This window comes from Haemaphysalis longicornis, unplaced genomic scaffold (genome assembly GCF_048455015.1).
Source record: "Haemaphysalis longicornis isolate Haplotype H1 unplaced genomic scaffold, Haemaphysalis longicornis Haplotype H1 scaffold_1, whole genome shotgun sequence".
Lineage (NCBI taxonomy): Eukaryota > Metazoa > Arthropoda > Arachnida > Ixodida > Ixodidae > Haemaphysalis > Haemaphysalis longicornis.
The window spans coordinates 280263482-280527749 of record NW_027526203.1 but is presented as its reverse complement, the minus strand read 5'-3'; the positions used below and the strand labels follow the sequence as shown (position 1 = coordinate 280527749).

Genomic DNA, 264268 nt, shown 5'->3' with positions numbered 1-264268 from the left:
AGCAGTGGAGGAAGATATGGGCTGGGCGTTGTTTGAAGTTTGAGAAGCTCAGAGGGGAGGTTTTGAGGGTAGGTTGAGTGCAATGGATCCACGTAAGTGGACAGCTAAAGTTTTTAGAAGGAAGACTAGAAGGCTAACGATGAAATACGGAAAGAACAGTGGAGAATCCAAAACAGCCAAGGTAACCAAAAAAGAGGCAAGGCAGACAGAAACGAATAAATGGAGGGAAAAAATGGAAGCTAAAACGTCGTTAGAGATGTACAGGGCTGAGAAATTGGACATCAGTAAGGCAAATTTCTACATTACAAGGGCAGTGCTTTGATTTTTGAGGCTATAGAGCAGGTTGCTTGAGAACTAAGAACTTTGTGGGGAAGTATACAGAAAATGATGGGGTATGCGTGGTCTGCGGAAAAGAAGCAGAAACTATGCGGCACGTAGTGTTGGAATCGGAGTGTATCCATCCAAATCTATATGAGGGATATATTCGGCTACCGAAAGCCCTAGAGATTCTGATCCCACATGGCGGGCGTGTTCTTCTCCACTTTCTTTCTAACTTTGTGGGGAAGTATACAGAAAATGATGGGGTATGCGTGGTCTGCGGAAAAGAAGCAGAAACTATGCGGCACATAGTGTTGGAATCGGAGTGTATCCATCCAAATCTATATGAGGGATATATTCGGCTACCGAAAGCCCTAGAGATTCTGATCCCACATGGCGGGCGTGTTCTTCTCCACTTTCTTTCTGACTTTGTGGGGAAGTATACAGAAAATGATGGGGTATGCGTGGTCTGCGGAAAAGAAGCAGAAACTATGCGGCACATAGTGTTGGAATCGGAGTGTATCCATCCAAATCTATATGAGGGATATATTCGGCTACCGAAAGCCCCAGAGATTCTGATCCCACATGGCGGGCGTGTTCTTCTCCACTTTCTTTCTATCTTTCAAACAATAAAAAAAACTATGTATACACAGAGGGAGTAAACTTCAAGGCTGTAGTTGGGACTAAAAGATGATCGAAATGCTGGTGGAAGAAGAGCAGAGAGGGGAATATTGCCTCGGACAGCTATCACCCGTAACCGACAAAATTTATTTTGAGCCTGCCCTAAGAGCAGCGCTCAAATTAAACCCGTAGTACTACATAGATATATCAGATTATTAGGCGAGATAACGCGTCATCACCCTTTTACAAAGGGGATACCATTAACAATCAATCAATCAATCAAGATAGAAAGGAAGAATTAACATTTGTAGCAAAGTGAATTGAGACCCGGAGAAAAGAAAAGCTTGGGCCGATTGCAAGGACGTTGAATTGTTGCAAGGGCGTTAGGGTTGTTCTAGTTTAATTATAAGAACAATTAGGAGATATTCCGCTGCACTTCTAGGGACATTGCGCATGCAACTTGCGTAGGTACTCTTCTTGAGGAGAAAAATTTTGCTTTAAAATCTGATGTATGCCTGGCCAACAGGAAATATGCCTTCGTACACTTGCGCGTAACGGCGCATATATTCGTAGCCACCATCATAACATCCGCATACCGAGAGATGACCCACCCCTCAATGACGTGTGGAAGGAAGAATGGCAGAAATGGTGGTTCAGCTTTTCATGAGAAACAGTTACGGCTAAGCACAATGATACGACATTGCCTCTTTCAGCAGCGGCATCGTCATCCCTTTCCGTGGGACATGTGATCCAGCCTATGGGCTGCGGCTTCACGTTATTTGCGCTAAAACTACGACTGATAGCTATCCATTATACCCACTGAGATAAAAATTTCCAACGTAGACGTTCGAGCAGACCGACTTCGCACAATTTTTTTTCCGAGATAGTTGCGACAAAAAACGAGTTACCACCGTTTTCTGTAAAACAAATTCCTACCGCAATAGCCCATGTATTAACTGCAGATGGCAATTCCGAATTGTTTACAACTCCACGGTTAACTAACTATAATTTCAACCAGTAAACGAAACTCGGCGTAATGATAGAGTCGTCTTAGCGGTCAATTTCACTATGATTTGTTGTAAGATTACATTAGATTGAGATCAATTGTACAGAGCATTCGAGAGGAAGTTGGCTTTCACAGCAAAGCGTTTTGCTGACGGACCACGACCCGAAGAAATCCCGAAGAGCAAGCCTAATACAGCTTCGCTGTAAAAGCCATGTGGATGTCATATATAGAGAGAAATCTTTAATGAAAACTGGAGAGTCTAGCCCCGCTAAAGATTTGGCATGCTACTTTAGAGGGGGTGAGCAAAGTGATTTGAAAGAACGAAAAAAAAATGGGGGTGTGCCGGCGGATAGAGAAGCAGAAATAATACATCGAAACATATATAGCTGTTGATAAACACGGTGATAAGCCAAAGTGAAACATCACTACACAAAACATAATGTAACTGCCCATCTAGAACCGTGGGGAGACGTGCTCATATTTAAAGGATCCGAAGAAGTAAAATATCGATGATCACAGTGTTCACAGGACCTCATTCGGGCCTGAGTCTGTAAGAAAAGCAAAAAGAGTGTATGCCAAGGTAAGGAGTATGACACCCTATTGATGACTGTTTCGCCGCTTGCCGCCGCGATTAGGCGCGGATTTACTGATCAGTAGGTGCTCCCCTGATATTGTTGGGTGCTTCGGAGGGTGTACATTTATTTTACGTTTCCGATATGCACTGTTAAAAAAAAACACTTTCTTTTTAACAAAAACACCTAGACAAAGAACTTTCCTTTTTGGCTACATTTCTTTTTCTTTTTCTTTCTTTCTTTTCCGCAAGAACACTTGTACAAGCTCCGCCAATTCTATTTCACCATTCTCGATTCGTGATGTGGCAAATTCTAGTGCGGGAAATATAACCACAGCGATAATAGCCGTTCTCATATCCGTCCTCATACTTCTGTCCTTTTCCGCGTACTCACGCCATTGTAATCTACCGTTATAAGGCAACTTTTTTTTCGACTTTCGAGTCCCTTAAAGGAGCCATGAAACCAAAATACAACTTTGATCAATTGCTCTAAGCTAGTTCTTTCAAGAACTAGATTTTGGTAACTTGCTCATTTCCATTCATGCCGCGAAAAACGTTTTTTAACTGCAAATAAAAAGCGCAAGAAAATATTTGCACTGCTTTTAAATTTTGCGTTGCAGTGACGTATTACGGGCAGGAGTGACGTGATATTGGCCAGCACTGAAAACGAAGTTATCAGTGTGTTTGATGCACGTGAGCATTCGATACGATCGAATGAACCAAATGAAATTAGAGGTCCTACTACAAATTCGCCCAGTGATGTTTCCTGGCGGTGGCTTACGTTGGCCGCCGCCAATCGCACAAACAAGATTTTGTGACGTCAAAGACAAATCGCCTGAAAGTTTCTGGGGAGTCGCCACTTGTTCGTCTGTGTTCCTTGACATCACCGTTATTGTTCGAAGTTTGATATAAAATTGGCCTTGTTGTTATCGAGACAAAGCAGACTTCTTAATGAACCAAACTTGTATTTTGTTCTCATTACCCCTTTAATGATTGCAGGAACTTAGGGCCGTATTTTGAGTTCCTCCTCCACTCCGTTTGCTCCCTCCACTCGTTTGAAGGGAGAATTCCGTAATACTTATGCATGGGGAAATCGATTTCAAGTCTCTCCTGAGGCTCGAGTAGTAGAGGAAGGATTCAGAATACCAGGGATAGCCTTCCTACGCTTCGAAATTCTGTGGGGAGATATCGTCCTTAATACAGGTATAGACCCTGCCTTTAAGGCTGAATATGGGCTTAACGAGAGTGAGTGACCAAGGCCCTTAGTCCCAGTTACGGAGAGAAGAGGGAAAAGGAACTCAGCGAGAAGTGAGGCTTACGCATTCTCACATCACAAAAGAAAGCTTTCCTGCTCCCATAGTTTTTGCTTATATAGGTAATCCATAATCTGCAGGTAATCCATATCACTGACAAGTACATGCTGTAAGCTAATAGAGCATATTATAATAAAGCTATTGTAATGTACTTAGAGAATAATAACCTGCTATTTTTAAACAACGTGGCTTTCGTAGAGGACTGTCCAGCGCAACATAATTGAATTGCTTGAAGTTACCCACGACTCTGCGTCGGTCATTAACTCGAGGCTTCAAGCAGATGCAATATTTATTGATTTTGCTAAGGTCTTCGACCGGGTTCCACATAGCAAATTATTAACGAAAATTAGACTGACTAGCATAAATAGTAACGTGGTATCATGGGCACAAGCGTATCTTTCGCATCGCACCCAATATGTTACAATAAATATGCTAAGTCCAATCCCTTAGACGTATTTTCAGGAGTGCCGCAGAGATCAGTCCTTGGGCCGACACTTTTTCTTATTTATATAAATGATATCTATTCATGTGCAGAATCTGGAGTTATGGTGGTCGGCTTTCTGCCTAAGATTGTGTAATTTATACTACTGTGAACGAAATGGATGACCAATTGGGATTAAATTCCTCTCTGTCTAACATCGTTTCTTGGTGCGATAAATGGGGGATGAAAGTCAACGCAAGTAAAACGACATGCATTACAATAACTCGAAAAAAGACACCTCGGTATTTTGTATTTTACTTACAGGGAATAATTTAAGATGAACTGATATATACGGGGAAATATATTGGCGTTACGCTCACATCTGACTTAATTAAGATGGACCGCCCATACTGATAACGTATGCTCATATAGGCATATAGGCAACTAATTTTTTTTTTTTTTTTTTGCGCTGAAAACTTTTCAGGGCTTCGCCCAATGCGAAACTCACTGCATACAAGAACCTCATACGACCGATTCTTGAGTACTGCAGCATAGTCTGTAGCCCTTATCAGGCGAACCTCTCTTACAAGCTTGGCCGAATCCAGAACATGGCTCTCCGGTTTATGGACCGAGGCACGAAAGTGTAAGTGATTTGCGCATCCAAGCGTGCATCCCAAATTTGGAATGCAGGCGTGGGGTCGCCGATTTAAGGTTTATGTTCCTGCTTTATCACAGCTGTTTGAAATTAGACAGAGGCGAGTATCTCAAACCGCCGTATCATCATTCGAGTCGTACAAATGTGTAAGGCCATTCATTTCCCATTGTGACACTTTTAAACATTCTTTCCTTCCGAGGGCCATCGAAATGTGAATGGGCTACCGCATGAGGTTGTAAGCATGGGTTGTGTCGACGTTTTTGCTGACAAATTCAAGGAACTTTGGTTGACCAGTGATACATATATATGCACCATGTTTCTTTTTTGTTCCTTTTTGTGTCTGCAGTGTATGTTGGCTTCATATTAGTTATGTGTGAACTCTGCATTAGGTGTGTTTTTCCTCTTTTTTTTTGCGTTCAGTTAGTATAACACTGTAATGTATACGCTCTAACGAACTTTGAACGTATACTCTTGTATTTACCCCTGTATGGGACTGACAAAGGCTCACTGTATCAATGAATAAATAAATACAAAAATTCTAGGTTTTTTACGTTTGCGTGTTGGTGAAATGATCCAGTTCGTGCTTTTAGTCGGGAATTTATTTCTCTTGACTTTTTACCGATTCATAAACCTTCGAATGTTGGGCGTTTCAGTTTTCTGATCATGCATATTTCAAGATTTCAGTCTAATTGGTTATTGGGGCCAAACGTGTGTTGAACGGAAATTTCAATGTTTATTGCTGTTTATTTCAGGCTTGACAAGTCATTTGCTTAGTTGTGAGGGTTACCAACATTTTAGGTCAGAAAGCCGGTTCCTGGACAGCATTTAGTACACGTCATTACAAAATCCTGATTTTTCATAAGGCAGCTTTCAACCCAAAACGCCATGGTGGACAAGATACAAACGTAGGCGCTCCGGAATGGGGGGGGGGGGGGGGGGCAAGAGGGGAGGGGCTCGAGCCCCTTCTTTCCGTTTTCAAGCGAAGGGGCTCAGTCCCCCTAGTACTGACACGACTAGACAAAAAAAAAAAAAGGCTGGTGTGGTCCAAAGCGCGAGGCTCAATACGACTACGACTAAGTCATTTAAGCAGAACGTCCGACCTGTCTGCCAAGGTTCATCGTCACTTAATTCCCTATTCACTTTGTTTTATTTTTGTACTTGTTACTGACGCACTACTATCACTTGAGTTTTGCTGATTTGTAAGGACGAGTAAATGATTTCCTTCCCGCAATTTTATTCCCTATGTCGAAATTGTCGATATTGATTGTTTCACACGTGAAGGCGCACAATGCAGTTCGAGTGCCACGCAGAGGGTACGGCTGCCTCTTCCCTAACGAAACAAATATTAACTTTAATTGTTACAATACATAGGATAATTGGTGTTTGGTTCAAGATTCGGTTCGAAAAGCCAGGACAGACTTCTCTGAAAAAAAAAAAAAAAAAAAACTATACATTTCTAGTTTCTACATCTACAAAATCACCTTCACCACCACCACCACCACCACCACCATCATCATCATCGTCGATTGGCTTGAGTCACCCCACTATAGTGCCTAGAATATATTCTAGGCACTATATCCTCCCTTCCTTCTGAAAACACTTCCGAAGCCTCTGGTTAAGCGTTCGTCACGGTGTTCGGTGAGCGCGCTGAACCCAAGGCACGGAGGCATGGGCACGGAGGCCCAAAATAATACATGTTGCTAGGGAACAACCGGAGCAAAATACTTTTAGCATGGCCTACACGGTGCTGTTTTTTTGTTTTTTTTTTTCTGCGAGCAGTTATCCCTCTTGCTGCCCGGAGGCGACTCCCGCGCTTGAGTCCACTCCCTATCGGCATGTGCCCTCATGTGACCGTGGCCGCGATTCCATGAAACCGGCTTCGGTTGCTTCGGTCGCGAACGGCGGGCAGGGTGGGTGGCCCAGTGGATGATGATGATGATCATGAACACAGCATGATGTTCAGGATTCTGTGGACCGTACCACGGTATAGTTAATTTTGATCGTCTGATCCTTACCCGAACACCTCTTCCCGTTGTCGCGTCCAGGTGAATGACCATAGAAGGAAATATTTTTTAAATGCGAATGCATTTATTAGCCGGGGGTTGTCTTGCTCCGTTGGCCGGCGTGCGCCTGCATTCCTCCAGCGCGAGCGCACGTGAGCGCGCGCCTCGTAGTTCTGCCTTCGTCGTCGTCGTAAATGCGAATGCATTTCTTAGTCGGGGGTTCACACAATGCAACGTGAGCATTACGCCTCTCCCTGGCGGTGACGTCACTGCAGTTGCTTCCACGTCACCATCATCGGTTGGAGAAGAAGAAGACAAGTCTGCGAAGCGAAGAGCGCGTAATGCCGAACGCGTAACGCGCTCGGGAACATCAAGAAGGAGTCTAGTCGTTTGAACGCGCTTCGGGTTCTTTGGAACGAGTTTGGAAGAGGAGGTGATGAGAACGGTGACGCCACCATCGCGGTCTGTGACGACAACCCTCGTCTGGCGCCGTTCAGGTCGTACCTGGTGTGTGCCTCGTGCCGCGAGTCTCTGGTCAACGGGCGCGTTCCTTGCCTACACCGGAGACGGAGTCTTTGTGGTGACCGTGTACCTCGCGCCCAACCTCGCTCGAGACGCCGTTGCCGCGCAGCTGGACGCGGCTATGGAAAGTGTGCGCGTGCGCTCCAAACCCTCTGACCCCATAGTCTTGGTTGGCGACTTCAACGTTGACGTGCGCAAGAAGAGTGGCGAGTGGCTGGTCGAGTACATGCAGACCAGGCACTCTATACATTGTCTCTCTGCCGGCTTCGACACGTGCCCCACTACCATTCACGGGAGTTGCATTGATCTGGTCTTTACGCGAAACTGTGACGCGCGTATGCTTCTCAAAGACCCTTTGACCGTGCACTTTAGCGATCACAAGGCAGTGATTGTGGCCGTCAGGTACAACGATAACACAAACAGGTGCTGATGAATAAATGATTACGTTCACACTCTCGTCATGAATTACGCCATTACTCGCAACACACACATCGGTGCACCCAATGCATTCGCATTTCTGCACGATTCCCTTCGGGGAGGTGCGGGGGAATTTTAAGTGCGAATGCACTTTATAAGCGACCCTGAATTCCGTTGACCGCCGTCCGTCCACATAGCAACAGCTGCGGGTGCGCGCGCTCCTCGTCTTCCTTGGCAACGGGGGGAGATGGGCAACATGGCACATACCCACGTGGGGGATTGGCCAGGAATCTCCTCGTCTTCCTTGGCAACGGGGGGAGATGGGCGCGCGCTGCCTGGCCGCTGACATGGCACATACCCACGTGGGGGATTGGCCAGGAATCGGGCGTGAGAAGGGCTAATGCACCCGCTTAAAGGAGTACTGACACGAAATTTCAAAGCTGAGATCCGCTCTAGCAATCAAGTACAACGACAACACAAATAGGTGTCTGTGAATAAATGCATCTTTCTTTCTTTGTAGTTGTGTGTGTGTGATCTCTCTTTCGCGAACATTACCGAACCGCGCAAATTCAACTCCTGCATTCGCACTTTCACATTCTTCCCCTCGGGGAAATGCGGGGAAATTTTTTTTATTGTACTGACTCCGTAACACAGGAGAATCCATCGAGTGTCGCGTACACAACAAAACTTCAGCAATTGCTTATGTGATTTGGTTCAATAATGGTAACAACATTTGCCAGCACCATGGACTTTAAAATTCGCGGTTTGCCGGAGGTTGTTTCTTACGCCAGCGCCGCTGCGTAGCTCGTGCCGTTTGTCCATAAAAAGTGGCAAAAACGAGTGCATGTGACCAAAAAATATTGTTGATGTGAGAACTACCACTGCAAATAATTTTAAGTGTAGTTGTATAATAATGCAGTCAGCAGAACGCATAGTTTGCCACGCTTTTCTTATTGTGTTTTGGCCGGTTGGACGCCTCAGCAACGGGACGGCGCAGTTGTTTTGTTTCCGGTTTTCAAATGTCCGCGCTGTAATTTGACGTCTGGCACGTCTGGCAGGGATGCGTCCGAGCAGTCAACGCCGGTGCCGTTGCATATCGTCAACTGTGCCATGTTGCACACTGGAATAGCAGTCACGGCTTCACTCGTGAGGCTAAAGTGCCATAACCCATCGCCCTAACTGTCGTCGTACCCGAGTGAGTCGCTGGCGCGGTATCCATGTGTTCCTCGAACGAAGAAAAAGCGGTGTTGTGTTACGGTAGCTTCAAATCTTCTTGTCCGATGGTGGAATCCCGTCTTGGCTGGTTATAACGCTGCATTCGTTTTAAATATTTTTCGTAGAACTATGACGTCTTTAGCAGTCGCAGCAACGACACGTGTGTGGGTTGCAGTGCCGGTTTTTGGCTACCTGGTCAATGGGTCCCACTTTGAAGAATTGCTCATGGCGAGTAACGCAGCCCACTTAAAGCAATGCCGTTGTGACGCATATCTCCAAGCGCGGTATTTGCGGTTCCCAACTCGTAAATGTTTAGCTCCCGGGTTCCCTCGTTTGTCGCCCCTCCATTGCATTAACGATATTTAATTGTGCGCTGCAGCTACACCACGACTGACGTAGTAGAGGGTAAATATAACTTGTTTTAATACGTTTCTAGTATTGGAACCAGTACACGTATTTTTTTGCCCCCCAACCCCTCCCTTGTTATGGAACTTTGTTTTGTAATTTGTTTCAGGATGTTTCGGACGATATTTTTAAACTTGCCGACATGACGACGGACCAGAATGGAGCATGGCTTGGTTTGTGCCATTTATGCCTGCTGTTTCATATTATGGAACGTGTTGTTTTGAGAGCAGAAAAAACACACATTTTTGTATACCCCACAGAGCTACAAGAGGTTCACTCATCGCTAAACTACTTGAAGGAGAAGGTACCCCATTTTTTTGCTACCATTCTTTCTAAGCTACTGAGCTAACCGTGCTTTGCAGTGGAAGAACGGGATTAAATCTGCTCCAATAACCAGAAAAGGGGCCAGTCATTGCATGTACCAAAAGTCACTGGAGCAGTTTTATACCGCTTCTGCTCTCCCACTGTAAAGCACCATAAGTTGTGCAGAAGTGTGCTGATTAGAAGAGACTTCTGTTGCGTACATGTGTGCTGCATTTTTACTACTGCAAACAAAGAGGAGCATAATAGCAAGGCTAAAGTAAAACAAAGTGTGTGAAAATGACAACAAAGTATGCCTTTAACTATGTTGCAGCAGCTTTTTATTCCGTTTGTGTTATATTTGGATGCAGTGTTTCTGGAGGTCAAATGTGATGCTTAAGGGGTGGGAGACGTCAATTATTTGTCGTTCATTAGGCACAATTTTGGGCATGCGTGGGGAAAATAACCTCTCATACTTACAGCTGTTACCATACAAAGAATTTTGTCTGCACTGGGAGCTTGCTTCGTGTTCCTCTCTTTAGGTGATGCTTATGATTGAATGAAATGACTGACTATCCAATACCATTTAGCTCAGTTTTCTGTGTTGCGATAGGTAGATGATTGTGGATTTGCGTATTCCTAGGATTTTGGGCTTTGGCATGCCTTGTTCCTGTGCGAAAATTGCTGTGAACTCCTCCACTCTGTGTAGCAGTTTGAAGAAATTTTCGTTTTTGTGTGTGTGCAATTTATATTTCTGAGTACAGAGTGAGTCTCAAAGTAAGCTTACCTTCCAAATAAGTAGAATGGCACAGAAAGGTTTGGTTCGGCAATTCTGTAATTATATTATGCTTTAGTTAATTGAAACAACTTTTGCTTGGCCAGAACAAAAGTCAGAAGCTGCCCAAACTCTGGCCACATGACAAATAGTACTGGCGGGCTGTCTCACAGCTGATACAAAACCGAATTAACCCTTTCTTTTTTTAATGAGACACACAATTGTTACTTGCTGCACTGATACAATTTATTTCATGAACTTGATATGCTTTTTGAGGCTTTTTCTTGGCAATGTATGTCTTGCCTTATAGTCTTCTTGTGCAGCTTAGTGTGACTGAATGGTTTATCACACTTAGCTGCACAAAAGGGCAATTTTCGTTGGTTTGTAGAATGGTGCATCGTTACTGTGCCCCATTTTGTGTCTGTTTGTCCCGTGCCTTGTGCACCTTAAATAATGGGCTAATGTGGAAAGCTGTGCCAGTTGGTGACTAGACTTGCTACCCTGAGCACTAGGGTAAATAGTGCTGGATGCTCACTCCAATCTTCCTCTCCCTTAACATTCATCCTGTTAATCTCTCTTATCTGTTCTGTCTACCCAGTGCTGGAAATATGTGTAACAATGTAAGGGGGCCATGAAGATAAAGTAAAGTTTGGCTCATTAGGAAGACTGCTTTGTCCCTATTACAATGAGGCCAATTTTATTGCAAGCTCCCACCAAATAATCGAGATATTAAAGAAAACGTGTAAAGCAGTGGCAACTCCCTAGCTGCTTTCCAGGAACTTTTCTATGATGTCGCATAATCCTGTTTGTGCGATTGGTGGCCGCCGAACTAACCCATCGCTAAGATGCATGATTGGGCGATTGTAGTCGGGCCTCTAGTTCCATTTGGTCGCACCACTTGAATGCTAATGTGCAGTTAACGCACTGGAAATTGTGTTTTTAGTGCTGGCCCGTATGACGCCACTCCTGCCCATAACACGCCACTGTAGTGTGAAATGTGAATGCCTCAAATTTCTTGCGTTTTCTTGGTTGAAAAACTGCTCTTGTAGCTGGAATGTAGTTTAGTGAGGTACTGAAGCGTAGTTCTTTCAAATCAAACTAATTGGTATTTTGTCTTCATGGTCCCTCGAAGTTAGGGGGCCTTTAAAATGTGAATTTACAGGAATTTAAAACAACTGATACCAAACGAGCAGGGTTGGACTGCTGTGTGTATAAGAGAATTATTAAGCAGCTGTTTTTCGCATGTTTTGCGTTTTGGCACATTTTGCCCTTTTCCAAAGTAATTCGTCAGCTGTGTCACCAGCTGCTGTGGCTTTATTTTGACACATCAACAAGGGAGGACTTTAGTAGTGACAGGCAGCCGAAATAAATGTACAGTGCTCCATGAGTGGCAATCTATTTTAAATCCCTTTATAGCATTTGCTGGGGTGAATGATGTGTGTACAGTTTGCTTGCACTACGGGAACTAGTTGAGGTGGTGGAGCACTCTGTCAGTCATTTCATTGGAAAAGCTTGGGGCCCCTGAACTCTGCCCTTTGATTTACCAGAGGTGCAGATGGGGGCAGAATGAGTTCCCTGCACTCCCATTGGAGGAGGTGCAGAAGCAGGCGAAAAAGGGGCTGGTCAGTTTTTGCCAGTTCAGCACAGCGGCAGCACTGCCACTGAACTGCTGTGGACTGGTTCAGGAAGTGCGAGCTGAATCAAATATACCTAAAAGCTACTGGATAGCGGACTTTGGTTCTTGTAGGTTGAGATCTTGAGGAAGAGTGCAGGGAAAGACCTGTCTGGTGCTATCGACTAGAAAAAGGGAACGCTATGGGCTTTAGAGTTTCACTTATTGGCCTATCACAGATTTACTAGGGGTTGCCATTAGTGCTGGAGCAGCCGATGTGTTTGCATTTTGTGTCCAGTTGAAAAGATAATCTTTTTCACCTTATGTCCACTGTAGCTGAACAAGACTGGCCAGAAGATTTCTGCTGCTGCCTCACAAAGCTCCATTGAGTTCAACTTCACTGGCCTGCCAAGTTCGCTCGATTCTGGTCCAGAATGTGCACGCACATTCAGGGCTGCTGCAACTTCCACTACATCATTGGTAAGGGTTAATTGCCAGGGTGTTCCTTCAGTTGCATACGACTTTAGGTGGTCATTACTAGAAAACAGGCTTTACTATGTGATCCTGTCAGAAGTGTAGATGGCTTTATGTTTTGAATGAGTCCTGGGCTTGACCAAGTTGGAATAGCAAGACTACCAGGTTTAGTAATAAAGTTAGAATTCTACTTGGAGTGGCAGTAGGGCTGGTTAGTTTTCATCTGTTTTCAATTGTAACAAGGCAACTTTCAATGCTTCAGTGAAACTGATGCAGGCAATGAGCATGAGTTTTTAATTCGTAATAGAAAGTGCAAACCAAGCCCTGTAATAAAAGACAGTGTTGTTCATTTTTCTGTGCTTATGAAAGAACTCAGGGTAATCTAAATTTATTCGTAAGCCAGTTCTTTTATTTACGTGTTCAGAACAGCTCTGAGCAGCTCTTGCGCAGTAAAAGAACTGCTCTCACAATAGAAATCCAACAAGCAAAAAAAAAAATAGGGGGGAGTTGGGGAGGGGAGCTGCCCTGGAGCAGTTCTGAGCATTCCGAAATGACCAATAAAAGACCAAATGGTGGTCGGTGTAGTCTTTTAGATTTTGACGTCATGTATGCTGTTTTAAAAATCGTAGCTCCACTGGAAGTGCACTTTTCAAAATGCAGTAACTACCGTATAATGCGGAATATAGGTCGAGGCGGAATATAGGTCGACCCCCTTACCTTGTAGCCGAAAAATGCAAAAAAAAAATAATTAGGTACCAACAATTGTTTTATTGAGACTATAACTTGTTTCGTCTCAGATTACTCATTTAAAACTGTCTGAATTGTCGTCGGACCACTGCTTCTAGCTCGCTGTCGTCCTCGTTGCAGTCCAGGGAATTGCTTATGCAGCACTTCTTAAGCACTCGCAAGATGATGTCATCGTGAAGCGAGCGCAAAGCATGGGACACTCGTGTGCAGACCGGAACGACAGCCAGTCTGTGCAGGCGGTCAGCAAACGTCTTGGGGTATCCATTCGTAGAGACATCGCACGACGCTAGCGGACAAAATTTGCCCCTTTGTACAGCAGCACAGGTGCACAGAGCAGCGCCCATGAAACGAGGCCTTCCGAGCGTTGCATACTGAGAGGTGCCCCTTCAGCTAATGCCGCTAGCAACGCTTCTTTTGGTGATACCGAACTGGCGCAAGGCGGACACGTCATTGGCCTTGGAAAACCACCAACTTTTCTTTTAAATGCTGCTGTAAACTGGCGCCAAGTGCCTAAACTCATTTTGAGCAAGAAGAAAATAGCACGCACACATTCGCCGACAGCGAGAGAAGCAACAAAACAAAGATGGCGTCGCGTGCGATTGATGGTGCTGGCGATGGTGCCTTTGGGGTTTGGATGGGCTCGATGGGCTTCCCGGCCGCCAGATGACAACTGCCAGTGACTGCAATATAGGTCGAGGGGTGACTTTTCGGCAAATTTTTCTGTAAAAAATCTCGACCTATATTCCGCATTATACGGTACCTGCATGCTCCTTTTACTCTTGTGATTCTTTTTTTTTCTTATTTGCTGAACTTGCTGTGCAGAAAATTTCTCCTTAATTAGCTTAATATGCTGTTTCATTTTGCTGGTGAATCGCAAAATTATTTTGAATGAGTTTTGAATAGTCCTGGTACTTTTTTTTTTTTGTAATTTGAACATATCTGCTTAACCGTGAAATAATAATTTGACAGGCTAGCCTAAGAAGATATCAGCACAACCCTCGAAGTCCGGGAAAGCAAGGTGCACGGAATGGTGAGTTAAATGTGGCCAAACCTAACTTGTATGTACAGCCGAGTCTTCTCAGCGTATTTAGGCCTGAAGGACTCTGCCAGGATTTATCAATTCAATCAACTGAAAGCCATGTTATGCTTTAGAAGGCTGCTGAAAATCGTCAGCGATGCATAAGTCCTTATGTCTTGTAAGAACCAATTCCTTGTTTTGTTGACATGATTAGCTGGGCATTTCAAAGCTTTGTACTGTGTTTGGCTCCATCATCCATGCCATTTGGCTACCGATCTGTGTCACTCTAAATTACGAGCTTAATTTAAACACCCAATGCACGTAAAGGCCAACTGCACTCAAATTTCACCTCGGCCAAGTTTACTTTGAACGTACAGCATGCACCACCAAATCAACTGGGACATGACTGGTAGCCCCGTGAAATGCCTTGTGTATTAGTTAGAAGTGTTTAAAATAGTTCTGTCGCAGGCGACTCTGCACCTGCCGGTGGATAGTGCAAACAGCCATGAAGCAGAAGGGACATTAGTGCCGGCCCTTTGCTTTTTCCTACAGCCAGTCAGGAGAACCGGCCGAGCTCCGCTGGGTGCGCTTCTACAAGGGCTGCGGCGAGGGCAAAGTGTTGCGCGCAGGTTTTCTCCGGCCGGCCGGCCGTTTGCAGTCGCTTGCTCGCTGGCCGGCTGGACTTCAGCTTGGCCATAATGGTCGCGGTGTTCTCAATTTCGCTTTCAAAATCTGAGATTTTTTATGGTCGTTTGAGCAGCGGATACGCATATTTCAGCAGTCGTATTTGGTATCTTGCGGTCAGACAAGGCAGACAATACGGAAATGACGTTTTAAAGAGGTTGAAATTTTGAGTGCAGTTGGCCTTTAAACCTACAATGCTTTTTGCCTTTTGAACGTGCATTGCAGTCTTGCATGCATCCCCAGACATTTTTGCCTCTTGGGCATTTAAGGTTGCTCATTAGAGCTCGTATTGTGAGTGTTGGTGTTTCTTTCAGTTGTCAGGTCAACGGATTGTGACTTGTTGTCTTGCTGTACGACTCTAGGAAAACTTGCATATCATTTGAAACGGTAATTTCGTTTTTTTTAAGGATCAGATGCAGGATATATTATTTCAATGGTGGGCTTATCTTGAGGTGTGTCGAGGAACCCGCTCTGCCTAATTGTCATGGTCATTAGGTTCAGCCCCGTTAAAATGCTGCAGTGGGGTCACCTTTCGATGTTAATTGCTTACTTTTTTGGTGCCAACATGCTGGCTTCTGCCATTTTGCAATCTTAAAGGGCCTATGAAGACAACATACAGCTTTACTTTATTTGAAAGATTAGGCAGTCTATAGTTTGCTATTACTTCATTTGACAAGAGATGTTGCTGCTGTCACTGCAGGAATGGTTGTCTAAAGGGGCAGGTTTAATTACCCACTTCCTCCCTCAGGATATGACATACCAGTGGCCCTGTGACGTACGCATGAGAGCAGCCATGGTGGTCAGTCAGTGCCACTCCATGCTTGTAATGCTTGCCTTTGACATGTACTGCTTGCAAGCGAACTGCTTGCATGTTTTGCACTGTAGCTGCTTGTTTATGACCTTTTGCCCCAAAAGGATATCATTTTGAATTTCATGGACAATAAGTTCGCAACACCAGCCGAAAATACTATTTTGATTTGCAGGTGATTTTTATTGGCTCCAGCCAGTCGCACAAATCAGTCTCGTGAGGTCACAATTCAAGTGCGGCAAAGTAGCTAGCAAGTCACCGCCCCTTTCTCTATTTTTCTCATTGTTTGGCTTATTTGATTGAAGTTGACGTTACAATTGGTGTGAGTGTTACTTTGATGAGGCAACTAAGACATCTGCCTATATAAAATCTGACCGGGGTTTGACCGATCTGCTTTAAATAGTCACTGAGAATATTCACTAAGTTTTCACATAATGTATCCTTTAGGTTAGATGGCGCAAGAATTTTGAGTGTCTCTGTGCTGTCATAGCAGTGGCTACAATGTATGGCAACTTTTTGAGGCTTATACGTGGTCAGCTACACTCTAGAAATACTTTGTTAAAGTGCTTCGTTGAATACTTCAATAAATATGTTTAGATAGCAAGCGACACCTCTTGACGGCCTGTACACAGCTGTAAAAATCCCACATCTTGGTTGTTCTGTGTACTTAGTTACTTGCTAGATCTACAAGCGCCCTTTGAACTAACAGTGCGACTCTTTTGTTGACATATTTATGTGAAGGAAGAAGAAACATTCTGCCAAGCTTTGGTGGCAAACAAATTCGGTGCCTAACCATATGCATCACAATTTTTGCAAATGGCCACAAGTGTGGTGCCACACCGCTTGTTAATTTGGTCATGTTTAGATTTTTGAAAACTGCTGTCTTCATGTCCACACACGCAGAAGCACATGTGCTATTACTTGCTCTCGTCTCATGGTTTTATTCTGTTGTAGTAGATGCTAAACACTAAGCAACCCGATCCACCCTTTTAAATGCCAACTGCACTCAAATTTCACCTCGGCAAAATTTACATTGAACAACACAGTGCGTACCACCAAACCAACTGGGCCATGACTTGTAGCCCCGTGAAATGCGTTGTTGATTAGTTAGAAACGTTTGAAACAGCTCCGTTGCAGGCGACGCTGCACCTGCTGGTGGACCGCGCAAACAGCTGTGAAGCGGAAGGGACATTGCGAACGGCCCTGCGCTTTTTCTTACCGCCAGCCAGGAGAACCGGTTGAGCTCCACTGCGCGCGCTTCTCCTAGGGCTGCGGTGAAGGCGATGCATTGCGCACAGGTTTGGCCGGCTGGATTGTCACTTCAGCCTGGCCGTAATGGCCCTGCTCTCCTAAGTTCCGCTTTTGATATTCGTTTCCGCCGTGGATACACACATTTCGGGGGTCATATTTTGTATCTTGCAGTCTTTTTAGGCAGACTATATGGAAATAACATTTTCAGGAGGTTGAAATTTTGAGTGCAGTTGGCCTTTAAGTGCACATGCATGTGCACACAATTTAAAATTTTCGTTATGGAAAGTCCACCATTCTTTTTGGTTCGTGGCCCACAATAAATTTCTGGCAGTACTTTTTGTATGGGGGCTGAAATGTGCCTGCAGAATTGGAGAAGAGGGGGATGAAAAAAAAAAAAAAAAACAAGACAAATAGAGCATTGAAAACAATTCTTAAGACTGCATTGGGTATGTTTGTGTGTGGGGGTGCATTTCAGCTGAGAGGGTACAACTTGCTGCTTGTGTTTGCATTCCTTCTTTGAAGGTTTATTTCCTACCGAGCCCCTGTCAAGAGAGCGAAGCCATGCTTGTGCCGATCCTCCGTTTGTTAGCCATGGCGCACTGCTGCAACGCAACGAGCTCAACTTTGTGCGCTCACTTCGACAGCCAGATGCTCGGGGCAACTTTATGCCGTCAGCGGCGGCCATCACCACTGCTGGCAACGTCACCTTCACTGTGGGTGGTGTTGTTACAGAGCACAGCGCAAGCACAAATAACCACCATGTCAAGAAGGCGTGCTACATCAATGACGAAACACACAAAGTTCTGAAGCAGCCGCGGCATTCTGGCTGCAAATCTTTCCTAGGTAGGTCATTTCTGTGGCTCCCTGCTCCGTTCGCTTTCGATGCATGCACTGAGACACTGCTTCATCTTGTTTTGCTTGCATGGGCAGGGGCTGGTGTTGGCCGTATCGAGCTGGCAGGAGCAGCAAGGCTTTATTGACAGTTGAACCTAGATACAGTAGAACCTTGTTGATGTTTATCTTAGGGAACTGGGGTAAAACAAGGCATGATCTGGGAAAATGTAAATACTGATAATGCATGCTGCAGCCGTACAGGTGACAGAAAATGCAAATCTGATGCACGAATTTATGTGAAGTCTGTTTTCGGAGCATTCATGATTGCATCCTGGTGCTTCGATTGAAAGTTAAAAAAGCTTCTTTTTAGTGGTAATAGTTGTGAACTCGGGGGTTCCCACTGGCTTTTGGGCTGAGTGTATCAGACAGTAAGCCTGTTCTGAAGCAGTGGCAGCCCTTCTTTGCTGTGTGCCCAGCTTTGCAAGTTGAACTCTGCGCAAAGTATTCAAAGCCAGGGCAGCATCTCTGAACGTGGGGTCCACATGATCGCTTGTTTCTTCGTCTATTTCCTCTTCACTTTATACATTGTGAGCTGGGTTGAGGTTGGTTGCACTACAGGGATTCATGACAGGTGGCCTGAGCTCCCATTCATGCTGAAACATCCCCAGGGCATCCTCATGTCGCCACACACGCTGGCATTTCCATCGGCATTGCACTCTGTCAGTGCTTGCCCTTGCTCCAACTGCTGAAACTTGCACTTGCAGAAGCAACGCCGTGTCTTTACAGCAGAAATGGTACTGTAGTTCCCGGAGCAAGGATATCAAGAACTGTGAACCATCACAGTTCTTGGCCGTAACAAATGGGAAGGCAAATGTAACAAACGGGAAGCTAATAGCTAGGCAGTGGTGGCGGTGCGTAGCGTAAGTGCCTTGAAAATGCGTCAATCAAAAGCGTAATAGTGAGGCTCTATTGATGATCAAATTCAAAAAAGCTTTATTTTTAACAAGTATTTTTACCTGTGGGAGTGTGAATGTGTGTCTGTGTGTGTGTGTGTGTGTGTGTGGAGGGGGGTGGTGGGAGTGCTTGCTTCATAGGAAATATTTGGTGACAGCTAAAGATCCTCTGCATATAATGACAACCTTTGGTGACAACTCTCAGGACACAAATTGTGTTCTGGATTTTTAAAAATGGGTGACCAGGTTTGCAAAAATACAAAGCCTAATTAAGAAGTTCTCGGTTTTTGTAAATTAGTCATCTGGTAGTTGTGTGGTCTAGTAACTTGCCTCTGGAAATGGCATTCGTATAGCTCTAAGTTTTTTTGAAAGCCTTGGTAAGACAGAAAAAAAAGCCGGTATATATATATGCAGCAATCCCTCGTTAACTCGAAGTCGTAAAATTTGCTGAAAAGTTCGAGATAAGCGAAGTTTTGAGTTAAAGCGAAATGCTGAAAATTTGTGGTGAGGTCAAGGAAATAAGAGCTAGTGCTTGTAACTAAAGCTCCACTGCACAGGGGACTTTTGTAATAAATGAAGGCAAAGCGATTCGCAGGAAAAACAAATTTTTATTATTGCGGAAGAAATAACTGCGTGATGTTCGCCTGTTTCGCGTTCGCATCTGGTCCCAGAAAAGCGTTCTTGAGCTGCTCAATTCATTACATTAATTGTTGATCGCCACGGCTACTTCTGCACTGTTGCGAAGCAGGAGCAGCATGCTTCTTGTTTCTGCGTTGTATGCACTTCTGGAGGTTCCTTGTTACCCACGTGATCACGAGCGTCGTTCACAACTATCTCAACAATGTAGGCGGCGGACAGCATTTCGGTAACGGGGACATCGGCCTAGTACAGCACGTACTCAGCGTAAATTTGCTGTTCACGACCACTTCCGGTGCGTAGTGGGAGCTAAGCATTCGAAGAGAGACCTAATCAGCTGCCTGTAGCGGACTTTGCCTTGTGTCTTCTATGTTACGATTTCGAGATATCCGTGATCTCCCAAAAACATTTCGAGATAAAGGGGGGCTAATACATGGCACCTATGGGAGGTAAATGCACGGCGGGAAAAAGTTTTGACTAAACCGATATTTTAAAATACGTATTCGAGTTCGAGTTAAGGAGGTACTACTGTATATATTGTATCAGATATTTATCACATAATTAATTTTATATTAAGATTGATATAGCATTTAGATATCACAACTGAATTCTTTGTTCTTATCAACATTGTAAGCAGAGTGTGCTGTACCAGTGCCTCCTAGATAAGGATAAAGGCTGACTGCTTATGGCCACTTTGGTCAGCAGAATGGCCTTTGAGGGATGAGCCTTCAAGCAGGCATCCATCTTGCCAAGGATGTGTTGGCTGTATGCATTTAAGGATAGCAGTGTTGGATTCTCCGGCCCTGGTTCCTAGTCTTGTTATTGACTCAGCCATACTGCTGTTTTGTGCATAGCTTTTTTGCCTCTCCACCAGGTATGGCTCAGGGATGTTACACTCTATACGAAATTCTTAGATGGAGGTTTACACACAGCTGCTTCCCTCAGTTGTTTTGTCATTTTGTCATGCATGTGTGCTTCCACGATTACACAGCTCACACCTTTTGCATGCAGGTAGCAGCGATAGACTCCACAGGCTGGTTGAGAGGCAAAAGAGGGCTGCTGGGCGCCGAAATGGCAAGACCAAGTCACCACAGCACCAAACGGACCGCAATGCAAACCACATCAAGGCTTCCACGTCTCCGGTTGGGGCCGGGGGTCATTCACCCAGGCTAGTGGACGCCGCAACCTTCTGCAAGCCCCGGAGTGCCACTGTTGGCACCAACACTCCAATCATCCTTGACCGCAAGCCCTCTGAGCTGTTCGAAACAACAGCAGTAGAACGAGGCAAAGATGTAAGCAGAGTTGCATTGCCCTCTGAGCAGTTCGAAACAGCAGTAGAACGGGGCAAGGACATAAGCAGAGTTGCGTTGCCAGAAGCAACTGTAAATGCAAGCGTGCCGCTGCAACACAGTGTGGATGAGTACCTTGAGTACTTGAAGAGGAGAACTGCAGGCGAGGAAACAGGAGTGAAGGAGCAGTGGCTGTCTACGTCGGCGGGTGGCCTGGATCAAGGGCTTGAAAGGGACGATCTCTTATTTGGTAGTGACTGGTTGTGCACGGATTGGGAGCATGAAATGTCTGTCGACCTTGTCTGGAAGCGCAAGTTTGCATCTGTGCGGGAGCCCAAGGAATACAAGGGCTTTTCACTCAAGGGGGACCCCTTACCCACTCCACAGAAGGCACGCAAACTTTGTGAGTAGTCGTATAAAATGTTCTTTTTTTGGCCAGCTGAAAAGCTAGCAAGTTGGGTCACATTTTGGTCATAAGTGGCTTGAACAGTGCGCAAAGGCAATTTTTTACAACCACCAGCTACCTACACATAATATAGCCCTGGTACATGCGTTCACTTTATTTTTGGCAGCTTCTTCAGTCTTTAGGTACCTTGTTTTATTAGATTGGCTGTTAGATGATTTAGCGTGTATAAATGTCACTGCAGGGTTTTTTCTTTTGTATGATATGGTCTTGAAAGGAGTTATGTATTTGATTATTCTTGTGTCATGTTTACTATGATATTCATGCATTCACAGATCTATAGAGAAGGCAAGGTGTGTTAAGGTTGTTGGTTTTTACGCATGCCGGAATTAGTTTTAGAGAGAGGCTAGAAGTCAAGAGCCTCACATTGTGAAGGTGTGGGATAGTCAGCTTTTGAACCTGAGTCACCTGGGAAGTCTAGTCAGTAAAAATTGTTCGAGTATAAGGCTTTACCAAGGAAGGAAAAGAGCTGCAGTAAGGAACATTGCAAGCTTAGGTGGAATTTGACAGTTTTTTTTATCTAGTCTTAGGTCAAGATTGACAATGATTCTTTGTAGTTGAAATGGAGTATTTGGGGAACAAAGTAACACAAAGTATACCAGGGGCTCTGGACTCGTTTGCGGTGCTGGCTTCTATTGGGATTTGAAATGGGCTATAGGATGTAATAAATACGAAAGACCGGTATTCTGCTATTGAAGCATACCGGTAACCTTGCTTTGAAGAGGAATAACCTTGCACTAGGAAGGTAAACAGCTTTACAGCAGTGTTTCTTGTAGTTCACTGCCTGTCGTGGCTGCAGTTGTAAAGGTACTGTGCTGCTAAGCAGGAGGCTGTGGCATTCAATATTCAACCACTGCAGCCGTAGATCTCTTGTTGGGAAGAGCAAAACATATTGCATGTACGAGGTTTTGACGGTCTGTAAAGAAGTCGAGGCAGTCTACATTAATTTCTTGTCCTACACGGCATCAGGCCCCATAGCCCAGGTGTAGCTGCAGCGCGTTACTCAACACCTTACTCAAGTTAATCTAGTTTACTGCTTGCAAGAATGTAGTAAATGTAGAATGATAAAGGCACGTTTAACTTGATAGTCTCATCATTTAGACACTGCCTTAATTTGCTGTTTAAGAAATTGTGCTGTTTTTTCTGCTCTAAGTGGAGATGGAATGCCTGGGACATGAAATTACATTTTCGGCCTTGCTGCCCTAGCAGGGAAAGCAGACGGGCCAGAGGATGCTCCTCGGGTGGCCTCGGCACCCTCTGAAACCACTCATTCGGGGGTTGAAAACACCGAGGAACCCCAGCCTGCTTGCCCCAAGCCCGCAGAAAAAGGCTCCTCAAGTGTGCATCCCGCAAAGCCGGCAGGTAAGGGCCTGGCTCAGACTGCTTGGTTGTAGCTCCATGCAAGGGCAAGGCTTTTCCCCCACGTTGTGGATATGTATCCATTGCAAGTCAAACACATGGTTTGAGTTCCTAGCACAACGGAGTTTTCAAAAAACATCTGCAACAGTGTTCTGTGTCATGGCATCAGTTTGCGAACATGAAAGTTCCACTAACTGAACTTGGAGAAGTGCTGCTTCTCAAACAAGTTTTCTTGACAGCAGTGTTTTGGTCACAGCCCAAAGCTTGTGGACGAAAAAAGCCTCTTCACCACTTGAGGAGGGCATAAATTCATGTTGTAACAATCGAACACCACCTTCATAGCTGGGAAATCGTGGCCCATGGGGATGCCTTTTATCAGATTGTCAAGGTATTGAAAGACCCTGGAGGTATCGATGTGAATTTCATATCGGCCAGGAGTGAACTCCATACGAGCACATGTTCAATGGCTTTTCCGGCCCTGACCATGATCTTCTGCCTTCTTCCATGTTATGTGTACTTTTTCGAGAGTTTGTTTTGTATTCCTATTTTGGTGTTCGTTTAACCCAACAAGAACCTCAAGTAACACAGAAAGCCTGCTTTCCACAGGAAAAAAAAAAAAAAAAGAAACCTGCTATAAATCAGCAGCAGATGACTTCCTTCGCAAAACCCAAAAAGCAATAATATGATTTTTGACATCAATACAGGAATGTGCTTGCAAGAAAGCTTTTTTTTTTTTTTAATTGGAGCATGCCAGTTCTTTTCCAACAAAAGTGCTTATGTCTGGCTGAGTATCGGGATATAATCAATACAGCATAGAAGTATTTTGTACTACAGAGATAAAAATACATTTTTCGAGGGTAATCTCACTACAGGAATGCCGATACTACTCAAAAGTATCGTTAAAAAATTGCTGCGATACTATTGTATCTCAATTCTGCCTTGCCCTGATTAGTTTTGTATGCACTCTAAAAGCTACTGTGGGTTTGCTTCCCCACAGTACACCAGGAGGACAAGTCGGTGTCTCCAAGAGAATAAATTGCGCTATAAGTGAGGCCCTACGTATAAGTTGACTAAAAAAAATTGGCTTACGATTACGATATTCACTAATGCGAAATTTGAGTGCAGCGCGAACTGCAGTCTTCTCGGTGATGGCACATAGCTGCTGCGTCTTGGGAAGCGATCACATCATCACAGCGAACCGAACGCACAACGGCCCGTGCTACTCTGGCGTTATCTAGCAGCATGTTGCTGTCGCGGAGCATGTCTCACGTGGCCAAAGCATACCCCCCCCCCCACTTCACACCATCACCATACTTTGTTCCTCCGCTTTCCTCTTTGCTCTATCTCATCTATCTTCGGTGTTCTCTTCGTCCGCTCGGTTACAACAAGGCTGACGGCGACGCGAAACCACAGGAGCGGCGCTTTAAGGACTGCGCTCTAAACGTTTGATCTGTGCTGTGACATGAAATGACGTTTTTCGTGTCAAACTACATGCTGGGATTTTAAAGATGATATTCTTTCTCGGTCTTTTCAAACGTGAAGATTTTGGTCTGTCTGTGTGCATGTCTGTCTGTCTGCACCTCGATTCAGCTGCGTGGCAAAAAGTTAAAATGAATTATTGAGATGTTTATGCAGTAGACTCGTTACGACAAACTTGGTTAGGACGAATTTCATGGTTAATTAAGATGATAAACACTTTTGCTCTATTGTGATGTGCACGATGCAAAAAACATCCCCTTTAGATGAATTTCTGATAATATGAACAAATTTTCGCAGTCCCTTCGAGTTCACCTTAATGTGAGTTTACTATATATAGGCAAAACATTTTCAACGTAATAAGTGCAGAAATATGCTGTAGATTTGTAAATGTTCTTCAGAAAAAGATAATTCTAGGCTTATTTGAGGAAGAATGTCAATGCATAACTAGTGTTTGCAGTGTTCTTTTAATTAAGAGTAGATGTGTTGTGCTTGGCTTTTGAGAGAGTAAATTAAAAAAAAAAATGCATTGAAAACGATGTTTCATCCACGAAATACAAGACAAGACTGGCACCTGAGCCTCACGCTCGTGGCTCTAGCACTAAGTCCCAACATTCCCAACTGATGGTGCAGCAGTGCGAACGCAGCAAAATTGAACTTCGCAAACCTGCAATGGGTGGACTGAGACGGGAGGGGAACAACATGAGTGGTGGGCGGATGAGGCAGGAAAGGCAGTTACGTGGTAGGAGCAGCAGAAGACCATCGTCTTTTGACGACATTTGCAGCAATGCAAGCAGATGCACGGCCAATTTTTTTGTTGGCATACTTTGCCCTTTTTATCGCAGCATTTGATCTTTCAGGTGCGTTGTTAAGAAGCAAACCTGTGAGTGTTTTTTTAGAAGGGTGTGCTAATACGGGACTGGGCATCAGTGTGGATTTATTTGCTGAATTTTATGACCAATTTTATCTGCTGTTTCTTCTATTAGATGCTTGTATAAATTTCATCCAAAGAGTAGTAATATTGTTACAAGGGGACGATATTACTGAAATAATTTGGTTATGGAATGCAAGCCAAAATTCATATGTCCTTCTTCCAACACTGACAAGCATCACTCAAACACAGAAAATGTCCTTTCTGCACAGGTGTTTTTAACTAGGGTATACCAGTGCACCTTGACGTTCACTGTGGTAGCAGGCTTTTGTGCTTTTGTCTAGATTTTACAGTTATGATTGCCCAACATGATGCAGCTTCATAACAAAACTTAACTGAAGCAAAGGCTCAGCCTGCTCTTAAGATTCTCTTTCTGACTATGTTTTTTTAATGTCTATTGAAAATAATGTCCTGACCTTCCTCTGTAAGTGCGTTCTATATTTGGGTAATGGACAGGTTGCACTGTTCTTACCATGTGCCCTCAATTTGATAAGGTGGCTCCGTTTCCTCGCTATTAAAACATTAATATGATTTTTTAGGTTTGCTGAGGAAATCTGATGTTTTGGGGAACTCATGAAGCCTAAAGTGCAAAAGTCTGCTTACGGCTGCTGTGGGAAATAAGCGATGCAAATACTGGGGTGGGAAACACCTTTAAGATTTAGTTGTATAACCTAACACTGTTGTTGCTGTGCCAAACAGCTATTGTTCCTGTGAATCGTTTTACCTAGGGCTACCAAAAATGCTTCTATCTGTTTCTTCATCTGGTCATCTGCATGTGGTCAGAGTAGTGCTTTAGCAAAGTTGTGACAGCTGACTGCCCTCGCAGCAATTACGACCACCAGTTGGAAAGAAGGCAGGGACTTGGCGTTGAAGAAGCGCGGCCCCTATCCAGCAGACACGGCAGCAAAACTTACCCTTCCTTCACCTTCGGGTTAGTATAAGATCTCAAACGATTTCAAAACTATTTCATAGGCGCTGAAAAAAAATGGTACCCCAGCTCTGCTGTTGGCCTTTATTGAATATAGTATTCTCTTATTTTTCAAGTGGCATCTTTCAAGTGTATTTAGATAAAGAAGATATGTTCTGCTTAAGGAAACCTCTTATGTAAAAAAATGTTTTTGACTTCTGTAAGATTTTGACTAATTCTTATGCCAAATAGCTTTACTCTATACTTCTTTCTTACACATAGGAAAAGCCCACATTTTAGGTTTTTGAAAATGATTTATTTTAAGAACCAGGAGGCACACAAGGTATCGAGATATAGCATATTTTGCCTTTTGTATGGCCGAAAGCTTAAAATTATTGGTGTAGAGGTTTGTAAAATTGTAATTCTCACAATTGTATGTACACAGGATCGAAAGAACTCTGAATGGATGGGATGAAAGGAGGATGAGCTAAAATAAAAACTACCACGAAAAATATAATAGAAAAAAAAGCAACAGTTGAAGACATTTTCCTTCAGTAATTTTAAAAATCTGGGTTATACCATTGGTGACATGTGCCCACATGTACCACGTTTTTGGTGTCAGAGGTAAAATATTGAATTTGTTTGGCCATTCTGGGGTTTGCCTGTGGCAGCCAGCCAAGCAACTTGCCAAGTGGTGAAAATGTGTACTTTTCTGTCTTTGCATACCACCTTTTTGCGTAGAAAAGGTCGAGAAATGGGAAATGATGAATATTGCACCCTGTAAAAATTTTTACAATGTGTTGCTTTAGGGCATCGCTTGAAACTAACCCTGGGCATGTGTCTTAGCAGTAACTTGATACATCATTGTTCGTTCAGCAGAATATCCTGGACGTACAATCTTAAAACCTTCAGAATAAAATGCAGTCACAGTCAGTATTTATACACGCGTAGTCTTTCAATCTTGAGGGTTATTTTTTAATTTTTTAATTCGTGAGGTGGGGGATAAAAATAGTGCTATATGTTGAATGTTGTAAGCTAGGAAAAAGTAGGACTAATATTTAGGCATTCCACAAATTTTATTTATTATCTTTATTATCAGACTATTTATTAGTTTTATTATCACACTAGAAAAGATTACTCTGCATCATTGGCATATTTTTAGAGGCAGAAAGGCTTTGATTCAGGTAATGTTCCTGAAAGAACTTGGGCAAACAATGTTTTTGGCTTTGCACCATCCTGCTTTCACCATGTTGCAGCTGAGAGAGGATTCAATTTGTATTTAGGAATATTATCCATAGGCATTTTCTGCAGCCACCTACTGTACCCTGAGATATGACCTCTTCTCTCCACTATTCTTTTCAAGCTTGCTTAAATGAAACTAGCTTCTAAGCAAGTTTTCTTAGACAGCACCAAAATGTACAATTTTGTAAGGATTGAATGCTTTACTACCGTGATGTTTTTGGCCTTGGATTAAGAATCAGTTTGGTGATTTCCATATTCAGCACAGTTTTTATTTCCCACAAGAATTTTGTTTCAGGCTAAGTATAATTTTGGTACCATAAACTTTACCTGGCTGGCCGCAAATTTTGGCAGAGAAATTGGGCTTAACTTGATTGTCATGAACGTTGCTTGGTTAGTGTGCGTTTGGGGTGGGGCGTAATACTCGGGTTTTACTTAGAAACAAAGGATCGTACTTACAAAATGGGCGTGCCTTATAATAATGTAAAAATTGGAACAAGGCTGACGTGCTGCTGAGCCCAAGAACGGGGATTCGATTCCCACGTGGGTGGCTGGTTTTCTGATGGAGGCAGGAAGGGAAAATGCCCGTGCGTCGATATTATGGCACATTTTAAAGGTCCCCATGTGGTCAAAATTAATCCGGAGCCCTCCACTACTGCACGACTGATAGCCCGAGTGTAGCTTTGGCATGTTAAACCCCACAATCAATCAATCTGGAGCAAGGCGTACGTTTGAGCACGAGTCCATATGAGTGGTCCCAGGTTTCTGCATTGAAATGCCCTTGTTAAATTTCAAAAGCTGTATGGTCCGATAACGTGTAGTACATAGTCCCCACTGCTGCTGCCGCCACACACACACGCAAAAAAGGGCTGCCAATGTAGCTGAGGTCACAACTGACGTTGTTTTTCATTGTGGTGCATCAACTGTGCTTAGCGCCATGCTTGGTAGCTGATGCAGCTAGCACATGTTCTAAGTAATGTTTTACAGAGCTTCCCCCTGCTATACCAGGAGAGCATAAAGCAAAATCTAAACTAAAGCTACGGTCCAGAGCTATGCGTGTTATGGCAGCAATTAGGTTGTTCATAGGTTTCAGGTCTGATTGTTTGGGGCACGTTGAAAATTGCTAATCATATATGGTGTAGTAACAAAATAGTCAAAATATTGTGGCATAATAAGTAAAAACTGTTTTGTTTGCATCTTCAGGGAAGCAGCTGAAGGGACGTCCCACTACTGATCAAGCGGTCTTGCCCACAGCTGCTGGCATTTCCGGTGAGTAAAAGGCTATCTTTTTTTTGTCTGCACTCTTGAGCAGAAACATTGAATTGTAAGAAGGGAGGTTTGTGAAGTTATAGCTTTATAGCAGAGTATGGCATATGAATCGCTCCAGCAACAATTTTCACGTGTTTCGTCATAGCGCCGTCAGTACCCACGAAATGAGATTCCTGCCCCTTCCCACACCTCAATTCGGCTCCTTGCTTACACGGTGGACAGGCATGAAGAATTCCCATAGTCGTGGTTACTAACAGCGTAATTGTGGTTTACTAGGTCTGTTCGGAATCTGTCTGACCCATTCGTATTTTATGAAAATGTTGGCAGCTTGGGGCAATTGACTGTTCACTCCCCTTTATAATGCTCCTTTTTGGAGCCACAGACTTAACCCAGCGTTCCTGCCACTCCTCAAAGGCTTCTGGCGGGATGATGGTCATTAGCTGCCGTGTTGCATTGTCTTTTATGTCCTTGGTTCTAGATATATATTTCTTTTTTAATGAGACTGGGATTTTCGAACAGCCTGTAGCCACATAGAAACAAGTCTGAGAGTGTGGTGGCAGACCTGTGTGATGCCATGCTTTGGAAGAAAGTCAAAATGTGTAGCTTTCCTGATAGCCCTCTCCCACGTTCACTGTACAAATGATCTATGATGGGGGGGACCTAATGTTGGATTGGATGAGGGTTGATGGAAGGGGAAGGAAAAAGCAGGTGCTTTTCTTTGTTCTTGATTTTGTCAGGAATGCTTACTTTAAGGTATTAAAAATATGGCTGGTATCCTTTAATCCAAGGGTAAAATATTCTAAATTGCAAGCATGCAGTTCTGTCTTTTTTGGGTTTTGCTCTTTTTTTGTTATATCACCATATTTGTATATTATACTAGTGTTAGTTCCCGGCGATGTCCGGGTGGGCCACTATACTGACAGTAATGGGTGTAACACTTGTTTTTACTTTTCATAATTAGGTAGTTTGCCGTGAAGTTGTATGCAATTAGGATGTCCCGCCTGCTGTCAATACATGGGCTCCTACAGCAGGCGTGTGGTAATGGGAAATGCCTGGAACTGGTGTGTTATTGTAACCCTCCCGAAACGAATTGTACCCAGATGGTGCACTCAAACGACTACCAACGATACGCACCAGTCATAGTTTTAGAATAAATAACACGGGCTCCTATGGGAGGCGCGCGGTTGCAGAAAGTCCCAACAGATGGCAAGCGCTATACGAACGCAGGGAAATTGAACTGACTTTCACGTCCAGAGGGGTGTAACTTAAATAATCCCGCTGGCCTCTTTATACATGTGTTAGGACAAAATCCTGAAATTGGTTTTTTGGCAACTGTATGGGCAGCATTTGCAAGCAAAAACAAATTAGATATATCAACTTTAGATATATCAAATTAGATATATCAATTAGATATATCAAAAATTTCACCGCTTTTTATTCTCTTTGTGGTGCAATTTTTAAAAATTTCAGCAATATTGAGCTCCTGCACTATAACCACAATGTGCTCAAGAATTTTGAAGCTGTTTGAACCAGTTGTTTGGCTAGGCAATGGCATCATCTGGTAGGCCTTTTTGGCTCGATCTTGCAAATAATTTCAAAAAAAATTTTTTCCGCCATTTACCGGTGTCACAGGGTGAAATTCTTCAAATTGCTTTTGTGCATTTGTATGAGTAACACTTATTAACAAGAACCAATTTGATAAATGAATCAGTGAATCATTTATTGAAGGATCTTTAAGAACACCCATTTTGGTCTGAAATGTAGAATCGCCCAATTAGTGTTGGTTAGGACAAAGCCCTAAAGAGAGAGAGAGAACAACTTTATTAAGCTTCCTGCAGTAACCCCTACCCCACCCTCTTCGGATGGAGTCTTGGGTCGACGAGGCCGGACGTCTTCTTAGCGGCGAGAGTCGCTCCTGGTGGTCTTCGGCGTACTCGGGTTCCCCCTTTCTGCCTCCGGCCCGTCCGGTCGCTGCCTCTCGACCGCCGCTAGAATCTGCTGGACGGCCTTGCGTTGCACGCCGTAGTCGTTGGATCTCTTCGCCTCCTCTATGTGGGGCGGGAGAACGTCGGCATTGTTGGCATTGTTCGCGCTTATGCAGTCTTTTAGGATGTGGGCCAGCGTGGCCCGCTCCTTCTCGCACAGTCTGCACACATCAGTCACGTAAACCTCCGGCCACAGGTGCTTGGCTAGCACTGGGGTAATCACTGAGTTTGTCTGCAGTTGACGGAGCACAACCGCCTCTTCCCTAGTCAGTCCGGGGTGAGGCAGGGCCATCGTTCGTCTTCCTAGTCTATACCATGAGATCACCTCGCTGTAACTGGTCATGGTGTCCTTGTCGGGGCGATCCACTTCGTCGGCGACCGCCGTTCCCGTGGCACGGCCGGCTAATCCTCGCGCCACGGCGTTGGCCGTCTCGTTGTGGTTGGCGAGCCCCAGCGAGCTCGCCACCCCTTCGCCCGCATGTGCGGGGAACCACTTAATTACCACACCGTCGTTGTCGCTGTTGGTTTCGGCCTTGCGTAGAATACGCGCGGCCGCACAGCTCACCCGGTTCTTCGCAAAATTGCGCACTGCCGTTCGCGAATCACACAGCACCGTCTTTGTTCTTGGGTCCGCAATGGCGAGTGCCACCGCCACTTCCTCGGCTTGGTTCGGCGACTTGGTCTTCACACTTGCCGCAAGCCTGGTCTCGCCGGTCTTGGCTTCGACCACGCTGACGCTGAAGACGCCGTTGATGTTTTTGTAGCTGGCCGCGTCCACGAATACCGCCCCTTCGTCGTTTGAGTGAAGTGCTATCAGCGCTTTAGCCCGTGCTTGTCTTCTTTCCTTGTTGAACGTTGGGTTCATGTTCCGTGGGATCGGGCTTACGACGATGCGTTTGCTCGTCTCCCGCGGTATCTTCTCCCCCGTCTGCAGATCTTCTCTGACGCTGACGCCTAGTTGTCGTAGTATTTCTCTGCCGGTCTTGGTTTCCGATAGTCTTGTGAACTGCGCCGTCTGCTGGGCTTCCGCTATTTCCTCCAGGCTGTTGTGGAGTCCGAGGGCTTCGAGCTTCTGCGTGCTCGTGCCTCCTAGGAGCCCCAACGCCGACTTGTATGCCTTGCGCAGCATCGCGTCGACTTTCTTCCGCTCGCACTGCCGCCAATTGTGAAAGGCGGCGACGTATGCGACGTGGCTGACCACGAAGGATTGAACGAGTCTTACGAGTCGTTCCTCTTTCATCCCACCTCTTCTGCTCGACACTCTTCTTATGAGTCGCATCGCCGCGCCGGTCTTGGCGTCGAGTTTGGAGACCATCTCTCCGTTGACCCTGCTGCGTTCGATGAGCATTCCTAGGACTCTGATCCTGCTTACTTGGGGAATGGTGAGTCCCCCCTGTGTTCTTACTGTTATATTGTCGCCGTCTCTGGTGGGCTGCTTGTTGCGCCTCGCTCCCTTGGGCGGGATCACTAGGAGTTCCGACTTTGCGGGGGAGCATACCAGTCCCGAGCCCCTCAGCTGGTCTTCTACTGCTTCCAGTGCTTCTTGTAGTTTGCTCTCGATGTGGCCGTCGCTTCCGCCGGTGACCCATAGCGTTACGTCGTCGGCGTAGACTGTATGTCGTACCCCTTCGACGCTCTGCAGTCGGTTGGCGACCCCGATCATTACTAGGTTAAAGAGCAGCGGTGAGATTACCGCTCCCTGCGGCGTTCCCTCGCTGCCTAGTGTCTTCTCTGGTAGTTGTAGGTCTCCCGCGCAGATTCGGGTTGTGCGGTCGGTAAGGAAGTCTCTGATGTAGTTGTACGATCTTTTTCCCAGATTCAGGCGCGATACCTGGGCAAGGATCGCCGAGTGCCGAACTTTATCGAAGGCACTCTGCAGGTCCAAGCCCAGTATTGCTCTGTTGTCGTTGGTGTTGATGTCGTAGTCTACGATCTCTCTCTTGAGCTGTAGCATAGCGTCTTGGGTCCCTAGCTTACTCCGAAACCCGATGAGCGAGTCCGGGTATAGTTCTGCTTCTTCGAGGTAGTGTTGCCACCTGTTCATGAGTACGTGTTCTAGCAGTTTGCCTACACACGACGTCAGCGATATCGGTCTTAGGTTCTCGACGCCGGGTGGTTTGCCCGGCTTCGGTATTAGAATCGTTTTGGCTTCCTTCCATCGGCGCGGTAGCTTTCCGGCCCTCCAACATTTGTTGAAGTACTCCGTCAGTGCCGCGACCGTTGCGTCGTTGAGGTTTCGTAGTGCCTTGTTGCTTACTCGGTCGGGTCCCGCCGCCGATCTTCTATTGAGGTCTTGCATGACGTTTCGTACCTCCCATTCTTCAATGTCCCGGTCTATTTCGGCGTTTTCCGTTCCCTGATATTCTGGGTGTTTTTCTTTCGGGGAAACCGGGAGGTATTTGGCGTCGAGTTTTCTCTTCACCTCGTCCTCCCCGTCCTTCGCGATCGCCTTGTGGATGATTTTGCCGAGTTTATGCTGCTGTTCGCCCTTGGTTTGGGTTTCGTCCAAGAGGTGTCGGAGCAGTCTCCACGTTCTACCCATGTGGAGTTGTCCGTCCGCCTCCCTGCATGTCTGTTCCCACTGTTGTTTGCCGAGCTCCCTGCTGTGTTTTTCTATCTCTCTGTTAATTTCGGCGATCTTTTTTCTGAGCTTTCTGTTCGTACGTTGTTGGTTCCATTTTCTTTTTAAGGCTTCCTTTGCTTCGATGAGGTGGGCCAGTCGGCTATCCATCGTGTGTACGTTTCCGTCTGTCTCTATCTCAATCGTTGCTTCCTCGGTTGCTTCCACGATCGCTTTTGCCCACGTGTCTATGTCCTCTATTTTCTCGTGCTGAGTTGGGAGGTGGCGGCGAAACTCTTCCCAGTTCGTGTATTTGTGTTTTTTTTTCTCTTGGCTTGTGTCGTTTCCGAGTGGGACTCGTATCTCTATGATCATGTGGTCGCTGCCGAGATCGATCTTGGTGTTCTTCCATGTCGCGTCCCCTCTGCCTTCGATCCTTACGAACGTCAGGTCCGGGGTGGTGTCTCTGGCGACCGATGTGCCCGTTCTCGTTGGGGTCTCAGGGTTCGTGATCAGTATTAACCCTGCGTCCGTCGCGTCTTGCATTAAGTCTCTTCCTTTTTCGGTGGTCTTGTCGTAGCCCCAATCGTAGTGTGGTGCATTAAAGTCGCCCCCGATTACTACCGTTCCTTTTTTTATCGTTCTTAGCGCTTTCTGCATGAGCGTGCGAAACTTCTGTTTCCTGTGCCTCGGACTGCTGTACACATTTACGGCGAGTGTGCTTGTCTTCGTCCTCCTCCCAATGATCACCTCCACCGCGCAGCTGTCGGTCCAGTTGCCGGTGTTCAGCTCGTGCTCGACGAAGACGATGCCCTTACGGACGAACGTGCACACCCCGCCGATAGGCCTGTGTGCTCCCGTCTTGTTTTCGCTCAGTGTCTTTGCAGCTTTGGCGTGTGCTCTGTACCCTGGTAGTTTTGGTGTTTCTATGCAGTGCGTTTCTTGAAGCATGAAGATGTCTGGTTTCCTGTCTATCCCTTCTAGGTGTTGTATTATCGTTGCCCTTTTACTTTGGTAACCATTACAGTTCCATTGCCAGATTAGGAGGTCCCTGTCCGGCTTCTGGTCTTTTACTGTCTTTCGGTCTGGCTTGGTCCTTGTACTTGGTGTTGTTGGGTCCATAATTGTTGCAATTTAGTGTTGATCTGGGTCTCCACGTTTTGCATGAACGCTTGCGTTTGGGATTCCATGCTCTGCATGAATGTTTGCAATTGGGTTTGCATCTGCCTCATTCCGCTCTGCAGATCCTGCAGCGTTTTCTCCATCTTGCTAAACTTATCCTTCGTCGTTTTTGCTAGCTGTTCGCGCTCCCTGTCCATGCGGTCGAGACGTGCCATGAGTCTTCTTTCCTTGGTGTTTTCGATGATCCTTTTCTTGTTGCTGGGTTCCGTGGGGTGTTCTTCGTCGCTCTCGATGTTGCTCTTCGTGGCTTCTTCTTCGGTGACGGCTGTTTCCTCCTTCCTCATCGGTGCTGGTATCTCTGGGGCGGCTTGCTCCTGTTTTTGCGTTTGGGTCTGAGCCATCGGTTGGATGTTGGACCTCAGTGCCTCAATTAGCTTGTCGATCTTATCGTCTATCATTTTGAGCATCCGTTCGCTGCTTTCCCTGATCATGTCGTAGACTTCCTTTCTCGTGGGCTTTTCTTCGCTTCGTTGTTGTTGTTGTTTGCCCCTAGGCACTTCCTCTGCTTTGGCTCCCTTCACTGCGCCCGACCACGTCAGCTTTCCTTCGCGCTGCGGCGGTGGCGGGGGCTCCTGTCGGCTAGCATTTCTTCCACAGCTGGTACTGCGCCGTCTACTCTCGCTTCTCTCCTTGCTTGCCTGCAGGTGCGGGAAGTCTGACGTCTTTGGTGGCTTTGTCTTCTGCAGCTGTTGTTGTTCTAACCCTGTCCTTCGCTCCCATCGCCGCTTCGTAACTACGAAGGGCACCTTGAACTTGTTTTTGCACACCCTGTCTCCCGTCGGGTGCGCACCCCCGCATAATTTGCATCGGGGCTTACACACTCCTTCGTGTTCCGCGTTAGGGTTAGCTATTCCACAAGCGAAACATACTCTAGCCTCCGGGGTCGGGCAAACATCAATTCGATGTCCAACTTTGCCGCAGCATCGGCATACTTCGTGGTGTTTTCTGTAGAGTCCGCATTTTATCAACGCCGCTCTATATTTCACGTATCTGGGTACCCTATGTCCTTCGAAGAGGACGATGACTGCCGTAGAGTTTCCGATTCTGTGCGCTTCAAGCGCTAGCGGATTGTACTTCGTCACAATTGCTTCGTTAATGTCCTCTGGTGTTTCGTCGATCGCAATGCCTCTAATTACTCCTTTGACCGTCCCTTCGGGCGCGGTTCGGTATGCATAGACTTCGTACTCCATGTTTCCGAATTCTATGGTCTTGACTCTGGCGTACACTTCGGCTCTTTCTTCGCTTGGGGTGCTAACTACTAGAATGTTCTGCGCCGCGTTGACGCACTCCGTATCTTCCCCTTCGTGTTCCCTCACCGTACCTGCGGCCGCCATGATCGCGCCCGTGACAACCGAGGTCTCGATCTTGGCCATGTTTAGGCCTCCCCTCGGTCTAATTACAATCTTGTGGTCTTCCCTGGGTATCGTTGCCGGCATACGGGCAGCTCTCTTAATGTTTTCCGTAACGAGCTTGGTGAAGTTAGCCCGCTCTTTAGGTCTCGATTGTCGTTCCGAGGTGAGAGTTGGTCGCTCACCTTGCTGGTCCTTGGTTTTACGCATTCTTCTGCTCGCCGCGATCCATCCGCTCGACTCGCCGGGCGTCGCGTCGCGGCCTCCTACTTGAACGCACGTTCTTCCTTCGAAGTTGCCGACGGTAGTTGCCGGCATGGTCTCGGGTTCCTTGGCCTCGCACACCTCCATCGCCGGTGATGACGCCATCTTGGTCGTACGCGTCGTTAGGCCTGGCTCCGGGGAGAGTGCCCCCGGGGGCCGTACTCGTGAGCTAGGCCTAAGGCTTAGCTCGGCGTGCACATGGCGAACTTTCAAAGTCCAGAAAACGGTGAAAGTTCACGTACCACTTGGTCGATGGTAGTATCGGCCGGTTCCCCGTACCGTACCGCTCACTTTGGTACCAAATAAACTTTCGTAGCTGGCAATTACGCTGCATTAATCGTCACAATTGCAGGAGCTGCAACGAGACACGTCCGCTCCCTCCGGCGATCGCAGCGCCACCCCAAAGCCCTAAAACTACTTTTTAGATATTCTTAAAGGAGCCATGAAGAGAAAATACAACTTCGTTTAATTTGAGAGAACTAGGGTTCAGTATCTCGCTCAGCTCCATTAGAGCCACAAAAGATGTTTTTTTTTTAACGAAAAAAAAAGCAAGAAGTATTTAAAAACTTTCAAATGTTGCGCCACAGTGACGTTTATGAGCAAGAATGACGTCATACGGGCCAACAATAAAACATAATTTTCAGTGCGTTAACTGCACGTTAGCATTCAAGTGATACGGTCAAATGGAACTAGAGGCCCCATTACAGACGTCCAGTCGTGTCGTCGCGACAGGTCAGTTAGGCGGCCGCCAATCGCACAAACAAGGTTCCGTGACGTCATAGAAAAGTTGCGGGAAATTGGCTAGGGGGTCGCGACAGCTTCAAACGTTTTCTTTAATATCTCCGTTATTTGTTCGAAGATTGCGATGATATTGGTATCATTGTTATCGGGACTAAGCAGTCTTTCTAATAAACCAAACTTGTATTTTGTCTTCATGGCTCCTTTAAGGGCTACATATCAGAAGAAGCGTTTTGATAAGTGAATGGGCGAGCAAGATGATCACGAATTTTACAAAACACAATTTCCCCCTTTCTCGCCTTAAAGGAGCCATGAAGAGAAAACACAAGTTTGGTTCATTCGAAAGATTGCCTAGTTAGAACCATACTGACACCACTTTTAACACAAACTTCACTCAAATAAGCTACATAATTAGGAAAAAAGGGAATGACCATGCGACCCACCAGCTCATTTCCCGCAACAGAACCTATGATGTCACACGAGAATGCTCTGCGATTGGCGGAGGCCGGCAAAAGCAAACGCAAGTTAGGCAGGGCTTACCAATTTGCATAGTGAGCTATATGCCCGTTAAACATACTGCACATTCCTTTTATGACACTAAGAACGGTGGAGTAAACGGTTGAAGTTCCGAATAAACACGCAAGCGTGTACGCCAATGCGTACGAAACTACCGCCAGACGAACTCGACATCTCGCCGTCGCCACCGCCGCGCAGACGAATTTTCGGGTTCGAGGCTCTTCGGGGCCAACGAACCGTCCCAGCACGCACAGCCGCGGCCTTGCTTGGTATCGTAATGCCTTCACACCAGGTTGGCCGTCATATCGCCAACCAGCAAAGGTAAAAATAGAAATGAGGGGAGTAAGGAACAGCAAGCAGCAACGAGATAGTGCCAGTCGTCGCAGTTTCGGAATGGTGTTGGCTTGCTGCTATTGTTAGGAGCTCGTTTCCAGTTTACAACCACTGAAAACTTCAGTTTGTTCGAGTACTTTACAATGAAATTTTGTTGCTACGTTTTGAAATGCCCATGTAGTACGGGCAAATCGTCGAGGGAGTGCGACATCACCGCCGGTGAGGAGATCTCCTTTCATGTGCTGCCCAACGATGAACCTCGGCGAAGCAAGTGGCTACGTTTTGTGAACTTTGCAAACGGAGGAGAAAGAGAGCTAAAGGAAGTACGAGTGTGCTCGCTTCATTTCCGAGGAAGTGATTACGGCAGGGACCCTTACGGTAGCTCACTCCTGGGACATGCTGGCGCTCGTCGCCGACTTCGTCAAATCGCCGTCAAAGCACTCTGACCTTGGGGGAAAAAATGCCATACACACCGCGCATTGACGCTCGTATCTTTCTGGTCGAAGCAGAGAGCTCGCGCGAACGGCTTTCCATACACGACACCGGCCAACTGGCATAAGCGATACTGTTACTGAAATTGAACTATTATTAACCGTAATACAAATACGGCACATACGTACCAGTCTCTATTCGTCCGTCGCGACGGGGCTGACGAGGCAGCGGTGCCGGTGGCTGGGTGTTCGTCTGTTGTGGCTATTGCGGAATGGTCGCTTTCCGGTCCATCCGCGTATCCAACTCCTGCCGCTCGTGTACTTAGAAGCATTGAGCGTTCAAGTGGTGTGAGGTTGTTAAATGCAAGCCCGAGCTTCTCGGCGAGAGTTTTGTTCTCTGGATCAGGCGATTCCATGACTAGGGCTGCGGGTGCACTAGGTTTTACTAGTATTTTTAAAATGGCCGCCGTCTCGGTTTCGGCACGAGTTCCGGTTCCTGTTTGATTCCTGCTTGTGGGTGCTATATGGAGTCGACATACTAAGTATCTGTTTCATCGACCGGCTCGTATGACGCCATTGTTCACGTCACGAAATGTGCAATTTAGCGGGAGATTTAAAAATTTTGGCTCAAATTGCCTTATTTCTCAGTGAATAAAGCATCATTTGCTTCCGGGAAAGCGCTTAGGGTACTATGAAACACCTAATCTTTCGAATAAAACAAACTTTTGTTTTCTCTTCACGGCTCCTTTAAAGGAGCCATGAAGACAAAATACAAGTTAGGTTTATTTAGAAAGACTGCTTAGTCCCGATAACAATGATACCAATATCATCGCAATCTTCGAACAAATAACGGAGATATTAAAGAAAACGTGTGAAGCAGTCGCGACCCCCTAGCCAATTTCCCCGCAACTTTTCTATGACGTCACAGAACCTTGTTTGTGCAATTGGCGGCCGCCTAACTGACCTGTCGCGACGACACATGACTGGACGTCTGTAATGGGGCCTCTAGTTCCATTTGACCGTATCACTTGAATGCTAACGTGCAGTTAACGCACTGAAAATTGTGTTTTATTGTTGGCCCGTATGACGTCATTCTTGCTCATAAACGTCACTGTGGCGCAACATTTGAAAGTTTTTAAATACTTCTTGCTTTTTTTTCGTTAAAAAAAAACATCTTTTGGGGATGTAATGGAGCTGAGCGAGATATTGAATCCTAGTTCTTTCCAATTAAACGAAGTTGTATTTTCTCTTCATGGCTCCTTTAATGGCGGAAAAGGGGGAATGCCATGACACAAATGTACTCCCGAAATTTGAAGTCGCTAGATCTAGCAGTTTTAGCTGGGCGTTGATGAGTCAGTGAGTGAATCAGTCAGTTGGGCATTTCTCTTTATTGATTTGTGTGTGTGTGTGTGTGTGTGTGTGCACGCGCGTGCGCACATGTGCGTGCACACGTGTGCATGTGCATGTGTGCATGTGTGTGCGCGTGCGTGCGTGTGTGCGTTATCAACAAATGGAAGGGAAAAAAGTCACGGGCAGTAACTAGTGACTAGGTTACTTTTTTCAGTAACTTGTAACTGTAACACTGTAACACTCAGTAATTGTGATGGGAAATGCCGTTGCATTTTTTTTTTTTTGTGAAACAATACTAACAGCAATAAAGGCCGATGTACAGATCGTGCTTTCCGCTTTTTTAGTCTTTGTTGTTTGCCATATTCTCTCCATGTTTCACCTTTCCACAGCTCGGCCACCCTCGCAGTTTAGGTGAGGAGGTCGCTAAGAGTATTGTCTTCCGTGCATAAGACTGAGGTTAGAGGTCCATCTATGTGGTGATGTCTTAAAACATCAACAAAAAAGTTGATGCAACAAAATGAGGTGTGCAGAACGATTGTTGGTGTTGGGCTTGAGTGTGCCCCCTTTTAGGTTCCTTTCATCTATGGTTTTACCACGTTCAGTTTTGACTATTTGCATGCCTTCATATGTTTTTATTAAATAGTCTCTATCACTTGGCTTGTGCTCTGTCACATAGTTTTGTACAGTAACGAAAAGTATGGTAATGACGTTACTTTTTCACAGTAACTGTAACTGTAGAAAGTTACTTTTGGAAACTGTAACTGTAACAGGGTTACTTCTTTGGCTTGGGTAATTATAACCATAACACTGTTAATTTTTACCGGTAAAATGACCACGACTGGGGAAAGCATGTTTTTTCATAAATATAATAAAAGAAAAAGTGAGTCTCGACACTGTTTCTTTTTTTTTTGTACATTTACAGGTGACAGACATATTGTGTCCTGTGCAGCGAGAGTTGAAGCACTGAGGAATTTGAAGAGAAGTCAGAGTGTGAAGAGAAAGGCACAAAATGCAACCGGTAAGCAGAATGCTAGTGCTTCAGTGAGATGCGAGCGCGTAATCTCGCTGAAAAGAATTTTAACAATTAGGGCATTTCAGTGTTTCTCTCCTTTTTTTTCTAGCGTTTACTTTTAACCTCTTGGTAAAACAGTGTAACACTACGCACATTTTTGCTGTTGTGTTTCTTTTATTGGTTTTGGTGATCTATTTGCCGTGTGCATTTGGAGCCAGGCAGTGTGACATGCAAAGATCCCATGGTGGGCTGGTGTACACTGGGCTATTCCGCTGACGCGGTCAGCGTCCGATGTCATAAGTCATTTTCTTCATGCTCCACAGAGCCAGAGGAGGGCTCACCAGCGCCAGCCACCAAGGTGCACCATGGCAATGCACCCGCAGTTCGCGAGTTCATGGTAAAGCAGAGGCTTGGTCGGAAGATGCAGAAGGATAACGTGGAGCAAGGCGCAGCCGAGGCGGCTCGAGTGAGGCAGCAACGGCTGGAGAAGCTGTACGCCTTCCAGCGGAAGACTGCGCGAAGCAGTGCTCGCAATGGTCGGGAGAAAGTGCGCCGTCAGCAGGTGCGGTGGGTCGGAACGACCGCCCTTATTCATTGCCTTTGTGGTCTGGTGCCTGAATGCAGGCAGTGGAGTAGCATAACGTGGTGTATGAAATGAGACTCTAGGCCAGTATGTGCGTCATCATTGGTTTTAGGATTTTAAAGGATTCATATTATTGACAACTGACCACGCTTCCTCTTGCTTGTTCCACCAAGTTGTGTAGCCTATGCACCACAAATAAGAAGGTGCTAGTGCACTGTGAAGTTTATAACAGAGACCCTGTGTAGTGCATCAGTTGGGAAGCAAAAGATTACTAGCGCAACAAGGGTTTTGGGAAGTTAATAAGCAGTGGGGAAATGTTGAAGAGAAAGACCACACTGAAAGCATTAACAGTAGTATAAACTGTTCATGAGAAATAAAGGGGTGAGAGCCTTGGTGTTGACAAGGTTATTTGAGCAGAATGATCGGGCTTCAACAAATTAAGGAGTGTGTAGTTCTGAGAAAATTGCTTTAGTATGTTCTAACTTGCTGTTCTGTGCAAAAGTGTTGACTGGTAGTGTAGATGTAGAAAGTTTGCATCATATTAGAAATAAAGGTTGAATTGTTTAACAGAGCATGTAATTTTTTGAGGGAGGTGGGGATTGCATAACATTCTTAAGAATGTCCGAAAGGCATGTACACCAGAGGGCTAGCATTTTGAGCGCTGTGAAAAATTGATGCCGCTCTTGAAGCCTCTGTAGTGTCTCCTCTGCTACTTTTTTACACAAGGTGATTATGCTACTAGGAGGTACCACAAAGGGTCTCAGGACTGTTTACTGCTTTAATTGTATGCTTGTAACTTGGAGAGTGCGTATGTTCAGTAAACTTGAAATCTTGGCTGTATGCTCTGCTGTAAGATCAAGCTTGCTGCTTGGTCTTACAACCAGGAACCAAAGCATCTTGCAAGAGAAAAAAAAATTAGCTGGTTCATTATGGCAGGTGCACTGATCTTCATCACTTGCAAATTGTTATAATTGATGATAAAGGTCTCTCTGCATTAGAATCCTCCTTCACAAGTCTAAAATTAGTTGGATTTTCATAACTTTTTCCTTACCACAGGAAACTGACTGATTTTTAGGGGTCTAAGAAAAAAAAATTTATAGCTAAAAATATTATGGTTAGGTACTATTATGAGCAATATAAAAGGGAACATAGGAACGCATGGCAAACAGCCTCGAAACAGACTCGGAGCGATACGCGGATGGCGCTGTGAAAATCAAAGGGGGAAGGAGGGCGCTCTTCCCCAGACTGTTGGCACTCCCACCATGCTGGCATTTCTGCAAAGCAGCAGCTTGTGTCATTTTGCCGATAATATGGTATCGTCCGACAGCTGATAAGACGCATGGTGGGTATGGGAACAGTTGTTAGAACAGCGTCCCCCTTTCCACTTTGAAGTACATATTGAAGTGACATAAAACGCAGTGATTTAATGCCCTTTCCAACAACGCCAGTTTAATAATGTTTTAATAAATAATGGTTGCAAAAAAAAAGTTATACTGTATTTTCCGGTCTACAAGTCGCACCTTTGTATAAGTCGCACCCCCCTCAAATTGACAGTTATTCCAAAAAAAAACCTATATAAGTCGCACCAATGTATAAGACGCACCGGTATAAGTGCGTCGTGCACTTGTTAATTAGGTAAACTCATAGTGAATAAGATCGTTAAAAGGAGCGGGAAAAGTACATGGTTGCGGCGGCCGCCGCCTATGAACGCATCCCCCGGTAAGGAGGGCTAGACACGTGCATATACCATCTAAAGTCTAGACAGAACTAACTTCTCCAAAATGGTTTATTGATACACACAGATGGCATGTACTTACGGACAGCGCTTAGGCAAAATCATCGAAGCCTTTTGCTCCGACTCGCTAACAAATAATTCAGTATCTTTAATGGGAGTTCCGCCGGCGCATCACTGTCGTCCTTCGACTCGCTGATGTCTTTTTCGCCAACATCGTCACTGCTTGCGGACTGGATCCCTCCGGCCTTTATGAACCCGGTTACAACTGTTTTTGTAGAAATGGAGTCCCAAGAGTTGGAGACAAATTTGGCCACCTCTCCGAACGTCACGCATCTCTTGTGTGCTGTCGTAAATCAGCGCAATAAAGGTGTCATGACAGACGGAAGTGACCCGACCGGAAGTGGCCCGAAAATCGAAACTTATCAGCACGCTGCCATTTTAAAAATTCGCAGCACGTTTACCTCCTTCAGAGTAACCCTCTGTAATAATTTATAAGCTGCATTTTGTTTTTGCAACCCAGTTTGATATAACTTTGAATTTATTCTGAACTGTAGTTACTGCGCATGGCAGAAAGTGGCGCGCGGTTGACGCAGGCCATTATCCTTGTTTTTGACTAGAAAAAGCTGCAAATTCTTTGGTTTAACGTCCCGAAGTGACATATGGGCTGTGGGAAACGCTTGAGCGGTGGGCTTCGGATTCATTTAGAACGTACAGCTGTGTCTCTTAACATGCGCTGGCCACACACAGCCGCCACGAACCGGATGTATTCTATACATAAGTCGCGCCGGTGGATAAGATGCACCAACGAAAATTTCAGAAAAAAAAAAATACCCGCACCTCCCCGAGGGGGATTGTGAGGATGCAGAGCATAACGGACTGACTGGCGCTGTTTGAAGGTGCGCCAGACAGTTCGTTGGCAGATTCGTTGGCGTCCATTCAGCACATCGAGACGGCGCTGCGCAAATCAACCGAAGAAGCAACTGATCCAGCGGCGCACGCACGGGGTATATAAAGCAACTGCCGTGGAGGGGAGGATGAGAGAGAGTCGCGCATGCGCGCTTATCACACAACTTGCGGATGAGACGCGGAGGGAAAGCGCGTAGCGCACAGACAGCGTGGAGAGGAGGAGGGGAGAGGAGGGTATGAGCGCGCGGTAGCAGCGCCCGTGGAGAGGAGGAGGACAAAGAGGCGCGCATGCGCGCTATCACACAGCTGGCGGGGTGAAGACACGGAGGGAGAAGCGCGTCGGCGCACAGACGGCGTGGAGAGGAGAAGGGGAGAGTAGTGTACGAGCGCGCGTTATCGCACAGCTGGTGGGTGCGGACGGATGGCGCGCGCCGACGACGCGTGACAGGCCGCCGCTATAAGATGCTCTGCATCTAAAAACGCGACTTATACACCGGAAAATACGGTACTTGTACATAAAGTCTTCTTCTCCTTCAACTTTGTCATCATGACTTCCCGGGCACGACACCAACCACGGCCCACTTCGACCACGCTACCCCTGGTTCGCAACAGGGCGCAGCATCAAATTCAAAATTTTTGGCCTGTCGTCAAAGAAAATGATAAAAGAGAGGTTGTGTATAACAAAACACCAACAGTACAAAAAATTTAGAGTATACATTTTGTAGCTAAACATTTAAAAAAGGTAAACATTTAAAAAGAACTGGGTTGCACGGAGCAATTTGTCAGATATTAAAAAAAATGTTAGCACGTGTGGTGCCTGCACCTTGCGATGAAGCCCAACCTTCATATCAAAATGTGCAATTTTGGATGGTTCTCTAGAAGAAATCTGGTGATTTGACATTATTTGAGGTATTTAGTCCCCATGTGATGTCCTGTAAGCATTAATGTGATGTCCCTTAAGCATTAATTAGCCTCCACGGGAAGAGAGTTCAGTAATACAAGCCTTCTACATTGCCGTACCCCCCAACATTTTCGAAAAGAAACAATATGAAGCTTGTTGGAGACATCATCAGAATGGACAGTTCTACTAAGAAGCGACACTGGACCTCCGGAAATACCCTCCCATGGAAACGAAACTGGCCAGTGAACAGCTGGCGATGATGTTCAAGGCTGATTGGTAGTGCTGTCCTTGTTTGAGCTGATATCCGACGACTATGTGTTATCTTTTTACTTTCAGCTGGAGCTGTTAATCGCAGCAGTAAGGCGTGGGTGAAGTGAAATCACAAACGGCGGGCTTTTTTCAAGGTAGTGAGCGACAGAGGTGCTATGGCGAATCGGCTTGAAGTTGGGCAACTGCATAGTAGCGCCAAATATGAATTTTGCAACACAAAAACGAAACCAAAACTGCTGGAAACTGGCTGACAAATGCAAGGTCCATTTGTTAGACGGGCGGGGAACCTTCATAAATAAGCTTTGGCAGAAAAAGCTATCGTTTCTCCGAACCAAAGCTCACTAGTGAGTAGCCGGTGTCATTTTCAGGCAATTATCACCTGTTAATGCTGTCGGATTACAAAGCTGGCAACATAATTTGGTATTTGACTTGCTGGGCGCCTTTTGATCAAGAAAATTGTGGTAAGGCAGCATAGCCGTGAGGGGCATGCTTTTTTGTCAAGTGCAGCAGCCACGCCCCCTTTTGCAAAAACACTCGCACCTCAGCTCGTAAAAAAACGCCTTCAAAAATCTCAGTGTCGCCGGAGCAGGAAAATTTAAACTGATTCTAAAAGCATGGGAGTCTCTAGACTGGGGTGCATTAGGTGCACGAGAAATGGCTACGTGTTGAAATCGGCGATATAATGCACTGATCACCGTCGATCAATTTGAATAGGCATGGTAACGAAAAAGAGGAGTTTGCAAGTTTTTTTTTAGAGGCTTCTTGGCACAGAGTGATTCACTTTTCCTCCCTTTTGTTTTATTCTCTCAACCTTATACCACTAGGAAGATGAGGAATTTGTCCACCAGTTTGTGGAGCATCTGAAATCCATGCAAGATGTGGTGGATGGTCGCCACGGGCAGGACGGCTCTTCACGTGCCTTTTTTCCTGGCCACGACGCGAGTGCAGCAGGAGGCGTCGATTGCGTCAACCCTGTGCAGCTGCGCAGCCAGTCGTGCAGGGACCAAGAAGTCCAGGTGGGGGCAGCCCAAGTCAGCAGTGTTGCCAGTGGTAAAGATAGTCCGGCGAAAGGCTCCTCGATGGACACCTCAAGTCATTCAAGTTCTGTGTCAAAACGATTGCATCACCTTAGAAGGGACAGTTCGAGAGATGCATCAGACCTAGGCTCTGCAGAGGTGGATCTTTTAACTTCAAATCTTGTTGGTGGGGAAGCACCACCAGAGCCAGGTGAGTTTTGTGTGCCTCAATTTTTTTTCTCTTTTGAGCCTCACTGTTTTTACTGCAGCTTTCACTTTGCATTCTGGGAGACTGAGGAAAAAATGCTTTTGAAGGTACTCATCTTATGGAAAAGGGAAAATGCAAAGAAATCAGTTAATGCTGGTGCTTCAGATTTGTTAGTTATCAGAACATTGCCCGCAGGGGCGCCTTGCGTTTCAAGGTGACGGTAGTGGCGACACCGCGGACCCCGAGCCCATGTGGGTTGGACCCACCCACGCCCTCGGCTGTGCGTGGCTTTGCCGTGTCCGGGGAAAAGGGCATCCTGGTGGTTGAGCCAAAGCCAGGGTTGTTTTGGACCTTCATGGCCCCCTGGCAGAGGCAACACACCACTTCGGCCCCCGCTTCCCGTAGACGGTGCCCCCAGTCTGACCCGACCTGGGGGGAATCAGCCAGTCGCCTTTTCCTGTCCTCTTCTTCATTCTTTTCCTTTCCTATCGTCTTTCCTAACCCTGTCCTGTCATCTTCTCTCTTCCTTATTTCTCCGTTTTTTCTGCAGGCGGCGAGGGTTAACCCTGTGCAAAGACGTCACTCTTGATTTCAAGCATAGGGTTATAGTGGCAAGGTACGGTTAGCGTGTGCTGAAAAAGCCACGTTCCCTTGTTGGGCTCGGTGGTGGGCGACCGGCCTTGCCGCCGAACACATACTTGTTGTATGGCATCTTCTAATCCCTTTTCCATGAATCGTTCTCTTAAAAGGGGGCGCACCGAGGCAACCACCTTTGAATTTTTTCTTTCAAAGAGGCAAGAGTGTTTTCCACGCTTTCACGTGATGCACTCGGAAAATGAGAACACAACAATGAGAAAGATGTCACCATTTCTTGTGTCCAAATGTCTGTCGAACCTCATTGGGGCTGGCTACAAGGCACAAAAAATGTCCAATGGCGACCTGCTGATTGAAGTTAAAGATAAGACTCAATGTGACAAGCTCCTCAAAGTTGACAAAATTGGTGACAACGCTGTTACTGTCAGTCCTCACCGCTCCATGAACACCGTGCGTGGTGTCATAAGTGAAGCAGACCTCCTAGACCTTACTGAAAATGAACTTCTTGAAGGCTTCCATGAGCAAAATGTCATCAAAGTTCAGCGGATAGTCATCCGCCGCGAAAACAAAGAAATCCCCACCAAGCACATTGTTCTCACCTTTGGCACAACGGTTCTCCCGGAGACCGTAGAAGCTGGCTACCTGAAAATCCGAGTCAGACCTTACATCCCCAACCCGCACCGGTGCTATACTTGTCAGAAATTTGGCCACGGATCACAGAGTTGCAGGGGTAAGCAGACATGTGCAAAATGCAGCAAAACCGACCACGTGTCGGAAAGCTGCACTGCCCCACCACACTGTGTCAACTGCAGCGGTGACCATGCTGCATACTCACGCTCATGCCAGCAATGGAAAAAAGAAAAAGAAATCATTGCGTTGAAAGTAAAAGAAAACATCTCTTACCCCGAAGCACGCAGGCGTCTCGCTATCACGCATAAGATAGCATACGCCGACGTGGCGCGTCAGGGGGCGGCGTCACGTGCGGCAACTGTCCAATCAGGGACCTCGTTGAGAGGGCCTGAGGAGACATCTTCAGCCCCCCAGGTGCAAACAGCGACACCTGCTGCACCTCAAGGAAATGGTGGCCCGAAAACGGCCAATGTGTCAGCTGCAGCCTCGCGGTCTGCACAGCTGACTAACACCACTGAGACGGTCGTAACTTCACAGGAGAACCGGAGGCCAGCCAAGGCCCCAGGTCTCAAACCGTCAACAAAGAAGCCTTCTTTGGAGGCTATGGACACAAGTGAGCCATCCTCTGCGTCAATCACGCCGAAGGATCGCCACAAACCTCTGGAACGTACGAACTCCCAGGAACTGACCAAAAAAGCAGAGCTCCCTAAGGTGTCTCCTACTGGAAAAGGCTCTGGCAGCTAACAAGCTGAGCCTGTCTTTAGTAACAAACGTCTCAATACTAGCAATGGCTTTTTGTAGTGTACTGCAGTGGAACTGCAGGGGGCTTCTGAAAAACTTGGATGATGTTAAAGAGCTGCTCTGGGAGCATGCACCTTTGGCAGTGTGTCTCCAAGAAACCCACTTAAGCAGCAAACACACAGGCTTTTTACCCCAGTACATCACATACAGAAAGGACAGGCAAAACACCAACCAACCATCGGGTGGTGTGGCTATTATCCTTCATAGGTCAACCACAGCTAAGGAAGTTAAACTCAGGACTGAACTAGAGGCTGTAGCCGTGAGAGTTATATGGTTGCAGCGACTAATAACAATTTGCTCCATTTACGTTCCCCCAGACAAGCGACTACAGAAATCTGAATTTGAAAATCTAATGGACCAGCTCCCAGAGCCATACATAATAGCAGGAGACTACAATGCCCATCATCCTCTCTGGGGCTGTGAAAACTACGACTCAAGAGGGCGAATGATAGAAAAATTACTAGTCTCCACTGGAGCTTGCATATTGAACAAAAAGAAGCCCACATACTTCAGTCCCACGCACAAAACATCCTCATCAGTTGACTTAGCTCTCTGCACTGCTACTCTCTTCCCACTACTGGACTGGCATGTCCTGGATGACCCTTATGGAAGCGACCACTTTCCAATCGTGCTGAAAGAAAAGGTAATGTCGACACATGATCAGAACAGTGTACCACGATGGAGGATGGGGTCTGCTGACTGGAAAAAGTTTCGACAGCTCACCTGTCTTCCACGTGACTATCTAGATTCACTGGACATTGACAGCGCACTTTCCTTTATCGAAAAGCACATAATTGAAGCCGCTAGTGAATGTATCCCACAAAGTTCTGGTAACCCAAAAAGAAAGCCGATTCCTTGGTGGAATGAGGACTGCCAAAGTGCTAGGAAAAAACAAAATGCAGCATGGCGCCTCTTCCGTAACTCTCCCACGACTGAAAACTACATAAACTTCAAACGCATCAAATCCCAATCGAGAAGAGTGAGACGGATAGCAAAAAGTGAGAGTTGGGAGAAGTACATAGAGGGCATTAACTCTTACACCGACCAAAATAAAGTATGGAATAGGATACGCAAGCTGCAGGGGCAGCAGACTTGCCCCCGCCCTTTAGTTGATAATGCTGGTGGCACTCTGGAAGATCAGGCAGATGCACTGGGAGCATACTTTGAGTCGGTTTCAAGTGCAGCGCAATACTCAGCCAAGTTTCTTAAATTGAAACGTAGGGAAGAAAAACTGCAACTTCATCGTAAATCACCTCCAAGTGAGGCATATAACGCTGAGTTCTCTATTGCTGAGTTCGAAGCTTGCCTAAATGCACTTGGTAAAGCAGCACCTGGACCTGACAATATTCACTATGAAATGGTCAAGAACTTGCACCCAGAAACTCAACTTGCATTACTATCTCTTTTTAATAGGATCTGGAACAATGGATATATTCCTCCAAGGCTGAAAGAGGCCATTGTTGTTCCAGTATTGAAGGAAGGGAAGGACCCAGCAGTTGCATCTAGCTACAGACCTATAGCTCTGACTAGCTGTTTGTGCAAAGTATTTGAAAAAATGATCAACCGAAGATTAATGCATTTTCTAGAATCAAACAGGCTCCTGGATCCATTCCAGTGTGGCTTTCGAGAACAAAAATCGACGCTTGACCAACTTGTGCGCTTGGAGTCCCAAATAAGATATGCGTTCGCGCATAAACAGTACTTTCTGTCTGTATTCTTTGACCTTGAAAAGGCCTATGATACTACTTGGCGGTTTGGTATATTGAGAGATCTTTGTGCCCTTGGGATACAAGGAAACATGCTTAAAACAATCGAAAGCTACCTCTCTGATAGGACATTTCGTGTAAGGATAGGCAGCACTCTGTCTAAACCATTCACGCAAGAGACAGGGGTGCCACAGGGAGGTGTGCTGAGCTGCACACTTTTCATTGTAAAAATGAATTCCCTACGCACTGTACTTCCGCCAACCATGTTTTACTCAGTGTATGTTGACGATGTGCAGATTGGCTTCAAGTCCTGCAATCTCTCCTTTTGTGAACGCCAAATTCAGCTGTCGGTGAATAAGCTGTCCAAATGGGCAGATGAGAATGGCTTCAAGTTTAACCCCTCAAAAAGTGCCTGTGTACTGTTCTCGAAAAAAAGGGGCATTGCCCCTGCACCAGAAATCTACTTAAATGGACAGCTGCTTCCTGTTAAAACAGAACATAAGTTTCTCGGATTGATTTTCGACTCGAGACTCTCGTTCACCCCCCACCTGAAGCATCTGAAACTGAAGTGTTTGAAGGCAATGACTGTGCTTAAGTTACTAGCACACATGAAATGGGGCACTGACAAGAAGTGTTTACTACACCTGTACAAAAGTCTTGTTTTGTCCCGCCTAGATTATGGATGTATAGTTTATGGGTCAGCCTCTAGCACTGCACTGAAAATGCTTGATCCTATCCACAATCTGGGCATCAGGTTGGCCACAGGGGCCTTCCGCACTAGTCCAGTACTGAGCCTCTATGCTGAATCAGACTGTTGGTCTCTGGAGTACCAGCGAACTTTTATTGGTATTATTTATGCCCTGAAGGTTACGTCACAGCCCGAGCACCCGTGTGACTCCCTGATTAGAGATAACTCAAAAATGCTGCTCTTTTCAAATCGACCTTCCTTAGCTCAACCGTTTCCACTGCTGATCAATTCCCTCTCTACAAAACTATCGATCTCGTTTGATGACACCCTCAAAATGACCCCAGATGAATGCGTGGCACCCTGGGATACAAGCATCATATCATGCGACACCTCATTTAGACAAGTAGACAGGAAAGGCTCACTATTGGAAGTCAAACAGCACTTCGCATACCTCCAAGACAAGTACAAGGCTGCTCAGTTTTTCACTGATGCATCGAAAACCAAATCGGCTGTGGCCTGTGCAGTAGTTGGACAGCATCTTTCAATAGCAAAAACAATGCATAAAAACACAACCATATTTACAGCAGAAGCACACGGAGTATATCTGGCTGTGGACCACATTATCACAAGCAAAACACAAAAGTCTGTTATCTTCACAGACTCACTCAGTGTTGTCACGGCCCTGTCCACAGGAAAGGGCCCCAAGAATCCCACATTTACTGCCCTTCTTAAAGCTCTGTACAAAGCACACCAGCTAAATTTAGAAATCATAGTGTGCTGGGTTCCTGGTCATTGTGGCATAGCTGGCAACGAGGAAGCCGACCAGGCTGCTGCCAGAGCAGCTGAAAGAACCAGTATTGACATCACGCAAGTACCTTACCTGGATATGAAACCAGCAGTAAAACACATACTCCTTCAGCTCTGGCAGAAAGAATGGGACGGAGAAGTAAACAACAAGCTCCACTTGGTACAACCTCTAATCGGCCGATCAGCTGCCAGGGAAAAAAACAGGGCCTTTGAGGTCTGGCGATGCAGACTACGAATAGGACACACACATGGCACGCATTCCTACCTCCTGACTGGTGACCAGCCGCCAAACTGTGCCAGATGTGGCGAGGGTCTTTCAGTCCTCCATGTTTTGGTTGAGTGCTCGGCCATGGAACCAGAAAGGAGACGCTATTTCCCGGAAATGTACCGTAAGAATATGCCACGGCACATTGCAATGTTTTTATCAGACTGTCCTGCGTTCGAGTTCAGCAGAGTTTTAGAATACCTTGATGATATCGGTTTTTTAAAGCAGGTTTGTTTTAGAAAGTAGCATTCTCGTCCACCTCATTACCTTGTTCATCCGTAGGGTTCTATTTACCATGGCCCTATACACCGTTAGCTCATTCCATGCCTCATCACACTCCTCACTCATCTTTTGGATCCGGCCCTTTACACCGAAGTAATTTTATGCACTATTTGCACTCATTTCATTAGCACATTTTTACCTCATCGCAGCAATGGCGCTCTTGGCCTTAGATGCCCTTGCGCCAAAAAACCCCACCAAAGAAGTTATCAGAACATTAATTCCTTGTGTTGTTTTAAGATCAGTTCACACTTGTTTTTGTAGCCCTGTTACGACAGGTAGCTGGTTGCTGAGGATTGGCGCAAATTTTTATAACATAGAGAAGAGTAAATTGTTAGTTTTTGTTGCCAATTGTTTTTATTTCGTCTGCCTCGTGTTGTGGCTTGGAAGTTAGTGTGACAAATGGCGGGTTCGATAGTATGCTGTTCGAAAGTTCAGCACAAGACAGTTGCTATTGCATTTTAGTGTAATTTGTTAGCCTGCAAGTTTAGGGCGGTTGATTCATGACAAAGCCGAAACCGCATTGCACAAGGGAAGAGCAGAGACGGGAATGTGTGTGCCCAAGGTTTGAGAAAGGCTTGACGCATGCCGCTGTCATGATGCAGCCTTGCCGCAATCTCACAAGGGATGCAGTGTTTTTACATGTAGAGCAGGGACATTTTTGAGAAATTGATTCAAGTGGCACATAAAAGGAGGGTTGCCAGATTTTTTCTGTTTGTTTGTTTGCATCTAGTGCAAGTGAAGGCTGCAGAGTTCTATGAAAAGTGCTGATTATTTTGATGGTGCTATATTGGCACCACCATTGGTATTTCCCGTAATAAACGGCAAATGTTCGGACTTTTTTGATGTTATGATGTACAGTAAACCCTCGTTATAGCGAAGTCCCTGGTACAGAAAACTGACTTTGTTTTAGTGATTTGCTTTGTTTAAAGCAGATGTGATGTGCTCTCTACTCTACAGTGGGCACCAGGAAACATTGAAATAAGGCGAGGATTAAAATAAAGTGGTTTCATTAAAATGAGTGTTTACTGTAATTATATTTTCATTGTTTTTCTTTTTGCAGAAATACCAATTCCGTTTCAGTATATTTCTGCGTGCAGAAGTGCATGTACACATATTTTCTAAGAATTTTAATTTTTTACTTTGTTTATTGGGCAAACCCGGTAAGAAATTGCTTTTTTTGATTTCTTTTTCGCTGCCTTGCTTTCTTTAAATGCAGAGTTTCACTATGAGCCAACGGAGCAGGTCATTGGCCTTGCAAAATTGACAGCTGCCCTCAACCAAACGCTGGATGAACAGCTGCGCTTGTTGGGCTGCAATGTCTCCTCACAGGTGCCAAGCCCTGGTATGTTGCTCATGAAATTGTAGTCCAATCTTAGCCTCATTCGTATCACAATTGCCACGCCTTATCTCCTGCTTAAGCCTGCAAGGAAGTACTTCAGGCATTTTATACCTCAGCAGCAGGCGACTACTATATGTACTGTCGCCACCATGCTTTGCATATTTAACTTGTCCCATGATTCTTAGGGAATGGCCAACTATGTACGATTACATTGAAAGATTGTTGCACATTTTGTCGAACTGCTCTTGCAAACAGCTGAACTGAAAAATGGCATCGACTGAGACCTGCTATATAGAATAATCTGTCGGTCTGTGTGTGATTCGAACGAGGGACCTCCAGTGTGTGTCTAGCACACATCCTCCGACTCCACCACAGCTCAGCAACACAAGCCATCTAAACGGGGACCTTGCGAATGCGTTGTGGCCTTCGATTTAGAAGCCTGTACTAGAGACGTAAGCCTAAATTAGTAATTTGAGCATGCTAATTACAGGAGTAGCAATTGAGCAAGGAGCAATGTACAGTCATGGACGAATGAAATGCAAACACGAAAATATGAACCAGAACACACAAATAGTGCGATCTCTTTCCATGCTAGTCAAACTGACGTGTGGCATAGTTACAAAAGCTCAGTTGGGAAATGTGGCTTTCCAAAAATACCAATAGTGCACTATCGTTGGACTTCAACGAACAGTATTTTTAATTTTGCGTGTTCTGGTTCATATTTTCCGGTTCGCATTTCATTTGTCTATGATGTCCTCTTTGCTTGGCGATGCCAACGCTGGTATGTCCCAAGTCAGAGTAACTGAGAGAAGAAAAAGCTGCAGAAGAATAAAGGTAGTGTTAATGTTAATAACGAGGGGACAGGTTTGGCAATCGGACATAATGCTTCCGCAAATCACGGCATCATAAGGAGGGCTTAGGTAGGTGTCCTTGTAATTTTTTTTTAAAATCTGATTGCCTGCGGTCATATAATTTTCTGACCAATGGTGTTCCTAGTGTTTTCTTCTATTGGTACATCATGTTTTGGTGCATGGTCAATCAAGCCCAGTTTGCCTCTGGTGGGTGATGGGCAATGATGAGTTTAGCTCATCCCTTTGGCCAACAAAATCTTAGTGCAGGCATCTAACTGCATATTTCACCCTAGTGAATGCCTTGCTACTGCCATTCTTCGTTTTCTTGTCTTTGTCTCTAGGTGAGTGCCAAGCTGCCGACGTCACTGAGAGGCTCCACCAAGTGGTCACTACTTTTGGGAGTGCCCGTTCACCACAGCCAGACGATCATGGGTCATCTTTTCAGAGAGTGCCACGGGAACAATCTTTGGAAACAGGTACAAAATACTTAAGGGGGCACATGGGTCTTTGATCAAAAACTTTATTTTTGCAGTTATTATGATAAAAATTGGGAGGCACATGTAGTTTCTCATTCTGATTGTAGATATAAAATTTGTTTTTGAGTAACATGATTATATTCAAATTTATTTGGATTTTTATATTCAATTTTTTGACAGCCTTTGTAAAAAAACTGCTGGAGGGATGCAGCTAAACAGGGAACCAGTGAACTGTGCACAAATCAAAGAGTGCAATAAGACTAACATTATCGTTCTATCTGGTCTGTAGCAGAAGTTATGACCATTTGAAGTTTGGGCCTGGAAGGCAAAACCGGTTTTTTTGGTTGCCACCTTCCAGGCCCAAACTTCAAATGGTCGTAACTTCTGCTACAGACCAGATAGAACAATAATGTTAGTCTTATTGCACTCTTTGATTTGTGCACAGTTCACTGGTTCCCTGTTTAGCTGCATCCCTCCAGCAGTTTTTTTACAAAGGCTGTCAAAAAATTGAATATAAAAATCCAAATAAATTTGAATATAATCATTTTACTCAAAAACAAATTTTATATCTACAATCAGAATGAGAAACTACATGTGCCTCCCAATTTTCATCATCATAACTGCAAAAATAAACTTTTTTGGTTAAAGACCAGTGAGCCCCCTTAAGTAGACATATTAACTCAAAGTTAGGCACTACTGAAACATCAGTGGAGACGTCTTTTGGAGCTTAATCTGTTTTCTCTAGATTTTTAGTATTGGGTATCAGTGAATTGGGGATTTTTGTGTATTGTCATATTCATAAATACAACATTTAAGTTCCTTGGTAGCTTGTTTACCAACTGCTGTTGTGAAGTGTCTCTTAAATTTCAGAAAAATTTCTTCCGATAATGAATATATTTTTCTCTGCATGGTAAACAGGGCCAGGAATGCTTTTGTGCATAATATCATTAAATAAATTTTATGCCTATAATCCCTTTCTTTCTTTCACACTTATTTTAGCAGAAAAAGTTCCAGCACCCCCTTGGGAACAGCACGAAGCTGCGAGGATGATGCAGCATTCCATTCATGAATACCTTGCTCACAATGTGGAGGGAACGGCGGAAACCAACGATCATGTTAGTGCAGCCAATATTTATTATTATGCAGCAATTATGCACTAATAATGCTGCACTGTTACCTTACTTATTGCGTCTTACAGGACAATTAAGGTCCTGAAAAACAACTGCCACTCTCTCTTATACTTGCTTTGCAAAAGAACTCATACCATGTTTGTATAAACCATTTCAAGTTTCATGTAATTCACTACCATGTTTTATTAGCAACTGCTCCTTTATAACAAAGAACAGGACCCCTCCGTCCTCACAGCTGATCCGGCAGGTGCATAGTGTTCAAGAAAGCGGTCTTGAAATGAGTTGTAACACGAATTTCTCAAAACAGTTTTGCACCATGTTTGTTTGCTAGCATATAACTAAACCAAGTTTGTTGCATAATTATTTCAGAAGCATGCTAAATCACAGATTGAAAATGACTTTGGTTTTGTATCTCACACCTGAGGCAGGGTTTGCGCAGGTCCTTGAATACCTTGAAAACCCTTGAATTTAGAAGTGTCAATTTCAAGGCCTGGAAAGTCCTGGAATTTTTAAAAGGTCCTTGAAAATCCTTGATTTTTCTGGAGAGAATCAATGGCCCTGTCTTTTCACAAGAATTTAAAGTGTTTGTCGTGGATTTTAGGTGTTAACAAATATAAAGAAACATTGTAACACTCAAGTTTCAGTGTATTGCGTGAAATTACAACAAGTTTGGTGGATTTTCATTATTACGAGGCAACATTGGGAGCAGGCACTTCTTAATCCAATTCGTGTCACAATACAATCCAGTGAAAGCCGGCTTCTGTTCTCTATCTTGCATCTTCCGTCTAGTCTATGGATGCTCGCTCATTGCATGTTTGCTATGCCTCATACGCTCCATCTGCTTTGCTTTTACGTGCAAATGGTGTACATGTACATAGTTCGTCCTGCCTTGCAGCAACACTTGCTGATTTAATTTCAATTGATACTCTTGCTGATAAAGCAGGAGATGCAGGCAACATTAACTAAGTTTTGAAATTAAACAGCCTGAGCAAAACACCAAGAAAAAAGAAAAACCTCTAAATACCAACCATGAAATGAAAAATAAAGCTGGGGGAGCATTCACGCACCCGTTAGCGGCTATCTAAATGTGCAATAATGTGCTTAGGTATTGTGCAATAAAAAACTGTTGCCTTGTGTTGAAAAAGTTCTAAATAATCCCAGATAAAACAATAGAGGGGGACCTTAAAAATGTGTTTTCTGGTCCTTGAAAGTCCTTGGAAACCCTTGAATTTTTGCTTTTGAAGCCTATACGAACCCTGTGATAGCTCTTCGTGTGACCCATTGCACACACGACACGTTGCACAAGCAACAAACGCAGACTGCAGATAAAATTGAAGTAAACGTAGGGTGTGTGCATTAGATCAAGCGTGGCATTGGTTTTTTGCGAAATTTTTTTAGCCAGTATTGATCTAAATCTGGAGTGCAACCTTGGTGAAGGGAAAGGGGTTAAAGGAGCCGTGACGACAAAATACAAGTTGGGTTTATTAGAAAGACTGCTTAGTCCCGATAACAATGATACCAATATCATCGCAATCTTCGAACAAATAACGGAGATATTAAAGAAAACGTGTGAAGCAGTCGCGACCCCCTAGCCAATTTCCCCGCAACTTTTCTATGACGTCATGGAACCTTGTTTGTGCGATTGGCGGCCGCCTAACTGACCTGTCGCGACGACACATGACTGGACGTCTGTAATGGGGCCTCTAGTTCCGTTTGACCGCATCACTTGAATGCTAACGTGCAGTTAACGCACTGAAAATTGTTTTATTGTTGGCCCGTATGACGTCATTCTTGCTGATAACACGTCACTGTGGCGCAAAATTTGAAAGTTTTTAAATACTTCTTGCTTTTTTTTTTCGTTAAAAAAACATCTTTTGTGGCTCTAATGGAGCTGAGTGAGATACTGAATCCTAGTTCTTTCAAATTAAACAAAGTTGTATTTTCTCTTCATGGCTCCTTTAAAGTCTTTAGATATGGTACAATTTCTTGATTTTTTTAAAACCCTCACCTGTTTTAACTTACCGCACTGTTGTTAACCAGGTTTTAAATGGTTTCGGCGATCGGGGAAAGGCTTGTCTTTCACCCATGAGTTGCCTAACTGACTGCTTGCAGTTTTTAGACGTTACCATCACGCTTTCATCAGGCCACGTATTTATAAACCGAGAGTGCGAAAGAGGTTGTTGCCGTATGGGTCTGCACACTCCGAGGCTGTAAAAAGGGCAGTTGCTTCTTGTCTTCAAGGAGCCCTAACGAAGTCATGCCATGACAAAAGATTTCCCGGCCGCGGTGGCCGCTTTTCTGATGGAGGCAAACGGGGAAAACGCCCGTGCGTGCGAGATTTCGTCGCACGTTAAAGATCCCCAGGTGGTCGAAATTAATCTGTAGCCCTCTACTACGGCGCACTTCATCGCCTGCGTTGCATCGGCGCGTTAAACCCTAGATCAAATCAATCAATCATCACACAAGAATCAGAAAGGCTTCGCCGCTCAAGTTGCCAGGTTGCTTGCGGCTGGGTTTCCCTTACAGGTTTTGACAGTGGTGGCCGAGTCTATTACAGAAGGTGAAAGGCAGTACAGTCCAAAGGACAGACAGCCTTAGGCGTAAGAAACCGGTGCTTGTCCCCTATGTCCATCGAGTGGCATGCAACCGGAAAAACATGGCCAACAGGCACCAAGTGCCAGTTGTTTTTTCTGCCCCTCATAAGTTGGCTAGCCTATGCCCCAAGAAGCATACTTTGCCATATGGGAGGTGCATTACGGGAGTTGTGTATGACTCCACTCACATGCGGGAGGGTTTCCTTTGGCCAAATGGGCTGCTGTTTGAACGACCGCCTAAGGGAACTCCAGTTGTCCATGAGAAACAAAACTGGCTTCCACCTCCCCAGCCATGCGAGCCATTCTTGGATCAGACTAAGGGACTGAGCAAAAGCCGGGAACAGGTGGGAAGGGAGCTAATTGAGGCCTTCTTGCAAACAATGTATTAGTGAACCATCCATATCTTCGTATAGAAATGAATATAAATTTTTGAACCGGTCTCTCATATGATAAAGATGGTTACGTTTGTGCGCATGTGCTAGTGAGGGTATATAGGCACGTACGTTTTTTCAATAACGTAGTCTGTGCTCGTCCTGTCTCTTCTTTTTTGCTGTCCCATTCATGTGCGCAGTTTTACGTCGTAAGTATGAAGAACCCAACAACATGCTTTGCTGTGTATAGGTTCATCATAAGAGGGAGGGTGAAAAAACGCATTTATTTGTTAAAAAAAGAAAGAATGGTTTGTTCATTAAATATAGGGGCCCCTAACTTGACCAAGGGGCCAGTACAAGACCTTATCGTTTGCACAAGCTCTTTTGCTGCTTGTTTGGCACCATTTGTTTCTTGGATAATGGTTACCTTCCTTAGGTGTTAGAGAACTAGTAATGCAGGCACTGTCTAAGGTACGACATATTAGAAAGTTGTGTGAAATTGCGGTGAATGCCACGAGAATGTAAAGAATAAAAATATAGTGTTCACCCCAACTGAACCTTGTAAAACACACATCTTAGAGACACCTGAAAAAATGCTTCTTGCCTGGCTGTTGAGCAAAGGGCTAGAGCTCGACTAATTCTTGTTTGTCACATAATTCGCTATAAAACTGCAATTGCTAATTAGTATCTTCTTCTATAAAAATGTCTTCTATACATTTTGGGTTATCAGACTAATTACCTTCACAAAGTCGCTCCAAGATTAAGTAATTAGGCAAGAACTCAACACGATTTTTGTCAGTGTGATCAGGAAGGTCTATTATATGCAAGGAAGCTCTTATGTTATTGGTTTATTTCCTTTAGGTATCCAAAAAGAAAGACAGAAGTTTCACTTTCTTTCTGACATGAAACATTTGTGATTTCAAGAGGATGGTGAAACTTTTCTTGTTCTTTCCTTATGCCTAAAGGATAAAATGCAATAGCTTCCTTGCTTCTAATGTCTTCCTTGCACAGAATAGAGATTTCTGATCACACTGACGTAAAAATCTTGTCGACTTCTTTCCTGATTAGTTAATTATGCTGAATGGAAGTTTCAGGTAATTAGTCTTCTAACTTAAAAAGTATAGAAGGTATCCTTAAACCGATTTCAGTTTTGTTGTCAGAATGGTTCATTACATTAATGCTCCTAATTTGATTCAATTTGGTTCATAAATGAAAAAGTCGTTTTCCCTGCCACGTCCCCCCTTGAAGGGACCCTGCAACACTTTTTGAGCAGTGCAAGTAAACCTACACGATGTTTAGATTACACTGCCAGTAATACCTGAGCCAAATATTACATGTGCACGTGAAACGGTGAGCGCGCAAATCGCTATGAAAGATGTGGAAAAACCAACTGCGCTCTCCAATTTTTCTCATTATGCACCCCTGACGGCATGGTCTGAATGACGTCATTGCGGCCATGGCTGTCCTATTGGCTGTTGCTGGTCAACTTTGCGGCTTGTTTCTCGCATTTCCTGTGATGATCCGTCGTCGTTGGCGTGTACCAAACTCTTCTATGCCTGAACCTGTACGCACAGCTTTTGCCGTTTCTTTTGTGTTTTGAGTGCGCGCGGAGTTTGAGTGACGAACTGAATACTCCCCTTTCAACGAGACCACTCGACAAGATACATTTATTGCTTCAAAAACACTATACCAGCCTGAGCGTGCGCTTGCGAGCAGGCAGCCATGCTTGCTCTTTTGTGGCACCAGAACGGAAATAGACCCCTCCATGTTGCAGAGAAAAGGCTAAAACTCCCCGGCCTGTGATATATTGAAGGCCGCCAAAGAGAACGCCGTGAGCCGCCCCCTTATCCGGGAGAGAGCGCGCAGCTTTCGTCGCGTTTTCCACGATCGAGTTGAGAAGGAACAGTTACGTGTGATTTTTCACCGCGCGTAGTTTTGGTGATAGTGAACGGATTTTCATAATTCTTGTGGGAGGAGATTGCTGGGACAATAGACCTTACCCAAAAAACATTCCAAGTAGTCGATGGTTAGGGCTGCAGGGTACCTTTAAAGCCTTTCCTGTACTGATTCGCACTATCTACCAGTGCAGGAGAATGCATTCGTAACACCCAAAATTTAGCCCAATGTGTGCAATGCATTTTGTCTGGGGAATTTTTTAAATTCATATAATCTTAAAATTCGTATCAGCCATGATTGTATCAAGCCTTTCCTGTACTGATTTGCACCATCCACCACTGCCTGAGAATGCATTAGTAACACCCAAAATTTAGCCCATTGTATGCAGTGCATTTTGTCTGGGGAATTTTTTGAATTCGTATAATCCTAAAATTCATATCAGCCATAATCTTGTCCATAATCTTGCCATAATTTTTGTTCCCATGGCTGTCACTAAGCAACACACTGTTATGTGTGATTTCATTTCTGCGTTGGAGCTGCTAAAATGAACTAATTAACATCATTATGTTCACCAGTCATAATCAGCAGTGAGCAAAGGTGCAGTGTCTGGGCCGCATTAGTAAAGTGAGAATGTTCTATTCATGAACTTACTAGTTGTCGCTTTTCTGGTAGGTACTGTTGTTTTCAGGTGAGTGTGCAGCTTATGTCATGTTATAACTAATACTCCTGCTACACTAGGGTCAAAATGTCATTTGAACCAAATGTCATTTGACTCAAATGCCAAGTTGTGCTGCTACACTAGGTTTTCAAATGCCATTTGGCTCAAATGAAATTTGAGTCAAATGAGCACCGAGAAAGACATTTAAGATTTCAAATGCCATTTCCAGCACTATCGGACGCAGCGCAGCGTCTTCGATCGGCAATAAAAAATATAATACTTCCGTACGTAAAACAAACAAAATATTGTTGTTTGTGAAACTTTGTTCACTGTTTATTTACTTAAAATACGAAATCAACATATTTAATTTTCATACTCTCAAAACAAGTGGGTCAGTTGCAAAACAAACAAACAAAAACAACGCAAGGCAGCCATATTTAGAGTCAAAACTGATGTTTCTTCTAATTTGATATCATTTTACTGCCTCGGACTGCTCCTAAGTTTGATTGTTGTATTAGTGTACGAAAACGGAACGGGGCAACAACAGCGGCACTACAGCACAGCGAACAGTTGTGAAAGCTTTCAAATGCCATCGAAATTGTAGTGTAGCACGGCGGATTCTGAATGCCATTCGAAGCAACCCATTTGAGTCAAATGACATTTGGTTCAAATGACATTTGGACCCTAGTGTAGCAGGGGTATAAGACTTTGCATTACACTGCTATTTGCTCTGAAATGCGCTGCATAAATCCTGACATAATAAGCATCGGTTATTTCAGGAAGCCGGCTTATTTGGAGGTGTGCACGCGCTCAGCTGCATTCCTGAAGAGTCGACGATTCCCCAGACAGACTCTAGTCCTAAGCCCAGCACCACTGCTTCGGGAGCATCGCTTCCTGGGGAGGAGCCCTCACATCATCTCATGCCGAGCCCAAATACCATTGCCGCAGCCTGGAAGAAAAAGAGCATTAAAAGCAAGTACCTTTGTCTTCTAAGGGGGAAAGAGATGCCGCAAGCAAGAGCAACTGAAAGAAGTTCATCAATGCGTTTCCATTCATGTCGGCACAGTTGGGAAGCAGCAAATCAAAGCAGGTTACTCGCATTGCAAAAGAATACGTGCTCTGCACTTGGTGGTACTGGTCAATGCCAAAACAAGTGTGCGTGTGGGTTTTTGTAGGTATTCTAACTTATTTCTGTTAAGGACAGAGCATCAGTCTTGATGAAATCAGTATTTCGCTACATTATTTTTTGTTTCGTTGTTGCTAACGTTACTGTAATTATTTCTGAGCTCTGAGCGCAGCATCAGGATGGGTTCGGCTCATCTTCGGGTATTCACACAGCATGCAGCATTGACAGATCTTGGGAGGGCGAGAGAGGGAGACGTAGGGTCATTCCACCCAAGGTCATTCTAAATTCACCATTCCACTGGTACTTTTGTGCTTAAAATCTGCCTCACCTACATGCTGTCAGCAATTTTACACCCTCGTCCTCAAGCGAGCAGTCCAATTCTGCCCTGGACCTATGGTGGAGATCGTGACTGCTAATTTTATTGCTCTGTTCCTGCACGTCTCTGCTGGTGCAGCATGTCTGACTAGCACGCAGCTCGACGACGAGTGTTCTCTTCCGAGCTTCAGCCTAAGTACTGTACCTCCAACAGGATCTCCTTCTCCTAAAAAAGCGTTGCGGCGCCGGACTCTGTCAGGTGTGTTGAGGGTGCATGTGTGTGAATGCGTGTTTCTGTGTTGAGTTGTGTTGCCGGAGAAGGAGGGATATACACTGTGAAGAGGTTGTGACACAGGGAAAGAACAGCATGGTGCATAGGGGCATTCTTGACTCCATACACACTGTGAGCTTATTTGGGATCCTTACCTGCTTCCAGATGATAGAATGTACCTTGAACAGCGGAAAATGATGCACGAGTCCTGCACCGGTTCTCTTTTGCTGTGCTACTGCACACCCATATGGAGATTTTTTTTATTTTTTGGGCAGTATGCGGGGATGATATTTTGTTTTCCTCAAGGCACAACAGGGGGGTTTTGGGTACATGTTGGGGTGAGTTATACATGCAAAAATACGGTAGATCACAAAAAGTAAATCCTACCAGGTCAGCTGCATGGACCCTACAACACTAAAAAAAATGCAAATAAATAATGGAACAAATCTGGTATTCACAGCCTCACTGCCACGTTTCTTAAAAGGGGCCATGCAGACAAAATACAAGTTTGTTTTATTCGAAAGATTTTGTATTTTTTAGTGCCCCCAGTGCTTTTCCGGCAGGAAGTGATGCTTTAGTCACTGAGAAATTAATCAATTTAAGTTAAAATTTTGGTTCTCCCGCCAAATCATGGGTTTTGTGACGTCTGCCATAACGTCACATAGACAGGTCTTCAAACGAACTTCACATGCGCTGTTCAGCCTGCAGTGGACTGTGGCACGGCCGGGCTAGAGCGAAGGCGCTGTGTTGATATTGCAGAGCCTTGTTTACCGCCAGTCCTCCTAGATGACGCCACCAAACTGCTCCCCACCTCTATTCCCCTTTGCTTTGTTTTCGATCGTATTTGCACCTGACTAGTTTTTGTCGCGGTAGGTAGTAATCGTTTTGTGAAACATGGGGTGTGTTCGACAAGTAGGGTCATGTAAGACAATGTCACTTACGCTAATCGGCCACTGTTTTCTGAGACAACCCCAAAGCGCCGCACTGCTGTGCAGCTATAACAAGCATAGTCAGCGCAGTGCCAACAGCAGTATGCACTGGTTTATGTGTACTTTCATAACTTCCATTGTTTCCCCTACCATTATTTCTGCTATAAAACGAATATTCATTACACTTAAGTGAAAATAGCTCGTTGCATTGCGCTGCTGAGCACGAGGTCGCGGGTTCGATTCCCGGCCGCGGCGGCCGCTTTTCTGATGGAGGCGAAAAGCAAAAACGCCCGTGTGTACGAGATTTCGGCGCACGATAAAGATCCCCAGGTGGTCAAAATTAATCCGGAGCCCTCCACTACGGCGCGCCTCATCGCCTGCGTTGCGTCGGCGCGTTAAACCCCACAATCAATCAACGAAAATAGCTCGTTCTGCAAGCTTATAGGCCCTGCCTAACTTGCATTTGCTTTTTCCGGCCTCAGCCAACCGCATGGGTGTGCATATGTTGTCATATGTTCTAGTATGGGAAATGAGCTAGGGAGTTGCATGGGCATTCCATTTTGTCCTAATTATGTAGCTTATTGGAGTGAAGTTTACGTTAAAAATGGCATCAGTATCATTTTAACAAGGCAATCTTTCGAATGAACCAAACTTGTGTTTTGTCTGCATGGCCTCTTAATGTGATGAGTTTCTCGTGTCTCACAGTGGCATCACGGCTTCTGCCTAGAATGCTAGCATGACCCAGCCATGTGCCGCAATTACACATCTGGCAGTGCGTAGGAAAAAGCAGACTTTCTTAATTTCTTAGTGAGAATTACGTAATTCTCCGGTGCCTGATGTTGATGCAGTGCACTTTTTGGCTGATGTGTGCTTTGCCCCAGTGGAGTGAAATATCGTACACCACTCTGGTGCAAGAATCCTTAAAGAGCTTGGCATGTGTCACTATCTCCATTTTTTTTAAAGGCAGTGTACTGTTCATGCAACTGCTTTGACACCAGTCCTTGCATACGCCTTTAGGTCATAGTAAGGCATAGTTTTGCTGTAAAAATTATACTTTTGTGTGTATAGATGGCAAGTCATGCACATGCTCAGCTTCACAGCTCTTGCCTCTTTCTTGCTTGTTTTTGCCATCGACAGAAGTTACAGGTGGTCAAAATAAAAATGCTTGCAAGGTAAAAAGTGTGTGATGTTTCACACGTCAAGTACAATTCTGTTTGTCAGGCTTGATTTAGTGTTATGGGCCGCGTTTGCACTCATCAGCAAACGTTTTACAATCTCGGATCTCAGAACAGAGCAAAGTACTTCCCATTCCTGCTGATAATTTGTAGCTTAAAAAAAAAAAAAGAAAAGAAAGCCATTCAAATGGTTCTGTATTAGTAGCAGAGGAAGGAATGCTGTCATGACCTGTTGCAGTATGCGTCCTAGATAGCACACATGCTTTCTTGTGGCAGATTGTCTTGGGGTTGACGCAAAGTTTGGTCCTGGGCCTCTTTGCAGCAGGCTTGCAGGAGGAAGAGGAAGCAACGCCTGAAGGCACGTCAGCTGAGGCTGGAACCTCTGTTCTCGAAAAAGACTCTGAACGAGACAGCACCCTTGCCACTGGCTCCAAGAGGGCTCCCGTTGCTTCAAGAACTGAGACGGACTCTAAAAGGTAGCAGTGTGTACTGAAGTATAGCGGGTCGGGGCAGGACTTTATGGTCGTCTGAGCAAAAATTGCTAGAATCGGTTAGAAGGAAAGAAATAGTGGCCTCAATCGAACATCATCACCAGAGTTGTGTGGGTTTGTAAGTAGGACTCCTTAGTGATTAACAGGTGGCCAACACAGGTATGCCATGAGGGAGGATCACTAAAATACGTTGGTAACTGATGTTTGAGAGAATGTGACAAGATGGAACCAGTGTGTCTTGAACGGGGTATTGGAAGCACCACAACTGGCACAAGACTGTGGCTAGGGTACCCGAGTCAGTCATCTTAGGGCTATTTAGAAGTACCACAAATGGATTCAATGAAAAGCTGAATAAACTCTGCGTAGTATTCTCTGGCCAGGTGGAGTGTACTACCATTGTGCTCCTGTGTTTTCTGCTTGCTTGGGCAATGCAGCCTAAGTAGGTCTGTACAAGTAAAGCCGCATTTCCCAATAAATGATAAAGTACTTGAACTGGCCAACACTGCTATGTTCCGTAATTCTACTGCCTTATGTGGTCTGGATTTGGAGCTCCCTGCTACAGTGCCCCGTAGCTTTTAGCTATTTCTAATTTCTGATTCATGCATGTTTATTGACGCCTGTCAAATTGCAGAAGACAGCCAGAAGCGGCAGTCGGTAGGGCAGCCAACTCTGGTCCCGCAACGTGGCCACTGCAAAGACGGGATGAAGCTGTCACGAGGGTGGTTGACCAAGGTTCTGGCCGACGTCGTAAACACGAAGGCACTGAAATGTCTCTGCTGCCTGCAAGCAGCACCGGGTCATCTATTGGAGCTTCTCGGGCTGTCAGCAAGCCTGAGCCAAGGCTAGCAAGTTTGGATAATGACAGAGCGTGGGCCCTGCTTGAGGCTCAAGCGAAAGCACTTCAAGCATCAGCAGAAACAGCACGGCAGTTGGCACAGGTAAGCTACGTCAGAGCCCTGGTCTGTGAAAGCTACTGGGCATCAGTATGCCGCATAAAAGGCTGCAATTGCTCTGAAACCTTTTATGCCAGGGTTATCAAGTTGAAATAATTGCATCCTGTTTTAAAATTTCGATTTCTCATAACTACCATGGTTTGCTTTGTGTGGCCCAGGTTTCACAAGTTTTGGTAAGGGTAGTTATTTACTTGCCACACAATGAAATTTAAAAAAAAAGACGTCTATGCTGTCAGCTGTGTAGAGCCATCCTCTGTAATCGAGGTTCCCTTAACAGCCTTTGAAGGAACCAATAGAACGTGTGTGTACTAAGGCTTCCTTCCCAAGACCATCTTATGGGAAGAGATGGCTGTGGATGAGTAGCAGACAGTTTGTACCACAAGCAAGGAATCTGTGGCCACACATGGCTTCTACAGCACAAACAGTTCACATCTCGCAGGATACAACATCCAGAGCACTATCATGAAGTGCTTTTTGTGCTCTTCAGAGCACATCAGTGGTAGTACTGAAACAAAGTAATGGAGTCTGTAGCAGGCCAATGAAAGTGACTGTAGTATGCAATTTCTTGTTTGTGAAAGATCTAGCAGGTCAGTGAAGATGACTAGTGCACAACAGTTGTGCAAGGTTATCGCAGGTCTGCTTACTTTCTGAATTAGCACTTTTTGCCACCTTTCTGATTTTTGATACAGCAAACACGAGGTAGGGCAAACATTTTCTATTGGATCATTGAGGTGTGTTGTGACAAGCATCAAATATTTGCTCTACAATGCTTGCTGCAGTTGTAGGCTGCATCATGAATTTTCTCTGGGTGGTGGCTCTGGAGCACTGCTTCTTTGTTGCTGTATAGGACAACCACTGTTAACCAATAGGCACCTTTGTTTAAACGTCATCCAGCTATTGTCGCGAGATATAAATAACTATGCCACAAGCGTCACCATCGGCACATTTTGCCATTGATCCAAATGTCACAAACAACGGAGGTGTTCCAATTCCCAGAGTAGACAGCTAAGTAGACGGCAACATGGACAGCAGTCGTCCTGAGCACTGTTTAATTTTCTTCAAAGGTGATTTCTTGCTTTGGTCTGAAAACTGTAGCTTGCTTTTGTCCTTGTGTATGTGCGTGAATTAAAAAAAAAAATATCTAAGTGGTCTGCTCCCTCTTCTGGAATTAAGTTAGGTGCACTGTGAATGTTGGTAAAATTCTGAGTATCTCATAATCTTGACAAGGGAGGATGGCGAGTGAGCATGTATCTCTGCAGCGTCATCATTGCTATAAATGTGAAGCTGCCAACTTACCGAATTCCTCTCATGGGTCTGCTTGTACTCTCTGCCTTGTTTGTAATTCCGCAGGTCCGGGCACCATCGTTGCTGGAGCTTCATGGCGAAGACATGGTTCAGCGACTGACGGCCAACACCGTAGTGGCTGCATCTGCGTTGGCAGCTGCTCTTGCCAGCCAGCGGCCCGACTGGCAGGTCCCCGGCGAAAAAGACATTCAGAGAAGAGTGGATGCGTCATCTTCCTCATCCACTACGTCGCAGCCGACTGACGCTGGCTTTGAGTCCAATGACAAGACGTCTCCACAGAGTTCAACTGAGGAGAGCTGTTCACTGCCAGCTGACAGTGGCCGCCGAGCCCAGGAAGGCCAGCGAGTGTCACAGCCGGCAACTAGCCGCACCAGTGCTGACGGATCTGAGAAGAGCAACTCTTCGGCTTCCATCTCGGAGGAACTGGACACGTTGGGATTTAGTGGTGAGTGGGGTAGGATATGTTGGCAAGCAGTGGTGTTTTCCCACTAGTACTTCTTTTCTTTTGCACTGGGTGCCAGTGATATGCAGCTTATGTGAGTTTATTGCTGGCAGGCATAATGAATTTCTCGCAAAAGGTGATCCGGGCTACTTCAAGAGTCATTGGGTTTCGCTTACCCTTAACCCTTTCAGTCACCGTGTCTCCATATGGAGACGCGACTTTCTTCGTCGTTTTCCTCGTGAAAACGAAAAGCGTTCATGCGGCAGAGCGGTGCGGCTGATGTTCGAAACCTACGGAAGTGAAAGGTAGCACCATGTGATGTGGAATGGCGGAACCGCACTCATAACATCGTTTCAAAATGGACGCCACCAATTTTTGTGGGAGCTCCGGTGTGTTGCCATCCTATGTTCTTTTTTACTGTGGCGTAAATCATTTATAAAGGCTAAAAACACCTCTTTCATGTGCAGAAATTATTATTTCACCTCCTTGTTTGTAAACTGCCTTAGGATATTTATTATTTTTTATAGGGAAAAGCAGGATTGAGTAATGGTGGTCCGTATGAGGAAGTGACGCCATTTGCGTGAGACTGAACTTTTTTTTCGTACTTCTAGACACTTGACACTGCTAAACCTCTAAGTATGAAATTTTTCTGCAGTGAATATAATAATTCTTGACTGAAAGGTTTAAGCACAAACATTGCTTAGAGGCAGAACACTGGCTAGTTTTTTAAATTAGTGTCTAAGTCTTCTTAGTGCTGTTTGTCCCCCTTTGATGCCATGCGTGTTACTTAAGTTAAATGAAAAATTGGCTCACAGTGCAGCTTCAGTAGTTCTTATTGTGAAACACCTATCCCTTAAAAATTTCATTGTGCCGGGAATATCTGAGCATGCAAGACATAGTTTCAATGTTAAGGGCAATGGCATAAAATAGTCAAGCATGGTATGAGTGCCGTTTATTATATTCACCATTTATGAAACCCTTTTTTAAGTGTTTTATTTTTTTAATTTTCTCACCAAATGTGCCTAATTTTTTTAGTTCTGATTTCAAATCCTACTGTGCTAAAAAGCAACTATTTGACGTTAAAAAAATATTTACACTACATACTAGGTCAAATCAACACAGTACAGTTTATTTATGAACATTGCATAGGAAACCAGATGCTTGGTGCTAATAAAATACAAACCAAACACAAAAAAGTCGCAAACACCTAGTCATCCTTGACGAGGTGTCTGCGACTGTCAACTTTTGGCTATTTCACTGGGTAAGCATCGGGACTGGGTTGAGAGTTTCAAATCAGGGAATGATACAGAGTGGCTGACGAGCTTTCGTAATGTTTGCTTCAGAGATGTCATCAACAGAAGAACTGGTCAGCTTAGCATCATCATTATCTTCACTTTGAGATAGAAGATAAGCATCGATATATGAATCATCTTCACTAGAACAAGATCGAGAAGCTGAAATGTACTTTTTTTGGGGGGGTTGGCTGGAGCCATGTGTGTGTTGCCGCCACCGTACGCCATGTTTTCAATCAAAAATTGTGGTCCTGTTGCAGGAGAAAACCAGTCGTGAAGTACAGTCCTTGTCAAAATTTTGTGGACCAAGCCGTAAACGCACAGGCTGCAAAAAATTCAATGTACAAGCTTACGTCCCGAGCAAGGCTGAAACTTTTCGTGCAGGAAAGCTAGAAAAAACACCTTTCTTTCTTACTGCCTCAAAATGTTTTTATCACATTTAAAGGTAAGGCCGTTTCTTTGAATTCTTTGGGGTCGAGAAGGCCTAGGATTGGCCCACAAAATTTTGGCAAAGGGTGTATGTGCTTCCATCTGGTTGGTGACAGGCAGTGTGTTCCCATAGACGAGCACTTTTCGTCCTGAACACTCAAGAGGCGAACCTATTCGTAGGACGAGCTGTGCTCGTCCAAAGCAGTTTGGGGACGCTTTGACGAGGACGCGTTCTGCTTGTCTGAAACACTTAATTAAGGGTGAATAAACTCGTGTGGTCATGGAAAGGGTGGGAGCTATGCCTTGGTGATGGTTGTCATGTGATTAACCTGCAGATTCAAGTTTGGACAAGCGGAAACTGAAGGCAAGCACAAGCAAGAAACGGCAGCCAAAAAACGTGCTTCCCCTCTCTCTCGACAGCAGTGCCACTGAGGTGAGCCTGATATTTTCGAGATGTCATCAGTGCAGGCATCTGAGACAATGGGGAACTTTCCTTCCAAGTTTCGTGCAGGTCCTTACAACCATCCTTATATTCGTGCAGGCCCTTACAATCCTTGGAAAAGTGCACTTTTAAGTCTTTGAAAATCCAGAAGTTTTTACAGACCTTTGAATATCCTTGAATTTCTTGAACTTCATTTTTAATAATCACGGAGTGATTGCATTTGAGAAAATTTTAACCCTCCTAAATTTCTGCTCTAAACTTGTTAAAAATATGGTCAAGTTTTGTACAAAGTCAAGTAAACGTCTGCCTAGCAGATACTGGATTGTTCACCATTTTGTGTGTGAGTCGAGAAGAGACCAGTCGAGAAGAGACATGGCCATTATGTGGTATGTATAGCTTGTGTGGCCGAGTCATGACATTTTGTGCCTGTGTAGCACTAATGTGTGCGTGTGTGGTTGTGTCGTGACATTTTCTGCAAGTATAGCGTTGTTTGGGCCAGTACACGTGCGTGCCAGCAATGTGCTCGGGAAATGCAAATTTCAGTGGCCGTGGCTGAACGACAACTACCAAGAGTGGTTAATGCCAGACATGCCAAATCCGTGCGAAGCAAATCCAAAGCTTGATGCAAGTGCTTTTACATCACTGATGTAAGGGAGTCAGCACTAAAGAACCACATAAAAAAAAAATCCATAACATAGTGAGCATATGCAAGCTGCTGGGGGTAGCTGCATGGTAAAGGAGCTTCCTGGCGGCCTCAGGATGTCTACCAAATGAGTCACACCCAGCGTCGTCACAGTTCTCAAATTCATGGATGCACGCAAGAAGTGTGAACTTGTGGATGCAGAAATCCTGTGGATATTGAAGGTTATAGCGTCGCACTACTCAATCACTCATCACCGCAGGGGAAGGCATTGCTTATAAGGATGTTTCCAGACAGTGAAGAGGCGATCGCTTTTACGTGCGGGGAGCAGAAATGCTCACATATTGCTTGCCATGGTTTGAGGCCATTCTTTCTGTCCTCTCTGCGGCAAGAGATACGGAAGAGCGACTAGCTACTATGTCGTCTTGTTCAATGAGTCTCTGAATGAGCATTGCTAGCAGAAGCAAATGGACGGTCCATCCAAGGTGCTGGGGTGCAGTAGAATCGGTCACCACACGGTGCTTCACGTTTGTGTTTGAGCCATGCCAGAACTCAAGACCTGCAAGGAAAACTACTTACAACCTTGGAACCACTACCCTTACATAAATTAGTGCAAGTGCCAGTCAACTGTGTGCTGGTTGTTTCTTGATGCACCTGCCTGTAGGAAAGGCTTTCTAGCTGTCACTGGACAAACTCTGTTTCCTCCCAAGTTGTGTGCACACCGATGGATTGAGAAAGGTTGCTGATGGAGGGGTTTTGCTTCTATGGACCAATGTCAACCATTGCGTGGAAGTGGCGAGAAGTAAGGAAGTGAACATTCCAAAGTGTGCTCCTTTTCAGTGTGGTTGTGACTTTTGCTTTGACCCACTAGTGGTAGCAGAGCTAAAGTTTACACTTGCTGCTGCGGTGGCCATGCAGCAATTTTTGACGTACTCTCAGACAGATAAGCCACTGATGGAGTCATGGTATTTTTGGCAATGGACCTTGAGAATAATGTCATAAAACTGCTAACAGAATTTATCAAGCCCTCTGTTCCCTGTTCATTAGTGTGAATCATGGCCTGCTGAAGATTGACTTTGAAGATTTGAACAGCCATGTGCCACTTGAAAAGATAAACCTTGGTCACACAGTCAAAAGCCACAAAGTACGTGTGAATGCTGCATTTGCATTTCACATGCTATATGTATAAGCAGTTTCTTCTAAGTGTCCCAAAAAAATCTTGGAGAAGAGCCCTCATGACATACCATTGTGAGAAATCTCTTTTCCACTAGACCCCAGGCAGATGTTGTCAGAGCCGAATGAGGGTCTGGAAGGCATAGAAAATGTTCTGGATACACTCGTTGCAGCAGAGAAGCATTCAAGGGATTGTGTGCTGCACAGTTTACTGAGCTGCTACAGGAGCGAAAACACGAGTTTCAGCTATTTGAAAGGAGCCCGCGTGCACTCGACAGGTTTTTCTGCTGTTCTGAAGGTTGGCTCAGCATATGCTGCTTGCCCTTAGTTGTGGCTAAGCAAGCATAGAAAGAGGATTCAGTGTGAATTGCCAGGTTTCAGTAGAAACCGTGAAAGAAGTGTGTCGCATTTTGCAGTACCTTACCTGTGATGCTGTAGATGTATCTGGTGGCATTTTAAATGTGCCCTTCACAAAGGAATTGAAAGTATCTGTGGCTCCTTTGAGGAACCAATAACATCCCTTTTTGGAAATCCAGAAAGGGCTGGAGGAGCAAGAAGACTCAAAACAGAAGTAGCGGCACAAAACACAGGGAGAGACTGTGCATCAGTGAAGAGGTTGAAACTCCAAGAAGGAAGAAAAAGAAACTAAAAGCCACTATTGCAGACTTTAGGGATTCAGCCCTCATATGCAAAAAAAAAAAAGCAAAGACAGCCAGCGACCTGACTTGCTCCATGAAGTCAAACACCCTCAGGAAGACTGCCAAGAGCAAGAAGCAGGAGTTTCTGGACATTGATGTGAATATTCAGAAGCAGCATGAGGCTTGGTTGATTCCATTTAGTGAATAAAAGTTTGCATTTCATTACAATGAGAGTTGTCTGAAGAAAAGTCTACCTTCGAACATCATGTTATCCTTTTTGGACAATTTCTCATCATTTGAAGCATTTATTTTCCTCTAAACATCATTCCTATTTGATCTTCTAACAGATGATGTGGTCCTGGAAAATCCACACACACAGCCTCAAAAGTCCTTCAAAACCCACAAATTTTTGTCAAACCAGCATGAACCCTGACTAGAACGGAAAGTTGGACTAGTTGGTACTGGGGTAACTTGTGCATATTTCTAGTGCAAAAAAGATAACACAAAAGAAGAATGTGGATGGGACAGTCCTGCCGCTTTCGTCGCCTGTGTTCGTCTTTTTTGCAGTAGAAGATGCGCACAAACTCTGACCGTCAGTTCAGGCACTGGAGATCATCAAAACAGCGTCAGGTTGGCTTGTAGAGGCCCACTGCAGGGGTTAGAAAAACCTAAGCTTGTGCGACAATTTTATTGCTAAAATGCCTGCATGTATAAAATTGCAGTGAACGTTAATCTACAGCCCTCCACTACGTTGGTAGGTCTTGTAGGCAAGGTACAAGTTTGGTGCGTCAAGCCCCAATTTTAGCTTTGAATCACTTCATGGTTTTTAGGTCAAGTACACACCTCTTGTAACAAATGTAGTAGTTGCTATTAAAACATTGGCATTTTATAGAAAAATACAATTTTAGGCAGAAATGTATATATAGTACCAGTATTTTTAGGCTAACACACTCTCCCCCCATTATCCCTCCGAACTTCCAGAAGACTGATGTGACAATGTTGAAATGAGTCTTCCAAAAAACATTCTTTTTGTTTTTTGATAGAATGTGATGAAACTTTACAGCATTGCTAATTTCTTTCTCCTGATTTCAAAAATGCAATTAGGCTACTCTTGTGGTAGGTCAATTGATTAGATATCAAGATAATTAAAAAATACTACCCTTGGGTTCTTTGCCAGTAATAGAAAAAAAAAAAACTGGTGACCAGAAAAAATTTAGTGTATGGGTGGAGGCTGCGATGTGTGAGGGGGGCAAAGCTGGAAACAGATTTCAAATGGCACCATCCTGTTGGCTATGCCCACTTGCTGCCTTCTCTTGGTATCTTGCTGTCTGTCACCACTTCAGCCTGCTTGCACCATCTTGCATTTCTATTTTCCGATGCACTTGGCAGGCCCAGGTTTGGCTGTTTCTTGTGAAGCTTGCACAGTGACACCACTAACTCTCTTTTCTGTACCCGCTCCTCCTATATATTCGCAAAGGCCAGCAGCTTTGACTTCTGCAACAGCACCACATATATGTTTCTAGTGGCACTAAAGGCTTGGGATAACCGTTAGCCTGGGGAAAGAAATATAGCTATCATTGTTATTGCTTCTGAAATAGAAAACCGAAGAAAAAAAGTTTAAGTGATAATGTGAAAGCTATTTTTTTTTTTTTGGCTATGTCTGTCAACGAGCCTTCTACCGTTGTGGACACAGCCTACAACCTTAATTTAAAGGGGCCATGAAGACAAAATGCAAGTTTGGTTCATTTGAAAGATTGCCTGGTTAGAATAACACTGATGCCACTTTTAACGCAAACTTCACTGAAATAAGCTATATAATTAGGAAAAAAGAGAATGATCATGTGACCCACTAGCTCATTTCCCGCACTAGAACCTATGACGTATTGGGGGCAACTGTGCGATTGGCTGAGGCTGGCTAAAGCAAATGCAAATTAAACTGGTCTTATAAGCTTACAGAGCGAGCTATTGGCACCTAAATTTAATGCACGTTCATTTTATAGTACTAAGACTGGTGGGGTAAACAATGGAAGTTACGAATACCTAAACATAGGGAGCAGATAGTGCTCTACTTTCCTGGCTGACACTGCCTAATACAGCCGTCAGACGCGTTTGGTTTGTCTTGCACAACACTGGCCAACTGACATAAGCGGCACAGCCACTTACGGGACCATGTTTGTCGAGTCATAACTTATGTTTTAGGAAAGGATTATTACCAGCCATTACCAGGAATTGCGATCAGACCAACTACTAGGAATTTCGGTCAGACCAAAATGCGAACGCTGGTACTTCAGCGGTATTGTAGCGCCATCTGTGTAAGTGGGAGATAAACAAAATAACCAAATGGCCTTCTGTGAGGTAATAGCAGGCCTGGTGAGCTTTCTGTCATTAGTTTTAAGGCCCTGCCCTGGATACGTCATTGCCGACATCAAGAAACATGTGATTTAGTGGGAGAATTGAAATTTTGGCTTAAAGTGTTTAATTTCTCAGTGAATAAAGTGTCCTTTGCTCACGCACAAGCGCTGAGTGAGGGCACTATAAAACACCAAATTTGAATAAAATAAACTTGTATTTTGTCCTCATGGTTTCTTTAACATCAGACTCGCTGCGGCTACTTGTGAAGGAATCACTATCCATACTGCTGCTGTGCGAGAGATTATACTGTGGACGAGATTTTTGATCCACACGCTCTTCTTTGTTTTATTTTTCTGATGCAGCGCTCTGAAGTGTGTTTGCTGCCAATACTTCCAATACTTCCGGGGTCCCCTCTTCCCCTCCCCCCTCCCCCTCCAAAAAATTAAGTGGGGAACAGCACCTGCTCCAGACAAGCTATGGCAGGTTTATAGCCAATTAGAACTAAATAGACAGGGATATACTACTACCCAAACTAGTTTTAAAACAAAAGTAGACGAAAATAGTTGTAGAAGAAAATACATACGGAATACAGCAGGTCTGGGCCGCAGGCTTACAAGACACCAAGGGAGACCACTTATTGATGAAAAGAAAAGGAAAAACAAAAATAAAGCTTGAAGGGCAGCATACAAAATACGAAGTGTACATGAAAATTAAGAACCTTCAAAGTGGCCTTCAAAGTGGCCTTCAAAACTTCAGCACTCGCGAACTAAAAGTGCAGCAACAGTAGCACTGCAAACATAACACTAAGCATGGAACTCAACCCCAGCACTGGATTTCAGCTGCTGTACAGGCGCTGAGCTCAGCACTGTTCACAGGTGGAGGCTGTTAAATCCTTGTAACAGTGGTCTAGCACAGCGTGCTCGCTATTCAGAGCTACAGCACTGGGCACGAGCACTGAACGATACAAAATTTCACAGGATCATTGGGCGTCAAAAACATGGAGCAAGAATAAGACAGGAGGGGAAACGAGGCTTCCTAGCGGAGCCAGATTATGTCACAAGCGCTCGTCATAAGTTAAGCTAGCAGCGTCTGCTGTGGTTGAAGAAACTGTGTGGCCGCCGCTTTCGACATTGCACTGAGTAGCCACGGAAGGAATTGCTGCCGCTATCATTTCATCCATCAGGTGCCGCTACCCTCTCCTTCGCCGTTGCAGCTACGAAGCTTTGCAGACCGCTTTGGTTTTCATTGTGACATTATCTGGTCGCTCAGCCGCGCTTGCCGCAATGGGCCATTTTGCCTCCTATACATTCTTTCTCCGTGGTCAAAACACAGTTCTGCAGTCACAAACCAGAAATAGCTGTGGCAATATAGTCAACCATTACGGTGAATATCTTTACGGTGACATGGTTGTCCAATAATGTTCTGAGTTGTGAGCGTCCCAGCGAATGTCGTCTCTGAACATTTTGGGTGCTCAGTCTTGTAAGCAATGAGACTGAAGCTGCATTCTGGCCACAGAAGCACCTGCAGTCTCTTGTCAAGGCCAGCCGGTCGAAATGCTGGGAGAGCCTGCCGTGTCCTGTAGTCAGGCATGTTAATTTTCGGGTATGTTCATGTCACTTGGTATCCACTTGTACAATTCTGCGTCAGTATTTTCCGCTGACCACTGTTGCTGCCACACCACATGACCGGCCCTCAGCAATGCAGACTGCACTGTGTATTAGAGAGCTTGCACCAAACGTGGTCTCCCCTCACAGCTACACTGGTTGCTACAATGTCCACCAACTCATTTCCCCGGTCACCTGAATGACCTGGCGCGCAGCAAAAATGGATAGGAACAGTGTTGCTAAGAATACTAATGTCCTGTTTGAGTTGGTCAATGGCAGAGGATTTGTTGAATGAGTTGTCATGTGCCAAGAGAATGTACAGGCTGTCAGTGTAAACAGGAACCGGAGATGACTGCAAAAAGACGTGAAAATACTCTAGATGCTTCACAAGGGCTATCACTTTCGCATCAAATGACGTCATTGGGGAGACAAGGCGGTACCGCTTCACCATTTCCACCAAGTCAGGCCTGGACAAGGTGAAAAAGGCAGCTCCAGCCAAAGTAAAACTGTGGGATCTGTCCGTGAATGTGTTCAGACCCAGAGCATACAAGCATCAGTTGGCTTCAAGCTTAAAGCAGTCTTGCTGGATGAGTGACGGGACGGTGTTGATGGGAAGGTTCACGACGGTCCATAAGTGGAAGTGTGAAAGATGACTGACTGTCATTCATGAAACAAGTGGCAGTGTGGTGGCGATAACATTGAGAGCAGTGGCCCTGGTGGTGGTGTAAGCCCCTGTTACGGCAAACAACATTGATTGAAGAAGTGAGTGCGCCTTTGCTTTTAGGGTGTGGTGTTGGTGTGTGCGCCATCGAGCTGGAGCTGCGTATGACATGGTTGGCAGGGCAAGGTGATAAGACTGTCTGGGGTGGTGCCGGTTGACAGTAGTGTGCATACGGGCAAAGATGAGGATTGATACCGCTAGCTTCTCAACAACGGATTTCAAGTAGTTGACGTGGGCAACGAAGGTTAAATGGCAGTCAAAGATCACTCCTAACAGCTGCATCTCCGCTACATGTTTTAGAGAGGTCCCATTGAGCTGAATGGCTGGTTTGCATTGGGCTCTTTGCTCACCTTGAGATAGAAGTAAACATGAGCATTTCACTGGGGTTAACGTCAATGTGGAACTATGCGGACTGAGTGCCCGATTAGCAGCTCTCTCTAACTGTCCTTGTGTACGTCTGTGAATAACGATGACGGTGTCATCAATGTATGCCTGCAGATACAGCTCATCAGGCATCAGAATGGACAGGTGGTCACATATGTAAGAATTCCATAAAAGAGAACGAAGGGGAGAGCCTTAAAAACAGCCCTTTGCCTCAGCATGAGCAACATGACATGCTTTGGCCAATGAGGATTGACTGCAGGAGAAGAAAAATGTTTTGAAGGAAGTGATTAAAATGGAAGAAATACAGCAGCTTTGGTTGCCGAATGGCATCAAAGGCTCAAGTGAAGTCGAGTGGTATAACGAGGGAGAAGGAGCCACGGTCGCGTTAGTCCTGCAGACGGTTACGGAGTTCAAACAACGGTGACTTTGTGTTTTTGCCCTCAGTGAAGTCATGTTGGTGAGGATGGAGGAGGCCAGATTGGTGTAAAAAAAGTAGGCCTGTAGAGGGTTCGTGCGGCGGGTGTCCAGGTTCGAGGAAAAATATTACCCAGGCAGTCTTCCAATGAGGAGGGAAATAGCCAAGACGTAGACAGGCATTGACTACTTGAAAAAGAAAAGGAGGAAGGGGATGAAGGAAGAGATCTATAAAAAAAAAAAAGGGATGATACCGTCCAACCCCAGGGTGAAGCTGGGGTTAAGCTTTGTTTGCCAGTCTGTTTGTCTGGGGTAAAATTATTGTCCTCGTTTTTAGGGTTTCAGCTAAAGACGCGACACACAGTTCTTATGGCCATGTGGACTAGCATGTCATCCTTGCAACAGTCCTCTGCAATCACTTTCTTTAACGGAAGGTCAACGGATTGTGAAGTAATGGTCATTGAAGTGTCATCGGGTCAAAGAAGACAGGGCAAGACATACGGAGTGCGAGATTTTCAAAAGGCAGTTTGAAAGGGACATCCAAATAATTTAATTTCTCTATGACGCCGAGGAGCATGCAAGTCTTACTGCCCTCTCTTTGGCTTGTTGGACATGTGTCTGGCAAGCGGCCAGTGCTTTGTAGTAGTTATAACAGTGGTCTGCCTGCAACAAGAAGTCTCTGCACGATTGAGTGCTGCACAAAATGCACACCACTGATCCCTCTTTTTGAGTGTGGTATTTCACAATGTGTTTTATTTGTGATTTTTTGTATGCTGCTTGTGTTTCTGAGGCAGTTGAAGTAAAAAGAATCAAAAGTGGCATTGAGAGAGTCAGAAGTAGCGAAGTCCTGTGGAGTGTAATTTTGGAACCAGGGATCTTCACACAAATGGTTTATCATGCGAAAGGCTGTGGTTTTAGTGAAGGTGTTTTTTTTTTTTTTTTTTTTTTTACGAGAAAGTTACGATGCACAGGGGCAGAGAACAATGTATCAGTGATCTGAGAGAGATGGCGTGTCGCGGACTTCTCAAAAATTGGAAGCCCGCGGTACAAAATGTGATGCAGCTAAAGGGAATTGATAGTGCACCAAGAGCTAGGTGCTTTGTGGACATTTTTTGCGAATGCCAGCTAGGTGTGCCCTTTCGCCAACCTAGCTGAGTGGCACTTTTGCATTAAAAATTGCTCGCTTTATGGTATTCGTGCAAATATGGTGTCATTACGGGTAAGGCTGTCGAAGAGGTACTGCTGTCCTCGCCGCCCGAGCCAAGTGGCGGGCCCCACAGCCTCTTTCCCCGGCCTTTTGTGCTGAGCAGGACTCCACGGGCGTGGGCCAGAAGGCACACGGATGGAGCCAGAGCTCCCTGAGTGACCCCATCCTGCTGGATCGGGACCTCCTGAGCTACGGTTCCCTGCCAGAGCGCCCCCTGGGGCCCTCGGGTACAGAGGAGGGAGGGGACCAGCGGCCTCTGGCACTGCTGCGCCTCCAGGAGCGCGACCTCATTGAGCGGGCGCGCGCTGACTTCACCTGGATCGAGGTGCTCAAGCGGTGAGTGGGCCTGCTTCTCGCAGCACCCTGAACCCGGCTCCAGGCCCCCTCACGAGGGCCCTTGGTGGGTTGGGGTCAGGGTGTCGGAACGAAACAAAAACCGGAAACGAAAAACAAAAAAAAAAAAAAAAGATACTTCTGGCTGGAATGAAAACGAAAGCATAACAATATTAATTATTTCATTCCGGAGCGAAACCGAAAAAATATTGTTTCGGTTTTTGGTTTGAGTGGCAATTTCAGGTATTTCAGGAATCATTTCAATTTCCATGTAGCGAGGTGGAAAATTGCATTGATTCTCTGGCATAACATCGTCTTTCGTCTTTCTGGCACCCACTCTCCGTCGAAGGCTTGCTGCCTGCTCCCACACTGTCTCTGTTCGTTCCGATAGGCGAGTACTGAGCTCCACGCGTGATTGCTGCGGTCATCTGGCTGCGCTGCAGACGTCACGGCCTTATGTACTTATTTATTTGGTTAGTTTAATCAAATACCTACATTAGCCCTATTGTTTAGGGGGTGTGATACATGTATAATAAACACTAATATTCTAAAACAAGACATAAAAACAATGAGGAAAAATACAACCTTTGGTGTGAACATACACCACTACCAGCGCAAACAGCAGATTACAGCCGCATTCAATGCAAACAGCTACAACTCATGTTGCACATGTACGCAAGTGCTGCGAGAGTGCAGCGGAAAACATTTCATAAGCAGCAGAAGCAACAGTTTTGGGCAGGGCAGTATTATCTCTAAGGTTTTTCAAAAATGCGCTTCTAATGCGGATGTGCGCCATTAATATTCACCAATTTTCGTGCTGTTATGCCTTAGTCTGTATATATATCGGGTTGGGGGGGGGGTGCTGAAGGTACTGATGTAATAATCCATTGCTACCTATTCTCGTAAAATCTCTTTTAAGATTAAAAACAGGAGTTTTACAGTGTTCTATGAGACAGACCATTTTAAACTTTTAGCAATAACATCAGAACTGTATGAGTTCCTCAGAAAATATATTTTTCAATGACATATTAGGCATGACTTCACCTTTTTTTAACGATATTTCATAATTCTCAATCTTTTCAACAGTTTCACAAATCTAAATTTTTTTTGCGCCAACTTGAACCGTTATAAACCATTACAAACCATTATTTTTTTCGTTGCGGAGCTGAAACGAAACGGAACTTTTATTTATAGAACAAAACAGAAACCGGAACGGAAAACATTTCGTTCCGACACCCTGGTTGGGGTTCTCCGTGCAATCGGATAAGATGAGATAATATAGGTTTATTCTTCTAAATGAAAGCATACATGTCCATTATCCAGCCAGCATAAGCCCTAAGGCTTCTGTGCAAGGCTGGGCAGTCTCGGCTGAAAGCAGTTCAGCCAAGAACCAGATGAACAGACACTAGACAAGAATCTCTACAGGTGTCCAAATCAATGATACTGACTACAGACTATGCAGTCGTCATTCTGTCAAACTAATACATTTTCTTAGATATTTCTTTATGTCCTGGAATGACGTGAGGCTATCCTGTATTTCAATTTATTGAAGAAAAGTGGAACATTGAAAGTGTGAATTATTTTACTGTAACTTGTGTATGTTCTCAGAACAGTAAATCTGTCAAGGTGTCTTAGAGGGCATTCTTTTATTTTTGGTATTTTAAAATTCAGAGAGAAGTAATTTTTAATTATTGCATCAAACATAAATTGGTCTTGAGCGGAAAGCAAGCTAAAATGGTGCATAGGGGCAGAAACGTCTTCCCCGTGTTGGCATGTTCTGTAGGCGAGATTATAAGCAATTTTACGAATGATTTGTTTGCAGATATGCCTGACCGTAAATAGTTATCCCGTACCTTAACACTTTCTTGCCCACGAGAACAGCAGCGATTTTGGGTAGTCTAGCAAATAATTTTTTCCTGGTCGCAAAAAATATGTAACATATAAGGTATGATATCGAAATGTTGAAGGGTAAATTTCCTTTGCAATGGTAATTGTTTCAAAGGAGAATATTTATGTGGAAAAAAAAAAGAAAAAAAAAATTGGTGCAGCTTGCACTAGTGGTGCAAGGCTGGAGAAAACAGCACAACTGGCCGCCCCTCTCCCTTCGCCGGAGACTTGGCTGTTGCACCTCACGTGGATTTCCGAACTTGCTGCTGAACGTTCTCCGTGACTGGCAGGCTTGGATCATTTCGTTCGCAGGCTTTCGCATCTCTCTCAAGGTGGACATCTTTCCCAAGCGCTTAGCATGTGCTAGAACCCGCGGCAACCGGCTTCGCGAACTCGGCGTCTGTGCTCCCCACGTCAGGCGCGAACACACATGAACTGGCGCAGAGAACAGCACGCGAGAGATCACTCCACGAATGCTGGGCAGAGTGTTCTTGAAGGTTGAGCTGGCCAACTCGAGGCGCTCTTCACGAGGCACACACTCACGTGTGTTTGGTATTTTTGCTTGGTATTTCTTTCTGGTGACGCTGGACGGCGTAACTTAAAGCTTAATTAAACAGCTTTGCTTTTAAGAAGCTGTACAGAAAAATTTTGTGACAAACATAAGAAAATAAGCAAAATTGCCAGTGTTGCTCCACACAGAAAAAAAAACACTGAAATATTGAAGATATACATTTTGTACACATAAGCAGTGCAAGACTCCTGCAAATATGAAATGCCCATCTGTAAAATTTCTCGACTTATAAAATATGCAGTTAGCCCTAGTGGTTTTCGTGCCACTGCGGAAAGCAGTTTTCCGAACTTGTGAAACATAGGTTGGCTGCACATGCATCGCAGAAAGCATTGGTTTTTGGCTCCGGTCTTTGTTGCTTGTAGCAAAATTTACAGTTTCGATTCATATTTTCTGGGGCTTGTGTTGAACAGGGTTATCAGATTCCTGGAATCGAATCGCTAGAAATATGGCACTTCTGCGCGGTCGCACGCGATGTCGATGCCATCATCGCGTCTTCAAGGGGCCCTGAAAGGCATTTTGAGCACACTAAATGAACTAGCGCAATCGTTAGATTGGGTCGTCAACGTCAGCTGTGCCAAGTATTATACTCTTTTACGCGCAACGGAAAGCTTACACTTTTGTTGCAAAGTTTGTCGCTTTTTTCTCACCCATCCCTTCGTGTTTTTGGACGCCGCCATCTTCACATGTCTACATCATCGATTCCCATATGTTCGTCATGAGCTAGACATCCTGCTATTGGGCGGCTTTTTCACGCACTTCCGGCAAAGAGATGAGTCGTCTGCTCAGCGTCGGCTCGCCGGCTGATCTGCCAGCGGAGTGGAGTGCTTGGACATTTTACGACAAACGAAACAAGTGTAAACAAACGCTTAACCGTTCGTATTGAATGCAACACGGCCATAACACGACATGGATATTCTCTTACCAGAGTACGTTCCCTAAAGAAAGCGTTGAAGCCCTGTGGCACTTCTTTCGTGCAATCGCAGATAACGCCCTGAGCCGAATGCCCGGGTTTGACGGATACATTTTATTCAACTTCAAAACAAACCAGAGATGCGTTTCGAACGAACACAACGTGCTGCAAGTCTGAACCGCGATTGACAGACGATCGGTTGCTTCCTCCTGCCCGTCGTAAATTCGGCACTCACCTCGCGCCTTGTTTGCGGGGACGAACAGCAAGTCACTGAACTCTGGCACGCAAGCGAGAAGGCTTTTAGCCAGGCACACTACACATGCCCCATGCGAGGTTGAGTCGTTCGTCGTTCGAGAAAGATAATCCAGACCATGGGAAGCACTATCCACCCGCAGAAGTACAACGTCGCATTTCATCACGAAACGAACGCTACACACAGGAGGCGATGCACACACACACACAGCTTCGGTCGCTGCATTGGCTTAGCTGCAAGCTTCGTTCGGACAGTCAGCGATGCTACGACGATACAGAGCTGCGTGAGGGCGACGTGCTAACCACTTCACGTATTTAAAAACACAGGGGCAAAGAACTTGGTTCATCGGAAGCAAAAGATCTTTCCTCCATTATTGTGCCTGAAATATACTGGCTAGTGTTGCTAGTGTGCCGAGGGCGGGCCCCAGGCGGGCGCCGGGAGCGATGTACGCGGCCGGCTGCCGCTTGGGGCACTGCCGTGCGGGAGTGTGCGCGTTCGTCCGGCCCGAGTAGATCGCGCGGTTGCCTCCGCGCTGCGTAGCAGACCGCAGGGGCAGAACTTTCCAATCCCGCTTGCCACGAAAGCGAGCGAAAGCGACGGGAATTCTGTCGCGCGACGAAAATTTCTCCCGACAATTCGACAAACACGATCGTCGCGCGACAAAGCGACGAAATTCCCATCGCTTTCGCTCGCTTTCGTCGCAAGTGCGAACGGGCCTTTATGCGCAATCTCCGTCCCACATAAAATAAGCTCTTGCTTGTCGCCTGAGCATACGGTTGATATGTGACTGAAACGTTTGAAAGGTTTGAAACGTAAGCGCTCGGCGTGCAGTTTTGTAAACGCAAGCAGCCTCACGTACGCACGCTATTTTGCTGCTAATAGAGAGTTTTAGTGCTGCGTTTGTGCCTTTGCATACGCTAAACGCTAAATTTTTGCGTCCTGCTACGTAAACATCGCGAGGGGAGTTTTAGTAGAACCGGTAGAATGTCTCATCAGTTTTGCGTTGCGACATGCTAATGCATACGGCGCCATCTGTTAAATGTTTTCCGAAATGACTCGGCGGCTGATCTGCTAGCGGAGTGCCGGAGTGCCTGAACATTTTACGACTATCAAAACAAGTTCAAACAACGCTTTCCCATCAGTATTGAATGCAACACACGGGTGCAGCTTGGCAGAACACGGATGCTCGCTGCTCGAGTGCGGCGTTGGTTTGCTCTGCGCCTTCCCGTTCATCGCCACTGATAAAGCAATCCGATCCGGCGCGTTTTGTGCACGGGTTCTGTGTCGGTTTAAAATGTCTTTTTTTCACATGCCGCCGGTAGTAGGAATTACAACCGCAGACCCGGCACCAGCGGGCCCACATCTGAGACCGCGCTTTTTGGATAAACAGTGCGCGGTGCACCAAAGGGAACGAGCGCACGATTCTCCCTGCGCGGCTGCGAGTTCGCCGCCGATACCAACTGCAGCTACGTACACCGCGAAAGGGCAAGGCCAGGCCGCACACATGCGGCCAGGTCTTTCGTTCGCTTTTCCAGCCTTTAGAGGAGTGTCCATGGTGTCAACAAAGACGAAAAAGCCGAAAGAGCTGGCCCGTAGCAGACGGCAGTCTGTGGGAGCGCAATAGCGGAAGTACGTCACCGCTGAGGAGCGAAGCATCATGGGAGGGGAGGCCAACAGAGAAGAAACAGTTGAAAGGAGGAGGAAATACGGCGCGACGATAATGCGTGGTTTTCGATTTACGATTTCTCAGCTAATACTCATCGCTTTAACAAAATTCTTGCAGGAGGAGATTGCTAATACATTGCTTTATTTGGTTACATGTACATCCATGCATCGGCGGAAGGCATTTCAGGACTCCTTTCAGAGTGCCCGTCACATGACTCCAGCAATGCTTTAAAGGGGTCCTGAAATGCCTTCCGCCGATGCATGGATGTACATGTAACCAAATAAAGCAATGTATTAGCAATCTCCTCCTGCAAGAATTTTGTTAAAGCGATGAGTATTAGCTGAGAAATCGTAAATCAAAAACCGCGAATTATCGTCGCGCCGTATTTCCTCCTCCTTTCAACTGTTTCTTCGCTGTTGGCCTCCCCTCCCATGATGCTCCGCTCCTCAGCGGTGACGTACTTCCGCTATTGCGCTCCCACAGACTGCCGTCTGCTACGGGCCAGCTCTTTCGGCTCTTTCATCTCTGTAGACACCATGGACACAGGCTGGAAAAGCGAACGAATGACCTGGCCGCATGTGTGCGGCCTGGCCTTGCCCTTTCGCGGTGTACGTAGCTGCAGGGCTGCAGTTGGCATCGGCGGCGAACTCGCAGCCGCGTGGGGAGAATCGTGCGCTCGTTCCCTTTGGTGCACCGCGCACTGTTTATCCAAAAAGCGCGGTCTCAGATGTGGCCCCGCTGGTGCCGGGTGTTATTTTGCGGTGGTTGTAATTCCTACTACCGGCGGCATGTGAAAAAAGACATTTTCAACCGACACAGAACCCGTGCACAAAACGCGCCGGATCGGATCGCTTATTAGCGGCGATGAACGTGAAGGCGAAGAGCAAACCAACGCTGCACACGATCAGCGAGAACCCGTGTTCTGACAAGCTGCACCCATGTGTTGCATTCAACACTGACGGGAAAGCGTTTGTTTGCACTTGTTTGGATAGTCGTAAAATGTCCAAACACTCCGGCACTCCGCTAGCAGATCAGCCGGCGAGACATTTCGGAAAACATTTGACAGATGGCGCCGTATGCATTAGTGTGTCGCTACGCAAAACTGATGAGACGCTCTACTAAAACTCCCATCGCGGTGTCACGTAGCGGGACGCAAAAATTTAGCGTTTAGCGTATGCAAAGGCCACAAACGCTGTACTAAAACTCTATTAGCAGCAAAATAGCGTGCGTATGTGAAACCGCTTGCGTTTACAAAGCTGCACGCCGAGCGCGTACGTTTCAAACCTAGTGACATCGTTTAAATACACTGGCAAGCACAGTGTAACGTAGTCAGATATCAACCGTATGCTCAGGCGACAAGCAAGAGCTTGTTTTATGTGGGGCTGAGATTGCGCATAAAGGCCCGTTCGCACTTGCGACGAAAGCGAGTGAGAGCGGCAGGAATTCCGTCGCTTTGTCGCGCGACGATCGTTTTTGTCGAATGGTCGGGACAAATTTTGGTTGCGCGACAGAATTCCCGTCGCTTTCGCTCGCTTTCGTCGCAAGCGGGAATGGAAAGTTCTGCCGCTGCCGTCTGCTACGCAGCTCGGAGGTAACCGCGCGATCTGCTCTGGCCGGATGAACGCGCACACTCCCGCACGGCAGCGCCCCAAGCGGCAGACGGCCGCGTACATCGCTCCCGGCGCCCGCCTGGAGCTCGCCCTCGGCACACTAGCCAGTATATTTCAGGCACTATAATGGAGGAAAGATTTTTTGTTTCCGATGAACCTAGTTCTTTGCCCCTGTGTTTTTAAATACGTGAAGTGGTTAGCACGTCGTCCTCACGCAGCTCTGTATCGTCGTAGCATCGCTGATTGTCCGAACGAAGCTTGCAGCTAAGCCAATGCAGCGACCGAAGCTGTGTGTGTGTGTGTGCATCGCCTCCTGTGTGTTGTGGACGCGTTCGTTTCGCGATGAAATGCGACATTGTACTTCTGCGGGTGGATAGTGCTTCCCCTGGTCTGGATTATCTTTCTCGAACGACGTACCACTCAACCTCGCATGGGGTATGTGCAGTGTGCCTAGCTAAAAAGCCTTCTCGCTTGCGCGCCAGAGTTGTGACTTGCTGCTCGTCCCCGCAAACCGGGTGTGAGGTGAGTGCCGAATTTACGACGGGCAGGAGGAGGCAACTCATCGTCTGTCAATCGCGGTTCAGACTTGCAACGCATGTTGTGACGTTGCGTTCGTTCGAAACGCATCTCTGGATTGTTTTGAAGTTGAATAAAATGTACGCGTCAAACCCGAGCATTCGGCTCAGGGCGTTCTCGGCGATTGCACCAAAGAAGTGCCACGGGACTTTCTTTATGGTACGTACTCACGTAAGATAAAATCCACGTCGTGTTATGGCCGTGTTGCATTCAATACAAACGGTTAAGCGTTTGTTTACACTTGTTTCGTTTGTCGTAAAATGTCAAAGCACTCCGGCACTCCGCTGGCAGATCAGCCGGCGAGCCGACGCTGAGCAGACGACTCATCTCTTTGCCGGAAGTGCGTGAAAAAGCCGCCCAATAGCAGGATGTCTAGCTCATGACGAACATCTGGGAATCGATGATGTAGACATGTGAAGATGGCGGCGTCCAAAAACACGAAGGAAAGGGTGAGAAAAAAGCGACAAACTTTGCAACAAAAGTGTGAGCTTTCCGCTGCGCGTAAAAGAGTAATACTTGGCACAGGTGACGTTGGCGACCCAATCTAGCGATTGCGCTAGTTCATTTAGTGTGCTCAAAATGCCTTTCAGGGCCCCTTTAAAAAATGGCAGTGGCTATTTTGCCGGCAGCCGGCAGATTAGCCTGGGAGAAAAGTTGCCGGCAGTTTCTTCCCATTGGCTGGCCCAGACCACGTGATTATTCAGCCGGCACTTTTCCGCGGGGGCTATTTTGCCGGCTGCCGGCACATTTCCGCGCGGGCTATTTTGCCGGCTGCCGGCAGATTAGCCCGGGAGAAAAGTTACCGGCAATTCCCCGGCAATGCTGCCTCTTGGCGCCAATGCTCCGGCAGCCGGAGATGTCAACTTTAACGTTGGTGACACGTTTTCGAGCTTTGCCGAGGTACTGAATTACGTCAAGCCATAGAAAGAATGAGTCGGCAAGATTGCAGCGGGCATGTCAAACTTTGACTCAGCCCGCCGCGAACTTGGACCATGATTGCCGACAGTGAATGTTCCTTGGTGTTTCCTTTGTAGAATCTCAAGCAAAGTCGCACAATAAATAAATGATAAGTAAAAAAACCAAGATTGCATGGCTAGAATTCGCCATTGTTTATTTCAATGATGAAATTTTAAACACGAACTTCAGTAAAAACAATATTTCTGCATCCAATCATGCAGTCCAAGTTCGTAGTGGGCTGAGTCAAAGTTCGACATGCCCGCTGCAATCTTGCCGACTCGTTCTTTGTATAGCTTGACGTAATTCAGTACCTCGGCAAAGCTCGAAAACTTCTCACCAACGTTAAAGTTGACATCTCCGGCTGCCGGGGAATTGCCGGCAATTTTTCTCCCGGGCTAATCTGCCGGCAGCCGGCAAAATAGCCCGCCCGGAAATGTGCCGGCAGCCGGCAAAATAGCCCTCACGGAAAAGTGCCGGCAGAATTATCACGTGGTCTGGGCCAGCCAATGGGAAGGAACTGCCGGCAACTTTTCTCCCAGGCTAATCTGCCGGCTGCCGGCAAAATAGCCACTGCCTTAAAAAATTGGTGCTGCGCAAAAAGCAAAAACAAAAAGGATGCAAGTGTCTCTACTACTCAGTAGATGGCACCAGCGCTCAGAGGGTTCTCGAAAGTGCCAAATTTGAATGAAAAAACGTCAAAGTTTGAACTTGAAAGCATTGATAAACTACTATTGATTTGAATAGCCGTGGGCAGGAAAATGTTAATATTGATTCTCCTAAACTTTTGTAAACCATTCTTCTAACAGTGGAGGAGGAGGAATAAACTTTATTGAAGTATGCAATTTAGAGGTGGGTGGTGACCACTGGGCCCAGCCCAGTGGTGACTTCGGCAGCACGTTGCACCAGGGCTTTCTGGACCCCAGGGTCAGAACCGCCCAATGCCGCCTCGCATTGATCAGTAGAGGGGATTAGGGGTAAGGAGTTTTGGGGGCACACCCACATATTGGGACAGATGGTGTCGGCATCTCCGCAGTAGGGGTGATGGGTACTGATAGGGGTATATGCAATGAAGGTGTGCGCGACACGGAAAGGTATTAGTTTGAAGGAGCCGCAACAAGCGTTCTTCAGTTGTAGAAAGGAAGGGGTGGGCTGGGGGGGGGTTCTGGCGGAGGAGGTGGTAGTGCGCGGTGATCGCTGTGTACGTAATAAGGCTATCTCGAGTGGATTGCGCTCCGTGGTTAGGGGTAACAGAAGGGCCTGCTCGGGCAGTAAGATCTCGAGCTGCTGTGTGGGCCGCCTCATTACCCCCTAAGCCAATGTGGGCAGGTGTCCACACGAACTCCATGGCATTTTGGGGGGATTGCACTGAAGAATTTTTAGAGCTTTGGCTGATATTTGCCCTCGGACAGAGATGTGAGAGATTGACCTCAAGGTATACAGGTAAACATAAACCGCTTAATCGTTTTGCAACATGTTATATGTGGGAACACCAAGATAAGGTATTCTAAAAGTGTAAACCAGGCTATTTCTTGCTACTTGTAAGTTTAAGAGGAGGGCAAGAGCAGGATTGGGATACTGAGCACATTCTGAACAGCTGTGCACTAGTTACCTGACACTCTTTGTGCTGGGTCAACAGAATTCTTTAGGCCTGTGTACAGTTCTGCGTGTTTATGCCAGCTCTGCAGCCTACTTTTGTAGCAGTTCTCCATCGCCTCTCCAACCGCACCAATAAGTTAGGAGTTTTGTATCACGTATTTCGGCTTTGCTAAAATGGTACGAGTGCAGGCTCGAAAATGCATCAATTCTTCACCTCTCTTCGTCATTCCCTCCATTATGCACAGTTTTCTGTTCAGCTCATAAATGATTTCCAAACTTCAATTCTGGTTTAAGTCACAAAATATCTAACTCGTGAGTAGATTAGACTGTCTGCAATAAATGAAAACAGGCATTTCCAAGGGCTGTATTTTGTTTGGGTTTGTTTTTAAAGTGTACGTTGTTTCTATTAATTGCGTATACTGTAAAACCCTCATTTTGAAGAAGGCCTGAGGAAGGGAAACTGATCTTGTGATAAACGTTATTTTGTTAAAAAAAACATTATTTGCTCATTTCGCATTGGAATGTGGGTTATAAACCCGCCGCTGTGGCTCAGTGGCTAAGGCGTTGCGCTGCTGAGCACGAGGTCGCGGGTTCGATTCCCGGCCGCGGTGGCCGCTTTTCTGATGGAGGCGAAAAGCAAAAACGCCCGTGTGTACGAGATTTCGGCGCACGTTAAAGATCCCCAGGTGGTCAAAATTAATCCGGAGCCCTCCACTACGGCGAGCCTCATCGCCTGCGTTGCGTCGGCGCGTTAAACCCTACAATCAATCAATCAGGAATGTGGGTTATAAAAAACATTGACTAACGTGACTTCGTTTCAATGGGGGCTTACTGTAATTGGAAATCATTTACAGATGTATAAGTAACATAAATTTTACAGTACATGTAGCTTATGTGCAAAAGGAAGTAAGGGAAAAGATTTCAGTAGGTCTTTGGGGTAATTTATATGCTTTTGTGAATGGGAAAGAGTCGGCATACTCAATCAGACATCGTCCTTTAACTGCAGTACAAGGTACTGTTCTTAAGTATTTTTTTTTTTTCTAAGTGAGTGGGATAAATACAATGTGTACACGAGCTTTGGTGTATGTTGAGGGAACTTGTGGGTGGTGTGAAATGGCTTGGAGCCCTGTGGCATGGCATGCCTAATAGCCAGCCATTTCTTACATACAATCGTTGAAGGTTTGAGTGGGCTTAGTTAGTTGTTCGAGGCGTTTTTCATTGCAGCCTATAGTTTTGGTGTCCTAATCTTGGCCTTAATTTTCTCTTGTTTCACTTGGGGTAATCTTTTCCTGAGACTTTGTTCTAAGGTGCTGCATTCCGTGGTTTGCCCCGGCAGCAACTGTCGTGAAAACGGCTCGGAAGACCTGCTGCCCGGGCTGCGCAAGAGGCAGCGGGGCATCCTCATCAGGCTGCACCAGAAGCGTGCGGAACTGAAGGCTCTGCAGAGCTGCTGTGTGGCACAAGCCCGGGAGCCTGACGGCGGCCTGCCCTCGGTGGCGTCGAGCGCAACCTCAGTTCCTACTCTTGTCGAGCCTGAGCTCCCTGATGGGGGCGTCTCGGCCACCGGTGGCCACTCGAGTGGCCCAAGTGGTGAGTGGTGAGACTGTCAGTTCTAAGCCTCCTTGCTGGGGGGGGCCTACACTTTTATGGGGTAACCACATGCAGTGATGGTGACAAGCAGTGCGAAAAATTTAACTCAGTGGGTACAGCAAACAGTTGGTGTAGGCGACAGCGGGCGATGGGCCGTCGCCGTCGCTCACTTTTGGCCGCCCAGAAGCAGCCCACAAGCGAGCGGCAGCGACAAGCGATGACAACGGAGGGCATTGGCAGCAGTGTAATAATTTTTTTCGCTTGTCGTGGTCTGTTTGTTGTACCCATTGAGTTATGTTTTTCGCGTCGCTTGTCACCATTGCTGCATGTGGTTACCCCTTAACTGGGAAGTCATATCTTGTACCTCAGGCGGTAAATTGATTTTGCATTGATTTTAATCTACATATGCCTGTGTGTATGTTTGTTTTCCGAAGACTTTAAGCACCAACTTAATCTGTATGGATTTAATTGAAAAGCAAAGCACATTTTCTCCTGCTTCTAAGCAACTGTGGCAGGCACTCCTTAGATAGGGGCAGACATGTAACTGCACAGTATGCCTCGCTAAATGCAAATTGCAAAACTAAGTTCCACAGATATATTTGGTTATGTCAGAGTGAAAGTACACCCAATGGCAGGCAAGTGATGAGAATTGGCACTATATAGCTCAGCTAGTAAGATTTTTAATCAAGGTTTCATTGTTGCAGAGGGAAGTATGGCATATTTTGTATAGCTTAAAATACTTTTGACAGCAAATTTTTCTGGTTATTTAGAAAACTTCAATTTTTGTGCTGGCCATTGTAGTTCTTGGGTTCCAAGAAAATGGGTGAAAGGAAAATTTAGATTTAGCTACATTTCCCTTTAGCAGCAAACATATGCACAGCTGAAGAAAAGTTTTTTTTTAGATGTATGAATACTATTAGATTTTTTTTATCACCTTGCGAGTTATTGTCTTTTGTTAGAAAAGCTTGTTGTCCATCACATGAGTGTATTATGAAGTCTGCTTCATTAAAACCCGTGTTCAACCTTCTTTTCTTTGGCATCGGTGGTGTGTAGAACACTTGGAGGCATCCGTAGTGAGTGATCTAACAAGTGACCAATCCAAGGAGTCTTCCAGGCCTGAAGAAATTTCCAGCAAGGTATCTACTTTCTAACGTTTAGTGGTTCATACACCCAGAATGTCTGTATAGAGTGCTCTTGCGGGCCTGCAAGTTTGTTTGAACTGGGCCTTATTGGCCTTCCCCGCTAGCTCTGCAAGCAAAAATTGTGTTGTCATAATTGGCGAGTACCACATACTGCGTGCATAGTTCCTTTGCAAAAGCGAAAAATTTAAGTTTAGTATTTTTGTTTCCTGGAAATAAGCAAATGCATGCCATTGTGCAGACTTCAGGTGCTTTAAGTTCACCATGGCTGGAGGCACCAACATTGCATTTTCCAAGTTTTAGACTAGGCCTAAAAATTTTTATTGTTATTGCCTAGGTAACGTACATAAAATTTCACTTATTGACTTGCTTGTTGCTAAAAATGCTTGTCCATAAAAGAAATGTGACTACAATTTGCAAAACGGATGCACTCACAATAAGGTCTTGAGGCCTAGAGATCGGTTTGCTAAATTTTGCCTGGTGCTTGTGTACGCGCATGCAAGGGTCGAGGCTCTCAATCAGTGACCAGGTTTGCACGGCACACCTGGGCCAGCTTACTGGAAATGAGTCGTATTCAACTAGCTGTGTGCGCCAGCTAGCAGCCAGCCATATTCATGAAACTACCCGAGGATAAAAAAGGTTTCGGGATAAGCTATCAAATAGCATTAACAAGGCTTTTAATTTATGGCTGTAGGTGTATTTTTTATGTAACCACACCATAGCTTTTCATTCGACTTAATGCTCTCTAGCCAAGGGCACAATTTTGTATCATGGATTGAAAGTAGCAGTGGGTGGGGCAATCAGAGGGTTATCCTTGTGCAATGATAAGAGCCTCTACCTTATGCTCGGAATACTGCAAGCCTTACAAGATCACTGTGAAGATTGGGTAGTTACGGTGCTGTGCTAGATACGAATTTGTGTGCGATCTTGGGCTCTGTCAAGTTATTTATGTAGTTATGCAAAAGGCATTGTGAACTAAAGTGGCTTGTCTTTTTTTCTTTTCTTTTTTTTGTGCATGCTTTGTTTGGAACAGGTTGAGCAAAGGTCATCCCTACCCAACAGCTATGTTTCATCATTTGAGAGCAGCACAAGTTTCTTTGGTAAGATAAACCCTTCTAATAGTAGCAAAAAAAGAGATGAGAAAGACATGTGCATTGCAGAACTTAAGCATATTAACAAATTTCATGCAGTCAAGAAAGTCTTTATTCCATTGGCAGCGCACTGCAACACAATATAACAACTTCTCCAGAGAAAGCATCTGCTTCTCGTTTCATTTGCATTGGCTTGCTGAGGTGAAAGCCGACAGAAATGGAATACAATTTTTCGAGATTTTGTAATCTTTGCCTTTTTTTTCTGGCTGCAGAACTCCAGGAGGACTCGACACATTTAAAACTTAATGCAAGCAAAAGGTAAGTTAAGTTAGTTTATCTTGGCTGGTAGTCTTTACTTGCACTTGGCTAGCACATTCCACCATATGGATTTAGGGATATTGCCACTGTTTAAAGGGAAGTTCGGGTAATTTCTTGTTATGAGCAAAGGACTAAAGTTTGCTTTTGTCACTGGCCAAGGTGGCTGAGGTGAATTGACGCTGTACAGGCCGTGCAGGCCGCTCGGAGGTGTGCGTGGGGTGCGAAGTTTTGAGGCCACCACATTGCAATCTCAGGTTCTTGGAAGAGCGGCAGCAGAAGCTGCAGAGCCGGCGCAAGCAAGTGCAAGAGCTGCTCGAATGGCAGAAGAAGCTCAATGCAGAGGAAGCCAATGTGCGGGCCCTTGAGCGCCGGGCCCTGACCAGACTTCGGGTACGGGGTGCCAAGACGCCACAGGGTGAGTGCACCTCGTTTTTACACGGAAGGACATTGTTCCGATGAAGAGAGAACACCCTGTGCAGTCGTGCTTGAAAAACAAGCCTGGTGCTTTCTAGTGCCAGGTTTAGGTGAGCGACAGGGCAGGCCATTCAGCCAAGCCTTGCAGCTCTCGTGTGTCAATTCTCCATGGGTAGCTGTGTATAGCTTCTAGTTAAAACATTGTAAGGCTTTTTGCTAAGCCTCAGAAAATCTCAGCACCTGTAAAAAAATCTTGTTTGAATGACTTCGTTCAGTGCTATCAAAGTGTGAAGCACTGTTACAGACAGACACACAAGCCAACAGGGCATTGTGTGATGGTTTTATTATTATACTCTGGTACAAATTAAAAATGGCAACGGCAGTTGCTGCTGTGCTGCATCACCGCAGCGGAATGTTGCTCTGCGCGGCGTAGGTAGTGCGTTACTGGGAATATTTTGAACATGGCATGAGCCATTTCCAAGATTTTGCGGTCTTAATATTCTTATAAACTACCGCAGCTACGACAAACAAACTACGTGAGAAAAAGCAGACAATATCATGCATTCATAGCAATCTCATTTTAAAATGCGCGTGCCTGTTGACGTCCGGGTCCGTCGCCGTACATGAGCTATTGCCGTTCTTAACTTGTTCCTGAGTATAGATCCACCTTCATTGAAATTTTATTTGTGTCGAAGACTAGAGAGTTATTGATAGGCGAATTTTTTTTCTCTCCTCTGATGTCGCATATGTAGCAATGCAGAATTTGGGGCTGAATGATTTTGGTTGGTTAGGGTGGCACTGTTATGGTGCTGTTTAGGTTGTGAATAACTAAATTGTGCTGTTGCCATATTAAAATGCAGGCATCTGGCGTTGATGTTTTTAACTAGAGCACATTTTCTTGATTTAGTATAGTATTGTTATGCCGATGACTCAACATGTCTAATTTTTTTATTTTTATTTATTTTATTTTAATGCTTAATATGATTGGTCTTAATGCTTTAATAGCTGAGTGTATCGCTGAGTTCAGTGTCTTGGGGAATGTGGCTGAGTTCAGTGTTGCGACAAAGTGCTTCTAAGGTTAGTGCTGCTGTGTTATGTTTCCGAGAATGCTGTTTATGAGGTCACGACAATGTAAGACAGAAGCCAGCTTGCGCCATTTGGCGAATTGCCTGCAAGGCAGTGCCCAACCATGTGTACAGTGCCACTTTCTATACTTCAGGGCATATGTTAGCCTCAGGCTCAAACTACAGATCTTATGCCAGGTTGCAACATCTAGTGAATTGCCTGCAGCCTCACAGGTGATTCACTAGATCAGCGCTGCCTCGGGGGTGATCCACTAGATTGCGATGTCATTTTCTCCCGCAGCTTTTCTGCCACGGCTTTCTGATGACTGTGGGGTTTTTGCACAATGAGCTAAGCAGTGTTCTCGCATTAGAACAAAGCTACCAGTGTGTTAACTCCATGTTAGTGTTCAGCTAGTTCGATCAAACAGAGCTAGAGGCAGCATTTCAATTGCACATTGTTTCTTGGCATTGGTTTTTCTTTGTGGCCTACATTTGCACTAGTGAGTCCATGATACGGGCAGGGCTAGGAAGTGGCTGGTAAGTTTCTGCTACTTTGTGCATTTCTCTTGTTAGATAGGTCAACTGTTTAAAGTTTGCATTGAAATTTGCACGGTTACCATTCAGACATAGCAATATTTTCAGTGAACCAAAATTTTGTTCTGTGTTCCTTCAAGGCATAAGATTGCTGTGAGGAAGAGCTTGTGTAAAAAACCTGTAGGCATTGCTAAGAAATGCAGAAGTGGGTCGGGTAGTTAAAAATAAATGAAGTTAGGTGCGAGAGAAATATAGATATAATTGACATTTAATTTTTTTAATTTGCACTAAGAAATGTAGCCTGCACTAGCTGATAGACTGTGAGAAGGACCTGGAATAAAGCTCCATGTTATAATTATAATAATCCATAACTCTAACCAGAGCTGTGCTTTATGATAAAATGCCAAACACTTTGAGTGATTTGTATGCATCTTTTTGAAGGCAAGTCGGAAAGCTCTGCCACAGCAACGGTCTCTTCTCAAGCGGAGACATCTCGATCCAAAGGCGAGCCCAAGAGTACCACCCATCCAGAAGATGCCTCGTTCATAGAAGAGGTGCCCGAAGAGGTATCCGAAGATGTGTCTGAGGAGGTGTCGGAAGAAGTGGATGCCGAGGTTACTGCGGTTACAGAATCGGTACACGAGGAGGAAGCCAGGACAGAAAATGACAGGTGACAAAACTTTTAGTTTTTCCTCCATGATGTTGCTCCCGGCTCCGTGCCAGCTCTGGTGAAGGTTGAAAGACGGTTGCTGTGTACAAAATTCGGTAACCTGCCAAGGCAGGGGTGTGACAGCACCTGCAATTCCTGGAGCTGGGCTTAGTTGTTCCAGGCCAGTCACGAGTCTTGATGTGGAGCTGTCTAAAAAGGCTCGTTAAAAGGTTCTGTGCACTGCTTCCACGCCTGTCAGGCAAAGGGTAAGTTCATGTTTTGTCTTGCATAATGCTATTTATATGGTCTGTACGGATGTAGAGCTAATGCACCAAAAACATTGGGTTTTTCAGCATGCCTTGCTGCTTCTGTCTTAGGACCAGATTGTCGACATTTAGGACCAGCAATTCAATTCTATCACCCAGAAAGTACCATGAAGCGCTAAAGTGCTTGTTAGTCTTGCTTAGAAAAGCGCTGACAGTGGCATAGCAGTTCGGCTAGATCACTTGTAGGCAAACTTTTATGAACAATCAGCGAAACTATTTATGCAACCTGTCAACTTTTACAACCTCCATAAGCCACCTGAGTTATCATCTGAGAAGTTTCCTGGGTTAGTATTCTGCACAACCTTGTTTCAAGATGACCACCATCTATCTGTCAATTCCTCTGCCTTCACCCTCTATTCCTCCCATCCCACCCTTGCCCTAATGGGGTATTTGGCTATGGGTACTGCCCTGCCTTTCAGTGCTTCATACTCTATTTGCACGATTCTAACATGGACCTTTTTTTCACTAAAAGTAGCCTTCAAGTTTGTTATGTGTGTTAGTTGGGTTCCTAAGCAAAATCAGCTTCAAAGTGGCCAGCAGCATTGCAGTGCACACAAACTCGTCCCAAAGTGCTACTCAGTGCTATCCAAAACAATCCGTCGATATCGTGCAAGTAAATTTTGGCGTACCCATTCCTTGATGGGCATGCCTTAGTCAGCTTTTGCACACATTGCTGCTGCTGCAATGAGTACCTCATTTCGGTCATTTTGGCACTAAAGACTTATTACTATGAAGTGGCCTGCAAGCAAGGTTGTTTTACTTGCCGGAAGCATGGGGAACCACGTGGCATTACACACAGTGGGCATCCCGGAGACATGAGTGTGCTGCAGTTGGTACAGACAAAGCAGAGCTGTATTTTCATGCGAGGCTTTGAGCAGTGATTGAACCAACGGCCCATCACAGCTGAAATTATGAAGGTCAAGGTGCCTAAAATAGCTGACGCTTTCAATGTTCCATGCTCCAGTTATAATGCCAGCAGGAGCTGAATAAGCAAGTTCATGAAGTTCAAGAGATTTTCGTGACCCCAGTTGCATGCGTCAAATGAAGTGTCTTCTGCCGGGTACATGGCGTCATGTTTTTTGCGTCTGCGCGGTGGAATCGGCGTCAAATTATTTTCATAAGTAAACTTACCTATGCGTCGCAATTAGGGGCGCGTTAGAATCGTGAAAATAGGGTATTCTCCTGGGTACCCTCCAGACTGCCTGCCAGAGTTTTTACAGCAAGTACTAAGCACTGCCATATTAATATTCAAAGCAAGGAAATAAACCGCGAGCTGTTCCCCTTGTTCATTGTGTAATTTTCGGGGGTGCAAGTTGCCCTACCACCATATTGGGAACAGTTTCAAGAACCGCACCCATAAAGAGAGCTGATGTGCAAGTAACAGGGCATCTTCCCTGGACAAGTCATTCCTGAAAAAATTATCCTGTAGTTCGTAGACAAGTCAGGCTTGACCCTTGTGTCAAAAGTTCAGTAGGCGTAGCATGGTGCAGATGAGGCTGAAATTAGTCGGTAGTGATGTTTTTGCGATGTGTGGGGCAAACGATAGGATGGTTCTGGTGTTTTGCACCAGTTTTATGCTACATATGCACAGCAGTTATAGCTGTATGTTCACCCGTTTCTTGGGGCAAGCACTAGGTAACACTTTTGCATCTTGTGACAGAAGTTATGCATCCTTTGTCATTCCCATTATACCACACACACCTGGCATTCCTTGAGTGTTCAGATTAAGCAGAAACCAAACCATGTGCACAAACAGCTTTTAATAAGCTGCCGTTTGTTTCAAGCCAAGCATGATCAGTCAGCTTATGGAAGGCAGACTAGGCTTGTGGGGGTCATTGCATTGCCGGTCATGTTGGAAGCATGGCAAGTCCAGCCAAAATTTCTCTCTGCTTGCCCCCTGTGCCCACAGTGGGGACCGAGAGGAGTCGACCATTGAGAGTAAGGTGGGGGCAACCGCTGCTTCTGAGGCTGAAGTTTCAACACAGACAGAAGCCATCATCAGGAGCAGTAGTGGCAGCAGCAGCCGCAAAGGCCTGTTGCTCATTAAAAAGCCGCTGGTGGTCAGGAGGAAAGTTCGGCGGGACTCCAGTGGCTCTGAGGACTCGTTCAACGTGTCTCTGTCCGGTGAGTGCCCGTGCTGCGTGCCGCAGCTGCATGTACTTTGGATGATGCTTGGACCGCTCTCGTATTCATGTTCCTTTTAGGAAGCTGAAATGCACAGTACAGTAAAATGTCACTGCCCAGAAATGTGTTCATTCAGCTGGCTTTCATCATCATTTTGTCTACAAAACGATACTTAACATCATCATTTTGTGTACTATACCTACTAAACAATTGGATCCATACTTTGGCTTGCACTAAAAAGCATGCACAGCCAGCCCAGCCGGCAAAGCATTGCTTTCATGTGTGTGCAACTGAGGGGCCTCTGTAGCATCCACTGTGGTCCCATGTAATTCAGACACCAGCGCCAAATCCTCCCCTGGTGGCATGGGGCACCCAAAGAGATGTTGCATTAATTGTCATGGCAACAGCAGGAAAGGAGAGCAAGGGGTTCCATGACATTGCTCCCCCCGGTTGGTCGGTGCGGCATTGCAATGCCGACCCCGCAGCTGCCGCTCCCCCAAGTTTCATGCCGCGAGCGGCGGAAAACATGTAAACGACAGCTGTGGCGACTGGTACACTGGAATCGCTTCTCTTTCGGCATTGTTTGGTATGTTATTTTAAATAATGGAAAACAAAACATGCAGGTTAAGGTGCTTTACGTGTGTTGAAGTGTTTGTGTGTTCTTTTATATGTTCTAATATTACCCAGAGCAGCCAAAAGCCTTATTTCTCTGTTTTCGTTTTTATTCAAGATTCTTTACTCTATCGGTTGGATGGTATATACAGTATGGAGATTTTAGCATCACGCCTTTTGTTACATTGCTAGTCTAACAGGTGTAAAGCAGCATTGCATCCTAAGAAAAAATTAACTCTGAGGAGGAGGTCACCAGTGGTAGTTTACTTTCATCAGGGTCCCTGCTTGTCCATGGCTTGGTTCCCCGGTATTTGCTGTCTGCCCACTCAAAACGGGGTACAGTAACCAAAAAATTACGCCCACCTCCCCTTGCGGGAACCCTGGTGTGATGCGACGCTGAGGGGGGTTCAAGCGCAAGCGGAGAGCAACCGTCGACCGGTTGCTCTCCAAGGCGAAAGCAAGGTTATATGCGCAGCGCGCCCGAAGGAGAGGAGACCGCGGAGAGAGTGCCGCGGCTATGACGCAACACAATCCAACACAATCCACTTTAATCCAATCCAAGTCAAGCCAATCCAATCCAATCCAATGCCCCTCGCGAGAGAGTGTTCGCTATCGGAGAGGAGAGGGGGAGAGTGGCTGCGGACAACAACGGACGCACGCAGGAAGGACAGGGCCGCCGACAAGAGATGCTCTGAGCGTCGCATCTAAAAAATACGAGGAGTTTGCGGTTATTCATTAGGCAGAAGTCAGTTGTTTTCGTTACCAACTTAAGGTCTGTAAAACCGCTTGCAACAATCGGTTGGTTGGGACAAACTGAGACAAATTTCTAGGTCTCATTTAAATTAGGGCTTCTTCGACAGCATAAGTCTGGATGTGTTTATTATTGCTAGCACATGCTGCCGCAATTTACGGTATTCAGCGAGAGGACAACACGAGCAGTGCCCACTTGAAAGCTTGTATACATTTACATTCAAATTTCGCACACATATCATAGCCTATTGTGCAAACATATTTTAATCTCTCAATGCTCCATACCCAAGTGGAAACATCAGAAGTATGAATGCCATAATCATAAGGAGCCAGTAAGCTAACGGTCGAGACTCATCGTAAACTGAGATGGGCTGCCAAGCACAGTATTGGAAAAAGACTTCAGAGTGTGCATTCAAAGTGTGTGTAAATATACTTCATTACCATTGAACCATTAATCATGCTTTTTTGTTGAAATAAAACTTGAAAATGCCCGTGTGTACGAGATTTCAGCGCACGTTAAAGATCCCCAGGTGGCCAACATTAATCTGGAGCCCTCCACTACAGCGCGCCTCATCGCCTGTGTAGCACCAGTGTGATACACCTCATAATCCGTCAAAAGGCTGGCCTTAGTTCCGATTCCTTTCATTTGTGAGAATTTCTGAAAACCGTTTCTTACTTGTCATCTTTGGGAAGCAAGAACACTCTGAGGTGTTCATTACCTTGGGCTCCACTTAGTAGCAGAATACTTATGCTGAACCTTTCTCTGTAGCTGATCTTGCAAAGAGTGGCATGTTCCAGTGGCGCCGGAACTATTTTTTCACTGGGAAAACGAAAAATATGCTACATAAACATTATCATCATCATAATCATAAATTAGATTATTAATATGGTTATTTCCTTATATATCATTGCAGTTTATTTTCTTTGAGTAATTTATTGTAATTAAATTGTAATTTCTTTCCTTATTTATTGTTATGAAGGCCTTCTGCAGAGGCTTTACAGTGGCGCCAAAACGACTAGTAACATAAATAACCACAATCAACTCACCAACATAACACCAAATCAAACCCTATCAATTATTACCTGGGCATTACAGATCTCCAGCCCAGTAAAAAGGCCATTTATTGACTTCACGGCGATTGTGCCCTCTACATGAGGCCACGGTAGCACCAAGCATTCTATACCTTTTCATTTATCAATAGAAAAAGTAGCACACATACAAATAAATAGAAAAATAAAAATAAATGTGCAAAAGCAGTACATACTTCCAGCAAATTTATATATATGCCTCCTAATCGCGAACATACTACGCGACCTGCACATTCATGCTACCAAATGAGGGCTTCCATGATGAATATTGAGAAAGCGAGAGAGCTGAATAGACACATCAGTTAAAAAAAAAAAAGTTACGCTATGCGTTCAAATGTACGTATAGATTGAACCATGTGTTATAATATCACAGCATGTATGCACAACAGATTGATTGATTATGGGGGTTTAATGTGCCAGCACTACACAGGCAATGAGGTGCACCGCAGAGGCAGGCTCCGGATTAATTTTTACCACCTGGGTATTTTTAACGTGTGCCGAAATCTCGAACACATGGGTGTTCTCACTTCTCGTCTTCATCAGAAAAGCGGCCGCAGGTATGCACAATAGATCATTTGTTTTAGTTTAATTCTGAATATTTCTGATTGTCTGGTGTGCCATTACATTAGGAAAATTGCATTGGTATGGTACGGATGCATTCATTTTTTGTAATATATAGCCGCACTGCTTATCTCTGCTGACACCTTGTTATAGCTTGAGTAATTATGCAAATGGTGCAAGCCCCTAAGGGAAGCACGGTTTCCTGAGAAATCTGAGCTGGTTAGCGTAAGGAGATATTGGTCGTACTGTTCAGGCGAGCTGGCTAGTATCATGATAGTGTGAGCCCGATACAAAGGGCAAAGCTGCTTTGATTGGTACCGCAGGCATCGAATATTTGAGACATGAGATAAGCTTGTAAGATGCTTAAGGCATTTCAACTGTGTATTTGCTGGAAACGGGCAACGTCAACATCACAATATTTTCGGAATTGGGGGCTTGCATAAAGCCGAAAAACATGTTCTAATTACTGACTAGCGCCACCGGAATTTCGAATGAACATCGTCAGATCCTTAAGCATTTTGCCTTTTCACATAAATTTAACTGTCCTGGAGCCGTATGAGGCTCAGCAGAGGTGTTCACGTGCCCTTTGACTGGGGGATGCGGGCTACCCCATCTGTAAAAGAGGGGGAGCCATCGCTCTCCCTGCAACTCCTGTTCCAACACCCCTGGCATATTTATTCAGAATTATCTATTACAACAACCAAACTTCGCGAAAAAAAAAAAAAAAAAAGAAACCGTCTCGACAAGCCGAGACATGGCGCAGTTTTGCAGGCAGTCTGATTGCTGGCCATGTTGCTGGCCCTCCGGCGCCGCTGGCCGGGAGAGGTGAAGAGAGAAATTTTGAGGGAATGTGAAATTGACGCCCCACCGCGGCTAGTACCGCGGCTCCATGACGCTAGTTGCGGCATATCCGAAAACGAAACTAGCTAGCCGACCAGTGTGCGTGCATCGTGTGTTTGTCTAGTCATCGTTCCTGTGAACTCAGTCAGCGGAGGGATTTCATATATCAGTTGTTAAACCTTCGTCTTGTCATGTCGTTCGCTTGCGCCGAACCGCACGCACAAACAACCCAGACGCCGCTGGGCGATAAGGCGCAGGCGAGGCAGCCGTTTCTAGGGAGCCTACATGCGGCGCGGCGCATGTAGGCTCTCTAGCCGTTTCACGCTCGCCTAGTCACGTGGTACAGCAGCGGTGAAGCTCCGAGCAAGCAAGCCGATAAGAAAGGCGCAGCCGGCGCGCCGAAAGCTTAAGGATGCTTAAGGTCATATCGGCACGATGGGTGACCTTGAAAGCTGCAGCGTAGTATAGTTTTGGCTCTAAAAGCTGTAGAGGTTGGTTATCAATTTGGACATAGCAGGGCAACTACAATCGCGCGTTTGCGCGGCCCTCAGCAATGTCTAAATGGTAAAAAAAAAAAAAAAAAAAAAAAAAAAAACAACAACCTGTCGAGGTTTATCTCTTGGTGCAGAATGAAGGAACATACTGCATGCAAGGTATTAGGCACTACAGCAGGACACGTACGCATGCGCAAAAAAGGACAAAAGCCCACGCTGGCGCGTTATCTTCAAGGCGCAAAGGACGCCGCAGGTGGTGTGAGGAACTCGGCGAGGGCCTTGCGAGCGCGCCTTGAACCGAGATAAAGGAACAGATAGCGGGGGACTTTTTATGTAGCACGCCCAAGATAGCGGTCCCACGCTTTTCAGTTTTTTGCCCCGACAAAGGGAAAGAACAGCGAACGTATGTAGTACCGTGCAGTACGCCCCCTTCTACAGAGGATGGCCGCTGCGTGAAGAGGTTGCGTACAGCCTGTGTGAAAAGGTCCGCAGAGCCTTGTGAATGTTCCTTGTGCCGAGGAAAATTAGGCAGGGACACTAGCCGATAGCGAGCGCCCTTTTTTTTAGATAGCGAGCCCCGATTTTCTGCTCCTTGCCCCGACGAAGGAAAAATAGCGGCGAACGTAGGTAGTACCGTGCCGTACGCCGCTTCTACAGGAAAATGAACAGATAGCGAGGGACTTTTTGTAGCACGCCCAAGATAGCGGGCGCACTCTTTTCAGTTTTTTGCCCCGACAAAGGGAAAGAACAGCGAACGTATGTAGTACCGTGCAGTACGCCCCCTTCTACAGATGATGGCCGCTGCGTGAAGAGGATGCGTACAGCCTGTGTGAAGAGGTCCGCAGAGCCTTGTGGATGTTCCTTGCGCAGAGGAAAATTAGAAAGGAACGCTAGGCGATAGCGAGCGCCCCTTTTAGATAGCGGGCCCACGCTTTTCTGCCTTTGCCTCGACGAAGGAGAAAGAGCAGCGAACGTACGTAGTACCGTGCAGTACGCCGCCCCCCTATTACAGGGGATGGCCGCTCCGTGACAGCCTCACGCTGAACATTTGTTAAATCTATTTCTCCAAGTTTTCGCGACTTAAGTAAGTTTAGAAGGGTGGCCCCCATGGGTGGTTTGCCATAGAATGTGCTGCCACTGGAGGGTGACGAGAGCCGTCTTAGCACGACAGTAAATAAGGTTTTACTTAAATGAATAAGTGAACTGATAGGCATTTTCTTTCTCCCAGTCACGAAAATCAGGTGCGTGTTAGAATCGAGGCCGCATTAAATTCAGTAAATACGGTGTACTTCTTATTATTACCTTTACAGTCTCGGAAAGGACCCAAATCTGTTGGTTTCCCATTGGGAGTTGCGGCCGTAGAAAAGTGGGTATGGTGTGTGAGAATGAAGTTCATTCCTGTTATGATTTCTAATGAAATCTGCGCGTGAACTCGAAGCTTAAGTGCAAATTCATAGAACTTCACACGCAGATTATTCTGAAGTTGACTTGCGATAAATTTGAAATTGGTTACTGCTGCCTCATAACTACTGCAAGTGATCGTGGTCGCTTGACTATGATTCTTGAACAAAAATGTTTTTGTGCCTAGAAATTGCAGAGGGCCCTAGATCTGACAAAATTGCGTGTACAGTAGAGCCTTTTGGTTGTTTGTGAATTATGTTTCATAGTATTTGTGAGTAATTTCCTTGGATTGCTTCAGTGATACTTTTGCCCCCACAGTGGCATACTAACACATTTTGGCTTGCACTCCAAAAGCACCGTGGTTGCTTGTGAGTGAAATTTCTGCTGCCTCGAGACCTGCTTTGAGAGCTGAAATGCCACTTCTGTCACCGACTGTTTCATATCCCTTCAGAACGTGAAAAAAAGAAAAAAAAAAAGAGGACTGCTCATCCTTTTTATGCTCTTTGCTCTCTTGTGCAAAGCTATGCAAATGAAAGCTGCAACACGATGCACATTTTCTTGTTGCTGTGGTGTTCAGAGACTGCCTCGGATCAGAGTGACATTGAGGGCCGCATCTTGGCGCTCAGTGGGGAGCTCAAAAAGAGACAACTCGAGGCTGAGCAGCTCAGGCGGGAACAGCGGCACCGGCGCACGGAAGTTCTCCGCGAGCGGGAGCAGTCTCTCAAGAAGCACATTGAGGTGAGCCTGAGATTGTAAAGCAAGGAGGGGCTGCCATCCTATTTGTTATCTCAGAATATGATGTCTCAGCATCAGTGTCGTCATCATCATGGCACACTCCTCGTGTTAGTGGGAGCAAAATGATGAGACTGCAATCCTCATGAGACATGGGAAATGGCATGCCGTTGCCCCCCTCCCGGGACCTGGAGCATGGTTCTTCATGAAGGACGGTGGCAGTGTTGTCCCATGCAGTCTTAATCACTCCTCGAGGGGCACAGAATAGCGATTGAGGAAGGGTGTGCGCGCATCTGCATGTGTTTGGTTGCGCACGTTACCTGTCATCATATTCCGCATGTGTGTGTTTCCTTTAACGGTTTCATTCTTGCCAATGCCAGGCTATGATAGACGGACATTTTGTAAACAGTTGGTGATTAAGATGGGGTGGATCAGTCTTCTGAGGATGGTTGCCAGGCTTTGAGACAGGCTGCCTGGATATTTTTGCAGTGGTGCCTGTAGCTTGCAGGTGAGGGCCCCGCAATGAATTGATGCAGGTTAGGGCTTTGATTCGGTAATCTAACTTCCTTCTCGTCTTCCTCTGGGCAGCAATTTATGGATGTGAATGGTGGTCCTGATGGTGATGCACATAGATGTTCTTGATATTTCGTGCCTGAAATTGGCAAATAATTTTTTTTTTTCTTTTAAGTCAGCATTGATGGCTGGTGTATTTAGATTTCAGCTTTTTCATTCAAAAACAATGAGCAGAAATACCGGAATTGCGGCTGACTTACTGTCGGCCTCATCCCACCGGGTGATGTGCTTCCAATAGAAACCGTGGCTCGAGTGCATAAATCTAAGTTTAAGACAACTTTTTGTAACAGCACCAAAAAGGCTTTACCGACATTTTGTCCTTTTTCTTTAGTTAACGGCTTCCATGCTGTCACTCAGCAGAACTCGAGATTTTGAATATTTGAACTTGCAGTGCAAGGTTCATTCAAATCAGAAGCAGCTTGCATTTCTTACTTCTAAACTGGCCTCAGTGCGGGAGCAGTGAACCCATGAATGAATTGCATAGCAGAATTCCTTGGTTTTACCAAACTCTAGCGCCTTTCCAAGTGCTGGCTAGGGACTGTGTTTAAAAGAGCAGGAAGTGCTCATGTGTGAAGTCTTGCTATTTTTGTTAGCATTAGAGGATCCCTGTTTCATGATGGTTAGAAGGTTGATGCAAGCAAGAAGGGACTCCCTACTTATGTTTGGATTGACATTATGGGTGTGGTTGAGTCATTATAGCTGACTGCCTACTACTACATAAGTACATCCACTTGAAACTGTCTTGAAACAAACAAGGGCTGTTTGATGTATGAATCTGCCCTTGCAGCCAGCCGTTTTTTTTTTCCCTTTGTGATGGCATATCCCTCTCATTACGTGGATGCTTTGCCTTTTCTTTGGTTCAGCTGTACGACCAGCTGATCCAGCAGGCCAAGGAGGAGCTTGAAAAAGAGCTTGACACAGCCCAACACGAGAAAACCGTTTATGCGAAGCCGCAAATCAAGAAGCCCCGGGCAGCTGAGCAGCGCAAGCACCGGCTTGTGGAGCCAGCTACTGCGGAGAATAATGTGAGCGCCTTGGCAAGTGATGTCCTTTTCTCGATGACAACAGGTGTCGCGGGTTGCTCTCTTCTGGAAACTGTGTGCCTGTTGCGACCTCGTGACAAGTCCCCTTCTCTGTCCTCTGTCCTTTCAACCCCCCCCCCCCCCCCCCTTTCCCCGTTCTCCAGGCAAATTCCCTTTGCAGTGCTGCACTGTAAGCTGCCTGAGATGTCTACTAACACCTTGGCATATAAAATCTTATTCGTTAGTTCATAGAGTTACACAAAGCATTTGTGAGTGCATAGGCAGAAAGCCTGCTCCTGACAAATGGTCAGTGCTGCAAATTTTATCACAAGTGATTTTCAGTAGTCTGTTGTTGTTCTTAGCTTGTCTTGGTAACACTTTAGTGAAGGCAATTAAAAGTCTGAAGCTATGAAGACAGAATACCTGTTTGGTTCATATTACATCACTGTACCACAAAATTTCAGTTTTTAAATATATCTTGCATTTTTTTTTTTTTTGTTACACAAAACGCCTTTCATTGCTGGAATGGAGCTGAGCGAGTTACCAATTGCTAGTTCTTTCAAACTGAACAGAGTTGTATTTCGTCTAAGTGGGCCCTTTGAAGAAAACTCCGAAGGAAATTCCGAAGCCTAGGGGACACCTGTCCGATTGCTGAAACAGGAAAGGCCAAGAAAACAGTTTCTCAAAAAATTATGACCAACAGAAGCAGTTCAGGAGGGAACAAGCCCAAATGGTTTAAAATATGGGCTGTAGCCTGTTGAAAATATAGGGTAAACACAATCGGCCTGCTTGTTCCTTCTGTACGCAAGCTGGTGCTTTTGCATCATAAAGGTAAGGGCTTCCATTGTTGGGCGCCTTACTAAAGATGCAGTGGATTGAACTGCTGCTCAAAGTGGAAGGCCCGTATAGGAGCCGTTTGTCAGTGTAAGTCTCTCTTGGTGCGTGCATTTCTTTCCCCTCCTTTTGAGTTCGTAACGATTCACAGTAAACCAAAGGTTACAGAAGTTGGGATTAGCCACTTTTAAGCCATGTCAAAAGTGAGGTGCTGTAAAGTAATGTTGTTAACATTCCTGAGACCAAAGCATCTTATTTTGCTCTTCTGTCCACTGCAGAGAGGGGGGAGGGTTGACAGTATGGTTGATAGGTTGTGGCAGTAACATTCACAATTGACTTTTTTTGGTTGCCATAAATACAAAAATTGTTATCGCATATTCTTCAGTGTTCACAAATTACTTTTACAGGCGCTACACACCAAGCAGTCTACGCCAGATAAAGAATCGCCAGTGGAAACTTTGACTGCTTCTTCAAAGTCGGGTAAAAGCTCCGTTTGATGATTTTTTTTGTGAGAATAAAAATTTTCTTAGCATGTTTCTTCACCCATTGTTGTTGTTACAGAATCCAAGATTGTGACGGAAGAAGAACATTCTATCGAAGCCCCTTCAATTGCTTCATCTGGGGCTGAGGAGTCAACTGCCAAGGGGACTGCATCGTCTGTTAGTGACAAGAATACAGAAAAGTCAAGCTCAACAAAGGCAACGGAAACATGGACTGGTTCAGAAGTTGTGGAGGAGTTGCCTAGCAAAGAAGATACAGTGTCTGGTAGTTCTAAATCCACTGTGGCTTCGTCTTCCAGTTCCAAGGTTGTGGAAGAACCATGCTCCAAAGCAATTCCTGCATCTGCCAGCCCCGAGGCTGCTGAGGAGCCTGCTTCTGGGGACACCTTGTCCGCTAGCGCAAAGGCCACGGAAGACGTGCCTGGCATGACTGCCAGCGAACCGGCTCCGGATGCAGCAGCAGTGGCTGCAGTGAGCACTTATGGTCTGGAGCTTGAAACTGTGCCTGTTGTTTGTGAGGACAAAGTGATGTCTAGTGGCGATGACATAAGTGAACACATCAGCTCGGCAGTGTTGGAAAGTGTCTCGCCAAGGGAAGATAGCAGAGAAAAGGCAGATGGAGAGGAGCAGTCCGCTAGAGGTCCTAGTCAGGCAGCCGGTGGCAAGTCAGAATCTCAAAACGACACAACTTCCGAGGGAGTGCTGTCTTCTCTTGGTGACATTGAAGCATCCCTCACGCATGATTCACAGAACGAGTTCAATCAGCATTTAGACAAGGGGCTCTCTGGTGAAGAGCAACTTGTGGAAGATCCAGCTGGCAAGGAAGCATCGGAGCCAGCTGAAGGCGGTTCGGGTAGTGTAAATGTAGGTGAAGAAGCTTCTAGTCTGGCTGACAGCTACACTCTCAGCAGTCCGGGAGGGCCGTCTAGCCTTGAAGATGAATCAACTGCTGCAGAGGAAGTTGCTGAGTACACAGAGGAGATCGTTCACAGCATAGTCATAGACTCGAGCCAGTCGCATGAAGAAGTAGTTGAAGAAGGCAAAGTTGACAGAGCAGTAGACAGCATACTTCGTTATCTTCTGGAGGACACCATTAAACAGTTCGGAAGTGGACGGCAGCGTTTGGGGCTCCCAGCAGAAGATTCTTGCCTGCCGCCAGAAACCTTTGTTCAGCCTGTGGAAGGCAGGCAGGAGGAAGGCAGTGGAGACAGGCTTGCAGTAGCAGACATTTCAGCAGATGTAGAACAAGCTGGTGCACCAATACGGGAAGGAGCCACGTCTTTCCTAGAAAGGAGCACAGAGGACAAACCGAAAGATGTGGTCTTGGAGGAAGATGCATTGCTAACGAGTGACACTAAGGTTGAGCCAGCAGAAGCTCAGCTGTCTGAAGAAGTCAGCCAACAGTTGGGCAATAAAGAGATAGACTCCATTGCTGATCAGCTGGTTTCTGAAGCAGTTGATTCCGTACTGGCTATCGCAAGAGAGAAAAGGTTACTAGCTACAGCATCTGTTCAGAGCGACGACCCTGTGTCAAACGTCAGCCATAAGGTGAGTGTGATTCTTGCAAGCATTGAGGAGCGAAGAAACAGTCGGGAGTTCCAGAGGCCACAAGACTTGATGGTGCTATCAACAGACCTGGATGACGAGGATTTCTCCTGGAAGGACTCATCGGCTGCTCCGATTCTAACTATGAGTGAGGATGTGCCTTCGGAGACAAATGCCAAGGCAAGTGAACTTATTCATGGGAATGGGATTTATGCATTGGCTACCACATCGCTTTTTCCCACCCCAGCTTTGTTCCTTTTTGTTTGTTTTCCCCCTGTGTATCAAGCATATTTGTTTTGTTTCTCTTTGTAGGAGCTCTGTTCACGAGCAGTCCAGGCCGAAGACTGCTTCCTGTCGACGACCACTGAACAAGACTGGTTCGACGACGATTTTGGCCTGGGCTCTGGCGACAATGCCTTGGCCTACCAACGGCGCATTCCCAACAAGCCGCCGCCCCCGTACAGTCCCCCCAAGGAGGGCTTCTTGTCCAAGCTCTTCTCGGAAGGTGCATGGAAGGTGCCCAGCACGAAGGCAGAAGTGTCGGCACTGGTGCGAAATGCAGCCACTGCCATCTATGCCGGTGCTGTGCAAGGAACAACTTTTGCCGAGATTGCGTTCAGTCCCGAGTTTGCTGGGGAGAGGAGCGGCACTTTTGTGATGGATGCAGACAGCCACCAGGCCTACTGCCAGTTCCTCTTTGATCTGGTCAAGGAGACAGCGCAGGAACTTTTCTGGTAAGGGTATACACTTTCTTCTCCCAAACAGTGTTCGGCTATTTGCAGCTTTGCCGTGTGATTGAACTTTACAAGAAGCAAATTCAGCAGTAATGTAGCGTAATTAGTTGAGCTGTCTGGTTTCATGTTGCATTGTTAAACCATCTTGTTCAGCCCCCTGCCAATTTTCATGACATATACACAAGTGGCTGTATTCAGGACTAGTTCTTCACCTTGTGCTTACTGGCTGCAACTGCAGAGTGGCCATAATTAGAGCTACTAGATAAGCTACGCTCATCTGGTGGCTCTAGCTGTAATGAAAGAAGCTTTGGGAGACGTATGAGAGCAAGAAGATCAGTAATTTTTTTTAGAATCAGTATATTTGTAAAATCTTTCGTATCGTTACACGATGCTTTTTAAGCCCGTGGGTCATGAATTAGTAAGTCCCATAGGAATGTGGTCAGATGGTCCCCCTTAAAGGGAAGCTGAAGCGCTTTCCAAAAAAATTGAGTTAGATTAACAGTTATATAGTTTCTTGCGCGCTGATTCCGAATATCACATTGAAATTTATCGTACATGAGTCCCAGTGGCATTTATCTTGCAAAAAGCGCGGCCCCGTTTGAAAGACGCGCGCTTTTCGTCTTTTGACGCCCCTGATTGGTTGCGCCCGTCATGACGTCAAAGGAGGATACCCTTCGGCCGCGCGGGTTGTCGGAAGCATTGCGAACGACCGCACGGTTGTCTTTGCGGCAATTTAGCTTGCAGTTTAATTTTCGCACATGACTGGAAGTTTGTTTTATAATTTCCCGTGCTGTTGGTTCAATTATCTTGGAGCTTAAATTTGCTTTACACGACGGAGAACCCCAAAACAGTGACTGTGACGTCGACCAGTGGGTTCAATCAAAATATTTTTGAATTAGGCAACCAGCATAGGGGGATTTTATACCTTATGTTAATATTAGGTACCGCCTTAACTATTTCTTATTATACACAAAACCATTTATGCCGAACATTAATGGGCGTTTTATAAAAAATCTACCACCGAAAATCACGTACGTGCACTGCGCGAAAAAATAGCGTTCATGCGCTGTAAACGTATATGCGAGACACGTCTTGCCGGTACACGCATAAACCAACAAGCAGACTCTGCTTCCGCATTTCCTTTGTTCGTTGTCGCCCACCATACTCATCCCCGTACACAGGCCCACACGCGCGCGCCATTTCGGCAGCGGCGCTACGGCGCCTCCGCAATTGCTAGCTGCACTTCGATGAGTGGCGTGTTACTGCTTCACATGCATTTATTCTGAAAACACTGCAGCATACTAGTGCCTGCTCAGCATTATTGGCTGTAGTAGGGCTTGATTTTCGCTTGTGCGTTGCGCATTCTGCTACAATATTACGGCCACCTCGTTATAATTAATTGACCAGTCGGACAAGGCAGTTACGTTGTAGTTACTTTACTCTGGGTAACAATCAACAAACGTTTGTGATAATGAATCGTTGGCCTGTTTCAGCATTTCTAGATTTAAGCATTTACCGCGCTAGTCGGACAGAGGCCGTATATTTACTCTTCGCTCCACATTTTTTAGTATCATCATTATATATATCACCGACTATCACTGGAGCACACTTGAGGTTCAGTGACAACAAGTGCTTGCCAGGTTATAATATGCAGCCACACGGAATCTTGTGCGAAAAATTAGGCCCCCGCAGTCAACAAAAATTATGGCACGGTGGTGGTTCGGAGTGGTGTTTTTTTTAAATTCCAGACAAACATCACCTTATCGTGACATGTATACTTGCAAGATAAGTAATCTGGTTGTCTTTGTTCTTTTACTTTGTAGGAATACTGTTTACATCTTAGCCGGGAGAGAACTTCTATCAGGATTGGCCCCTTGTTTTAGTTTCGCCAAAAAAATGTTTTTTTGAACACTGTCCTGAGCCCATGGGGAAAGAAAACCGACGCGTTTAACGAAACAAGTATTTCCTGAACAAATGTGACTTGGTTTCTGGAATGGAACGAAACATCCCCGTCCCCGTCCTTCCTAAATCTAGAATCTAATGTGAACATTCACGTCCGTCGCATAAAAAAAAAAAACCCGCCGCATTGGAGCGGTTTACAAAGTATTTAACGTAGTGTAATATATTCTCTGTCATCAAGCACAGCCACCTCGGCTGTCGCTTCCGTATGTTATCAAGCATCCCGGCGTGGAATTATTCTCCTTAGGAATACGGCATGATAACGTATGCCTCGTTTGGCGTTCGTGCATACTTTTTGAACACGAAAATTGTACAAATGAGTGCTATCAACCACAACAACAAGTATCATTCACAAGGAAACACGGCGAAAAGAGCATGGCCGAGGCGGCCGATCCGGCCGGAAGTCCAGGTATGACGTTTTTCAGCCGGTTTTCGCCGGCGCTCTTCGGTCTTCCGGCATCGCGCGGCGAGATGGGGGCGGGGCATCGGGCCACTTTTGTTTGCTCATTGCGCCGCTTCTATTGCATGTATTGCGAAAATATTTCGTACACATGAACTATTCAATGTGTACTTGCTGCTAGTCAACTTTTCTTTTAATTCTAGAACCGCTTCACCTTCCCTTTAAAGGGACACTGAAGTGCATTTGTCAAGCTCCTGTTCTTGGTTGCACTGCGTAGACTGGGTCAAATAAGCACACTTCTTGTCGATAATGTGGTATTTATTTTATAAAGCCCGAAAGAAAACCTACCATGCGTGGTCGGCGGCGGCCACACCAACTAAAGCAGCTTTTGGTGCAATTTTTTTTTTTTTTTAGAATGGGGTTCTTATTGCAACTGAGAGGGAGCCATCTAGTAATGGCAATATTGCTGGTGTGCTGTCTCGAACTCAAGCATGCAAACAATGCGCAGACTTTGAAAAACACTGAGGAAGAGAGAAAATCTTTCAAGTTCTTGGGTTATCTGATAGGCGTAAAGCAGTAATAGTATGCTCGGGTATTTCGTGTCCACCTAATCTGCACACTTATCGTACGCATGGTGAAAGCATTTCAGATGTGGCAAGAAGCAGAAAAAAAATATTGTGGGGCCCTTTAATCTTGTTCACCCATATTTTGTAACAACCTCAGCATCACTGGCAACTGTGAATTTCCCTTTTTCCCGTTATGTGTCTCAATGGGGTCTGTGTTTTCTAGTCTAGGAAGTCTGGTCTAGGCATAACTGAAGCTGGAAGTACATGGAGATCAAAGCATTCTATAAACAGTGTTTGCAGGGTTGCTGCCTAGTTGCCCCCAAGTATGCTAATAGCCGAATGTTTATAAGCAGCCTAAAGAGCAGGCTCTTACAGAAAGCTGTTATAGAAAGTAGGCTAAAGAGCAGGCTGTTATAGAAAGCAAAAGGTAGTGAGGTGGCTGTTGAAATAACTGAGGCAGAATATGCAAATCATGTCATGTCAGCAGCCATTTTATATAAGATATAAAAGACGATGACGAGGGCACGCATGGCCGATAGTAATATTTCATTTCATTTCATTTCATTTCATTTCACATATTATACCCTTAAGGGCCCGGAGGCATTACATAAGAGGAAAGGGGGGGGGAATAACAGGGTTTGCAGGAGTACTATCGTCTTTTCAAGCTTATCTCTAAATTGTTTGTTATTGGTGCATGTGGCGATGTCGGCGGGTAAAGCGTCCCATAGAATAATAGCGTTAGGAAAAAAGGACGAGACAAATGCTGACGTTCCGCCGGTTATCGGAGCTAATGGGCAAGTGTGATTTAAGCGGGGTGATATTCTCTGAGGCGGCCTTAGTAACATGTGTCTTGATTCTGGCCGATAAAAGAAATTATGGAGGAGGCATAGGCAAGCAATGACACGGCGTGATTCAAGGGTCGGGACGGAGAGAGATAGTTTAAAGGCAGTGACGCTGAAATGATTTGAATATTGTGGGGTGATAAAGCGTGCAGCGCGGTTTCGAATGAATTCAATTTGTACAGTTAGGTGTGCTTGTGATGGATGCCAGATGGCCGATGCATATTCCAGTTTCGGCCTTACGAATGTTAGATAGGCTAGTCTTTTTATTTCTTGAGAAGCAAGTTTAAGGTTACAGCGAAGATATCCGAGAGTACGCGAGGCTTTCGAGCAAATGATGTCGATATGCGTTGCCCAAGAAAGCGATGACGTCATGTGCACCCCGAGGTATTTGTATGATAGGACTGAGCTGATCGGTATGTTGTTGACGTGATAGGTGTATTGAGATGTCGTATGTTTCCGAGAAAATGAAAGTGATTTGCATTTTGTTAGGTTTAATGGCATGTGCCATTTTATACACCATAATGAAATGCTGTCTAAGCTTGATTGCTGGTTAGAATGATCATTGGCTGCGTAAATGGTTTGGTACAATATGCAGTCGTCTGCATAGAGTCTTAAATTTGCTGTAATGTTAGTAGGCAGGTCATTTATGTATATTAAAAAGAGCAGAGGTGATAGGCTTGCACCCTGCAGGACACCGGACGATACGCTGGTTAGACAAGACTTGTGCTCATTAGTTGAGGTGAATTGCGTGCATCCTTTTAGGAAGTGTTCGATCCATGATATCAGGTTATAAGGAATGTTTAATTATGATAGCTTAGCTTGTGGTTGTGGCTGACACGATTGAATGCTTTAGAAAAATCCAAGAAAATTGCGTCTACTTGATGGTTATTGTCCATTTCCTGTAGTATATCATGTATGAATTCGGCAAGCTGGGTCTGACATGAGAACCATTTACGAAAGCCATGTTGATGCGGATAAAAAAAATTAATTGATTCTATGTAGGTCATTAAGCTAGAGGTGACTATGTGTTCGAGTAGTTTGGAAGGTATACTGCTTAGGGAAATTGGGCGGTAATTTGTTATTAGTGAGCGAATACCGGATTTAAATAATGGAACTATCTGAGAAACCTTCCAATCATCCGGAACGCAACCTGAGTGCAATGACTGGGTGAATATTAGATGTAGAATCAGGCTGGAATAATACTGTGTTTTTTAGACTCTTACTGTTAATTGGTCGCAGCCTTATGATGATGATAGCTTAAGGTTACGTACGGATCAGGTTGGATATTCCCTCCGGGTTGATCTGGATATCGGGAAACGTGGTGGATGAAAAGGAGCGTGGTAATGTAATGGTGTCGGAATTTCATGTAAAAACGGAGGCAAAATAGTTAACTGTTGCACATTGGTTGCTTTCAATCGGCTCCCCATTAGTGCTTGTGAGTTCAAGTTGCTCTGCCCGGAACTTGGGAGAGAGTATTTGCCAAAATTTGCTAGGATTTCTTTTGTTTTGAGGATCACAGGAAAAAAAAAATGGTTCTTTGCTTCCTTTATTGCTTTAACGTATTGTTTAGCGCGTGCGTGGTACTTTTCCCATGTGGCTGGCTTATTACTTCGATTTTCTGATCTGTAAAGACGCTTTTTTCGGTTAAGAATTGATTTGAGGTGTCGGTTAAACATACGGTTGTTTGAGTCAAATGTCACGGTTAGCAGTGGAGTGTATTTGTTTCGTAATCTAAGAAGCACATTTTTATACTTCCCAGTTCGCGTTTACGGTGCGGGTTAATTGTGAGTCTTTGAATTTTTCGTAGAAGCGGCAAAGTTCATCATTGATGGCTTCATAGTTCCCTCTTTTGAAATCAGTTATATGTTTTTTTGTTGGTAGTTTCTTTCTTAGTGGCAGAGATACGGAAAATGTAAAAGGCTATGATCACTTAAGCCCGACAACGAAGTTGCGCTTAAACGTCATCGGGGTGCGTGAAGAGAAAGTCGAGTATGTTGTAACCTCTAGTCGGACAGGTTATGACTTGATGAAGGTTGAAGCCGAGTGATAAATGGACGAATTGGTTAGCTTCGGTGGATGGAGATCTGTTGAGAACTGAGAGCTGAGGCCAATTTATATGCGGGAAATTGAAGTCACCAGATAGGAAGATAGAAGCGTCGGGAAAAGCTTTTGTAATTCAAGTTAGGGATTGGCTGAGTAGATCGCAAAAAGGCTGGTCGCTGTCGGGTGATACGCTGATAATGGTTTTTACTGCCTGAGAATGAATTAGTACCCATGTTAGTTCAAGTGAGTCGTCGTGACATATGAGTGACGAAGCAATTGTGCTTTTGATAGCAATGAGAATGCCTCCTCCCCTGCGGCTGATTTGGTCACGGTGAAACAGGGTGAAGTTGTGATTTGACGGAAAGATTTCGCCGTCGAGAATGTCAGCATGTAGCCACATTTCGGTTAGGACTATGTCAGCATTGATGTCATTTATGAAACTGAGAAGATGGTCACGCTTAGGTATTAGGCTTCGTATGTTTGTAAATGCAATGTTGAAGTTCATGCATGACAAATGCCGAGAAGGTGAGCGTGGTTTGGGGCGTTGAGAATGGCGTCAGTTAGTGACATCAGTCAATAATTCGGTGGTTTCTGCGACGTTAGAAAGGGATTTGGTGCATTCTAGTACAGAGTCAGAGATGGCGTCGTAATAGTAACACTTTTTTCCAACATACAACCTGTTAAGCCGAAGTTTGAATGCGCATTTGGCCGGGCGGATAAACTTTAGAAGCTTAGAACGAGCAAGGCAAGTGGTGGCAGCAAAATCCTCCCTTATTGCAAAATTTGAAATTTGTGTTTTTTTTTTTTTAATTTAGGACCGCAGGACAGTATTTCTTCTTTTGTTTTAAAGTTTATGAATTTGACGATTATGGGCTGCTTTTTTTCTGGGGAAGGTGACCCAATGCGGTGCGCTCGTTCAATACCGTTAGGAAAAATTTCGAAGGATAATAGCTTATCCTTGCAAAATGCCAAAACCTTATCTTCAGAATCCTTCCACGTTTATTTGTCCGTGTTGTGAATGCCAAGGAAAAGTAGGTTATTTCTACGCAGCCGGTTGCTCACATCGACACTTGCAGCTTTGAGGGCTGCTATGTTGTGTTTTAGATTGCCTGATTCAATAGAGACCGGTTCGGCGAGGGGATGATCGTGGAATGATTCTGGCTTAGTCACTCTGTCAGCCAAGGTAGCTAATAAGCCTTCATGAGCATCATGGGCTTCCTTAAAGCTCATTTAGTTGCTCACGTATAGCAGCCTGACCATCCTGCAGTTCTTTTAATGTGGTTAAAATGGCTGCTATTTCGGCAGATTTTGGTGGGCCAGGGTTGAGCTCGACGTCACCGTTAAGTAGCAAGATCAGTTGACATAACAGGTGTTGCGCGAGCATGTCACAACAGGTACGGTACACAAAAACGTCAAGTCGATGGGGCACGACACTGCTACAACATACCGATAACTACAGCAAAATTCTTTGGCACATTTAAGATAACTAACCTGGAAAGTTAGCAGCGTAAGCATGGTGCAGCAGACAATGTCGTGCCCCAAGTAGTCAGTGGTTCCGCGCAGATTATATCCACCGCGCTCCGGCCTCGTGACTGGTGACGTAGCCGATGACGGTTGTTGCCAGCCGAGGGTGGCGGAGCGAGACAGATTTGGAATGTTGGGCTGCAGCGGCTTCATGTTTGAAGGGCTGTCGATTGGAAATGGTCCAGTCCACGGCTGTGAAACCAGGGCCGGGCAAGCGCTGGTAGAGGACCAGCACAACAGCGCCTGGAAAGTTAGCAGCGTAAGCATGGGGCAGCAGACGATGTCGTGTCATATTAGATGACAAAGAGGCTGCACGCTTTAACCGTCTTTTTTTACCGGTGGCCATTTCTTTTCCAGTGCTGAGGCAACAGAGGCACGCCCACCGCCTTGGCAGCGCAATGTGCGGCTGCGGAGGAAGCGGCCGTTGCCTTCCACGATGGACTCGTTTGTCTCGCTCGTGGAAAGCAAGGTGATGTCCGTGCCAGGACTTCACGAGGATTCTGAGCTTGCATTCCGGAACTGTGGCGACCGGGGATTGAGCTTTGTGGACGTTCTGCTCTACTCCGAGGCCCGGAGTGAAGAGCCCGACTGGGTGGACTACAGCCGCGAGGAGGTCGTTGTGAAAGACCAGGTGGCCAATGCCATTTTTCAACTGCTAGTGGATGACACCCTAGAGACTCTCAAGTCACTCTGGCAAGTTAGGTGACAACTAGCATGAAGGCATGCCATTTTTTATCGCTGGCTCACACCAAGAACTTGTATTGAAAACTGCCTGCCAAGGCCGAGCTCTTTAGTCATTTTAGCTTATGAAACAATGTCCCATTGATTTCCACTTCAGTTCGTGGTTTTTCAGCCATGTAGTATACAATGCGAGAAGACCAGCTTTAACAGGAGGGCAGCAGGCCTCTAACAAATTTGGTACACACTCATGAGCATCACTTAGCACAAATTCGTCTCAGTAGAAATAAGACTTTATAACTTCTTTCACAGCATGCTTAATGTCATTCAGCTTTAGTTGTAAACGTGTGCTGCAAAGAGCAAACTCGGATATTGATTATAAACAGGTGTCTTTAGATAAGATTGTGCTTAGTTGACTGTTGTGACTCACTTAATCAGTGATAATTCAGTTTTTAGTCACGTAGTAGCGATTTCGGCAAGTTGGTGTGAATTCATCTTGTGCTACAATGCAACAAATGAGAATGAAGGCCAAACAAGACACTGGTGTGTCCCTTCTTTGCCTTTGTCCTTATTTGCCGAGCTGTAGTACAAGAGTTAATTTCTAATTGTAAAAGTTGAGCAACACATTACAGTATATGGGATGGTGTTTTCATCTCACCTGGATTAACCCAGAGAAAAACTTTGTGTTTTTCTTGTTTTTAATGGGTTGACATGCTACTACCACTACTGCCCAAGCTTATTCACATGGTTCTTCAGTTTTTAAGATGGTTGTGAAAGGTTGATACAGGATTACAGGACAAGTCCCTAACAAAAAGTATTGTCAGATTTTGTGAAGAGCGTACAGGTATGTTGTGGGCATCTGGCTGAACTTGTGGTTTCGATTGAAGCGGAATATCGAGCAATGTACTTTGGGCTGCTTTCTTTTTCTGAGAAACGTTTACACTGTTTTACTGGACAAGTTTTTTTGGTGTAGTGCTTTATTATGGAGCGTAGCACAAAATTGGCTTAGTACAGGCTAAACATGTCACTTGGTAGAGTTTTTACTTCTAATCTTGCTGTGCTTGTGCAGGTGCTACCTTCTTTGTTTGCAGGAGAAGCTGTGTGTGGCACATACATAGGGACAGAAAACATTGTGTGGTCCCGGAACGAGGTGGTGCCTTTATTTAGTTTTACATTGTAATTGGCAGAGTTAGCGAATTGTCATCACAGTTGATAGAAGTGATAAATGTGCCATGCTAGTTAAGAGGGTGAGACTGTGTAGCCCCTAGATAGAACGTGTTATGAATCGTGTTAACATTAAATAATGCGAGTGCACACATTTTTGCTCTGTTTGTACAGAGAGACAATTGATGCAAGAAAATCTGCAGGCAGCTTGGTTGTAATGCTGCCCTTCACAACTGTTGTTTACTAATCCTTAAGTTCTGGGCATTATTACTAAGGTGATAGATTTTCTCGAAGCGTTTTTAATTCTTGATGCATTTTGAACAACCACTTTTTATCGACATTCATGGTTAACAATAAAATTTTTGGATCTACATGCCCTCTCTCGTAGTAATTATAAACTACTAGGTGAAGTATTTGCCATCTGTCCAATTTTAGACTCTTAGAAGACTGAATTATCTGACTTTGAATGGTTTTCTTGTGGGTGTGATTAATGAGGCTCTTGGCTTAGCACACAAATGTCACAGGAACAGTGAAAGACTGACATGGTATTCCATTATAAGCCACTCAATTGTTTAAGAAAGTCGACACACTGAAATGAAGGCAAAAACAGAGGGAAGACAGCACTGCACTCGCAACGAAAAGTTTTATTGCCTAACATAACACGCACAAACATGCATGTCAAGTAAGGTTGTCACCAGTATTGGAGAGCACAGCTTAAAAAGGCAGAAGAATCCTTCCTGTGCTTTGTATGTAGTTCAGGGTGCCAGGCATACTTGATATAGTTAGGCGCTTTTGTGTGCATTTGGTATTATCATTTTTCCAATGCAACCTTTAGCTGTGAGTGCAGCACTGTGCTTCCCGTAGTGTCTTCATTTGTGTGCTGGTTTCCTTCAAAAAGTGTTGGGGGGAGGGGGGGGGGGGGGTCAGGTTTAACACTTCTAAACCTAGTTATCACAAGTGAAAGGTCTGCGACGCCTCTCTGTAGCGGATCACGTGGCGTGATGTCACACGTGCCACACGTGCGGTGCTCCGGTGGCTCAAGGTCACTGACGCTACATTGCGAGGCGTGGCATAGCAGAGCTTTCGCTCTAATAAATGCACACCAATTAGCCCAACTTTTAAGGTGCACCCCTTAAAGGTGTACCCCTCCATTTACAACTTGTGGGCAGAAAGCCCATGTGACCAGTGCCACTTTCTTTCATATGCTCCATAATCGGAGTTGCAATTGTCGTCACTAAATTCATAGGGCTCGGAATGCAATTTGGTTTTGAATTGTTAATAACAGTGTTCATGTATGCATAACCTTAAGGGGGTAAAAAAGGTCTTGCAGTATACTGGAAATAACAAGCAACCATTTTCTGCGAAGCAATATAAACATGTCCCAGGAATTCAAGTGGAGCATTAATGCAAATTACAATTACTGCTTTCACTGTCAGTACGGGGGCCAACACTAGCCCTACGGTAGCTAGTTTAACTTCTGTGCTGGAAACGTCCACGCACGTAGATGAACAAACTCTCATTGCATTGAGGTGTGTTCAAGGCATTTCATGCTTACAGGGCAGTTACTCTCCTGCGCACCAATTTAATCCTTCAGGCATATTGAACAGCCAAGCTGGTTGGGGTTGATAGAGGTGTTCAGACTGAAAGTTGAAGCAAAAGCTAGAATTCTCTTTCTCACGAAGCCATTGGTTTTAAATTCTGTTCATAGCATGCGAACAGGTTTGTTATACTCTAGGTAGCAAGTCTTGCTTTTAAATGCAGAGTATTTCTTTAACTCACGATGTCACCCGGCGTTGTCGGCGTGCCTCGGCATCCGCAACAGCCGTTCCAGGCGCGCCCTCTCCCCCACTCCTCCTCTCCCGCATCACGCTACCCTCCTCGCTCTCAACAGGTCCGCACCCCTCCCCCTACACTATATAAAAAAATAATACTTACCGGCGCCTGGTTTCGATCCCACGACCCTGCGGGCAGAACGCAAGGTACATGGTGCTCTACCCACTGCGCCACAAAGCCGACACAGAATGGAAGGCTACGAACGCGCCTTATATCCTTGACTCATCCAAACTACGTCAAGAAGCTGCTGATACAACGCATTCACTACCTGAGGGCGGAACGCGAGGTACATGGTGCTCTTCCCACTGCGCCACAAAACCGACACAGAATGAAAGGCTACGAACGCGCCTTATATCCTTGACTCATCCAAACTACGTCAAAAAGCTGCTGATAACGCATTCACTACCTGTGGGCGGAACGCGAGGTACATGGTGCTCTTCCCACTGCGCCACAAAACCGACACAGAATGGAAGGCTACGAACGCGCCTTATATCCTTGACTCATTCAAACTACGTCAAGAAGCTGCTGATACAACGCATTCACTACCTGTGGGCGGAACGCGAGGTACATGGTGCTCTTCCCACTGCGCCACAAAACCGACACAGAATGAAAGGCTACGAACGCGCCTTATATCCTTGACTCATTCAAACTACGTCAAGAAGCTGCTGATACAACGCATTCACTACCACCAACTCCCCAAACACTAAACGTTAACGCAATACACCCACCCCCTATGCGACGCATTTACTCGAGTCCCCCTCGCGGGGAGATGGGCCCTTTTTTGTATTGCTGCTTCATTTCATTAGTCTAGATGAGCTGCCTACCATACTTTGAGGGGTGAAGCCCCTGAGGGGCTGGGGCTGTTGGCGTCTTCTGTCGTCAATTGTCGTTCGTCTCATGCAGTCACAGTATTAAAACACCAGTAAACTCGTTTACGCCTCACGTTGGAACGTAACATGTACTAAGAAAACACCAGGACACTCTTTTACGCCTTGCGCTAGAGGGCTTCATGTTTCAAAAAAATTCCCCCGCATTTCCCCGAAGGGGAGTATGAGGAAGTGCGAAGCACGGGGTGATGCTATGAGGGGGAGTTTGTTGAAGTTTGGTGGCATTTTGCCCGTTAGTTACATTAACACACCCTCGTGATCACGTTCGGCTTAACACGCCTCGTTTGTCCCTCTGCGGAAATCTTGGTGAATTAACGTGTATGTTCGAGAGATGTTCGAGAGGGAATGTAATCATGCACACACACACACACACACACGCAAAGTAAAGTGAAACGACAGTATTTATTTCAGCACTTGTTTGTGTTGTCGTTGTATGCGACGGTCATTACGACCGCCTTGTGGTCGCTAAAGTGGACTAGCAGGTTTGTAGTATCACGTGTACACCACGCAGTTATCAAGCCGCTATAACGCCGCTGAGTCGCCAACGCACGCCGCTGACGACGTAGTTTGAATGCGTTAAAGATATAAGGCGCGTTACTAACACTGATATCAGCGTCGCGTCCGTGGCTCAGTCGGTAGAGCGTCGCGCTGCGGCCGCAAAATCCTCGGATCGAAACCTGGCGCCGGATGCTGTTTCTTTTTTTTATATAGTGTAGTGGCCTGGCTGGCGCGCCGAGAGAGGGTGTTGCGAGCTGGAGAGTAAAGGGGCTTTTAGGAGAGTAGGCGAGGGGGGAGAGGAGGCGCTATGCGAGCGCCCTCACGCGTCGGAAATCCGGCGCCGTTGCTAGGCACGGTAGCTAGCTCCGTTGCTAGGCTGCAGACGGAGGACGGCGGTGGAAGCAGGAGTAGGCCCGACTAAGAAGTGCTTCGCACTTAAAACAAGAGACTTTTACAGCAAAGCTTACCTCTACCCCCCAACGGTTTCATCTCCGTTGTCAAAAATGCCAAGGCGCCAAGAATACATTTATACACTGCGTGCTTCGCCCCTCCCCAGGTTTCACATTAGTGGAGATGGCCCGGGATTTTTTTTCAATGTTGGGAGCAGTACCATACCATTGTACATACACACTGAACGTTGACCTTTAATTTGCTGACAGATTTCTTTTTCTTAATATTAGTATATAAATGAAACAAGGTCGTGATCCTTCACAATGATTTTTCTTTTCAGTGAGAAGTATGTACTTAGATTTTGTGATTGTTTAGAATATGCAGTTGCAGAAAGAAGGGCTACAAGCAGTGCACTGGCCAAAAGAGATACTCGCATTCCCAGCTTGCAGTTCTAAAAAACAAAAGCTTTTTTTCAAACCCCCTCCCTCCTTTTGCCATCTTACCAAGCCTGTTGTCGCGAGAAGCCACATCTTTGGTGCCTTCTTCACTCGTTAAACAATAGACATCACTCTGTTTTTTTTTTTAGCTTATGCACGCATCAACACAACACAGGCATGGCCTTTCCAAGCCACAATACTATTGTTCTGTGCAACTTTGTCTTGTGCTTGCAAAAAAAGTTGTTTTGCTCAAGAAGCGACTGCCTTTGCACGTGGTGGTTCATGCAGCTAACACCAGATGTGCTCAGTTGAACATAGGGTGAGGGACAAAACAGCTAATCGATTCTTCCTCATGGCATTGCCTTCAAGAACTCTGTCCATTCCTCATATTTTTAGTGCCGTGCAAATATTCGTAATTTTGGAAAATATGTATTATGGAATCATTCACGTTTCCTCTGGATATTTGGTTTTGGGCGGAGTACTGATGGCACAAACTTAACACTGTAACCCCAAAACTCAGCGTCCGAAAATGAATTGTACCAGTGTTGCATTCTGGTGAATGTTGCAAATACACGTCCCACTTGCTGCGGCGGCTTAGTGGCTGAGCGTTGAACCTACTACTACCTTGTGCTCGGTAGTGCAATACTAGGCTGCTTTGACTCTGTTTCTGATCATGGCGCAAAAAAAAAAAAAGGGGGGGGGGGGGTCCATGTGTAGGAGATATCGATGCACCGTAGAAATCTTCAGGTGGTCTGAATCAATCTGCTTCGGCACGTAAAACCTGCGATTTAAACCGAAGTGCATTCCGTAGTTAGTCCTTCCCCGTTTTCGCTTGTTGCAGGTTCAGAGCATAGGCAAGTCTTATCAGTGGCATTCTATGCATTAGAAAATACTGTATTAAAAAAAAAAAAAATCAATTCGATATCTGCAGCCAAGTGCTTATTTTTTAAATATTCATATTCGATCCACAATTTCGTTTGTCCACATGATGTTGGTATTGAGTTTGTTGTGCCAACAGCGTAAATTCATTGCGAGAGCAAAACCTAGTGTTTTCTTTTTCGCATAGTGTTTTGTGTGAATGAGCTTACCAGGACCAGACCAGTGGTCCGTGGCATACTATTATACAGGGTGATTGATTGTAACTGCCACAAAATGTTTTGTTACAGAAAACTACGACAGCAGCAAAGATGCAGCTTTTGCAGTTATAGAGTTGAGCATACATCTCTTCTAAATGATTAATTGCACAGGCATGGAGGGGCACTTAAAAAGTATTCTGTATCTGGCTTGTAAAAACGATTATACGATCGCAGACTGATATCATTAACAGCTGCTACCTAGGCTGCCACAGCTTGCCCGGAAAGAAGAAAGAATCCGCCAAATCTTCTATAGTACAAGGGCCAGCCACTGCATGTGCGAGAGCGCAGGCATGTTTATTTCATTTCCTCACCACCAGGAGAAATGCAGAGAAGCGATACTGATTTCATACTTGTCGTTGAAAGAATGGGGATAGTTTAATAAGTTTAATAGCAACTCAATAGCATAAAAATGTACACACACGTTCATACACAATCAAACTTCATTCCTAAGACTGCCGCAATAGTAGCTGAAAAAATAAATAAAGTTAACCTGGCACGCCAGTGCTTTGGTTGTGCACTCCCCACCCCCCTCCAGTCTCTTCTTTCTTTCCCCTCCCTCGCTTCCTGACTAGACGGGGGTCTTTCCGGGTATCCTCAGGAACTTGATGAGGCCTATCCGATCGTCCTTGTCACAACAACTCTGGCCACTCCACCGAATGCAGTCGGCTGGCGGTCGCAACGCGTTGCTCCTCAGTGCACCGTTTTGTGCGCCCCTGTTCTCCGAGCCTCCCTTTGGGAATCTCTGGGCGCCGGCTCCCGTGCCCTTGGGGGCCGCCACGACTGCCGCGCGTGGGGCAGCTGCCCTGGGCGCTGGCGGCGGGCCCCTGGCTGCCTCCCGGCTGCTAAACAGGACTCCAGCATTGCTCTCGGGAATGGCAGGCTCCTTTGGCCGGCTGCTGCCCGGCTCTGACGAGCTGTAGCATGGTAGCGAGCTCTTGCGTCGTGGTCCTTTGTGCTTCTTGTGCTTGTTCACTTTCTTGGTCTGCAAGGAGAGAGACATGTGCCCCTGTTCACCTAGTTCCCACTCCTGGGGGGGAGTTGAGCATGTACCACATCGGAGAGAAACGTCGGTTCACTATTGGGCGCACAGTGCATTAGGTGCCATCTTTGTGAACCCACAATGCAGATGTGTAAACATGATGAGAACCACAGAAATTCAATGGTTGGTAAGAAAATGGACAATGGAAACTGGTGTGCATGCAATAACATGTGATAGTACTCCTGCAGGCATTTTACTAGCTGCACAGCATTTTTATTCCAGGACGACTGAATGCTTGCTTCAAGGCTGAATGTTCAAAGGACGCTGAAGTGATCTGTAGCAGACTAATTACATACCAGATTAAATTAGAAAATGTGCAGGCTATGTTTCAAAGTGTCATTTCTCTTGCACCATCCTCACCACCTATTTGTAGATGCTGGTTACGCAAGTCCGCAGGACTAAATTTAATGGATTGCTCACATGCTTGTCTTTGAAAACATGTGCGTGAGAAAACAGTCAACATTAACCATTAAATAGGTGAAAAACATTTTCAAGGCTGAGAAGTAAACCAAAAAATGTCATTGCATAGTTCATGTGGTGGTCGCAAACAGCACGTTTTCCTTTTGCAATTCATTGTACAAACTGATCCCCTAGACTTCTGCTAAAGTAGTCAAATTACGTATTAAAAGGGTTGAACTGTTCAATGCAGCCACAAATATCCACTTTGGTACAAGTAAGCCAACCTCGCGACTGTTCTGATGGAGGTGAGAAACTATTCTGCAGTCGACTTAGACTTAATAAAAAAATAAAAAACCCTGGTGGTGTGAATTTATTGCTCCTCATTATGCCATAGACCTCATAGGCAACGTTTTCCCTGAATTTGCAATTTGAAGTCGGGCTGCAATAAAGTCTTTTAGCCTTTGTACACATTCCTCCCCACTTTTTGCACTTCCAGATAAAAAAAAAAAAAACTTTCTTCAATAGAAGCATTCTTCTGCTGCATTGAGATCTCGGAAAAAGTGAGCAGAATTTGAAATAAACTTTGCACCTCACAAAAAATGTCCGACTTCTCAAAACTCGAACACACTTTCTGGTGCCTTTGTGTTGCATAACTTAGCATCGCTGGGGCTACCCCGGACAAGGAAGAAAGGTATTGGTCCCCTAAAAAACCTTATGCATGGTGTGGCAAAATGGAAATGAAGGCATTTCAGTCCATTGAATGGGCACTGTAAATGCCATTGAATTAAATTAACTTGCCACATTAAAGTCAATGTGCAGAGTTTTTTCAAGTGATTTACACGCATTTTTAGATGGGACGAATTTCCCTCGCACCATCCTCACTGTCCATAGCTGACGTCGGCCATGATGACAGACACACTGGCAAGTCTGCACGGCTAAACTCGGGACTTTTGGAATGTTTAAACTGTGTGTGAACAGAGTCAATATAAACATGTAATGGGCATAATTTGAGGCTGTGAGAGCATCAAAAATTGCGAACCAGAGGGACATCCTTGTGATGGTTATGCATGGTGCCCTCCAATGAAAAACTATCGCTTGACTTTTATATCGTCAAATAATGGATTGCATGGGTTAAACTGTAAAAATGGAGCTTGACAAATTCGGTGTCCCTTTCAGCTGATGCAGTAATAGATATTCTGACAGCATCGTTTCTATCTTTGAAAGGGCACCACATTAAAGTCGTGTAAGCTGACTTTCTTTTCTCCCTATGCAAAGGGATGCTCATGGACAGAACTATTTTATTTATTGTTGGGTTTAACGCGCCGACGCAACGCAGGCGATGAGGCGCGCCGTAGTGGAGGGCTCCGGATTAATTTTGACCACCCGGGGATCTTTAACGTGCGCCGAAATCTCGTACACACAGGCGTTTTTGCTTTTCGCCTCCATCAGAAAAGCGGCCGCCGCGGCCGGGAATCGAACCCGCGACCTCGTGCTCAGCAGCGCCACGCCTTAGCCACTGAGCCACCGCGGCGGGTATGGACTGAACTTTCCACCAAAACTAGTGTGCGCTTTTGCACGAGAGTTGCTATGCACACTGCCCCTCAGGGGTAGACGAGACCTCTGCAGAACAGGCACATGCATTGGTTGACCGAGTGAAGCGGCAAGGTGCTCAGAAGAAGCATGCAGAGTGCAGTTTTTTTTTTCTTTTATTCCTCTACGAGTTGTTTTTGCCATGTAGAATTTGCTGCAGCGTTGCAACATTGAGGCTGAGCAGTTTTTCTGTGGGCTTTTTAACGTCTCCAAACAAAAAAAAAAAGTTGTCAACACAGGCGATCTCCACGACTTTGTATCAGGAGGAAAAACGTTTACAGGAGCCAATAATAAAGAAAAGGATAATACAATTTTTTTTAATGGAAAGAAAGCAAAGAAGAAAAGCATTCAGCCCATCATGCCCTTGGAAGCAAAAGCTGCATGTAGCAAGTAGCAAAACACATGCAATGCGGTATTCAGACAGAGCTCCCTTCAATACGATGGCGTTAATAAAGCTGAACATGGAAGGGGCGGGGGCTTGATCAAAAAGGCAAACACGTCAATAAAACATTTTGCACACGGTCTTGTGTCATGTTAACGAGGTTTGCATTAACCAGGCTAAACATATAAAAAAAATCCTGTTCCTGACTTCTTACAGCCACAGCAGAAACGTAGCTGCTTCAGAAATTTCATTTTTTTTTAAGTAAACAACACCCTTGTCAGTTTAAAAGTAAATTTTATTAGATATCACAGCTTGTCTTTTTTTTCCCAGAAGCAAACAATGGCAGTCTCAAAAAACGAACTTGACTACGAGATCTTTGGCGATTTTGCGGAGATGGCGTGTGGTGTGTTTTTTGTCTCGTCTCTCATGTATAGTACTTTCGCTTTCTGCCCGAGTGTTTCTTTGCCTGGAAAGAGCGCCAGAAGAAGAGAGAGAAAGAAGGCAGGTTTTAAAAGCAGCCAGTTGAGGCAAGGCGTGTGCGGCATTCACCTTTTCCTTGGGGGTCTCGGCTGCTTCCACAACTATGGGCGGCGTGGGCTCCACAATGACGAACTTGCTGCTCGCTGCACAGAAGCAGACAGACAGGGGCAGGAAAATAAAGAAAAGGAATCTAAAAAAGATGCACTCAATGCCTTGCCTGCAAGGCAAGCCTGTTGAGCTATCGTCCAACAGTGTGTGTCTACTCAAAATGTTTTTTTAGGTATTATTAACAGCTAAGAATTAAACGTGCTGATGTACATAGTAAATATTTGCAAGCTTCGATTTCCTACAACATACTGCAATTCAGGCGTGCTCACTTTATCTTCCAATTTTTTTTTCTTATTTTGCTTGTGCTAATGTAGTGTTTCGTTAGTTCCCTTTTTAAAATCATAGTGTGCACATATGCTGCTATAAAGCCCTGGAATTCTACAGACTGGTAGTAATATAAACACCAACCTTTGGGGCGCTCAGCGAGCACACTCGCTGCAAAAATTCTTAAAATACACTGCAGATACTTAAACATGTGCACTAGGCTAAAAGTAAGCGAACCAAATTATACAGGGTGTCCCAGCTATCATGCACCAAGATTTAAAAAAAAGAGCAATGGCGTTACGCGAAGAAAACCTAGTGCGTAATGTTTGCAGTACTGTGGAGAAGCGGATAGTAATTTTTTTCGTTAATGATGCTTAACTAATTAATTGTAATTAATTATCTAACTCAAGAAGTACTGTTCTAATCACTGAAGTGTCAATGAGGCACTTGTAGGTACCCACGAGGGGCATCTAACTGTGGTATTTTCAGCGACGAACTAATTGCGTACTCATTTATTCTGACTGATAAAGAAAACCTGCGAAATATGAAAAATACCACGTGACGGCGCTTCCGCGCGCATTGTAAAGTAGCGTCCCCAAATAAGCTGATTGAAAGCAACTGCTTCGCCTGTCACCCGCCTGAAGAGAGCGCATCACCTTGATAATGGCATGCATGGAAAGAGCAACAGCAGCAAGATTCGCGGGGCGCGTGTGCAGATAAGGCACAAACTCGGTCGCGATTTATTCTTTCTTTCTTTTGTTTATTTAATTCTGGCTAACTCAGAGGCAGCCTGTTTGAGGGCATTGCTCTACCATGCGCGCATTAGCGCGCGGAGGCGCCGTCACGTGGTATTTTTCATATTTCGCGGGCTTTCTTTATCAGTCAGAATAAATGAGTACGCAATTAGTTCGTCGCTGAAAATACTGCAGTTAGATGCCCCTCGTGGGTACCTACAAGTGCCTCATTGACACTTTAGTGATTAGGACAGTACTTCTCTAGTAAACATTATGCACTAGGTTTTCTTTGAGTTACGCCATTACTCTTTTTTTAAACCTTGGTGCATGACAGCTGGGACACCCTGTATATACATTGAAAATTTAAATCAATGATCCAATGTTTTTGGCTGCCACAGAACAGCATAAATATTGTTAGAGATCGCACTCCATTCCCCATGGCAATGTTGCCCACTGCTGCCATTCTCAGTGCATTGTTATTCATGAACCTTGCAATGGGCTTTTATTCACCACTATTACGATCTGAAGAACACAGTTGCATCAAAGCAAGACTCCTTCGATTCGGCCCTTCGTAGTGGCGTAGCTGGTATAAACGTTCGTTCTCTTGCGTATTGTTCGCATTGTGGTAAACACGAAAATTCTTGCCCTTATGTTGCAAAAAGGAACTACCATAAATACAGCAGCAGCAGCTCTAAGAGGACTCAAGGCACACTGTGTTTTTGTTTCACAGATCAACTGGCCACCTGTCACATCAGTCTCGACAATTATATCTAACAGTGAAAGGTGTTTTGTTTTGTTTTCCTCACTTGGAAGTTGGCAAAGAAATCTCTCTCTGTAAGGTAGAGGATCCTCCTTTTTAAATGCTTCTTAAAATAACTTGCTTATTTGTGTCTTCTGGCACAAGGGAAGTGCTGCCAAGGAGCACCACAACAGTGGTTTTATTAGCATTTATCAATCGCTATTATAAAAATAGTGATACTAATGCCCTTCAGCAGGCTGTGCCCAGTGACCCTATAAGCTGCCAAAGCCAACCATCCCTACAAACTGTGCGACTTCGCTTATACTTTGCAGCGCCACTCTCGAAGGCTCATGAATTGGAGAAATTAAATTAGTCTTGTCCACAATTCTTTGCACATACCAGTCATACTGCTGTCAAGGTACCCTTCCCTTATTTGTGTCCTTGAGCCATGAATCTAGCCTTCACATAACCCAGCTAATAAAAAGAAGTTACCCCTTGTTTGAACTAGTAAATACAATCCATACACTGACTACCCTTTATATAAGCGTTGAACAAGAGGCAAACAGAAACTTGACGGCAATAAATGTGGCTGCATCGAGATTATGGTATAAGTCCCTACATGTACATCTACGCCACATTTTTGTTTTTTGTGACACCACATTTTTGTTTTGACTAACAGAAATTCATTTAATTAATATGACGTGGGACCATATAATAATGCAGTACAGCAACAGTTTCACACACAAGCTGAATCTTGAGGCTGTCCTTCCCCACAAATATAGTTATGAGCAGACATGAAAACCAGAAGTTAGTACAGCAATCTTAATCTGTTGGTCTTGTTCTTCAAGCTTCGCCTGAACTTCTGCCACTAAGTCAGAGCTAAGTCAGAGACATGAGCACAAGCTTTTGAGCTGCAGTACCCGTAAGCAGTTCTTAATAGGGTCATTGTTTGGTGGATAGGAACATTTTGCCCATTTCCGGGACTGTTAGACCCACAAGCTTGGCTGTTTGGCTTACCAAAGTCACTTCGCTCAACCAAGAATATCACGTGATTAAATGAAAAAATAAAAATATCACTGTCTGCATTAGTGGCACTGACATACGCATAAACATAGCGAGTCAGCCTAAATTTAACCATTTTTTTTCTGAAATTATTAGAACTGCACAATGCTGGGGTTTAAACCCCTTGTGCAGTCACATACTGCGCCTTTCGTGATTGAAGTATATTACAATTCTGTGATGCTACCAATTTCTTGGCTGCGGCTACTTTTCTGCAGTGGTCCCTTGGAAAAAAAATCCTGTGACACCGACCAGCCATGAAGCGCTAAGGCAGGCTGTTATTTCCTTCCCTTTAATCTCCGCTAATTGGTTATGACAGAGAACTTGCGTTTCACTAGGTACATTGGTGCTCTCACAGACAGACTTAAAGAGATGAGCATGTCGTGCCCTTACCCTGATAAATGAGCAGCTCCTAATGAGCAGCCGTTTAAAAGGAGAAATAAGCACATTTAGGGAGAGTCACACGAAATGAGCCCACGACATGCACGGGCCTTTGTGGATGAACCTTTCGTGTAAACAGGCTAGTATTGCCAACAAAAGCCACTTTGTTCCACACACAACAAAATCACGCTAAGCAGACAAGATTTTAGTTGTCACCATGCAACTAATAAATGAAAATATGAAACTGAAAAATCTATTGCATTATACAGGCTGTTTCATTTAACTTGAGCCAGAGTTTAAAAATATGTTGGTGCACTCCAAGACGACACAACCAAATGCATGTTGCTCACTTTCGTATGTAGTTTCTCACCCTATTTTTTGTATTTTGCTTAATTAGATAATTAGTCAATTTTAGTTAGACAACTTCCGGACCAACGATCGTAGGCAAAAAATCTCAATTAGAAAGTTGCAGGGCGGTATGCTAAACGTCCGAATAAACAGTTTCCGTCTTTCTATCGATTAAGTATTAGTGTTTTCCAGCTTACTGAGGATGCCTGCGGCATGCCGGCTTGCACGTGACATGCCGGCTTGCACTTCTTGATTGCAGTGCCCCCAAATGTTCCGGGCACAAACTGCCACAAGCTGCCGGTTATAGGCGACAGGGCAGCAACGTAGGCGTTGGCTGTGCCATTTACGCCAGCTACGTGCTCTCTTGCGACAGCCCGCCATAGTGATAAGCAGACGCAGCAGTTATCGCTTGCACTGCCGGAAGCGACAGGTTCTTGATTTGTTTGATTGATTGTAGGGTTTAACGCGTCGACGCAACGAAGGCGATGAGGCACGCCGTAGTGGAGGGCTCCGAATTAATTTTGACCACCTGGGGATCTTTAACGTGCGCCGAAATCTCGTACACACGGGCGTTTTTGCTTTTCGCCTCCATCAGAAAAGCGGCTGCCGTTGCTGAGAATCGAACCCGCTTCCTTGTGCTCAGCAGCACGCCTTAGCCACTGAGCCACCGCGGCGGGTTGGAAGCGACAGGTTCATCATCTGCCCTGTCACTTTTTAAAAGCGGCTGCGCACCTATGATTGTTTGTACGTGGAACTTTTAGAGCACTGTAATCACGACGTGCAAACGGGCACGTCACGTGGTGTTTTTTTGTATTTTGCGGGCATCTTCAGTAAGCTGAAAAACACTAACACTTAACAGATAGAAAGACAGAAACTGTTTATTTGGACAAAGTTTTGCAAACATCTTTGCAACTTTCTAATTGGAATTTTTTGCCTGGCTTCGTTGGTTCGGAAGTTGGCTCGTTAAAATTGACTAATTATCTAATTAAGCAAAATACAAAAAATAGCGTGAGAAACTACATACGAAAGTGAGCAAGATGCATTTGGTTGTGTCGTCTTACAGTGCATCAACATATTTCTAAACTCTAGCTAAAGTTAGGTGAAACACCCTGTATACATCTTGCCGAAGGTGGTAAATGATAGAATTTTCATGCACTTCTAACAGATTTATTCTACAAAGACAATGTAGAATTTATGGAGGGAGCCATACAAACAGCCTACATCAAACGACAGGGATGGGCGTGGTCCTGACTATAATGAAAAGAAAGGGGGAGAGACTTGTGCAGCTCTATGATGCAAATAGTTTTTCACAGGCATTTGTGTATCCTGTAAAGCCTAAATGGACAGCTGCCTCGTCACACTGCTTGCCACAGCAGTTTTTTTATCTTCTCTCCCTTTGTCAGACACGTTCATGCAAAGGTATGTGACCCACAATAGTGGGAAACCGAAAAAAAGAAACAACCCTACAACAAAGCAGCAGAAACCATGCATCATCGACAAATATTGCATACATTGCTCCACCAGTGACCTCCCTAGTGCAGGTCTTCATTTGGGGGGCGTAGCAACGATGCACTATCCCTAGACTGTGGTGCATGCATGCTGGAGCCATCTTTGCACTTTTACTGTCACCTTTTACCTTTCACTAAAGCAACTGCTACAACCTAGGCTAATCCATAAAACAGCAGAACCATGCTTAAAAAAAAAAAAAGGACTAGTCTAGCAACACAAAATTACCACGAAGAAGTGCAGTGCTTGCATAAAATTACATGTTGACAATCATTCACATCTGTGGGGACGGGGGGGGGGGGGGGAAGCACACCAGCAGGCAGAGCCCATGATTCAAACACATTTGTAACCACAGCAATTGAAGGAGCACCAAGCTTTCACCTTGTAAATATCGGAAAGGTATGTGACGTAAAGGTGGCTTGAACTCCCGGGAGCACACTGAGCATGCCTCAAGAGCAAATCGTGGGCATGCTTGTGCACAAGGCATCAGCATGCCCACGATTTTCTGCAGTCTACCTGCACACAGTGCAAACTTACGAAGGCACTCACTCGGCGTTGCCAGCATCTCATCGCTCGGCTTCTGCTTCTTCTCGGCCACCGTGGTGAGCTCTTCGATGCGCTCCTCGGGGCCGACCGAAGCCGTGCGCCGCTTGAGCACCAGGCGGCCGGGGGTCACGGGTCGTGCCGCAGCCTCCTGCTGCTGCGCCACCATGGTGGGAGGCCCACGCATACGGCGTAGGCACAGCGAGAACACCGTAGCCAGGATGATGACCTCAATCACGATCAGGCACAGGTGGCTTTCAAACACCTGCGTGCACAAGTGTTGTCAGACCCACTGTTTAGTGACCCTGCAAACGCTTTCCATTGGGTACGAACAGCACACACATCGCTTGCGATCTCTAGTGGTCAACGCGGCCCGAGCTCAAGGCATCCTGGAATCAGGACGCCTCTCTGAAGCATTTCCTTCATTTAATTAAAGTTTATTCTCTCTCTCCCTCTCTAGTGGTAGACCATGATGTCCATGTATCCATACACGTGTTATGTTACTCTAAGAAAAAATGCTGGTTGGCCTACACTGGTTAGACCTTTCCCCGAGAAAAATCACCCACTACATGAGATGTGGCAATGAACTTTTCAAGTGAGTTGGTGAACGGGCCAATTGCCATATGGGTACGTTCCACATAGGGCAGTTTTCTCAATATTGGATGACCCTCAAGGTGCATCTAGCAATGGATTCGTGCACTGTATAAACCAGAATATAGGTTGAGTTTTTTTTTCCGATGAAATGCGTGCAAAAGTTGCCCCTTATATTATGCAGCGGTCATTGGTGAAATGTAGAATTCAGCATTGTAAACACAAGAGCGCAAACATACGACCATTTCTATTACCATCATTCACACCTGCACGACAGGTATTTTCTGCATGTTGACTTTTTGTGTTCCTTTCCATTACCGTATTTAGTCGAATCTAGGCCACCCTCGATTCTATGCCGACCCCCAAAATTCTGAAGGTCAGAAAATAATAATAATAAAAAAAAAGCTTACCTCGAATGTAAGCTGAATGAAAAAAAGAACTGAACTGGGAGTAGAACGTGCACTTTATTATGCATGCGGCACTTATCGTAGCATGTTCAATGCTCACTCGTCGTCGTCGTCATCAACATCAAGGGCACCGCTCATCCAAACATTTTCGTGGGCTCGTACGACCAAGTTCTTAGGTAAAACTTCCCTAAGTAGAAGAGTCTTCCCCTTAAAAATAATGTACGGCGGCAGCTTTCGCCCATCGGCCGTGCAACAGAACATCACAGTGGTGGTCAGCTTCTCGTAGCCTGCAGTTCTGACTTTCACTTCTTTCGCACCTTTCCCATTCACGGTGTAGGCCAGAGGCATGTCAAAATACACCAGGGTCTATCGGCGTTACCTATCTGGCCCAGCCCGTACTTCTTGTCCACTCACTTCTTGATAACGAAGTGCTGGAATGCGACTAGCTTCTCCTCGAAGTCACAGGGTAGCTTGTGGCACACAGACGTCCACCGTCGAAGACTGAACCCGAAACGCTTCATAAAATGAGTGATGGCCTTGAACAGAGTCCGCGCGACGCCTCGAATGCTAGTGATCTCCGTCGCCTTCGCCTGAATTATCTCCACTATCACAGGCACCTTCTCTTTGCTGCCGGATAAAGTCAGCAACTTCTTTCTCCACCTTGTGGTGTCGACCTTTCTTGAGTCCTGTGAAGGCCATTCGCTTGGCAGCGCAGTTGGAAAGTTTGTTCCGCTGCTTCCGCCATCGGCACACGTTCTTCTCATTGGCGCCGAAGTCACGCTGTGCTTGGAAGTTTGAAGTTGGAGGCCGAGATCCCCATAATCCCCTTCCACTTAAAAGCCGCGGTGTAGTGGCACCGCTTGGTGAGAGCCATTGTGCCGCAAACACGCAAGCTTCTGGAGGTCACACGGCGATGTAAGCAAGCAAGCAAGCACGAAACGCTCAGAGCTAGGTTTCCAACTATAGTGAACTAGTCTAGTTCACTGTATTTACAACGTTCAAACAAGCAAAATAGAGCCTGCAAACCAGCAAACCTGTAAGCCGTAAATTATCTCTATGCTGCAAGCTGCAAGCCTGTGGCTGCGAGATGGCGTTGAGTGTCTAGCGGTGACAGGAAAGCCGCATTCTCGAATCTAAGCCGACTCCGACTTTCGTAAACGACTTTTAAAAAAAAAGTATCGGCCTAGATTCGAGTAAATACAGAAACTTGTAATCCTTGTTTGTGAATTTATTTCTTGTTTTTGTGTTTTGTGCTGTACCAGCGCCCCGGGATGAGCACTCAAGATGTACTAGACAAGTTTGCCGAAGCAAAGGCTATGTGTATAACGGCCCATCGTCAGTTTGACGTGTCTGAGAAAAGTGTTCAATACTGGCGGAACTTAGATGTCAAAGTTGTTGTCGTGCCACAACAAAAAAAACACAGGCAGGACCCAGCAGTTCTCGCCCAAGACGTCGAGCGCATCGTCACGCTAATCAGGCGTGCAGCATAGAGCTGAGTATTCATGTAAAGAAAAAAAAAAACACAAAATAATCATCAAAACTGCATGATGAGGTTCCGGTGAACAATGGGTGGTCAAGATTATAAAGAAAAAGAAAAAAAGTATACTTTTGAGCTTCGAATATAAGGCGGGGTATGACTGAGACAACATATTTTGGGAAAAGAACCTCGCCTTATATTCGAATAAATACGGTAGTTGCTAACCAGCATTGTTGCTAAGGGCCCAGATGAAATTTTCACTCGTGTACCAGTCAATGTTCTGAAATAAATACAAGCTAAATGAATGAATGAATAAAGTGGGCTCGACTGTATCATATACACCACAGCAATGTCAAGGCACTCCACGCAAGTCTTGTCTGCCTTCTTCCGTGTGCTCGTGTGTGCTCAGCACACACGCATCTGATGTTACTCGTCCTTGCAACAAACATCAACTACACATCCATTATACATAAGTCAGGATGGTCGAAGTATGCTACTAGGCATGAGCCCATTTGCAAAGGTATGCTAATGAACCTTCAACTTTTCGCCGAGGCTCTCCCAGGGAATGCTTAGAGGAGGTCCACTGCGTGCACTACGCAGTTATGAATGCTGCTCTCAACACCCTGTGAGGAAGATGCTTGCCCCTTGACCTGCACAGTTACAGCTGGGAAGAAAACGCCCCACATACCTGCTTGCTCAGGGCCTGGCGCTCAACTAGCAGAGTGTTCACAACCTGCGTCAGGTTGTCTAGCTGCTGCTGAAGCTGCACCAGCGTCTCCTGCTGACGAAGATCCTGCATGCGCAAAACGTGAAACAGGGCTGGAACTTTGGTTTCCTAGCCCCAAATAACATTCAGCATGGAAGTCAAGGGTAGCTATAAGAATTACCCAGTTATACAATTACTCCTCTTTAGCTTTGTCCCCGTCTTACCCTGGTATTCTGAGTCCCTTCTCCACTTGAGCCTCCAGTCGAGGAGATACTTGAGTCCAATGGCAATATCCTCAGCCAAGTGGAGGGAGCAAATAGAGGAGGGACTCAGAATACAGCCCTTAATGTTCATTAGTACGATGAATTTCCTAGTTAGTAACTCACTCGCCCAACTTAGCACTTTATTTGTTCAAATTTTGACGTTTTCCCATTCAAATATGGCGCTTTCCAAGTGCGCTCTGAGAGCTGGCGCTTTTAGACTGAGTAGTAGACAGACTTACATCCTCTTTGCTTTTTGTTTTTCTGTGCGCCGCGGTTTTTTAAAGCACCGCCAGTGTAATGTGACGGGTGCTCAGATGATATGGAGATGGTGTCGACATCACGGTGCTGCATTTTTAGCGATTTGGACAATTGTAACTTTTCCGATGACATATTAGCAGCACTGACTTTGAGGACAACTTTTCGTCCTAGGATTTCAGCACCGAAAGCAACAGTGTGCCAAACCGGCCCAAACCGGCCCTGTTCAACTAAAGCCCCAGAAAATGCAAAAGTATCGCAACTGTAAATTGTGCTACGAACAAAAAAGAGTGGAGCAGAAAACCAATTTTCTGTGATGCATGTGTGGCCAACCTATGCCTCGAGGAACTGCTTTGCACAGTGGCATGAAACCCACTAGCGCTAACATTTTTTTTTTGTGCATTTTTTTTTTCTGTGTGGAGCAACACCGATGTTTTTGCTTATTTTTTTGTTTGTCCCAAAACTTTTCTGTAAAGCTTTTCATTTCCTTTCTTTTTTTCAAATACAAATTCCTGTTTGAAACAATTAACAATGCAAAGGAAATTCACTCTTCTACAACTCGATACCATACACTTAAAACATATGTCGCCTTGTTTTTTTTTTTTTTTGCGACGGGGAAAAAAATTGCTAGACTACCCCAAACCACTGCTTTTCCCATGGGCAGGAAAAGTGTTAAATGAAGAAATGGCTCAGGCGGGCTGTGCACAAAAAGGTTGCAACCAGTGTGTGAAATTTCCTTCACCTTCTCGGCAGCCTTCTGGGCAGTCTTGTTGAGCGCGTTGACGGTGCGGTTGAAGGCGCGCTGCATGTCGTCCATCTGGCGCCGGTAGCGGCGGCTGAGCTCCTCCAGGTACTGGCCGCTCAGGGACATGTTCAGCTCGAGCGCCTTGATGCGGTTGTTGATGCGCATGAACACCGACTCCCGCTGGCTGCTGGCCAGGGCCAGGGCCCCGGCCTCGGGGGGAGGCGCCCGCACACCCACTTCCCCCCCACGCAGCTGCAGCTGCAACCACAGATGCCCCCAAAGCACCACACTTAGGAGGACGGCACGACACTCGCACCACAGCAAGCTCGGCAGTTTTTCCTATGACTGGCTGCTCAGTTTCAGCAGCAGGTGCAATGCCGCACCTTTCCCGCTGGCATGTAGAAACAGTGCAATGTGATTTTGCTACCCTGCCTTTTATACAACATGATAACTTTGCAGTAGTAATGAGAGCCATATTAATCCTTTCCAAGGTGACCGTAACAATGCTTGTACTGTAAAACTGGCAAACTGCTAGTTATGCAGCCATCAACACTGTCAGCTTCTACGTATGCAGGGCGTGGTTGGTTGGTAACACCAAAAAGGTTCTTCTTTTTTGGGAAAAAAAAAAGAAAGATATGACCCCTTCATCTTAAATGAGGCTGTGAAAAGAAAGTTTTGCGGTATTTTCTAAACCTTACGTGACAGCCCGGCTTATTTGAGTAATATGCATTTAAAATTTTGTTTTTCCTGTCCCCCCTTAAAACAAAGAAAGCAATGCAACTACAGCACAGCCTATGTTCTCATTTTTGCAAAATAGAATCAGACAATGTTAAATAACTTCAGGACATGTCCTGAAATAATACAAACGTCCTGTCTATTTTTTGTGAAGCCCTCAGAATGCATTTCAAACACTTTCTGCAAAGCACTTCACACACACAAAAAGAAGAAAAATGTATGCAGAATGCCCTGAAAATGTTAATCATAAGGAGGTTTAAGAAATGCCTCTCCAAGCACTTAATTATAATAAGTTTGTGCTCATACAGCTCGGCGTTCATACATGTTTTCATTCATATGGAATTTCTTACTAGCAAAGACGCAAGATTTACACTGTACAACACACAAAGGCAGTGCAATTGACCACTGCACATGGACAAAAATGTAAATTTAGGTAAAAATGTAAAAAACACAGGAGGAATAAATGCGCACATGTCAGTGGCCAAGGCAAATCAAGAACAAAAGCAAATAACTACCACACGACAGTGTCACTTTTTGTGCACACAAAATCAGGGGCCGAGTTTGCTATAAGGCCTGGTCTGCATCACATTGAGGGCAGCCCAAGTATACCTGTTGCTACAGATAGATGCTGACAGCTCCTGTGCATGGGCAACTGAATTTTAACCACCAGAAATGAGAACACTGTCATTCAAAACCTATCAGCAGGGTGACCTCATTTTACACACACGAGGGAGAACTAATCTCTATTCTGCGGTAACCAAGTATGCCATGTCTAGCCAAAAATGAAAAAGTGCCCAAACTGTACCAGTCAAGCACAGTGACCTTAGAAAAAGAAACTAGTATCATTGCAAAAAAGAAAGAAAGAAACACGGACTTACGTCGGTTTCAGGAACCAGTTCATCCATAGGCAAAGGCACTGTGGTAAGCAGATCACCGCCTTCAGTTCCTGGCTCGATGACCAGGAGCTGAGGTGGCTGAGGACCACTGTCTATCTCAGTAGGTGGCGCCCCCGAAACGGTTGTTGCACCTTTTGGCAATGACGAGTCCACGACCGGAGATGAAATTTCCACGTCAACTGTCGAAGAACTTGAAGGGCTGGTCTTTACAGAAGTGGGCACATCTAGAATCACTGGCGTTGCGGTCACCGAATCGGCCGTGGTGTCCGAACCTATAGAGCTGCTCTGAAGAGGCACCGTGTCCACCGACATCTGCGGCGTAGCATTCTCCGTTTGTGCAGACTCGGATCCACCGTCAAAACTCTCCAATACCGTTCCATTGTCCCAGTGGCTTTGGTCAACTGCTTCCGAGCTCACTTCAGAGGTAGAAGCAGTCGCCGTCCCGGCAGTGCTGGATAAAAACTCTGCACTCGGTGACGGTGCTGCATCACTGCTATTGGAAACCAACACCCTCGAGGCCTCCACTTGAGTGGTGGCATTCCCAGTGGGTGCAGACGGCTGTGTTGTTTTGGCCAACACTGATGACGCAGTTTCAGTGCTCTGGCTTGTTGCAGAAAACACATCACTGCTCTCCGTTTTCAGGTCACTGTCGTTGAAGTCCCTTGGAATATCAGCCAGTTCTGGTTCTTTCTCAGGTTCATTTATGGGGCAGCTCTCGCCAAGGGAGAGTGCAGCACGAAGGAACTGGCACGCAATGGTTTCACTCAGGCTTTGCGCCACCTTCGATTGGCCCACAAATAATGAACACATTGTGCAGGACTGGAACACTGAACCGAAAAATCGCTGACTCCTGTTCTGGTGGCAGCCAAGCCGCGCTGCAGTGGCATTGTGTCCTTGGTGGGATGCATTCACAATGCTGCAGTTAGCGTCCAAACTGCAAAGGAAAAAAAGAGAGAAAAAGAAACATGTGTTCCAGTAGAAATTGCAGCACTGAAGCTTTTCAGCTGGCCCACTTAAAGAAAGTGCAACACAAACTCGTAGGACAGCAACTGCAACACAAGATTTTTAACCGTAGCACCAAGGAGTTTAAGGATACTAAACTCCACAAACAAGTTGGCCTATACAGATAGATTACAGTGCAGCGAGTACAGATATAGCAATCACAGCAGCAGCAGTTGTTTAATCAAGCATAAAATGGCAAAAGAGTGGAAAATGGCTATTTTCGCCCAATACATCTTTTGAAACTGTAGTACATCAGCAGTTTCGAATAATTAAATGGGTTTGTGGAGCTGGTCTAAATGTTTTCCTGAAGAAAAACAGTAACGATAGACTGTCCCGCTACCCTGGGTGGAAAGCTTTGTTTCAGTTCTAATTTCATCCAAATGGAACATTTCCCGCTGGTGTACTATGCAGCCTTTATGCGGGTGAATGCGAGAGCTGGCGCAACTCAGTCGCTCATAGGCCAAGGCCCATTTAGAATGAGGGTGCGCATTCGATCCCGGTGTCCATTTTTCTGATGGAGGCAAAAAATGACACCCCTCGTGTTGAGATTTTGGTGCACTTTAAAGATCCCCACGCAGTCTAACTTGATCTGCAGCCCTCCACTACAGCACACCTCATGTCCCATGTGCCACTTCAGCACGTAAAACTCAAATTTGAATTGAACGTAAATTGAACGTGACAGCTATGGTCCCAACTGACTGCCAGCCCGTACAATGTAGCATGTGCACCTTCTAGTGGGAAGAGAATTTATTAGCTCAATCAGCTATGCTGCCGGCTGAGCATCAATTTTACTGGTCACCACTCTGGCGCAAGTATTTTCTACACCTTCTCCTATGTGGCAGTACCCCACAGGAGCGATCTGCAAAGGCATGCTTCTTAACGTCACGAGCAAAAATGGAAGAGATATGGGAGAGAGAAATGCCAGTTTTAGTTATTTATTCCTAACAAATTAGCCAATGTCTGTCGCTGAACAGAAGCCAAAAGGTGTGATCACTTCACAAAAACAGCAAGTTTGTAAATAATAGCAACATAAAAATAAACAACAATAGTTAGCAAAATAACAAGTAAAAAAAAAAAGAACAGAAACGCAACCCCTATAAGTGGCACAAGTTGGCTAGTAACTAGTTCATTAAATCCAGAACGTCTTTAAAAAATCCCATGTGTTATGAAGGGCAGCCAAAATTTGTTTATTAATTTGGGAAAATCAGCAAAAATGATATTAAAGCACTTACATAAAGCAATAGTGAGGGCATGATGGTCAAGCATACATTCTCAATGAACAAGATGTCAAGTTTCGGCTACATTAGACTTAAAATTTGCTAGGATTTATAACTACAGCCACAATGAAGTCAAATACAAAAAAAATCACACCCTATACTGATTTAATCCCGCCTCACAATTGAAAATGTGAAGAGAAGAAGCCTATGTACCAGTGTTTTTCTCTTGGGTTTCTTTCAAGTACTACAAGCAGCACAAGCTAGTACCAGCCATTCTAGAGAAAACTTCAAGAGCCCTGGTGCCTACCTTGCTATGAAATTTATGCGAAACAAGGAACTTACTCTGAGCATGGGGCACTTGCTATAGAATTCCCAGCTGCTGCACGCGAGAGAGGAAAAAAAAAAAAAAAGCATCGATTAGTTTGTGTTCACACATTTATCAATGATGGAAAAAAATTACGCCACAAAGCTAACAGACCCTCTCTTGGGATGCAATGTGTTAAATTTATTTTGTAAGCAATTTTCATTCTGGAGACTAATTGTGCTCAGTAACTGAGTTTTATTCCAAGAATTAATCGTGCCAATATTGTCACCACACCCAGTCAAGTACTAACTTTAGTTAGCACCGTGCATTCCGTTTTGATATAATAGGCTAGTGCAAAAGAAAGTAGAGCTTGTCTGATGAAACTCCTTGCTTACAAGCTGCTGTATGTGATACCATCTAGTTAGTGAGAGGGAATAAGTTCGAAACAATATACGTTTCCCCACAGCATAAAAAGTTGTCCTTCCCCTACAATGACCATGCAACACATGCTGGTTTCAAAATGATTCATTCTTTGATCTTCATGTGGTCTAATTAAAGCAATTACTAAATTGTTTACCACCTCACTAATTAGTATTTTTGTGTTTCAATTCTACAACACACTGAAGGCTAGGTTATGTTCACTTCCATTGCAGGCAGTATTTTAGACTTTGGAGAAATCTTGTTATGTTTTTCAGAGCACTGCAAAATAAAAAACGCATGATCCTAGAAAACTTATTAATTCAAACATATACTGATAGAAAGAGTACAGTGCGAGCAAGTGACAGAGCACAGGCAGCATCTCCACGTCAGTTCTGCACAAATCAGGTACTTAACCTCAACATTGCACTAGGGTTTAGCAAGACTCGGAGGGCTACAGCTAGTCTGTACAAGACCCACAGTGTACTATATAGCAAATAAAAATTCAAACTTAAGGAATTCTCACATACCGAGAAATATTAACGGCGTTCAATTTTTTTTTAATTAACACGAATAACCTTTGAACCTAGCTTACAAAAAGAAAAAAATATATATACATGAATCAAATTCAGCATCCAATTAAACCACACACTCTGACAAAGAATTAAGCCCAATTCCATTGCAAGAAAAGAAAAATATAATTCGCAAAAGAAATGACAAGATGCACATTATTTACCACCGTCCTGGTCTCTCCTGAGCACTTTGAACAGGCTGATCACAACATCCTTGGCCCTGTCCACGACGTTCTTCGAAGGAGATCCCTCGGTTGAAGCTGACCACCAAAAAAGAAGAAAAAGAAAGTGTTTCATGCCTTATGTTCACCGAAAATAACCCCCAGCAACACAAGTGCAGGTCTTTATGCACAAGCATGGCCACTGTGAAACCGTGATCCCTAAAGACCTTTCAGACATGGTCCAACACTAAATAATGGAAAGTAATGTGCTGTGCAGCCTGAGGTAATACACAAAACCCGGAAAAACTTTCAAAAAACAAGATACTATATGAAGTTAACATAACTGAACCTAAAGGTTACTTGTTTACAGTGCTCCCGCACTCACGACATATTTATTCTAACAGTTCAGAGGTTTTGACACACAAATATTGTGCAAAGATAGATGCAGATTAAAGGGACACTGAAGTGAATTTGTAAAGCTCCTGTTTTTGCTTGCACTGCGTAGACTGGCTCAAATTAACACACTTTTCATCGTTTATCCGGTTGACAAGTCGGTAATTATTTTATAAAGCTCGAAAGAAGAAAAACTACCATGCGCGGTCTGCGGCGGCCGCACTAACTAAACGCTGTGACGACTGGAGGAGGTGCACCGTGATTGGACGATGCCCACGATTAGGATTCAAACAAGTTTCAGTTTCGGTTCTGTAAAACAGCATGCTTGACAACCGACGTTATCTGATGGGCATTCTCGATATCTCAGTAATTGTCATACCGTGCTTCTGCCATGTGTCGGCTGTAAAATGCCTCAGATAAGCCTACAAGCACGGCTTGTAATCGCAATAATCACTAGCCGAGGCGTACGCTGTGGATGAGCGCCCTCCACGTCATCGCAGACGCTCAAATGCGATACGCTTTTCTCCCACTTTTCGAGCTTGCCTGGCTCATGCCTCTATCGCAAAAAAGCGCGTCGCAAGGAGAACAGGTGTCTGCTGATTCGGGACTGTGCCCACTGCCCGCTGCCCGCAAGGTTATGGCAACAGCACGCCAACGAGAACTCGCTAGCACGTCCGTGTCAGTCTGCGCGCGTTCTGCGAACTCGTTCGTGGAACAGCGAACGTTACGGCCTAAAAATGGTGAACTCAGTATAGAAAACATCGGCCAAAAACGAAAAAATCAACTTACAAAAAAAAAAAAAGTATCCTCGGGGATTCGAACTTGCAACTTGCAAAATAAGATACCTAGTGCTCCAGACCACTTGGCCACAGGCCAGCGCTGCCGGCATAGGAAATATGAGGTATATAATGTATAATCAGTTTACACTTTTATTTAGTTTTAGCATTTCAAGTACCTTAGGTGACTATTTGTTGTATAGCGTTCGTGCAGTAAGCATCACACAAATTTCCACAATATCTCACTTTTAGCAGTTGCATTTCTTAGACGGAAAAGTGTTCACAGATGTGTGGTCGTGCTGCTGACCCCTGTGCTTGTTCACCCAGCGCAAAAAAGTGCTTCCTGCTCCCTAGTTTTACGCTGTACGGTAAAAGTTTCAGTTGATTTTATTTCCTTAGTACCTATACTGACTTCGCTGACTTCTCCCGCCTTCGGGTGGCCTTAGATTTTCCTACTAGCGTACCAGTCAGCGAAGCGTTGCATGTGCGCTTGTGTGGAGCGACCTGGACTTGGAGCTTGATACAGTGTACAAACTAACAAACTAAAGAAACGCACATTCCCCCATTCACAAACGTGTCGCGGCTTAGTTTCAACTGAGCGAACGGATTGCGACGACCCATCGGCGGCCGGCGGACTGAACGCTGTGCATAAACGCTGGGCCGACTGACTCTGTCGGAAGATCGGCGAGCCGTGCAGTAGCGCAGTCAAGCCAAGTCATCTCCTCCTGACGTCACACGAAAACGCCACAGAAAATAAGCGAGGATGCAGAGAGGAGGACAGCATTTTTTAATTGATTTCTCTACTAAATAAATTCGCGTAAACGCACTCAGAGTGGTCGAAACATGGCCTATGGACTCAGGACTACAATTGGCGCTAGTAATCCGCAATGTTTAATAATCACTTCAGTGTCCCTTCAAGTTTCTGGCTGATCAAAAAAGTCAAGACGATCTATCACTAGTAATTCCAAAATGGCAATATTTTGTTCCGAATATCCCAGACTACAGGCAGCAGCAGTGTTTTTAGTGCATCTTAGTAGTCACCAAATTATTTTACATTACTATTTAAATAAAATATTTTATACCACACTAAAACTAAATACTTTTAATTAGCATGATTGCTAAAACTGCTTTAATTATTAGTAGATTTTGGAGAAGCAAAAAAAGTAATGCCACAACTGCCTCTTTTTTACAACAGGTTAGCGTGAAATATTTACGAAAAGCCAACTACCTTGTTTGAAGCTCCTTTTTTTTTCTGACATACACACATTCTGCAGTTGGGCAAAATCAGCTTATTTCTGCAGTCAAAGGAAGTACTTAATTACACTGAAAAGCATTAGTACAATAACTGATACAAAAGCATCTAGCTTTTGACAACAGTTAGAAGGAGAAACTAGTCGTAATTAAACATGGGGGTTAAATGGAAATTGCACAAGCACTGGACATAAAGGTTCGCCTTGGCAAAAACTGTCACGGGTACGCAGATGGCGACTACACGTGTAAGATAAAAGTAGCGATTTGTAGTGATCACTGCTTGACCGTAGGTGCAAATTTGAAAGGAGCTGCCCACCTTCTTCTTCGTCGTCATCTTGAGCACTGGGGTCCTGGGGCTTTTCAACAAGCTGCTCATAGTCGTCAATCATAGACGTGCCAAAGACACGCACCAGGCTCAGGGGACAGTAGTGCTCAGACCCGTAGCGGCTCAAGAGCTCAACCTGCGTTACAACAATGTGGCGTTGACTGCACTGACTTATCCCACAATGGTGCAACTAAGTGTGGGAGAAACGAGGTAAAGCATGCGTGTCCAGACACAAACACTGCATCCAAATAGTTCTAAATATACCTGAATATCTCATTTTTTTTCAGGAGGCTGTACTTTTTTTTTTACAGTGTGCCTGATTATTTAGACATTTGCCCAATTCTCTTGGGGTTAAAACTAAAAAAAATTGCCGTCACTCCAAAACATGCTGGCCAATATCAAACAACACTAAAAAAATAAAAAAAAATAAAAGTGTCCGGAACAAAACTTTCTGCAACTTGGATCCCATTAAAATTGTTACCACCCAACGAAAATTTGGTAAACGCATAAGAACAAAACAGGGAAGCCGCTATTCAATGTGCATGGGAATAGCTACCACTAGGTTTCAGAAATAGTACATCAACAATTTTTTTCACATAACAAGTGCAGCAAACAAGCCTTTTTTGGTAGGACGGACAGGGAAAAGATTACAGGAGGGGGACAAAGGTTTCTACATGCACAGGTGCTGTCCGGACTCTAGCTTTATTCTCACTCAATTGGGAAAGCGTGAAAAAGAAGGGATGATAGGCATCAGAGGAGAAACATGGATGTGATTTTTGCTCCCTCACTTTCTTCATCAGGAAGCAACAGGTTTCCACTGTTGTCCCTGGCCAGGCCAGGGTCATCACAAGGACAGCCCATACCTCAGCTAGAGGTTTGTGTCATTTTAATATTTCTCCACTGGTAGTTCCACACAAAGAATTCTTAGACATTTGATTGCAAGCTTGCTACCAGTGAGCAAAGAAAAGCACAGCACGGCTTAGGACAACCAAAGTGGTATTATTACCTTGATGTATTTTCCGTACGCTTCCGAGTGAAGCCCGAAGCTTTGAACAACTTTGTGGTCCTGCGCCGTGAAGGTACCTAAAGGGGTCCAGTCTCTTGTTGGGTACCTGTCACTCATCATCACGGCAAATTCCTTGGGCATCGAGGAGAACAGCTCGAAATTGGCTATGTCAACCTGATGAGGATCGAGTGGAGGATGGGTGGGGGAGGAGGAAGAGACAAAGAAAAAATATTGCAATACAGAGCATTTCTGATTTTTTTTTAACCTCAGATACAACCACTTGAAAAAGTTACTTTCACAAACTGCATTCCGCAAAACAAACAAAAAAAAGCAAAAAAAAAACAATACAATTAACAGAGCAGCTGGAGCTCCAGTCGTAACATTGAACATTCACTTCAAAATTCACATTACAATGCATACCCAATAATTCGCTTTATGCATAATGCAGTACTTCATCAGATTTACATATCTAGTTACATAGATAAGCTCTAACACACTTTAATAAAAGGGGCCATGCAGACAAAATAAAAGTTTGTTTCATTCGAAAGATTTAGTGTTTTATAGGGCCCTAAGTGCTCGTTCGGCAGCAAATGATGCTTTATTCCCTGAGAAATTAAATATTGCAAGTCAAAATTTCAATGCTCCTACTAAATCATGCGTTTTTGTGATGTCGAAAATGACGTACTATTAGGAGCAGGGACTTAAAACTAAATATAGCCTGCTGACCAGGGCTGCTCCCGTCTCACAGGTGGCCATTTGATTATCTTGATCATTGCCCACTTTCATAAATGGCACTGTAATACTACTTAAGTGCCAGCATTTGGTTATATTGTTTATCGCCCACTTTCATAGATGGCGCTGCAATACTGCTTAAGTGCCAGTGTTCGCACTTTGCTTCTGACCGAACTTCTGATTCTGATTGTGGGGTTTAACGCGCCGACGCAACGCAGGCGATGAGGCGCGCCGTAGTGGAGGGCTCCGGATTAATTTTGACCACCTGGGGATCTTTATCGTGCGCCGAAATCTCGTACACACGGGCGTTTTTGCTTTTCGCCTCCATCAGAAAAGCGGCCGCCCCGGCCGGGAATCGAACCCGCGACCTCGTGCTCAGCAGCGCAACGCCTTAGCCACTGAGCCACCGCGGCGGGTCTGACCGAACTTCTACACCTGCCGTATTTTTATTACGGTTCACACTAATCATTCCCTAAAACTTAAGCTATGACTCAACAAACATGGCCACAAAAATCATTCCCTAAAACTTAAGCTATGACTCAACAAACATGGCCACGAAAGCGAACGTGCCGCTTGTGTCAGTTGGTCAGTGTTGTTTCAGACAAGTCCAGCGCATCTGACGGCTGTGTTAGCGGTGTCAGCTGGAAAAGTGCCGCACTAACTCCTTTGGTGTTTATGCGTTCGTAACTTTAATTGTTCACCCCACAATCCTTACTGCTATAAAAAGAATGTGCCCTACATTTAAGCGCAAATAGCTTGTTCGGCAAGCTTATAAGCCCTGGCTAATTTGTGCTTGCTTATGCCGGCCTCAGCCAATCGCAGAGCTGGCACATATGACATCATAGGTTCTGTTGTGGGAAATGAGCTAGTGGGTTGCATGGCCATTCCCTTTTTTTCTAATCATATAGCTTATTTGAGCAGTGTGCGTTAAAAGTGGTGTCAGTTTGATTCTAACGAGGCAATCTTTCGGATGAACCAAACTTGTGTTTTGTCTGTATGGCCCCTTTAATTCCACAAAACTAATACATATCTTCTGACAGCCTCAATGAACCCTACAAGCCCAATTTTAATGCAGTCACATTTTAAAGAAACGCTAAGGATGACATGCACACACACACACACAAAAAAAAAGCTGTCATTCCATTATCAATAGTATCATTGCCGTGACAGGGTGATATTCACCAAGGGCTACACAGCAAAGGCTGCGCTACATCTTTCACGGCTGAGCTGGCTGAAGCAACACACTGCCTGACCTAAACTTTGAAGATCAACGTATCTGCATAATGCAAAATGCTTAATACAGTCACTGCCCTCGTATATATGCCCTATCTAAAAATGCACCACTGCCTGAATACGTTCTCTCCAAGCTAGAGCACACACGGCAGGCAGGTGAACATTCCTACACTTTCCCTGTTCAACAGCTGCAACGAGTAAAACATGGTGACGACTCTGCCGCACCTGAGACACTTGGATCATCTCGCAGAGTTCAATGACGAACCAAATCTTGGCCTTGCACGGGTTGAGCATGTACTCGTCCATCTGCTCATTCAGGACGCGGCCTGCACCGTCAGCTTCCGCATTGGTGGCCAGCACCTTGGCGCCACACTCGTACGAGGCGTAGTTGCGACGGCTCTTGCTCCCGCTCGCCTTCTTCTTGGCCGGCGTGCCCTTGACCTCGGGCGGCAGCTCCCCTGGACGGACGCGAGAAAAACGCTTCGCAATGCTGGACACTGCACAATGCTGCCACACGTTCACCAGGTCGTAAACTGAAGACAGCTACATGCTCAGAACGAGGGACACTAAAGGCTCACTAACAGCTTAATTAGCTCTTTCACAGCTTTTGTTTGACCGAAAAAAAAAATGCAGTGCTTTAAATCTTTACAAATACAAACACTTAAAACTGGAATTTCTCTCACCAATTTCCCTTTCATTTCTTTACTGTGTAAAACAGCACATTTCAAATGGAGCAGGTCAAGCATCCCGTGCGACGCTACCACCCAGCAGAAGGTGTAGAAAGAATGAACAGTAAGCCGACAGTGTTGCCAAACCACTTTCGTTAATAATGCCCTACTTTAGCTGCTGTTTGTCAGCGGCAAATATCTTTAAAAAATTCTTATCACCAGTGTATGTGTACACTGGTGGGAGGAACAGACAGTTGTACTTGCATTCACGTTCATAAGTCTCTTGAATACATTCGTTCAACAAGGCAAAGCGTCCAGCTAAAATCAAAACTCAAACAAGGCCTGCTGCTTAAGGTAGTAAGCCTGCCTGTCTGGGAATGCTTACTAAGCTGGAGGTTGTGCATTTTTATAAACACGTGTGCAACTAAAGCTGCCAGATACATTTATTTTACATACAGGTGGTCCCCCTATCTCACCGTTCTTTCCAGAACAATGTCTAAACAGGCTCCACCAATCCTGTTTTGCCATTTGTGATGTGTGATTTTGCAAATAGTAGTGCAAAAAAAACGTTTGGGCCGACGATGCTGGTTTTCGTGCTTTTGGTATTTTATCCATTATCAAACAACTGCTGCTATAGCGAGTGCTATATTGCTATAGTGAGTGAGTGCTTGGCATGGAAATTTACTGATACGAACAAGGAAACTTGTCTTAGCATCAATAATTTGCAACAATTACACTTGATTGAATACTTCTTGCATCCACTATGGTTACCCAGCTACCAGAGACTAAAGCTGTAACCTAAGAAACTACTGCCATACAGGATAGTTGACACGACAGAATGGCAGTGTAAGGGAGTAAAACTATAATGTAGGAAAAACAAGAAAGGCTAAACTGTATGGCAACCCTAACTGGACAAAGTTGTTTTGTTCTTCCCCACCCTTGCTAGAACCTGCGAACTTTAGAATACGGCAACACCGATCCCACAAAAGAAGCAACAACGCGTCATAAGGACAGTGAAGCACCGAATCAACTAGCACAACAGCCATAATGCGGCCCATGCGAGGAAACACCATAAACAAGCTCTTACCACCTTTCTCATGCTCTGCCAGCATCTTCTGCTTCCACTCTACAAAAGTGGGCATCTTTTCGGCTGACTCCTTGCGATCGTGCTCAGCCCCTTCGTCGCCTTCCTTCTTTGGCATGCCGTCAGGCAGCTCGCTCAACTTAACCACGTCCGATTCGGGTGAGCCTTCAACTGCTTCGTCTTGGGTCTCCACCACCGGCGCTTCTGCTGTTGCGTCACTGGGGTGCTGCGCCTCTTGATCCTGCTTGGTTTCTGGCAAGACTGGTTCCTCGGCCCTGCTGCGTTTTGAACACAAACTGCAGCATTATGTTCTGTCTCCACAAAACCTACGAGTGACTCATTCCTAAACACATACTGCAGTTACTTGCTTTTCGTACTGTGCTTTTTTGTACGTTCTTGACAATGCTATTTTATTCGAACCCTTGAAACACCTGGAACCCACAATGCGATTATGCTGAGAGTATAAAGGCTTTAATCTGTATTCAACTATAAATTATCTCCTGTGTTTCATTGACTCAGAGCTAATTTTCAAAGTGCTCATAACAAGAGACAAGGTTTCAAAATTTATTGCCATTCAAAAATATTTTTTTTTGTGCAACATTCAAAGTGAATAGGCGGAATGGCCAGTGGACAAGTGCACATATTGAACAAAAATTGGCCCATATACAGAATACCTCATCAGTATTCGCAGAGTAGTTGTATTCCCTTAGTAAGCAAAATGAGCACGTGGGGGCTCATTTTAACTGTAGTCACCTAATGATACCCGCAAACAACCACAAAACCCCTTTTTTTTGTTCACTTTATCTGGGCAGACACGGGATGAAGAGAAGAAACAAAAGAGAAGGATTGAAATGTGTATAACGGTGATTTTCTTTTTTTTTTTAAATTTAAAACAAGGATTATTTGTTTTGTTTTAAAAAGCTATTGTGTATAAAAGCATTCTAGACGCACTTGAACTGTAATTTTGCAATTTCGCAAACTTGCTAATCATCCCCGCTATCACTATCAAATGACACTTGCTTCGCCATGTAGACCCGCATGGCCAAAACGGATGTCATTAACAGCTAATGTCATTTACTTTGAATGACATTAGATTCGCCGTGTGACAGTGGTATAAGCAGGCAATTTCTAAAGCAGTTACTCAGCAGCCTTCTCTGCAAAAATATGCTTCAGTGGCACAACAGCAAAAGATGACAGCCAGCCTGCCTACCTGTAAGCCTCAGTTGTGGAATCAACTGTCACATCTTCCGCATGCTTAGTTTCATTGGTCTGGTCAGAGCCTTGGTCAGGGCTAGCTCCAGCCGGCACTGCTTGGTCACTTTCAAAAGTATACATTGCTTCCCTGGAAACATGAAACATTTCGCAAAAAGTGAGCATCATCAATAAAAACAACGATGGAGAAACGGTGCCTCGGCATGTCGAAATGAACTCGTGTAAAAGTAACACAACAAACAAAAAAAATCTGAAGACCCCTAAGCATTTCTTATAGGTTGTGAATGTGAAAGCACGAATGTCCAGCTGAATGCCTGTTCCACCTCGCGTTGTCGAAGGGCTGTGCAATATTGCCAGTGGAGACGCTCTGCTTTGCGTTCCGCCTCAACGCTTTTGAATGGCTTCAATCTGTCTCCCACGAATTGTGCCGCTGCTCGTATATGCTGTCGTGTAATGGGAGAGTTGACGGCAGTGGATAATTTCACTGCTTGTTTTTCCCCTCCCTTAATCTGCGGCATACTGGCGGAGACTACCATTTCTCGCTACTGCCAAGTTTGAGCTCACACTATGGGACTGCTCGTGAAGGGACCATTTTCATGTTTGGGACACGTAAATGCTGGACACCGGCCTTTTCGCTCAAGCTCATGCCATGGAATGCCTCGTGATACATATAGCTCGCACACGGTGACACCACCGCCCTTTTTGGTGCAATGCCCTCAGCTTTCTCAGCGCTGCTCCAGATAAGAGCGGCAGATAAGTTCATAGCCTTCCACCATGCACACAAAGCACCAACACGGCAGCTACAGTGACATCAGGGCAATCTATCATGCCTCTCCGAAGAGCCATTTTTCTGTTCTAGGCGCTGGGCGCCGTTTATTATTATTATTATTTTTTTTGCACAATGGGCTATTTTAGGGCTTTTGCCTTAAAAAAGGGTCTCACTTTATAGCAACCTATACCCCCTAAAACAATCCAGTGCACAACTGCATGAATGGCACAGACAACAATTCATTGTATGAACACAAAAAATTGCAAAATAGAATTTCATGTTAATGGCCATGTCACGTTAATGGCAAACAGAATGGCAATTTTTATATAAGTGTACTGACTTGCCTGCAAATGTTATCATATGCCCTGCAAAGCATGCACGGGCTGCACTATTTACACATTTCTATTAATTAAGAATGCTGTGTTACTAGCTGACACCCGCGCTAACATCAACGTAAAACTGACCTTGGTTTCTCGTCAGCAGTAACAATATCTGCTGCCGGTAGCGAACTTCCCAGCCCATTCTGGTTGACATTTGAACAAGTAGAACCTAAATCTATATTCTGTAAAAGCAAAGGTTGAAGAGAGAACAACATAAGCGGATAGCAACACACAACAGCAACAGGAAGGCTCGTTCACTTCTGGCATGAGAACCTTTCCAAACTTTAAAGCATGCATCAGTACAGGATGTTGCACTTGGGGAAAGAAAGCAAGAAAATATTAATAAGAATACAGATGCAACTGAATTGCCGAATCGGTGAGCTAAAGTCCTTAGGGGCACAAGGCTTTCGAAAGTTTAGTAACAAGTACAAAGCTTGTTGAGTTTGGCTTTCAATATTGAGGTCAAAGGGCTCGACAACAACTTTCTGACCCCATCAGGTGCCTGTTGCTGTCCAAGAAAAGCAAACACCACCAATGTAAAACGTATTGCATGGGCGTACGGTACTTCAAAAATACATGACTTACTTGTGTTATAACCTCCACGGTAGGTGATACGAGTAATTCGTCTTGCTTGGTGGAACTAAAAGCATCCAAGTTCTTGGAATGCTCGGAGCCCTTCTGCAAATAAAATAAGACAATTGAAAAGGTCACTTTCTGTAGACTTCTTCCTCATCAATACACACAGCAAGTGATCAATTCTGTTGAATACACTTCTCACCAAAATGTTCTCTAACAGACTTTTCATACCCACATTACCAACCTGTTCTAGCTATAGAGAAAACAACCACCCATGTCAAGCATTCCCAAACCACAGTAGTGTTCCTGCCACATAGACAGAACAAGACATGGCTCCTCTTTTATGACAGTTAGCCCACTCCTGGAGCCACGATTTACAGGAATTCAGTTTAACTGCACTGACAGGGCGGGCTTAGACACCAATTTTCCCGAAACAGTGTCTCAAAAGAATGTGGCTCCTGCGGTCTTTGTTTAGGGATTTCTTTTTTCTTGTCCTCTCACAGGAAGTGCAAAGCAGCAGCAACAACAATACAAAAAAAGCAAGACCTGGCTGACTGGAAAACAAGCAGGCATCAGATCAAAGGGTGTACCAAGATCTGAGAAAATGTCACTGCATGCTTTTGCCCAGTTTGAGTCGCCTTTTAGGGGAAAGTTATCCCCACCCTGCCCAAGCACTCCAGATTTGTCACTGTACCAAGGGTGCTTTGCCCGAAAGCTTGCATAAAATTCATTTTCCACCATAAAAGCATTCCCTAATCTGACCTTGAGCCCAGCGCTGCATACCACCATAGTTAGGAGCTGCCATGGAACTACAATCCCAAAGAGGTTTCCTTCATACTGCAAAAAGCCGCATAAAGTGACCCTTGCGAGTTAGTTTTGGCAGATCTGTGGGGCACATGCTTGGTGATAACATGAATGCTGTGCTTACTCCTTACAATTTGCGTTAGGCCACATTTACCTCGAGAATCGGTGCTATTCTGAAAGGTGATCTCTCATAACCCATGCAACAAACAATTAAAGTGTAATTACTGGTTAGGGCATAATTTAGAAATTAAAATTTAATAATTACTTGTGTGCTAAAAGTTCGCAAAATTTTCAAACCTCAAAACGTGCGAAAATTAGGGGGTGTAAGAATAAGGGGTTTTACAGTAAACTAAGGTTCTAGACCGGCACAAGAAGGTCAAATAATGGATTGTGTGAATTAAACGGCACAGTGCAGCTACAAATAAGACTTCAACAAACCAACTTCGGTGTCCATTTAATATGCGACAGCCTAAAGAATAAGTTTCTCGCACTTAAAGGGGCCACGAGGACAAAATACAGGTTTGGTTAATCGGCCCAATAACACCAATACCAATTTTATCGCAAACTTCAAATAAATAACCTAGATATTAAGGAAAACAGATAAAGCAGTGGCAGCTCCCCAGCCACTTTCTGGTGAGGTCTGTATGATGTCGCACAATCTTGTACTGGAGGTCGCTAACCAAAACCACCAACAAGAATCACGACTGGGTGATTGTAGTGGGGCCTCAGGTTCTGTTTAATCATATCCCTTAAATTCAAACGTGCAGTTAATGCACTGATAACTGCTTTTAGTGTCACTCTCTCTCTGTTGCATCACTGCTGACATTGTGTATCGCAAAATTTGAAACTTTTCAGTATTTCTTGATTTTTTTTTTCAGTTAAAAAACAGTCTTTCTCATGAGTGGAATGAAGCTGAGCGAATTACCCAATTGAACAAGGTTGTATTTTATTCTCAGGGCCCCTTAAAAGACAGAGGCACCAACATAAATGTCAATTCCTACTCAAGCCTCCGTTGATAGGAGAAAACTTCACTGATGTGAGTGACAACCAGGAAATCACGATATAGTACGACATATAAACCTATCAGTAGACAGACTGCTCCAAAAAAGTTTGAAGGCAAAATTTAAATTGCAGTAGGACGTGTTTCATTTAAAGAAAAATTCCTAGCTACCTCTAACGCCTCGCACAAAGTGCCAAGCATTCATTTTGCCCACTTCGCAAATGCAAGTTAAACCAAGTACAGGAACCCGCAGATTAACAGTTCAAAATAGCAGATTTACCAGAAACCAGACTCGCAAGGTGACAGGAGACCCAACAGCACAGAATGGTAACATGAGATTCTTTGTAAAAAAGTTCACTGGACGCTTGAAAGTATCCTGTAATTTACCCCCATAAACAGTTTCAGTTTGGCTTTCCCCCGCAACTTCGGCATTCTGTTAAGAAGCCAGCACAACAAAGCTTGTGCTGTGTAAAGAAGCCAGAGGGACGCGCAAACCCTGCGGCAAAGCCAACTTTTTGCATCATTGGCTTGGGGAATGAAATACTTGGGGAACTGCAGAATGGATTTAGACAAGACAGGCGACTGGATGACAATTTGTTCGTGATAACGCAATGCATTGAAATTGCGAAAGCACAGAATAGACCACTATGGATTACATTCTTGGACATTAAAGGGGCATATGACAACGTAAAAAGAGAATGACCGTGGAGAATGGTGAAACTCAAGGGATTAAATGACGAGTTAGTAAAGTTCCTTATAGCAATCTACAAAGACAATAGAGTGCACATTTCTTGGGAAGGATAGAAATGCGCCCAGCAGGCCAACATCCATCGGGGACTGAAACAGGGATGCCCTTTGAGCCCAATACTGTTCATGCTTTACATGGCAGGGTTAGAAAAGAAACTGGAAGAAAGTCAAGTAGGGTTTAGCCTCACCCATATGCTGCAAGGCGAAGTGGTACAACAGCATATTCCGGGAATGTTATACGCAGACGACATTGTTCTTTTAGCTGATAACCAAACCGATATGCAGCGGCTAATAAATATTAGCGGCCAGGAAGCCACCGACCTCGGGTTAAATTTCAGTGCAGAAAAATCACGAATAATGGTTTTCAATGACGCTACCACTGACGTAGTGTCTATCCAGCAAGGCGAATTACCTAGAGTGAAGGAATATAAATATTTGGGAGTGTGAATAAACGAAGGGGATAACTACTTAAAGGGACCCGCAAAACTTGCCATCGACTACAAGTTTTTGGGATAAAGTATACTGTCCCAGAAATCTCCTCCCGCAAGAATTATGAAAATCCGTTCACAATTAACGAAACTACGCGCGATGAGAAATCGCGCATAATCGTTCCCTCTCAACTCGACCGGGGACAAAACGCCACGAAAGCAGCGCGCTCTCTGCCGGAGAGGGGGGCGGCTCGCGGCGTTCTCTTCGGCGGCCTTCGATATATCACATGCCGGGTAGTTTTCTCCTTTTCTCCGCAACGCGGAGGGGCCTATTTCCGGTCTGGTGCCACAAAAAAGCAGGCATGGGTGCCTGCTCGCAAGTGCGCGCTCGGGCTGGTAGGGCGTTTTTGAAGCAATAAACGTTTTTAGTCAAGTAATCCCGTTGAAAGGGAAGTATTGAGCTCATCACTCAAACTCCGCGCGCACTCAAAACACAAAAAAGAAATGGCAAAACTGTGCCTACAGGTTCAGGCATAGAAGAGGTTCGTACACAGCGATGACGACGACGGAAATGGGAGAATCTAGCCGCAAAGTTGACCAGTGACAGCCGATCGGGCAGCCATGGCCTATGTGACGTCCCTTAGGCCATGCCAGGGGTTGCATAATGAGGACAACTGAAGAGAGAGCAGTTGGTTTTTCCGCGTCTTTCACATCGATTTGCGCGCTCACTGCTTCACGTTGTGGGAATCGTGGAGAACCGCGACCTGCGATCCCGAGCCAGCGCGCGCTTCGGGAGAGACGCTTGTGCGCTGGAACCGGTCCGGCGCTCCGCTGGTTCGTCGGCGTCCCCCGAGAGAAGGCGCCACCGATGTGTGCGGGGATAGGCGCGCGGGCGCGAGCGTGCGCGCACGGGAGACGGGGGGAGTATCGGCGGAGACCCGGTCGAGGCGAGATCGGCGGAGCGCGGTGGCGGCGGATACTTCTATCTCAGGTGGGAGCTTTGTTTGTCGCGCGCCGTGAGTGCCTGCCTCCCGTTCGCGGTCACGAACCGGACGGCGTGATTCGTGAACGCCGTCGAGCCCTGTGCTCGCATGCTTTGGGATTCCCCAAATAAACGGCTGTGCTTCGGCACTACTGTCTACTGTGTTCTCGTATCGGCGAACCTCGCTGGGCTGCCGTAGCCATGGGAGCCCGCGTGGTTGACACGCCGGGAGCTAGCGTGGTGGCTTACGCCAGGACTGGCTGGGCCTCCGAGGAACCCCACGTATATCCCACATGGCGCCCGAACGTGGGTCTCGTATTCGGACGAATTCGAGGTTGCTAGCTCTCCGAGAAATGCGTTGCTGCAGTCGTAGCCCGCTACCCTTTGTCCGGAAGACTTCGGACGAAACGCCTCGCGCCAGTCGGTTGCAGGCAGACAGTTATGATGCCCGATACAGCCGTGACGGCAAATGCGTAAACCTTCCTACACGCACCAGGCGGTGAGTCAGTAGGATACCTCCGAGCACCGCAGTCGCGGCCCGCTTGCGAGACGGGAGGTGCGTAGGCCTTGTTCCAACATGGCGGCGGGTCGCCTTCCTCGTAGCGCCGTCCCCGCGCAGTCGCGCCGGCGGCGCCGGTTGAAGTTTCCCCCAGGCGCGGCGGACACTACCGAGCGAGGGTGCGGTGTTTGGGAGTTCGCAAGCCGCACGATGAGCCCGCCGCTACTGCGCTTCGAGTCCGAGGCGGAGTGTTTGCCGATTTGACGCCTGACAAAGAGCGAGGGGGATCGCTGAAGAATCAGTCTCCTCTCGCTGCGGGGGGAAGCGGGAGCAATGGGACCGTTGTCTCCGCGCTTCCGGAGTGCGTGCGTCTCGATGCCGTGAAGTCTCCGCTTGAGATTGCGTTTAGGCAATAAGAGCTTCGCGCGGCTCGGCAGCGGGCTCGTTGGTCGCGAGAGATCGCCAGTCTTAGTAAGAGACGGACTCTCAGGCGACCTATACCGGTGATGTGCGCCCGTAAGCCGCTGGTATTGCGGTTGGCGCTGGCTCTACGGCAGCTTGTATTGCTGCGAGTGAGTTGCAGGAGCCCGCCTGCTTGATGCTGACGCTGCTTTGCCGACCAACGCACCAGTCCGAAATAGCTCGGACGGGCGTTTCGATGCCGACAACCCGTAATAGTCAGGCGAGCTGCCTCCAGGCGGGGGTGGCGGCTGGAGCACAGTTGCCGGACTCGTGATTCCGCGAGCAAGCGAACGTGCAAGGGGGAGTCCCCTCGGGCATCTTTGTTACCCTATTTGGCGAGATCGTCGATAAGGTTTCCGGCCAGTCACAGGAGATTGCGGAGTCCCGCTGCTCCCCACTTCAAGTTCGGGAATCGTTTAAACTGGACGGTGAGAGCGAGACCTGCAGCATACGGATACCACCGGGAGCCACGCCAGTCACCACTGCCACGGACAGCGAGGATGGCCTGCTGAACCACCGGCGGGGCCGAGCGCGGTTCGTGGAGCTGCTACTCCAGTTGCTGCTTCGGCCTGCCGGGCGGCAGCCAACCGTTCGGGAGGACCTGCGGCCGAAGCGGCCACGGAACCCAGGAGGCGGCGGTATCTGGCGCCTACGCGAGCGGCGCGAGCCTTCGGGCAGCCGCAGTGGGCGCGGCCGTTCCTGTTGCCGCCTCGAGCTGGGAGTGGGGGTCGCATCATGGCGCGACCCCGGCGTTCGTCGGCTGCGGCTGCAGCTACCCCCGGGCCTGCCAACCTGCTGTGCTGCCCAACCGCGAGAGACTTGGAACCATTGCAATGTGTTTGCGGGTTTGTGAGGCGAGCATCGCGACGGCGGCATCGTGTGGCGAACTTTGGTGTGGAGTGGCGTTCGGTGGCTGTTTTGCTGACTTGAGACGTGACGAGTGTGGTGCACCGTGGCGTCACTCGAGCTCAAGTGGCGTCCAGTTTTAGGGGGGAGGAGTGTGGGAATCGTGGAGAACCGCGACCTGCGATCCCGAGCCAGCGCGCGCTTCGGGAGAGACGCTTGTGCGCTGGAACCGGTCCGGCGCTCCGCTGGTTCGTCGGCGTCCCCCGAGAGAAGGCGCCACCGATGTGTGCGGGGATAGGCGCGCGGGCGCGAGCGTGCGCGCACGGGAGACGGGGGGAGTATCGGCGGAGACCCGGTCGAGGCGAGATCGGCGGAGCGCGGTGGCGGCGGATACTTCTATCTCAGGTGGGAGCTTTGTTTGTCGCGCGCCGTGAGTGCCTGCCTCCCGTTCGCGGTCACGAACCGGACGGCGTGATTCGTGAACGCCGTCGAGCCCTGTGCTCGCATGCTTTGGGATTCCCCAAATAAACGGCTGTGCTTCGGCACTACTGTCTACTGTGTTCTCGTATCGGCGAACCTCGCTGGGCTGCCGTAGCCATGGGAGCCCGCGTGGATGACACGCCGGGAGCTAGCGTGGGGGCCTTACGCCAGGACTGGCTAAGGCCTCCGAGGAACCCCTCACGTATATCCCACAACGTGCACGTGTAATATTTGGCTCAAGTATTCCTGGCAGTGTAATCTAAACGTCGCGCAGGTTTACTTGCACTGCTCAAAGAGTGTTGCAGGGTCCCTTTAAGAACTCACGAGGAGCAACTTAAGGTTAAGGGAAAGCGAAACGCAGCTATAATGAAGCATAGAGCTCTGTGGGGGTATAACAAATATGAAGTAGTAAGAGGAATGTGGAAAGGAGTAATGGTTGCGGGTCTCACGTTTGCGAATGCTGTACTCTGCTTAAAATCAGACGTTCTATCAGGCCTTGAAGTAAACCAGAGAACAGTAGGACGTTTGGCCTTAGGCGCGCATGGAAAAACAACTAACGAAGCAGTTCAGGGAGATATGGGCTGGGCGTCGTTTGAAGTTAGAGAAGCTCAAGTAAAATATGCTTTGAGATGAGGTTGAGGGCAATGGATCAACGAAGGTGGGCAGCTAAGGTTTTTAGGTACCTATACTTGAAAAGCATGGACACGCAGTGGTTAAGAAAGACTAGAAGGCTAACGATGAAATACGAAAAGAACAGTGGAGAATCCAAAACAGCCAAGGTAACCAAAAAAGAGGCAAGGCAGATTGAAACGAATAAATGGAGGGAAAAAATGGAAGCTAAAACGTCGTTAGAGATGTACAGGGCTGAGAAATTGAGCATCAGAAAGGAAAATTTCTACAATAATTCTCAGGGCAGTGCTTTGCTTTTTGAGGCTAGAGCAGGTTGCCTGCGAACTAAGAGTTTTGTGGGGAAGTATTCACAAAATGATGGGGTATGCGTGGTCTGCGGAAAAGAAACAGATACTATGCGGCACATAGTGTTAGAATGTGAGGGTATCCAAATCTACATGAAGAGAATATTGGGCTTCCAGAAGCCCTAGGATTTAAGGGTATCACAGAGGAAGTTAACTTCAAGGCTGTCGAGGGGACGAAAAGAAGATTAGAATGCTGGTGGACGAAAAGCAGAGAGGGGAATATTGCCTAGGACAGTTACCACCTGTAACAGGCAAAAAAAAGTATTTCGTGCCTAATAAGCTTTAGTGCCTGCCCTAAGCAGCACTAGTATTAAACCAAGAGTGTAAAAAATGGTTATATTAGTCCTTTTTGGTAAGATAACAAGTCCTCACCCCGCTTCAAAGGGGAAACCAATAGCAATCATCATCATCAGCAAGGTTAGAGCATTGAGCATTGCATCTTTGTGACAACTCCAGATGAATCTCATGCTAATTAAATTAGCATGTTTCAAATACAGTTATTAAAGCAATTCCATTTTCTAATAATAAAGCAGTTCCATTTTCTCGCTCAGTGCACTTCAAACAGTCAAGGCTGCAGCAATTGGCTGCTTTGTCCGAGACTTCTCATTGAGCATGAATCCCCACTCTGTTCAGCATCCTGAAGCATGCCATAAGCATGAGATCGCTTGGAGTGACTATTATTTGTGAACATTGTAGCTACTCATAACCTAAAATATGCAAGCGACTTTCTCCTAAAAACTTAAACCTGTACCGCCTGTTAAAAAACAGAGAAAATATGTTAGTGAACTAACTCCATAACAGCTTCCTGCCATATCAATACCAAATCTCTAACTGAATAAATTAGGCAAGTGGTTTCATAAATAAACAGAAGTACCACACTAAATTGAGTGTAAAATAGAATGTGGCAACGTTTGTGATTATCAAATAAGCCAGCAGTTTAGGAAAGGAGGATGATGGAGATGCAGGAAATGCATTGCGAAGAGAACGAAGAGTGTTTCTTTCTCTTTTTTTTTTCTTTTTTTTTTGCCCTTTCCACCCTCCAAGGAAATGGGGGGGGGAGGGGGGGGGTTTAGACTAGAGGACAGGTGTGCCTCACAGGAGTACACATCCCTTGCTAGTTAACTTTAATAAGTGAAGCAAGCTATCTATCATTCTTCGAGTAATCCAGTCTAAATTGCATGGATTTGGGGTTGGCGACTGTGTGACACTTTGATAGAAGAGATCCTTCAAATAATGCAACTTGTTGTAACGAGGATTTACTCCATCTGGATTCAAGTGTACAGTCATGCTTTCAAAGACACCGGTAACAAAAAGTCTAACAGGACGTAAAACGCACGAAGGTCATTGAGATCACTGTGATTGCATGAAGATCATTCAGGCAATAAAATGGTATACCAAGGCACTAAAGGAATAAAAACTTGCAGATTGTCTGTACTGTAATTGCACAGTAAGCTCCTAAATTCAGTTTAACTCTGACTAAATAAACTTTTCCCACATACACTGCTGTTTGGAATGCTTTTCTGCATCCTTGGATAATCGCCATCATTTTTTTCTGGGCAAGAGCTGCCTTGCATGAGCACCGGCTTTAACGTATGGTTTTTGGTTGCCAAAATAGCTTGTAGGGCGCTATGTCGGGGCGAAAGAAAGGAGCCTCAGACAGGACAACCGTTAAACGGCAAGACAAAGGAGATTCTCTTTTGTGAGCACTCAGCGAGACCCCATGTCTCGTGCCCTCGCACAGCTTATCCCATGATGTCACTCCTGCTGCTGCGCAAGGGGTGGTGCTCAATCCAGCATTGCCGCTGGTGCTGCTGCTACAAGCTAACTGCCACGAATGTTACACTATACAGCTCCATAAAGCCACCATGAATGCCTCGATACTACTCAAGATGTCATACGGCCCCCCCGTTTGCCCAAAATCCTTCCCTGAAGACAGCCTCACCAACCGCCGCGGCTAGGCATAACACCGCCTAGCATGGTGTTAGCGTAGCCTCTCTCTCCGCAACCCTCTCCTCCCAAACATTTTTTCGCTTCTCATTTCTTCTTAGTCACATCTACCTGGACCAGCAGCTATGGCTTTGGCAGGTCAAAGTACGGAAGGGGAAGCCCTCAGATGCCCCTCCTTCCTCACTTCTGGGTGGGTCTTAGTTGAACAGCTTCCTCCAGTGTGCCTTTGTTTATTGTTTTTTCTAGTAATACAAGTTTCTCTTCCTTAGAGAAAATCAAGTGATCACCCATGTCAGTTGTTACGGGAAGCTCCTTCACTAACAACTGAACTTTTATTAATAAAACTATCTCAGATGCAGTGTAATACGCGGAGTGGTGCCGATTGTGGCAAATGGAAATTAACATAGGAAAAACCAAACACATCAGATTTTCTTCCGGTACAGCCAACCCTCCTCCCACATATGCAATTAATGACAGCATAGTTGAGACGGCGTCATCAATAAAATATCTTGGCATTTTTCTAAGCTATGATTTAACATGGAACACTCATCTTGAGTACATTACTAATAAATCCTTTAAAAAACTCGGTCTCCTGAAGCGTCGTCTTAAGTGCGCAAACGCAGACACTAAGCTTCAGGCATATAAAGCTTTGATCAGGCCTTCCTTGGAGTACGCGTCAACTATCTGGCACCCTCATACGGCAATATTGACTGACATGCTGGAATCAGTACAAAATAAAGCAGCCAGGTTCATCTGTTCTTGTTACTCTAGTTATGAAAGCGTCTCATTACTAAAGCATAATTTGAACCTTCCTTCTCTTGCCATGCGCAGAAAGTTGTCTCGCCTTTCCTTTTTTCACTCTTTGTATAATAGTGACACAACGTTTTCCCGAAGTTTCATTCACCCTGCTCCTTACGTATCTGCTCGAATCGACCATGCGCATAAGATTAAACCAATATTTTCGCGCACTAACAAATACCAGTTGTCACCCCTTTCTTTGTGTATAAACGAATGGAATTCCCTACCTTCAGCCATAGTCTCCCTCACTGATCCATCGCGTTTCAAATCTGCTTTATTGTCTTATTTAGAATCCGGTGAAGATATGTAGCGATTCTTTTCGTGTATTACGCGTGTTGACAATGCGCTCACTTCTTTTCAAGTTTGTTACATGCTGTTTTGACTCACCACTTTGTCCCAGTTCCCTCACCAAATGTATAGTTGACAATGTTGTATCCGGTTTTTGTATCCCCCCTTATGTAATGCCCTCTGGGCTTTTAAGGTATTTAAATAAATAAATAAATAAATACTCATGCAAGCCGCCAGCCCCACTTACCTCCAGTTCTGTTGTGGCAGCGCCATCGACATGTTCAGCTGCAGTCCTGGCTACGCCAGCTAACACGCTCTCAGCGTCTTCCTCACAGCAACAGGTGCATCTGCAAACAAGGCAAAAGAGAAAAATTCAATTTAGCACACACCTAACACTACAGGCATGTGCTGTTGCAGAGTGCATATCTGGACAAAGCAATGGGCCGCCACTTTCCAGCAACAGCAGGGGAAGCAAAATAAGCACGTGGCCCCCCTTCCTTCCCCCTCCCCCTCCCTCCTCCTCCCCCCCCCTCCCCCCCCCCCCCCCTTCCCAGCACTGGACAGTGACCTCCCTCATCATGCATGGGGCCCAGGAACAAAAACGTTCGCACACCCAGGAACCTGTGACATGCCTATTTCAACAGCCGGCGAGTGCTAAAATAACAACGCGTCTGCCGCAAATGAACTGCAGTGGTGGCATTTTTTCCTTTTTGTACAACAGATATTGGCGATACCCAATTCTTTTTAAAGCACAAAGACGATTTGGCAGACATGATTTTGTAAAGCTCTCTTCAACTAGCGTTTCCATATTCACATCTCAAAACCCATTCTGCCACTGTAATAATTTGATATGGGTGCCAAGTTCCTGATATTTTTGCTTCTAGTTCATTCACAGTGAAGAAATGAAGTTTTTCGGATTTCTTCTAGGTGGGAGTAGGGTAGCTGACAACAGATATAAATAGCAGTCTTATGCATGTACAGGTCTCTCTTCGCAGTGCTTGAAATGAAATTCTTGAATTTAAACAGGTTTCTTAACTAAGTGGTCCTGCAGCAGGCAGCAGACACTGCAAGTCACGAAGTGGTTCTTTAACTTAGAATTACAGCCCTAAATGTAGTCACATTATACGGGCCCCAACAGATAGGAAAAGTTAGCTTGCTGGACATTTGGGCTGGTTGTGGTTCACGGTGGTGGGAAAGCGCTCAAAAACAGAAAGAAGCAGTGTATTTTACACATCATTTCCTTCATCCCAGTTTGAGTACTTTTTGATTGCCAAGTTCACTTGTATTCGTGAGTTTAATACATTTTGATGGATTATGCCATTTTTGACGCTGAGTCTCGTGTATTTTGAGTAGCAGTTCATTTACTGTGGCATTGCAAAAATGCAAAAAAGTGGCAAGGAAGAAGTCTTTAAAAAAAATTGGCAGCAAAGCAAATGCATAAAAGGGCTGCAACTTCCGCTGTAGTGTTTGCACTAAGAAAGCAGATTGCAGATGTATGAAGAAAGCAGTTATGAGCTTTATTTTAACTCAGTGCCATACATTAAGGAATAAAAGTGGCATATAAAAGGAATAAAAAAGGACTTTTACAAGAATTAAAAATTTGGTTACTTTGGTGAAGGTTATCGCTACAATCAGATAAAATATATTTACTTTCTAGAAACCCCACTCATTCATTCACAAAAACAAAAAAGGCCAAATATAATAATTTTGTTTCTATTATTTTTTTTAACTTGATTCGTTCAAACTAATTAAACTTCTGCACCTTGTCACTACACCCACCCTAAAACTTCCGATAGCTTCAATCTCGTGCAGAGATGCGAAGGGGGCAGCTGGTGCGGCAGCAATCTATTCACTCCCTACGTGAGCGTCAGTGCAGGCGGCGCCGCCCTTACAAGACAAGTACAGTCAGCCATGAAAACTACTGTAAAACTACGACCAATTCTATCAGTTGCTGCCTATTGCAAAACTATTGCAGTACTGTCGATAGTCAACTATGGTAGTGATATGGACATTCAACCATTAAGTTTTCAAACACTACTTATAAAAATATCACTCATCAAACACTTATAAAAATATTGATATAACTGACAATCAATTCCTCAATAATTCTGAATAACCACCTAGGCCACATGTTTCTCTGATGGGATTTGAGTGGAACATCTGGAGGGAGATTACCAAACGGAGAGCAACTGCTGTCCAACTCAAAGGTGAATGGAAAATCATGTGGAACCACTATGCACAGGAGTCCCAGGTCAACACATAAGTGCACCACACGAGCACTACATTAACAGAACAAGAGAAATTTCAGGGCTGATAAAAGTGTTAAACAGTTCTAGAACATGCAAGTGATGGGTATGGTCCCTCTCACTTTCACACGCAAATACTATTGTTCCTCAAGTCAATGAGAAGCGTGAGGTATGGGGGTCATATTTTGCTGGATATGTCCTTCACAAGGAGAAGGATCCCTCTTTTTCCAAGAGTGAAGATGACAAGCCGTACTCTGTCCCCTCATCTCTTACTGGCTCTCACGAGGAGTGGAGTCCCTCCCTTCGTTCTGCTCTTCACGACGCATGTGCAACGACAATGCGTCGTGATGCACATTCATAGGGACACATTTTGCATGTTTACATCATCTTCAAAGAGAAAAATTACCACCCTTCCATATTATGTGGCTAAGCAGAGTCGGAAGCATTACAAGGAGGGAACTGAGAGCGAAGGAACGACTCCTTCGGTGCTCACAGTGAGAAGCAGCATTTCATACATAATGGGATGCGTCTCCTCCTCCAGCCCCTCCGTCTTTGACAAGTGCCTCAATAATCACCCCAGCATTAAACAAATGGGAAGGGTGGGGAGGACGGGGCAGCCAAGATAACGGCGAGAAAGCTGCAACAATCTCTTTTTGCTCTCACTACTCAAGAGTCGCGTACTGCGACCCCTTGAATGCTTGATTTTGAAGAGCCGTCCACGATGATCTCATCAAATGCGCGCCGCGGCCCTTGCGCGATTTCTCTTAGTGCTCGAGAGAAAAAAACTGGATTAGGTGTATATTAGGCTAGGGTACTGCACAGGTGGGCAAAAACGACTGAAAATAGCCTAAATGCGTTAAGTTAAGGTGCGGGGGCGTAGAGTGGAGCGGTCACCTCTGCGGCGGTGCCCGGTAGACGTCGTGGACGCGCAGCACGAGCAGCCTGAACGCGCACAGCACCCAGCAGAAGCCGACAACGTTGGCGCTCTTCATCTAACGGCGCCGGCACCGCGCCTCCTCTTCCCCAGGCCACGTCCACTCCTCGGGGCCGGCCGGCTCGCCACAAACAAACCAGCCGCCGCGTACTCTACTACTAATGCACCCACCGGCGGCCAGGCCGCCGCCGCCGCCGCCTCGCTCGCCTCGAACGGGAACGCGGGTATAGTCAGAGACCCTCCCCCGTTCGTCTCGCCCCCGTCTACCACGCACCCACGTGATGTCCGGGCCAAACAATTAAAGCCTCCCGATGCCGCAAGACACGCGGTCCATCTGCCGCACGTGTGTGTACGCAGTTGTGTCCAAGCGACGATGCCGGCACGAGACGTGTGGCCTACATGTTGAGCCCAATCGACTGTTCCTTTGCAGAACAGGTTTAACGTGGAATAGGTAATGAACACCAGTGGGGGCGAATCTATGGCCCGAGGACTATCCCGCACTTACTTGCCAAGTTACAAAAAAAAAGCGCTGGCCGACTCTTAATTAGGAAAGCGTCGACAACTTCCACCATACCCACTTGCAGTTCGTCTTCATGCCAACCCGCCCAACTTGTGCCACTATGGTCCTTCCTTCTTTTTTTTTCTTTCCTTTCTTTCTTTTTCTTTTTCTTTTTTTTTTTTTTTTTTTGCAAGAAGGCGGCGATGCACGTCGCAGGTGGTTTTGAAAGAAGAAAGTGTTTAGTGGGTCGAAGTCACTTCAGTGGTTTTTGTTCCTGCGGGCTTCATTCGTGTAGTTTTACGTCAAAAAAAAAAATACGGTGTTGGTCAGTCCCACGCCAATCATTCCACAAAAAGAGCTGGGTACACTTTCATCACATGACAATATCACGGTGACAGTGGACTGCCTCGTCGGTTGGCGATCGATCGATGTGTCGCTGATCTGATTGTAGGGTTTAACGCGCCGACGCAACGCAGGCGATGAGGCACGCCGTAGTGGAGGAGGGCTCCGGATTACTTTTGACCACCTGAGAATCTTTAACGTGAGCCGAAATCTCGTACACACGGGCGTTTTTGCTTTTCGCCTCCACCAGAAAAGCGGCTGCCGCGGCCGGGAATCGAGATCGATGTGTCGCTCCCTTCATCCCACTTCTGACACCATGTCTTGTCGGCGCAGGCGTGGAACACGGTAAGTCACGCGTCATACATGTATGTAACTCGAACCACCCGGGCACAGCGTGGGAAAGGCACCTTCAGCATCGTGCCTTGAAGTGCGCATCCACTACATAGACGACTCCCGACATCTTTTAATTTCGCAAATTAAAAAACGACAAATTGGGTGTTCGAAAAGAGGCATTTCCGAACGGAATCGAAAAAGAATTTCATCTAATCAACTAGCCATGCCAAATATTTTCCCGCAATAATATATTTCCCTAATCCCGCAGGACCGTTTCTAAGTGTAGGTAGTAACAAGTGTAGGCAGCAAGCGTGAAAAAACAAACAAAAAATGAACGAAGACGAGCATTTGAGTTTCCCTTTCACAACGTGTGACGCTGCCATGATTCGCTCTCGGGCGCTTTTTTTCTATCCTTTCTTTACCTCTCCATACTTTTTCTCTACCTTATTCTATTCTCCCCTTCTACTTTCCCATCCACCGGACTCGGTTGAATGCAGGTGAGCCCCCAGATGGCCTCAGTAATATCCCCAGTCCACTTCTTTTCATCCTTCTACCCGCCGCGGTGGCTCAGTGGCTAAGGCGTTGCGCTGCTGAGCACGAGGTCGCGGGTTCGATTCCCGGCCGCGGCGGCCGCTTTTCTGATGGAGGCGAAAAGCAAAAACGCCCGTGTGTACGAGATTTCGGCGCACGATGAAGATCCCCAGGTGGTCAAAATTAATCCGGAGCCCTCCACTACGGCGCGCCTCATCGCCTGCGTTGCGTCGGCGCGTTAAACCCTACAATCAATCAATCAATTTTCATCCTTCTAAAACCAAATCACATCCACCTCCCCCCCACCCCCTCATTCCCCACCCAACTTTGGAACTATGTATGTCTGGCGGCAGCAAACCGTTGCAGACGGTGCAAGCCGCATATTTCGCACTACGCCACAATATTATACCAAAACTGAATATTCGAAGACGCCGAACATCAGATTCTTGTATCGAATCGACAAGCACAGTACGACCTGTGCCCAAAATGTTGTATTGTGTGTGATGGTGGGCCAATATTCAAGTTTTTTTTTTAATTACTTGAGTTTAGACTGTCAAAACGACACGGTCGTGAAGTAGACAGGACACACGCACACAGTGCCAACTTCCAACTAAATTTATTGTACCACTGCGCAAAAATATTTACTGAAATAGCAGGGACGTCGCGTGTACGGGCATGAAATACATAAAAAAAATAATTCAGAGCCAGATGACAAGACCGGAACATTGTGAGGCAGAGAGAAAAAGAAGTAAGAATAACGTGCCTCCGCCGGCGCCAGTAAGTATAGCAGGCTCAGACAAGAAAGACAGTCATCCCCAATTAAATTGTTTTATGTATTTCATGCCCGTACAGGCACAGTCGCTGCCATTTCAGTAAATAATTTCGCACAGTGGCACAATAAACTTAGCAGGAAGTTGGCGCTGTGTGCGTCCCCTCTACCTCACGACCGTGCCGTTTGGCAATCGTACGCGCAAGTAATTAATGGATTACCAACACGCCCAGAGTGCTCCCGTTGTAAACGTTAGCTACTGTGGGGATAACGCTTACACGGTAACGTGAATCGGGGCAGCCGAGCCTCGTGCATTGAACAAACGATAACACGGAGTGGTTAGGTAGCGGCTAGCGCTCTTGAACGCGCGCGGCGTTTCACCGAGCACGCCTCAGCCTGACTGGGGGAGAGCGCGGCGCTTTTATCCCGGCCCTTACTAGCGCACCGTGGTATGAGGATCCCGCGATTTCGCACTCGGTCGGGCGCACAAACATTCGACGAGTACAGCCTAGCAACGCTTCCAGTGTGTACACTATCAAGGCACAACTCTCCATGTCAAAGCCTCGCCTGCTAGAACATTACCACAGGTCACAGTTCCGGTTGCTATCACTCGCGCTTGCTGCCGTGTTCCCGCTGGCGCTAAGAATACACACAGAAATTGGCCCGAGCCACAATTCTGGTGACCCGAACACGGTCCGAGAAGGACTATTGCAAGCCTAAGAGTTATAAGGCTCTGATTGCAGCCTCCAAACGAAGCCCCCGTCACGACACCGCCGACCACCACGGAGCTGGTACGCGTAGAGGGCGTCTATACCAGCCAAAAAAGAGCTCCGAAAACACACCGAGGCGACTGGCAACGCCGCCGCGCCTCGCTATATATCGCGATCGCCCACGGGCACTGGCCGATCCTTGAATACCCCCGTACACGCCACTCAGCTCTAACCCAAGACGACAGCGGCCGCGCATAAAAGGCGGCACTAACAAACTTCGCGCACGTGCGCCGTATAGTCTATCTATAGAAGCGGATCAAGTGTGTTTGTGCGTGTGTGTGTCGGGATCGGCGTGCGCTTCTCTGCACAGCGATAGCTGCTGATCAGCGCCGTATTCGACGCGCGGCCGGTCAAGCACGCCTCGCAATTAGCTGTGCCAACGATAGCCGCGTATTTATACGCCAGCCACTTGGCCAGTCCGGGCGACCGGAGTGGGAGGCGCGAAAGGGGGGGGACGCGCAACGAGGTTAGCCGCTCTCCCCGACGCTCGCACAGCGTAACGCGGTCAGTCTGCGCCCCAGGTCCGCCATGTGCGCCCACGACCACGATGAATAACGGCAGCCGACTGCGGACGCGTATGCACGGAGGTCTTCTCACCCGCTCAAGTTCCCACTGGTTTCGGCAGTGGACAGGCACGCGGTTGAAGGCACGCCTGCAGTGCAGCTTGGAAGCCATGCTTACGTCCAGAAACCTTGAGGCGGCTATATGGGATTTATTAAGATGTTACTTCAAAAAATTGCGCAAGAAAGGAGACACGGACGAAGTGAGGACAGACACATCCACTTCGTCCGTGCCCCCCCCCCCCTTTTTTTTTGCGCAATTTTTTTAAGTAATGCAGTGCCAGCCCAGAATACTACCCTTACATAACTAAACAGTTATATAACTAGGTAAGCCCGCATAACTACACCTAATTGATGCTCCCCCAAGTAGGCAGCAGAGACATGGGTATAATTGGGGAGGAGGAAGGGGGAAATTTTAAAATCTACTCTTTTTAACAAACTTCCCACTGATGACCGACCCACTTTCCCCCCGATTAAAAATTTGACAAAAATTTGACAGCCTTGTCCAACACTTCGGGTAAAGCAAAGGTGAGTGTTGCCCCCATGGTCCCTGTAAAGTGGCGTAGTTTAGACCCGGAGTTTTACGGGCACTCTAAGAAAATAAAAACACCATGTAATTATACTTTCAGGGTACCGTAGACGGCCTTGTGCTTCGGTCATTGAACTGCCGATGTTTTCCCGTATATCGCTATCATCACTAATTTGTTACTGAGAACACACATGTTTCGCCATGAGTAAGAACGGATATAGACGCCGAACGCTGTGTTTTCACAGCGAGCCTAAGACACCGAACGCACCATTCAATTGAAATAAAGTTGCTGTTTCCCACTCCTCCGCAGCTTTGCAAGGGCAAAAAAGTAAGATGACACGTATTCTATATAGTATCTTCCCCAGCACTGCTTCCCGAACCAGTATCCATGCGAATGCAGGTATGCACTTCGCATCCCTAGTCATTGTACTTAGCTGCATGTTTAACCGTAGGTCGTGACTCCCCGGGATTTCGCGAACGACCCAGCGGGCGGTCGCGAAACGTCTGGAGAACTTGAGACAGGAATAGCAAACGACGTGCTTAAGCCAAGCTCTTTCCGCTATTCTGCGTCACAAAAAAAAAAAAAAAAAAAAAAAAAAGCTAGTGATGTAGTCGACCCCGAAGTCTTTCAAAGCACTTGGCAAATACGGGGTCACGCGGCATTTGTGAGGCTTGGCAAAACTTCACTATCGCCCTTTTCGGCACGCTTCCACTTCAGCGCTGCTACCATATTTACTGTTGAGCAACTTTTCACTCTTGAGCGCTAAAGCCACGGGAGTTACAGGTTGCAGGTCATTATCAAAAGGGAGCTTACAATGGGGTAACAGCTTCTATGCTTCACCCCTCGTTTTGAGATGCAGTGCTTTAATAAACAAGGTCAATTTTGTACAAGGAACATTCCTACTGATATTGCTTGTGTTGTTGCTGTTTTGTAACGCTTGCAAACGCAACGACTTCTTGTGGCTATATTACCTGCCAAGATACTTCAGCTTCGATTTTGTAGCTACTGTCTCCTTCATACAATAAAAAGCTTGTGGTATCGCAAAAAAAAAAGAGAGAGAGAGAGAAAAACCCGAGGACTCCTCAACACTCCTTATGAGTTGCGGACGCCACAGAGTGCCTTTCTGCGTTTCGCGCTGTGCGTAACGGTTTTAGAGTTTTCTTCGTTGGTAGTATATGTTGTCGAGTTTTGTGACTGAATTAGTGCCATCGCCGTTTCGGTGCTGTACAGAGCCTGTCCACTTGCCACGAAGTGTGCACGTGCTATGACGCCCCGCCGCCAATGGGCGCGAACATTTTCGAGACTGCCACATTTCTGCACATCATCTGAACCTGCACCCAAAGACGGCATATGCCGTTCTTCACTAGCCTCACTAGATGAGGAACCCCAACCCCTCGCGGTTGACATGGCGGGTGACAGCATGCCACGTCAACCGCACCGCACAAACTTGAGGGTGAGTGACACAGACGCCAGCTTCTTCACTCAATGGGCCATTTAATGCTTTCCCATCTACAAACATTATACCACGGTGGAAAGAGCGAGAAGGATCGAGTCATAGTATTCCACACTTTATGGGTCGCACTGTCTTTTCTAAAATAGTACGGCAGCACTCACGCATCCAGATATAACGTGCCCTAATATAAAGGCCAAAGGCAAACGTCTGCCTCCACGACGACTCAAGTTGATCCCACGCTTCCCTTGAGTGAACCAAATCCGCGTGATCCGATACCGAGACATCCCTCACTGGAACAACGTGCTAGCAGGATACACCCGCACGCCCTGTTCGTGCACTGAAGACGACGCTCGATAAACGCAACTCGTACGGCACTCACCGCCGAGCTCGTTTTCTTCCCCTCGCTCTCCCTGGCCTCCCGCGTGGAATGGAGGTCAATCGATGGCTCCAGCACCTACTCAACGGAGAAACTGAGCGATGAAAAGAGCCGCGCCATTCCCTCCTGGTTTATCAACCCCTCCCCTGTCCGGCCTGGCCACGGCCGAACCAGCCCGCTTGTGGGGCAGCGAGCGCGCTGGCCACTTGCTCTCCTCCGGCTATCTCAGACGCCGACAGAGAAGTTTGCCCTGCTGCCCTCTAGACGTTGCCCAGGCACGAGAATAAGAGTGAAAGGTAGCAATCTGTTCCACTCAGGAACAGCTGTGCCTGCAGCTGTGTGCATTTCTCGTTTTGATCAAATAAACTTCACTGCGAAAGAAAAAACTTTCCCTCTCTCACTAAAACGCAAATAGATGAAGAGAGAAAGAGACCATGCAGTTGAACTTTTCAAAGAAATACCATTTCGAACACGGGTTATCGCTATGAGAATATTTCTTCTTAATACATTCCTAGCGCACCTGTCTTTTCAGGCTGCGCTCCGTGAACGGAACTGAAATTATGTTAATCTTACCTAGTATAAGTACTATTTTTTGTCCTATTTTATTCTAGACGCACACAGCAAGAACCGCGACACGCCATGACACGCCAACAAAGTTGACTTTGCCGCAAGATGCGACATTCTTTGTCGACGCGATTCTGTCCGCGGACGCAAAATTTTTTCGGAAACTAGCCATAGCCTCGGCAGGTAATACTCTAAGATTTGAATTTGAATGCAAGCACTACAATATGAGCCAAATGTCCCCTCCGTTTCCTCGGCGCACGTTGTTGCTGCCATGCTCACGCATTTTGCCATTTATGCAACGCCTTGTGCAGTTACGATTACTGATATAACATTTACGTCATGACGAGGAAAACATTGCCCCGAATAGTCTCCAACGAGCCGAATGGGTGCCTCCGAACTAACCAATGAGGAAAACAATGCCATTACCAATGCTATAGAAATATTGGACGACGCAGGGCGCACCGAGATATTGAATTGCAGATTCCCGCGTACGAAATAAGAACGCGAGGTAGTTGCTCGGCGACGTCTGAAGCCCACGCCGACGTTTGTTCCGACTAGACCATACTAAACAGTGTTTGCCATAACGCACCGACGTGGTAAAAGCAAAAAGGAAAAACGGAACATCATACGGCTATGATAGCAAAGAGATATCCGGAGTGCAATGCTCAAAACTGGCCATTTATATAAGCGCTCCCATTTGAGGAGCGAAGTTACAAAACCAAGTCAAAGCACGTAGATGGCACGCTTGAGCGAGGCCAGTTTTAAAAATGAGCCCCAAACGACGGGGTTTCAAAAAGGTAAACCCTACCACACGATACAGTCGGAAGTAGCGGGCGAAGAGAGGCGCTCAGAACCACGAGTGTCTAGACGTGCAACTGTCCCCGTATCGGCGCCGTGAGCGCGAGAAAAAAAGAAAACAGTTTCAGCACAAAGAAGTTCAGGCTCAGGAAAGTGTCCATTTGTAGAGGCGCTCAAACTGCGCGCCAACCAAACCACCGCGTCGAGCTCTTGTTTATGCGGCGCAGCAACGGGCTTCCGGGGGAGGGGGTGAGAGAAGGGAGAAAGAGAGGGGAAAATCGTTTTCAGGAAGACAATTAGGATGAGGAGGTGGCGAAAGAATAGCGCCCTACGCTATGCAACGAGTAGACGGGGGGGAAATAAGAAAGAAGCGGAAAACCCGCGTCTTTGGAGGAGTGCGTCAGCAGTCGCTCGGACTGGTGCCAAGAACGCAGGCGGTCAACGGACGAAGGAAGGTGTCGGTAACACCTCTGGCGTCGCTGCTAAGACGACGCGAATGACAGCGATGCCCGGGTGGCAGGCACACCATCCAGACAGCATCCAGGCCGCAAAGACGGGTCCGAGTTTTCACAGCAGCGAAGGCATGTCCTTAAAAACTTGCCAATGTAAATAATTAATGATTGCGCGCGAACATGAAGCATCGCTAGTGTCGTACGCTCGTTACTACATTCTCGGATTCGAGCTCCCGGCACTTACAGCACAACCGCAGTCAATCATAATCCAGCGTACAGACATGGAGGGCCTCATGACCCCCCTGGTTGATTGTTCGCATGGTTGCTAGAAAGAACGCCGCCATAACGACACCGCAACGAAAACAGGAAGCCTGACGCACGCACGTTAATTTAATACAAAAAACGCAGTGCTGCCCTATGTGCCTTTGTTCGGCCTGTTTGCAAAATGCAGCACTAGTAACTGTGCGAAAGGAAAACCTGGAGCGCGTTTCAATAGTTAAGGTGAGCCTCTACGGGTTTGGGGGGTGCCTTTACGCGATTTCCTCGATCATGTGGCTGCCGGGCACCAGCAGACAGCGCCGGTGTTCATACGCGAGCCATCCACGAGACGCACCTGTCAACAATGAGCTATATTCTTCCTATCTGTCTCGGCGCCACCAGTGCAACAGAGGCACATTTCCATGCGTCTCTGCAGAAGTAAGCCACTTTGGCTACGCCATCCCCGTCAAGGGGCAGGCCACTGTGCGCGTCTGCCTCATGGATATACCTAAGGACTAGGCGAACAGAACTAGAAGTCATCTAGCATTCGCAGCAATAAATACATATACTGCTCTTCCGCCATGCCTGGTCTGCGATAGACAGGAGGAAATCAAAGCCTGTTACAACACGTCGCCCTCCATTCACATAGCTTAAAAAAAACTGGGTTCAGCAAATGAAAAATAAGTGTCCACGTATGGATGCTGTGGGTTCCAGAGCACCGCGAAGCCCCAGGGGACACAGAAACAGACAGGCTGAGAACTGAGCTTAACATCTCCAACTTTCCTGGCATGCATACGACACTGACACTTCGAAGGCCCCCCAATCCATCGCAGACCCCACAGGACCCTTCCAGACAATCACACCCCGCGCTAATTTCCCCGCCCGTCCGCTATGCGCAATCGGAGGCCTGCCTCTCGCTGGCACGGTGACCACTCCAGGCTGGAGATTTTGCATATCGACCTCGTCTCAGAAGAGAACGCTTGATGCAAACGACGCACGGCAAACTCTCCCGATGACCGCTACCCATTTTGATGAAGTTGCCAAGCCGTAGCACAACTTTGCCGAGAAGCTCTTGGATAAGTACTCCCATCATGCCGACAGCCGCATGCACCATCATGCTTGGTTGCTTCTAGTGTCACCAAATAAACCACCCCACCTTAGCTCAATAAAAAAGTTCTCTCTCTCTCTCTCTCTCTCTCTCTCTCTCTCTCTCTCTCTCTCTCTCTCTCTCTCTCTCTCTCTCTCTCTCTCTCTCTCTCTCTCTCTCTCTCTCTCTCTCTCTCTCTCTCACCAAATAAAGGCTAAAAAAAGGTCACTAAATAACGCTTACTCAGTGGCTCTAGTTGCATCCCCCCTCCCGTACAAGAACAGTTTTATGAGCTCGCCATACTACATACATCGCGCACCACTACGTTATTTGCCCCACGTACCTGCCCTTTCCCTCAATGACCTCGGTCGAGGAGTGAACAAAGAATCAATAAGGACATTTGAATCAATCGCGTGCACGGCTTGGACAGCGCTGCAGCAGCGGTGCGCCCGCGCGTGTACATTTTGCTGTACGGCTCGCAGCGTACGGATGTCAATATCGGGTGTCCCAAACTGAAGACGACCCTCCAGCACGCAAGGCATAAAGGAAGATGCGTCCGACGTGTGGAACTTTTTAGTTAGCTTTCGGGGCATATAGCTGCATACGTAATGGCGCTAGCGCAACACATTTTGGGCTGTTTTCAGTTTCATTTAATAAATTTTGATCCACATGCGTGACACGCACACAAGTATAAATACAGAAAAAAATCACGAGTCATTCCATTTGGCGAAGGTGGATGACCAGTGAAAAGGCGGCACAGATAATAAGTGAAAGGATGAGCAATTTTCATTTATTTTGATCGTTGACGGCGGTTATCCCTAAGGAACACACATACGTACACGCACCGTGAAAATGATGTGCATTATAAGCTAATCGATTCAAAATGCGTATCTAAATGAGGAAACGCATAAGCTTGAGGTCCACATTACATTTTGAACGGCGTGCTACTTCGGTGGTATACGCGCTCGAATAGCGGGACGTTCGTTTTCAAACGCTTCGCGCTGAATGCCTCGACCTTCAAGGACACGTGGAGCCTCAGGAGTTTTCGTTCGTGGACATAAAAAAATGAAATCCGAGCCATACAAAATCTTAAAATGACCCTTTCCCGAGAAATTGATAGCGTGAATACCAAATATAAACTCCCGACCGAAAACGTGGGCGGGCGAGCGAACGAGCAAGCAACAAAGCGACTGGCTGAGCGCGCGTCCATGCACAACCAACAGGACCCAGAGAAAACAAGCCATGAAGTCATAGGCGTGTTCGAGGCACCAAAGCAGCGTTATATGCGAAAGGTGAAGTGGGACCACGTGATGAAACGCTGATATATGCCTCCACAGACAGCGTTGAAAACAGCTGACAAGTATACAGAGCTTGATACTAGACGATTGCTCTGGTGAACAGAAAAGAGCAGTAGTCAGGTGAATAATACTTTACAAACAGTCCGTCCCCGGTTTTTTTGCACAGCCTATAAATTTTGTACATACAACTCCAACATCTCCAAAGAAGCAGCGGGGCATGACAACACGCGTATCGCGCGGTCGGAGCTCGCCAATTCGAACTCGAAGGCGAGCGATATGAAATTAAAGCGGAGTTAGAAATAAAGGTTGTTGTTGTTGTTTCACGTCTTTATTTCACTTGAATTTCCCCTGGGGGGCTGCTGTAAAATGAAAAAGGAAGAGCTGAAAAAAAAATAAAAAAGGAAGGAACGAGGTCCTGGGCAGTTGCGGAACGGGGACCCACGGCGCCATTGTCAACATGCATGCAAGCAAGTTCGAGTTGATCAGATTCGACTGTCTCTTTAGCACATTTGCTCACAATGTCCTTCCCGCATGCAATTCCAAGACGGGTTGAGTACCGCCTTCATATTTTTGTTTTTGGTTCCAACCAATATTTTAAATTTGCACGATTGGCGATAGTAGGTAACATCATCCGGAATACCAGTGAGGCTACAATAGATAGGTGCAAATGCATACTAGGAAGCCTCTCTGGGACACAAACAACACTCCCTCATCCGAAAAGTATCTGCACTGGATTCCGACAGCGTAGAATAGGGGCGGTTGGAGGTTTATGTGAGCGACCTTCGTCCTGCAGTGGACGTACATAAGCTGATTGCGATTATGATTATTGGCGGAACAGCGGTTACAACAACTTCTCGCTCGCCGTTCTTAAAAAAAAAAGAACAAAATTTGTTGCTGGATACCTACAGTGGTGTAAAAGTTGAGAATACCATCTGTACATTCCTGTATCTTAAGGTCAACAAACAGCAGCAAAAGCCGTTACGTTAAATAGCTGCAGGGAGGCTTTTTTCTTTTTTTTGAACATACACGTTTAAAAACACCGTTCGGTCTGCTTCACCCCAACGTATCTTCATGACATACCCCAGCAATCTAAGGGGCAAAACAGGCTCACGACGAGGCTAACCGTAATATTATGTCTCGTTAATATGGGCGCCTCCGTTCCCCAGAAAAATCGTCTATAATGTCAGCCGTCCATAACAACGAATAAAGGCCAAAAACACAAACATTAAAGAATATTCGTTTAAGGAAAGCTCGCTTCAGGAAGAATCGTTTAAGGGAACATAAGGGAAATCTCCGTCCGTTTACGCTTAACACCAGCGATTGCCTCCACCGAACTGATCAGAGAAGCCTTGTCCTTTATCGTCCTGTTATCTTCTGAGCCTCAGGACTTGCTCTTTCCGGCGTATGCCGTGCTGGGAAATCTCGTTTGATAGAGAAAGGGTGTCACCCTGTCGTCACTACGCTGATCACGAATGTTCTCGATCTCATTCGATGGTACTGGAAGGAACAGCGTTCCGAGATAAATGCGTGCTTCAGCTTTGTGTACTTCGGCAAAAAGTGAATTCCTGGTGCGCGCTGGGGCCTCGGGGGTAACCAGTCATCTTTTCTCTTTTTTACTTTGTGGACCCGTGTCCATAATAACGAGGCAAAAATGCGCCTATTTACCCGTTTCGTCCCCAAAATAGCCGTCCATAGTCAAGACTGCGGGTTTCTATATTAACGGAGCAGAACTGCATGGCGAGAGACCGGCCGCCGAAAATTTCGTCCATATTGCGGGGTGTCTATATTAACGGTGTCCACATTAACGAGACATAGCTGCACCGGCAACCAAAAAATGCGACCTGCACTGTGACATTACGCGGCCAAGTTATTCGCCAGATTTTCTCCATCAGACGCTGCAATTTGTCGTCCAGGCGCATTGTGGCGCACTAATATGATCCCTACTTAGCACGAAGCGACGAACACTTCGTTTGCAGAGATGGGGTGGGCAGGGCTTCGGCTGCCTTTTATTGTCTACCCAGTGGTTCTCGAATGGGGGTCCGCGAGAGCATTTGAAGGGTCCGCGAAGCCTCCTCCAAAACATTTCCCTCGCCCTTCTTTTCTCCATTTTGCCAGAACTTGCTGGTAATGCAAAAAGGTGGCTTCGCCACGTGACATGTACGCTTAGTTTCTCCGCGTAGCACTTATTTTAACATCTGATCTTTTGCACGACACGCCAGCTATGAGGGGGGGAAAACAGGCACAGGAAAGCAAGCATATAGGTGTTGAGGAGACTTTTAGATTCAACAGAAAATGGTTTAACATCACGACACGCATCGTCATAGATGTCAAGGACAAAAGGCGCGCATTAAATAAGTGCGTGGGCGACGAAGCTGCAAGTGCAAATTGCTTGCCATCATGACGTCGATCCACATAATTTCATCGTGAGTCCCCCACCACTTTCGCATGCCCAAAACGGGTCCCCGGCGCACCCATGGCTGAGAACCACTGGTCTAACCAACCATACAATGCGGTCGGTACGGAAGTAAACACAGACGAATGTACAACCCGCGGACCATGAAAGAAGACGCACGCTGTCAAGCGCACTTATCTCCTAAACGCACGCAATTACGCAATCAACTTCCCAACGCAAGCTATGTCAACTTTCAGCTCGGGGACGTCGCTTGTCTCCAGTTGGAGCGCATGTTCGTCTGCTGGGACCGGTCGTAACTTGCTCCGGGCGCCGCATTAGGTTCGGTCGCCGACCTTCGCCGGTGCGGCAGACATTTTCCCCCTCGTACCGTGAACTACATCTGCTCGCGGTTATCGCCACGGCGCGAGAAAAGCCGCAGCAGCTCCTCGCTGTTTACGCCACTGCTAACGCGAAGATAATTTTCCCCGTGGTCGTTTAACGGCCTATTGAGCTGCACTCCTTTTCTCCCAAAGACCCGCAATTTTCGTCGTCAGCCCCGGGAAAAGAGCGCGCGGTCAAGGATCATTCGCCGGTTTCTGACGGGCTCACAGCTGCCGATTAGGTGCCATATGTTGCTTCGGTTGAACCCTTTCGGGGGGACCTCTTCGCGATAAATATTTCAGGCGGCAAGAGCCGGAGAAGGAGATTCCGGAAATCGAGTGATTACGGCTGAGTCGATATGTGCGCCAGTACTCGGAGCGTATCAAGGGTGGACGAAAAGAGATAACTGGGCGAGTTGGCGTGATTCTATTTGAAATCATAGCGGGTCGAAAAGGACTCGGACGGCGAGAAGGCACACGCGCTGACTGGCAACATATTTCTTTCCTGCTTTGGGGGGGGGGGACTACCACTATAGGCTGCGCGTGCACCTTGTTTTATAACCTAACGCCCTTGACTTACAAGTACTAAAAATAAACATGACGCAACAGCAAAGACGAAATGATAACTTTCTAACAGTATGTCTAAAAACACTGTCGCCTCAAATGTGTTCGCCAGCTTTGTGCTGCCTTGCATGAGAAATACGAAGTCAAAAAACAATAGTGGAGGAGGGAGAAAGACGAAGGTGGAGCATTTATGATTTCAGCTGTGATACACAAGACTGAAAAAAAAAAAAAACGGAAAGCAATCACGGGCACGGTATACGCGCTGAGACATCTGCACTGATACTTTTGCGCGGTCAACCTGAGTCTATTGGCGAACAGCGGCAGATGCGCATCCACGCGCGAACCGACAGAATAGTGATGAGAGATGCGACGATAGTGCCCACCGCGAAGGTTGGTGGCTGCAGACGTGGGCATGATTTGTTGTGCACGGGCTACTAGTCATTTCACGGTTTACAGCCCGTTCACTGACGCAAGAAGGCCACGGTCTCTTCGATAGACAGACGAGATTGTCTTGAGAATTCCACCCCTGCGGATAAAATCGCTACGGGGTTACCGAAGCTGAGCCATGAGACGCACCACAGCGCATTGAGCGTACGGCTGCGAATTACTACAGATCACCTGGGGGATATTGCACCTATTCTGAAATCATGTACACACAGGAAGTAGCGCAGACACGTAGCCGCCCGGATGTCGAACGGCGAAGCGCAGCGCCCAGCCACTAAGGCACAACGATGGGATCCGATCCAAAATGAAAATAAGTCGTTCGCGGGATGCAGCACTCTGTATTCACTTTTGTCCCTCAGAGAACGGCGTCCTCTGCAAGGGGTCAATGCCGACAGAGGCACGCACGAGCTCGCGCCAGCGTATGTGCGTGCGCTCATGTTCACCCACGGTTGCATGATTACCGCAGCAGCTGGAGGCTACACGCCTGAATACAAATGGACGCCCAGCCGGCCCGATAGTCCCCATTCACAACACACCGAACCACTCGGGGCTTAGTTCAGCCTAACGTCCTTGTACACGGGCCGCCGGTTTAATACGATACACGGTTTGATCGTGGCAGCGTATACATACGGATATACGCATGGATATTTTGCATTAGCGTGCCAACAGCCGTCGTTCCATGGCAGATAAGGCAGAAATGGCGCAATTTGCAGTCCTAGTCACAGATAACGCTGTACGCCGACGCCAGAGCAGCACCCGCAAAACGAGCAGACGACGCTAAGCGCTGCGGTTTAGCGCGCCAGAGAAACTCTTTTAGGGCAACAACGTGCGCCACAGCGGGAGCTCCGCTGTTCGGTCGGTATACAACTTGAAGCTATTTGACAAACATGCACATATACAAATAGTGCATAGGAGCGTTTTCGCATTTCGACTCATCTACTTTTTACTCCAGCAGCACGGGAAAGGCGATTCTTCGGGCATCGGACGCTTCAAATCGTTGCCCCAGGAAAACTAACATAAAAAGAAAGGCGAAGAGAACAGCAAGTTGCGTATACGCTAGGCATGCGAGCACTGCCGACACTCGCCGCGGGTATACCGCAACCCTACATTTCGTCGTAATAAAAATCGGAGCCTACAGACGGCACACGTCCGGCCAGTGAGTGTAACCACTGAAGAATTGACCACCCAGCCGCTCTTCTTTCGATAACCCGGGCGCAGGCAAGCTTGCGTGACCAAAACGAGTTCAGAGCTGGCAGCCGTTCAAAGCGGCGGGAGTTGCGATGTCGACGACATAACGCCACTCGGTTGAGCAACATTCACGTGACGAAGCGCAAAAAAAAAAAAAAGCCACGTGGCGCGGAGGGCGATCGCGAAGGTGACGCATTACTACACGCTCCCGGAACTAGATGCCACGGCACCGCGTTCTCATCTTTCGAAGGGAAATAATGAGCTCCTTAGAGCAGCTCAGCGGGTGGTTCTAAAGGAGCAGTCGCATGGCTGGCACCGGTGTTAATATGAGCGAACATTTGCGGAAAAGAGCGACATCATTTATACGGGAAGGTACTCTCAGCGCGACTTAAGGAAACCATCTTATCTTTGTGCAGCTATTCGCAAAAGCAGCGCGGGCAGCGGCAGACAAATTCTTAAATCCCTTTAGATAATACTGCAATAAACGCAAATTTCAAACATTTAATTTTGGGGATTTCGCCGGCCGAAGTATACACCAGCTCTATGGAAGCGCACCGTATAGTGGAGGAATCCGGACTACTCACGGCCAACTGGGGATCTTGAACGCGCGCCGAAATGTTGACACGCGTGCAATAAATATCCAGCAGCTGAAATGGCTGCTTTGCTGTATGCCCCACCTTGCAGCTGCCACGCGGCGTATGATTCGCTCCTATAAACAGACAAGTCACGGGACACCTGTAACGGCTTGTTGGAGACAGTGCAGAAACTAATACTATTTCACTGTGCGGTCGACTCCCGACGCTACCGAGCTACAACACTGGTGTGGAAATCGATGCCCACAAGCGGGTTCAGGCAGTCGTGCGGATAACTGCCACTGTACGTCAGCCGGTATTGACAAATTACGATACCTCTTAAAACTCAAAACACTTTCACCAGGGCATTTTCGAATGAAGTGGCGTCGGAATCAACTCAACAAATTCCTTCTCAAATAGATCAGAAATATTCACTTTTCAAAAACAGTTCCCTTTTCAAATAGCTGGCTTCGCATTTTCGAATGCCATGACCATATAACCACCAGCCAAGTCAGCACAGTCGACGGTACACGAGGCTTATCTGCGCTTCCGTTTAGCCGCATAACACGAAAGCACAGCATATGGCTATCTTAGTTCACTGGTCACCTACTAGGCTCTCTACGCATGCACAAAAAGAAGGCGCACATCAGCCACGAATGTCCCACGCCTTCCCAGACTTCTCGACATCACGTGTCGCAGAGAGGAAGTTGATTGATTGATTGATTGATTGTGGGGTTTAACGCGCCGACGCAACGCAGGCGATGAGGCGCGCCGTAGTGGAGGGCTCCGGATTAATTTTGACCACCTGGGGATCTTTATCGTGCGCCGAAATCTCGTACACACGGGCGTTTTTGCTTTTCGCCTCCATCAGAAAAGCGGCCGCCGCGGCCGGGAATCGAACCCGCGACCTTGTGCTCAGCAGCGCGCAGAGAGGAAGTGGAAAAACAAGGGAAGACGGTGAGGACGTTTAAACTATGTGCACGCATAAGATGTTCTGTTCTGGGTAAGATGATGTCTATAGCAAACCTGCGGAGGCTTATTTACTCCTTCAACCAACAATCACCATTTATTGCGTTCGCAGTGAACACGGGAAATACACCTAAACAGACAAATTAGCAACATAAACACCCGCCAACTTTGCGAAGAATGAACACCAGAAACCACAAACCGTAGGCACGAAACACCAGAAAACAGCAGTAGCTTCCGCTTTCCTTCGCGAACAAAAGAAGGGGGAAATTACGGAACAGCGTAGTGGCCTGCGTCGCGTGGGAATGGCAGCAACCGCTGCCGGAAGCATCACATTATTGCTAAGCACGAACGCAGTGCCCATCAAAGCGTTGTTGAACGAAAAAATATGCGTGCCGAAAGAAGAATGCCTTAGCACGACGGCCCGCAGTAAAATCCGGCAAGGACATCGCCCGGAAGCCGGAATATAGCAGGCAAATCGTGCAGTGGAAGCTGAAAGTGGCCGTCCAGAGCGGCTCATTTAGTGAAGATAAATCTAGCTTGAAAAACCCTTTTCGCTTCGAAAAATATCTAGCGGTTCTGGACCAGGTCAAGCTGGAGAAGGCCACGCAAGCCGCGCATACAGTTCTCACGCGAGCGGACTGAAAGCTTCCTAGCCTGCTGGTTGTCGCGTACCGCCAAATCAAGAAACCGATACCCAAGGCCACGAATCAAATGAAAAGCCAACCTAACCCACAAAGCGAGCGCACACAGAAGACAAATGCTCTACGCCCAGCGAGGCCGCCCAGCCGTGAGCGGAAAGCACGCATTCCAACTCCACGGCTGCGAGCTGATATCAAAAGTGAAAACGCGCCCTGTCAGCTCGCCGACCAACGCACCGGCAACGAGAGCAAAAGGCGCGCTTCGCCCGTTCCGCGGCCTCACACACACGGTCAGCGTGTTGCACTCTCGCCTCAGTGGCCCCCTGCGGCCCTCCTTGAACCACCGCCCTTCCCGCCGCCCGGGTCAACGGACAGTCTGCGCGCTGCTGCCTCGGTTTTGTGGGCCGGCCCTTCCCCTGAAGCCGCCTGACCGGCTCCAGGCGCGTCAACTGTCCACTCTGTTTTGCCGCCTGCAATGGTGGCAATGTTGCATACGTGGAACGTTCGAAACTCGCAACGCCACTGGTTGAACACTTTGCGTGAGCTACACGAGCTACTTCCATTTAAGCGAGTTACAGGCTCACCTCCAGCCCACAGTGCGCCCTGGCTACGGCGGCGTCCACACCAACGCGCAGATATCACCTCGCAACGACGGCATCTACAGCAGCGCCACGTCCATTAATTGCAGTGCTTTCAAATCAAGCGCGCTCATTCACACCGTGAAGTGCGTCCTAGAAGACTATTTAAGGCAGACATGAGTTGGTGCCCATACTGCTATTGTCCTTTCTGCGCTGGCTACAATGTCAAAGTCCTAGAAACCGCCGCGCCTACAGCAACGTGCAGCCGTCCCCAACTCTTAGTATCAGAAAACAAGCCGCCGCGGTGGCTCAGTGGCTAAGGCATGCGCTGCTGAGCACGAGGACGCGGGTTCGATTGCCGGCCGCGGCGGCCGCTTTTCTGGTGGAGGCGAAAAGCAAAAACGCCCGTGTGTACGAGATTTCGGCGCACGTTAAAGATTCTCAGGTGGTCAAAATTAATCCGGAGCCCTCCTCCACTAAGGCGTGCCTCATTGCCTGCGTTGCGTCGGCGCGTTAAACCCTACAATCAATCAAGCATACAGAAAATATCCTGCTTCCGTGGCATGCTCGCTTGACGATCCGGGGGCGCCCCTGGTTTGAAATTGGCCAGGGGGAGCATATAATCTGTCATTACTTTTGTTCTTGATACGTTTGTAATTAACTAGTGTGCCGCACACGAGGAGCTCCTCCCGCTCGCTCGTTCATAGGCGGCGCTAGTTGGTAATGACGATGGGGCAAATGTGGAAAAGAGCTTGGAATGAGGACGCGGACACGAGTGCGTCTAGTGCCTTCCCACATGCCCGCGTCCTCACTTAAGCGCTTAGCTTCTTAAGCGTTTTTCCACATTTGCCATACAGCACTAACTACGCCCAATTGGTGCTTTGCTATTGATGACAGAAGATCGGACAGTGAACCAAGCAACGCTGGACATGTGTTGAAATACGTTTCCCTTTCGCCCTTTCTCCTCCACTACATCTCCAAGACCCGCCTTCCTCACAACGTCAGGCTAGTATTGCAGGCACACGCGAACTTACAATCGAGCAGCACTGAACAGATATGTGCACAAAGGAAACTGGTCGATCGCATCATCATCATCATCACGCAGAAGTTGACGACTCCCCACAAGAACGTCCACCCATTTCCAAACATCCTCAACTGCGTACGCAGATTGCGCGTCTGTCACACGCTGTGCGCAAATCACCGAGCGACAAATTTCAAGACACCGCAGCAGGGTCAGCGCAGTAGTTACACGCAAACGGTACAGCCGGAGTGAGAAGGAAATGAGCAGAACAAAGATACGGGAAGAGACAACTTCAGTTCCTTCCACACCCAATTGCGGGGCCCTGGAAAGAAGAAAGGTTGGGGGTAAAATGTATTGCAAACGCTCTCCATACTGTACAGGAAGAGCTGCCTTGGAGGACAGGTTCCTTCTAAAGCGAAAAACACCTCATCGCATTTTTCTTCCAGGTGTGGGCACCACTCCTGCCATCAAAGGAAAAAAAAAAAGCAATGCTGAACGTGCTTCACTGCAAACATTTCCATGATGAGGGAAGGCCAGCTTCACGGAGGGCACGACGGGCTGAATGCAAACCTAAAAACAAGTACTGTAAGGGCATTTCAACACAAACGTGCACTTCCGTGGGACTGGTCAAGGAGCTGAACGTAGCTCAAGAGCAAGCTACAGGTCTCAGTATCGAAGAAACTTACGCTAAGGTCGCGGTTAAAATGCGCTACTTCAGCAATACTTTTAAGCTCTGACCCCCGCTAACTGCATCCCCGTTAAATGAGCACTGAAATGACGGTGTGTCCATGTACTGGCGCGCCTAGCTTGTAAACACAACGTACCATGTGGCAAAAGCTTTTGATACGCAAGACAATGACGAAAACGTAAAGCCAGGCGGAGAGTCTGATTGATTGATTGTGGGGTTTAACGCGCCGACGCAACGCAGGCGATGAGGCGCGCCGTAGTGGAGGGCTCCGGATTAATTTTGACCACCTGGGGATCTTTAAAGGGACAGACAACCGATTTTTGTCGAGTATATATTCTCTATCCCAAATGAAAGGGTATCGCTTAAAGCACCTTGACGAGAAACGGTTTTGCTGATAACGCCCTAGAACTTTTTAAATCGAATTTTTTTATCTACGAGCCGTATGTGTCCCTCCCAAAACTAATGCTGGCAACCATGGCATAGAGTAGCTCGGCAACATACTTTTGTCTGTATGCGAAATAAAAAACAATATTTAAAAACTTGTTCCCAGCTAAAAAAGTTTGAATCGCAGGCTTTCTTGTTCCTGTATGTGTTTTTTTAATGCAACAGTCTATTTTGCACGAATGCGCCATCTGTTGGGATAGACGATAGGTAGAATCTGGCTTCACGTTGTGGAGGCGGAAAGTTCGATGCCCCCCGGGCGCGACGTTTTTTTTTTTTTTTTTTAAGTTGCCGTTGGCGTATTTGGAAACTAAAATCAAATATTTTGGCAGAACAAACGCTCTGCCTCAGGCAGAATCGTCAAAGCTCCTTCACTGGGTCTGTTTACTGAACGCTGCCGTTGACTCTGGGCATGGAGGCTCAGTTAGCCACACTGAGAGCAACCCAGCGGCGGCGGGCGGCGTGTCTAAAAAAATTTCAAAATAATGCTAAAAAATACATATACAATTTAACCTCATACAAATACTTGTGTTAAAAGGTTTCCAATACGTAAATAAACGTTTTAGCAGTTACAGTAGCTGCTAGGTTTGCAGGTCACGTGACAGGGACACATATTGTAGTTCCAAGTTTCGACACTACGAACCGCCACCCTTCCGTTTTCAGGAAGTTTGCTGCCAAATTAAAATTATTTCCGCCAGTTTGTTTAGACATTGCTTGTGGTTACCGGGCTATATAAAACGCTGGCTTTCATATGAGCTAGAGAACATATACGCGACAAAAATCGGTTGTCTGTCCCTTTAACGTGCGCCGAAATCTCGTACACACGGGCGTTTTTGCTGTTCGCCTCCATCAGAAAAGCGGCCGCCGCGGCCGGGAATCGAACCCGCAACCTCGTGCTCAGCAGCGCAACGCCTTAGCCACTGAGCCACCGCGGCGGGGCCAGGCGGAGAGTCGCGGCACAAATCACGAAGGGCGAATTTTCAAGGCGAACCTTTGTGCTTTGCAAACTTGTCAAAAAAAAAAAAATATACAGGACAACTTTTGGTAAACAGTTTTCACAACTTCAGCTTAGAAACAGGACTACCTTTGCTGCCGACTGTGACGCCTTCCTATACATCCCCCCAAAAAGTGAGCGAAAGAAACGTAACAACTTGCTTGTTTGTTGACTGCTGAGCAACCTTTGCGGCCAAGCCAACACCAGACGGCTGCAAGAAGTCAATCATAATTGTCTCTAGTCCGTTTTAGATGCAACGGGTACAGGAGGCCCAAGAACAGCAAATCAAGAAACCCTGCACGCCTCCAGCAGTTTGTCACAATACCCTACGAGGTGAGCGGACAATTTCGATGGAGAGAGAGGGAGGGGGAGACGCCCTTGGAAGTGTGTCAAACGGTAAGCAGCCGAAATGGACAGGCGACCTGAGTGTGAGCACTGGCTATGTAAACAGGGGGCTTGTTTTCGTATGCGATTTCGAGGACACCTATCGCGGACAGACATCTGCGAAGCGTCTTCGGCGATCATTACGGCGACCGACCCGGCCCAGAAATAACGGTCACGCTCCGAAGATCGATTGAGAACATCGCGATAACGACAAGGCGGTAACGATAACGCTAACAGCCCGACAATTACGCCCGCTCGTCGCTCATACACGCGAGGCAAAGAAAGGCGGCACTTCGTATGTTCTTGAAAGACGCCACCGCTGTTAATTGATTCGTGCTCCACCTACGGCAAGGATATACGCACACACAAGTTCAACTCACGAACACGACATGGAGGTACGGGTTTGTCGACCAGCTTAGAGCCGTATAATTTGAAGCAGAGCTTGTGAGGCTTAATATACTCTCGGTCCGTTTCAAATATCCGCTTTTTTTTAATAGCTGACGGCGATAATTTGGATCGCCGTGTAGCGTTCTTTTTTCCGCTACCTCGAACGTACATTCGAAGAATACGTGTTATGAAACAGCCCCCTGAAAACAAAACTTGTCGCGTGCATGAAAAGCTGAAAAGAACGACTGCTTGACCTTGACAGCCGTTATCCTTGATAGCCACATAATTATCTCAATCCGATTCTCAAATGAGTGTGAAGACGGCAAACAGCGGTTCACGAACATACTGAGTGGGAGTGGCGCAAATGCACAACACACAAGAAAGAAGACACGTACGTGTCTTCTTTCTTGTGTGTAGTGTATTTGCGCCCCTCAGTATGTTCTTAAACCTAAGCCAACACGCCCGGCAACACGTTGTCTTGAAACAGCGGTTCGTATTCGACTGCAGGCAGCGGATCGCGCACTTAACCCCACTATATACAAGGCGCTCCCCTTTTTCAAGAGTGTAAGAACTTCGATGTGGACTCAACGAGGGAAGCCGTCAGTACGCCTGTAACGCCCGATGTGTCGCACTTCCGCCGAATGCGAAAATGCTATCAATAAAAGGCCCCAGGGCTTTCATACGTTCATATCAAACCCCTCATAATGCCTCCGAAAAAATGTCTTCCTACCCACTAAACTCTTTTGCACCCTTTTTGGCCAAAAAGGGTGTTGGTAGACCATTACAAGTTTGAGTCTCAACACCCTTATTCGTACCTCTACACAATTTTTGTGTGGGAAAAGGGGTTTCAAAGGGTGTGGAAAAGGTGTTCAGCTGTTGATTGATCAGGCCCATGCATACATGTATAATTGCGCTGCGAAGTGCAAGACATCCCCTTATACCCTCCTCTTCTCCTCGTAAGAAATGTTCAGAAGCAAAAAAAAAAAAAATGTTCGGGCACAATGATCGCTCGTTTCCATATACGGTGCGCATCATGACCCAAGTTTATAGCTTTGGCACGTGAAATATCAATTTGAACTTTTAAAATTAAACAGACTATATATAACACACTAAACTTTTTTACGCACTCATTGCCTAAAAAAAAGGTGTAGTATAAGTGGAATAAGGGTACTGGGAAGTCATTACGCCCTTTTTCTTAGGTTTTAACACCCTAGTTTATAGCTTATACTCTTTATGTGTGGCGATAAGAGTTTTGGCCGACTGCAACACTCTTGGTTTTCTGTGGAGTGTTGAAAGTGTGTGAAATAGATGTAAAGTTAAAAAAAAAAAAAAAAAAGACAGCGGAGCTGGGGTCGACCTCGCTTCTTCCGGTATTGCTAAATTTTGCTAGGCTTCGCGATGCTAAGTGCTGAGGGGTGAGGCCAAGTTTAGCCGGATTTTCCAAGGCTGTTCCGGTGTCCCCCCCCCCCCCCCCCCCCCCACTGACAGCGGATACAAGGGGAAAAAAAGCTATGTCGACCCCCAGCTTCGCTGTTTCCCCAGCCTTGTGCCACTAGTGCAAGCTGCGCCATTTTTTTTTTTTTTTGCGTTTTAGCATCCCAAAAAAACTAGTACCTTTAAAATGGTATAGTAAGATGTGCGCATACGCATGCGCCCCTTGTGTTCACACTCGAAAAGGCTCGAAAGCTGGCTTCACTGTTATAACACCCTATCTGCGGTGGTGCACCCTTTACAGGCGGCGCAGTTCTTTTTCTTGGCTTCTTTTTTTGCTAACGGCACCGAACCTAGCGCTCAAAGCTAAATAGCTCCGCTGGTAATAAATTATGCCAATTCATATTGTTTTAAACGTCCGGTCGTGAGGTACAAAATACCTGCAAAGTTGGAGTTTTTTACACCCTTTTTCTTAGTTTCCAACACCCTAATTTGTAGCTTACACCCCTGTGCGAAAAAGAGTGTTGAAATAATGAACACCCTTCTTGGTGGGTATTGAAATGGCGTGGAATATTTGTTTCGTATTTAATAAAATTATATGACCTATTGAACATAATAACCAACTCACAATTAAAAAGTTTTTGGAAATCCGCATGCTGACTTGTTTATGCTCACATTAAAATGCATCATTCCAAAATTAGCGCTAAAATATCTGGCTTTTGAGTCAAGCCCACCGACTCTATCAGAGGACTTTCCTCTGCTGGCTATAAAAGCAAGAAGAGCAGATGTATTTCTAAGTATGTACGTACTCGCCCTTCCCATGTATACCGTTGGTTTTCTTGGTCAATTCATTTGTGGTCCAAGTGTGACTTATGCCTGTATGTCATGCTGCGCGCTCAGCCGAACCACATTGTCACGCGTAGTTGGGTTGCCCACACCTTTTTTTTAGTGTGTTAAGCAACCTTACCCCATTTTTGAGGGCGTTCACAAGAACACCCTTTTTTTTTTGTCCTTACTCTCTTTTTTAGCGAAAACACGTTTTAAATGTGTGCGCCATGGGAAAAGATTTTTGCACCCTTTTTGGGCCAAAAAGGGGGTAAGAAAGTTTAGTGTGTAGCAATCCATTCATGCATTGCAGTAAAGCCGGATTTAGGGGAACTCTGTGCATGGCACTTTATTGGGATAGTTTTAGGAGGTGCTAAGGACGTTCATCTTAAGGGTCTTTATCTTTCCTATGACCTCTTACACTAAAAGAAACGTCTTTTTAGCAGCGAATTTGCGCAAACTAGTGAAGCCAGCATAAAAGGGGCTCGTTGTATATTAGCAAAGCGGCTTACGCATTTATCCGACTATTCCCAGTTGCGGAGTTTCCGGATATTTCTTTTCCCTCCCGTTTAATATTATTGTATTAATATCCCCGTACTCGACTACGGTGCAATTAGACCCAGTCCCTCTTTCCTGACCCCCGGCTCTTCTTTCGTACTTGTATGGAGTTCCTTTTTAGACGTTCCTAGGACATTTTGTGTTATCGCGCTGCCCGCACTGTGCACACCAACAGCGAAAACATTGGGTTTGTGGAAAACAGCCCATTGGGCGTTCTCTCCAACTATTTGTTTCCAATCGCCGTCACGTACTCGGCGGCGCGTACAAGTTGCTAGCGGTGCGGGTAAACAGAGCCGCACAGCTGTTATCGGCAGCACGCACGACCGGCCGCCAGTGCCAGTCAACCACGCGAGGCTTAGCAGGTTCGGCTCGCCTCTCCCGCACCACTGTCCAATGGAAAAGGGCTTGAAGGCACGTAGGCAAACGGATGATGTAAACAATACGGCCGCACGTTTCGTCCCGAAGTAACAGCGACGTCCTTAACCGACAGCCGGGAAGCCCTGGAGACCATCCAGAGTTTCATTTTTGTGTGCCTGGTAAATAAAGCTGACTTGACTTGACTGGGATAAGGTGTGCTTACTCGCACAGGCGCAGGGGAGGAGAGGAGTCCGTGATGATATTGCTGAAGTGATTCAGCTCGGAATGTCCGCCTTTGAAGCAAAGAATGAAGCCGAAATTCGTCTCCGAGTAGCGCGATGCACGGCGGCTAAAGTAGGACACACTAAACTTCGTTACCCCCTTTTTGGCCGAAAAGGGTGTAAAAATCTTGTCCAATGGCGCACACATTTAAAAGGTGTTTTGGTTAAAAAAAAAGGGTGTGAGGATGAAAAAAGTGTGTTTTTGTGAACACCCTAAAAAGGGTGTAAGGTTGCTTAACACCCTAAGATAACGTTGTGGGCAGCGCAGCTAGCTGCTACGTGCGACAATGTGGATCGGCTGAGCGCGCAGCGTGACATACAGACACATTCAACAGGCACAAGTCGCACTTGGACCACAAATAAACTGAGCAAGAAAACCAACGGGATGTGCATGGGGAGAGCGAGTACGTAAATACTTTGAAATACATCTGATCTTGCTTTTATAGCCAGCAGAGGAAAGTCCTCCGATAGAGTCGGTGGGCTTGTCGCAAAAATCAGATATTTTAGCGCTAATTTTGGAATTATGCATTTTAATGTCAGCATATACAAGTCAGCATGCGGATTTGCAAGATTTTTTTAATATTGAGGTAGCTATTATGTTCAATAAGTCATAGAATTTTATTAAATATCAAACATCTATTCCACACAATTTCAACACCCACCAAAAGGGTTTTCATTATTTCAACACCATTTTTCCAACAAAAGTGTAAAACTACAAATCAGGGTTGGAAACAAAGAAAAAGGATGTGAAAGACCGCCCACTAAGAAAAAAATAAAGCCGTTCCACTCATTGTGAAAACTGCCGGAAGTGCAGAGCAGTGATTAGCCATTTTGGGCTGTAGCGCCGTTATCCGCTCACTCCTACCACCCAATGCAATTCAAATTTCCCGCCTTCGCAGTGCTTGCGCGCCCCCTGCCTGAAACTGCGCCAGCGGAAGTTCTCTTTTTTTTTGCGCTTGCTTTTCCTCACGCACGTGCCGGCGTTGTACTGCCCCTTTTTTTTTTCGCTTACCATCGTACAAACCAACCCAACGAGCGTTCCTAACTAAATGAATGCAGGCGCTGCCGGTTAATTACGTATATTTTGCCTCAAATGTACCTACAGTTTCCTTTGCGCTAAACCGAGGGGGTGATGTATGACAAGCGCCAGCGGTTCACGAGTTTCGAACGCTTATGACTATATAAACCGCTTGGATTTCGAAGCCTCTGGGTTACGCCGCGACGACAGCCGCTACGACGGAACGCCGTGTGGCTGTACTTGGGTCCAGCGAGCAAGCTAGAGGACAAGGCGAGCACCTAAAGTGCTCTCACTTAAAAGGGTGTAAAAGATATCCAACTTTGGAGATATTTCATACCAGTTTACAACACGGATGGACTGAACGTTTTGTACAAGCGGTGAGATGTTTTGTACCTCACGATGTTTAAAACAATATGAATTGGCATAATTTATTGGCAGCGGAGCTGTTTAAGCTTGAGCTAGGTTCGGTGACATTGGCAAAAAAATACCAATAAAAATAACTGCGCCGCCTGTAAAGGGTGCACCACCGCAGATAGGGTATTATAACAGTGAAGTCGGCTTTCGAGTGTGAGCACAAGGGGCGCATCCGTATGGACCTCTTACTATACCATTTTAAAGGTACTAGTATTTTTGGGAGACTAAAACGCGAAAAAATTGGCGCAGCTCGCACTAGTGGTGCAAGGCTGGATAAACAGCGGGGCTGGGGGTCGACCTCGGTTGTTTTCCTCTTGGATCCGCTGTCAGTGTGGGGTACACACTGGAATAGCCTTGTAAAATCCGGCTAAACTTGGCCTCACCCTTCAGAACTTAGCCTAGCCTACCTAGAATGTCGCGAAACCTAACTAAACTTAGCAAAGACAAGCAAAACTTAGCAACACCGGAAGAAGCAAGTCGAAGTTCAGCTCGGCTGGTTTTTTTTTTTTTGCGTTTTTTTTTTGCAACTGAACACCTATTTTACACCCTTTCAACAACCTACAAAATACCAAGGGTGTTGCAGTCGGTCAACACCCTTTTCGCCACACAAATATAGGTCTTTTTAATTTTAAAAGTTCAAATTGACGTTTCACTTGCCAATGCTAAACTTGGGCCATGAGACGAGCGATCATTGCAGACGAACCTTTTTTTTTTTTTTTTGCTTCTGAACATTTCTTACAAGGTGGGGAGGAGGGTATGAGGAGATTCTTGTATTTCACATTGCAATTATACATGCATGCACGGCCTTGATCCATCAAAAGCTGAGCACCTTTTCCACACCCTTTCAACACCCTACCAAAAACCAAGGGTGTTGAAGTTGGTCAACACCATTTTTTCCACACAAAAAGGGTGTATAGAGCTACGAATGAGTGTGTTAAGACTCAAGAAAAGGGGTGCAATGGCCTACCAACACCATTTTCCCACTTATACTACGCCCTTTTTGGACAGAAAGGGTGTAAAAATTTAGTGTGTGGTAGTAGTAGTGGTAGTAGTAGTAGCAGTAGTAAAACTTTTAACTGAAACGCAAGCCCAATGGTCTAAACAGGGAAAGGGAAAAAGGGAAAGGAGAGAAAGCCCTGGGGTAATAGGACATTTCTTGTGTCTCACTGCGTCACTTCTTGATCGCGCTGATGAGGGTTAAGTTTTCTCAGCCGCACTCTTGCAATGAGCCCATCACAACTGGCCGGCCAGGCAAAATAGTCCATCGCGAACGCGGCTAAAACTGTACATCAACACTGAGCGTGGAAACACTTCTACACAACGTGTACCAACCCTTCTACACAACGCGTACCCACAGGAGCGTTCGCGCATGACAGGCAGCCAAAAAGCAAACATTCCTAAAAAAATGGAACCGTAATAGCCCCTGGACCTGGCCTAAACGGGAACATAAGAGTGAGCCGAACAGGCTTTTGATCCATAATTTTATGAGCTGTTATTTCTGCGTCAGTTACTGACTGCCCGGTGCAGCCCGACAAGACTTCTCCGACGGCCCTACTTGCCTCGCAGTCAGATCTCGTACCGCACGGCCTGCTGGTTGACACAATGCACATTTTCTGTGTGAGGTAGCATTCGATGAAGCAGAAACGAGGTAGCATTCAATGAAGCCGAGTCAAAAACATTCCGGCCAAAATGACGAGAAATCGATGAAGCGGTGCAAGCCACCGGATGCGTCAGACAGAGAACTGGTAGACCAAGCGGGAAGCTCAGAGCAGATATCAAAGGAGGAGAGAGGGAGAGGATGCGTACAAGCAGCAGGGCGCTTACTATCAACAGGCTTTCAGTCGCCTTTCTTCGGTTCTCGAGTTTTTTGCGTTGTTCTCTCTCGTAGCTAAAACGAACCGACTAGCCCAAGTTAACTTTTAATGGAGAGGAGGAGGACTGGACGAGGCTGCAGCGGGACAGACACCTCCAAATAGCTGATCATCGAAAACACGCCAACTCAGGCTCAAGATCGATTGCAACTCTCCCTAGCATCCTTTAGAACCCCCGAGTTCGAACAAAAATTTGTCTCCGGTTGGAGTGGTCAGCGAACATTTCCTCGCAACAAACAAGTACATTTTTATCGTTACCTCCGTGTCTTCCCGTCTGGACCCATGAGGTCCTTTTTATTCGGCCCGAGGGGCCTTCAGCAGCAGCCAGTTTGCGGCGCCACGTCACACGCGATACGCCGGGCCCCGAGCGTGCCTGCTCGGCCGCGTGAAACCCGGAACGAATGCGCCGGCCGCCGACGCGCAAGGTCGCCGCGCGCCGCCGTCTCTGCGACGCCAAGTCGGCGTAAACAATGCCCGCCGCCGCATCGTGCGCCCGACAAGGCGCCAAAGGCTTCCCTGCACGACAGTCTCCCGGCGCCGTGAGGACTCGATGGCAACCAACCCAGCAGCGTTAATGATAACAACACGGGGGGTCAGTCAACTTGCAATTGCTAACGATCGCGCTGCAATGCAAGTCACCGATAATATCTTCAGCGCTTCTCCAGCCGTAACTAAAAATACTGGCCCCACCTGCTTTCGCACCTTGGCCGTTGTTACAGTCGTTGGCGGGCACCCTGATTAGGCGACCGCCTTTATTGTTTGGAGTGCCTCCAACGGCGCTACTGCCTTATGCAGGGAATGACCACGGCGGAGGCACACCGTTGCTGATAAGACAGTACCGGGGGTTCGATCCCCGACGCACCGCAACATCGCAGCCCGATGCAAAAGTGACACGCCCAAAAACGTTCACTTATACATCTCCGAGGGCCCCTGTGCGTCTCGCATATATACCGTGTCATTAATGTGCAACGCTTTGAGCTTAGCTTAATCAGCCGCAATGCCTCCATTTCGGACGCTTTTGCAACTCCCCCTTAGGGGCGCAAAAACATCGATGTCAGAGCCTAATCGCTGCGGGCAGGTAAATTCTCCCAGGTCCTCCTCTGCCGGGCCTCAGAGGGGGAAGGGGGGGGGGGGGGGGGGGGGGGGGGGCTGCGTACATTGCATTACAGGGGAGTACTCGCGATGAGCTCGGGTCCGCAGCACGACAGCACGGGCGTTGGAAGACGGACACCGAGGAGAAAAGCACGCGCTGAACACAAACCACGTGAAGTACGGTTGACTTTCGGTCGCCAGTACACTCTGGTTCGAAGTGCGCGAGCTCGCATCTTCACGCCAAGGCATCTTCGCTCGTTCGCAGCTCGATGAGATTATAATCTGTCTTCGGATGGGCTATCCCAGGTTTGTTTGACCCGTGCGCGCCATTCCGCACCAGCGATATGCGCACCTGCACGCGTGCTACGGCAAGAAGTAACGCGGGTAGGGGGAAACCCTTCCATTCATCCTGGCCGGAGGGGCATCCCTCGCGTGAGCCATCTGGCTAGGATGTGTCGACGCGTCGGCGGCGCGAAGGTCACCCGCGCCCCACGAGACCCGGCGCGCCGATGCCACGCTGGCCCGAACGACGTGGCAGGCGCGCACAACCATGACCGAAAATAGCGGCCCACGACGGAAGCGGCCTTTCTAATCCCGGACGCTGCTGCTGCAGAAGCGCCGCGCACGCACCGCTCGCGCTGGCGAGCATAAGCTCTCGCGGACACAGGCTCCGCTTACACAAACCGCACGTCGCGCGAGGCGCCATAACAAGGAACCAGAGTGCGGGGTCGGAATTGTTATTGCCGAAAACGTTTGCTAAGATCAAGGGGATATGGAAGGGGAGAGGACTGGGATGAAAATAAAATGGGGAAAAAAAGAAAACTGGCTCGTGGCGCGCCGATCGTTACTTGGCTAACTGCGTTCCCAGGGTATACCACAGATAGGTGCTGTCCCACCTCTGCTCTGCTGTAGAGCCCCTCTCTCTCGGATCACGGTTCTCACATTTGCTGCTGCTTCGCCGCCGGGCTAGCGCCGCATACATTCCGACCCTGAAACCCGCTGGCTGGAACGACGCACACGGGTCAGCGCGCCACAGCGTTTTCTCACAAAATAACCGCACGCCAGACCTCGGAATGTAACCAGTCCCTGGTCACCTTCAAAGAAAATGCGTTCAGGTGGCTCTTTTTCTCCTTCATGTTTTTTTTTTTAATAGCACCCACAAGCAGACGCAAAATCGCACTTTTTTTGCACCAACGTAAAAATGCGGAGAAGCTGAAAGCGCCCGATCAACACTGACGAAGTAAGAAAAAAGCCTTCGTGCATATAGCATTTACGAAGCCCGCATGAACGATTCTGAGCAGCGTCAGAAGATGCGTGCGCGGGTGGTGCGTACATTTCACGTCACAAATTATATACCTCCATCTCACGTAAGTTGCGTATTAATCATGCAGATTAATCCCTCTGACACACTGTACCGCCGGGAAATAACCGGTACATTTACTGAAGCGACAAACAACCATGGTGCATTTGGAGTACTTTTAAATATGGCAGGGGTAGTGAAATGCGGATGCAAAAAAGCCGCACCCAGCAAACCTTGCACCTCCTCCGCGCTAAGCGATTGGATATATATTATGATAAAAATCAGTCATTACCGTATAGCAAATAACGCCGCACTGCTGATATATAACGCGCTTTTCACTTGTAGACGTAATGAAAAGCTGTCGATTGAGAGCTCTCTCGGGCCAGGATCCCGTGGTCAGGTTCAACGAATCGTAAACGGCATACTTGTGTTTACGGACAAGCGCAGCACCGTATACAGTATGCAGACTTTCTTTGTAAGGTTGGTACCGCCTTAGCTAGTGCACCAACGATACGTAGACAACTCATATCGCAGCCCACGCTGATAACGGTTGGTGGCAGACCCAGGGATTTACAGTCCCCCCCCCCCCCTTTCAGGAGGATTTCGACACCCCCCAAAAAAAGATTCCACAACCCAGGGATTAATACACCCCCCACCCAACATCCCCTCCTCAACACCCACCCCCAAGGACAATTCCGACACCCCCCAAAATCGAAATTCTGGATAAGCCCCTGGGCCGCCGCAGACCGGCACCCAACCACCGCATACGGTCACACACATGGGCTACTTTACTTGCCATGGCTCGCTATACGCTTGGAACAATAGCCTTCACTTATTGCCGACTCCTACGAGCGCACATCAGGCCGAACATGAGTCGACTATTTACTCAACTACATTTCTCTCGGAATATACAACACCACACTTAAAACGGACTGATATGGAGTGGCGAGCAGTCGCGAGTCGAGTGACGCGCGGGGCCGAAATTATTTCGGATCAGCGTGAAATTTACCGGAAATCAGGCTCCAGCGACATAATAGCAAATTGACAGGGACATCGGAACAGTGTACTGACAAGCCGGAAGAGCAGGAAGGAGGCCTCTGGATTGGAAGGGCTATAGCGCTATTGATAAGTGGGTACGGTAGACTCTCGCGTTTACCCGCATGCATGCATCTTTTGATGGCGCTAGTACGCAGAGCGACACATTTCAACAAAACTGAATGCCTACCGCCTGGGCTGATGACACCATATTTGATAATGTCTCCTACCTGAAGTTTGCCTCTTTAAGGCACACTTCGATTGAGTTTGCCTAAACTTGTTTTTGTTTGCATTGCATAGACTGGCTCAAATGCACACTCTTCATCGTTTATCCGGTCGATACAGCCGTATTAAATTTATATAGCCTGAAAGAGCAAAAAATACCGTGCGACATTTGCGGCGGCCGCAACAGCTAACAGCAGTGACGCATATTCGAATTTCGATGTGACTGAGCGATGTCCAAGACTGGAATTCAAACCAGTTTCGGTTTTGGTTAATTAACATGCGTGGAATCCGACGTTATCGTTGGCTGGACATTCTCGATATCATAGGAATCGACGTACCGCGCTTCTGCCATGTTGTCGGCTGTAGAATGGGTCAGATAAGCCTGGCAGCACAGCTTAGAATTGTAACGTTTACTAGCCGAGGCGTACACAGTGGATGAACGCCCTCCACGTCACCGGAGGCGCTCAACTGCGAGGCGCTTCGCCCTCTTCTTTGGAGCTTTCCTGGCTCGTCCCTGTGCCGTAAGAGGCGTGTTCGCACTAGGCCGAAAGTCGGCTGATTCTGCACATTCGGCACTGTGCCCGCAAGCAGTCGGAGCTTACGTCAGCACCACGTCATCGAGAACTCGCCAGCGCGTCAGTGTCGGTCTGCACGCGATCTGCCAACTCGCTCGTGGAGCAATGAAGGTTCCAGCGCAAAATGGTGAATTCATAATAGGAAACATTATTTAAGTACAAAAACAATAAACAAAAAATAACTCCTATCGGGGATTCGAACTTGCTAATTGCGACACACTGCGGCCAGTGCTTTAGACTACCCGGCCATATATCCCCAGCGCTGCCGGGGGCGAAAATATAAAGTATATACGTATAACCTGTTCATCTGTTTGAGTTTCGGCATTCCCCGCAGCTTAGATGACTATTCCTTGACTAAAGCTTGTGCAGTGAGCGTGCCCCAAATTCTCACGAACATCTTATCTCTAGCGGCTGCATTCTTTATGCAGCAAAAGCGATCGCAAGTGTGTGGTCGTGCTGCTGACCGCTCTGCTCACCCAGCGGAAAAAGTGCTTCCCGCACCTCGTTTACGCTGCACGATAAAAGTTTCAGTTGATTTCAATTATTTCAGTTGATTTCAATTCCTTAGCACCTATATTAACTTCGCTGACTCTTCTCCCGCCTTTAATTGGCCATTGATTTTCTACTAGCGCACCAGTCAGCGAAGCGTCGTAGGTGCGAGTGTGTGGAGTCTGCTCAGTGTCGGCGGGTGGCGGCGACACCTTTGGCTAATTTAGCGCTTCCTGCAGCACGCTTACACGCTTTGCCTTTTTTGCTCTATTACCACGCCTCTCGTTACAGCTTGTCAAAACACGCGTGCACCTTGAACGCGCCGCTGCTTTGCTCTGTGCCTTCCCAGGAAGGCCGGTCATCGCGACTGACGAAGCGGACCGAACCGACGCGTTTCGTGCACGGGTTATCTGCCGCTTTCGAATGTCTTTCTGACATGCCGCCGGCAGGAATTACCGCAACACCGCAAAACAAGGCCACGCACCGGCGGGGCGGTATGCGAGACGGCTGTTTTCGGTTGAACAGTGCGCGCGCTGAGTGAAAGAAAACAAGACACGCACGCACGATCCTCCCCCTGCGGCTGATAAAACATTCCTAACCGGTGCATTCGTCGCCACGAGTTCTCCACAGCTTTAAACTGCCGTTTCGACGTGCCGCGGATAACAGCCACCGCAACGTGCAGTCAGCGAAGCACAAAACCGGGAATGGCTGGAGACGCCACCTCTGAGGAGCGAAGCATCATGAGAGGGAGGGAACGATCGCGTGCCGTTAACAGAGAAGAGAATAGCGAGCAGAGGAGCAAACGCGAAGCGGCGCAATTTTTGATTTACCATTTCTCGGCTAATACCCATCGTTTTAACAAAAGTTTTGCAGGAGATGATTGCTAATAAATACATTGCTTTATTCGGTTATATGCACATCTATGTATCAGCGAAAGGTATTTCAGGACCCCTTTAAAAGAGAATGAGAAGCAAAAGTTACGTACCCCATACGTTTCGTTTACATTCACATGTCTCTGCAGCCTCAGAGTGTTTGAGAACAACACTTAAGCAAACTCTAACAATCCCGCACTTCACCATTCAAGATTCATGATGTGCCCAATCGTAGTGCCGGAAAGTGAATGAAGGGGGCGACACCCATTTTCCAGCTTTTGGCACTTTCTGCATTAATAAGCAGCTGCTGCTGCTGCCAGTGTAGTATATTTGTATTCACGACACACTAATCTACCAATGCAGTTACACTTCGTTTTACACTTTAGTGTCCATTTACTAAATTTTCATCAGTACAAGCCACCGACATTTCTTGAAATCTTTACGTATGCATGCAACGCCGTATATTTTTACTTAGGTCGCCTTACGTGCATCAGATTTTTTTTTTTTTTGCAGCCCTTCTATCCCGGTTGTTAATGTTAACATGAGAGCGGAGGTCGCGGGTTCGATTCCCGGCCGCGGCGGCCGCTTTTCTGATGGAGGCGAAAAGCAAAAACGCCCGTGTGTACGAGATTTCGGCGCACGTTAAAGATCCCCAGGTGGTCAAAAGTAATCCGGAGCCCTCCACTACGGCGCGCCTCATCGCCTGCGTTGCGTCGGCGCGTTAAACCCTACAATCAATCAAATCACATGAGAGCGAGATGAAAAGAAATGGCAGAAGCGGGCCGCCCGCGGTGCACGGCACCCTCAGAAAAAAAAAAAAGCAAGAAAGAAAACCGGGCGAAGTTTAAGTTCACAGTTTGGCACAAACACTGAAGCAGCGGAGCAGTTGAACAACCCGTAACGACATCGCAAGGACGGCGCATTCCACCGCCACGCATCGTCATGCATGCAGCTCACGCTCCAACGGGTACAGATGGCGACGTCCACATTATGCGCCGCGCACATGCCGCACACCGACGACGTTTATGGCAGCTGTCCCATAGAACTGCGGGACTGATTCGCCATGTACCACACGCGTGGGGTTCCGGAGCATGAAGAGAGCACGTTCCTACGCGTCCTAGGCGAGCTGCCCGGCGACGTCAAGGCCGGTGAGCGGAGAGATCATACAAAGGGAAAGAAAGGGCTGAACGCCACAAGGAGGAATTTAGTCCGCAGTGCTGGAAGAGTCGTGCTCGATTGCCAGCGGAATCCAGTTTCGCGGATTCTTTCCAACGTCCCGCTCTCGCTCCAGCCGATCCCGCTTCCATACTCTGTTTTCAAAGCTCGTAAAATTGAAGATCGTGGGAAAAAGGGCAAATGTGAATCACTGATATGGGCAAATTCCACGTGCAACGGAGTCACAGAGGCCAGCTATAAGAAACACTTCCAGGATTAGAAATAGTGCAATCGTTATGCGTGTCAGTGGAGTGAGTGCCAGAAGGAAAAGACGAAAAAGAAAAAAAAATCGACAGGGCGCCAGGCACGTCCGATCTTTCGCCACAGCGAACACTGTTTACTGCTTCAAAAAACGCTGTTGGTGAGAAGGCATCAAGAAAATCTAATGTATTTCCTCCGGAAGCCTCGTGAAGTTACAGCGAGCAGAAAGCGAAGGTATACGGAAGGGCGACCTCTGTGGAGCCGAGTTGCGCCGAATTTCCTTTTCGAAGCCATTAATGTGCTTTGCTTATAGGAAATCAAACGTCAACCTGAGCCTTTCTGCCGTGTTTTGCGCCGTCGGCCACTTCTGGTACTGTCCGCTGCGCACGGTCAACGACGACGCGGGATTTTTCTACTCATGGTCGAAATCATGCGCAGGACAGACTGCGCACACGGCACTATCTGTAGCGGAGCTCCGCAATTTAGTGGAGCGCACGCGGCTAATCACTTGTAGGCCGTTCTGCTGATGCGAATTTCCACGGCTAAAAATGCAAGAAAACGCCACCCCATAAACGGGGCGTGACTAGCCGATCCCATGAACGGAATAAGGCGGCGGGCGTAAGTCTCCGAAGCACTTGTGCCACGCCGTCTGAGCATGTGCTTTCATGCCCAGTGGCTTCATAATGTGTATACAAGTACACTGCGCGCCATAACATCACCATCCCGGCGATAGGACAGACACAATTGACGCTATAGAAAGGCCTTAGCACGTGGCCTCCATGACGAGCTCGTACCGCCGCAAAATAAACAGCGCTGCGCACGATGGGCAGTGCCGCTGGCAGTGGCCGTATGATTAGCGATATGCTGCGAGCGCACGTGCCGTATATCAGCCGTCGGTATGCAAAACACTCGGCACGCGCCTGTCAAATTTCCGGAAAGGTTTACTTTACGCACGTACGAAGGAGAAACATTTATGTTCTCCTTTCCAGCATGTCTGGAAAGTTGGGGCGGGTCAGCAGCGGCAAGATTCGCTCGCAAGCTAAACGGCAGGATCACCGGGCATGACTTATCATGCCAGACATAAGCAAGGTAAACGAGCACGGGGCAATGAACTGAACGCCTCCATTTCACTAAGGTGCACCTGGTAGTAAACAAGGAACAAAAAAAAATGCATTGCTCTCATATGCGTGCGGCACAGCTGCCAGACGGGACAGGCGAATCAAGGCAGCTGCAGGTGGGGGAGAACCGACTGAAACAAAGTAACCAAGTACACTGCACTGAGTCACGATATACACGTCGGCTAAGTTCATATGAACGTTCATTTCACGATACAAAAATAAATACACCGATAAAAAAAAACAAAGATCACGTAGTAAAAATACTCGCAAGTGCCCTTACTACTACTACAAACTGCGTCACATTCGTAGTACTAAGAGCAACCATTTGATCGCCGGACTGACTGCACCCGGAGCATTATAGTTAACTGCGCATGCGCAGGATTAATCAAGAACTTATCGACGCACACGCTTTCGGACATCAAAGCACCCATCGTTCTGACCCAAAGTTACAATCTCACAAATAAATGAGGCACCTTACCCACACCCTTTACGAGAGAAATGCATTTTTTATTGCCCGATCACACGTCGCCATCTGTGCGAGTTAAACCTGGTACCACTGCCACAGCCTCCCCTGCTACCTCTCGCCCACAGGAGACTGGGAAAAGGAATTACAGCGGCTTCTCTTTTATCCCTCCTAAAGCGCGCATTCACACGAGCTATGTGTCGGGCGGAGCAATCCGAACGCGATAATGACGTCACCGCAGGCGGTCCCCCGCTCCATAGAGTTTCTTACTAGTATATACACTACAGAGGAATCGGGCGCTAGCGTCTATGCGGCTCACATCAAGGCAGTCCGTGTCGTCATGGGACGCCATTATACCATGCGCTCGCCTTAGTTTCGTTATTGGCTTGGATTTAAACGTTTTAGTGGCCGTATATTCGAACAATAAGTTGTTTGACGAGCTTGAAAATGTTCTTGCGCGTGCCTATGATAACGTCGCCTTCGTGGTGAACCGCTTCACCGACCGTCAGCTACAGCTTAACAAAACTTGTTGCTGGGCGAGTTGGTTCATACTTGAAGATAAAAGAAAACGTGGCGTTAGACGGTCGTGGACGAAGACAAGACTCATAACGCCGAGTTCTTCATCCACTTGTCATAATCGGTTAGTTAACAGTGAAATTGTGGACGTTACGTAATCCCCGTCTGCTCTCAATACATACCCGTATACGGAGGGTGCATATTCACAGAAAACGGCTGTAACCTTTGTTACACCGAAACTATCCTAAAAAATTATATCCCATTTAGGGAATATAAAGTTAAGTTTTTCTTAGTGTTTTCATAATTGAGGTCACAGTGACAAATAGCCCCTAAGATGACTCTAACGTTCTGCCGAGTTTTCTTGGCGTTTTATATCATTACGCAGTTCACGGTGTAGTTGTAGATGTTGCGCAATTTTTGTCTCCTGTCAATACAGCGGCTTCATTGGTAGGGAAACGGACAGCCTCATGTTTGTCTGCTAGAATACAACTCTAGTCCGTGTAAGTGTTATTCCGCTAATTATCTAGGAAGCATGCTCAATCGCAAATTCAAAACAACGTATTTGTTTCGTGAACTACTTGGACTGCGCCCAGCTTCGATGGTCATTCTTTCCCACAAAGGGGAAAGGGCGGTGATTTTTAAATTCACTTTGAACTAAGTTTAAGTTTGTGTGTGTCTCCATTTACAACCGGTTCAGCTTCACTTAATCATACGAAAAGCTTTGTGTACGAACTGGGATATTTTCCATGCATTTAAGAGTTCCCAAGATTATTCACAATTGTGTGGAGGCTTGTAGAAGTGGTCTGGAGTGATTGGAGTGCGTAATTTATTGCCATTTTGTCGTCCTAGCGGCCAATTTTAGTATATATTTTTAAACATATCTACATTAGATTGAGAGCCACAGAGCACTCGCGAGAAAGTTGGCTTTGCCGCAATAATGCAATCTGTCGGCGTGACTTTTCTCTGCACACCCTGTCGACGCACACAGTTTTCGTCAGAACTGAGCCTACAATAGCTCCACAACTTCAATGTTCAACCAGCACGTCACTTGGTAGATTGCGCTATATTCAGACAACATTGAACCCCGAGCAAAAAGGCCGGTGAGCAACGCCTTGTGATGCACCAGTGAAGGCAGACCCGCGGCAATGGTAACGCGGCGCCACCGCGGCTGCCGCGGATATCGAAAGCACGTCACGACGAAGCGAGGCACCAGAGATGCATGATAACAAAAAAAGGACAGGAATGCGCAAAGCGCGCCCGGCGCGCAAGTTCTGTGAGCTTCGATCCGGCGGTCTGTTGCGGCAGATGGCGCAGCAATGCAGTTTTGCGCCGCTCCGCCACGCACTGCAGATCCCGCAGACTTTTGCGGCCGACTGCACAATACCAATAATTTCGGCTGCCAGACCACGCTATGAAAGCCTCGCTATGACCACGCTATGAAAGTTGCCATGGGCCAGCCCACAAAATGACTCTACGGCCAAGGCTCCGATATATTTTGCACTTCGCGGTACAAGACCGCTCCGTGCTCGCCGCTCGTTTATCGCCGCTAGTGGCAATGCCACGAGGTACATTTCGTCATAGGTCTCGCGCTGCAACTTTTTGCCATGCACGCAGCGGTATGCAAAAGCACTTACGCGCTGTAATCAAAACTGGACGACCTCCATTTGTGTAAAACGGCGGGACATGTAATCCGAAGGTGGGCGACTTAACAAAAAAAAAAAAAAACAGTGCGGTTAGCGAGAAATGCAAAGCTCGGGCAGGCAGAACGCGACGGAACGAAAACAGGTCGAAGGCGGGTGAACCCACCGGGAGACCTCTGTCCCGTAGTAATTAATCATCTAACGGCTCAAAATGATGATGGGAGGGGTAACGTAATAACGGTGCATCATTAATAAATAAACCGAGAGCCAATCAATGCAATGCATCAGAACGATGCACGGGACCCGCAACCGGCTTCGCAGATATCTGCGTATCAGAACGGTTCTAATGTAAACTGTGTGTTCCCCCCCCCCCCCCCCCCCCCCTATGCAAATAACTCCATACGGAGAGTTTGCTTACGAGAACAATGTAACGATTTCATCACCTTCGCTGTATACACTCTACGCTTACTGAACAGGAGCGGCAACAGCGGGAAAATCGGATATGGGGCACCTATTACCCGGGGAGAAGAGGGTACAAAGCATGATATGCACAGCCTGCAAGCATGCATCACAGTGAGCTGCACGGCCATTTTGGACGCTGTGGGTCCGATAACCGAACAGGATGGAGACACTGCATTCCTGATAAGGTAGGCCGTTAAAAAAAAAAAAAAAGAAACGGCCCCAGCGTAAGTTTTTTGTGCCTGCCGGAGAATCAATCTCAGATCATCGAAACGAAAGCAACAAAGCAACGTGTCGTCTAAACAAACGTCACCTATACGAAGCTTTCATCTGAACAAACAACAAAAAGGATCCTGCAGAAATATACCCTCAGGACCCAGGCAGCTGAACGAGTACTAGCAAAACAGAAGGCAGAGCAAGAGCAACATTGGCTCTCCAGCCGCGTCCCGTGCCGCGATTGTCGTCGCGCATTTTAATTTGCTACGTACCTCGAACTACAGCAGGCAGTGCAGCTAGAATAAAAAATGGCATTCCCCAGCGGCCTGAAGTCTGTATGTGCATAGACAGGGTGTTTCAGAAACTTTAGCCAGAGTTTAAGAATATGCCGAGCCGATGCACTCTAAGACGATGCGACCAAATAAATGCATGTTGCTCACTTTGCTCACGCTATTCTTTGACTGATGTTGATTCGATTGATCATGAGGTTTAACGTGCCGACGCAACGCCGGCGATGAGGCGCGCGTAGTGGAGGGCTCCGGATTCATTTTGACGCCCTAGGGGTTCTTTAACGTGCGCGGAAATCTCGTACACACGGGCGTTTTTTTTTTTTTTTTTCGCCTCCATTAGAAAAGCGGCCGCCGCGGCCGGTAATCACGCTATTTTTTATATTTTGCTTTATTAGACAAATAGTTTATTTTAATTAGCCAACTTCTGGAACCAACAAAGCTAGGCGAAAAATCCCAATTAGAAAGTTGCAGAGCGGTTTTTCAAAACGTCCAAACAAAGTTTGCCTTTCTATCTATTAAGTATTAGTGTTTGTTAGCTTACTCAGGATGCGCGCGAAATACAAAAAAAAAAAAAAAACACGAGATGTGCCGGCTTCCGCTTCTTGATTGCAGTGCACCCAACCGTTCCGCGCACAAATAGCCATAGGCGCGCTCCCGTTTAAAAGGCGACAGGGAAGTGCGATCTACGCCAGCGATGTGCTCCTCTCGCGACAGTTCGCCATGGCGATAAGCAGACGCAGCGGTTATCGCTTGCGCCGCCCGAAGCAACAGATTCGTCATCTGCCCTGTCACTTTCTAAGCAGCTGCGCAACTATGATTGTATGTACGCGGAACGTTTGGGAGCACTGCAATCACGGCGTGCAAGCGAGCATGTCACGTGGTTTTTTTTTTTTTTTTTGTATTTCGCGGCATCTTTAGTAAGCTGGCACACTAATACTTCATAAATGATGATTGTAGGGTTTTAAAGGGGTCCTGAAATGCCTTCCGCCGATGCATGGATGTACATGTAACCAAATAAAGCAATGTATTAGCAATCTCCTCCTGCAAGAATTTTGTTAAAGCGATGAGTATTAGCTGAGAAATCGTAAATCAAAAACCGCGAATTATCGTCGCGCCGTATTTCCTCCTCCTTTCAACTGTTTCTTCGCTGTTGGCCTCCCCTCCCATGATGCTCCGCTCCTCAGCGGTGACGTACTTCCGCTATTGCGCTCCCACAGACTGCCGTCTGCTACGGGCCAGCTCTTTCGGCTTTTTACCCGCCGCGGTGGCTCAGTGGCTAAGGCGTTGCGCTGCTGAGCACGAGGTCGCGGGTTCGATTCCCGGCCGCGGCGGCCGCTTTTCTGATGGAGGCGAAAAGCAAAAACGCCCGTGTGTACGAGATTTCGGCGCACGTTAAAGATCCCCAGGTGGTCAAAATTAACCCGGAGCCCTCCACTACGGCGCGCCTCATCGCCTGCGTTGCGTCGGCGCGTTAAACCCTACAACCAAAAAAGATCTTTCGGCTTTTTCATCTCTGTAGACACCATGGACACAGGCTGGAAAAGCGAGCGAATGACCTGGCCGCATGTGTGCGGCCTGGCCTTGCCCTTTCGCGGTGTACGTAGGTGCAGGGCTGCAGTTGGTATCGGCGGCGAACTCGCAGCCGCGTGGGGAGAATCGTGCGCTCGTTCCCTTTGGTGCACCGCGCACTGTTTATCCAAAAAGCGCGGTCTCAGATGTGGCCCCGCTGGTGCCGGGTGTTATTTTGCGGTGGTTGTAATTCCTACTACCGGCGGCATGTGAAAAAAGACATTTTCAACCGACACAGAACCCGTGCACAAAACGCGCCGGATCGGATCGCTTTATCAGCGGCGATGAACGTGAAGGCGAAGAGCAAACCAACGCTGCACTCGATCAGCGAGAACCCGTGTTCTGACAAGCTGCACCCGTGTGTTGCATTCAACACTCACGGGAAAGCGTTTGTTTGCACTTGTTTGGATAGTCGTAAAATGTCCAAACACTCCGGCACTCCGCTAGCAGATCAGCCGGCGAGACATTTCGGAAAACATTTGACAGATGGCGCCGTATGCATTAGTGTGTCGCTACGCAAAACTGATGAGACGCTCTACTAAAACTCCCATCGCGGTGTCACGTAGCGGGACGCAAAAATTTAGCGTTTAGCGTATGCAAAGGCCACAAACGCTGTACTAAAACTCTATTAGCAGCAAAATAGCGTGCGTATGTGAAACCGCTTGCGTTTACAAAGCTGCACGCCGAGCGCGTACGTTTCAAACCTAGTGACATCGTTTAAATACACTGGCAAGCACAGTGTAACGTAGTTAGATATCAACCGTATGCTGAGGCGACAAGCAAGAGCTTGTTTTATGTGGGGCGGAGATTGCGCATAAAGGCCCGTTCGCACTTGCGACGAAAGCGAGTGAGAGCGGCAGGAATTCCGTCGCTTTGTCGCGCGACGATGGTTTTTGTCGAATGGTCGGGACAAATTTTGGTTGCGCGACAGAATTCCCGTCGCTTTCGCTCGCTTTCGTCGCAAGCGGGAATGGAAAGTTCTGCCGCTGCCGTCTGCTACGCAGCTCGGAGGTAACCGCGCGATCTGCTCGGGCCGTATGAACGCGCACACTCCCGCACGGCAGCGCCCCAAGCGGCAGACGGCCGCGTACATCGCTCCCGGCGCCCGCCTGGAGCCCGCCCTCGGCACACTAGCTAGTATATTTCAGGCACTATAATGGAGGAAAGATTTTTTGCTTCCGATGAACCTAGTTCTTTGCCCCTGTGTTTTTAAATACGTGAAGTGGTTAGCTCGTCGTCCTCACGCAGCTCTGTATCGTCGTAGCATCGCTGATTGTCCGAACGAAGCTTGCAGCTAAGCCAATGCAGCGACCGAAGCTGTGTGTGTGTGTGTGCATCGCCTCCTGTGTGTTGTGGACGCGTTCGTTTCGCGATGAAATGCGACATTGTACTTCTGCGGGTGGATAGTGCTTCCCATGGTCTGGATTATCTTTCTCGAACGACGTACCACTCAACCTCGCATGGGGTATGTGCAGTGTGCCTGGCTAAAAGCCTTCTCGCTTGCGCGCCAGAGTTGTGACTTGCTGCTCGTCCCCGCAAACCGGGTGTGAGGTGAGTGCCGAATTTACGACGGGCAGGAGGAGGCAACTCATCGTCTGTCAATCGCGGTTCAGACTTGCAACGCATGTTGTGACGTTGCGTTCGTTCGAAACGCATCTCTGGATTGTTTTGAAGTTGAATAAAATGTACGCGTCAAACCCGGGCATTCGGCTCAGGGCGTTCTCTGCGATTGCACCAAAGAAGTGCCACGGGACTTTCTTTATGGTACGTACTCACGTAAGATAAAATCCACGTCGTGTTATGGCCGTGTTGCATTCAATACAAACGGTTAAGCGTTTGTTTACACTTGTTTCGTTTGTCGTAAAATGCCCAAGCACTCCGCTGGCAGATCAGCCGGCGAGCCGACGCTGAGCAGACGACTCATCTCTTTGCCGGAAGTGCGTGAAAAAGCCGCCCAATAGCAGGATGTCTAGCTCATGACGAACATCTGGGAATCGATGATGTAGACATGTGAAGATGGCGGCGTCCAAAAACACGAAGGAAAGGGTGAGAAAAAAGCGACAAACTTTGCAACAAAAGTGTGAGCTTTCCGCTGCGCGTAAAAGAGTAATACTTGGCACAGGTGACGTTGGCGACCCAATCTAGCGATTGCGCTAGTTCATTTAGTGTGCTCAAAATGCCTTTCAGGGCCCCTTTAACGCGCCGACGCAACGCAGGCGATGAGGCGCGCCGTAGTGGAGGGCTCCGGATTAATTTTGACCACCTGGGGATCTTTAACGTGCGCCGAAATCTCGTACACACGGGCGTTTTTGCTTTTCGCCTCCATCAGAAAAGCGGCCGCCGCGGCCGGGAATCGAACCCGCGACCTCGTGCTCAGCAGCGCAACGCCTTAGCCACTGAGCCACCGCGGCGGGTAATTACTTCATAAATAGAAAGACAGAAACTGTTTATTCAGACGTTTTGCAAACCACTCTGCGACTTCCTAATTGGAATTTTTTGCCTTGCTTCGTTGGTGCAGAAGTTGGCTAATAAGAATTGACTAATGATCTAATTAAGCAAAATACAAAAAAAAAAAAACAGCGTGACACACTACATGCGAATGTTAGCAACACGCATTCGGTCGCGTCGCCTTAGATTGCATCGGGCTAAGTCCTAAAACATGAATTTGTACTCAAACCCTACGCTTCATTGATTATTAAAAAAAAAAGGTTAGGCTTACGCGCTGCGCGGTGGATATGGATGGGTTTCAGAAATTATGTGGTGGACAGAAATTCAGGAGAGGGATTTGTGAAGCGATTGCCCGAAGAGCTGAGGCCATCCGGGTATATACAGCGTGTTGCAACAATCAGTGAGCGTCGTTAGACAATGTTTATGAACCCATGAATCCTTCACACTGAAATTTTGCGCGAATGTTTCAACTTCTTGCCTACTTTGCTTAAAAATGCCCAAAGCGGCAGCACTGCCTCGGTTTGTTAGCAATCGATTAAAAACCAGTTTTCGCCTATGGGAGAAATGACAGCCAGAATAACATTTTCACGCTGTGGGTGCACGTAAAAACAGCCAAAAAGGCTTAAACTGTACTCACATACGAAACCACGTTTTCCTTTATTTGCAAAAAAAAAAAAATCCTAGAGCAAGACAGTTGCCCGTATTATGCCATCAAAAATATAGACCACAAAATGCGGCCTTCATGCAAACTATCAGCACAATCAATAAAGAATCCGAAAAAAGATTTTTTCAAAGAAACTCATTTATTGTTGCACCCCGCTGCATAGCCGATGAAGGTAGAGGTGTATTGGGATTCTCTTTTCGTCATCCCGGTAGGGCCCGCCCAGTCGCTGTACTCGCGACGGGGCCTGAGCTGACGGGGCCCGACGGGGCCTGAGCCTGAGACGGGGCCTGAGCGTGATGCGGAACAATACTCCCGTGTTCATCAGTAAAAAACGTCCGCAATCGGACAATCAAACTACCGTACTTCAGACGCTTTGCATTTTCTTTTTTAATTCTATAACGAGCGCAGGCTCGTCTGGTGTCCAGGCGGGCGGCGACCGTTTGCACGAAATGTCAACGGCCCAAAGACAGTGTTGCACACTTGCTATCGGACAGAATGAACCGGCGTAAAGGTGCGCAAACAATGGACGTAGTGACACCTTTACGCGCGTCAATTCGTACGAAACGCCGATGCATCATTGCGTCATGCTCCACAGCCAAGAGAGCACCGCACATAATGACATCAGGGAGTTTTAGCTGACCGTTTTTCACGGTCCGCTCCGCTCCGATAGCAAGCGGGAGCGCTACTGCGCATGCGTGGCGCGCTTGGCCGCGCTTGCCGCGAACGGCATTGGTTCAGGTTGCGCCGAGCGGGCCGCCGATACCGGAGCGGACCGTCGAAAACGGTCAGCTAAAACTCTCTATTCTATCGCACTCTCCGTGCAATTCCACCTTCGGAATGGGCGTAATCGAAACGGGGAATCCGCTTCGGTTACAGTTACAGTCCGGTGCGTCAGAAAAAAATAAAAAATAAATAAAGACTGTGCTGCGTGAGTTTCAAGACCGTCTTTGGTTCCCGAAGCCAAAACTCATTCGCGTCACCCTTCACCCTTCGAGTCGCGTGCCAGCTGCGACGATAAGCGGGGAGATAAGAAGGTAGCGACGGCGTGCCTTATCTGACATTTGTCAGAAACTGACGCCTCGCGCTTGCCTCGGCCTCTAGGTTCACCTTTCGCAAATGCTTTACTAAAAGTACCCCAGCCAGTTGAGAAAAACTCCAAAGCAAAGCGAACCTTTCTAAGCTTCACTGCGGGCGTCGTCCGTCTGCGTAAAACGCACTGCAGGAAAACCAAACTTTACCCAATGGGTTTCACAGAACGGTGATGATGAGAAGGGAAGGCACATCAAGCGCCTCAAGGAAAGAACGCTTGCCGTGGTCTGAATCGAACCTCGTCCCTCGCGACATGAATTGCCGATGTTCATCCGACTGCGGCATTCCGACAGGGGTTTGGATTTTGGACTTTGCCTCAGGTTTCATGGGAGAAAGCTTCGCGCTTTAACCACCTTTCTTTTAAAGAAAGGGCACTTGATTTCCTTTTTTTTTCTTTTTTGACAACAAGCTCGTACCATTAGCACTTCAAAATGCGACGTACATTTCCCTCGAATCAGGGGGCAAGAGGCTTTCGTTTCCCATTACCATATCAAATATATGCGACGTCTATTTCACTCCAATTAGTAGGGGCCAAGAGACTTTCGTTTGCTGATATGCGAAATAGCAATGCCCAGCGCTGCCTAATAAATGTTCTTACTGCGTCGGCTCATGTCTTTTATTTTTACGAGAAAAGCTCCACACGCCAGCTGCTAACAGGCGCCAGCAATCGTATCGCACAGAGGAGATTAAAACGGATGTTTTCCATTTCAGTCTTATGGAATGTTTGTGGCAGGGCAATGTCATTTCGGCTTACCGTGATTTTTTTTTTTAATCTATCGTCTCTAACACCAATCAAGCTGCGCGCGAAGCACAGCAAGCAGAAACAGCAGAGAAAGTGGTTTGAAGGTATCAAACAGCGCAAAATTGGGCGTGACGCTCATTAACACACATTTATTATTTACTTGGCATTACCTTTTGAAGCATGTGCGGTCACTCAGGACGCGTAAACAGAAAAAAAGAAAGCGACCTTTTTTTTAGTCTACACATTCGTGCGCCTATCAGTCACAGAAACGACGTCACAGAATTACATTCATTGGAGTGCAGGGCGACCTACGTGTCACTTACGCAGGCATCTCTTATACTTGATAAGAAAAACATGCGTCAGCACGCGACAGCACTTCTACTGTTTCCTGGAATCCTAATCTGATCAAATAGTGGGTCACATCCGCAGGACATCTGACAGGATAACGCTAAGTAGACATGACAGTGCTTGTCCTGTCTACTCTACAATCGTCATCCCTATTTTTCGTTGCGCTCCAAATCATGGTAACTACTACCGACTGTCCCAACAGATAGTTCTACCTAGGTCAACTGAGTCTGGTGTATTCATAATACGCGGCCTCTCTGCTCGGTGTGTACCCCGCCACGGAAGGAACGATCTTGAGGAGCATGGCAACCGTGCACTTCCCATTTGGATTCCCGCGGTTCCCGCCACAACTGGGCTGAACGACCTTGCCCCCCCTTGCCCCCCCCCCCCCCCCCCCACCCACCTTTTTTTTAAGCGAATCTTCGTACTCCTCACTTACGCCGTAGGTCGTAAAACCAAACGCACGGCAGGAAAGTCAACTTTACACAACCCACAAAAGGCAGCAGCTGATGATGATGATTATGGCGATGATGATGATGATGAAACGCGAAACGCCTTAAGAAAAAAAAAACTCTTGCTGTGGTCGGAATCGAGCCTGGGTCCCTCGCGTTATAAAGCCGACGTCTATCCCATTGCGCTACTTCGACCGACACGGTCGAAGCAGTTTGAATTTCGGACTCACGTTGCACGGGAAAGCCTCTACTCATACTCCAAATCGAATCCAAACAAGTTAATCGCAAACGCCCAATAATTTCGCGCAAAAAAAGCTTCGCGTTTCAACCATCTTTCTCGTTAGATGAAAAGTTCTTTGATTTTTTCACTTTTTTGCTAAGTAGCCAGCTTGCCAGCTGCAGAGAAGGAGAGAAGGATGCGGCAACCTTCTTACAAAGTACGTGAAACCTTGCGCACGCTGGGCATAGCTTCGGGACTGCAGTTCTTTTAGCGCGGCGTCCCCGGTCTTTCCGCCCTGCTTCATCTCCTGGAGCAACGCTTCTGTACCACCTAGCAGCCCATTCTCGAAAGAAGAAGAAGAAAAAAAAAAAAAAAACCGGCTGAACGAGCCGTAGCAATTGACTGTGAAAACTTTCCTGCTTCACGTGGTCGCACGATTTGATCAGAGAAGGCTCCAGGCGTAAAGAGGCAATGACCCCTTGTATAATGCACGTGCATACTACTTGTCACCCGCTGTTTTCTTCAACCTAAAACATGCACCAATTAAGCCCCACAACAGGTTGTTGTGGATGATCCATCATGTTTCGATTCCTGCCCCACCCCCTGCCCGGCAGGTGGCTGACGCACAGGTGCACAAGACGCTCAATCGTCGGCGCACGGACCGCGCACGAGAGCCGGCGCTCGCGCGCAACCGGCCTGCAGCGATGTAGTAGTACGTACGTGACCAACATCACGCCTTTCTCAGGGCGCCGCAAACAGGTGGCCATTCAAAGCAGAGAAGCGCCGCGATGTGGTCGTCGGAGACACGCCGGCTGGCTACCTCCGGCCAGTTGGCTTCGGTGACTTCCTGAGGTACACTTAGAAATTTGCAATAATACCCGGAACGCAGTTCGTTCTGGTCCGTGGCGCGGCTGGCATTTAATAGTATCGGTGCCAGTACAGTCTTAGAGGTGTAGGGGGCCAAGCGAAAACTGCCCTAGCAAGGCCCCTCCGGATTGGGCTTCAAGAAACGCTTGAGTTGAGCTGTTTTTTTTTCGGCCACATCCGGAAGCTAACTTGGCACTCCTTTGTGCTTGCAATGGCATGTCAGAGACGTGAATTTAGAACTTCTGCATTTGCTTTTTCTTTAATCAGGGGAGGGGGGGGGGGGGTGTAAAACGTCCAGGAACTCCCTTTCTGCTTACGAAGGCATGTAAAAGGCACGAGTTTCGAAATTTGTCCTTTGCTTTTGTTCTATGTGGGGGAAAGGGGGGGGAGGCTAAAACGCCCAGTAAACATACGGTAAACGAGTTGAACACTACAGAATACTTTAGACCATCTAGGGTTCTTTTACATGCACCGAATGCAGAAGTGCGTTTTTGTACTTAGTCTATAAGAACAATAGCCACCGTGGCTGGCCATAAATGCTGAGGCACCGGAACAGTAGTGTGCTTGATTTCTGGTACGGTTGCCCTTATCTAGCTGTTCTGGAAGTCTTCCCTCGACACTGAAACGTCTGTGCACATGCATTGACTGGCAGTCATTACTAAAGCCCACCCACACGAAACTTGCTCAGCATACTTCATTTAAGGACTCCGAGTTCCATTGCAACGTTGAAGGCCAGCCTGGCCAGGTCTGCGTCGCAACAAGGCATTTTCCTCCCACGAGTTCCACTTTACAGCAGCTGCTCAAAAACGAGAGGCTCCGAGGCGGTACACGCCCAATACGCACGTCTGATCACGCTAGGAACGGCTGTCGTGGTATGGAAAACATTGCAACTTGAACGAAATCATTTTTATACTAAAGCAGTTTTCTGGTCAACCAAAAAGTTTTCAACAAGTCAATAACACACACGAGTCTAACTAACGTTTGAACTTGGGCTAGTTAGTTCTGTTGCAACATTTTCCCCTTTATATTCCCTGATGCAATAAGTCTTCAGTTGTTAGCCAGCGTTCGCGTTTGTCGGCCCTTTCTTCGTTTTCGCCTTCACGCTGTTCTCCCTCAAAATGTTGTTACACAAGATTGAGGTGAACTGCAATATGGTTGGTAGCGATACATACAGAAAAGACTATCAAAACACTACACCCCCCCCCCCCCCCCCGCTCCCCTCCCTTTACAGGCCTTGCATAAACTGCAAGAAAAAATCCCAAATAAAATACTAGCTATTTTACCTCTCGAAATGCCATTTGGTTTCCGTGAATTCGGACTTTCTCGTTATCTCACACTTGCCTACCATCTCCACCAACACTTAGTACGCGCTTTCTTTCCTGCATACATTCCAGCAAGTTATGTTCGCGGCCTACCTGAACTCTTCCAGCCCCTCCAGCCGTTCTCCCTCTTTGTTGTATATTGCGCGATTTACCATCTATAGAACTCGCTCCGCGTAGTGAGCACCCGAGGCGCAGCTTTCTTCTCATTTTTTGCATCAATGGGCGCATGCGACCACTACTACAAAACCCGTGAAAGCAGCTCGGTCAAAATTCCGAAATACGCCTCGCATCGTCCGCGGCGGTCGTTTTACCTCGCAGAGAATGGAGTTAATTGTAGCCACTCCGCTTTCACCCGCGTGCCTGCGCAAAAAAAAAAAAAAAAAGTACGACGAACGTTCCTCGGCGAGTCTCTCATCTCCAGGCGTCTCTTTTCAGGGCGCATAGAAAGTCACGTGGTCTTCAACAATAACCACGCACTCTTATAACGGCGGTGCCAAGCCGGGGGAGCCCACATTCCTCGGTGCCGGCGAACAACCCAGTCAATAAGAGGGCCGAAAAAGAGACACCCATCACCTGACCTCCGCCAAAAGGACCTCCACATTCTCTCCGTCACCTTCTCCGCTCACGTCACAAGGAGGACCTCCTACAACCACCAGGCCCTCCTCACCTCCTTGGTGTTGCCCTCCCCTCATTCCCCCGGCACCTGAGTAGGGTTGCGCAGTCACAATGGGCGATTTGCGTTCCGCGTGCCCACGGCGTAGCCGGCTTCCGGTATCACAAGGTTGGGTCGCGCGAGCGACACTTGCGTCGAAGCAATCGGACGGGTTGCCGTTCTACGCCTGCCTCGTACGAAGCACGTAGCTGCCCGCAGGGACGGACATTCCGCTAATTGTACCAGCTGTGTCGCAGCTTGCCCAGCTGAATCGCGGACACATGCAAGCAAGCCGGAGGACACGCGCGCACACCTACGGGCTGTGATTAGAGTATTGGTGAAGAAAAAGCAGGGAAGGCGCCGATCGAGGGCCGTCACAATGAGTTAGCGCCAGGGCGCCATAATCGAAAAGGAAATGGGAGACGTAGTAGAAGGGACAGAAGGTGAATAACTTACGCAGGCGAGATGGCATTTGCAATCACCCCATACGCAGAGGAGAAACTTCTAGTCATCATATATACCATCATCTCGCGAATGGCTGGAGATGCCTCTTCACCACTTCGCAAATCTGATTCCAAGTACCCCAACGGATACCTCACGCAGCATGTGTGGGGTGGAAGTATTCAGCCAGCCGCAAGCGATGCTGACAATGGCGTAACACGACACTGCGGAAAAGCAGCGCTCGCCGAGCGCGGTGGCAGAGACGCATACCACAGGACGAGCGGAACGTGACGGCACTCGCGACTCAATTCGCCCCCGCAGGGCTTGCCATTTTCGCCAACAGTAAGCAAACTGCTGTTCCGCTAAGAATGGCTGTGCAAGGCACCACGAAGATTGAAGAAGTACTTTACTCAAGAAAGTGAAGGGGGAAAAAGGCACCAGTGGGCAAGGCAAATGACGCTTCACCGGTGGCAAATGAGTTCAGCAACTTACGAGCGCAGGACTAAAGCAGAAATATCAAAATTAAAGAAATAATTACGACGTGCCTCGGCACTCCCAGCGGTAAAGTGCAGGCACGGCCGACGAGACCAGTAGCTCAAAAACGTACTCATAAATAAGGAATACCTAGGAGCGCAGAAATACCTAGGGGCGCAGGCCGGGAAATCATTGAAGCTTTTCACATCACGAGATTGGGAGCCAGTTGTGTTAGCCAAACGTCGATTGCGCTGAGCGACAAAGAATATGCGTACTTGGCTAGCACGTGCTGTGGTTCGTGATGTTCCGTTGTTTTGTATCCTTGTTATCAGCCCGGTGCGGCCCACTGTTTATTCTTCACGAGTTTCATGTCAAGATGTTGAGTGCTGACGATGTGGGAGAGAGAAGCAACACGGCGATACACGCGACTGATGTTCATCTACGACTAACGGCGGTAGATGAACAAGGTGTCAATTGAACAAAGGACGAAGGCCTGCCGGAAATCGTCAGCAAGTGTTCGTGACGCTACAGATGCGTTGTATGGGACATTGTGCGTAGTGTTCTGCTCCGACTACTTAGTCGGAGCAGAACATTACGCATGGACATGGACTTCAAATTAAACAAAACGCTTTGTCACTGCAGCCTGGACCGGCACATCTGGTATTTCTGCATTGGCAAGATGCGACCCGGGAAGAAACGACTCCACTTCCTCTAGTCTAAATTAATTCATTCATTACTTGTTTTTACGTTATACACTTCTACCATAAATCTGTATTATCGTTCCTTTACACAAGTCCAGCCGAAACTACCGTCAGCTTGAAAAAAGAAAAAAGATAGACACACAATTACTCGAAATTTCTTGTTGCGATAGTTGAACCAGTTGCTCAGTATCCCCTGGAAATTAAAGGGACAATGAAGCGATTTGTAAACATTGCCGGATTACTAGCACAAATTGTAGTCTGGAGTCCCTAGGCCATGTTTCGACCACTCTCGCTGCGTTTATGCGACTTTATTCAGCAGAAAAATCCACTCGAAAACGCTGTACTCCTCTCTGCATCCTCCTTGCCAATTTCCTATGACGTTTCGAATGACGTCAAAACGAGATGGCTTGGCTTGACTGCGCTACTGCACGGCTCGCCGACCCTCCGATAGAATCGGTCGGCCCAGCGTTTTAGTCGTCCGGCCGCAGGAGGGCCGTGGTAATTCGTTCGCACAGTTGAAACTAAGCCATGACACGATTTGTGCCTGGAAGCATGTGCCTTTAGTTTGTCAGTTTGTAGACTGTATCAAGCTTCAAGTCCAAGTAGCTCCCTTCGCTGACTGGTACTCTAGTAGAAAAATCTAAGGCCAATTAGAGGTGCCAGAAGAGCAAAGTTAATACAGGAACTAAGGAATTAAAATCAACTGCAGCTTGAATTTACAGCATAAAACCATGGTGCGGGAAGCACTTTTTGCGCTGGGTGAACTATCACAGTGGCCAGCAGCACGACCACACATTTGCGATCGCTTTTCTAAAAGCCTAAGAAATGCAGTCGCTAGGGATAAGCTATATTCGTGGGAATTTGGCGGACGCTTACTGCACGAGCGTTATTAAAAAAAAAAAAAACACTCACCTAAGGTGCTTGGAATGCTAAAACTAAACCAAATGTAAACAGGCTATACACAGGCTATACATTATATACTTTACATTTCCTCCCTGACAGCTCTGGCTTACGACCGAGTGGTCTGGAGCTCTAGGTGTATTGTTTCGCAATTCGGAAGTTCGAATCCCTCAATTTTTTATTTTTTTTTGAAGTTGACTTGATTGTTTTTAGGCAGTGTTTTCTATAATGAATTCCCCATTTTTGCGCTGCAACCTTCATTGCTACACGAGCGAATTAGAAGAACGCGTGCAGACTGACACTGACGCGCGGGCGAGTTCTCGTTGGCTTGGTGTTACCACAAGCACCAACTGCTTCCGGGCACAGTCCCGAATCGGCCGACCCTTGGCCTGGTGCGAACACGTCTATTATGATACAGGCACGAGCCAGGCAAGCTCCAAAGGTGGGGGAAAAGCGCATTCCATTTGAGCGCCTGCGGTGACGCGGAGGCATTAATCCACTGCGTGGCCTCGGATAGTGGTCGTTACGATTCCAAGGCGTGCTGGCAGGCTTATCTGACGCATTTCACAGCCGACAACACGGCAGAAGCGCGGTATGCCGATTACTGAGATATCGAGAATGCCCAGCCAACGATAACGTCGGATGCAAAACATGTTTCACAGAACTGAAACCGAAACTAGTTTGTATTCTAATCTTCGACATCGTGCCATTACATTGCACCTCGTATGGACGTCACTGCTTTAGTTGGTGCGGCCGCCGCAGACCGTGCATGGTAGTTTCCTTCTTTCGGGCTTTATAAAATAAATATCGCCTTGTCGACCGGATAAACCACGAAAAATGTGTTTATTTGAGCCAGTCTCCGCAATGCAAGCAAGAACAAAAGATTGACACATTCACTGCAGTGTCTAAAAACAGCGTAGTGGCAATCACTGGTCTGTCCGACTCTAGGCGTCAAGAATAGGCCAAGCCTGGAAGTGTAGCATGTGCCACAAGAGGATGTAGGACAACATGGCCACGGACAACATAGTCCCGGACAATGTGGCTCCAGTGGAAACCCAAACAAAATGGTCCAAAGTCAATCCTTCGAGCCCATAAAAAGTCGTCAATATCTGTAGCGATTACTTTTTAGGTGAGTGATGGAAATAGCGGAATATTTGGAACATTTTAGTGTTACTTTTGGTGTTGCAAGGCGTTAAATAATCTGCACCAAGATGGCAAGGCATCCAACATGCCCATACTGCATGTTTTAATGCAGGTGTAGGCCCGTTTGTCGCAGGGCGTTTTTTTCATGGGACGATGTGTAATAGGTAATTTGGTCACATAGGATCATTCGTCATATGGCAGTTCGTTACATAGGAAACTCCGTTACAGAGGCGCGAAAACAAGTTTCGTTTTTTTTTTCCTGTTTATTTTTATTTTTTTTATTTTTCAGAAAAAGAAGAAGACTGAAGACGCAGCTGAAGACGTAGTGAGATACAGTGAGCCGCAATCCGACGTCGCTCATATTCGGTTACAATGTGCTGGCATGTACTATTGCTGCGAAGAATATTCCGTATAAATAAATGATACTAAAGTTTTGCTAACTAATGTGAAAACCTCTCATAAGTGAACGCGGAATCGCTCACGATTGCGCTTCAAAAAATGTTTATAAGCCAAAATTGTAACTTTCGTTTTGCAAATTTCGATTTACCTGCAGGCTCAATGCAGCGTCTATTCGTTAACCGTGATGCGAGTGTATGAATATCCGTTGTGCAAAAGCGTAGCACCAGCTCTGTTGGTAGGTATTATTAAAGGCCAACTGCACTCAAATTTCACCTCGGCCATATTTATTTTTAATGCGTAGTAAGTACCCCAAAATCAGCTGGGACCCAAGTGGTAGCCCCATGAAACGCCTCGTTAATCAGTCAGAAGCGTTTAAAAAAGCTCCGCCGCAGACCACGCTGCACCTGCCGGCGGATCGCGTAAACAGCCATGACGCGCCTGTGACGTTTCAGCCGACGGGAGCGTCTTCCTCTGGCCAGCCACGCAGCTGGAGAACCGGTCGAGCTCTGCTGCGCACGCTTCACCCATGTGCTGCCCCGTGCGCGCGTAGAGCTTGCGCGCAGACATTCCCCCGAGCTGGTGACCGTCCGGCCGCTCGCTGGACGGCTGCAACGTCACTGCAATGGCCGCGTTCTCCTCGGTTTCGGTTTCAAAATCGCCGATTTTTGCAGACCGCTTGCGGCGTCCACGCGCGTATTTCAGCTGTTGTATTTTGCATGCTGCTTTCTTTTTAAGCAGACTATACGAAAATAGGGTTTTTAAGAGGTCGAAATTTTGAGTGCAGTTGGCCTTTAACTCGGAGTCAAAATCAAGAGTAAAATGATACACAAAAATGACCTCTTTTTTACACAACGCAGACCTTTTTCAAAGTCAGAAGTACTTCTAGAGAGCAAGAGAAAAACAAGACGGCCCAAACAGGAGGGGGGTAGGGGGGGGGGGGGGACAGAGATATCAACCGTCACCCCTCTTAATCGACCAGATTTTGGGGAAATCCCCAAGGTGGAGTAAGTTTCTACGAAGGAAAATCTGACATCCACCCCAATGCAGCCGTACGGCTACAAAGGAAAGCTGTACGGCTGCATTGAATTAGATGTCAAACTTTCCCTCGCCACCCCTCTTCTAGGACGTTTACTTTGTGACATCACCACACTCTTCTGCAATCTCCCCGGCCTCTCTTACCGCTTCTCTCTCTCTCACTGGATATTTCTTCACTCCCCCTCTACTGGCGCCAATACAAAATAACAAGCCATCAGGTTAACTTGCGACGAACGACCCGCGTGACGAACCATCCTACTACGCATGTTCCCCCGTTACGAAGCGGCCTATTACCCCCCCCCCCCCCCTTTCCCCGGCCTATGCCAAAACGCCATGTGACTAACGGGCCGCATCCCCGATAGTGCAGCTAGCATTAAAAAGTAATCGTAACAACAAAAAAGAATAGCCACAAGGAAACGTGCCATCAGTTACCAACCAAAGTGGGCAAACTGATTACCCGCGATAATGTGCGCCAAAATGCTTTGCGCGCCTCAAGCTGACTCGGGAACACTTCGTCCATGTTTCCACTTGGGACCACATTGTCGGGGTAATTTTGTCCGGGACTATACTGACCGAGACCACAAGGTTCAAACCGCAACCGCGATCCACAGGAACGGCATACAAAGAGCTCATTATAGTTAGCATAACGGAGGCGTTTGCCCACGTTTCACGGTTTTGATTTAAGATTATTTCCGACGACTTCGGTAGCGAACCACTGCATCTCTGGATTACTTTTGTTCTCTCTCTTTTTTTTTTAAAGCTATGTTGGTGCTCACGCCGAGGGCGTCGCATTCCGAAAGAAGGCCTTGATTTTGAGCCGCGTCGCAATTATTCCGACCCCCTGGTGTTCCTGTGTGTTGCTGAAGGTTATTTCCACCGCGAGAAGGCGAAACACGCGACAGTAGTGACACCGACATTCCGTCCAGGCGTTCTTCCGTGCACACTCCCCGCTGAGCGGGGCTCAGCGGGACGCAATGAACGCAATCGGGTACGTCGCTGTACCATCCCTGCCCGCTGCAGCCACTGTGATTTGGGCGACAGAATTTTTAGCGCCCCATATGCGTGCAGTTTTGCAATCAAATTTTTGTTGCCGTACCGCACGCGTATACCGCACGCAGAAGTACATAGCTCCCAAGAATACCCGAAAATCACGCCTGTAGCCCGTTCTACGGCACACAATTGTGCTTTCACTGGTAGAAAGCAGCGTATGAAGCGGACTGGTCGGTCCGTCGCGGACAAAGAACGCACCAGGTGGCGGTAGGGGCGCCGCGACTACATTCTTTAAAGGGACACTGGAGTGATTAGTAAACATTGCGGGATCACGAGCGCAAATTGTAGTCCGGAGTCCCTAGGCCCTGTTTCGAGCACTCTGAGCGCGTTTACGCGAATTTATTAGTAGAAAAATCAATTCGAAAATGCTGTCTTCCTCTCTGCACCCTCGCCCATTTTCTGTGGCGTTTTCATGTGACGTCAGCAGGAGATGATCTGGCAATTGGCTGCGCTACTGCACGGCTCGCCGGCCTTCCGACAGTCAGTCGGCCCAGCGTTTCGTCCGCCGGCCGCCGACAGGTCGTCGCAATTCGTTCACTCAGCTGAAACGAAGCCAGGACACGTTTGTGAATGGAAGAACGTGTCTTTCTTTACTTTGTTAGTTTGTACACTGTATCTAGCTCCAAGTCAAGGTCGCTTCAGACAAGCGCACATGCGACGCTTCGCTGGCTGGTACGCCAGTAGGAAAATATAAGGCCACTTGAAGGCGGGAGAAGAGTCAGCGAAGTCAATATAGGTACTAAGGAAATAAAATCAACTGAAAATTGTACCGTACAGCGGAAAACTAGGGTGCAGGAAGCACTTTTTTGCGCTCGGCGAACAAGCACAGCGGTCAGCAGCACGGCTACGCATCTGCGAATGCTTTTTCCGTCTAAGAAATGCAATTGCTAGACGTGAGATATTGTGGAAACTTCGGGGACGCTTACTGCACGAGCGCAATACAACAAATAGTCACCTAAGCTGCTTGAAATGCTAAAACTAAGTAAAAGTGTAAAATGTATAACGTTATACATTATATACCTTATATTTCCAAGGTTAGCAGCGCTTTTTTTTTTAAGTTGACTTTTTCGTTTTCGGCCGATGTTTTCTGTACTGAGTTCACCTTTTTTTGGGCCGTAACGTTCACTGCTCCACGAACTAGTTCACAGAATACGCGCAGGCTGACACTGGCGCGCTAGCGAGTTCTCGTTGGCGTGCTGTTGCCATACGCACCGACTGCTTGCGGGCAATGGGCACAGGCCAGAATCCACAGACCCTTGGCCTGGTGCGAACACGCTTTTTACGACACAGGCATGAGTGAGGCAAACTCCAAATATGGGGGAAAAGCGCATGGCATTTGAGCGTCAGCGGGGGCGCGGAGGGCGTTCATCCACTGCGTAGGCCTCGGCTAGTGATTGCTACGATTCCAAGCCGTCATGGGAGGCTTATCTTATGCATTTTTACAGCCGACAACATGGCAGAAGCGCGGTACGACGATTACTGAGATATCGAGAATGCCCCTCCAACGATGCCGTCGCATGTCAAGCATGTTGTTTTACAGAACCGAAACCGAAACTTGTTTGAATGCTCGCCAATCGCGGTGCGTCTCCTCCCGTCGTCACAGCCTTTAGTTGGTGCGGCCGCCGCAAACCGCGCATGGTAGTTTTAAAGCAAGGCTTTTTACCTCTACCCCCCAAGAGTTCTTTCGCGACCGTTGGTGTCACCAGAAAACTCCAGCGAACAAATAAAAGAATTTACTGGCACCGCCGGGAATCGAACCTGGAACTAATAGACTAACAAGGCCGGAGCCCGTTGTCTTACCGATTTAGCTACGAGCCCACGCGAAGACGGGGAAGACAGGTGGTGTACTCACCAAGCACTACTACGGGTTATCTTCCTGCGTTCTCGCTGAATGCCACGTGAAAGCGTCACGCGACCACTCACGCCCATCTAGCAGCCCAGTGCACACCTTGCTCATGTGCTAAGAGTTACAAAAATTAAAGGAAGCTCACAACAATGCATGGCATCTCACTTCTAGTACGCCAATGTGCTTAAGCCTGTGGCCTCCAGTGTTCACGTAAAAAATCACCGCTCCTTGTCGTCCGCCCTCACGCCAAACCAAGGAATACATTCAAATACTCCTTGATGGCCAGGCCATCACTCCAAGCCCCAGCATAAAGATCCTGGGCCTACATCTCCAGGCTAACATCAAGAGTGACGTCTCCTTGCAGCGCCTCAAAAACAGCATTAATCAAATCATACACATGATCAGGCGAGTTGCCACCAAGAAGCGAGGCCTAAAGGAATCTGCTACTTTTAGAATAATTGAAGCTTTTGTCTTCTCGGGAGTCACTTACGTCAACCCCCTGTCTTCTTCTTGACAAGGAAGACATAGAGATGCTTTATATAATGAATAGAAATGCGGTCGAGCAGGCCATTGGTCTTCTCATGAGTGCGCCCACACAGAGGCTGCTTAGCATGGGGCTCCACATCACGGTGCAAGACCTGATATAAGACCATCTTTAACTCATTCCCTCTCATCTCTTCTGAAGAGCACTGGAAGGCGCCGTTACGCAGCTCGGACCCTCAAGTCCAGCAAGAACTTGCTGAACGAGCAGCTCAGCTTACTGGCACCCTCCAAGCGCTGGTCTCCTCTCGTCGTTAGCCCAACTAGTGCTCAAATAAAGTGTTTTCTCTCTCTCTAACCAGAAGGTCCGAATCAGAACTGGGGTGGGTAACCGCATGCTTCACCAGATTGGCTGGGCAGCCCAGAATGTCACTCCGCTTGACGTACTCCCAGACTCTTGGCGACTGAAACTAAGGATGCTCGCTTCGCTTAGAAATATGAACCCCTCACATGACGAGGGTCACCGAAAAGCACGGGCTCAAGCGCTAAACACCACCCTCGGTGGGGATAATGCAGTTACTCTACACAGACGCCTCCAAACATCGAGGGCAGCCAACCGCCATCATCGTGAATACCTCCAAAACCAACCTCCTTGCGTGTACCTCGCTTAGGACCCAAGAAATGAAGGCAGCAGAAGAGGCAGCCATCACCTTGGCTCTCACTCAACCAGGGGTTCGGGGGGTAGTCACCGATTTCCAGCAAGCCTACTGGAATTACCAGTCGGGTTGGGTGCCCTGATCTGCACTGCGCGTGTTAAAAAACCACTCCCCAAACGGTTCAATTTAGCTCATCTGGACACCCCTCACGCTTCAATGGAGGGCAAAGAATACGCCCACCTAACAAGCCTGCGCTATTACCTCCCGTGCTATGGAGCTGCACGAGGACAGTCACCCGCTTGTCACGTTCAGGGAGATAACCCAGCATTATCGCCTTCTGAGACAGACCGTACCTTCGTCTTACCCTGACCTTTCCATAGAACAACAAACTACCCTACGGATCATATATACAATCCGTGCTCCTTCCCACAGCCTACGCGTCTTCACTTATTAATGCATCCGAATCGCTACGAAGCTGAATGTAAATTTTGCTCAGAAGTACGAACACTCCGCCCCATAATTGGGGTGTGCGACTTTAGCCCTGAGCACCCTCCTCTCTTTCCGTCAACTACCCAACAAGAGCAATGGGAGATGCTGCTGTCCAGGCCCTCTCTACCTACCCAGCTTCAGCGGGTGGACAGAACAGAGGCCGCGCGGACTGCATATGGGCCCCATAGAAGAAGGAATCACTCCCCTGGGCTGCACTCTGGGCCGTTCAAAAATCTGAACAGAAGCATTTCTTCCTCATGCTCCTCCTCCTTCGTCTCTGCCGCAAATCTCGTTGCCTCCGTCCGCGGCGCAGAGACGGAGAAGTCAGATCGTGTAACACCGGGTTGGAGCTTACCTTAATTTATAAAAAAAAGTTTCCACTCTTGTGCTACACCAATACAACTCAACCAACCACCAGTCATGCATCATGCATTGATTTAACCTTCCCAAGAATATCTCCTTAGAGTAATAAATGCTGTGGTTAAGTGCATTTCACTTCTCTCTTGTTTTACCATTTGTAGAGCGATGTGAGTCAATTTAAGGGGCGTCGCATGGGTAATCGCTGTGAGTGCCATTTACAGCTTTGCTTTCCAACTACATTTACGGGGTGGATTGGCGCGATTTTTTTTTTCTTCTTTCGCGCTTTGTAAAATAATTACCGACTTGCCAACCGGATAAACGATGAAAAGTGTGCTAATTTGAGCCAGTCTACGCAGTGCAAGCAAAAACGGGAGCTTGACAAATTCACTTCAGTGTCCCTTTAAATTTCACCTTGCCGTATAGCACGCATGAAAATCCTTTGCTTCAGCTCGCATCTTCACACATTCCAAGCGAAAACTCGGAATGTGAAAATGTAAGCTCTAAGATCTAAGCCCCCCGCTCACTTTTGGCATCGCGATCGTGAAAAAAAAAGTGCTTAGAATCGAGTAAATACGATGTATATTTAGGGACGGGACGGGACGCGTCCGCCCTTATTTCAAAGTTGGCAGGCCACTCACCGACATTTACTTCTATTGACAAATTTCGTATTCGGTTCGTTTTTTCGTTCTTTTCTGGCTTCGAAAATTGCTGAGAGAGATAACGTGCATCCACATGAGAAGCAGCCAGCAGGTAATAAGACGACGTCATTGTCATTAGCGGCACGGAGGAAATTATTTACCATTTATACTCGCTAAACACATCGATATAAGCGAAAAGACATTCTTGCGATGTTCTTTGTATTCGCGTATGGGCAAGGCTGCACTCTGCGTTGACACTAAGTAAAATACCGGGAAAGCAACCCGACCCATACTAGCACCCCCCTTCCTGCCCCTTTCATGCGATTGAAAAAATGCTCTTTTCTTTCACCAAAATCTGGAAGGCAGAAGAGCCTAAATATGCTAATAGACTATTCAAATATGCAATTCCACAACGGTTTACTCAGAATAAAAGGAAGTGCTTCCCTTGAAAAACAAAGCTGGAAGCTTATCTGTGTTTTTGCAGGCTGCCGCATTGCGGCCGCCATCTTGAATTTCAATGTCAACATTATCTCCCTAAGGGGAACTACGTGACGGTTGACAGCAGAAACATTGCTGCCACGGTAATTGGCAACGGTCAGGGTATTCGGTGCAGCGTAGGACACATTCTCTGTAAATAATCTTTTTATGCCCAGTGCCCTTGTTCGTACCCCCCCCCCCCCCCAGGCATAAAACGCAAGTGTCGGATTGTGCCTGGAATGCGCGCGGCGAATAATAACGGCTGCACGCTAGAACTGAATTCCATGCTCTTACGGCCGAAGCACTGACGTGCCTTTTACTTCTGCGATTAGCAATGCGAGCTATCTCTAAATACGTCAGTTGTCAATAAAAAACAAATTTCTAATGTTACAATTGGCGGGCACAGTACCACCTTTGGTAAATAACGAAAAAGCCAATCTATCATTATATTTTCAACAAAGAAATCCACCCAGCAGGGGAGCAGCAGCTTGAAGCCTCCAGGAGCCACGTCAGAAATAATATCAAAACAGGCGAAATGAAAAATGTATTGAAAGTGCATGCTCATTTTGCCGATGTGAGTACAGACTCCCCCAGCTTTGACCTCCACACAAAGACAAGCTCACAGCAACACTGGTTGGACCTTGCTGGTCTCCCCTTAACCAAAACCAAAATCGACACGAGTATCGTTTGCTAAAACATTTCTTAAAAAGCAAAAGCTTGCATCAGTAAGTCTACCTACCCCCCCCCTTCCCCCCCCCCCCCCCCCCCCCCCCCGATACATAGGCCAGTCATAAGCTCAACAGGCCCAAAAACCTGACCCAACCGCTTGTAGAGCTTACATATCAGGGCTAGTTCATGCACTTGTACAAGAAAGGCAAAGAAGCAGCACACATACAGCTTTAAAGTGATAGCCCACGGATCATCTTTGAAAAGACACTGAAGCCACAGTTGTCACGGCTGCATTTTGCAGTGAAACTCGTCCAATGCTTCATTTCAATATGTAGTGGAAGCCCAGTCCTGGTTGATTTCGTAAGTTTCAAAGAAGGGGAAACACTGGACACCCTTCCGGACAAACACAATCGCGCCACACTGGATTACAATGTGATTTGAAGCTACCTCACCCTCTGCAATTTTTATTACCCTGTTTCATGGTTATTTGTTCAGTTGTTTATTCTGGCACAAAATCTATAAATCCAGTTCGAAATCTATATATGTGCTTACAACCTTTTAAATGCCCTTAAGCATACACTAGCCACGCAAAGAGAACGATGAAAGCTAAACGGCTCTTGTCGAATTTTTTCCACAGAAAAGATGCCCATGAAATGCTGGGAAAAAAATAAAACGGCGTGTTACACATTTCAGACCCTAATGAAGAAATAAGGCAATGTTTGCAGTTCTCCTCAGTGTTCCTTAAAATGTCGGCGTATGCGAGGCATTGCATGCCCGTGTCACCCCATGTTAGACAAAGGGCTTATGCGCTGCCACTTGCGAAGATGTCACTGTCAAATCCGACAAGAAAGCTTCGTTAATTCTTAAAAAAAAAAAATACACGCAGGCACAGAGGAAATGACACGGTTGCTGCAATGCTGACAACACTGTGGACAATGCACAAACGTACTGCTGCTGCAGACAGCTTTAGCTTCACTTTTCATGAACTATGAAATCAGATGTCTTCTTTGTTTCTCCCCCCTCTTTCTATACAGGGCAAATTCGTAGCATTCCACCTCTCGGGCTTCAACCCAGCAATCTTCATTAAAAAATTCCTGCCCAAATTTATTGCAAAACATTTGAACCATATTAGTCAGCTATCGAATGGAGCGATACTAGCCTGTTTGATGTGGCTATTACAATTGATAACACTGAAAAAGCGAATTCAGAAACAAATGCGCAAAATATGTGCACCATTGTCTTTTGATCGTGCAACGTGTCTGGGTAAAGAGAGAACTGCTACACACACACATCTATTCGAGGCTTTACTACGGTGCCTTGGTGTGTGGACCCATTATGAAATTCCATTTTAACAAATTTCTTCTGTTACAAAAAAAAAAAAGTTTATACTAATAAAGCCATTCATGTCTGACAATCTGCCATTCTGTCTCATAAAATTCCTGGATTCCCAAGTTAAAATAACTGCCCAAGGTTCTGAGTACCATGCATTCTGATATTCCACATAGAATTTGGTCATGGAGCGTCCTGAAATACAAGCACGCTTCTTGAACTTCAGTGGATGTTGACTGCTGTATTTTTCGCAAATCAACTGAAATGAGGTGCAACTTCAAGCCGCAAATAATTCAGATGGGTCTGGCTTGCATGGCCTTTAAGCCTTTCTTTTGTTGTCGAATCACCCTGCATTTTACGTAAATCTTTATAAACAGCAAGTCTTGTGTGGCTAATTTTCACGAAGAAAATAAAATTACTTTCCCTCAGCACAACACTTTTCCACCATTTTTACTGCAAGTCAAAAATTTGCCATAAAATATGCTGCTAAAATAAACTCAGATTGGGCTTATATATGCCTAAACGACAGTATTGGGCGCCTATAAATGCATAAATGGCACTTTTCAGTGCCTATTATAGGCACCAAAAACCGTGATTTTTCGTGCCTAAAGTTCCTGTTTTTAGTAATAACGCACAATTACCCCTCAGACATAAAACATGACATACGCTGAAACAAAACAAATTGCAGAAAACAATCATTTTATTTTAAGTCAGCAAATGTGCTTAATATTAATAAAGCTGGAAGATTGATATAATTTAAAGAGACACTAACGTGCGAGAGCTAGTTGACCTATACCAGCAGATTGGAACGTTGTAAATCCAAATACACCACTTGGAACACCAGCAGTTGCTTATAATGCAGAAAATTCCAAAAGCATGAAAACAGGTATCACTGCCTTCTACACTCGCACGCTAAAACGTGTGACATCACCAATTGCAAATGGTGAAACAGGGTTTGTGGAGCTTGGCGATTATTTTTCTAAAACAAGCATAGAAGCAGTGACACGTAAATGCAAGATAATATGTATGTGGGGACAAATGTAGGTGAAGACCTTTGCTGAGCATGTGCTTTTTTAACGAGACACAAACCTGAGCTAGCAAGCATAAAATATGATGCCTCACCACACACAGAAAGCTTCGTTTCATTTTAAATTTCGTTAGAATATTTCGACTTGCAGTAGCAATATAGTCAAAGGTTCGTGCAGGTGAAAGCAAAAGCCTATTTACTACCTATGTACCACCAGTGCATAACATCCAGCAGTGAAATTGGGACAAGAGCGCAATCCGTTAGGCGACCGGAATCGGACGGCCATCAACTTTATTGATAGCCAATCACATGCAGTTTTTACACCTTTGAAGCGGCTTTACCTCACAAGAGCGTTTTGGCATGGGTAGCACAGAGGGGCGGGGCTTAATGGGCAACTTTGCCTGGATGCCACTACACCAAGATGGTGTCCAAAAAGGCCATTTCTGATTGGCCACCAACCTTTGAAACGAAAGTGAAAGCCAATCAGAACAGGCTTTCAGGAAAATGGTGACGATTGAGTGAAGTCGAGAATTGGGCCCCAGCTTGCTCTGGGCACCTCGTGATGTGCCTTTTAGCGTCACGAAAAAAATTGAAGCAAAAGAAAATCGGGCAAAAGAAATGCCAGCTTTAATCATATATTTTTCAGCAAACAAGACATCCTCATTGAGGGCAGAGAGATCCCCAAGACATTTGATCTTTCAATTCAAATGTTATTCAGCAGTTAGTGCCCCTTTAACAGGGACACTAAACACTGAAATTGAAACAAACTAAAGGTAATGTTATTCTGCAAAGATCTAGATTTTTGTAAGTAACACTGGCTTCAATAGCATTCATATGTTTTTTATCTTGTGCCTATTCACTGTAACATTAACAATGACAGCTATTTTTCTATCTTGACTGATTATGACAGCTGATTACAATGACTGATAATCATATGACAGCTCTTCATAACTTTTAGCTTAGCTGTAAATATCAATAAAGTAAAGTGCAAGAATGTAGTGTTGAACAAGTGTCATGATACCAGTCTTTGCACATAAGTGTTGCATCCGTCCTTTTTGTTGTTGTTTCGCAGCAATACAGATTTTCCAAAGTTTGTTGAAATGTGTGAAAGTGAACTGCAATAGTATTTGACTATAAAAGTGATTTCTGTGTTATACACTGGTCAATCGTTAGTGCTTTTTCTCTAGTTAACTGGCTATTCCAGCTGCACAGGATGCTGAACCTGTACTAGGAGATATGGAATCATTTTCGGGACTCCCGTGCCTTCGGTCCCTGCCACCCCTCATTTATGGCAAATGAATAAACTTCAAACTTCTAATTTATCCCCATTTTTGTGAGTAAAACAGCACACAAAGGAGGCAACTGTTTGATGCAGGAATAATGAGGTCGGACGATTGTGCCTCCTTTGTGCCCTGTCCACTACAATGCCATCAGTAGCTCAGACTTGGTGCGCACCCAGCAGTGTACAGTGTTCCTAGTGTTCAACACCCGATCCAACTGCCAACAACAAGCGAAGGCAAATGACTCCAGAAGTTTCTTCTACTGGCCTGCTTTCTCCATTGTTTTATTCATTAAGTCATTACTGACCCAGATATCAATAAACAAAGCATTCCAATTACTTCTGATAAACAGCCCTTGAAAATTATGAAGCACAAAAAACATGCCTCTAGATATATGCGACAACAATTAACCCGGTATCTTACTAGGCTGATCCCACTAAGGCTGCGCGTAAGTGGCTCCTCTCTAACTACTACCAGCCACAGGAAAACTTGTGTAGTGCGAAACAACCAATGTTACAACAAAACGTTCACAGGACTGGTGTCAAATGAAACGGTCCCTTTGTTCTCCAACCCCCCGGCTCCCCCAGCACAAAAAAAGACAAAAACAATCTCTATAATTCTTCACCCTTGGCTTTAGCGCCCAATTTCCTGCATACGAGGGGTAATACGAGGGGTACCAACATCTGAAACCCACTGCAGGCGGTTGCAAAGCAGAACAGTGGACACCGGTATAAGAAATAATTATTTTCAGAGCCCTGCAACTTAATTCGGAAGCTTGTCCATAGCCACTAAATTTCGAATTAGATAGTTCCTCTTAATTTTGCCGGATCATGATGGTTTCCAAGCTTGACAAGGTTACTGAGGCCGATAGGCGGGCTAGCCTGCACTACTGCAAAGTTAGCTGCCCATGCTGGCACGCAACACCCTTCGCGCGAACACGAAGTGGTCACTAACTCTCACCGCCGGACTGAATTGACGAGTGCGATCGGCGTTTATCTCGAAGGCGGAAACGCAAGCTACTCACAGGTATGTACACGTCATTGTAAGTGCACCGTGCAACGAAAACAAACGTTCCAGGGTGTTCGTGCCGAAAACCAGGCCACCACACACAGACACGGTAAAGGAAGAGTAGTGCTGCTACAGCGCGTTACATCAGCTATAATTGCGTCACAGCCTGTTTTCCTGCAGTGCAGTGGAAGGGAAAACGAAGTTCCGCTGCAACGCTTACACGTACAATAGCAGTTCGAAAAATAAACATGGCCCGGCATAGCGAAGAATAATTTAGTAGGTGCGCTTTCATACCAGGCACTATTAGCGCACTTTTTTTTTTTTTTTGCTACTCGATTTGACAGCCAGAAAAACGAAGGTGGGCTGGGTTTTCGAAACCATGGTTTCCTCTCCCTTTTTTTTAGCTAGTGCACAGAAACAAGGTCGCAGTTTTATCAATATATTTTCGATCGAAAAAAATTGAACGCTACTTCGTGCTCCTAAGCCGTGATGATTACTTCCGATACGTATTGTATGTTAGAGAATGAAGCTTATCCTACTTGGCCAAATTAAGCAATACCAAAATCGTAAGCTGATACTGCGATGGCCTCCACAATATTCACTGAACGTTCAGTCTTTAAAAGCGAACTTACCTTGACACATATCGCGGTGGTTTTTGTCCTAGTGGCCCCAAGTAAACACGCTGGGGCACGATGTGCAACGAACCTGCCCGTAATTCGAACTTTAAGAGACACCCAACAAAACTGCCGGATCAAACGCTACTCGCAACCACATCGCAAGATGACATAACAGCCAGCTCTGGAGCTTCCCGGGATGAAAAGAAAACATGAAAAAGCCGGAAACAGGGACTCACCCTAGAAGCCAGACGACGATGCAGAACGCGAACTTTATCGCCATACCGAATTTTTGGTCATCGCAGCTTTGGTCATGCTGGCGTCAAGGCGTTGAGGCACGAAAAACTTGCAGACCCCTAAGTGGTCGCATGCATCACCGCAGTACTTTCACCAACAGCCGCGGAGGCTGTGACACACAAGACTGACGTGTATTAGGGCCGTCCTCGCGGCGCCCGCAGAGGCTTTGAACATTGGCTCGCTCAGCACGTAGGTTCGACGCACGAAAAGCCCTGGGAAGAGGGCGCCTATGACGTCTCCGTAGCGTCGCGAAGTACGACACTCAGCGTGGTCATGGTGCCGGTTCAGAGAAGCGAAAATAACGCCCAAGAGAAGTACCAATTACAAACACAGTGCAGCAGGCGAGAACACAAGACTCCAGACCGAATTTCCAACGATTTCACTGCCACTTTTGCTCTCGAAGCCTACCGCAACGGTTACAAACCACCGCCCGTTTGTTTTCTTGACTGCTCGCGCCATCTGCTTGCGGTAAACTCAACTCAAGTTATAACTAAGACTTCAAAAAAGCGCAGGCTGTACATTACGTTCTTCCTATAAGCAAGTAGAAACGAACATAATACTTTTCAATGTGTTATTTTTGTTACCCAAGCTTAATTAATGAATTCATTTCTTTTTACAAAGACGCTGCGGCGCTGTGAACCTGTGAAGAGAACCGCGAAATTTGAAGACTTCAGAGGCGGGGATCGGTCGTGAATGAATGAACGGATGAATGAATGAATGAATCAAGGAATGAATGATCAAACAAAATTTATATTCAAAAAATGGCTATATTTAGTACTATCTGGATTTTTGTGTGATTTTTATGCTTTTATGAGGTTGTTTGCATGTGTGACGCATGGATAAATCTGTTAGTGCGTACGTACGTACGTTCGTCACAAGGTCTGTCTTTCACAATAAGGTAGCGGGGGCGAATGACCTAAATTAGAAGCATTCATGGGCGTCCGGAAGGGGGGGGGGGGGGGGCAAGGGGGGGCAACTTCCCCCCCTTGGAAATTCGGATATTTTTATGCGCTACAAAAAAGCTGCACAGCTTGGTTGGCCCATAATTAAAATAACTTTGCCCTGAAGGACGGAAGAGAGGAGAGAACGACACCGACGTTCTCTCTTTTGTACCGTCCTTTAGCGCAAAGTTTTTTTAAATTATGTACGTGAACCAACTAGCACAACAATCCACGCTACTCAAATGATTAGCACACTCAGGTCCTGCGTATCCGTATGGAACACCTTTCAGGACTGCGGTCAACATTGCATTTTAGACACTGACTAACATTGCCGATCATGTGACGGCAGTGAAACAGACTGCTTGTGCTGGCTATTGAAGATAGCGAACAATTCTGAAAGGTTTGACTTTTTTTTTCTTTTTTTCTAAACTCTAGATTTATGCAGTCCGCAAGAACTTCAGTTTTCGGACAAAGTTGCAGCTACATCTAGCAAAAAATCTTCACCGCTACACCTGGAGAGAGTAACATCCTCCCGCGCCGTCCCATCACCTTGTACACCCTTTCCTTCGAAATTGCGAAATGTCGGCATCACCCAAGCCCCGAAACAAAACCTATAAATCAGCCCCTCAAAACGCTTGTACGCCTCTAGTGCATTGAAAAATCAGAGAGGCGAGTAGTATCGTGAGCCATTTCAACAGACTTCATCACACATGTCATCTCGCAATTTGCCCAGAAAAACCTGAGGCGTCTGCAGCTGCTATTCAAGGAAGATTGACGGAGGGCAGTTCTATGTATGTGAATGTATTGTACTGTGTGCTGGTGATCAGTGGCGTGAGTCGAGAACCCTCACGCAGCGAGACTGGCCACTCTTTACAAAGTGACAGTAACTTTTCGCATTTTCTTTATTAACTTTATTTCTTTGTTCGGTAATAAAATCCAATGTATATCCTCCTTGTCTGGTTCTAATTCGCTGTTTGTACTTTTTGTAACCACAAATAGCGCCCTTTTGGTGCTATCCAACCGTACCCCCCCCTCCCCCCCCCCCCCCCCGCTATGGATGCCCCCCCTTGCAAAAAGTTCTGCGGACGCCCTCGGAAGCATTCAAGACTTTCTTAACCCGTTCCGCTCGCATGAAGTCACGGGTAGGATTCCAGGCATTTGGGAATAGTATTACTTTCGCTCGTACAATACTGGAAGAGGAGTATTTATCGGGCTAGTCCCACAGGCATCGATTAAAGTAATCGTGAAGACATCATACAAATTTGCTTCATTATACGCCTCGAGCGCGGCCTGTAGGGGCGCCACTGAAATCCCCCTAGCGGCCCGTTTCGAAAGCAGGCACGGGAGTCCCCGGCCCGCTCCCCCCTGTCGCCGTTGCTTTTGGGGCTCGTTCAAGACAGCGATTTATCGTTTGTCCGCGTTCGAAATACCGAATAACGTGGGGCAGGCACTCTGTTTGCAACCGTGGCATGTTCACGAGAGTATAAACGTTTATGACGCGATCTTAGTGAGATCTATATGAGCGCCGGGCGTGTGTCACAGTCCGGCGTCCCGAAGCCAGCATTTGCATGCAGCTGATTGCAATTCCGCTGCCCTGAAATTTAGTAACAGTGTCTCCGTAAGCAGTGTTTCCTCCGATGGTCATGTTGCGGCCATACACACTATGATGTAAATCGACTTTGTGCACTTACAAAATCTAGCGGAGCACTCATACCTGACAGCACGCAAGTTACGCCTGCCAATATCACATATCAGATATTGATCAGTACCATGAACAAGGCAATGCGGCATAAATTTCACAAACATTGTACCAAAGAAGTACGACGGATAATGCAAAATTACACTCCGGAGTCAGCACACGACGACAAATTTAATGCTGGGTCGTCTTGTCCCGAGGTGAGCGCTCCCAAAGATTCATCTGTTACATTTATCCTCCACGAGAAGCGCGAAGATGGGCTTATAGAGTAATCCGCGTCCGTGACCAAACTCTTATTCGAAACATCGTCGTCATGACACAGGGAGACTGCAGAATCTAGCATAAACCGAAATCAGAGGCCCTTATCAGATACGACACTCTTCCAACGAGCCCGTGTATACGAGATTTTGGCGCACGTTAAGGCTCTCCAGGTGGTCAAAATTAATCCGGAGCCCTCCACTACGGCGTGCCTCATCGTCTCCGTTGCGTCGGCGCGTTAAACCCTGCAATCAATCAATCAACTCTTCCAACGACACCTCGTATCGCTTGTGAACTGCCTATCCTGTATTCTACAAAACTCCCAAGCATTTCCCCGAGGGTGAACAAGGTTAAGTGCGAATGCACGGGGTGATGCTATGAGGGGGAGTAAAGTTAAAATCCGTTGGCATTCGCCCGTGAGCGCGCGCGAGCCGACCCACGGAGGTCTGGCAGTTTATCGCTGCATATATAGGGGGGTACGCCGCGCCGAGCCAGGTGGCTGAGAGAGGAGGCGAGCGCAAGGGGAGAGGGACAGCGGCGCACGGCAGCTGCAGCCGAGCGAGGGGGAGAGGAGAGAGTGTGACGTCACGGTGGAGAGAGAGGCGCGCGGCAGCTGCTGGGGAGAGGAGGCGCGCTGTGACGTCATACCATGACGTCACGGCGCGAGGAGCGGTGCGGGGAGCGGCGCGCACCCGCGCAGCCACGGCGAGGAGGCGGAGCGAGCGCGGTCACGTGGTGAAGTGACGTCACCGCGCTGTTGCTACGGACGCTTTCCCTCCGCTCCGCGCCGTTGCTAGGGAGAGGAGGACTGCGGACGGACGGCGCCGCCGGCGGTGGAAGGTTTGGGGTCGCTTATAAAGTGCATTCGCACTTAAAAAATGAGTCCGCCGAGTGACCAGCCGTTTTTCAAGGCTAAAAACAAACGAAAAGTGAACACGCATCTTGTGTGTGCGATTACTAAAACGTTCATTCGTTGATTCCGCTCCGCATTTGTAAACAACGATAGTTAAGCGTCCTCCTCCTCACCCCCCCCCATGTCTAGCGAAATATCAGTGCATTTCGCATCTAGTTGGGCTGGTGAATACTATCTTGCTCGAACAAACGTCTTTAGCATTTCATAAGCTGCACTCGTTTTTTTTTCATTCCCGTACGACTATTCTATTTATTCCTTACTTGCAGACCATTCATTTTCCCGTGGTTTCATTAACATATACCTTGGTTCTTACTATAAGGCATGAGTGGGCACATATCTGACAATGCACAGCCTTTGAGTCTACTTAACATTTTCGCGTGGCTTATATTCCCATAAAAGGCACAAGTTTTTGTCAACTATTGGGTTATCACGTCCCAGAAACATATTTTTCTACGACGTACATATTCGAAGCAAAGCCGCATTTGTTGTCTGCGCTGCAAAACGAACCAACCACTTACAGTGCCAATATCAGGTCTAAGCGAGGCGACAATAAATAGAATTCACTTGTGCTGACGTGTTCGAAGGTGACAGCGGTGATATGCTGCTGCCATCGCCGACGCCCGCAAGAGCGGCCAAGAAGCGCACAGAACCGCCTCCCCGGGTAGCTCTTGTTGGCGTTAGAGCGCTCTACCAAGACGCAGCTGTTTTTTTAGGTGCCCTAAACGTGCAGTTAGCTTACAGATGTCACCATAACAAGTTGTTTAGAGCGCGGAAAGGCAAAGAGAAGCGAAAGAGAACCAGAACACTGCATGACCACCTATCAGCCACGCAACGCTAATCCCGCAAACGCCGCGGAGAAGCGGCGGCAGGCGGCGCGGCGATCGCGAATCTCGAGGCGTATAAGTATTGCCAAGTCGTAGTTGTAGTGGATGCGCACTTCAAGGCACGATGCGGAAGATGCCTTTCGCACGCTGTGCTTGGGCGGTTCGAGTTACCTGAGCTGCCGGATGTATTACGCGTGACTTAATTGTTCCACTCCTGCGCCATCGGGGACCGAGGGGTTTCGCCATTTCTCTTCTCTTAATAAGGGCAGTTGAGTTCCAGCAACCAATCGGTGTGTACGCTTTTATCGTCGCTCGTCAACCGACGAGACATAGTAACTTCCACGCAACCTCTAATAAGTTAAGCTATGCAATAATAAGAATAGAAGAACGGTAGTGAGTATTCAGCTTGTTTTCAGAAATTCCCATGCGGTTTCACAAAGCTAAATTTGCGTGATTTGCGATGGCCTTCAAAAGCAGGCAAAAGATATCTGAAGTAAACTTTCCTTTTCTAGAAACAAAAAAATCCCAAAGCCGACTCGGGTTACAAACGCGCTGAACTGATCACGCGAAATTCGAAACTTTTACCTCGGTAAAACCCAAGATATTGCAGCTATCGGCGAATATACGTTTTCTGTTGAGGCTTTGCATACTTTCGAATGAGTTAACTACCTACTTTCGGTTTCTAGGAAAAATTATTTCCGGTAAAAAAATTACAAACATAACTCATTTTCAAAAATTGCCAAAATGTCACGTACTGTTTTTCTGCATCTAAACAAGCCAGGAAGTTCAATCTTCTTGGTCTTATTCGTCATCATTTTACATTCTCCCTGCCGATTTTAGTTTATGCAGAAAACATGGTTCGATTTGAAAAAACGCACTGCAAAGAAGTCCGCCATTTTGCTCTAATTTGAAAACCAATATAAAAAGAAGGTCATCTTAGATTTTTGTACAAAGTTTCACAAATCGAAGCCAGGGTTGCGCATCTCTTTCACCATGCTGCGAACGTTGTTATTGTTGTGGTAGGTCTGAAGGGGAGTGGTGCATGCGAGGTTACGAAGCTGATCTTGCGTGAAAGAGAAAAGACATAAGGGGCGTTGACCGCGCGTTATCAGCAACGGCTGCACGGGGATTCACTTCAAGAGAAGTGACAGCCGGTGAGCAGGAAGGCAGGTTTGGACGAGATTCTTTGAAGATCAGGGATGGGGAGGGGGAGGTAGAAGAGTTCCGTAGTGACGCCGCGTGACCTCAGGTGAGTTTTCGGGAACGCCAGAAGGGGGACGGGTGGTACGGCGAGTCCTAGCTGCGCCATCATTACAAGGTGCCTGCAAACTGCGGATAAAAAAAAGGACATGCCGGTAAAAAGAAAAGAAAGCCATATCAAACAACGGCACTATTCCTGCGAGGGGCCATTTTCTGGAAAGAAAATGGCCCCTTGGTTGGGGGGGGGGGGGCAAACTTAGGCTTAGACCTCTCTAGGCGTATACCCGACTAGTCCAGTAGCAACAAATCCGCGCGCTTGCTGCGCTGCGCATCAGCGAGGGTCTGCTCCCTAAAAGTGCCTTCTTGTTGCGCTTCACAATTCAACCAAAACATCCCTTGGGTAAGTCTTACCTGGCGACACTTACCAACGACTCCTTCACTGCTGAATCGTATTAGTTTCTTCGCTTTCCTTGATTCATGTTCAGGCGTGGATTACTTCGATAGGCTTATCTACTGCTACACCGTGTTTGCGTCTCTTTCTTCGCTTTCGGTTTTCGTCTTATGGCGCTAAGTACTTCAACAGGCAGACTGGCGACACCTCACGCCACAGCTCCCCTAGGATCAGTGTTCTGCTCGGATGGAATGCAGCCGTTATACTCGCGTGCCGTCACGTTCCCTTGTCACACCCGCCACGGTGGCTCAGTGGCTAAGGCGTTGTGCTGCTGAGCACGAGGTCGCGGGTTCGATTCCCGGCCGCGGCGGCCGCTTTTCTGATGGAGGCGAAAAGCGGAAACACCCGTGTGTACGAGATTTCGGCGCCCGTTAAAAATCCCCAGGTGGTCAAAATTAATTCGGAGCGCTCCACTACGGCACGCCTTATCGCCTGCGTTGCGTCGGCTCGTTAAACACTACAATCAATCAACCAGACGGCAGTAACAGCAACAGCAGCAACGGAATTTGGCAGCAGTGACAGCACTCCAAGCAGTCGCCCGAATTTTTTCTCTGTCTGCGCAGCCACCTTTGCCGGCCGCTGTTTCTTCAGGAGCCTTGCCTATTGCCGTGCGATCATCAGGAGCCTGCCACAGGACTTTATCGTCGGCACGTGTAAGCTTCTACCAGGCTGATCAGCGACCCCCGGATCCTGCTGCTGCACCATCGCCAGCCACCGCTTGGAGGCACTGATAACTGGTAGCGAAGCTTCCATAGAAGCCCATGCGTTCAGAAAATGGTGGTTCTAAAGCTGCTCATGGGGCTTAGCGCCATCTGTGTGAGGAGGGAACACTTCCGGCGGAACAAAAAATAAACAGGATGTGACGCAAGATTCGGTCAGAAAGTGACGTCATTTTGGTGGCATTAGCGGGAAAATTTGATTTCAAAATAGCCTTAGCAGGCCTCTGATCGCTGAGGGCTCATGTCATTGCCATCTGACGCAAGTTGGCGAGCCCTTGGCGTGTGTGCTTCAAGTCAACGCCAGCTTATACTCGTGACTAGAGAAACGTACTTAAGCATACTGTCGTATGATTCGCCTCGGTGTTTATAAAAACATCTTGCATCTTGTCTGAACCTTTACTCTGTATTCATGCCTTCCACTGCTGTATAAAAGCAATCAGTTGTTTATTTTGATTGCAGTGTGTGGCAAACGTACCCGCCCTCCCCCCCTCCTGACCGGAATTTTTTTTCTGCCTTGGGATAGAGCACAAAATGACACTCCTTACCACTCCTTACCCACTCCTTACCCCGATACCAATTTCTACCAACGCCACTGCTGGGTTTAATTGCGTCGCACATACACAGGTTGCGTGCGTGCCTTAAGTATTTATTGATCAAGGTTATATAATGCTTGCTCAGTCTGTGTACTTCTGTTCTAAGAGAAGAAATAACGCATAGTCATGCTATAATCAAGACATTTCAATTTTATTCCAGGATAAACATAAAACAAATTTACCACACTGCACAAAATCAGCACGTATACCATAAGTACAAAATTTTCGTGGGCACTACATGCGTTATGATTTTCCTTACGCGCCGAAAAATTTACTTTACTCGTAACACATAGCATTATGAGCAATGAAAGCGTCAACAGCAGAACTACTTCGAAACAAGAGAAAAGAACTAGGCACTGCATCTTGACGCAGAAAACCGGGCCGCAGGAATGCCGATTCACGAAAGTGCAGCGAGCACACCGCAGCTGTCCCGGCGTCTTATCAAGTAGATGGGTTTCTACAGAAGTTCACTCAGGATTCACGCCTGAAATTTCCTGGTTGCACTATTAGGCAAGTGTCGCAACAGATAAGTAAAAAGAGGACAAATGGATCAATACCAACGAAAGCGACGGCAGTATGTAAAAGCACATAGCATGAAAGATCTGGCAGCACCGCAGCACGGAGCAGCACAACACGGTACTGCGATGGAAATAATGCTTGCGCATACAAGTGCGGAACGCAACGAGCACTACAAGCGTTGTAATGCAATAGCGAAGACACTGAGATAGACAATTAAAGCGACTCGTTTAAATTCGAGTGGTACTACGCTGAGAAGTCCTAGAGTAATTGACACCACTTGCTCCGAGCCAGCCTGAGGTGAAATCAAGAGATAACTGTGACATAACAAAGCTTTAGACCCATTTTTTCGAAGCACCACCACGTCCCCTTACACAACCCCCGTGCACGTATTAACAGTACTATAGTTTCGCGCTACCTGTGGAAATGAGAGGAAAATGGTGCAGTAAAACGCCAGGCGTACGGGAGTTGCTGTTGCAACCTTGTACAGCCCATCGTTTCCGTAGGTACCGAGGAAAGCTCTCCGCTCCAACCGTTGGCAGCATTGTCCCGTAGTTCACCATGCCCGCCGGGCACGGTACTAAACGTGTTCACCGACGATACAACGCACCTCGAAACTCCACGCACAGCAAAAATTAAGTGCACACCAAATTAACAAGGAAATACGAATGCAAATGCGCACCACCAAAACACGCGAGGGGCGTTTCCTAGCAGACGAACTTTAGGAGCGCCTTTCCGAACACTACAAGGACTGCATCACAGAGCAATGACATGTGCCATTCTTCAGAGGGCGCTACAAAAAAGGTTTTTGAGAATGAACATTTTCATAAACTATTTACACAATGTGCCTAAATAAATGTGATTCAGAAATAAATATCGTTCGTAAAATATAAATGTTGTTTTATTGTTGAACAAAACTTGGTTTTTTGTTACTAGTGTTTGTTCCCTCCTCACCTAGTCGCGCTTCAATCGCCACTCCCATAAGCCCCCATGCTGATGTCGCTGGCAATAGGTTCTGAACCGCTTTTCGCCCGAACCTTCGCTACCACTGCCTTCAGCGACGACAGCTATAAACAAGCCAGCATCGGGTGCCGCGCTCCATTGGCAGCAGTGACAGCACTCCAAGCAGTCGCCCGAATTTTAGATGCAGAGCATCTCATTCACTCGCCTTGTCCCTCCGGCGTCGTCGTCGTCGGCGTTGTCCGCCCCTCCCCCATTCTCCTCGCCGCGCCAGTTGCGCTCTCCGCCGCTCACCCCCTCTCCTCTCCGATAGCGAACACTCTCTCGCGAGGAGCATTGGATTGGATTGGATTGGCTTGGCTTGGCTTGGATTTGGATTGGATTGGATTAAAGTGGATTGAGTTGGATTGTGTTGCGTCATAGCCGCGGCAGACGCGCTGGGGCCGGCGCATGTGCAGTACTCTCCCTTCCGCGGTTTCCTCTCCTTCGGGCGCGCTGCGCATATAACCGGTGTGCCGTTCTCCGGCGAAGCAACATCCACGCTTGGCTCAAACACCTAGAGTCCACGCCGCTTTACAAGTACGCCAACGTCGTCATCGACTGGGACCGGCTTACGCAGTCCCCTCAACGTTATGCGCGCTATTGGCGGTGAGCGCGACCACGGGCGGCGCTGCGGAGCGCGCCTCTGTGACGTCAGCTTAGGGACCCTTGAATTTGTCGTCTGCTCACTCTGGCTCGTTATACCTGCTGTTTCTTTGCGCTCGGTTGACTTTTGATGTTTGCCCGCACCAGATTTGGTTTGTGCGTAACTTTTATCATAGTATAAGACTTCAAATCACATACGCTAGCTCAGGACCTGATTTAAAGTACAGTTTTTTTACCGCTCCTGAAGAAACATCGCCGGCGTCACCCCATACCTTGCGAAGCCGGTCCTGTTCGGAGCGCAAAGAGTCGGAGCCATGCGTTAGCTCCTGTATCCAGCAATCTTTCAAACACAGGGAAACGTCAGCTGCTAATAACCGGCAACAGCGAAAATGCAAGACCAAAACAAATTCCGAGGCTTTCGAGGCTGTCGGCTTTGGCACAAGGCATTACGATTTCCGGTTCTCGTATGTAAGTTAAAACAGTTTTTTCAGCCTTGCCAAACGCTCGAAAGTGTTGTATCGGGTCAGTTTACGTTGTCATGGCATGAAGGTATGCCGACATGCACTATGGGCCACAAAAAATTTAGGTTGAGTTCCAGAAAACCTAGTGTGTATACGCGCGTCCTGGTACTAGCTTCTAACCAGTGCAGATCCCTATTGAGCAAAACGAGTCACGTGAACGGTAAAAATAGAGTAACACTATGTTTGTTCAGACCTGGAGGCACATTTCGGTACATTTTCCCACACCCATATCACAATATTCAGATATGCAGTATATATTAAAACCGCATGCATACAAGCGGCGGAGGAAGAAGAGGAGGAGAAAACTTTATTTAGCTGTGAAACCGAGCTGATTAGCGGGCTGGGTCCTCAGTCCAGGACAAGAGAGTAAGAGGAATTTTCTGCAATTGATGGAATGCCATCCCGAGTAGGACAGGATTAGTTCTTTACGCCCGAAAGGCTTGGAAAACAATTAAGTGCTTGTACATATTCGTCGGTTTCTATTCTTGTTATACTGGAAACCGGAACGTATACCATTTATTGCGTTCGTTGGTGAGTATATCAAGCCTTCAACAGCGTAATCATGTCATAACTGTGCGGGTTGAGAGTCAGTTAGTTATGATAACGATGGTTACGATAGAAAATCGGGGCACAAAAGCCGCCTTCCAGTACTCTAAACAAGTTGTCTGCGCCGTTTCGCAGTGGTGTAGCCGAAACATCTTCATTGCATTTGCACGTGAATAAACAACGCATGCTGCGGATATGCACCTTCGTGCACGCAGCCATAACGACAGCCAATTTGTGAAGAAGGTACTGTCTGCTTTGCAGCTTGACGAAAATATCCACACGAGAGTTGTTAGCCTCCCAGAAAACCCCGAACTTCCTAATAAGACGTTTATGACGGTGCAGAAAAATTAATGCGTTGGGCACAGAAGAAACCATCGTTCTACTAGAAGTCAACAACAACAAAAGGAATAGAAGACAGCCGTTCTACTTCCCGCTGTGCGATGCGTGTGTAAGGGCCCGCTGCTTGGTGCGTAGCATTAGACTGTTGAGTCTTCATAAGACCATCTCAAAAATACTTTAGGGAAGCCTACGCATTTGGATACTTATAGAGGAGGTCCGAGCACTGAACCTCGCAAATTAGCTAGAAAGGGTGAGTTACACACGATCATCTGACCGATGCTCTTAAGAAAATTGTTCTCTCTCCTTGTGCTCTGCAAACTTGTGCGGAATACATCTTCAAATTATTCAGAGGTATCAGAAGCTGGCAAAAAAACTTAATTAATGGAAATTCGCTTTTAATTCACGAAAGAATGTAAGCGGGCGATTTCTAGCAGAGGCACTGTTTCCCCTCACAAGCGGAGTGTAGCAGACGACAGCGACGCGAGTCCCTAAGCTGACGTCAGAGCCAGGGGGCGCCGCTCAAACATCTCACCGCCAATAAAACGCGGTCCCTTCGCCGCTCCGCCTATGCGTCGCATCTACACAGGGGTTCCCGCAGGGGAGGTGGGAGTTTTTTTAAAGACAAAGTCTTTCTTGGGCTACTTAAACCCAGAGATTTTGGTCTGTCTGTATGTCTGTCTGTCTGCCTGTGACTCGATTCAGCCATCCGGCCGAAGTACAATTGATATTGCGCAATAGTCTTATATACTCACAGCCACATGTAAACATCTAAGCCCGGTTTATATGTTCATACTTGTCAACTTTGCCTAACAAGAAACAAGGCATTACGCAAATATAAGACAGGAAATTAGTACACAAGGGATATTTACAGTGTTCCTTTATTAAACAATTCATGGATGCTTGGTTTTTCGGTAGCAAATGATATTCTACATCTACTGCAGAAAACCGCCGCCTCCTGGCGGCATATGAAAAATCACGCTGCAACAGCAACGAAAGGTTCCACTAGCTAGGTTCCACGTTCTGCTTGGAACACACGTGGAGCACGGCCACGCGGCTCTATAAACCTTCTAGTCGGCCGCCTCCATTCACGCGCGTCTTCGCCGTACTGCAGCGCTGGCATCGAGTAACCCGGCCTGTAGTAGTGGAACGCGGTAAATTCAAATCGCCTTGCGCAAACCTTTAGTGTGTTTACCTTGCAATGAGCGCGACGGTACAGGAACAGCATGAGAGGTGAGCGGGAAAGCATGCAAAGGGGGGCATTTCCTTGGCAAATGTCTACAAAGACTATCGTCTTTTGACGACATTTGCAACGAAAGGAGCAGATACGCGGCCATTTTTTTCTCTGTCTGCGCAGCAACCTTTGCCGGCCGCTGTTTCTTCAGGAGCCTTGCCTATTGCCGTGCGATCATCAGGGGCCTGTCACAGGCCTTTATCGTCGGCACGTGTAAGCTTCTACCAGGCTGATCAGCGATCCCCGGATCCTGCTGCTGCACCGTCGCCAGCCACCGCTTGGAGGCACTGCCTTCAGCGACGACTGCTATAAACAAGCCGCAGCATCGGGTGCCGCGCTCCATTGGCAGCATTGACAGCACTCCAAGCAGTCGGCCAAATTTTTTCGCTGTCTGCGCAGGTTAGTCTCTAATTGCCAGAGAACTTCGCGTTTCTTGTTTTCTTTCTTTTCTTTTTTTTTTTTGCTGTCATTGCTGCCATTTTCCCTTTCATTGGCCTTTTCGTTGCCTGTGCGCCATGCCCACGAACGCGGAACTTGCAAACTTGCAAAGAAGGTTGCTGACATGCAACAAAGACTAGACAATGAAACTGAGAGAACGGCGGAAGCTGTTTTTGGAAGGTTCCTGTTAAAAATGCAAACATCCGGCGCTGATGTTCTTGAGTTAAAGAAGCAAGTTGATAAGTTAGTGTCAAGCCTTGAGCATTTGAACTCGCTTGTTGAAGACCTGCGCAGTGTGAATGCTTCATTGGTCGCCGAAAACAAAGCACTGAAGTCAGAAAACTCGGTTCTGACTGAAAAGGTAGCTGACCTCGAGTAGTATTTGAGGACGAACAACGTGGAGATAAAGGGTGTTCCTTGCGCTCAGGGTGAACATTGCATCGCAATAATGCAAACCATTGGGGAAAAGATTGAGTGCCCCCTAGAGCGCCTTGACAATGACGTTGTTCATCGGGTTCCAACGCGATCGGATTGATTGACTGAATAAACTTTATACAATACAGCAAGCGCGATGTTAGGACGCCCGCCCGGTGAGAGGCGTCCTCAGTCTAGGATGCCTTGGAGGTGACCCGCTTGCGTTGCCCTCTTGAACGTTGGGTAGAGGGGTCGGAGCTGGCCAGCAACTCCACCCACTGCTGTGTGGTAATGTTGGGGAGTGGCGGTTGGGTAAGGGTGTTGGAGCATTCTACGGTAATGTGGTAGAGAGTTCCCATGTTTGGACAAAACTGACATGTGGCTGGGTATTGGGTAGGGTATTGTGGGGGAAGGTGTTTTTCTGTAGCTTGCGTAGTGTAACTGCGTCGGTCCGGGAAAGAGTGTGGTGAGGAGGTGGGTATTTCCGTCGTTGTAGCCTATAGTGGGCGAGGATGTCGGTGTATGTGAGAAGAGGCGTGGACAGGGTTGGGAGCGGGGCGAAGGGGAGGGAGTCACTAGGGCAGCCGGCAACGGCCCGGAGTACATGTTCGCAGGCCGCGGCATGTGCCGCTTCATTGCCTTCTAATCCCATGTGACCTGGAGTCCATACGATGTGTGCGAGGGGCAGATGGAGATTCTGACGCAGCATTTGCAGGGCTTGATGAAAGAAACGGCCGGTGAGGTAGTTGCGGCAGGCCGATTGAGAATCTGTGGGGACCGTGATGTACTCTTCTGTGGTGGGTTGTGAGGGGCGAATCGTAACGGCGGTGACGCTGGCAACAAAAGCTTTAGGGTTGTATGCCGTGGCATCTACGTACCGAGTGGTGGTTTGTTGGGCGTATATATGCAGTCGAATGGTGGTGAGGTCTGGCTTGACGGCGGGCGATGTGGTACTCTGAATGCATATTGCGTGGTATCGGAGCGATGCGCAATTGCTGGCGGATTGGGAGAGGGATTCGTTCCTTTTGGTCATGGCGGGCTTGAGCTGAATATCCGATTGTGGTATGTAGGTTCCGGCCAGTGGGTGTAAGGGTAATCCGACGAGGTTGCGTGACTTTGTGGGCTTCGGTTAGTTCTTGTCATGTATTGTGGAGGCCCAGTTGGAGTAATTTCTTGGTTGCTGTTGTAGAGGGAAGGCCGAGCGCTTTCTTGTAGGTTTGGCGGATTAGAGTGTCGAGCTTCTTGATTTCTGCAGTTTTGAGGAGTAGTTATGGTGTGCCATACGTGATGCGACTTGTTAGAAGTGCTTGGATCAGTCTCATGATGTCATGTTCTTTAAGGCCATGTCGTCTTCGTGCTACTCGATGCAGGAGGTGTGTTAGCTGGGTTACTGTGCGCTGTAGTGGTAAGATTGTTTGTGAGCCGGAACCGTCTTCTGGTATATTTAGACCTAATATGCGAAGTTGAGAAGCATGGGAGATTGCGTTCAAGGTAACTATCGGAATAGGAATTTTGTCCTTGAGGCGCTGCGATCGAAAAACAAGAAAAATATCATTGCTAGGTTTTGTTCATGAACCAAGAAATCCGAGTTCATTAGCCAAACACGCAAGGCCAAACTTTGTTTCAGTGACATTGGTGTGTCGGCCTCAACAGACAGCCCGGTCTACACTAACGACCACTTGACCCCAGCTAACAAGACATTGTTCGCTAAGGCACTTGCTCTAAAGAAAAAAAAATCGATGTTTCTATGGACGGACAACTGCCAGATCAAGGCGAGGAAGACCACCGACAGTAAAGTGCTCCGATTCAGGAAAGAGTCCGCCCTGTCCAAAATCGCTTAAAGTGTCTGCACCAGACGTAACCTAGTATGCAGGTCGTTTTCATGCCCCAGTCATCCCCATCATTCTTGGCTGGTGAAATTGAATCGTTTCTTTCTAGGGACTCTCAGTCTATTATACATTTCAAAGCAAAGTAGTCTGCGAAAACATTTCGATGAAATTCGCAATCTACTCCCATCCTTTCAAAACCATTTTTCTATCATCGCAATTACCGAATCTTGGCTATCGGACGACGATAAGGACCTGTACTGCTTCCCTTCATATTCATCCGAATGTTGTCACAGGGAAACAAGTAAACACGGTGGTGTAGCTTTATTTGTGTCGTCTAATATTTCCTATAAGCGAAGGTATGATTTGTACATCTCGTTAACCAACTGTGAATCTGTCTTTATTGAATTCGATCCTTCTGTTGAAATATCGATGGCAAATATTTTATTTGTGGCTGCATTTATCGTTCCCCATCAACATCGATTCCTGAATTTTGCTTAGCTCTTCAGCCTTCATTAAGCAGTATGGGCATGAAAAACAAAAATATGGTCATCTTGGGTGACATTAATATAAATTTACTCGATAACACATCTCTCGGCTGTATTAACTATACAAATATAATTCACAGCTTTGGATTTGAGTGTCTTAGTGTCTTATCAATATTCCAATTCGTCATTAAAGTACCGGCGGTATTTCTTTTATTGATCACACCCTGTCTAATCTACTTACTCGGCCTCTAGCTGGTGTCCTTGACATCGATATTACTTATAATTGCCCCATTTTTTTTATCAAATTTCAGGTTGTTCCCGTTGCTGACGTCTACTCGCAAGCAAGAACAACTAACATTGGCGTACCCCAAGGTTCCACATTGGGACCACTACTTTTTGTGTTATACATTATTGATTTTCCGAATTGTCTTTCCTCTTCAAAATGCTTATTATATGCAGACGATACCACTCTCTACAACTACAACTCTCTACAACTATGAGAGTACTATTTTGTCACTAATTGCTAAATTAAATATCGATCTTCGTAACATGTTAAAGTGGTGTAATCTTAACGAATTTAAAATTAATGCTTCTAAAACAAAATTTGTTGTTTTCCACTCCCACAACAGGCCTGCCATAGCATTTACACCATCTGTTACAAATGACAACCAACATATTTTGGCTAGTGAGTACCCTTCATTTTTAGGCGTCCTACTCAACTCCAACTTGTATCATCATCATATTTCTAACATAAAGAAAAAAATGGCTTATGGCATGCGCATCCTTATTAAAGCAATATCTTGCTTCAGTCATTCGACGCTTATATCCCTACACTTCTCATTTATTCATTCACGTATTACATACTGCATCTCACGCTGGGCAATTCATACGACACTCACCTTACACCATTACAAATAATACGAAATCAAGTTATTCGAATAATCTCGTATAGTTCGTACAGCGCGAGTGCTCATTCATTGCTTTATACAAATAATATTTTGTCTGTTTCCAAACTGGTTCGTTCAAACCTAGGTATTTTTTTGTTTAAGGTGCTTCGCAATGAGTTTCCCTGTTTCTCTTTTTCGGCCACTAGTCTTGTCCGCTACGCTCAGCTCATAGAAGAGGCTCGCAGACGACGGCCGCCGCAGCCAGTGCTTAGTGCGCATGCCGCAACTCTCGTCGCGTTTGCTGTGTCACTCCGGCATACGGCGCTGATCAACCGAACGGTCGATGCTCCCGTGATATCGACAAAACATTGGGTGGGTGTACTTTCACCTATTGCCACTGCTTTCCGTCATTCGTGTACCCATTCGTTTTTTTTCATCATTTGCTACTATTATTTAGTGTCTTTTAAGTTATTCTGTACAGGAGCTCCCGCTACAGTCTCCGACCTTGGGACCTCCTTCTGTGTATAACTAGAATGTATAATTTTCAGATATTATTAAATTGATTGATTGATTGACAGCCACGGTTTTTCGCACGGTGGAGCCTGGAATGAGGGCTCCTCTCACTTGGGAAGACGAAAATCTACTTTTTGCCACCAATAAAGTTTTTTCTCCTCCTCCTCCTCCATAATGCTTTCGCCTTAAAAAGAAAGGTCGCGCAACTGGAGTTTATAATTACTTGACAAATGCCCTTCCATTGCGAAACAAGAAGCAAAGTGCCATGAACATGGGTTTTAATTAATAATCACAGATCAAAGGTAGTAAATTATTCTATTCTCCGCTCAAATGCACCACTGAATGAGCGCAGAACCATAACGCTGATTGTGCTTCAGACACCCTTTTTATCGTCAGACCTTTCACATAACCAGATGTGTCATCATTGCGGTGGCAGCGAGCCCCGTGGGGCCTGGTATAATCGTGGTTTTTTTCTAGACACGAACAGTGGACATGTTCGCGTATCTGTTGGCGACGTCGAGTAATGATAATAGATATAGCACAGAGAACTGTTCGCGCATGGCGCGTGCTTTTCTCCAAGCCTTGCATGAAAATATACTATCTGTCCTTGCAGGCATTACTTATTTTGCCTTTTAATGAAAGACAGCATTAAAGCAGACGAACATCCAGAGAGGCAGACAGGTCGTGCGCTGTCGCATTTGTCCAGCGCTCGTACCATTTGCCTTTTGGTTGTTTTGTCTCTTCAAACGCTGCTTGCTTTCGGAGGTGCAAATTCAGCGAATAGCCCAACTTGCAATTATGCTGCTGCTTTCTTTACCGTGGCTGGCTGTTGTCGACCGACAACTTACACATCTCCTCCACGCCCCCCCCCCCCCCCCCCCCCTCTCCACTCTCACAAAAAGACACGTCTCACCTGCTTACGGCGTCAGTACCCATTTCAGTTTGCAATCGCATGATATTTCGTTCGATTCCCCGTTATAGCGAAAGGAAAGTTGACCGGAGTCAGGCGCGGAGCGGTGGCGTAATCACATGGGAGCACTCATTGGTGATGGCAACTTGAAAATAGGCGGCAAGGATGGATGGATTGATTGATTGTAGGGTATAACGCGCCGACGCAACGCAGGCGATGAGGCGCGCCGTGGTGGAGGGCTACGGATTAATTTTGACCACCTGGGGATCTTTAACATGCGCCGAAACCTCGTACACACGGACGTTTTTGCTGGCGGCAAGGATCAGAGCCTTAAAGAGACCCTGCAACGCTTTTTAAAACTTTTTGCTAAATCCTAAATGCTTTCAGAATGTAGTCAACAGACACTATTAGCATAGGAGGTCACAAAGTACCTCGATCAGCCAAAAATTACTGCTCTATGCCCATCAGATAAGTTAGAAACTTGCTCAAGAAAATTTTCTCTCTTTCCCGGTCTTGGCTTTTTTCGAGCGCTTGAATTACGTCATTACGGCAGTGTAGCGCCAATTGGCCGGCTTTATTTCAGTTGCAGCTATAAACGCATTTGATAGCCACTTAGAAAAAGCCATAAAAGCAAAGCAGAAACGGAAGGCGAATCTGCTGCGGCGAGCAAATCACGCAGTGCCGCTCCAGATGCAAAGGAAAGAGTGAAAGCGTTTATCGACAGTGTTGCAGAGTCCATATAAAGGGACTCTGCAACACTTCCTATTCCTACCCAGACTGTAGCTTCGGGATGCCAAGTGGTCTTGTAGGCGACTAAATTTGGCCTACACGAAGAGTTTGCTTTTTAAACTTCGGCTTTAGGGTTCATTGTTTAGGGTTCATTGCAAAAATGCTACTCAGGGAAGAAAACCGGTGACATCTGAATGGAAAAAAAAAAAAAAACTAGATCCCACACGCTTCTTTTTCGTCTGCTTTGCTCGTGATACCTCTCTGTTTTTTGTCTGTTCATATAACCACGGCGAAGACGTCGCATTGAAGGCAATTCCACTAACCAATATTCCCCTATGCGTGTACGGCTACTCGTTGCGGGCATCATTGTCATCGTTATTAGTACCTACGTGCCTAACTTGTTCATTATCATCACTAAACCAGGAGAGAATAACTATTACTCTGCATTAGGGACTCCGACAGTACGATCAGCATCATCAACACCCTTGGTGGCACGACAAGCGCCCCCAGCATGCTAAAATAGGGGACCTAACACGCTCAGGGAAGCGTCGTAGGCCCCCAACTTTTGACCCTCCTTACGTTATTCCGGACTCTGTACAAATTAGGCTATTTGCTGATGATTGTGTTTTGTTTAAGGCAATTACTAACCACGATGAGCAATGAATACTTAATTCCTCGTGGCATAAAATTATTGCATGGTGTAATGAATGAGGGATGCAGCTTAATTCAGAGAAAACTGCTTTCATAAAAATTACTAACAAAAAAAACCTTTCTTTCCCATACCATCTTCCTGCCCGTCACCTTTCATAAGTTAAGGAATATAAATACTTAGGTATAACTTTAACCAATAACCTTAGTTGGAATAAACACTCTAAAAATATTTGCTCGTCTGCCTTTCGTAAACTCTGTTTTTTGTAAAATAAAAGTCGCCATGCTCCTGCTAACGTTACGGTTCTCGCTTATACTTCAATAATAAGGCCAAAATTAGAGTATCCGTGTTCGGTATGGGACCTTTACACAAAAATTAATATTGATGCCCTTGAGATGATCCAACATAGAGCTGTCCGGTACATATATTCTAAGTGTACGTGTGGCACAGGTATCTCCTACCTGTAGTGGACGCGCCCTTCACGGCTCGCTGAAGGGGCTTTTCCAACGCTGTGCTCGGGCGGTTAGAGTTACCTGAGCCGCCGGATTTGTGACGCGTGACTTGTCGTGTTGCACGCCTGAAGCTGCGCCATCGGGGACCGGGGAAGGAGGGGCGGGGGATCTCCCATTCCTCTTCGCTTAATAAAGGCAGTTGAGTTACAGCAACCGATCGATGCGTACGCTTTTATCGTCGCTCGTTAACCGACGAGACACTGCCCACCCGATGAAGAAACACGGAATTCTTACGCTGCAAATTCGAAGAAAAAATGTTAAGGCTAGAATTCCTGTATTTACTTAAAAACAACAGACTATCCCTGAAACCTGACTCTTACATCAAGCCATCCACAGCCCGGCTGCCGAGAAATAGGCACCTCGAATCACTTACCCCCTGCTACGCCAGAACTGACATCTCCAAATACTCTTTTTTCCCTCGAACCATAACATAGTGGAACCGGCTATCACCCTCAAACATTGAAAACCTTGAGTCCATGCAAGAAATTGTTTGCTGATATGTATTTTTATGTACACCTTCACGTCATGCCCCTCGTACTTGGGCCCTTAAATGAGCGTGCACTATAATAAATAAATAAATAAATAAATAAATAAATAAATAAATAAATAAATAAATAAATAAATAAATAAATAAACATGGGGCCACCGCGGGACCGCCTATAACCGGCGTTCGGGCCTTCATCGAGACAAAGAGGATTGTTCGCGCTGAGGCGAACACAGGTGTTTCAGTGAAACAAGCCAAGCAATCCAGTTAGATGGCCCATGATGGTCTACGAGCCCTCGTTGTAGTCCAGCCGGCGGGTGGTCACGGCGACGCTGGCCCCCGAGTTCACAGCGCCGGTGGTTCTGGAGGGCAATTTGTGATAAATGACGTACCATGCACCGAACACCTTCCAGCCTCGAACTGGACTGATGACACATCCCCATTCAGATAATTTGGGGTGTAGAACAGAGCTAGGCAACTGACCGAAAAGGGTTGAGAAAACGATTAACATGGGAGTGCTTCCGAAGCCGCCATGTTCAGGGTAACGAAAAGAACGCCAAAAATGAGCATATGGCAGAGAAGGAGGTAAGCCTCTATGACTACAATGAAGATCCTTCCTTCAACCGAATGCATGGTTAAACCTCTCTGGTCTGGAGCAATCTATCCAGAGAGAGTGGATGGGCGGAGTGCTGGTGGAGCTTTATTTGAATGGTGGTAGCGTGGATGCGTGCTGTACGGCGGACTGGGCGTCCCTGTGCCACCCACAGCAGTTGTACCATGTGGAACTAGTACCCGAGGGTGTGCGGCGGGCTGGGTGTTCCTGTGCCATCCACAGGAGTGGTACCACGCGGACCACTATGAGCACCCGAGGATGTGCGGCGGTCTGCGTTTCCCTGTGCTACCCAGCGGAGTTGTACCACGTGAAACGCTACGGAAACCACAGGCTGTGCAGCGGGCTGGGGTTCGTGTGCCGCCCGCAGGACCTCTAGCACGTGGGCCGCTACCAGGAGACGGGGATGTACGGAGGGCTGGGTGTTCTGTGGCGGGCTGTGTGTGTGCCTCCCACTGTTGAACCACCTGAACCGCTACTGCAACTACAGTCTGTGGTGCGGCCTGAATGTCCCTGTGCCACCCGCAGCAGTTGTACCGTGTGGCCTCTACGAGCACCCGAGGATATGCGGCGGGCTGAGTGTCCCTGTGCCACCCACAGGAGTGGCACCCCGTGGACCGCTACGAACACCCGAGGTTGTATGGCATGCTGGGGGTCCTGTGCCACCTTCAGTAATTGTACCTTGTAAGCCTCTATGAGCACCCGAGACTGTACGGCAGGCTGGCTGTCCCTGTGCCACCCACAGTAGTTGCACCCCGTAGACCTCTACGAGTACCCGAGGTTATATGGCATGCGGGGGGTCCTGTGCCACCTGCAGTAGTAGTACCATGTGGGCTGCTACGAGCACCCGAGACTGTACGGTAGGCTGGGTGTCCCTGTACAACCCACAGGAGTTGTACCACGTGATTCCCTACCAGCACCTGAGGTTATGTGGCGGGGTGTGGGTATGCCACCTGCAGTAGCGCTACCTGGACCACTACGTGAACCACAGGCGGTGCAGTGGGCTGGGGGTCGGCTGCCACCCGCAAGAGTTGTACCATGTCATTCGCTTCCAGCACCAGAGGTTTTGTGGCGGGGCGGATGTCTCTGTGCCACCCGCAGGTGTTCCGCCTGGACCGCTACGGGGACTACAGGCCGTGCAGCGCGCTGAGGTTCCAGTTCCTCCCGCAGGAGTTATACGATGTTTGCCGCTACTAGCACCCGAGACTGTGCTGCGGGTCCCCCTGTGCCACCCACAGGAGTCGTACCGTGAAACTCACTACCAACACCCAAGGTTGTGTGGCGGGCTGGGTTTCTTTGTGCCACCCACAGTTGTACTACCTGGACCGCTACGGGAACAACAGGCTGTGCGGCGGGCGTGGCGTCCTGTGCCACCCGCAGTTGTTGTACCAAGTGGGCCGCTATGAGTACCCGAGGCTGTGCGGCGGGCTGCTGTCCCTGTACTACCAAGAGCAGTTGTACCCCGTGGGCCACTACGAGCATGCACCCAGGCTCTGACGTGCGGTCGGTGTCGTGTGCCACCCGCTGGAGTTATACCATGTGATCAGCTACCATCACCCGAGTAAGTGCTGCGGGCTGAGTGTCTGTACTACCCGCACGAGTTGTACCACGTGGACTGCTACGAGTAACTGAGGTTGTACTTGGACCTGGGCATCTATGCTACCCGCAGGTATTACGATCCGGTCCCGTAAGGGAAGGAGACTTGTGCCTCTGCCAAGTCGTCATCGTAAACGTCTCAATGAGCATGAACAGCAGCGTCCAGCTCCTACCTTAGTGTGGTGGACTACTATCTAGACCTCATGTGCCTGTAAAAAAGTGGAAACTTGTAACAACGTCCCTTTTACTTGACTACAGGTCGTGCCTACACCACTCCAGGCCTTTCTTTCTGGCACTCCTGTAGGTGCCAACGTCTGGGGTGGCTGGTGTTGCAGACATGTATGGAACCGCAGGGCCATTTGACCGGGAAGAGGTGCGGAGCGAGGTGAAGTATGGGGGACATGCGTGGTCAATATGGAGTCTGAATTGATATAGTTCTCTTGGCGGCACATTTTCGCTTTCATTCGCAAGCTGACTGACCATGAGTACTTCCACAAGCGCGCTGGAAACCATGGCCCGCGTTACTTACCCACAGCTGCTTACAATGATCGTGCTAGCCAGTGCGTCGCCTAACGGATCTGACCCGTGTCTCGGTATTTCTTCGTTCCTGGTAGATCTTTAAACAGCTTAGCATTGCTTTCCGACGGGATTCACGTCAAGACTTTTCAAGATTGTGTCGGCGCCCTGCCGTATTCCTGACAAGAACCACCTGCTCCTCCTCAAGCTGGAGGTGCCGTCCAACTACCCGAAGTCACCCCCTCTGTACTTGCATGCTCTTCAGCAAGAAGCAGCTTAATTCCAACCTCTGCGACGACGGCTAGAAAAAGCGTGCTGTTTATCGACAGCGCCAGTTGCGATAGCTTGTATGTGCACCTGTTATTACGACATCAATAATTAAGAATGTTGGTGTTATCAGTGGTACTCTCGATGATTATTAGACATCGTTTATTGGTTGATTCACTGGTAGTTTATCGGAGAAACCCACATACGTTTCCCAGTAGACTGATTGGCTGTAGAAGGAAAAGTATGTGGAGGCGGCAAACGAGATACACTTTCTATTGATAGGTGAAAAGTGCCACCATAGAGGTTGAAAGGGAGACTGGTGATTTTTGCCAGACTGAGAAGTATTTCGTGCGTGCGCTTGCATCGAAAGTGGCGACGGAGCGGACAATGTTACCCCCAGAAGCGGCGGCGGCAGACAGGCGGACATTCTTGCGATTGACGACTAATCAGCTCCCGAAGGTGAGCGAGGGATGCGATGCGTCAACGTAAAAAACGCATGAATGGCTTTAGGAGAGCATTGAGGGACTCTGCTTTAGGTGAGCCCACCCATCGGCATGTGGGGTTTGGTGGCAAGATATGCTGGGCAGAAAGGGGCGTTGAGCCGTAGTAAATGTTGCGGACAGGAAAGTATGCTGCACCACCGTGCAGCAGCAGGTATAAATTAATGTTGTTGCAATGTGTCACCACTTTCTCTCCCCTCCACCTTCCATGTCTTTGTCGAGCCCACAGAAGCGTTGTGTGTATGTTGCAGGTGTTGCCGTCTTTCCTTTTGCGCAGATGTGCTAGCATTCCAAAGAAGACGAGGAACGGGGTGGGTCAACGTAAAACGCGTATGGAGGGACTTGAGGTCAAGTTGAGGTTCAGTTTTCATTCCGGTGAAGCCACTTTACTCGGCGATGCTCCGGCGTTCCGGCGTTATTTGCCGGTGTCTTTCACGTTTAAGCACCCGCAGATAAGCGGTTGCCGGTTTATGCATGCCCGTGCGGGAGGGGGAGGGAGGAAATGGAGGCGTGCACGCGAAGCTATAGGTTTCATGCCCTCGCTGAGGACATGTCTGCTGGGCTGGCAGGAGGCTTAAGGCCACAATACGGTACCTCCGGCAAGGTCGTTCCGTTCCGGTCAAAACCATTCCGCCGGGCAGAACGCACAGCGGATGGCGGGAGGGGTATACGGTCTCTCCGGCACACCGCGCATTTCGGCGCCGCTAGAGCCATCTTATTGGCCGGAGAATTCAATGACGTGCGTGCAATGCTTTTGATTTTTTTTATTAATGCGTGCTTGATTTGAAGGCATTTGTCGTGTGCTTTCGGCGTTGTGAGGCCGCGATATAGATTTACACGGACTTCAGTAGTGTGAGAGCAGTCTGGAAAAATTAGCCTGACCCGGACAATGGTCGTGCTTGCGCGAGAAACGCGCAGCGCCCCGCGCCGTATGTTGCGTCAATACGTGGAAAACACAAAGCTACATAACAGGCTGCCAGCCTGCGCCCGCGCGACTGCACAAAGGCAATCGTAGGTAAAAACTGACGGCAGCTGATTCACGTACATACTGCGGTTTGCTTGCGCATGTTTATGCCCTTTGTTTAGATGGCCGTATTTATCATCGCTAGGTAGCTACTCCAGAGTACTGATTATTAAAACCAATCAAGCCGTGGATCTCGTTAGGGACGAACGGATCTGAAAGTACAGTGAGGCTGGAGGTGTCTAGTTCATATCGTAGCATCGCCTCCACTCAGAAATGTCTTCGAGGAAGTCTATAAGTAGTTTGTACCGACACAGCCACGTGGAGCTATGGTTTCAGCCGACACCGACTGCTCGAGCAAAGTTCTCGCCCCCTGCTCCACCCGAACCAAACACCCAGAGGAGTGCGAATTACTGGCCATTGCGCTAGGCCTATATAGCAGTCCCCCAGTGCGGAAAATGATTAGCGATTCCCATCCAGCGATCCGCACCTTGGATAAGGAAGAATTTCCAGAGTAAGGCTCAGGGTCTTTACCCGCCACAAGACGAACCAGAACCACCTTGATATGGACCTCCACACATGTGGCACTACAAGGCAACGAGCGGGCCAACGAGGCTGCTCGAGATCTCACCCACCGAGAGACCCTGGCGCACATTCCACAGACAACTCCAAATATCGCGTCTGTACTTACCGAGACGTGCTTGATCACCACAAAGGGGAAAGACGAAGCCACCCGGCTGCTGACCCCTCGCTCACCAAGAAACAAGAAGTGGCGTGTAGACGTCTCCAGATGATCACTTACCCTAACCCAAGGTTCTACTGGCCCTTCCATTCGGAAATACACAACGGTGGATGTAAACATTGCCCCAAGCTTGCAAGCTTGGCTCACATGCTATGGGAATGCCCCGGTATACAGAGACATGACCTTGAAAATTTGAAAGGAACATTTATTATCAATAGTAAGGAGCAATGGGAAATCGTGCCACACAGCGAAAACCCTAAAATCTAGCAGTAGGCCGTCAAAAGGGCCAGAGACATCGCCGGGAGCCAAGGCATCTTGGCTGTCGACTAGAATGCCACAGGCCTGAATAGGCCTCCCCTTTGGACCGAATAAAGTTTTCTGCTCCCCCACACTGATCAGCGCGGATGTTTCGAAACTGTTTCGATGTTTCGATGTTTCGAAATGTTCGGATGTTTCGATGTTTCTGCTCCCCCAAACTGTGCTGCGCGGATGTTTCGAAGGCCTTCCGAAGGCCGTTGAACCAATTGTCTATCAAGTGCCCCGTTGAAAATTCATCGGCGCAGTTGTGGGCGAGAGTCCAATTGTCAATTGAAAGTTACCGAGTAGCACAGACATTACACAGACGGTAAGATGCCTACTACGCGGGAGGCAAACAGACAACCCGATGTTTGTTCGCTACAATAAAGTTCGAGTCCTTCCAAGATTCCTTCACCTAAATGGCTAGGAAGTGTTCTCAATCGCCAATTACAAACAAACGTGGTTTGTTTCGTGCACTCCGTCGACTGCGTCCAGCTTTGCAGACTGGGAGGTTAAACACAGTGAAATCTCGTTAAGCTGTACATGAGGGGGACGCGAATAAAGTACGTAATAAACGGCAGTACGGTTTATCCGAATGCATTAGGTTAAAGGGAAACCGAGTCGGGGATTCGGATTAACTACGTATAAACAGAAACTACGGCTTATGCGGGTACGGTTTAACGAGATTCCACTAAAAAACAGCCGGTGGGTGCGTGATCGATCCCGCATCCTTGTGGCCACCAGTTAACGGCTCAGCCACCGAGCAGCTCTTTAGTGTCACACTTGCCCAGTATTTACACTTCCAACGCCCGTGTGTTCCAGATTTCGGCGCACGCTAAAGATCCCCAGATGGCCAAAATGAATCCGGAGCCCTCCACTACGGCACGCCTCATCGCCTGCGCTGCGTCGCGGTGCGTTAAAGGGACCCTGCAACACTTGCCATCGACTATTAGTAATGTGTTTTGGGATAAAGTCTATTGTCCCAGAAATCTCCTCCCGCAAGAATTATGAAAATCCGTTCACAATTAACGAAACTACGCGCGATGAGAAATTGCGCATAATCGTTTTATATTTACCCTTATTCCCCTTTTTCCTTTTCTTTTTTTCTCTTTTGTGTTTTATATTTACCCTTGCGCGAGTTACATGCATTGTAATGTCAACCTTCTCCCCTATCCTCCTATTCCTATGTATTCTTTTCTCCCTATCCTCCCCCTCCCCCCCTACACCAGCAGGCGTTCCGGTGTCCGCCCCCTAGGCGAGACAAATTACGCCTGTTGGTGGCTTTTCCTTTTCCTAAGTACAATAAATACATACATCCCTCTCAACTCCACCGCGGAACTCGACGAAAGCTGCGCGCTCTCTCCCGGAGAGGGGGGCGGCTCGCGGCGTTCTCTTCGGCGGCCTTCGATATATGATATGCCGGGTAGTTTTCTCCTTTTCTCCGCAACGCGGGGGGGCCCATTTCCGGTCTGGTGCCACAAAAAAGCAGGCATGGGTGCCTGCTCGCAAGTGCGCGCTCGGGCTGGTAGGGCGTTTTTGAAGCGATAAACGTTTGTAGTCGAGTGGTCCCGTTGAAAAGGAAGTATTGAGCTCATCACTCAAACTCCGCGCGCACTCAAAACACAAAAGAAACGGCAAAACTGTGCCTACAGGTTCAGGCATAGAAGAGGTTCGTACACAGCGATGACGACGACGGAAATGGGAGAATCTAGCCGCGAAGTTGACCAGTGGCAGCCGATCGGGCAGCCATGGCCTATGTGACGTCCCTTAGGCCATGCATAATGAGGACAACTGAAGAGAGAGCGGTTGGTTTTTCCGCGTCTTTCACATCGATTTGCGCGCTCACCGCTTCACGTTCACGTGTAATATTTGGCTCAGGTATTCCTGGCAGTGTAATCTAAACGTCGCGCAGGTTTACTTGCACTGCTCAAAGAGTGTTGCAGGGTCCCTTTAAACCTCATAATGAATCACTCAATCAATAAATCAGTATTTACCCTTTCAAGGGGTGCGACCGTTTTTAAGCGAACCATGAAAAGTAACAAGTACGCCACATTTCTGCTGCAGGTCTCCACCGTTGCGCATTGCAGCAACCTTGTGGTCCGATTGTCCCTACACAGTCGCCGCAAGGGGAAGGAAAA

General features: G+C 46.7%; 2 protein-coding genes across 15 annotated transcripts; one reads left to right on the top strand and one right to left on the bottom strand.

Moving 5' to 3' along the window:
* Positions 1-8834: 8834 nt before the first annotated feature.
* Positions 8835-120064, top strand: LOC144146742 (uncharacterized). 8 transcript variants are annotated; one of them, XM_077678707.1, is made up of 36 exons: positions 8835-9042; positions 9577-9640; positions 9728-9771; positions 12491-12634; positions 14345-14405; positions 17659-17983; positions 20575-21251; positions 22521-22649; positions 25904-26008; positions 28427-28492; positions 40123-40218; positions 40536-40774; positions 45432-45834; positions 52821-52946; positions 54136-54270; positions 55270-55385; positions 61699-61891; positions 62500-62619; positions 65058-65211; positions 65858-66164; positions 67530-67929; positions 69983-70080; positions 79326-79558; positions 90918-91171; positions 92225-92307; positions 93344-93410; positions 93674-93719; positions 93974-94134; positions 96173-96401; positions 98616-98830; positions 105155-105315; positions 106746-106907; positions 108146-108218; positions 108300-109963; positions 110096-110517; positions 118209-120064. In XM_077678707.1, the coding sequence occupies exons 2-36, from the start codon at positions 9610-9612 to the stop codon at positions 118555-118557; spliced, it is 8088 nt and encodes a 2695-aa protein (XP_077534833.1). In that variant the 5' UTR covers positions 8835-9042; positions 9577-9609; the 3' UTR covers positions 118558-120064. The 8 variants fall into 8 exon arrangements, with proteins under 8 accessions (XP_077534833.1, XP_077534829.1, XP_077534816.1 ...); XM_077678703.1 differs by having other exon boundaries at positions 22518-22649; XM_077678690.1 differs by having other exon boundaries at positions 22518-22673; positions 55273-55385.
* A 5055-nt stretch (positions 120065-125119) lies between these two features.
* Positions 125120-236880, bottom strand: LOC144146789 (SUN domain-containing ossification factor). 7 transcript variants are annotated; one of them, XM_077678743.1, is made up of 17 exons: positions 236381-236880; positions 165102-165201; positions 154609-154701; positions 154108-154205; positions 152873-153004; positions 151666-151940; positions 150136-150368; positions 147946-148119; positions 146931-147075; positions 144198-144293; positions 143083-143119; positions 140504-141455; positions 138888-139148; positions 137610-137714; positions 134441-134711; positions 128834-128907; positions 125120-125856 (listed from the first exon to the last, which is right to left on the bottom strand). In XM_077678743.1, the coding sequence occupies exons 1-17, from the start codon at positions 236422-236424 to the stop codon at positions 125443-125445; spliced, it is 3504 nt and encodes a 1167-aa protein (XP_077534869.1). In that variant the 5' UTR covers positions 236425-236880; the 3' UTR covers positions 125120-125442. The 7 variants fall into 7 exon arrangements, with proteins under 7 accessions (XP_077534869.1, XP_077534863.1, XP_077534860.1 ...); XM_077678737.1 differs by lacking the exon at positions 236381-236880 and adding an exon at positions 167995-168149 and having other exon boundaries at positions 143083-143116; XM_077678734.1 differs by lacking the exon at positions 236381-236880 and adding an exon at positions 167995-168149 and having other exon boundaries at positions 151666-151937.
* Between the last annotated feature and the right edge of the window lie 27388 nt (positions 236881-264268).

Bases quoted from the DNA above. Each gene is read 5' to 3' on its own strand.
- LOC144146742 (XM_077678670.1), top strand. From the start codon at position 9,610: ATGACGACGGACCAGAATGGAGCATGGCTTG. The intron at 54,271-55,269 runs GTACAAAATACT...CACTTATTTTAG, and splicing joins GGAACAATCTTTGGAAACAG to CAGAAAAAGTTCCAGCACCC. The intron at 79,559-90,917 runs GTGAGTGGGCCT...TTGCCCCGGCAG, and splicing joins TGGATCGAGGTGCTCAAGCG to CAACTGTCGTGAAAACGGCT.
- LOC144146789 (XM_077678725.1), bottom strand. From the start codon at position 168,092: ATGAAGAGCGCCAACGTTGTCGGCTTCTGCTGGGTGCTGTGCGCGTTC. The intron at 165,202-167,994 runs GTGACCGCTCCA...CCTTGTTTGCAG, and splicing joins TACCGGGCACCGCCGCAGAG to ATGCACCTGTTGCTGTGAGG. The intron at 154,206-154,608 runs GTAAGTCATGTA...TTGCTTTTACAG, and splicing joins CCGTGGAGGTTATAACACAA to AATATAGATTTAGGTTCTAC.